At 41.2% G+C, this 209,732-nt stretch overlaps 10 protein-coding genes across 20 annotated transcripts; 6 read left to right on the top strand and 4 right to left on the bottom strand.

The window, feature by feature from the left end:
* The first annotated feature begins 4,134 nt into the window (after positions 1–4,134).
* On the top strand, positions 4,135–11,803 carry LOC101464253 (catechol O-methyltransferase domain-containing protein 1). 2 transcript variants are annotated; one of them, XM_004561267.4, is made up of 7 exons: positions 4,135–4,328; positions 6,130–6,254; positions 6,368–6,473; positions 9,481–9,599; positions 10,194–10,248; positions 11,335–11,468; positions 11,567–11,803. In XM_004561267.4, exons 1-7 carry the CDS (start codon positions 4,232–4,234, stop codon positions 11,717–11,719), a joined length of 789 nt encoding a protein of 262 aa, XP_004561324.1. In that variant the 5' UTR covers positions 4,135–4,231; the 3' UTR covers positions 11,720–11,803. The 2 variants fall into 2 exon arrangements, with proteins under 2 accessions (XP_004561324.1, XP_004561325.1); XM_004561268.3 differs by lacking the exon at positions 4,135–4,328 and adding an exon at positions 4,621–4,777.
* Positions 11,804–13,112: 1,309 nt separating this feature from the next.
* Positions 13,113–20,646, bottom strand: LOC101464912 (non-selective voltage-gated ion channel VDAC2). 2 transcript variants are annotated; one of them, XM_004561270.4, is made up of 11 exons: positions 20,558–20,620; positions 19,677–19,824; positions 19,167–19,335; positions 18,288–18,359; positions 18,110–18,159; positions 14,952–15,104; positions 14,824–14,876; positions 14,508–14,735; positions 14,258–14,408; positions 14,075–14,132; positions 13,113–13,988 (listed from the first exon to the last, which is right to left on the bottom strand). In XM_004561270.4, exons 4-11 carry the CDS (start codon positions 18,352–18,354, stop codon positions 13,897–13,899), a joined length of 852 nt encoding a protein of 283 aa, XP_004561327.1. In that variant the 5' UTR covers positions 18,355–18,359; positions 19,167–19,335; positions 19,677–19,824; positions 20,558–20,620; the 3' UTR covers positions 13,113–13,896. The 2 variants fall into 2 exon arrangements, with proteins under 2 accessions (XP_004561327.1, XP_076743671.1); XM_076887556.1 differs by lacking the exons at positions 19,167–19,335; positions 19,677–19,824 and having other exon boundaries at positions 20,558–20,646.
* Positions 20,647–22,018: 1,372 nt separating this feature from the next.
* Positions 22,019–27,773, bottom strand: samd8 (sterile alpha motif domain containing 8). The gene is made up of 6 exons (XM_004561271.2): positions 27,586–27,773; positions 26,185–26,760; positions 25,560–25,655; positions 25,371–25,488; positions 25,144–25,294; positions 22,019–23,611 (listed from the first exon to the last, which is right to left on the bottom strand). Exons 2-6 carry the CDS (start codon positions 26,739–26,741, stop codon positions 23,307–23,309), a joined length of 1,227 nt encoding a protein of 408 aa, XP_004561328.1. The 5' UTR covers positions 26,742–26,760; positions 27,586–27,773; the 3' UTR covers positions 22,019–23,306.
* Positions 27,774–28,371: 598 nt separating this feature from the next.
* On the top strand, positions 28,372–29,543 carry LOC101481966 (dual specificity protein phosphatase 13A). The gene is made up of 3 exons (XM_004561342.3): positions 28,372–28,542; positions 28,636–28,853; positions 28,967–29,543. The coding sequence occupies exons 1-3, from the start codon at positions 28,394–28,396 to the stop codon at positions 29,158–29,160; spliced, it is 561 nt and encodes a 186-aa protein (XP_004561399.2). The 5' UTR covers positions 28,372–28,393; the 3' UTR covers positions 29,161–29,543.
* A 2,879-nt stretch (positions 29,544–32,422) lies between these two features.
* LOC101465490 (dual specificity protein phosphatase 13A) lies at positions 32,423–36,532 on the top strand. The gene is made up of 3 exons (XM_004561272.5): positions 32,423–32,657; positions 32,824–33,041; positions 33,540–36,532. The coding sequence occupies exons 1-3, from the start codon at positions 32,530–32,532 to the stop codon at positions 33,749–33,751; spliced, it is 558 nt and encodes a 185-aa protein (XP_004561329.1). The 5' UTR covers positions 32,423–32,529; the 3' UTR covers positions 33,752–36,532.
* Positions 36,533–36,904: 372 nt separating this feature from the next.
* On the top strand, positions 36,905–41,480 carry LOC111500331 (dual specificity protein phosphatase 13B). 2 transcript variants are annotated; one of them, XM_023153692.2, is made up of 5 exons: positions 36,905–37,004; positions 37,218–37,287; positions 38,487–38,671; positions 40,276–40,496; positions 41,236–41,480. In XM_023153692.2, the coding sequence occupies exons 3-5, from the start codon at positions 38,517–38,519 to the stop codon at positions 41,454–41,456; spliced, it is 597 nt and encodes a 198-aa protein (XP_023009460.1). In that variant the 5' UTR covers positions 36,905–37,004; positions 37,218–37,287; positions 38,487–38,516; the 3' UTR covers positions 41,457–41,480. The 2 variants fall into 2 exon arrangements, with proteins under 2 accessions (XP_023009460.1, XP_023009461.1); XM_023153693.2 differs by having other exon boundaries at positions 38,457–38,671.
* A 671-nt stretch (positions 41,481–42,151) lies between these two features.
* LOC101465783 (dual specificity phosphatase 29) lies at positions 42,152–46,116 on the top strand. The gene is made up of 3 exons (XM_004561273.6): positions 42,152–43,836; positions 44,063–44,280; positions 44,876–46,116. Exons 1-3 carry the CDS (start codon positions 43,709–43,711, stop codon positions 45,061–45,063), a joined length of 534 nt encoding a protein of 177 aa, XP_004561330.1. The 5' UTR covers positions 42,152–43,708; the 3' UTR covers positions 45,064–46,116.
* A 1,712-nt stretch (positions 46,117–47,828) lies between these two features.
* Positions 47,829–49,070, top strand: dusp29 (dual specificity phosphatase 29). Its single transcript, XM_023153695.3, has 4 exons — positions 47,829–47,977; positions 48,112–48,331; positions 48,424–48,647; positions 48,735–49,070. The coding sequence occupies exons 2-4, from the start codon at positions 48,150–48,152 to the stop codon at positions 48,947–48,949; spliced, it is 621 nt and encodes a 206-aa protein (XP_023009463.1). The 5' UTR covers positions 47,829–47,977; positions 48,112–48,149; the 3' UTR covers positions 48,950–49,070.
* A 1,282-nt stretch (positions 49,071–50,352) lies between these two features.
* kat6b (K(lysine) acetyltransferase 6B) lies at positions 50,353–75,248 on the bottom strand. 6 transcript variants are annotated; one of them, XM_076887551.1, is made up of 17 exons: positions 74,963–75,248; positions 71,811–72,673; positions 67,662–67,770; positions 65,661–65,776; positions 65,360–65,441; positions 64,729–64,858; positions 62,321–63,282; positions 61,080–61,201; positions 59,692–59,813; positions 59,420–59,561; positions 59,127–59,288; positions 58,647–58,740; positions 56,903–57,134; positions 56,474–56,633; positions 55,780–56,049; positions 54,686–54,977; positions 50,353–54,552 (listed from the first exon to the last, which is right to left on the bottom strand). In XM_076887551.1, exons 2-17 carry the CDS (start codon positions 72,426–72,428, stop codon positions 51,752–51,754), a joined length of 6,414 nt encoding a protein of 2,137 aa, XP_076743666.1. In that variant the 5' UTR covers positions 72,429–72,673; positions 74,963–75,248; the 3' UTR covers positions 50,353–51,751. The 6 variants fall into 6 exon arrangements, with proteins under 6 accessions (XP_076743666.1, XP_076743670.1, XP_004561338.3 ...); XM_076887555.1 differs by having other exon boundaries at positions 63,227–63,282; positions 74,963–75,246; XM_004561281.6 differs by lacking the exon at positions 74,963–75,248 and adding an exon at positions 73,420–73,563.
* A 2,621-nt stretch (positions 75,249–77,869) lies between these two features.
* Positions 77,870–208,517, bottom strand: adkb (adenosine kinase b). 3 transcript variants are annotated; one of them, XM_004561284.6, is made up of 12 exons: positions 208,290–208,512; positions 207,997–208,133; positions 204,365–204,439; positions 204,221–204,274; positions 190,139–190,217; positions 157,607–157,779; positions 152,865–152,973; positions 119,642–119,812; positions 99,751–99,786; positions 94,545–94,659; positions 79,302–79,388; positions 77,870–78,993 (listed from the first exon to the last, which is right to left on the bottom strand). In XM_004561284.6, the coding sequence occupies exons 2-12, from the start codon at positions 208,044–208,046 to the stop codon at positions 78,869–78,871; spliced, it is 1,074 nt and encodes a 357-aa protein (XP_004561341.1). In that variant the 5' UTR covers positions 208,047–208,133; positions 208,290–208,512; the 3' UTR covers positions 77,870–78,868. The 3 variants fall into 3 exon arrangements, with proteins under 3 accessions (XP_004561341.1, XP_012777277.1, XP_004561342.1); XM_012921823.5 differs by lacking the exon at positions 119,642–119,812 and having other exon boundaries at positions 208,290–208,517; XM_004561285.4 differs by lacking the exons at positions 207,997–208,133; positions 208,290–208,512 and adding an exon at positions 205,058–205,187.
* Positions 208,518–209,732: the final 1,215 nt, after the last annotated feature.

Below are 209,732 nucleotides of genomic sequence, written 5' to 3'. Positions count from 1 at the left end.
CTGTAAACAACTGAAAATTCATTTCTCATCACTAACACGCATCCCCACAAATGCTCCTCTAAAATCTTTATTCCCCTCTTTTATTAATCAATTTCTTCTTTTACTTTGTGTGACAAGATTTAAAGCTCAAACCAATTTTTTTTGTGTTTTTGAAACAAGATGAAGATTAATAATAGCTGTTTAAAAGGTTCGAGTCTACACTTACAGCAGCTTTTCTCCCCTGTTATCCTGAGTGGCATATGAGTCATAGAAGTTATTAGAATGAGGTGTTAATCAAAGCTGTGGCTTTTAAATGGCTCTCGACAGCAGTTTGTTGAACAAAAGCTCAACTGTAATAATCTTAACGCTTACCCTGCTTTTAATCAAAATGGCCCAGTGTGACAGAATAAAAATGTTCCAGCACGCCACAATAAATAAAGGCCGTCTGTGCTCTGCTTGGTTTATTAGCAAACTATGTCAGATAAAACTACAGGCCACTGTTCTTGTTTAGTGGGCGGTAAACCAAAACCTCACATTGAAATAGCTGGATTTCATTAGTATGAGGATGCTGCCCCCTTGTGTAAGAACTCTTGTATTACATGTCTTCTCATTTAACTTTCTGTTTAGCAAATACAATGTAAGAAAAAAAACAATAAAATAATCTAATCTTGATCACATTATATACAGTATTACTTATGATTAGCTAATAATTTATGTCATGGATGATTTTATTTATAATATGTGAATAAAGTTCAAATGAGTACTAAACTTAAATATTAACAATGTGAAGACTGACGGATACTCAAGGAATAAAAGGAGTTATATAAGGAGGAGTAATATTAGGACAGAGATGTTGAAAATTGACTGCAAAAGACAAAAACATATTGTCTCAGTGCTCACATGGAGTTAACAAACATTAGAACATGTAAAAGACAACTGGGAATTTGGGGTCAAATTTGAAACCAGAAAGTGAGACAGTTGGGTAGTGTACACTGTTCTGCTAAAGGGACAAGTACACGCTAATTTGTGAAACTTCGGATTATTTGGTAATTTTCCACATGGAATAACTCATTCCTTAGAGCAAGAATACACTGATAAGCTTCATAAGAACATGGTTGTTGTTGTTGCCTTTACGCTTTAACCAAAGCAATGAAGGCTGGTAACGACTAACTAATCGAAATGCATTTCAATTGAATTGGTTTTCACAGATTCAAGTGTTTTTACTGGGTCATTCCAGCACATGAATTTACATGAGGTGAAATTCATGTCACAGCAAAGGCCCAAAAGAATAACACACACTGAGAGCAATTTATAGAAAAACAAGAAAGGTATTTACAGTGTAACAGTGTAACCAGGAATATATTTAAAGTGGATTTTCAATAAGAAAATAAAAATACAAATAAATATAAATGAATTTCAAAGTCTCAGAGCTGTGTGTGTTGGATAGTACAACATTTATCTTATTTTGGAGAATCAGAGGCTACAGAGCACCATCATAGTCCAACAGCCTTACAGACCTTTCAGCCTTTGTCTCCAATACAATACAATAAAATCCAACAGACAGAAAAAGTAGTTGACAATGAGAAAGCCGACCAATGGCTGGACATAGCAGCACAGGAGGCTGGGGTCTGCCACACCAGACAAGACCCCATGTGCAGGCTGTGCAAAGATGCCCCTGAGACAATCCAGCACATAACAGCAGGGTGCAAGATACTAGCAGACAAAGCATACAGTACCTGGCCAACAATGCCATAACCAAGTGGCTAGCATAGTACACAGGAGCATCTAGGCCAAGTATGGCCTTAAAGTCCCAAGGTCAAAATGGTCAAAATGTTGAGAATGACCGAGCTAAAATCCTGTGGGACTTCCAGAAATAGATGGACAAACTGGCTAAACAACTGGACATAGTAGTGGTGGGCAAGCAGAGGAAGAAGCCCATAATGTGAGATGTAACTATACCAGATGATAGCAACATCAGGAAGAAGTGACACAAACACAAACAAAAAAAGCCCAAGGTGGAGGGTGAAGGCAACAGTGGCCCCCGTGATAATCACAGTACTTGGGGCAGTGAGCCCCAATCTGGGCGAGTAACTCAAACAGATCCCAGAAACAACATCCGACATCTCTGTCCAGAATAGCACACAGCTAGGGACAACAAAGATACTGTATAGGCCCCTAAAGCTCCCAGGCCTCTGGTAGAGGACTTGAGATTGGAGGATAAAGGATGTGGATAAAGGGAATCTGCAAAGTACTATTATTAGCATTATTACTGCAGTAAACTATCATAAATATAGTATTTGCCTCCACACTTTAATAAAATGGAAACTTTGGCTTTATTAAAGTGTATAAAGTTCCATAGAAATAAAAATATTGATTATGGGACACAACATGCCACTGTGCCAAAGAAAAGTTCATTCCTGAGTGGCAGTAAAGTTTAGAGTTTATGCTATCACTAGTAGGGCTGGGAAAATTATTTACATATATTATTTTCCTTATATCCTATAAAATCACTAGAAAAACCATCTTAAGCCCTAACTAAAATACCCTGAACCAACTGAATCATACTTAAGTCTGTGACAGTGTATGGAAAATAAAAACTACAGCCTAAAAAAATTAAATAAATCAGCAGATATTCATTCGGTTCTTAAAAACAAACGATTCAGTTTTCTTCCATTTTAGATTTTCCTACTAATTCTTTATCAGTAAATAAATCAAAGTCCTGACCTACACTTGACTGATGTAATATCAGGTGTTGTTATATTGCTCTTTCCCACAGAATAAAGTACACTGTACATTTAATGTCACTGAATTGTTGCTGTTTATTAACTAAATTGTATTTGATTATTTGTTACATTTGTTTCTTTAATCTGAGTGAAACACTCACTGATTCTACAGCCTACTTTACAGTTTTCAGTCTACGGTTTCAGACGTAAAAATACGTGCTTTTGACACTGCATTTCATGGGAAGGGATCTCAAAACTGGATTATCTCTGCCATCTATAATCCAGTTTTGAGATCCCTTCCCAGACGCCTTAACGCCCACTCACATCCTGGGCCATCTGATCTCAGGAATTCGCATGATAAGGTGGGGCCAGGTTTCACAATGAACTCACCCGAAACTCTGGCTGATTGGGACCCACACCCAGTTTCACACCTTGGCTCAGGCGATTAGAGGATCATCAGGGGGTCCTTTTGTCCCTCTGGTTTATATCTGGGACTCTCCACCATTTGACCTTAGAACTGAAGAAGCTTCTCGGATAAGAGGTGAAACGTCTTCAAGTAACTTAAAGAAGTCCAGACGCTTTTCTTTGCAAGCTCCTTTGAATAAAACCTTATACTTCCATATTGCATTTTTTAAATTTTTACTTTACTACAATAACAGCTGTATTTACTTTGCAGATTTAGACTGCATATAAAACCTGAGTAGACTTTACAGTAAACCATGTTTCTCAGAAATAAATTAACCAAATAAATGATGAGTCACAGTGAGTCGGCTGCACCACTAGAACAATAACCAGTGGAAGGATAACCAGGGGATTATGCAATGGCATCCAACTTTAACCCCATCAATGCTCTACACGAAGAAACATGAAATATATAACATCATAAAATTAGTAACAAAAGTAACAAAAAGTATACTTACAATGACGTTTTATAGTGCAGAACTATAGAAATGAAAACTTAACTTTCTGCATGAAACGTACTTCTAGTTCAGGTACTTGTTGATCATTAGAAATACACATTAATCTGTTTAAAATTTATTTAATCTGCGAATGTGCGTGTTTTATTAGAATCAGAATCAGAATCAGAATCAGAATGGGTTTATTGCCAGATGTTGAGGTTTACAACATTAGGAAATTGCTGCGGTGCTTCAGTGCAGACAATAAGAATTAAAGTGCTATGTAGAAAGAAAGATATGTGCATGAGATATACATGAGATATATACATGAGAATAAGAATTATGAGTGCTACGTAGAAAGATATATACATGAGTGCAGGTGGTGATCAGTGCCAGACATGAAATGATGCAGTGACACAGCGTAGGGTCATGTGTTAGTGGCGGGGACAGTCATGTGGTTATTGTTCATGTGTCCCACAGCAGAGGGGAAGATTACAGTTACACTTTCTGATATTTGTCTCCTCGCATCTTTAAATCATAGCGATCCATTTTCTTTCTGCCGTTAGGTTTCTGTTTTACAGTCCTATCAGGAGAGCTGAAGCAGGTCACATGATCGCCACTATGAATACATGAATGGCCGTATTTTTAAGGTTGGTTAAGCAGGAATTGAGTTATTCGCGTTTCTGTCGCGCCTCCAGACCAACCACACCAGACCCGTCTCTACTTTGCGGTGAGTTCTCGTTTTCGTGTAGTCGATTGCAGCTACAGTATACAGTTTATTTAAAACCCTGAGTGGGTATGCAACATGTTTTTCCCTTTAGTTAAAATGATTCCGCCACTGTAATTATTATGTTTATCAAAACACACATTCCCTTCTTGTGACCCTTTCTTTCTGAATTGCCTCTCTTGTTTGTTTTGATTTTACATTTTAATCGTGGTGTTTTGTGCCAAGCAGAACACAAAACAGTAGGAGACGCAGACTTGTAGAATTGTAATCGCCTTTCACCCACCCCGGAGCGGCGCCTTTACGCGTAGTATTACGGTACAGTGGCGAGGAAACCCGGAAGAGCTCAAACAGCGCTGAATTTGTGAAAGAAATGTCATTTCGTATCGTTTCTAAAGAAGCGCTGGTGGGCTCCGTCACGCTTGGTGTTGTTTTTGTTGCCGGCTATTTTATCGGTAAGTTCAAAGGCGGACAATGCTACAAAAAGTAATCCTTATGACGTGACGTCGTCGCTAAAGCAAGAAAGCCTGTCTGTAACAAGGTGTGCGCAAGGTGACTTAAAGCCGAACCATTGTGTTTGTTTTTTATGTTTATCATTAATGAGTGGAATACAGGAGAATTGTGTGTGACTCAGACTTCTATGGTATTTTTTTTAATTGTATTTATTTATTACCGCAAGTTAAAAGCTTCAGGGTTATAGTGGTTTTATTATTGGAAGTTATGTTTAGGCTTCGCCTGTATTTGTTGCGTTGTTTTGAACGGGGAAATTTTCAAAAAAATCATATCTCAGGATCTGTTTATCGTATTTTTTTTCTTCCTGTTAATACAGACAATTAAACAAAAAAATATTCCACTTCATGTTTTGTCGCTGTAAACACTTCGAGTTTGTGTTTATGCCGTTTATCTAAGAGGTAAGAGCTTCGATGCTGATTTGGGGTCTATTGAAATAAATATGCGGTTTCCAGTGATCTGGCTTTTAGTTAAGTTGTAAATTGTGTGAATTACCTTGGTACAACACAAGATGAAGAATATGTTGGTGCACTAATGAACTTATGAGAAGCTGAATCTGAAAAAAAAAAAACACAGCCTCCATGATCACATCAATCTTATTTTTAGATTCAGATTCTATTATGTAATGCATAAAGTTTGTATAAGACTGAGTGAACACCTAGTGTAAGGCTTTGCAGTACAAAGTCCTCTTCTAATCATATATTTGCTTCACTTTCTAGCTACTGTTGAGCTTGATAGACTTACAAAAAAAAACCCAACAGCTTCTGAAGTGACATTTACAATACAAATTGCATGGTTCACGTGCAAATAATAATTGTTTGTAATGTAATAAATGATTTATTCTCGACTTCAGTCTTAGAATCATCCCATACAGTTTGCTCAGTTTAAATTATAAAAGTTTATGAGTGTAGAAATGTTAGAAAAACTCCTTCTCCTTCCTCCTTAAGTCATATTTTTACAGCTGATTAAATGCCATTTTACAGTAAATTAGGCCCCATATTTATACAAATTTACAGATGCCACATGGATATGTTCTATGTCTACCAAATTATATTTAACAAAAGATGTCAGGTTATCTTATCTTACAGTATTCAATATTAATTTTTTGTCTTTGCTGCTGCTGCAATAATTTAATTTCCCTGTTGAAATCGTTTGGGTTTGAACTTAATCAAATAACTTCTACTTATTAACTAGATCTTAGGTTTCCTGAAATATATTTAAGCTGGCTAGGAGTCCTCTGACATCATTGTGCTCTTAAGATCCTTATGTCTTTTTTATGGTTTGTTTGTGCCCTCAGGAAGAAAGAAATCTTCCAGAATGAGCATCTCCAAAAGTCACTGCGGGGGGAAAGAAAATCCACTGTTACAGTATGTTGTCAATCACTCCGTGAGGGAGCATCCGGTGCTGAAAAAACTCAAATTGGTAAGGAGGTCTTGCCGCTTGTGCTCTGGCAAATCTATTGTAATAAATCTAATCAGGTTTCATATGGCATTATGAAATTTTATGTAACTGGCTTCCGCTCCGCTTGCTTTCAGAGAACAATGGAAGACTCCTGGAACGGGATGATGGTTGCCTCTGAAGAGTCACAGTTGTTGGCCAATTTGGCCAAACTAATAAAAGCTAAGAAAGCGATAGAGATTGGTAAGGGTGACGAATTTGACATCACACGAACATCCAAACTGATAAAAACATGCGCAGCTTTTATGACTAAGCTTTCCCTTTTTTTCACCTGTTCAAACACAGTAACATTGCACAATATGAACACAAAACACTGGCTACTTGGAGTGCACAGGAAATTGCATAGAGAGCAGGACATAGAGCAGGCAAGTCTTCAAAGTGGACTGAACCTTTTTTTTGGCATGTTTAGCAATCAATCAATCAAGGAGCTGTGGAAGCTGCTTTAGTTCTTTAGGACCAAAGTAAACTCGATTTTAATGATTGAATCCATTTTCTAATATGTGCTTTAGTAGTTGCAGTTGGCAGCAGATTAGAATCAAGGATAAAAATATTTTACTTTCTCCATCACCACCAAACGCATGCAAACTTCAGTAGCAATGTGACATGCAGTTTGAGATGCTTTCCAGTTACAGCGAGATTTAAATCAATCACTAATCTGTTCCTGTTCTCACACACACACACACACACACACTCTTCTGTGAGGTGTGAGCGCTGTTTGTTTTTAACATAGGTGGAGAATGGCTGCTGACATAATGTGGATCCGAAGATCAATAATTGGCCTTACTGGGGTTGAAAGTCTCGATAAATGCATTCCCACCCATGTAATTGAGCTTTGCTTGGCACATCCGACATACTGTTTTACTTTTGTTTATGATGCGCTTATCTTCAGGGTCATACTCCACATGAAGACCAAAATAGTTCCAAAGGCCAGATCTGAATGAGGGTGGGGGAGGTTCAATTTGCCATGTTGCAACGAGCTTAGCTTCTGTCTTGCTAGCTTGCGCTGCGCTCAGTGGATCTGCGCTTGACAGTGCAGCTTAGGCGGACTAGTCGAACGCAGATCCACTGAGCTCTCAACACAGACAGCATCGTCAGAAGAAAAGTTGATAAAATAAATTAAAAATTTTGTATTGTTCGATACATATGCGTACTGAACCGAAAGCACTGTATCGAACGGTTCAATATCGATAGGAGTATCGTTGCACCCCTAATATATATATATATATATATATATATATATATATATCCTGTACATGGATGACATCAAGCTGTATGCCAAGAGTGAACGAGACATCGATTCACTGATCCACACTACCAGGCTATACAGCAATGACATTGGAATGTCGTTCGGACTGGAGAAGTGTAGTCGGATGGTAACAAAGAGAGGGAAGGTAGTCAGAACTGAGGGGATTGAACTACCAGAAGGCAACATTGCAGACATAGAGGACAGTTACAAGTACCTGGGGATCCCGCAGGCAAATGGGAACCATGAAGAGGCCGCTAGAAAGGCTGCAACCACCAAGTACCTGCAGAGGGTCAGGCAAGTCCTGAGGAGTCAGCTGAATGGTAAGAACAAGATCCGGGCCATCAACACCTACGCCCTGCCCGTGATCAGGTACCCTGCTGGGGTAATAGGCTGGCCAAAGGAGGAGATAGAAGCCACTGACATAAAGACAAGAAAGCTCCTTACCATGCATGGAGGGTTTCACCCCAAGTCCAGCACCCTGAGGCTGTACGCTAAGCGGAAGGAAGGGGGCCGGGGACTGGTGAATGTCAGCACCACAGTCCAGGATGAGACAACGAACATCCAAGAATACATTGGGAAGATGGCCCCAACTGACCGAGTGCTCAGTGAATACCTCAGGCAGCAGAAACCCAAGAAAGAGGGGGAAGGCGAGGAACCATCATGGAAGGACAGGCCCCTGCACGGTATGTACCACCAGCAGATAGAGGAGGTGGCTGATATCCAGAAATCCTACCAGTGGCTGGACAAAGCTGGACTGAAAGACAGCACAGAGGAACTAATCATGGCAGCACAAGAACAAGCTCTGAGTACAAGATCCATAGAGGCTGGGGTCTATCACACCAGGCAAGACCCCAGGTGCAGGCTGTGTAAAGATGCCCCAGAGACAATCCAGCACATAACAGCAGGGTGCAAGATGCTAGCAGGCAAGGCATACATGGAACGCCATAACCAAGTGGCCGGCATAGTGTACAGGAACATCTGTGCTGAGTATAACCTGGAAGTCCCGAGGTCAAAATGGGAGATGCCCCCAAGGGTGGTGGAGAATGACCGAGCTAAGATCCTGTGGGACTCCCAGATACAGACGGACAAAATGGTGGTGGCTAACCAACCGGACATAGTGGTGGTAGACAAACAGAAGAAGACGGCCGTAGTGATCGATGTAGCGGTTCCGAATGACAGCAATAACAGGAAGAAGGAACACGAGAAGCTGGAGAAATACCAAGGGCTCAGAGAAGAGCTCGAGAGGATGTGGAGGGTGAAGGTAACGGTGGTCCCCGTGGTAATCGGAGCACTAGGTGCGGTGACTCCCAAAGCTAGGCGAGTGGCTCCAGCAGATCCCGGGAACAACATCGGAGATCTCTGTCCAGAAGAGCGCAGTCCTGGGAACAGCTAAGATACTGCGCAGGACCCTCAAGCTCCCAGGCCTCTGGTAGAGGACCCGAGCTTGAAGGATAAACCGCCCGCAGGGGCGTGCTGGGTGGTTTTTTTTTTTATATATACACACACATATACACACACACACATACAGTATAGATATATTTTTTTGATGGATCAGTACTATATAGATGTCTTTTTAGGGATGTTTGTGGCTTAATAGGCTATTGACTTATCTGTTTAATAATTTTAAGCATGAGAAAGCACAAGTTTGACTGTATTTGTTGCTCCTTAAAATAAAAAAATTTTTTACTTTAAATTATTTTGAAGACAAAGACACATCCTTACTCTTAAAATTCTTTCATTTCATTTCATCAGTGAGGTGCTCCCGTCCTGCATATCCACACATGTAAAAAGCTAGAATCCTAGGAATGTGCAGATGTGGTCAGGAAATCAATTTCTATAGCAAATTGGCTAAAAAAAAATAGAGAAAACTGTATTAAAGTATGCAGTATATCACACCCCCTTTCTGTTGTCATGCACAATGATGATTTCTTCTTGCGTCTATAGGAGTTTATACAGGTTACAACACACTGAACATGGCACTGGCCTTGCCTGAAGATGGAGTTGTGATAGCATGCGATATCAGTGAAGAGTACACCAACATTGGTAAACCCTTCTGGAAAGAGGTATGCTTCAAATCTGTGTTTTATTGTTTTATTAAATGTAATAATGCTTATAACAAAGTACCGAACAGTGCAGAGGATGATCAGTCATCACAGGGGAAGTATACAGCTCTGTCTGACATCTTTGCACATAGTTGAGTAAAAGAAAAGTAACTATAATCAGTAACTACTGTAACTGATTATAGATATCACATAAAGATATCACTTTATTAAACAAAAATGATTTAGCAGGTTTTTATTTTTTAAATGACTGATATATAAGAAATATTCAGATGATTCGTCTATGATAAGTTGACTATGGCAGTGTAATTATGAAATCTAAAATCAAGCAAGAAAATATTTGTCGAAAGACAAATCTCTTAGCAGTGATTTGTGTCAACAGAATCTGAAGAGCTTAAATGGTCTGATTCTTATATAGCGCTTTAAACATAATAATCTAGGTAAGAACAAGTGTTACACAATACATCTATGTAACGGACTCTGAAAGGTAACTGAATAATCATGCAGATAAATGTATCAGCAACAGGCTTCCTGATATTTTGTGACACACCCTTCACTTCTTTTACTCTTTAAAACATTGTTTCTTTCCATTAACAGGCTGGAGTCGAGAAAAAAATTGATCTGCGCATTCAGCCAGCACTGAAAACTTTAGGTATGGTAATGTTTCTCTTTATTTGCTCTCATACATTTAACTGGAGATTTGCATTTTACTGATAAAAATGTTCAAAAATGTCTTTCCCAAAGGTCTGAGGATGCATTCAATTTCCTTTAGTAGGACAGAGCAGTTTGTGGTAATCTGCGTCCAACAACTGATTTAATTACTCTGGGGGTGTTGCTCTGTTAGTACTTCAGCTGGGGTAAAGGTTTTTGACAAGTTCAACTTGTTGAAAAAGATAATACTTGTTGCAGATGCAGTTTAACGGAGGTTTGAGTCAGAGAGTTTGGTACCAGGGTAGCATGGATCGTTAAAATAACTTTCTGGAATCTTTCACCATGTATGATTTAATAAATACTAAATAACTATTTAAGTAACATTGCAAGTAAAGCAGTACTTTATAGTCTTACATTCAGATGTTAAAGTGGGATTTGGGAGGTGGTAGATCCGGTGAGCCTACTTAGAAATAAGTCATGTAAGGGTCATTCCACATCCACTGAACAATCATTTCCAGGCTGATGACCTGCAATTTCTCTAAATATGCGTCTTAATAGAAAATTGCCAAATTTGAGCTTTTTACTGTTGTAAGTTAAATTAAAAAAAAAAAAAACATTTTCTTTTTAATTATGATGAAGTAATAAAGCCTTCAAAGCTCGTGTGCAGCTGTCAAATTTGAAATAAAATCCAGCACTGAAGGCACACAGAGTGGTTGCATATGAATTCACCATTAATGATGAGCAGCACCAATGTTGGCTCTTGGTATTATATATATTGTTTCATAGACCTTTCTTTATAGATTTCTATCACACATTCTTCTGATAAGGTATCTGACTGAAGTAAATGGCACTTGGTTGATCCATCTATCCTTTTATGTGAGCGTGCACAGAGCCTGAAGCAGAAAGCCTGGGTTAACAAAGAGAGACGATAATCACCACTGTGTTAGCCACTATCTCTGCTGAGGGTTTGCAGTTGATGCAAATTAAGCCAAGCTGTGTCAAAGTTGCTTTGTAGTACACCAGCTGTGTGACAGCTACAATACCCTGAGATGGACATTTTACCCCTCGGTTTCATTGTTTCTTTCAGATGATCTCCTGTCTTCTGGCCAAGCAGAAACATTTGACTTCATCTTCATCGATGCTGACAAAGTTAACTATGACAACTACTACGAGAAGTCTCTGCAGCTGTTGAGAAAAGGAGGTGTCATTGCTATCGACAATGTAAGCGCTACAACCAAAATAAGCACGAAACACACAAATTCTTGCACCGTGCCAGTTCAAGCGGCAAAACCTCTATAAAAATGTGTCTGGTGCTGCAGGTGCTGTGGGGTGGGAAGGTGCTGAATCCGTCCCCAGATGACGCCGACACTGTGGCCATTGACAAGCTGAACAGGAAGCTGTACAGAGATGCCCGAATTAATCTGAACATGCTGACAGTGGGAGATGGAGTCACCCTGGCCATCAAATTATAGTGCATATCTGAGAAGTGCTGCTAGTGCGCAGTACTGAAGTTATACAACAGGATTTGATTAAAAAAATTAAAAAAAACTCCATGTGTTTTGTTTTTGCATTATTTCACTAAACTGACTTCATATAATATCCTCTAATTGGCATCAAGCTAGACATGAGAATAATGTTGATTTCAGTGCTTTATTGTGAAGGACACACAAACAGCTCCGATTAGTGTCGCAGTCCAAAAATGGGAAGTGTTTAATTCACTCAGTCTGACTCAAGCCACAGTGAGGAAAATGAGAATGCATTTAGCATTGACTTGCAACTTAGCAGCTATTGAAGGTAGCAGAGGTCCTGAACTCTTAACTGAGCACAATCAAGCCTCTCTAGGAAACAAGTCCAAACCAAGAGGCTGGGTTCAGTCTTCAGAACATATTTTGTTAGTGACCCTTCCACAGGTAGCACAGTACTAACAAAACACAAAAGTAGAAAGGGTTTAAATAAGGGCAAATTCTACTGTGTGCAAAGTTCCTCTTAGTCATCTTGGATTCAGCTGTGTCAAAGGTCATCTGGTAGCCTGCCAACCACCAATTTGTTTTATTGTTCAGATTTTTGGGGGGGGGTTACTGTGAAAAAATACAAGCATTTGGCAAAATTTTACAATAATAAAAAGGTTATGAGAATACTAAGAGTATAAGAATAATAATTTCCAATAAATAAAATCCTAATATCTAGAAAGACAGTTTCACTAACCCTGGCTAACAGCACCAAAAACAACAGCTGTTACTTAACAACTCACCTCAAAATTGCTGTCATTGGTCACAAGTGAGCTTCACAGATTCAAAATCTCCTTTGACAAAGTTTTAAAGCCTCTTCTAGAGTAAATAAAGGTGGATGATTCTCACATGGCACTGACAGCTGAGGTAAACAGTGAACTGACCGCTTACGCAATAGGAAAAATCTTTGTGGTTAATCCAGTCCAGAATATGAATGCATTCACTACAGATCAAAGGTTGCCAGTTTTTGAAGTAACTCTGGGATAGAAACAGATTATTCCCTGTTTTTTGCTAAGTGATATTACAAAATGTTTTTATGCAAACAGTAGTAGAAACACGTCAGCAAGCCGACTGTGGAAGTTATGGGGTACAGTCTAAACTTAACTAAAATTTTGTTTTTGAGCTCTCTTGACTGGCTCAAACATGTTTGTCCTATAGGAGCGACTGTAGCTAGGATTATGCACTCAACTGAGAGGCGTAAGAAAACCATCCAGTCGACTGCAATCTACCCTAACCTTCCTTCTGTGTGAGTATTTGATTAAAGTAAATTGCACGTGTTTTGTTATTGCATAATTTAAATAAGCTGACTTTGTATAATATCCTCTAATTGGCATCAAATTAGAGGTGAGAAGAAAGGTTGATTTCAGGACTTTATTGTAAAGGTAGACACACACCAACACACAAACAGCTCCCTGATTAGTGTCACAGTCCTCAAAGGGGAAGTAAGGTGGATAATTCACTCAGTCACTCAAGCCACAGTGAGGGAAATAAAAATGTATTTAGCATAGCCTTGCAACTTAGAAGCAGCTAGCAGAGGTCCTAAACTCTTCAGTCAGAACATTTAAACATCAGTCAAACTGCTCTTTAGTTGTTTTCTCTAAGAAAACAACTAAAGCACAGCCAGGAGGCTGGCTTCAGTCTTCATAGCATAATTTGTTGGAGTAACCCTTCCACAGGCAGTACTACCAAAATATAAATAAAATGTGCAAATAAAACAAAGGAGGAAGAGCTTAATTAAGGGAAAAATCCTACTGTGCAAAATAACACCTCAGGTTTACATTCTATGTGATCACACTTTAGCAAAGGAACAAGTTTTTGTTTTGAAAACCACTCTTTGTCTTCGTCAAACTAAAAAAAAAGCTCATGTTCAACAGCGAGTGGAAGGTTTTTCTATAATTATCATTATGGTAAATTGAAAGGAGTAATAGCTGATTAATAAATACATGTGACTGACTACTTATTGTAACCACAATCAAAGGAAGTAGGTGGAAAGGTTTCCATCTCATCAGTGCTTGTGTCCTGGGGGTTCTACTTTGTTTTGGCTTAGTCGTTAGAATATACGTTGCTGACCACACAGGAAGGCAGAAGGTCAGGTTCTGCCGATAATCCTTCCTCTTCTTATGAAGTAGCAGACATTATCCTTATGCCTCCAATTCTAGGCCTAGACCTAGTTTGTGGCCACCAGCATTGATATTCTTCCCATCAACAAGTGCAGAGAGGGTGAGTTTCATGCCTGAAATATTAAGTGAACTTAATGAAACGAGTTCCTTAAGATATAGAAGTGTTTTTATTGGACATTATTAATGAGGTTGTTCTTACCGGGCCGGAGAGTCTGGGTGTACCCAACTCCTACCAAGCTGGCATTATTCACCTTAGCCTGCAGGGAAAAAACCCCACATGAAATCATTTAAGCACTGAAAGTTACTGTTAGTCTTTTATTCTGGACTACAAACTAGACTTTATAATATCTTTAAAATGTAAGAAAATGTGAGAATATCTTACTGATATGGAGGCACTGGAGTCTAACTGGTATTTAGCAGCGATTCCAAAAGAAGTGCTGTTGTTGCCCGCTGTCCAGGCAAGATTCACAGCGGTCTCCAGGTCATCATTGACCTTCTGATAAATAGAGCCACCAAACTCTGAACCATCATTTCTGAGGGAAATGGGGGGAAACAAATACACATTACACCTTGACTCACGGATCAATAAATTATATTAGAAATCATTAAAATATTGTCTTCAAAAAACATACACATTGGTGTGGAGCTGGAAGTCCCCAGTTTTGTAACCGACAGCAAAGTTGCTCTTGGTCATCTTGGATTTAGCCGTGTCAAAGGTCATCTGGTAACCTGCCAACCATCCCTCATATCCGGCCACTGCTGCTCCATGAATAGTAGGACCAGCAAAGTCTAAATCTACGTCAACACCGGCATTAAGGTACTCCCTTTTATAAGCCGTTTTAACCTTGCCACTCTTCTTGCTGTGAAATTAAAATGAACATTTTACATAAGACTACTGAGTTAGTAACAGGCTGCCAATCACGAATTTCCAATCAGTAAATAACCTACCCAGTATTAGGTGAAAACGTTGTCTCAAATGTAAGTTTCAGGCCTTTGGTGATCTAAAAAACAAAAATTAATTTACTTTCCAATTTCATATTTGGAATGGTCAACACTATAGCCAAGATATAAATTACCTGATCTTCAACACAAATTTCTGTCCCAAGAGTGTTTTCCGTGGTCCACTTCTCCGTGAACGTCAGCCCATATTCAGCCCATTTGTACTTGGTTTCAAGGGTTCCAGTGACCTTGCTGGTATCGACATTGGATGAGCCTGATGTTTTAAATTCCTGAAACAAATAAATGAGGGAAAACGATACTGGTTAGAAAAGTCTGTTATCTGTCATACATACAAATGTTAATAAGTCTGATGTGTATTTTAGTGTATGGTACCACTTGTGCATTGTGCAAATTACTCTTGTATAGTACTTTAACCTTTTTTTTTTTTAAATGTACCTTAGTTTTCTTATTTTTCTGATTTTACTGTTTTCTAAATATAAACCAGTTCACTTTTTCTGACCCTTGTGCTGCTGTCAGAAGTTCACTTCTATCTATTTCAGACTGTCTTTATATATTTTCTAGATTTTACACCAAACATAATAACAGGAGTCAAAACAATTATCCGTTTAATTTATATCTCAGAATTTAAATAAACAGTTAAAACAAAGTTGACTGATTTTTCTTTCACTGTGACAATAAATAACAATTTATAATTAACTGTGATCTTCATTTCACAATTACAAACAAGCACAATCTGATTAAAGTAATAACTCACAAAACAGTTGTACTTCACGATTCTCCTGAAAACACTGAGTATTAACGCACAACACAGCTTTTGTTTTCTTTTTTAAATTGTGTGTTTGGAGTTACAATCTTGTTGGTAAATAGATTTTTATTTTTTTTATTTTTTGGGGGGGGGGGCGCGCAGTTGTGCATCGTTTTCCAGTTACACTTCTATAACAATATAACAATCCTTCTACAGGTCCTGCGAAAGCTGGTGTGTTTTGCAGCAACTAATTCTTCCAGAGAAGAGCAGATTTCCTTTTGTCATCCTCCTTAATGGGAGCACCTGACTCCAAGAAGGTTTTAGAGAAGTCACTAATACAAAGCTTTATATACTTTTTCAAACCTGCACTGCATGCTTAGTGTGTTCACTAAATACATATTTGTGTGCTTAGTTTAGTTAGATTGAATTTATCGTTAAGTTTGACTTGGATCAGTAATTGCAGTAATCGTGGATTAACAAGCTTTTTTTCCTCTTCTTGGATTAGCCAAAGAAAACAAATAAACCGATGGCCACAAGTTTTCTTGCAATTTTATCCATAATGTAGCGCTGGGGGAGCAAACCAGATGTCGTGAGGTTATGCCTGATGTGACGTTTTCAAAGGTGCAACAAAATCAACCTTTTTTTAATGTCTTTAAATGATTAGACTGTAAAGACCACAATGAAGCATCTTAAGTGAAAATCTGTTATATACAGAGATGGGCAGTAACGCGTTACTTGCAACGTGTTACTGTAATCCGATTACTTTTTTCAAGTAACGAGTAAAGTAAGGGATTACTATTGCAAAAATGGTAATTAGATTACTGTTACTTTCCTGTAGGAATGCTGCGTTACTAAAACCGTGATTTTTTTGCGAGAATGTCTCATGACAGTGACGTAAGCGAGGGCGACGTCCGTGACAACATCTGTGTGCAGATCAACAATGGATAATATATCGAGTACGGGAGAGAGTATGAGCGTGCAGCGTTTAAAGCGTGGAAGTACTGACCTTATTTTGAGTTTGATTCCATAAAAAGTGACAAAAACATTAGCGTCGGTTATGCGTGGGAAGAAAACTTCTTTTTACAGCGGAAAAAAACCCCTAAACTTCCAAGCAAGCACCGAGTAGCTACGACGTGATGGGAAACTCACAGAGAAACTCGCGGATTCTTCAACTGACCGCTGCGGCACACCTGCACCAGGGTAAACCTCCGCCTACCCCACTCCTGCTTTACAGGTGAAAATAGAGCAACAGGACCGCTAGTCTTTGATTTTATTTATTTTCTGCTGTGTTTCACTTGCATCTATTTGAAAGAGTGAGTGTAAACACAAAGAAAATATTTTATTTTATGTGCTGGAATGTGCAGAAAATAGGTTTAAATGTAAAACAAATTTCTTCCAGTCAGAGAATGTTGCATATAATTTAATTTTTGCTTGATGCATAAAGTTAAAAGATTAAAACTAACAAAACAAGTTTTAAAAAGAGACTTTTCCATTTGATTACATTTTGTATGATGGATTATGCAGGAAAAAGTAGAATTGGGCTGAAAGATCTATCGCTTTATCACCTACTCAGGTTGTAAATCGTGTTTTTAAAAAGTAACTAAGTAAGTAATTAATTACTTTTGACAATAAGTAATCAGTAAAGTAATGGGATTACTTTTTTGGGTAAGTAATCAGTAATTAGTTACTGATTACTTTTTTCAAGTAACTTGACCAACACTGGTTATATAACGATATGAAACCAAAAAAAAAAAAAAATCTCAAAAATAAACTCACAACTAACTTACTTTTAAAGGACAAACAACACAAGACATAACTTCCTATGAAACATTGACAATTTGTAACACTACTTTACAAAGTTCCATTACTAAACAATATACTCAGTAACACAAACTGTTAGGACCACACAGCACCAGGAAACCGGGCGAGGCAAAGAAAACACATTAACAGGTGTTTTTACATGGAGACAGAATTATTTTACCACCAAACTTGTTAAGACTAACTCCAAACGGAGTTCAAAGCTACATTTTATGGCTTTGCTGTGGAAACATCAACACAAACAAGCCAGATGCTGACTTTATATGGTAACACAAATTGGCATTACAGTTTACTTCATTTCCCTCTTGTTAGCAGAACAGTGGAGCATTTATTTTATTTATGATTTATCTATTTTTATGAGGCTATTAAAATCTCGTACTCCCCAGGCAGAAGAATGAGCCACTGCCAAAATACAGAAAGGCCCATCTATGCAAATAATAATAAAAAATACAATGTTATGGAGCAAGAGTATGAAACATGCAAGAGTATGCAAGAAAAAAAAGTGCCTTGATACAAATGTTTGGTCATGCTGCTCAGCACTAACATGGAATCACATATTTGATAAAATGAAAGAAATGTTTGTTTGTCATTTAGGATCTGCAGGCCCTTTACCCTCTAACCTATGTGTTGATATTTCATATCTATGATAACAATATTAGTATACATTAGCTACATTTCAACATTGGATGTTATATTTACAGTTAAACTCACCACTCCACTTGAAGACTTAGTCTTCACATCAAGCTTGACGAGCCCAAAGCCTGCAAAGACAATGACAGTGAGATACTACTTCCTGTGCTTGGAAAAGGCATTTCCAGCCGCAGACCTGACCTCTTCAGGTCAGCAAATACACACTTATAAAGGTGCCTTTTATCTTTCTTCCAGTTACCATATCCCTTATTGAAGATGTCCTTTGCTGATTTGCCCAGGTCTGCATATGCTGGAGGGACTGCCATTCTGCCTATACACACAAGAGAAAAGTGAATGTAAATGGTGACACAGGAGTATAAAAAGCAGCTTGCTTTTAAACGTTAGTTAATAAAAGAATTAAAACCAAGCATATGTATAGACATGGGCAAAATGTGCGTCTGTAAAGTGTGATAGCTGTGGCTGTCAAATGGAGAGGAAAGTTACAAATTTTACAACTGGAAATATTTTTAAATTCTTGTTCTACTGTCAACTGCTTTAAACTCAATGATGGTGAAACATTATACAGTGAATGCATTAAGCAACCAAAAAAAACTAAGAGAGAAGTAGTAAAATCCCAGCTATTATAACCTTGACTACAATTAATGTTTCTGTCAAGTATTTGTAATTCAGATTTTATTTTAATATTTATTTGTTTAACTGCTGTCACTAGCTATATATAAAGACACGAGTTCAGGTGTCTTTCACCTTATTCTCAAGGTTAGACCGACGTTTTCAAGTAATCAGAGCATGGAGGTTATTGGTTAAGAAGGAAAAACGCTATAACAGATTGCATACAAAAGAGGTTTAAATAGTATGGAAAAAACTAAGTGAGCATCTGGGTCATGGATTCAATAAGTGAACTGAGCTTTACTTTGAAGACGTTATCAAAATTAAAGAGTGTTAGTTGAATATACATTTATTTTCCATGCAAATACTTGCAACCACAGCATAAAATTACATACAGTCTATGGGTAGGGGGCGTTTTCTAGCTAGCAAATAGAATGTCTGACAGCAGTACCCCTGCACTACAACAAATAAAACACGGATAACGTGTGTAAATACTCAGCCTATTACTTACCGAGAGTTTCTTCTCTTTATTATATACCCACTAACTTGACAGATAAGAAAAGCTGCGGAATGAGCGAGTACAGCCGGTGTAGGACGATATGGAGGAGACACCGCAGCAAACAACCTGCTGACCTCGGCTCAGCAGGACCCGAAAATATAGCTGTGCGTTTTGTGCCCGACTGAAATAGGAATCGTGTAGTAATTGTTTAAATCATATGGATATTAATTTATACATAAATTATATTTTACAACAGGAAACTGAATTTTGAAAAAGCGACTTTCACGTTAATAATGCGAGAGGTCTTCCAGGCAAATGGAAGACCTCTAAATCACTATGGCAACCTATATACGACTGAAAGTTACGGGCTTATGCATACAGAGCTGTACAGAAATCAGCTATAGTGCTACATTGGTGCCGCTCACCAAATCTAACGTATCATTCACAGGTTTTACATAATCAGGAGGAAAAGCCTTTGATGACAGGATACACTCGTGGATCACTTTATTAGGTACACTTTACCTGCTCGTTAAGACAATCTTGTAGCAGGCCCTAGCATGACAGAAGAGAGTCTTTAACGGGGCATTCGCTTATTTTCTTCATCAGGAGACGTACGGTAGTTCTGAGGAACTTCTGAACATTTTTGGACATCGTTTGAACGCAGTGAAAGCTACAAAATAAAATATATAGTCCTTTTGTTGTGTCACAACATGGCACAGTCTGTGACTTCAAGCACCAAAGGAGTGCAAATAAAGTGAGAAAAATCCGAAAATAAGTGCTCAAGAGTTATACATTAAGTCATTAATGAATATAAAGTAAAGTATTTAAATACACTTGTATCTAAGTGCTGCACAATGTCATCTCATCGCAAACCTCGATCCGCTTGCAAAGCGTGCAAACACCTGCGAGCGTTAAACATTCGTCTCTTTTTCATGCTAGCTTGAGAAACACGTGTCTGAGCTAAAATTAGCACATAGATGCTAGCAGCATAAGTATAGAAAGAGAAAGATGCGAACATTATAATGTACCTTACACTACAAACATACAGAGAACACTGAAGTTTAATCTTTGTAACTTACACAAAATTGTTTTGTTGAGAGCGCCAGATTTCTCCATACTGTTTAAGGGTTACAAACCTCTCACCGAGTCTGCTATTCATGCTACTGCGAAAACTACAGTGCCAGTAATTTAAGAAAAAGAAAATTTTTGTACTTATCTAATTCGCACATTAATTGCAAGCAAACAGAGTATTCAGAAATTCCTAAGAAAGTCTACTGGGATTTTCCCAAATAACCATATACAGTTTAAAGAGACTGATCGGAAAAAGAAAAGCTGTCCAGTGACTGACAGTTCTCTGGGTGAAAATGCTTTGTTGATGACAAAGTGCAGGAGAAAGGCCATACCGATTTAAGCTTCCCGAAGGGACTCAAATAACCACTTGTTACAACCCAAGAATGAAGAAAAACATCTCTAAGCCCACAGCCCACTGGTGAGCAGCGACTGGTAGTACAGCTTTGCCAGTATAACTTTGAAGCGTGTTGCAAAGCCGGACAGGACAACACTAATGGGGATGGCTCCAAGATTCCATACCAGGAAGAACCTATAAGGGGAGGACACAGATGAGGACATTTTTTCCATGTGCTGAACTTCACATATCAGCACTTGATGAAAGGCGACTTTACCAGCTATTTGATTACCTTAGGCTTTATCAGCGTGTGGTATACACACAAAGACTCCATGATGGGGAAGAGATTCAGCAGCTCATTGTCCTAGAACCCTTGCAACATAAGGTATGCAAGAGCCAACATGAAGATGGGGGCATTTCAGTGCAAAGAGCACCCTCAGTCTGTTGAGGAGGACTGGCTCGGCAGTGCAAGCGGTGCACACTGGTTAAAGGTATCCAGTACCTAGTGACATTCAGCAATATTACAACACCACTTGAGGTCCTTGCAGTGGACTATGTGGTGATGGTGAGCCGGATGAACAGGTAGAGACTGCTGAGGCCTCTGAAGCAAGTGATGAGGCTCAAAGCAGCTCTGTGAATAGCCCAGTATCTTTCCCATTGACTTCCACAGAGACATAAAGATATGGTTTCTCCCTTCTTTTTGTTGGACTTTTAACCTGATATTTAATTGGACATTTCAGCTGCTGTGGTTATAACTCTAATGGACTAGGACACATTAAGAAAAAGACTGCGTGTGGGACCATATTCAAGGACTTTTGTTACTCACTACTGATTACAGACTTTAGGAGCATGTTTTTATCAGCATTGTGGGTCTTGTTATATTCGTGACACAGTATTAATCATTCCAGGGCGAGTGAATAAATACCATCTGAAGGCTGTTGGGGTTTAAAGGGGGTTATTTGGTTTTATCCCTGTTCAGTAAGCGCTCAGCATATGCTTTGTTTTTTGCGGGTCTGGGCCCTTCTCGGAGTTTCTTGAATGTTTTTTGTAATTTGCCACTTTGTCATTTGGAGCCCATGGTGGCTCACGGGCCACTGAGTTTTATCTTTACAAATTAAAATGTTGACTGTAACATGACTGTATTGAAAACGATGTTGAACCCAAGTTGCCCTGGAGTAAGGGCACCCTGCCAATCAAGCTTGGTGTAGGAAATTAGAGGAAAATTGTGTTAGGCTAGATTCCTGTCTGTGGGCGCAGTATACTTCAGGTTGCCACCATGTCAACACAAGTCGCTCTTTAATACCTAAAGCAGTGGCCTGTAACAATAAAATACACATTTAACTCAGCCTGTCAATTTTCCAAATGATTGCTCTTAAGCTCTGGCAACAGCGCGCATTCCCCAGGTGGTCGTACAGCAAGTGGGGCAAAATAAATAGATAAATAAAAAAGGAAAGGAAACTCCTGTTTCAGCTCTTTATTGATGGAAATGACTGTTGGGACAAGAAGTTTAATGGCTCTACAGTAGCACATAAACACATCCTACTTCTTCAGTGAAGGGATGTGTTAAGACTGTTAACTCCACTCAGAGTCATGTTTCTAACATGCTGCAATGACGATGATCTTTTACGATTCTCTCAATGAAATGTACAGGACAAGCTGGAATATGTAAATTAAATAACACGTGTTTCCAACGAATACAGAATTTGAAGCAACTGTAAACATAATTCTCTATGTGCACATTGCTGCAACCTTGTACACAGAATATAAAAATACCTATTGACATTTATAAAATGGAATAAATTAATCTAAACAAATACAAATTTCAGCATCTGTTTACTACATATTAACATCAAAGAATTAATATCAAGAAAAGGTTGTTGCACTTGGTCTAAGTCTAGTAGTTTACACTGAATGTGGACTTCTTAAAAAACCTATACATATATTCAACAGTAAACATGAGCAGTTTGGAATAATTCTTCACAGAGAAATGTATCACAGTAACACTCCAGGTAATTGGCAAATGGAACTATGTTTAAGACAGCTGGATAAAACTTTATTCTAACTTTTTTGGCTGATAATGTCATTTCCTTAAATGCATATTTTCTAGGAAATAGCAGGCGATGTCATGAGTAAAGACACAAGATTCGGTGTATGTCGTTTATCTGAAAAGGAGCCATGAATTTCTGTTTCAGTCTTTAGTAATGCTGTCAAAATGTCAGCGTGTTATAAAGGAATGCAGAAAATTGAACAAACATGATGACAAATTATGTTTTTCTATATAACATAATATGAATCTATACATATTGCTTTAACAGTGGTCCATACAGATACATACATACATCGTTTTTTAAAACTCAAATGTGGGATATGAGGAAAAACTCAAGAATCCAGATCCAGATATCTTAATTGCACAGTTTCCTGTAAAGGTTTAGATGCATTTTTAAATGAGAATTTATTTCATAATTTTCTTGCTATCCAAACAGTCTGTAACAGATGTCATTGTATTGTAAAATCAAACTGGGATGGGGCCTTTTAGAAACTCTGCAGGTTTTTTTGTTTAAAAAAAGACAATAAAAGCAGGTTAGGAGCTAAATCCTAAAATGTAAAAGGATATGGCTCTGTGTATTCCATCAGGCTTTGTGCGGCTCATATTAGGCGTCTTTTTCGCACACCGCCTCAGTTGGCAACTTGACAAAGCAGACGAAAGAACACTGTCTGTGTCTAACAGTACTGCTGCAGGCTGCTTATTATCCGATCAGCCTCTTTAGCACAGCAGGTCTAGAAAAAGGCCAGCAGTACTCGTTGGGGACCGGCCCGTTGACATTGCACTCAAAGAAGGAGAACATGGGGAACCAGATGCGAGCTCTCCGGCTCTGCTGGTAGGCCCGAGTGTTAGCTAGGGTGTGGTAGTACAGGAAGAGTCTGGTAGTGATGTAGAAGGCTATGAACACGTCAATGGAGTAGTGTTCATGCGCAGCCAGGATGAAGAAGATGCCGAAGAGGTTGAGCACCCAGGACAAAGTGTGGATAAAATTCCAACTTCTTGGAGTGTCTGTGTAAATCAAAGACGGAAGAGCGTTACTGAGCACTTTATGTGATTCCATTCTAAAATGTGGCACATTGTTAAGTCTGTTAAAGTTATTTTCATTCACATATTTAATGTAAAAATATTTTTTCTGCTTGTGGCTCATCTCAGGCACAAAGCTCTCAGCCACTCCTACCTGCTATTCAAGCTTTTTGTTTAAATCAGAAAGAAAGAAGGGTGGCTCTACAGGAGGAGGAGCTGAAATGGCTTGCTACAGACACTGGAACTGAGGATGAATCATACAAAGTTTCTCTAGCAGAATCAAAGACTAAAAATATTTCAATGGAAACAACTATAATAGGTTTATTATTAATTTTCAAGAAATACTTGCAGTACCAGTAGCGGACACTGGGTGGCAACATAGGGACACCTTCTCCAAATATGGCTAATCTATGTCTGCTTTATCATTTACTACCACTATAGGGTTTATTGTACTGTGTACATAATAATAGTGCTCTTTAGACTTGGATTGAAATTAATAAAGCAACAATAATTTTTTTTAAATCAAGTTTTAATTATATAGGACCAATTCACCCGCCCTATGCATTCCTTGAACATATATGCACATTTAAGGTCATGTCATGGTAAACCTGACTCCCAAGTTTCCACACAGTGTTACTGTTGGCCAAGGTACTGCCACCCAGAGCAAGCATCTAATATGACAGCATGTTTAACAGGATTTATAGAAGGTAAGGGCCAAGTTCAATAACCTCAGTTTTATCTGAATTTAGAAGCAAGAAATTTGAGGTCACCCAGGTCTTTATGTCTGTAAGACATTCCTTAAGTTTAACTAAGTGGTGTGTCATATCTGGCTTTGTGGATAAATAAAGCTGGGCATCAACTGCACAGCAACAAAAATGTATGTTATGCTTCAAATGATACTGCCTAAGGGAAGCATGTATAATGTAAATAGAATTGGCCCCAGCACAAAGCCCTGTGGAACTCCATAATTTACCTTATTGCGTGAAGAAGATTCCCCATTTTACATGAACAAATTGGTGTCTATTAGGTAGATATGAGTCCAACCACTGCAATGCAGCATTTTTAATTCCTCTAGCATGGTGTAATCGCTGTAATAAAATATTGCTGTCGGTAGTATCGAAAACTGCACTGACATTTAGCAGGATAAGCACAGAAATAAGTTCACTGTCAGAAGCCATAAGATGATCATTTGTGACCTTCATTTATGCCTTATTGTGTACTGTGATGAGTTCTGACACCTGACTGAAACTCTTCAAATAAATTAGATCAGTTAGCTGTTGGCTAATGGACTAATATGGTTTGGAATCCATTAACCTGGAAACATACAAATTCTCTCACATGTGTTAGTTAATGTCTAAAATGTTTATTTACTTACAAAATGAGGGGTTTTAGGGATTAGTTTTGAAATCATTGATCATTTTCCAATTATAATTCCAACTTATTCCAAGGCCTTTTCAACTCATCTTAGCACAAGTGTGTTTTCCTCCTCACAGAAAACAGAAACAGAAGCTACTCACATTCTGTGACAAAGAAGTTGAGCATGGTAAGGACCACAGTGTGGCCACTGAACATGTAGTCGCCACATGTGTGAACCCCTGTCAGTGTCATCCCAAAACCGCTCCAGATGGCCACAGCTCGCTGTAGTTTGGCCCACATGTCGCCGTACATCTAGAAGGAAACAGGCAATACTCTAATCTTGCAAAGAGATCTGATACATGAGAAAAAGAGAAAAAAGATGCGTTACCTTTCCTGAACACTGCAGGTGCTGTCCTGGAACAGACAGGGAAGTGACAAACATGGTGATACAGCGCAGCATGAACACCGTCCCCATGAGGCTGCACATCCGCCGCAAGAGAATGGACCTAGAAGTAGTGAAATGTGAGTTTCCTGTGCTACTGACAGGCTCCTGGGATCGTTCAGAGCACCTACTGACCTGTGTTTATGGAGCAGCAGAACCAGCATCCAGATGTTACAGAGGATCACTCCACATGCCTCGGCCATGGCGAATGCCCAGGGTATTCTAGGCACACTGCGGAAAAGGACAACATCAGTGCTGAAATAACAGATTGAAAGTGAGCATTTATAGCTGATGTCGCTTAACATCTTACAACAAACATGACAGAAAAATTAGTTTGGTGTTTTGGTATATTAGTTTTAATAAATCATTTCAATGCATATAGATGTTATCTCCCAAGATATCTCTTTTGGAGATAATTAACTAGCCTGAATAATTTGCCTCAGTGTCTTGCCAAACACACACTGGAAATTCCTTGAAATAATCTCTCCTGGTAAGTTTTCATTTCATGAAAAGCCCAAAGCTGGTCATAAACAAAAGTAGGTCACCTTATAAACAATCCTCGAAGGTCTTTTTGAACCTCAGCGAGCACATCAGGAGTATATGAGGACAATAATAGAAACACGCCATAAGGAATTAGGGCAGTTATAATGTCAGCGATTTGGTGTGATACTCAAACATCATCGTTTGTAATATTTCAGAGGTGATTAACGTTTTGGTTGTAAGAAAATTTAAGAAAGCTCTTGTGAGCGATCACACCCACCTGTCTAGAAAAATATCTGGGAGCGGAGGGTATGTGCGCATGTCAGGGACCCTCTCGTGCACAATGACCATGACGAAGGATGTAAACCCAAACACGAACACCACATAGACAGAGCTAAGCACTGTCTTCCAGTACTCGGGATCGAGGCGCCGCATCTGCTGCTTGTACTTTCCATTAGTGTACTGGTGATACTCCTCTCCCACTGGTGCTGTGTCAGTGCTGTCGCAGTCTCTCCCCGGGTCTCCGTTACACAACCAGTCCAAACTGCCTCCGGAACCGGTGGGAGAGTGGCCATCATAGGGAAGACCCAGCTCCTCCAATAAATCAATGTTCTGTTTCTGAAGTTTCCGAATGGAGACCATTAGCCGCTTGATGTCCCCCAGCACCTTGAGCTCCAGTGGCGGCGAGCGGAGGTCGTACTCACTGAGGGCAAGCAGACTGGTGCCATCCAGCCGGTGTTTGTTGCACAGCAGGTCCACATAGTCGCAGAAGCCCTCTTCCTTCAACCACTTGGCAACGTGCTTAGGTGTCCAACGACGGACACTCAGCTGGGTCATTTCCTCCTGACACCAAAGGCTAAAAAGAAGAACAGCCACATTTAAGTTCAGCAGTATCAGTTCCTTATTGGCTTCCAAAACACCATGCAAAATAATATTCAGGATTAGTTTAAGGCACAGTTTATTTGCTCTGAATCAGCAGTAGTAACTTTAAAGACACTATGCAAGACTGCTGCGCAGACAGAAAATACATCCATTTTGTGACAAAATTATAGGTGATAAACAAATTTAAGACAAATCCTGAGTTACACAGGAAATCTGGGTAATCACAACTTATGCAGTTATATGACGCAAGTACTGGCAAGGATTTCCTATGGCACAATGGAAACCACACCCTACAATGTAAGTGAAGGAGCAGCTACATGTTATCCCAGGCCAAACAGTCAATTAAATCCTAAGGTATTATTGTCCTAGTCACATTAAAAGACATTATGACTATTTCTAACTTCATTATTAACCGAAATAAACGCTGCCTCAACAGTCTGCTCCTTGGACTGACAAGAAAGCAACACATTTCTGTGTTTTTTAATAAAAAATAATTTAAATAAACAGTCCAGCAACTACAGTCGACCTGCAATAACCCATATATTTAACCCATTTAAATATATCACTGGCTAGCATTTAAATCGGGCTTAGAAGCTCTTTGTATACTCCGAAGTTAACTTATCTCAGTATTTTGTCAGGCAACTATCTGGCCTATTAGTATGTAAAGACAAATACGCCAGAGATAAACGTGAAAGCATCCACATGCACCCCTGCCCACGGGGCTAACTCAGCTTAATACTAAAGACTGCTAGCTCACTGGTGCTAGCTCAATCAATGCGTGCGCTTTGCGGTCACTCACCAGCTCTGAGATGTAACAGAAGATGACACAGAATATATCTCTCCGGCTAACTAACGAAGTGACATCTCACAAGAATCAGAAGAAATCTTATTAGCATTTGCTTTAGTGACACGAGTTTGCTGGACATCATTACGCCCAGGCTTTGCGCTAGCTAGGAGTCCTGTTGACAACACAAGGCGGTAATGTCCAGAATAGCGGCGCACGCTAAAAGAAAACGCGGAACAACAGTGAAACAGTGACACTCTATGGTGAACAGGTGGTACTACACCGTTCTTACGTGTGAAATCGTATGACCAAAAACATTAAATAGAGTTGTAGTTATTTGCTAGGAGACATTAAACCAAAATTAGTTGGGGTGTATTTATACCCCAGTTTCTATACATGTGGCACTCTGTGGATTAGATAATATCCAAAATAGATTCAAACATGTGTCCTCAATTCTCGTTTTTTAATTAATTAAAATGCATGCTGTACAATCATTCCACCGTGAAAAAAGAACACTTTAAAGAAATCATTCAAAACCCCAAAGGACAATGACAATAATGAGCATGATGAGTGTAAACTTCTGACCACAACTATATGTATTTTTGCAACTGATAAAATTAGAAATTATGAGTTGACATAAAATGTACTTTAAAAAAAACATTTAGAGATGTACAGCTGGCCTACATTCAGAGTAAGGTAGGTCACTGTTTTAATTTTAGAACAGCAACACCTGTCCTTGTCTGTGGCTGCCAGCGTGGTCTCAGTGAAGGTTTAACAGTTTGAAAATAAATGTTGAGAGAATAAATCATACATAGGGATATGCATGTGGTCAACAATGAACAATCTGCAGGAAAATAGTGCAGCTTCTCCTGCCTCTCCTTCTGTGAAAGACCTTGAGAAGATTTTGTATGGAGGTAAAAGGTTTGGTAATCATGTTGATGAAGTTTGGCCTAACCTGTTCATTGGAGATATGTAAGTCTTTAAAATTGTTCTTGATGGCTTATACAACATAATCAGCCTAGATCAATTACCAGTTAGAAAGACTGATTGCTTTTTTCTTTGTAGGTCAGTGGCTAATGATCGCTACAGTCTGTGGAAGCTGGGAATCACCCATGTTGTAAATGCAGCTCATGGGAAGACGCACTGTCAGGGGAGTCACTACTTCTATGGATCCACCGTGGATTATTATGGAGTGCCTGCAGATGACTCACCGTCTTTTGACCTCTCTCGATATTTCTTTCCCTCTGCTGAGTATATTCATAACGCACTTGACACGACAAGTGGTAAATACCCATCATGTTTAATGTCAGCCTCCGCCGACCTCTCACTCGTCTCATCCCTTATCGACCACATGCTTTATGCTCACCGTGATATTTTTCTTCTCCTTCCTCTCCAGGTCGAGTTCTCGTCCACTGTGCTGTTGGCGTGAGCAGGTCTGCCTCCATCGTCCTGGCCTACCTAATGATCCACCACAATTACACGCTCCTAGATGCAATCAATAAGGTCAAAGAGCGCAGGTGGATCTTCCCAAACAGAGGATTCCTTAAACAGCTTCGTGCTTTGGATATGAAACTGCAAAAGACTTCATGACCGCTTCAAAAAATAAAGATCTTCAAATGCACATAACCTCAAAACAGCTTTTTCTCCAGACAAATGAGAGACTTGATGACTGTGTCAGTTGAAGGAAATGCTGTGCTTTGACTTTAATCAGTTTGTTTCAGGAATGGAATCTAATCAAATGTATTTCCCCCACAACTCTGGCGCTGTGTTTGATGTGAATTATGCGGCATCTCTATATAATATCGACCCGCGTCTTAATAGGAGATCAATGTAATGAACTCTCCTCTGGGCAGAATCAATTTAAGGGACTGAATATGAGATATTGTTTTTATTTAACCTTAGTGTTGTGTTGAAGAAGCTTTTATCCAATGTGCTGCAGGTGAAATTAATCTGCAGTGTGTTTTCATTTTAAACCTATTCATTTTTTATTTTTTTTTTTGGGGGGGGGGGGGGGGGGGTTTCTTGGTAAGTACAAAAACTTACATAAAACTTTTATTTTGAAACAACATAACCAGTACACCATGGAAGCCTTTTTTTTATCAGTATATTAGCAGTTCTCTTGCAGATGTCCTAAATTTTATTTTGTTACCACAATTGTGATTTGGGGTAAAATGTCTCCAAAAATTATTGGATGAATTGAACCGAAATTTGTCCAGACACTGTGATCCCCTCAGGAACTTTTTATTGTTGACTCTCATGAACTAATGTCATCAGGTCAAATCCACAGTTCTTCTCAAGTGGTGCTTCATGACTAAGTACCTGTAAACAACAGATTAACATTATCATCTGTTATCTACAGATGAGACATTCGTGACTGTAGCAATGCTTACATATTGGACCAAGGTGATGAACTTGATCATCATGAGGCTCTTTGATCCTGTCTATACTCTATCTTTGAATGTGTTCTTCATTTAAAGTTGTTGCTTCTGTCTTCAAATCTCCAGCTGATTGTTTTAATCAGTTCCACTAATAATAATACTAATAAATTAAATCATAATCATTATTTGTTGGCACAAATGGAATACTATAAAAGTAAAACATTATATAAGATGGTCATGGTGATTTTTTAATAATATAAAAGTCACTCCTGAATCAAATGGTAAGCCGTCCAAGTGTTTAATTTATATAATATATGTATAGATATATATGTTTCCCGGCAAATTTAGGTTACTCATGTTGGTTTGCTAGCAACATTTTTTAACAGCATTAGCTAACTTCTTCGCTAATGATGTTAAAATGCTAACTGAATGCTCAGTCTGGGCGATACAAGACCTATCTAGACCTGACAATCATCTATAGAAACAACAACAGGTTTTATTTTAGAAAGTGAAACCTTTCAGCTAATAAGGGTAACTTTGCTTTCGGTTACTCATGTTGGTTTGCTAGTAACAGTTTTTAACAGCATTAGCAACTTCTTGGCTTATGCTAACTGAATGTGCAGACAATGTTGATCCTTAACCAACACTGTTATGATAATGTAGAAACAACACCAACATGAGGATTCAGCTAATAAGGATAGCTTCACTTTTATTGCCACTAGAAGGTCAAAGAGCCACTGCACAGACATTATGTTGGTCTGTTGCCACACTCCTGACTTGCTAAGCTAGCTAAGGAATGATAAATAAACAAAAACACTGTTAAGATTAGCAAGTCAAAGTGATGCAAAATGTCAAAGGACAAGACAAAAAAGGAACACTAAATCCTTTGCTAATGGCACATTTTCCTACATGGCATCCCTGTCAAGGGCATATGTGGACACATGATGAAAGGACCCTGGTTAAATGCATCCTGGAAAACCTCACAAGAGATTTTAGCAGATGAATTTCCATTGTTATCACATTAAAAAAAACACACACACACATCTTAAAATCAAGTGTTAGCAGGATCAAGGTTTTATTTTCTGGCATTTCCAGCAAGTGGTGGCGGTTTCATTATCTTATTAACGAGACAAAACACAGCAGCCTTCCCGTGTCTCTTCAGCATGTATCACATTCCTTGCAGCTGATAATGGGGAAATCTGTTCAGAATTTTGCACACCTAACTTTTTTGCACATTAGAAGAAAGAAAAAAATAAATAAAGATTCAACCTTGCCTCCGAGTCTCAGGTATAATGGGCTCCCTCCATCCCCGCTGGTGATGGCTGTGTGCATCAAAACCTAGCAGGCTGGGGAACTTTTTCAGATAACACAGGTCTTTGGAATGTGACAATGTGCTTTGGGTTTCCTCCGACGAAAGTGACTATGCAGCCTGACAGTCTTTTGATTTCAATGGTCTCTTAGCAAGAAGAATCCTCTTCACAGATATCCTGAATCACCAACGGCTCAGAAACATCTCCCTCTACATTACCGCTGTTCTCGAGAACAAAAGCTAATTTTTAGTGTCTGGTAAATTGTCTGGAGCTCATTCTTAAGTGTCTCTTGTAGAGAATAACTATTCTTAAAATGGTTGTAAAAGAGCTTCTCAACCAGAAAGCTCAAAGGGGAACAAACGCACAATCGCACCATGCTTGTCAAACTACTCTTTCTCTAGCATTTATGGATCACATTCTTAAAGTTTCACATACATATTCAGCTGGATTCCCCCCCACATTTTCACACCACTCTAGAGTCTTCAACAAGGAGAAGCAGCACTTTGAATTATCAATCAATAACCGTCTCCAGGTTAAAAATGACCCGGAGACATTTATTGACTGATTCTGCATCCAACATTGGTACTGGTATTCAACAACACGCCACTGCACCCACATTTTACATACACATTCATGACTCCGAATGAAGAAAAGTCATTACATTTCATGGTGCGAGGGAGAAGTTAATTAGTTTTTTAAAGCTAAAATGGGTGAAATTGACCTGCAACATAATAGAGGAGTTAAAATAGACATTTGCACAGTATGAGAGGCTGTTTAATGTCATGAACAGCCCACAGCAAAGCTCTTTTCTCTCTCTTTTTTTTTTTAAATTTCCATTTTGCTTTCACATGATATTTGTGTCAGAGCGTAAACTAGCTGCATGAAGCTGTTACCCTCTTTCTCTTCTATAACTGCCAAATTACACTGGACTTTCTGTCACACAGCATAATCACTTCACTCAAACATTTTGCCCATAATTACATTTAGTTATTGCTCGTTTATGGCATGATTCATCTGTTTGAGGCTTATTAAATCTCAGTCCCGCCGTGGTGTGAAAAGTACAAGCCCCGGCTGCAGTGTTTGTTGTTCTGCCCTCTGCACGAGTAAGACTACACGCTAGGTTATGTACTAAATTGGGTAACTGTCCAGTGATAGCAGATAAACACCTGCTCGTACACATCATCTTGAGCCGGAGAAAGACGGGGAACCGCTTTAAAACAACAAACATTTGGACCAGTGATCGATCCAAGACAAGGGATTTGGATTTTAAAATGTCAGCGCTGAGAAGCAAGAGAAAAGAATATCTAAGTGTGAAGGATTTGCAGAAGCTTTTGGACTCTTGCAAGCTGCACCTCAATCAAATTGACGAAGTGTGGCCGAACATATACATAGGAAATGTGTAAGTATGTACTTTTATTTCAGATGATTCGGTTGCCTTGCAAAGGCTGTTTTCTTTGACATAACTGCTTCCACGTATTGTTTCATTCTGGCATAAAAATCATTGTGCTGTGATGCGTAGAGTTCCCATAAGTCTTGAACCTCTTTCTGTCTCTTTGTCTTGCTAGGGCAGTAGCCCAAAACAAGGCTGCCTTGCTGAAATTAGGTATAACTCATGTATTAAACGCTGCTCACTCCAAGCGAGGCAGCATAGGGAACCAAAGCTTTTATGGCAACGACTTTGTGTATTGTGGCATTCCAGCAGATGACTCGACACACTTTGATCTGGATGTTTACTTTCAGCCTGCAGCCGATTTCATTCACAAAGCTCTGAAGTCACCTGATGGTAAGACTCCTTGAGGCTTTTAATATAGTATTACAAGTGCTACAGTTTTCCTTTCTCAAATCCCTGTATATCACATCTTTTATTTAACTCTGCAAATCCTTATTACAGTAAAGCCACTCATTCCACTCAAATTCTCCCACCACGCTGTCCTTTCAATGTCACCTGTCAGCACAATGTAAGACAGCTTTAAGTGTATTTTCAGCCAGCTGTAATAATAAGAGTCTTACCTTGCAGAATTTAGGTATATAATGTGACCATGGCTCTTTTCAAAGAAGCTATCAAGCAGCGGACAGGTTGGGATTAAGGAGACAGTTGGGCCCAGTCTGCAAAGGGACCTTAAATGAACAAAGAGTGAATTGTAGGCACTATTTTTAGCTCGCAGCAGGGAAAAAGAAAGACCACAGCGTGAGACGGGCAGTCATGTATGATATTAATAAGTCTGAGGCTTCTCGCTAATCCTTTCTTCACATCCCTCCTTTCATCTTGCCTGTTCTTCAGGGAAAGTTCTGGTGCACTGCATCATGGGAATGAGCCGGTCATCGACCTTGGTTTTGGCATACCTCATGATCTACCATCATCTCCCACTCAAACAGGCTCTGCAGAAGCTGATCCAGAAAAGAGCCATCTACCCCAACAGAAATTTCCTGGCTTTGCTGTTGGATCTGGATCTTCAACTGACAAAGAAAAAGAAAACATGTCGGATCCTGTAGTGAAAAGAGGCATTTACATCTTCAGCCACAAAGCCACGAGGTGGTTTCTGGGAATAACGATGCCAGCCAGTCTGTCGGTGCAACCGTCCAGACTGAAACGTTTAGACACATCATCGTGAAATTTGGTTCGACTGAGTGAATTTCTGTCGACTCAGCTGTCCACATCACTAACAGAGATCAAAGTTGCACAAATCACACAGAATAAACTATCAGTGCTTATATGTTACTGAAATGCCAAACGTTAATGGCAGGAGACAAACTCTGTACACTCATTAGTCTTTACTTTTATTATGATGAGGTTCACCATTCTAAACAAGCTCAGATATATAGATAGATAGATAGATAGATAGATAGATAGATAGATAGATAGATAGATAGATAGATAGATAGATAGATAGATAGATAGATAGATAGATAGATAGATAGATAGATAGATAGATAGCAAAGTTTCATATTAAAGGAGATTTTCAAATGTTAACATAGGCCTATACAGGCTCATAAAGATTACATGCTACATGATTACAAGCTAAAGAGTAGCAAATAAACATGCTAATGTTAGCATACCGACATCGTATTGTATATGCCCGCGGTCCCCAACCCGTGAGTTGTTTGGTACCGGGCCGTGAGAGTTGAGGCTCAGGTGTGAAATTTATGGTTCTCAGGGTTTTTATCAGTTTTTATCGTTAACTCAGTTTCCCTGGATCTTTTCCCGTGTGTTATGAATAAATATTCTTTTTTTGGTATCGGTACTGGTTTTATTTTGTTGTATTTATCCGCGACACCTTAAAGGCCGGTCCGTGAAAATATTGTCGGACATAAACCGGTCTTAGGCATAAAAAAAGGTTGGGGACCGCTGGTATATGGTAGATCCTAATAGCGTGCTAGCTGTTGTCAATAAGCGTGAAACTTTAGGTCTGATAGTAATATGATAATACTTGAATACTACAGCATGTTAGCGTTGAACTACCTCACATTTTTTATATTCTGGATCAAACAATCATTCTCCAGGCTTTCTGAAGAGAGAGGGCATTGGCTGCTTTTTCATTCATTTTCAGTCACTGAACCTGACCATTTTCAGAAGAAAGTATTTTTGGGGGGGGTTAGGCACTGTGTTACTAGCAGCCTGTTGCAAAACTAAACAGCCAGTTCCCATTTCTTTAGTTGATTCTGGCACATTTTGACAGATATAAAAGTTTTGCACCAACAAGGTGTCTCCCAGGGGACTGTTAGCCAAAAACTTGACAAATCTGAGCACTGTGTGCAGTGTGTGCTTAAAAATGTGATTAAGTGAGGTGAAAAAAGTGGCAGGCACGTATCTACATGAGATGAACAGTATCTGAAAGCCATGTCTCAGGTCTTAGTTGAAGGGTGGCTGTCAAGAAACTATTCTTAAGAGATGAAAACAAGCAGAAAAGACTTGGTTATGCCAAATTACACAAGAACTGGACTGATATGAGCTGCAACAGGTCTAATGGAGTGATTATTATTTAATCATCAGTATTTATAGAGGAGGTCAGGAGAGAACAACAACAGTGAGTGTCTGCATTTCAGCCAATATTATCAATATTACCATCAGCATGTCACTGATCCTAAAAACACTACCTCCGATGTAAAAGCATAGCTGGATAGAAAAAAGACACAATATAAGTCACGGATCTGCCTCTTCAGAGCCTGGACCTCAAGCAGAGCGGGATCATCTTGACAGAGAACAGAATAAAGGGCAGCCAACATCCAAAGAAGAGCTTCAAATGTCCTTGAAGCAGCTGGAGAACTATTCCTGAAGACTACTTAAAGAAAATATTAAAAGAAAGTTTATCTGACTTAGGTTGCGTTAAAGAAGAAAATGATGGTGATAGCAAATACATTTCTCGTTAGAATTGTACAAACTCTCTATGTATGTTTATACATGTATCAATAAATTTACCAATTTTGTTTTTCCTATCGAAAAATACAAAATGAGAGGTGGCTCAAGGGTTTCGCACAATATTGTTCATGGACATTTGAGCCCAACGAAAGCAGATGCTGGCACGAAAATAGCTTAATTATCTTTCTCCAAATCCAGTGATCTTCATTTATAATAGACTAAGCTGCATCATCTCCTCATTAGCCTGCTAACTGGGATTTTTAATGCAGCGAGGTTGTTGGTTTTTTTTATGTCTTAACAAAAAGAGAGTCTGGTTGCAGAAATAAATTTAATGTCAAGTAAAATGACAACAGGGCATGTTTACAACACTGAGACAAGTCTTTACTTCTCATTCTTGTAAGACGTTTTTTCTTCTACAACAACAGAGTAGACCAAATGTCTAATGGAACATGTTTTGCAAAGCATAACATTTTAGTAGAGTCTCTAGGTAACTCAGAAAAGAGGGAATCAATCAACAGCATCTGTTCAACACATCGCTGTTCACAGCGTGTGAAATTCATTTGGTGTATTTGTCAAGGCAGTGCAGTTGATCACTGCTGTGCATGAAAAGGTTTCAGGTCTTTTGATTGCCCATGAAATCAACTGTAGAGGCAAAGGTACACACACATTCATCTAGCTTGACACCAATGATTTCGACCTGTTTTGAATTATTATGTTTCTCTGAATCAAACATTCACAGTAAGCAAGAATGTACAGTATTATACACAGAATTATAAGTCATACGTTCAATTTCTAGATATAGACTTTGTCAGTACTTACAAAAACATACAATAAATGTAGACATTTTTACAAAGAAATGTTTGTATTTGCTCATCCATCTATATTTGTGTCATTTTTCTGCAATATAAATATATATTTTTAGCTTTTTAAAACTTCATCAGAGTGTCAATATTGTGGGTTTATTGCAAGTTCCCATTTTTGCTGATATAATTAAGAAAAAAATCTCTGCTATCACTTAATTGCACCAAGAAAAAAACATAATCTATACTTTTTTTTTTACATCGAATGACCGAGTGTTGATTCAAACACAGTTCAAAGTGGAAAAAAAGCTCAGGGAAGTCAGGTTTAAACTCAGCTACAAGCAGCTCTGATCTAATTTTCTTGCTATTGAAAAAGCCGTGTCCTATCCTCCCTCCTGTGCTGGCAGCTCGGGTAACCTTTAAGGAATGCAGAATATGGTGCCAGAATTATTTTGGGCTGAGATTCAGATGTTAAAATAGCAAAAAAGGTTGCAGGGTAGATTACCAAGGAGAACACAGGCAGTTGTGCTGTCGACCTACATGTAGCTGTTGTACAGAGAGGCCATGAAAAGCAACGTTTCCAACCAAGGCAAGTGTCAACCAACAATGTGTGCTTACAAAGTGATTACAGATAAATGTAGGCGATGTATATTCATAAGTGTGTGGATTTATTGCACTGTATAGCTTTATTTGCAAGATAAACATGTTGACAGAGTACTTGTGAAGTAGTATTCACTGTGATACTGCATTGCCTGACGGATTATGATACTTTCTTTTTTTATTAATTGGCCCACAAATCCAGATGAACCACATCTGAAAGGCTAAAGAGGGAAGTGTAATTCATAAAACCACCAAGAAGAGGCCCAGAGGAGGTAAAAAGCCATTTTTATTTGCCCTCCATGTTAACCGCGGGCACTTTCCCATACATAGCATCTTTAATTACACAGAAGTGGAGCAGGAAGGACAGGTTAGCCTAAGGGGAGAGGGTATGAAAGCAGTGCTGCAGCTCAACATGCGCACCAGGGAAATCAGTTCTCTGCCCCTGAGTGTGGGAGGCAGGAAAGGGTTGTGCTTATAGATCAATGAGGAGAAAGAAGAGCCTCCAGGTACGCGAGGCGCATGTTGTACCTGTGCAAAGACACCATTTAGCTCACACAATCGTATGCATGAAGCTTACACTGCGTTAGATGCAGCATTTCCTTCATGCACACGTGTTCTGTGTGACACACACGAATGCACATGCAGGGATGGATAGAGGCAACATGATGTTTGAGTAAACCTCCATATGTCACACCAGCGAAACAAAAGGTCACTAAAACAGATTTGGTCTCAATGACTCATCCCTGTGGACACGACAAAAAGTCTCAAAACCCTGAGAGCAACATTATGTCTCCACACGCGGCGAGAATGCAAATAAGAAGCTCGGCTGCTGTTAGTTTCTTTTCGATAACAATGCCTACACATCGCTTGTACGTCCACAGCCTCAAGCACAGTCACACACCTGCCTAAATGGATGCTAATGCATACAGTTTGCATAGTACGAGTCTCTCTAGAGCTCAGTGTGTAAATTGTAAATGCACAGGTTAGACTTGCCTGCAGCAAATGAAAAGTGGTTTATAGGCATTTTTCTGCATCTCTGGAAATAAATAAATCTATCCAGTGCTGCTATATAGATACAATAATGAGAGCATCATAAGGTCAGCTTACAATCACATGATCCTTTGCTACTGTGGAATGTGTTAATTGTCATAATTGCAGTCTGTATTTAAAGGCTACAGACCTGTATATGAAACCTGCTAATTAACGATCCTTGCTATAATCCCACGCTGCACTTAGCAGTCGTTTCTCGGTGTTTCCTAAGATGATGCGTACATTTCAATTAGGCATTTCAGTGGAGTTAGTTGGTATTCATGGGCAATGCAGATGAACCCCGAAACTCTTTGAGCATCTTTCTTAAAGTTTGAAGTATAGTAAAGGGCAAAGTGCAGTAAAACATACGCTTTTATTGAGTTCTCAGTTTTTATCGCGGTTCAAATTTCAGGGCAACGACCACTTCTTTTCTTAATGAAAGGTTGTAAAAGCAGAAGTGGAGAATTCAGACATGCCCAGAGGCCTCAGCTGCCTGGCGAGCCCTGAGGGGGCAGAAGGCCGGTATGAAACCCCCCCAGCTTCAGAGCTTCAGAGACTGATGTGGACAAAAAAAGGGACCAGTAACCATCTGGATGAGGTTCATCCCGGGATCTACATCGGAGACATGTGAGAGTGACATGTTACTGAAATGATTCACTATGGCTAATGTGTTTAAATATAATTCCACCGGCTTTTGTAATAAAGTAATTAAGTATTCTCTTAATTGGGCTCAGATTGTGAGTGCATGTGTAATTAAAGGCACCATTATGATTTTTACATTATTGAAATTGATCTTTTTTTTATAAAAGCACCTGGTTATCACACTAATGCGCAAAACATTAACAAGCTTTCATCACAACTGTATACACAGTCATCCAAGTGCTAATGCCCATGTGAATAGTGTGTCGTAGCCTTATGCTAACATGCTAACATCCAACTTTACAATAATAAAAGTAGCTGTTTTATGAATACTGTTTTGTAGCATACTGTCTATTTTTATTTTTAGATACATGGGCAGTTTTTTGCCTTCATCATAGAATATTTAGGTACACCTGCTAATTGTTAGCAATTATCTAATCAGCCAATCAAGTGATAGCAACTTAGTGCATTTAGGCATACAGACATAGTCAACAAGACCTGCTAAAGTTCAAGGTGACCATCATAATGGAGATGAAAAGTGATTTAAGTGACTTTGAACATAGCATAGGACATGCCAGATGGGCTGGGCTTGTGATTACAGTACCGTCTCTAGTTTTGACAGAGAAAATATTCTGTGAGCGGCAGTTCGTAGGGAGAAAACGTCTTGTTGATCAAAACAGTTAGAATATAGAATATAATGGCAAGAGCGCTTTTAGCTGATAACAAGGTAACAGTAGCTCATTACAACTAAGGTATGCAGAAGAGCATCTCTGAACACATGACATGTGGAACCCTGAAGGACCACAGCAGCAGAAGACCACACTGGGTGACACTCATGGCTGCTATAAACAGGAAAGCAACCCTTCACACAGACTCACCAATATTGCCTGGTGTGATGAGCATCAATTTCTGCTGCAACATTTGGCTGGTGGGGTCAGAATTGGACATAAAAATCATTAGAAGCATAGATCCATCCTGCCTCGCATCAAAAGTTCAGGTTGTTGGTGGAAGTGTAATGTTATGTCTCCTTAAATACCAAATGAGAATTATTTAAACACCACAGGCTACCTGAGTACTGTTGTTGACTGTGTCCACCCCTTTATGACCACAGTGTACCCATGTTCTGATGGCTGCTTCCAGCAGTTCCCTGCACTCGGATGACCTCCACAGTCACCGGATCTTGATCCAATAGAGCACCTTTGGGATATAGTGAAACATAAGATTCACATCACAACATACTCTTTACTTTTCATATCATGCATGAAGGGATCTTGATTAAACTCTAAGAAGGATAAGGTAGGGCATTTGACAGATATATTATATGCATTACTATATGTGTAACCACAGAGGAAAAAAATACCCCCTTAAAGGGCAAAAAACAGGGACTGCGTCTTGTGCACTGCACTGTGCAGTCTCTCTGTATCATTCATAATAAAATGTAATATTATAACAATTCAGTTAATTAACCTAATGATCTACATTTTCCCCCACTGCCTGCCATCTTCCTTCTTCTCCTCGAGTTAGCTTTCTTTGCATTATCCTCATCATTTGTCTCGTTTGATTGCAGAGATAATTGTAATTTTTCCCTTTAGGTACGCAGCCAAAGACAAAAGGACTCTCCAGGCTCATCGCATCACCCACGTGCTTAATGCAGCTGATGGGAAGTTCAATGTGAACACAGGGCCCAGCTTCTACCGAGACACCGCCATCACTTATCATGGAGTCGAAGCTTTTGACATGCCATCCTTTGACTTGAGTCCCTTCTTTTACCCAGCGGCCAATTTCATCAAGAGCGCTTTGAGCTCTCCCACAGGTGAGGCGCTCTCACAGCGCTCAAGGTATCCTTCATCGTTTTCACACATTAACTCGGGGAAGACGAGCCAAGGCAGAGAAACATTTGTCAGTCAATTCCCATTTACAGCAGACCCCAGTTGTATCAGTCATTAAAATGCAAATCAAACACTAAACATAATATCAAGCTAATATCTTTCCCCCATGGTAATCTTCTCATAAGCTCAGACCTCGGCCAGGAAAATTGGTTTTAAATGGATTGCCCTGGCAATTTGTAAGCAACACTTTTATTGGACATGGAAATTACACAATTATGTTTGTGGCCTGTGCTTTCCTGGCCCGTTATGCAAAGTGAAGTCAGTATCTGACATGACAGTAATAAGATGAGGCCTCCTTCTTCACATGCTGGCTGATCGGGGGCTCCAGTGTGTGGCGGGGCCTACAGTAATCCCCGGCAGAAATACACAGAAGCCAAGACAGTTCAATTACGCGCTCCTCTGCGCCCTAATCCTCAGGCCTGATAAGGAACCAGGGATTACCGTGTGTAGAAACATTTGTTGCAACATTGTTGAAAACTTTTAGTCGGGAGTAAGAAGTACTCCTCCCTGTGATGTGCACGGTTTTTAATCCACAGAGGAGTTACAAATTAGATATTTAGAACAAACTTTACAACAATAATCCACTGATTGCTGTAGGCTGGTGGGCTGCTGCGTTCTGAAATGATCCACAGGAAGTCTGATTTTCTGCCTTCTGACTGGCAGGTAAAGTCTTCGTCCACTGTGCAATGGGCCTCAGCCGCTCATCCACCTTGGTTCTGGCTTACCTGATGATCCATGAGAACATGACTCTGGTGGACGCCATCAAAGCTGTGGGCGCCAACAGGAACATTTCTCCCAATAACGGGTTCTTGGAGCAGCTCCGAGCACTGGACACAAAGCTCCACTGCCAGGGATTATCCAGGAGCTTCAACGGGCGGACGTAAAAATAAAATCCTTCGGCCCATAAATTTGGATAATATTTTTGACCCCTGTCCATATCTGAGTGTTAAAAAGCTATTACAGTGATAATGTTTTTGTAATGAACAGGTACTTCAGCTGTATTTAAAGGGCTTCAAGGTAAGAAAATTTAATAACCTGATGAAGAGTGATTTTTAAACATTAACAATTAAGTTATATGAACAAAACGTGCTTAAATTATCAGCTCAAAATACCCAAAAGTATGACACAAAAGGACGACTGTGAGGTTTTAAGGTTACAAAATCAGAATTAACACAAAACACAAAGAAGATTACATTTGTGTTTAACTGTTGAAATTCTTCCCCATCTGTGCCTGTGTCTCCTGTCTGCAGTCAAAGCCTTTAAAAAGCTTCAAAACAGTTACATTTGTGTTTGAGAAACTACAGAAAAGTTACTGCACTCAGTGAGTTATACAGTCACAGATTACACTACAATGTTTACTTGACAGTGAGTCATACAAATGCTACAGTTCTTGCCCTTTAACAAATACAGTCAAATACAGCCCTTTGACTGGGCCATCGCAGCACTTTCATTCTTTTCTTTTTCAGCCGTTTGAATGTAGATTTGCTCTTGTGCTTGGAATCATTGTCTGGTTTCAGCCAACCTTTAGCCATCAGACAGATGGTCTCATATTTGATTTTAGAATAATTTGGTAGAGGAGTTCAAGCTCAGCTTAATGACTGAAAGGTGTACATGTCCCGAGGCTGCAAGACAAGCCCAAATTATCAGCCCTCCACCACTGTGCTTCACAATAGATATGAAGTTTTGTGCTGATATGCTGTGTTCAGTTTTCTGCTGCAGTGGATTATGGACAAACATCACCAGACATTGTTCCACAGGTTTCCAGACAGAAAAGAGGTTTTCTGCTGACAGCCTTTCTAAACACTTTTGTTCAGCCTTTCTTCAAAATTTGCCTTCATGAAGTTTAACATTTACTTTCCTAACTGAGCCCTGTGGAGTCTGAGACGTAAATCTTGAGTTTCCTGAGGCTTCCCCGAGCATTGTACCGAATTTGCTGAGAAGACTGTGGCATTGTGTTAACACAAGCCTGCCAAAGCCCTGCTTTTACAGAGGCGCTTGCACTGCTGATGATCAGTTAATCAAATCCATTTGATTAGCAGCACCTGGCTGCTGCCCTGACCTCGTAATTCCTATGAAAACAGTCAGTGTGTACAGAGTTTTGTAAATAGTTTCTTCTTTCTTCTTTTTTTTCTGCCCGTCCAATATTTACTACTGCACCTGTAAAACATCTATTATTTTGTTTAGTCTATATAATATGGAATGCACACACAGAAACGTGAGGAATTTATTTTGTATTTTCATGAACTTTCTTTAAAACTTTTTTAAAGTCAGACTTTACCATCAGAAAACTCAGTTTTCTAATGAAGTTCATGAAATATGATGGAGAGTTTAAAAGCAGCTGCTAAATGTACGCTTTCCTAAAGATTGTCTTGTCAACAGCACAGTGTGGTTCGCTTCTCTCAGCAGTTTAAATTATCCTTAACATACTGACTCAGACCTTCACTCCAGAAATTCAACTCTCAGTATAGCTTATATAATCTTTGTGTTCTTCATAATGACAGGAGCAACCTATGCAATCAAAGACGGGACTTTAATAGTTTGTTGACGACGACATCAGGCAAAATAGGAAGTCATTCATTTATTCTCGTCAGATGATTTAAAATAAAGAGACACAGCAACACCATCTGCAATAGCTCAAACTGTGGTTTGAGCTCAAACTGTGGTTTGAGCTCAAACTGTGGTTTGAGCTCGTTCAGCGTGGCAACCTGACATTAATTCCCCACCATGTTTTGGATCACTTGCACTATTACAACCATTAAAACTGCAACGGCTCAGTAGTCGAATTTATCACAGCACAAGCAGCCTGGCTTCTGTCACAGTCATCTGAGGAATAAATAGTCCACACTGCTTGTGCCCAGTCTCTGGTATGTTCAGCTGTCTCGTTCCAGTGGGGCTCAGCCTCAAAACAACACTGATATCCAGCTCAGATGTAAAACAGCGCGAGCCGCACCAGTAAGGTTAGTATTCGCTGTTGGTTTGTCTCAAAAGCCTGCAGCAAGAAACACCAGCAGGACAGCAGTAATAATCAACATTTGCATCCTGGAACATAAAGTATCTTGCAAAGTTATTTATCTATGTACTGAGTTGAGTGAAAGTGATAATTATATAAAAACACTGAGGTGAGAGAGATACAGATATGACCTCAAAGGAGGAGCCAAAGTATCAGACACCACCCACCTGCGATCTGCTCAGCCTTCTGTTGAAGAACAGACGCCCCACTGGAGCTGTCAACGAGGTTTGGCCCAACCTCTACATCGGAGATGCGTAAGTGACATTCTCACTTTGGGGGCCCCTAACTGCAATATGGTGATCTGATTGTGAAACTGTCGCTGCAAACAAGTGTATTTGGCCAACTGATGGGACAAATATAAAATCTGTACATTTGAGTCACCGGTGATGCATTTACACACATATGCTTCCGGAGCTGCACACAGGCGAGAAAAATTGCTAAAAATGACATTTCTCATAGCCTCTCCTGTGTCATTTACAGAGCTGCAGCTCGGGATAAAACCCTGTTAGCAAAACTGGAAATAACACACGTGGTGAATGCTGCAGATGGCCCCCAGCACATTGACACCGGGCCAGGTTTCTACGCAGACGCCAGCATACTGTATCACGGAGTAGAAGCACCAGACTGTAAAGATTTTGACTTGAGCCCTTTCTTCAGTGAGACTGCTGATTTTATTCATGGTGCTCTGAGCCAAAAAGGTACCAGTCTATTTTAGCAACACATGACAAAATAAACACATAAGGATTGAGCTTTAATAATATGTTACAGTCCAACACATCCTAATATAGAAAAATGATGCATCATCAAGCTGAAAAATGATAAATAATAATGATATTTTATGTTTTGTTGCACATATTTAAATGCATGAAAACATAAATAATTGCCTTTGCTTCTGGGTCGTGTGCGGAGACTCCAGCTGCTCTCTATAATCTAAAATAATTTCACAATGTTTTATTATTTTTAACTTTTATTTTAAAAATGTAAGGCTTCTATTTTTCCCCATTGCACAAACATTTAGAAGAACAATAATTTGAAATAAAATCAATTTAAAATGGTAAAGAGAGTTAAAGTTGTGAGCAGTTACTACAGGGACACGTAAACACTATTAATGCTATGACAGCACCTGTGTGTGTGCCATCATATGTCATCATTTCTGCTGTGAAAAGAACCTTTTGTGACTGTTACACCGTGAGCTGAGCCCACAGTTGTAATTAATCCCTTTGTTGTTTGTGTTTAACCCAACGAGCCGCAGAATTCGCAGCTTATTTTAGAGTCTGCCTTTTGTCCGTGCAGGGAAGGTGCTCGTCCACTGCGCTCGGGGAATCAGCCGCTCGGCAGCTCTTACGCTGGCCTTCCTCATGATCAAAGAAAGGCTCACACTGGTGGAGGCTGTGGAGGTTGTGTGCCGGCACAGAAACATCCTCCCAAATGTTGGATTTCTGAAACAGCTCCGCGAGCTGGACTCATCCCTATTCACGTAGTAGAGCACATAACGCCAAAAAGGGGACAGTTTCATAGTTGGCATTATCTGTGCAGATGAAATCGTCCTGGTGGCTCCATTTGGGTGGCTTCGGGCACTCGCATCTTAAGTGAATTAAAGCACCATGTAATCCAACTTGGCTTGATGGGATTTTGCTTAGCTTAGTCAAGCGATACATCAGCATTCATAATAGCACACTTAAACACACAACATGCAGAGCACAAAGTAGAACTGACAGACAAATGTTTTGTCAGGTGAGCGATCAGCACAGACAGTCTGCCTGTCAGAAAGGGTTTGTCAACACTAAAATAAAGTTAGCTGAAAGTTAAAAAGACTTCAATCCTGTCATGTTCGGTTCATTTTTGACACAAACGGAACCTCATTGTATTTGAGACAAGACTATTTCAAGCCTTATTTTTTAATCTCTTTGTGTTTTTCACACTACAATTCTCCATTTTACAAACCAGAATCCATCACTCCAGATTTCTGGGTGATTTCTTTTTTTCTCAGTTTTCCATAATTGAAACGTATGAAAGTCAATTAGCCCACTCATGCATGAGCTGTGTAATTGATTGCTTCAAAAGCTCATATTGTAATATAATGCTGTTTATGATTAGACTAAATTTTAAAATATTATATAATTTTAATAAAAATGAATGCACAATTACTGCTCACTATGGCGGACTACACAGCTCAAACAGTGCCATACACGTCACAAAAAGTGATGGTTCTTTGCTATTATTGTTATTAATAATAAACTACTCTTTATTTATTAACAATAGTGTTTTATATTGCAAGATAAACACCCTTCAAAATGACACACATTAACCCGATGAGCCACAGATCTCTGTGCAAGCACTTGGAGAAAGAAACCTCCTTTTTAAGAGGAAATCATGGACAAAACCAGTTTGTGGAGAGCAGCCATCTGCTGTGACCAGTCAGGATGAGGGAAAAGTAGTAAAATGTAGCAAAAGCATATCCGTAGAGAAAAATACAGTCATGACATTGGTCCTCCCCAGACCTCAACATTATTGAAGCAGTGTGGGATCATCTTGACAGAGAACAGACTAAATAGCAGCCAGAATCCAAAGAAGAGCTTTGAATGTCCTTCAAGAGGCCTGGAGACGATTTGACAAGAAGACTTTCTTAGATTGTTCAGACTGTGTCAAAGACTAAATACCAAATACTTTGACTTTGAAGCTCATTGGAATTCCGTTTTTGCCTTAAATACTATATTTCCATGTATGTTTGCACGTTTCAGTGTGCAAATGTTTCACTGCACGCAGTTCCCATTTTCAATTTTCAAGTTAAAAAAGGAAGGCATGGCTCAAGACTTTTGCACAGTACTATATAACATTCCTTTATATTTCGATAACCCTTGATTAATTAAAAACAAAAAAAAAAGCTGTTGTTTATTGTAGGAACAACAACAGAAGACAAATCATTTTGCAAAAAGTGTGTGTTGTGTTTGGGGTAGCCAGACTTTTCTGTGACCTGCAAACTCTGTGGGGGCCAGGGCCACCCTTGGCCACCTCTTATCTCTGCTCCTGATCACTGGCACAAAGTGCTACAGACTTTAGATCTCAACAGACTAGGGCAAATTACAAAAAAAAGCAAATATTTGTGTTATATTAATCTGTATTATATTCAGATTTTAAATCTGAACATCTTCCTCTCCACTTCTTCATACTTGACCTGTTCACCGGTAAGGCAAAGCACGCAAGGAGCTAAATGTGCAAAAAACAGCGGCATGGGCCTTTAGGCTCACGTCTTAAGCGCAGCACAATCAAGATCAAGACCCCTGCTGTACTGGAACAACACACAGACAGTGCATGCTTATAAATAAACAATGCTCCACTTACTTATTCACATTTCTCAAAATACTGCGTCCTAACTGCTACAATCCAGTGACGTACAGTTAAAACTGTGATGTGTCTAAAGAGTCGTGATACAAGATGACAAAAATATGCCAGCGTGCTTTCTGAGCATGTATACAGATTCAGGTCAGACTTTGAAAAGAGATGAAACACTGAAGCCATCTTAATAAGAGATGCTCTCCAGAGCTCGCTGGGAGACAGATGCTGTCAAAATAAAAGGAATTGGATATCACAGGTTTAATGATTTCACTGTCAGAATGAATGATGGCAGAGTAGGAAGATATGAGGGAAAAATAAAGGAGTTTGATGGTGTGAAAACTCTGTCTGACATGTTAGCAGCTTCATCTAGCCATCCTGCAATACAGCCATCATCACACTCTCACTTTGGGGGCTTGCATTTAGATCACTGAATGGACTGTGCATATCATATAATGGGGAATCAAAGACGTGTGCCATCTTGCGAAAAACCTCATCTGTCTAACAGTCTGACACATTTCAGTTCTCTTTTGGCCCCCCGAGAGGCTCCAGAAGATGCTGAACATCCTTAACGGGTGTTGTGAGGCTTCGCTTACACAGCTTCTCCCAGCGTCTGAAGATATGCAGAAAGGCTAAGAGAGACTGACACAATTTCAAGGACTCGCTCGTACGGTTGAGCAAAAGCTCAGAGTGCCCTGTTTACTCCAGTGAATATGGGTATCCTTTGGCAAGTGCAAAGTTTGGATAAGCACAGCTTCCTGCCAGCAGCAGAGATTAAAGTTGTGTGTTCAGAAGTGGATGGCAGGGACTGGCTGGGTGGAAGTTTTCCCCACAGGCAGAGAACGTGGCAGCAAAGGTCAGAGGCCCGCCACATCACAGCCCTAAAAATATCCTCTGCATTTGATGCCCGTCACAGAGCGGTTATACAATCTGTGCCCTGACTTGAGCCTGCCAGAACTAAAACCTTACCATGTTCTGCCTTCAAGGGCTGCTTCACAACCAGCTGCCAGAATGATGAAAACCGAATTCCCGGGAAGAAAAACGAAGGACTTCAATCTCCGGGTGAGTGCTGCTGAAGATGCATGTGAAAAACAAAAAAAGCAAAAACTGTGCTTTTTTTATGACAGTAGTTTGAGGGGTGGAGGAATATAAGAAAAAATAAAGAAGCAAGTGTGGCATTTCTTTTTCTCCTTAAGCAAATAAATCATGTGTGAGAGGAAGCCACGGTAAGAAAATGGCTTCTCGCGAGTCGAAGACTGGCACAAAGATAAATGTTACTCGGGCAGCTGAAGAATCCAGTCCAGTGGATGATTATTCCACACCTGGGGGCTATGAGTTGGAGAAAATCCTCAACCGAGGGAGTGTGGCTTACACTCATGTCAACGAGGTTTGGCCTAATGTCTTTATTGGCGATGAGTAAGTAAGAAAAAGGTTTTATAAAAGCATAAAATGTCTAAACTGAATAAAAATAACAGGATTAAAATGATACTGACACTGGCTTCTTGTAGGGACACTGCAAAGGACAAGTACACACTGAAGAAGCTGGGAATTACGCACATCCTGAATGCAGCAGAGGGGACATGGAACAACGTGGACACTGGAGCTGGCTACTACAGTGACATGGACATTGTATACTATGGTGTAGTAGCAGAAGACGTCGCAACCTTTGACCTCAGCCAGTATTTTTTCTCCGCTGCCCAGTTTATTGAGAAGACACTGAGCAATCCTCAGAGTAAGACAGCTGCACAGGAAAAAACTAATATTTTGGCTGAAAATTGCCTAAAACATGCCGTGAATCTGTTCTCCGATTCGTCTGCAGATAAACTGCTGGTGCACTGCGTGATGGGAAGGAGTCGGTCCGCCACACTTTTCCTCGCCTATCTCATGATCTGTGAGAACATGACGGTGGTCGACGCCATAGAGCACGTAAAAAAACGCAGGCGTATCATCCCTAACTGGGGCTTTTTGAAGCAGCTGCGAGAGCTGGATCAGCACCTCTTGGAGAAAAGGGGGGAATCTGCAGGGGAAAGCTGATTGTGTGGCTGATCAGTCTGAGACTAAAGTCAGCGGAGACTAAGTCATATCCCAGCCATTAAGACTTCGTCATGCTAGGAGTTACAGCCATGTGAAAAAAATAAAGTCCTATTAAAACTAAGTACAGCTTTACTGCTTCCATAGGAATAAAAGTAAAGTCAGGGGTAAGTAGCAACCAGGTGCTGCTAATCATCAGCAATTTGAGCACCTCTATAAAAACAGAAGTATGGGCGGTTTGTTGGTCTGGAGGCATTCAGCTGTGCGTTAACACAATGCCAAGGAGGAACGACATCAGCAACTGTTGCTGCCCATCAATCTCAGAACAGTTATGAGGCTTTTTTCCATGCAACCTAAGAGTCCATCATTGTACAGTGAGAAGTATTGTTCACAACATCTTCCTGGGAGCTGATGTCCTGGTAAATTCACAGACATGTCAGAGAAATTGCAAACAAAAACCTCGAAGAGCTAGATCTCAGACTCTGCAGGAATCCATTAGCATGTTAAATGTCAAAGGTCTTGACAGTTTAGTTAGAAAAAGACTAAAACTTTCTAAAAACACTGGAACAGACAAGAGCAAAGTGGGGATGTTTGGTCATAATGCACAGAAACATATTTGGAGAAAACCAAACACAGCATATCAGCACAAACACCTCATGTTAAATGTGAAGCACGGCGGTGGAGAGGTCATGATTTGGGCTGTTTCTGTAGCCACAGGACCGGGACACCTTGCAACCATTGATTCAACTATGTATGAACTGTGTATATCAAAATGTTCTCAAGTCAAATATGAGGCCATCAGGTCAGCCACTAAAGCTTGGCCCAAAACATATCATGCAATAGGGCAATGATCCAGAACACAGCAGCAAGTCTCCAAAAGAATGACTAAGAAGGAAAATAATTAAGGTGTTGCAATGTTCAAGTCAAAGTCCAGACCTCAACCTGATTGAAATGCTGTGATGGGAGTTTAAGACAGCTGCAAACCTCAGTGAACTGAAGAACAGTGGGCCAAAAGTCCCTCACAAAGATGTGAGCGACTGATAAAGTCAAATAGAGAATGATTACGTCACGTTATTGCTGCTGAAGGTGGTTGTACAAGCAAATGAATCACGCGGTGCACTTGAGTTTTTCACATGACTATATATCAGGGACAGTCTCAAACCAAACTGCAAATCATAGTGAGAAATCCAAGTTGGCTCTCAGATCACTGAATAAATGTCCTACTCGAGGATCAGGTCTATTAAAGCCCGACTCATAAGTATTTTGAGTGCAAATCAAGTTAAGCCTCAGCCTCGTCCTAGCAAATCTCCAGGAAAAAACACCTGCCTGGATTATCACAACCCTTCAAAATCTACCGCTGGGTTCTGCGACACGCATGTTTTGAAATTAAAAGGGGAACAGTGAAGTACATGGTCAATCATAATTTATTCTTATGCTAAAATGTACAGCATTTTAAGTGACTGACAAAAAGGAGAAAAGTCATAAATACAAGAATGTCATTCTGTCCGATTTGTGTGCACATAGCCAGGTATTTCCCCCCGTTCTTACCAGCAACTCTGTACAGGTAGAAAGATTACAAAAGAGCAATATAAACAAAAACACAAGTACAAGTTGCGTTTTACATGCAATCCATTAGCTTAGTTTGGTCTATTCACAGGATCTATTCTTCTACACTTCGGTAAAATATAAATCCAACATTTTATAAAGATAGAAAACAAATCTACAGATGGAATGAAAACGTAGCTTTAAAGGCATTATGTAAAATATCGACTTTGGACTAAATTTATATTTTCTTTACTGTTATTCATCATTATAATCATTTAGTTCTTTTTTTTTTTAAATTCTGCCACACTTCTGGACATTTCGAAATGTTTTAGAATTTTTCAGGGTAAAAACACTGAGATATGCTTTGTTACTTTGACAGAAATCAGTCTGCTTTATTAAACAGAAAGCTGCCTCAAGGAGATCTGTTACAAAAGACTTCAGAATTATACATACATAGCAATAAAACCTCTCAAACCAAACAGAAAACAAGACTAAGTTTACATATTTTTTTTTTTACATTATTAGAATTAACAAAATATAGTTTTTCATCTTTCTCCCCATAGAGGGAAACCTAGTAAAGGCCAGATATTTTTAAAATGGCTTGCTATTAAGCACAACACTTGTACAGTACTACTCAATGCACTGTCACTAACAGAGACTGAAGCATGCTAGTTGTCACTTTACAAAATAAGTACAATAATTTAAATATACAAAGGCATGAGTATAGTACAAACTAACTGTCAGCACTGTTAGACAGGTACACTGAACAGGTTCAAACAGCCACTATCTCCACCTGTAGCAGGCACGTTAAATGGCTTCATTTGAGGCTGCTACACAAGACCACTGATGAAATCTCTACCTGTGAGCTCTGAACCCGCCTGGTCTAAAGACACATCAGAGACACTAACACTAATTAAATAGATTTTCATCATAATGATGTAAGGCTTCCCATCTGGAGGAACAAAAAATACTTTTCAAACATTAACTTCAAAGTTTACTCACTGATGAAATTTTTTGCATTCTTTCCAAGTGCTGCTGCTTCTGCTGGTTTTTCTAATAAGTCATTAACAATAACAACAAGAAGAAAAAAAAAAAAAAAAAAAAAAAAAAGGAAAAATGAAGACACACACACACACACACACACACACACACACACACACACACACAAAAAGAAATAAAGAAAAAAGGGAAAAGGCCAAATCAGTGCATCTTTTAACAGCAAAATGCACACGAGGAGAAGCAGCTCAGTCCTGCGGACAGTTACCGCCTGATGAAAGGCCCTTTCAGGGACTGCTTGGATATGCCTGTGTCCATGTAGCCATGGTGCCCAGCTGGAGTGTACACCATGTTGCCATGTGGTGGAGCCTGCATGGGCTGCTGGGGGTATGGCTGTGTTCCCATCATGCCCATCTGCATAGAGTACTGGGGTGACTGGTTCATATAGGCATGGTTGCCATGGTAGCCACTGTTCATCATGGGCTGGCTCATGCTGTAGCCGTTCATGGCGTTGAGGGAGGGCATGTTCATGGAGTTGACGTTGTAGGCTGGTGCCGGCATGATGTTCATGCTCATGTTCATGCGTGGCATGGCGGTCAGCGTCCTGGATGGCGCCTGCATGGCGACAGCCTGTGGCGGCCGGGGGTACATCTGCTGCTGGTGGTGCGACAGCGAGGCCGACTTGGAGCGTGCAGAGATGTGATTTTTGGAGGCCATCTGAGGCTGGATCCGCTGCGAGTGCGGGATGCCCATGTTGCGCTGTAGCATCATGGGTGGCGGTGAGCTGAGATTCGGGGACGGGGTCACGGTGGCCTGCACCTGTGGGTTGGGGACTCGATGTGGCGTCTGGGACAAGGATACCAGGCTAGAGTGCTGCGATGATAATGAGGGGGTGTTGGCGTATGATGTGATGGGGTGTGAGGCCGAGTGGTTGAAAGGCAGCGAGTGAGGGTGCTCTATGAATGTGTTGGTAAATTGTTGCAATTTGGCGAGACTAAGGCCAGAGGACTGAGAATAGTGCCCGCTGCCATACTCCCCCTGGTGGTTGATCCTCTCATAGAGGGTAAAGTTTGGGTTGCCAGATTCAGGGATGTCTGCCAGCTGCATGGTGGTGGCGAAATTGGTGGGTATGGCGCACTGAGTCATAGACTGCTGCTGGCTGTGCTGACCGTGCTGATTGTGAAGGCTATGCTGAGCATGCGGATTGTGCTGGCTGAGCTGATTGTGCTGCAGGTGATGATTGTGGTGGTGGCTATGCTGGTTGTGGGGATTGTGTTGAGTGTGCTGGGTAAGCTGATTGTGTGGACCGTGCTGATTGTGTTGGGTGTGCTGATTGTGTGGGCCGTGCCTGCTGTGGGAGGTGTGTTGATTGTGTTGGCTGCGCTGGCTGTGTTGACTGTGCTGGTTGTGCTGGCTGTTGCTCGGAGGCCTCTCAACCACGACGCAGCCCTGCGGTGACTTGACGTTGCAGTGCGGCGGTGAGCTCAGGCTGTTCTGCTGGATCATCCCGCAGCTGCCAGGGTTAACGGCAGCCATTTGTTGGCTCACGGCGCAGCTGCTCTGGGGCAGGCCGCTAGGGGGGATGCTGCCGTATGAGCAGCTGTTCTGGCCCATGGTGGAGTCGTAGCTGCTGGGGTTCTCGTAGTTCTCTGTCGTACTCTCAATGCTGCCCAGATCGCTGAAGCCACTGTCCACCACCTGCTGCGAGTGATCCGACACCGACGGTACATCCATCATGGGACTTGTCTCCATATTATGGAGCGACGGCACTGAGATGGCACTGTGGTCAGGGCTGATCTGCGTGTAGCCACTGTCCAGGATGGAGACAGCTGGGCTGTTAACTGAGCGTACTGATTGGCTGGGATGGGAGTGCGCAGAGGAAAGGGGGCTGCTGTGATCTGACTGAGGACAGTCGTCCAGCGAGGTGATCTGGGGGCTCTGGCTCACATGGGCATACGTTTGCAGGTTCCTGCAGGGCTCCTGGCTCTCCACGCAGTCCTGGAAAACATTCTCCCGCTCGGTCTCCTGCGTCAGGGACTGAACAGCTTGGGCTGTCTCTGAGTCAATCTCTGTGCAGACTGGGGGATCCTCCCTCAGCATGGGATTGAGTATTGGCCTCTCTGCAGGCGGAAGAGGCAGGTGGTGTTCTGGACAAGGACTATGCAAACTCTCTTCCTCTGACTCAGAGTCTGCAGGATTATCAGAGTCTACAGCTGCTTTTGAAGTGACTGCTGCTGCTTCAGGTGCTTCTGATGGTTCTGCCGGCGCACTATCCTGGATGCTTTCTGTAGCAGTAGCTGGTTCCGCTTCACTACAGAGTACTGTAGAAACCTGCTGACTCAACTCAGAGTCATTGTCTTCTTTTGCATCTAAAAAAGTTGGCATGCATTTGGGTAAGTCTTTTGAACTCTCTTCCAGGTCTTCTGTATTATTCTCTGGCCCTGCTGTCTTGCTGTGGCGGTCATCTTCATCATCTGCATCCTGATCCTCTATTTGGGCTCTTTGCTCGCCCTCCTCATTTTCCTCATTCTCATTCTCTAGCGATACAGCACCCTCTGTGCTGTGCACTACATCTTTGGCTGGGGATTTCTGCTCATGTTGGACCTCCTGCTGGTCATCTTCAGGTGGTTCTGGTGAATCAGCTGCATCAACTTGCCTTGGGGACACTGCGCCAGGAGAGGCAGCTGGGGAGCACACCAGAGAAGCTACCGGTGATGCTTCTGGAGAGCTCGACTTGTGGGAGCCATGGTCAGCAGGACTTGGGGGCTCAGAGGGGAACCTGTCCAGCATTATATTGGGACTTGCCGAGCCTCTGCCTGCCTTGCTGCCCTCATCGACATGGACGCCATCCTGGTGCGGCCCATCCTTTGCTTCCTCAGTATGAATGTGGTGCTGCTCTGCCTCCATTGGAGTTTCAGGGGGTGTGTAGAGGTTCAGCTTAAAGCCCATCTTTCTTTCGTTCTTTAGCTTCCATTTAGGAGGTCCACGTTTCACTCCTTTGGGCCAGCCTTTCTTCCGTTTCACTGGACGGGGTTTGCTGGGTCTCTTAGAGAGAAGATCAGCTCCTACAGATCAAAACAATGCAACACTTTACTGGTTTGCCATGACATAGGCATAGAAGTGTAGAGAAATAACATAAGAAATATAAAGTTTAGTTGTTTTTTGGTTTTTTGTAAACAGCAGTCATAGCTCAAGTACCTTCATTCCAGTGTTCGAGATTGTCTTTTTGCACATTTTTCTCCAGCCTTGGGCGACCTCTTCGTCGTTTTATCGGTGCAGCTGGTGTCTTGTCCTTGTGTGCCTCCTCCTCATCTTCTTCATCCATCTCACCGACTCTAAAAGTGCGCTCCAGAAGGGGCATGGGACGCTCATCCTCCGAGTTGTCGAATGGCTCGTTCAGCACCTCTGTCGTCTCTGAGATGGTTTCTGTCGTTACGCTGCTGTTTATCCGCTTTCTTTTACGCCCTCTCTTCTTCAGAACCAGGGTTCTCTGAAATACAAACATGAGAAGAACCAATGAAAACAAACCTCAATCAAAGCAGATTGGTTTTTGTTAATGCTGGAAAGTGGGGCAGTAGTGGATGACCTCCATGATGGTACAGCTTTTAAACCCATACAGGATTCTGTGCTAAATGCAAAATGTTAAAACCACAGCTCAAGACTAAATGTTTGAGCAATGCAGGCTGGTGTGGAAACCCACAAATGAGAAAGGCAGAGTAAGCAGAAACCACAGTCTATATTTTACATTCTCCAGTTGTTTCCCACCGACTGCCTCAGACTGTAACCGCTCTTCCCTCCGAAATCCTTCATAAGAAAAATGCGAAATGAATACAGTAACTAATGCACCAAATAAACCCCATCAACCACTGTCATTCTTTTCTGGTTTCCATAGTGTTTTAGTTGAAAAGGTCTCCCCTGACATCATGCAGCCAGTTGTAATATTATCTCCAGCACAAGGGGGCAGTGCCATATAGACGGAACAGATGTGAGGAGCACAGTGGAGGGCAGTAAATTAACCATGACCACTGACAATAGTACAAGGTTTAGCCTGCACAGTCTCGACACCAGCAGTGAAAACACAATCTATTATCTACAGCTGCAGGCACACAGGGAGGCTCGAGATGACAGGAGGAAGCCACTGAACCCTACACTGAATTCATGAATATTTATCAAACCTTTCCATCTCAACCACAACATGCTCTTTAATGAAGGAAAACATCTAGACATACACTCAATCCCACTTTGTCCTAGAAGCAAACTCCACAGTGGCACACACAAACACTGACAGTCACCTTTCTCTTGGCTGCAAGCATTGCATGGGCTTTTGTCAAGATGGGTGGTGAGCCATCTGAGTCGTCGTCATCGTCGTCAGCTTCCTCATCGCTCACTTCCTCAGTCAGCTGGATGCGCCTGGTCCAGGGCGGTGCGGGCCTTCGTTCGTAGGTCCTGTAGGGAACCTTACAGTGGACCTTCGTGAGAGGTTGCCTACTACTGTGAGTCATCATGTAGCCCTCTCTCTCCTCCTTCTCCCAGCAACTGGCCTGCTCCTTCAGCCGCTCAGCCTGGTAATTAAAAAGACAAGATGCATTATCTCTGGGAAAGGCGCACGCACGGATCCAACATCTGAGCAACGACGCTAATGGGAAAGCAAGAGATTGGAATTAACATCATGACAAATGAATCACTGCAGGTTTCTCCTGATAATAAGAGCAGCGTCATGATTGGATGTCTGCCCGTCATGAAGGAAACGTTCCTGTTAAGCGACCGTGGAAAGATTGCATTTCATGGAATATTCAGTACTATCAATTATGCAGTGAACTGATTTAGAGCAATTTTGCACAACATTAGATGCCTGCTGACAGTGAGAATGCCTTTCCCATTAATGGCCTCTATTTGAACTCCCAAGCTAATCAAACAAACATTTACTAACAGCATTGCAGGCAAGCAGAAACAAATAACTAGTGTTTCTTGAACAAAGGAACCTACATCCATCTCTGCTTCCCTCTCCTCCTCAGACAGGACAGCGTTCAGAGTGGTGGAAGGTGTCCAACGCAGGGCGTCTGGATCCACCTCGATCTGACGTGGGTTCGCCCTGAGCTTCTCCATGTGTCGCTGAATCAGTCGTTCCCTTCTGATCAGCACGATCCTATTTCGCGAAGAGGAAAGCACATTACTCTACATCCATAACAAAAGGTAACAGAGGGTGAAGTGTGGTTAAATACGAGCGTTAAAGTAGCGCTCATTGGGGCAGCAGGTGCTTCGTGTCCTTGGGGGTGCTTAACCTGACTTACTTCTGTCAATATTCGGCGGCATTAATGGATATGCTGTTAAAAATACCCGCTGGCCTGGATAAGTCAGACAGCAGAAGCAGCAGCGGCAGCGCAAGTTGAAGGAGACTGTGGCTCTGAAACTGACCTGCCATCCTGTCTGTCAATCATGCCAAGCTGCTGGAGAGTAGCGGCGATGTCATGTGGACACATCCCAGTGGCCCTGCTTATTCCTTTAACACTGATGTGTTTATCTGGGTGCTTATAAAGGTGCTCCAGTATGACACTTTTCCAATATGCCAGGTAGGATAAGCGACCCAGATCTGACAGCGGCTTCTCTGGGGATCCAGCTTGTCCTTCTTGCCTGGTGAGAAGGTAACCTAAAAAGACACGATTCAAACAAAAACAAAATGCTTTAGTCGAGCTGCAGGCAGCGGCTGGGTTATTTCGGATTGTAATCCAATCCCTGCGCCTCCCCCCTTCCCTCTGTATTCATGTAAAGATGTGACGCCAAACCCTAGTTGGGATTCACCTTCAAATAGTGCAAAAGGGAGAGAAGCTTTCCACTCCTTCAACCTCCGTCAGAAGGTATGACACATGCCAGCAAGGGCAACAAAGGAGGTTGAAAGAGGAAACAAAGCGACAGAGCGAAACAGAGAAGCAGCTGGATGTCATTGCTCACAGGAGACTGCACTTAGGAGAGATAACGCACAAGGAAAAAATACTAATATGGATCTGTGTGTAATTAGTTTTATAGCAGCCCTGTCAAGGGTCATCCATTATGAGCGGCATGAAATTAATTAATGCCTTTTAATGTGCACCCACTACTGAGAACCAAACAAGCTAACCTAATCACAAAACAGGGAACACATAATATTCCAGTAATCATGACAATATTCATTACTAAAGCTAAGAACAGCAGCTTGTGATAAATACACTTAGAGATGAATATTCCAATAAGTTAATTGAAAAAGTCGTTTTTCATTTTGTGTCATTTCACAAGTATATTATCATTAATAAAGCAAAACAAAAGCGCTACTCTGAGACCTGTGAAGTATGATTTGAAAGAGAACGCTTTACACACACTAATGCTCTGCTGTGAGAGCTACCTGAGACAAAGTGTTCCTCTAATACAATCCAATATAACAGAAAATCTTAATCTAAACAACTTCCAGCTCCAAAGCTACATTTTCCAATAAAGCCTTCAAAGAGCTCAGAACTCAGCTGTGTTCAATCTCCCTTAATCCCTGTCTTTGTTATCAGCACACTCTCAATATCACAGATCCTCTCGCATCTCTGTCTCAATGGTTCCCAAAGTGAACAGGAAATCAAATGCTCCATTACCGCCTGCCCACCCCTGCACTCGCTCCTTTTTTTCCTTGTCTTCCACGGTCGGCACGGAGACAACCCTTGAAAAATAATAAAATGCCTATAATGACAAAAAAATGCCTGCCTAAACACAAAAATCCACTCAAGGCAGCAACTGTTTTCATAAGTGGACTGTGGGCTTTAAATATTGTATGTGTTGCATTTACTAGACTTAAAACAAAAAACCAGCATCCACGGCTCATCAGAAGTCAAGGAGAGAGAATTTGGTGTGTGTGTGTGTGTGTCTGTGTGGGGGGGGGGGGCTCTTCAGGCAATGCTTAGGTGAAAACTACTGGCCATCAAATTAATACTGCAGCCAGAATGTTATGTTTCCCACTCCTAATCTTCTGTGATTGCCTAAGCACTGTACATGAATGCTCTTGATTAGACACCCTTGAAAAGCCTTAACAAAATAACAGCACCTTGCCATAAGCTACAAAACTCTGCCTTTAATCTGAAACTGTTTGTAAAGACCAATAATAAAAACCAAGTGTGGTGGTCTAAAAAGGCATTAAGGAACTTACTGAAATCAATAAGGAACCTTCCAAATCCTTGCCTTTGGTACTGAGGCATGATCATTATGCAGGAGACATTGTACTTCTGCTGGCAAAGCTTTTCCTGGGGGAAGGAGAAACAGATCAAGTATGTCAGAGCTCTGCTGAAGCTGGCAATTTACTGCACCTGCCATTGTCCTTGTCTAAAGCTGTGCACATGCACATGCACATCAAATACACAAACCGAGATGTTTCACTAAAAAGTATCGCCGTGTGAGAATTACGGCTGCAACTGACATTTGAATTTTTATAACATTAGATATTCCAAGATGATCAATTTACGGTCATCTAAAACTGAGAAAGCAGAAAATTTCCCCACATTTGAACCACTGTGAGGAAGTTAAATCCACATCACTAAATAGACAAACTACTGTGAGGTCTCAGTATCAGCATTCACAAATGATGTGCGGTATTCCTTCATTTCCCATAAAATCACTCCGTAATTCTTACCTTGGAGAAATAGCCCACAAGATGACAGCCTTTCTCATCATTCTTTGTAAGTATGTAGAAGAGGAAAGGCTCCACATCATAATACAAGGTCTTGTGATCCAGGAAAAGCTTGGCTAACAGGCAGAGGTTTTGGCAGAATAGTTTGCTGACATTTCCATCAACCTAAACACGGAATAAAAAGAGCAAGAGGACACTGTTCAAACAGTTCCCATTCCCCCACCCTCCCAGAGCCCATTCAGTGGGATCTCATGCAGCATACAGTTATTGCTTTATTGCTGTAAAGGGAAGCTGACCTCAAATACGGAGAGGTTGTCCTTTCTGTAGATTTCATTGGCTGGCGGGTGGAACCAGCCACACTTCTTTGTGTGTCTCTGGAGGATGTTTTTGCTTCTCATGTACTTCAGACAGAACTCGCATATATAAAGCTTTTGTAATCTGGTGAAGACAAAAACGAGAGCTGAGGTTTGTACTTCAGCATGAGAGGCTTTATAACAGGACACTGAAATAAACTCGGCACCAGCAACAAAAGAAATTGGCATTATCTGGTGCAAAAAATATTACTTACCTTGAATATTCAGGTGGGTAAGGTGATGAGTACCAGGTCTGGATCTCATACTTCCCAAATTCAATGACAGCGGGGCATCGAACGGAGTCTGTGTTCATCAGTGATGAACGAGATCCGGTTCTCTGTAAAAAGATTTAACAAAGACACACTGATAAATATAGTGACCCAGATAATTCAGCATTACAGTTCCTCGTGTCAAGAACTCTGTCGAGACGAGATTGTGGTTCATGGTTCTCGTGAGAAATGAAAGATACATCTGCCCAAAATCAGTCGCACAAATAAGATAAGCTTTACCATGCTGACACCCCAGTTACCGATTGAGCCAGTGGTTTCCGTTTCTTTTTTTTTTCTTTCAAATGACTATTTTTACTCAGCATTTCTGATGTCTATATGGTTTTCTGAGTCTATAAACAAACTATGTTATATTTGAGCCCTTGATCTTTTTAACCAAAGTTAGTACCTTTTAAATTTGTAAGTATTAGTGAAATAAGCTTTTTTGCTTATTAAGACCCATGCATTCCAGACGTATAGTATATCTATCTGTTTAAATTAAGAGTGAAACTCCAGAGTCATGCTTCAGGGTCTTAGAAAAACAAAATGTTCTGTGGAAAGACAAACAGTTTGACTGAGGCCAAATTGTACCCTCAGTCAAAGATAAACAGTCTGAAGAAGGCGGAGAATTTAACCTATACGAATGTTTTGTTAGCCTGCTCAGTTATGCCCTGCTGCACGGGCCTACAGACCGGACAGTGGTGTTTTACTGTTACAGCCAACACATTTCAAAAGGTGCAGTTTTTAGGGTGAACGTTCTCCAGTTAGCATTGCACAAGTTTCCTTACAGCTCGGAAAGTGAAGGGTAGACAAGTCACTTTCTTCCATGCAAACTATGGGCAACCTGCTAGCAACCAAAACATGCAAGGAGCCTTTGGTGCAGCACCCTCTTTGCAACCGATTTCATATGGACACTGCCAGCAACCTTAATTAATAACTCCCAAACCGGTCAGGAAATACACTTTTCCGGAGGGTCTCTAGGCTTGTATGTCTGAAGTGTTAGTCTAAAAATGCTGACAAATGTTCACCTCCAAGAAGTGCAAAATGACACAAAAAAGTCAAAAAGAAGACTTTCTTTTACATGGGTTATTGTTTCATGTATTCTTGGCTTGTATTTAGCTTTTTTATTGGCAAGAGTTTACCAATTAGGCAATGAACACAATTGGATTAGAAGTTGGCTCCTTTTATATTACAATATACTCAAGAGAGCTGAATAAAACTGACATGACATATTATCACTGAAAGACCTTCTTTGTGTATATAATCCCACTTTGGTTCTCCTTTCAGTTTTCTTGCAAGCACGTAAAATGAGCAAAAGATTTATAGCGTTTTCCTACCTGAGCAGCGAGTTCCTGGATTCGTGTGAAGGTCTCGATGTCCTCCTCTGTGACGTGGTCTCTGGACATGGCCGCAAAGTCTGCCTGGGTCTCCTGCTTCACGTGCAGCTCCCCGTTGTGGCCTGTTAGAGGAACAATAGCGCGACATCAACACATCAGGCGGCACATCAACAGCGCCCCGTTTGAAGCAGCCGTGGAATAATCTCATAAATGCATTCTATGCAAATGTGCTTATACTGTGAGCACTGCTGCTGAGCCTGTCTGAGGCTGTGTCTCAGAGGAATTTCATAATGTATCATCTTTGCATGTTTATATGAAAATCCCTAATGTAATGAAGTGAAACTAAATCACTCTAATTGCGTAACCGCTTTCATGTGCTTAGTCATCCACCAAGACAGTTTCCCATGAATTAAGAAGCAGATGCAGTGAAGGGAGCGAGTGTCGACATGAAAAGCAACTGATGCTGGAAAGCAGGCAGTAATTTTATGAAAGACAGCAACACCATGACTTAACCACCAAAACAAAAACCCATTACAAGTGGAAGTGATGCATCATTAACATATTTATGGAAATGTGCTGGAGGAGTAACGAGTGTTTGTGCGGGATATTGTTTAGAACTTCTTGAAACATACATCCGTTTGGTTTTTTTCCCCCTACATGTCTTTCTTTTTTTTTTAAGCTGTGACTTCACTCCTGAAGACAGTGAAATGTAAGGGTTACTGCACTTAGGCCATAATCATCATGTCAGCTCTGAGTCAGCTTGGGTGGGTGAATCACTGGTTCGTAATGACCGCTGGAAGTGAGGTTGAGAGGAGACAGTGATTTCAAGAGTGAGGGTGGGATGAGGAAGAGGGCGATGGGACTACAGTCTCTACTAGGTAGTGATCACAATGGGCGCACTACTGCAGACGGTCGAAGACAGAGCAAGGAGCAACATGAGGGAGTTAGTGGGCCATGCACTATGACAAAAGCCAACGGGCGAGAGGATGGAAGCCACGTATACTCCGCAGTCAAGTCAAAACGCAACGAAATTGTGTTAATAAACTAAAAGAATTTAAATTAGGAGGAAGATTAGTAGTCTGTTAGAGTGCTGAGGGTGCCTTCTCAAAGAAAAGATAAGCTCTAGTCTGGAAAAAAATAACTGCGAGTGTCAAGCTTTTAAAAAATGAAAGTAAAAAATAAAGAAGAAGCTTAGAGGTGTGGAGACGCAGGTCTTGGTTGGAATTTCGAGCCTTGCTTACCATGATTATTCTCAGGCTTAATTCTTCCGTCAGTCAAGTCTCCCTTTCCTGGTGAGAGGGCTCCCTTCTGAGGGCTCCCTTTATACCTCAGCCTGCCTAGTGTCCTGCGCTTTTTAAAGAAAGGGTTACGTTTGAAATGACTGACCATCTTAAACGGGTGTCCTCTGGGTCGGCCTGGCCCAGCAGTTGTGGAGTCTAACCTATTTTTATTAAACTCGCTCTTTCCAAGGCGCTGGGGCCCCGTTTTGGACGTATGGGGGGAGTACTGCTTATGGGGCAGGGGCTTAGGTGGCGCATAGGAAGGTAGTCGCTTTTTCCGTGACTGTCCCTGAGTAGTAAAAATGTGAGAGAGTCCGTCAAAAAGTCCCTTAAGTTGGCTGCTATTGCAGAGACTACTCAGGGAAGGAACACTAGACTGGCTGGAAGAGCTCTGGGGAGAGTTAGCAGAAGTGGAGCTGCTGGACACCTGCGAGGGGGGGCTAAGTCCGGGCAATGTGGAAGCAGGAGGAAGTGCAGAGGATGAGGGGGTTATCTTTTGAGAGGCATCAGCAGCAAAGGCAAACAGCTCTGGTGGCTTGGACAGTTTGGGTGGACCCTTTTCTCTAGAGCTTAACTGTTTGGCGGGCGACTCTATGGCTACAGCTCGCATGTGACGGCCCACGGGGGAAGGAGTAAAGAATTTCGAAAGCCCATCGATAAGCCCTTTAATTTTCTTGTTAACAGTGAGTGTAGCTGGGGTGGAGGTGGGCGTGAGGAGGGGAGTGGTGGAGGGAGTGGAAGTGGTGAATTGGGTGGCGTCGACCGCACAACAAGGGTCTGCAACAGCAAATCTGTCTCGGGCGTCCTTCACAGATGCAGCATGACCAGATGAAGGTGTGGAACAGACGGTAATCTTTTGACCCCTACCAGGTGACCCCCTTCCTCCCAGTGCTACCATGGAGCCGTCACCACTGGTTACAGACCTGCCGGGACAAGAACAGCAAAGTAAATGTAGATCTCACTGCTGACACATGAATGTAACCAAAAACATCAACTCAGACGTGTAATTATGTCATTAACGTTTTGAGGCACAAATCATTCTCAGAAATGTAATGTCGTTAACAGTAATATTTATACAAAGCCTAAAGTCTTGCTTCATATTTCCTGTTCAGAGTTATCTGCGAGATTCTTAGTTAGACACAATAATTTTTGTTTTCTCTACCCTGACACCAGGAGCTCATATTCCCAGGCACAGGATGAATAAAATGCTCACAGCATGATGTAAGTTGTGGACATCTATTCATTTTCACACATAAAAATGTCTGTTTATATAATTATAACCTGTATAACCATCTATATAATTTAACTGTTACTGTTGTTGCTGTAACATACAGCAGAAATGCCCCCACGCGGCATCAATAAAGGGCATTCAAACTATTATTAGCACTGCTACTGACTGAAAATAGCATTTAAATAGAAATATTGTAATGATAGAGGGGCTGCACAAATCATCTTACATTCACTTTTTTAAACATTTTTATATCAAGATATATTTTCAAATCAAGATATAAAATACATCTGCACATCTTGCCTGAATACACAAGAGAGTGAAAATACTAAACCTTCTGTAGTTTTAAGGGGCTTGCTACAGCCCAGAGCGAACACACCGTCCAGCTATAGACTGTTTAAAAAGATGGAAGTAGCCACACACATGTCAGCCATCACTGTGAGCAGACGCTCATAGGGGAAGTGAGCCATCAGTTCTAAGGTAGCCCTACCTTAAAGCATACTCAGGTTTGTTCTCCTTTTTGACACTAATCACGAGCATTATTTACAAAAATAACTTCAACTATGTTGTACTTAGTATGACAGAAACCACAAATTCATTAGGAAAGTGGTTCCAGAGGTCACAGAACAAGGGTGCAGAAAGGTCATTTTTGAGTAGATGAGTCTCCTCCCGCTGGCTATTAGAAAAACAAGACTTGGTAGCAACGACCATCTTTTATAAAGGCTATATATATATATATATATATATAAAGTCTACGGATCTCCTTTATCCAATAACAACACTTAAGTGCTGTTTACACGTGAATTTACCAATATTAATTCTATGTAATGCATAGAAGTGATCTGTATTTGTTTTCCATTTTTGGGTGTTCTTATTCTCTGTGGAGGCTAAATGTATTATAGCTTATGTTTAAATTTATAGTTAATCAGGTCAGGAACTTAAACCAGAGTCAAGCTATAAACTGTAATGCATGCATGTTTGCAAAGGACCATGGATCGTTTACTATAAAAATGGCAATTTGACTTCTCTACAGAAATGTTGCCATGTATTGAGATCTTACCAGCAGATGCACTATTATTACACCAAACAATTAACCTTGAGTATAATGTAACTGCTGTTAGTTAGATTACAGCACACTTACATTCTTTGTTTGAGCTTATTTCTGGGCCTTCCGATTGGCTTTGCATATCGACGTTTGATCTGATCGGCTTTCTTGTGCAGCAGTTTCTTCCCGTTCTCCTTCGGCCTGCAGACTTGGCAGATCCAGGTTCCTGGAGGGTGTCCAAACAGAGAGAGTACCGTTTGGGTGGGTTCATCAATTCAGAGGACATACAGTACATTCATTTGAAACATTTCCTTTAATAGGAAGAGCTGGCGAGATTCCCACCAGCTCACAATGACAATCAATTACTCAGCACAAAGCGAAAATCCATAAGAAAAACATTGGGTCAGTTCTCCGTTTGGAAAAATAGACTTTGCGTCAGCTTGTTGAGCTCAGCTATGTGACTCGTATGAATTGCCTGCCAAATATCCTACTACAGTACGTGCACCATCATTACAAGCCTCAATGTAGGGTCAGTACTGTAATCCAGAGATAGCAAATCTCCCCAGGGAAGCTGGAATAATTTGATATGCATGCAAAGCTCCTAATAAGCCACCGCTGCTTCTCTGTGTGCTGAGTGACAGCCCCAAACGGCCTTCTGTGAAGAAAAGGCTTTGAATTGACAGCAGAGGGGGGAAAACAGAGAAGCCAGACAGTATAAACACCTCACCTTTTGGCATTCTTGAAAGCGGCGGATCGCAGCATTCCATGTGAAAGCCCCGATCACATGAATCGCAGAACAGCATCTCATCCTGAAAGGGAACAGCAGGCATGTGTAAAGGATGTCCCAGTTGCATACATGTAACACCCCCGTCATTTAAAGTCTTTCTTTTTTTGAAAAATAAGCCCAATTGTGCACAAGAGAGGCTTTACAAATCTCAACAAATCCTCAGGGATGCACAAAATGGGATCTACCTTCAAGCCAACAACACTGAAAATGGTGTGTGTTAAGATGCATGTGTAATACTCACAGCGTTTTTCCCCTGTATTCGACAGGAGCTGCAGGTTTTGCATTCAATACACTGCCACCGTAATCTCTTCACATTTGAGGTTAATTCAGTGGAAAACTTCAGACATGATGGATGTCCTTTAGGAGCAATAAAAAATGCATATTAGCACAGGACATTTTACCACCGCTGGCGCTGTCACCGAGCCAGAGACAAGGTTTTTCATTTGTCAACACAGTCAGGTTAAACATTAACATATTACATCACTAAAAAACAATGCTGGGCCTGTGCCTGTATGTCCACAACACTTTTCCTCCTGGCACAAGTTGTGTCTAAAAACAGTATGATCAAACATCTGAGCCACTAATTACAGATAATTTGATCTTAATGAGGCAGAAACAGTAGCAGCACTCATTCTAATGGAAGCTGATCCATGAAAGTCATGTAAAAGCTTGCCTCTTCTCTCACCCGGCTCCCTCTCATGGTTGTAAAACAGCTGTTTTACAGTGAGAGCACAATTTGTGTACACTACGAGTGGTTAATGAAAACCACCTCGACGCTACTTAGTCAAATTTGAGCTATAAAAATGTCACCAGGAGAACAATTCCTTACGGCATTTAAAATAATTGTTCAAACATAAATGACTCCTAGGCAGAGGTAATTTTATGGGGGGTTAGCAGTTTTGTCTGGAACAAAAGAACACTAAAGGAAATGCCAACAATCTGCAGCGGGGAAAGGTTGATCTTTGATCTGCTATAACTGGAGTGGCTCTATAAAATAATTTGAAGTGAGCGAAAATGACTTGGGTGATTTCAGATTGTAATGGTCACTTGGAGCATCTGCCCTTCTGAGGCTTGCAAGTAATTTGGATCCCTCCAGCCACTCAATTTGCAGATTGTTCTTCCAATAAATCCCTTAAAGGGACGAGAAAAATATGGTGAAAGAATATGAAATCTGCCTAACCGATGCAGAAAACTGCTACCGCCAAGGTTGGATGACTTGAATATATACTGAACACTGTGAGATGACAGAAATTTGTTGGCATTTCTTTAATACTGCTGATGTAATTAGTTTATATCAGGCAATGTGTCTGCTTAATGCCCCACTCTACCCCCGAATAATCTATTTATGTCTATATATTCACACTCTTGGAGCGTGACTTCTACCCATTAGGTTTTGACTGCTCAACAGTTGTTCTGTGTATCAGGTACAACATGGTAGGAGGGTTAGCCCTTTAAAGCTGAGTACACAGTGTGTGTGTGTCTTTTTTTATTGATCTTGTACAATGTGTTAACTTGCTTTACACATTTTAATTGGCCTTCCTCCACGGCCAGAACCTGCTCGCACGCTATGGGTCAATCAACCTGCCACAATGTAAAAGCTCACTGTAAGCGCAAACACCCAGGTAATAAAGTTTATTCAAATAGGATTGGCTGTGTATTCAGTGTTGACAAGAAAGAAGGAGAAAGAGTCACTCACACACACAGACAGAAAGTGGTAATTCTGCACTATTCTGCAGCCAAAACTGACACCGCTGCCTTTAAATGGTAAATTTAGGTCAAGTAGGATTTATTATACTTGAGAAATAAACAAGTTAATGTATCACAAAGGAGCGTTACTGAAAAGAAGATGTTTATGTTTTTGTTGGGATACTGATAATATGCCAAAATAATGCAAGAACATGTTTTTGAAAACATCGAGCACTACTGAGTCGTGATACGAAAACACAGGCACATACTAAACTGTGAATTTTAACACCATTAAATGTGCAAAATGTTTGACTGATGATAGAAATCTAGCTTAGTTTGCACAACATTTCAAACACAACATTTCATACATATAGCATAAATATGACATCATGTTATACGCCAGTGCAGAGATTTTAACCACATTTCTGACCTATGTCCACATATACGCTGACACTGTTGCTTCTGAGCTAACATACCAGCAGTTTAGTCTTGTTTACAGTATGTTATGGCTCGTGGGAACATGCAGTAAAGTGAAGCGTTACACAAGGTGACTTACCACTGCTCCCACAGTCTGCACAGGACAGCAGCTCTTCTGGCTGCTTGTCCCGATTTGACTCTTTCGTTCCGAGACAGAAACTGCATATTGGGATGGGGTCGACCCGGAGCTGGTGTGGGAACACAAGCAAAGACAAACTGATTAAGGGACAGAATGACAGACTGTGTGTGCAGCGCTGAAATCTTTGATCCAGATTTTGAGATAACTATTCATGTATTGCTGGTTAACATGAAAAGTGCGGATTCAATGAAACTCCCATGAAAATATCAGCGGGAAGAAGCAGCTTAGAGAATGGGAAAAAAATAAAAGAGTGGAGTTCTCACAGACTAGAAATGAATAATAAATGAATCTTATCCTCAGAGATATGCTGCATCTGAGATCCACCTCTTTTATCCATTACATCTGAATGGGTAAGTGATCTTAGTAATCATAGTTTAAGGGCTTAATCCAATTCTTAAAGCTTGCACTCCAGTCTGAAAGGATTAACCAGCATGTAATCAAATTACCTCAATAATAAAACATGCTCTCATTGTTACTGCCATGATCCACAGTAAATGTTGCAAGTCTCAGAACAAACGCTCATTTAAGGGCTTACGGTTAAGTTCAGAAGAAGTAAAATATGAGCTCAAGGTTTAAGAGGATTTCCCCATTGATCACTCAGAATGAAGAGAGGCCGACTTCAGAGAGAGCGCGAGAGCTGGGAAGACTTTGTGTCATTACTTCATACAAAGCCAGTCAAAGTCTAATGAATCTTAGGCTGAAATCAAGACCAGACTTAACTGAGATGGCTGCAGTATGGCTTTCACAAGTCTCCCTTTAAATGTGAGATCATACATAAAAGCCTCTTACAGAAGCAACAAACAAACTGCGGTTTCCTTCTCAGCTCGAGAGGAAGTTCTTAACGGAAAATAACACTCGCAGGGTGTGACCGTAAATAACCCACCTCATCATCAGTTTACACACTAAGGCCTCACCAATTGACTGGAGCCTTGGAGGGCCCTCTAGGGATGGCCATAATTAGTTCCTGGTTTCTATGACGCAGATCATCATCCTGACCATAACCCAATTTGCATCTTTCAAATTTCTGCTGGCACTGACCTCCCTCTGACCCTCATTTGAATCGGGGGAGGTGTTGTTTTTCCTTTTCCATTCGTCAACAAAACACAAAAACAGCAGCATCCCTTCAACCCGTCACTCCACTCCAAATGAACCCCAGAGGGAAAGTGAAGCAAGGATGCAATGGCAATCTGGTCATTGTTCCTGGCTGTATCAATTACTTGCTACGGCGAGGGGAAGCAGTTTACTGCCACATCAATGATTACTCTATTTTCCAACCTGCCAGGTCAATATTTGAAAGCGGGCTGGCATTAGAAGCAGACTGCTGCTCACACAGCTGTGATTATGGACATAAAACCACAAAAAAATCTATGTGATGAGCTTTGTGATGACTCTACACCTGTATGATTTAACACTGTGGCTCGGAGGTAACTGGTGATTTTTGATATATGTGATGATAACTCACAATAAAACACATCTCACCCAGACAAAAGGCAGCAAGTTCAAGAAGGGCAGACAACATTGCCTTCACAGTCCAAATGCACATAATGATCTCAATGATTTTTGTACGCAAAAGGGACAAAATAACAATAAGATCAACAAACAATCAGGAGCAGAGTCACAGAGGGTGGATAACCTTATATGCTGTTCAAACCTTCTGCTTCTGACGGGCAACCAATCAGAAAAAAGCTGGTGTGAAGGGGGCAAAAGACAGATAGAAAATGGCTTATTAGAGTCGATATAATATAAATAAAGATTATTATCAACGCATAAACAACGCAAAACTACTGTAGTACAGTCCAAGAATTAAAATATAGAGCTGAAATTACCATTACAGGTCACCTATAAGAACAAAATGTTATAATGAATATCTCTGGTGTAAAGGCAAAAGCTGAATTTTTAGAACTTGTTGTGGACGTTTTGCTTAATTTTCTGTCATTTCCAAAATGTTGTTGCTTTTAAAGCCCTGTGTTTTGTTAACTCAACTGTGCAAAATCTGCCAGCTAAGGCTTCATCAAAGTTGAATTGAGACTTGCTTCAAGCAGACAAAAGGGGAAAAACATTAGCAGTCGTCCTTGATCACCGATCAACAAAGTCTGTATTATCACTGCTAACAGATGCAGACAACAGGATTTGAGAACAGAGCCTTGGTGTTAGGAATACTTTGGGTTATGCCTTGTTGTTTAGGTACACGAAGTGCACTGTGTGACACTTTCATTATAGGTTAACAGACAACTATAAATATGATTTCCGCTAAAGCGATAAAGACTGATAATGACAGTGCTAATGTGCAACCTGTGTACGCCGCTGATGAAATGCTCCAAGCACAGTGATGTGAAGTTGTTTAAAATAATAAGTCTTAATAAGGCTCCATAACACAGTCTCCACTGACTCAGCTATGAAGGCTGGATTAATTTCCATTAGGAATATTCTTGTGTCTGGTGATTAAAAACCAATAGCAATTTGAAATCTGTACAAGAGAAAAATGCAAAATAAAGAAAGAAAGAAAGAAACGCAGCTGAAGAGATGCTGATGATTTACTTGGGGATTCTAAATTAAGTACATTACAGGAAATTATGCTGCTTCAAAAGAGCAGGCTGTCCTGAGTGAGGGGGTGGGGTCCTATTAGAACAGTGCTGGTAGAGAGAAAGAGAGAGAGAGCTCAAGTGGTTGCATAACACAGCAGGAAAAAAACTCTCATTCCTTGCCTTTGTTCCTGCCAGAGTCTCTTCAGAATCTAATAAACTCTAAACCAAGACTGCTCTTTTTTACCTCAAAGTATCTCTTATTCTCAGCACACACACTCAACTACTGAGCAGGCAGAGCTGTCTCATCCTTTGAAGTGAACAGCAAACCTGGACCCGGCGAGGTGATGTCATCAGGCCGCGAGCAATAGGTTGAAATGTTCCAAATGGAAAACAGCAGGCCTTCCTCAGCTATGAGAACCACTGCAGGACACTGTGTCTCTAAACACTTCTCAGTTTCACTTTTGGCCTCACCACAGACACAGTCACAGTTGTGGCTGCAGTATCAAGGTGTCGCTTCCTGATTATTCACTGTGAAACTGGTGAAGAGCAGAGTGACATCTCTATAGCCTGATGCTGCTTGCTACTTCAGCTGCATAACTTGTGCATAAACTAGACCGCATTTCATCTTGATAAGCCTCAACACATGATATGCAAAAAGCCTTGACAACACACTAACTAGATGACTACACACTGCACTTTAGGTCACGCAGTGAAAACCATTTTCCATCAAGCACTCTTCCCACTCTTTGACAGTGTCTTAAAATTGCAAAGCAAGAACAAAAGTGCTGTCATCTTGCAGACATTTGTCAGCAGCGTGTGTTATTGTTAAACACCAGTAACAAAGACACAATCTCTGCAAACTATAAACCACCCTGTGGATGTCGAAAGTTTGTTTATATGGTGTTATTTCCTCTCTGGGGCATCTCAGTTTGCACCAAGTTCATAACAGCTGCATGCAGTCGGGAGAATATTCAGTCTTACTTTCTCAACACATGCTCATTCACGTGCAAATTACCAATAATCTATCATAATTTTGTTCACCAACTCACAAGAACGCCAGCCACATCCTTTAAGGTCATTAGGCTAGAGTTACATAACCTGTGGGAAGCCTACAGCAGACTGCCTACCACACAGTCAGCATGACTTTCTGATTATCCAAGCTCTCTTATTATGGAGACCAACAGCAACACAATCCCAAAGGGACGCACTCTAGATGGCGTTGTTTCAGACCTGCCCAGCTTTAAGTCCCAAAGATTAAGACAACAATCATAAAAGTCCTACTCTTAAGTGGCCTGAACTTTCAACCTTCCCAACTGCTGAAGGTTTCAAATAAATGCCACTGCTGAAGAACCCAAAAAAAGCTGTGGCACATGTCAGAGCTTGACAAGAAGATCAAAAACAATAAGACATCAACAACAGCAGGAATATGTTTCTACTTTTAGGAATGTCTCCTTTTGGGTTAACAGCAGCATTAGGCAAAGAAAAGCTCAGAATGACACATGAATCAACACGACTGAAGTAAGATCAAGAAGGAGTAACAATGCAGAGGCCGAGGAGTGTGTACCTGGTCTCGCTCGTGGGGGAGGAGTGTCACAGATGACAGGACCAAGGTGGAAGCACTTGGACACCTGGAGCTCCTTCCCTCTACGCTTCCATGGCTGAGCTTATACCTCGGACCATTTTTTGACAACCTGCCAGTGTTAACTGCTCGCTTAGCAGCCAGCCGCAACCTCTGCCGGAAAGCGGGGTTATCAACAATGTCTGAGAGGTCATCCTGGTTCCTCAGATACCTCTCGATGTTCTTTAGCGAGGAGCCATGGGTATCATCCAGGCCTTCGATGGCCCTCCTAAGCATTTTATTCCAATCAATATGGCGCAGATCGCTCGAATTCCATATAGATTCCTTCGATGGCACAGGTGCATTTGCAGGCAAGATTGATCCAACTCTTCCGGGATGTCCTGGGTCCTTGTAGGAGGCGCTTCCTTTATTTGTAACCTTGAGGATAGAGCCATCGTGAACACTTAATTCCAACTGCTCAAGGACGGTCTTCTTGTCCAGTCCATGTGACGTTGCCACCGCATGGCAAATTCTCTCCTCTGAGGGCCTCTGCTTTTGCCTTTTGATTTTCTGTATTGCTTCAAGAATCCACTCAGTGTAAAGAGGGTTTGCAAGTTTTACCATGGTTGAACAATTAGCCTCACAAAAATGAGATCCATAAAGATTCCCCCTTTCTGCTGCTGAAAACTGGGTACATCCACATCCTTAGTAAGATCAAGAAGTTATGTTCCACAACCGCATCCGCTCACTATTTCTTCTCAATCCTGGGTATCTCACATTGAACTTCAACAAAAGTTGGCACTAGTAAATTCCACAATGGTAGTCACCAGCTGACCAGGAGCTGAGTTTATTAAAATTCCAGATTAAATCTAAAAGAAAAACAGAAAAAAGAAAAAACAACAAATAGTCAGATCACCTTTTATTTCTCCTTATTCACATTCTGTAAACTATCTGATGGCACATCGGGTATGAAAGCTAAGCCAGAGGAATGCAGGACTTTTTAAGATGTGCTAAAACATGAGAAACAGATGGATAAAAACAGATGCAGGCGCTGTCATGGCTGCTAAAGAAATCAGAGTGACTTAATCCATAGTCTGACACTATAATCCACACACCAAACCAGATGTCCATTTCAAAAGAGACTCTTTTTTTCCCTTCTTCTAAAAGTAGTAAGTTTTCACACTATGACAGGCAGCTAGAAACTTCTACCGACTTCTGGGAAAGTGTACACAGTCACCTCGAAAGAAACACATTTTCGGTTTCAGAGTCCCTTTCGCATTTGGAAAAAAACAGAGGCAACCTTAGGAGTTAACATTTATTTCTGCTGCACGTAAATATCACACACAAACTGGCTAAAAACACACATATTACAGTCAAAAAGAGGAAATCATACGTAAAAGTTTAACCGTTAGTTGTCCGCACGAGACTTTTTTTGACAGCTCCACGTCCGCGGCGACGAAACTGATCAGCGCGAGCTTTAATGACACACGTAATAATCAATGCTCACTTCCTGACAGCTGCTGACAGGCGCTTCGGGGCACGTCCGCAGTCGCCACCGAGCCGTTTGACGACGGAAGAAAGCGGTGGTAAGACAAAAAAAACTACGTTAACACACCGAAGAGTTTGCGCTCCGCCGAGTTGAGCAGATAAATGACAGCGTTGCCAGCATTACTGATGTCACCTAAACAGTCGCCATTTTGTTACAATGTTGTAGTTTACATGAATCCGACATGACGCTGATTACAATCCAATGGAGTCTCATTAAAGCTTACCTACACTAATGTGCCCTCCCTAGCAACTTCAATATTGGCTGTAAAGACAAGATCCGATTTCTGGTTTGATAAAGCACATGTCAATCTTTATGTATGAGCTCACTCTAAGAGGCACGGCACTGGCTGTATGATCTGTCACTTCACTCAATTGACCCGCCTCTTAAGGTGCCTACAGTGACGAATTGATATCATTCACCTCCAGCACGCGTTACATCTGAACTTGCGGCTCCATACGTAGCGAAGGGTTATTATTAAGTTATAAATACACTATATCAGGCATTAAATAGTAAGTTGCAATTAAATGAGACGAATATTTAACCTCATTTACAAAGCGTTTAACACCGGCCCACCTTTACTCCGATTCCCTCCTTGAAACAGTTGGTTACACTTGAAAGTGATTTGGATCGTTTTAGACTTTAATTGGCTGTTTGTTAAATCTATCATTTGTTTGCATAAAACCTGCAAAGGCCCTCACTACTGGTTTAAAGTGGCACACATATCTCTATTTATTTATTTATTTATTTTTAAATAATTCCAGGTAGCATATGCAAGACTCCTGCAGGCATAAATGCATGCTATCGCCTTCTCCCCTCCTCCGTCCCTGCCTCCTTCTCTCTTTATCTTCCTCCCCTTTTTTATAATTTCCCCGAGAGGAGCCGTCATTCTCCCGATATTTAACATTTAAACTATTAAATTGAGAGGGGGGAAGATAAATATATATTCCGTTACGCGTTATGTTAAAAAAAAAAAAGTAGGTTTTGCGCTCGCTCCACATCCGCCAGCAAAATTATATTAACGTCCCGTGTTGCGCCGTGCAACGATGGCATGACCTCTTTATCACCATTAACTATCAAATATCTCCAATGAGGACAAATAGTGAGCCCTGGAGGCGGGAGAGAGGGATGTGAGGGGGGAGTAAAGATGTTCAGTAGGGAATACAAGTTAACACGGCTGCCGGGAGAGTGGCTCCTTCATCACCGCTTCTCAATTATGTATCGCTAGTTCTTTCGCTTCAAGTAGTGCTCCCCATCTCTCAGCTTCACCTCACATTTCACACCTAAGCTATACACATATATATATTAGAAATGATACACAAGCCTCCTTTTTGATTTTTCGCAGTATTTTTCTTTCTCCACCCCCCCTTACACACTCACCACCACCACTGTTAAGATGTTATAGGCTGCACAGAACCGATCTCTAATCAGACGCCGCCGTGGGCGAGAAGGCACAACAAATTAACGGCAAGTTTCATGCAAGGATGAACATATAACTAGTAGGAAAGAGGTAAAAAAAGAAAAGAAAGAGGGAGCGAGAGAGGGAGAGCGTGAGGGAGAGAGGGAGAGAGAGAGGGCACAGGCTACCGTAAATATTTGCTGGTAGTTTTACCTCTTCAAGTTTTTCCCCCCCTCGGATAGTCCTCTTCATTATCGGGGAAAACGTCGAAGGATAAAATGCGACGCGACATATCCGAGCGATTTTGCGGGATTTGATGTCCTGAAACGAAGGCTGAAAAGCTTGCGCCGAGACATGGAGAGGACCTGATAACAACTAATTGAAAGGTTAATCTACATAGCAGCCTGTGACAAAGTGGTACCCTCCCCCTTCTTCTTCTTCCACTGTAGACATCCCTACTTCAGTGTAGTGGAGCGGACCGTCGCCCCTTTAGTGCGCTCCTACAATGATATTGTCAATTTCACTTTTTTTTTTCCTCCCCTCTCACCACCACCACCTCACCATCAACACGTCCAGCGATGAGCCAAGAGGAACATTTTTACACTTCCATGTTTTTTTTTGTTTTGTTTGTGTGTGTGTGTGTGTGTGTGTGTGTGTGTGTGTGTGTGTGTGTGTGTGTGTGTATTAGCCACGACTTGCTACGTGACATTTTGATGTCGTAACAGCCCCATTAACGCCAGCACCTCGTGGGCATTTAAAACTTCCAGTTGATGCGCTCTGATGTGGCTCATTTCAACACAAACACATAAATCCAGACTTTTTTTTATTATCATTATTCTAAATATACATATATACATATTACACATTTCTTGCATTGGCCAATACTATCCAGCGCCGCAAGGGATATCACACACTACCCCCCCCCCCCCCCCCCATCCTAATCTGTTAATTAACTTCACCAAGCCCAAGGAAGAGCAATAGTTGTAAGCAATAATGTAGATCATTAAATTTTCAGTTTTGTTTTTTTTTTTTTTAAGATTTGCGCTCGCCTCTCTCATTCACCAACTCTTTAGCAGCATTAGAAATGCCAGAAAGCTCATTTTTCAAGCAGTAAGACGGATGTAATTAGGGAGAGATAATTGGTAACTTCCCATCAGATTATGAACACATACAGTACTGTACAAGAAGCCTTTAAAAAGACTTTAACCAAGGAGGTGGTGGTGGTGGTGGGGGAGAAGAGCCACATTTGATGTGTAATTTGATTTGCATTCATTTAACACTTGTCTTGTCATTTTTGCCATTATGCTGCATCTTCATCAGACACGCTCTCCTCATTACCTCCATGACCTTGATGTTTTCTGTTGACCTGCAGATCACTCACCATCTTCCTCCCCGTGCAGTCCTTGACATTTGCTTGCATCTCCTTAATGATAATTTGTGGCAAAACGTGCGCAAATAAAAATGCACATTTCCTTTTAGGTGCAGTCGTAAAACCGCAAAGAGTCCAGATTTGATGCTTTCGGGACTCGCGTCACGATGGAGGCGCTGACCAAAACCTGCCTGTGTCTGGTTATAATGAATGCCACCCTGGGCCCCAGCAGGTCCTCCACTGCTGCATGGGTCCAGGGATAATTTGAATTGGAGCATGTGCCATTGCAATCTGCCCATCCCTCCCCCACCACCACCACACACACACACACACACACACACACACACACAGACACACACCCCGCCACCTCCTCCTCAATCCCTGCCAACTGCCGCACTGGTGTTCACAAACACTGCTGCCCATCTGCGGGGCAAAACACTGGCCAGGGCCCCAGTTACTCTTTTGCCTGCAATTAAAATGATGCTCAATTAAAAAAAAAAAAAAAAAGTAGGCAAATGTCACAAAATTAAGACATTCTTCTCCCTGCTTCAAAGCTCACAGTGTGTTTAACTCAAACCTGTAAATCTTGTAGACTGGTAAGCAGAAATGGAGCAGCAAACACACAGCACAGAATCGTAAAAATGTAAATCAGATGTACAGTTTTCCATGTCTGCTTTCTTGCCTTTTGCTTTCATAAAGCAAGGCAAAAGTTAACCAGCAAAAAGTGGGGGGAAAAAGTATGTTTGGTAGTTTCCTTATTGTGGCAGGCATTCTCATTACTTAATCATGGCTCCCTCTTTTTGTGTTTGTGTTTTGCCATCTGTCATCTTGAGAAGCAAATGAACCAGCTGCCATGGAGTGTGATCTTGCCCAATCAGAAATGTGGTCCTTTTCAAAGCGCATCTGTGTGAAACCTTTAAAAAAAAATGCTGATTGAAAAAAAAAGTGTCTCAAAGTTGTTAATAACATTTTGGCTGGAGAATATTTTCACCTAGATGGCCCCAATTAGCATAAATGCATAAACGATGCCTCATTATGAAAGCGGGGCTGCGTGTGCGGGGAGTGTAAATACTGGATTCCTTCTGATGTGCTCAAAGAAAATAAAACGACAATATGATGTAACAGGTTGTGCGAGGGGAACCGAAAAAAGAAAAGAAAAAAAATCTCAATCACACTTCTTTGTAGAACAGATAAGTGTTGAATTATTTTCCACAAAACACTCGAGACACTGCCCGACACTTCTGCTGGCCCTCAGTGAATAGGACAGGAGGAGGGAGGCAGGGAGGGGGTGGTGGTGGTTGGAAAGGGCCTCCCTCTGATCCCCTTCTCCAACCCCCAGCGACAGCACAGCTGGGTACGAAGGATCAGCCTAATTTTCAGGTCCCTCTAATGACTCCAGCGAAGAGCGACCGCTAATCCCTTAAACTGAGAAAAATGATCTCCTGCAGCCCTGCAGTGCAGCTCCAGACCACAAGAGTCCAGTTAGGACCCAATAAGCATGATGAGGGGTAGGGTGGAGCAGCAGCTGAGCAGAGCCAGGACACCAGGCCCGTAATGGAGGGTGCAGAGCCATCCAAAAGTGATTAGCATGAGAGTGTGTGCCTCTGGCTGATTAAATAATGAGGAAATTCACAAACTCTGTGGGTTATAACATTGTTTTCATATCCTCTTTCTTTTTTGTATCTCCTAAAATAAACATCACCTCTGGGTTAAACAGCTCTTAGATGTCAAAATTCTCCAGGAGTCTCATGGTGGGATCAGTTGATTTATTTCAATAGTACCAAAAAAACATGTTTCACTTTTATCTCATTATCTATTAAGATTGTCAGTACCCAATCCCTGATTGCTGCAGCACGGCAGCTAAATATTAAAGGAATACTCTGAAGTGGAAATGTGGTATTGTTTCTATTTTACAGCTCCCCCCCCAAAACAGATTACGCTGACAACTTTGTACCTTACAGCTTTGCGCTTATAGTTTTCACTGCTAATTACACCACTTCAGTGTCACTATCGTCTCTTCAGAGTGCACAAGCTCCAGTTAAATAAGCGTAATTAGCGATTTACAGGCAAAGCAGTTATTGTTTGAAAAGTAATAAATATTACGATAATTAGTAAAACTGAGAAGTGGCTTCTGTGGCAGGAATGGCTTGAGAAGTTTCTGTAAATATATCTTTATTTTTTTGGCTGTGATTCAGGGTCTATGAAGAAGTCACCAGAACCCGGAGAAACCTTTCAAACCACTCTTTCGGGATAATGCACTTCTCTGCTACTGATCAGCTTATTATTAGCTTTTATCAAGTTTCCTATAAATCACTAAAATACAAAACCCCCAGCTACGAGGAGGAGCTATTGGGACATAGTGTTTGCTCTGTAGTGGGGAAAAAATATGGATCAATGTTAGTGAAGTTTGGCAGATTATGTTGATTTGTTTCTTGAGATGTGCTTACACATTTGACACTTTCCCACAGCCTTCTCAGGCTTGCAGGTATTCAGTTTTTTACATCCAATAGACAGATTTTAGCGGAATAAGCCTTTAAACATACACATATTTTTCCAGTATTTGACTTATATTAAAACATCAGAGCTGCTATTTTTCCTTTTTTTAACAGTTTGATAAAATAGTCAAGCTGAGGTAATTAGTCCCATGCAGTCTGTCACTGTGAATAGAAAATAAGTATACGTAAAATCCCGAAACATACAAATACAAGTATTTCTGTGGAAAAGACACGTGCGCAGCATTTTCGGGTGCATCAGTGATAATCTGGCTTCTCCGGGAAGGTGCATCCGACCCGCCTGATGATGACATTGGCCGCGTAGTGTCCGGCCCGGATGCACTCCTCCAACGCGTGCTCTTGGACCAACGCCGAGAGGAATCCTGGGTAGACAGAAGAGCAGAGGTCAACCTGTAGCCATCAATCACTTCCGAGAATAGTTTGGGGGAGCAGTTAGGGTTAAAATGAGCAAAGTACTAATTGCTTCTAGAAAAAGGGACTGCTTCTTCCTCAACAGGACATAAATGTTGGCTGTTTTATATGGCGCTATGATCAGAGTGGGGAAAAAAACAGCAGGGTAAAAGTCACACTCATATAATCTGGAGATTTTACTACATTGCATAGTTGGCCAGTACCAAAGGTTAATTGGATTGTACACAGATATGAAGATATGCACTTAATAATGCCATACCTCCAACGAAGGCATCTCCGGCTCCGTTAGTGTCCACAATATCATTCTGGTCTATGTCCAAAACAGGGAACATAGTCACCCTATCACCTACAGAGGGGACACAAGAAGACTCGGTAATTAAAGTTCAACTTCAGCGTTATTCTCTCTCTTTGTGTCTCAAGTTGTAGGCTATTATTTCTCGCACTTCGTGGGGTCATTGCACACTGTAGGGCTTTCTTAAAATAAAAAATAATTGGCTATTTTATTTTAGCACTTCTGCACGGGGGTTTTTCCTCTAATTATTAAGTACACAGCTAAAGATTATGTGCAGTTAATCGTTTTTGCTTTCGCAGGACTAGTAAATCTTCACTCTGAATCATCGTTGTCAACAAAGGTGAATATCGCAAGGTGAATATTTGCTAACACTTTTTAAAATCCATGAACTACCCAAGGAGTAAATCTGAAAACAGGAACGGCAAACAGGAGACGTGAATAATAAATGTGGCTTCTGGTCGAGCCTGGATGAACACGTTGCCGTTCGTTTTGGATGATTAGAGTAACTTCGGTTGATCTGTGACCAAATATCTAAAAAGCCAAACAACAAGCCAAGACGGAAACAGCGCTCAGTGCTGTTGGGTTCAGGTTACATTATTTACAACCACTGGTAGATTTTGTCTGCAGTGAGTGACTCATTCAGCCTCGGATAAACACTTTCAAAAACACAGACAGCAGGTGAGCGTAATACAACATACCGAAGAAATAAATAACGGAGACGTCACAGTCTATGTGAGCGTTGGAACAAAACTGTTTTTTAAACCTTGTTGTTCTCCACTGTGGGACCAGGAAGAAACTAAAGCTCTTTGCAATGGATGCCAGTCCTCATCAAACCAGCCAATCGCTGTAACTGTTTAGTGGACGGGGAAGCTGGGCTCAGCTGTGACTCACCAATTGCCCTTTTAGACCATTTAACAATTTAAGTGAGTTTCCAACCCATGACACCAAAGACAAAGATTAAAAAAAGACTCAGTAAAGGCAAGATAAGATCAAATCAGTGATAGAGTTTCATCAAACAGGACGCTGGTGCCAAGTTTTATGCACACGGCTTCACAGGTTTCCTCAAAGTTCGGTTTTGAATCAATAATTGTTCCAAGATAAGACTGAACACATTACCCCGTCTGACCCTTAATGGACTTGACCTCGTGTGCATGAGTGCGTTTTCTGAAATCAACGATCACGTCTTTTGTCTTGGATGAGTTTAATTGAGGAGAGGAGACTCATCACACCATTTAACAAAATCATCAAGGACCGGGCCGGGACCCGTCTCATTATTCTGGAGAAACTAACAATAACAGAGTCATTTACACGCGTTGTAATGGTTCAGTTTTCATACCTGCTGTGATACATATTTGTGTACAGGAAAATAATAACTGTCCTCAGTCTGCGTGCTCTGTTCTTTGCTGTCTGCTGTCACCTGTTGCTACCTGCTGCTACAAGTATCTCTTCCTGTACCTGCAAGTGCGCCTTATTGAGGCTTTATTGTGCCAGAGTGATTTCAATATTTTATGTAATGTGATTTTAATGTCTCTGCTGCTGCTCAGCATGTTTTAATTAGTGACAAATAACACAGCACAGTGTTGTCTTTAGGGTTGTGCAGTGTGATAACATATATCTGGTGATGAAATCAAAACCTCTTTTGTTTATTTTTTGACCTTGCAGCAGTATTTTCCGTCATTTTAATGCAATTTTGCAATCTTACAACACGCGGATGCAGGTGAGAACATGAATACCAGCATGAAAGGAGTTGCTAACGCTGTAGCGCGGATGTCATTTGCTCTTGCATGACCCAGTAAGCTGTCCTGTGTAAATTATGCCGCACACCGTCCTCCACAAGGGGCTCAAACAGCACAAATCTCTCCCGTTGCTTATGCAAGAACCATGTGATGCAGTATGGCGAGAGTTTACGGACTGTCAGGTGCTCAAAATAAATCCCAGAGTTAAACTGTTTAAACTTGAAAATACAATGTTTGGGTTTTGTATTTTACATAGCAATATTTTATGTAATCATTTGCTTATATACAGTAAAGTAACAACCTTAGAATGTGGACATCATATAAACTTTAATAAACAGAATTTACTGTGTGATATATATCATTATCCGCATATGAGATTCTGGTCATATCCCAGAGGGAATACTTAATCCGCATGAAACGTTTACCTCCTGGATATTATGGCTAAAATAATTCTCAATTACAATTTACTTATTGTGTTTTGTCTCCATTCTGGCAAATGACAACTGTAAAAAAAGTTTCTAACTCTAACTATGCAAAAGCACAAACACCAGGTGTTATATTAATTACCATGTTATCACAGGGGTAATCCATTTTATTGCTTGCAGGTCTCATATATTGTGCTTCTTTGCCTTGTGCTTTAAATTGAAAAGGAACTATAATAGTATCTTGTAAAATGCTCTTCATTATGTCATTTTACGACTGCTTTACATGCTCAGAAATAATTAATAATCACAAAAACACTTTCATACCACAGCTTAGCTTTGCATTGGGTGCTAATAGCCAAGTAATAAAAAGTTAGCAAAATTCAGTGCAGGTACACGGTTGCATGCAGCAAATCATATTCATAAGCTACAATCAGTAAACATTTGGCTTTAAGTATTATATATATAAGAAAACTATGAGAACTGTTCTATTAGGTTCATTAGCAAATTAAATAATTAAGTATTATCTTAGCGTGGATGACAAGGTAAATATGATGTTAGATTAATGGACAAATTTGCAACATCCCTCATCCAAGAGCAGCAGATCCTCCAACGCTCTAATAAATTAAAAACAATCATAGAGCAGTTGTGGCTGTGACTCGTTTTAGTTCAGAACAGAATCCATTAAATGAGGCTCTCTTTATTATCTTCAGTGAATTATATTGCTTCAATTATCAGTAGCATATGCACTTCAAAGAGACTTCCAGTTTAAAGGAGAGGAAGAAGGAAAAAAAAGAAACAAAATTCTACCAGATGACAAAGTCTCGAGGTGTAGAGTGACATTAAATCAGCAACTTATGTCAGAACAATCTAAACCACACACACAATCTTCAAACAATCCAAGGGCTCTGGTGCCGACGTGAACCTTCAAAAAGGTGCAGGAGACAAAAGACTGACATGTGGATAAAAGGAACAAGAGGAGTCTGACAGACCTCTTATTGAGAAAAAGAGGTTTGGAGTTTAAAGAGAACACGAGGAAAAAAAACTACAAAAAAAACTTGTTTAATGAGGCTCCCTGCTAATCCAACAAGAGCTTATGGAATATCTGCACTGCAGATGAGACTTTGCACATTATAATATTTTTGAATACCTTTCTTTTCTCATCCTAAAGGGCAAAAGATACACAACCTGGAGCTGAGCACATGCTCAACACCCGATGTAAAGAAATTACTGCACTACGCTAGCTGAAAGACACACGTGGTCAGGTTGTGCTTGAAAAAGACATCTTTCAAGAGCAGCTTGGGAGCGTGTCACAGGTCAGGAGCTGAAGACGTATCAGATTAAGAGTTATTGTGTATTCCTAACAACACAATCTCTTTGTAAAAGGAACCAGCCGATTGTCACTTTGATAACAAATTAAAATAATACAACAATCCTTTCAGGATCAGCTAATTACTAGCGTAACGACTTTGCTTAATTAAAGCCACAGATGAAGCTCGAGCATCCTCCTCCCTGTTCAAATGATTAACTGCACATAAATGTGCTAATAATAAATTACAGTTTGTCATCTACTCTACGCTTAAGAATCTGAAGTCGTTAGATGTGGTCGCCTTTAAGGGATGCACTTTGCGGATATAAATTCGGGCGCGTTAAAATGTGAAGCCGCTGCACTTGTTCTGCATGAAACTGGTGTTCATTAGACGACAAAAAATGCCTCTTAACAGGGAATATGTGGGTGTAAATATGTCTACGGGAGTTAAATATTGAAGCAGCAGAAGGAGGAGTCAGGTCTCATTAGGAAAACAGATCAAAAACGAGGTAACGTCTCAGAAGAAGTGGCGCTCATCTCTGTGATAACACCACCCAAAGGTGACAGAATTCATTAAAAAGGGCTCGGATCTATTAGACCTACTGCTGTTAGATGGGTCTTTTTTTTAATTCCGTGTCTTACTGGCTCCTTGTTTGTCTCAATATCAATTTTATCCATCATGTAACGGGGCGATCGTGGCTCAAGAGTTAGGAGTTTGCCTTGTAATCGGAAGGTTGCCGGTTCGAGCCCCGGCTCCGACAGTCTTGGTCGTTGTGTCCTTGGGCAAGACACTTCACCCGTTGCCTCTAACCTGTCACATTTCCTGAATGTTCCTTTTAAATTGGCGCACTTCTTTCTGTAAACCAAACAGAAAGAAGTGAAACAGAAACCTCTGGTGGTCAGAGGGCCCGGTGGCGCCAGTGTCCGGCAGCCTCGCCTCTGTCAGTGCGCCCCAGGGTGGCTGTGGCTACAATGTAGCTTGCCATCACCAGTGTGTGAATGTGTGTGTCAATGGGTGGATGACTGGATATGTAAAGCGCTTTGGGGTCCTTAGGGACTATTAAAAGCGCTATATAAATACAGGCCATTTAGTTAAATACATATCTGCATAAAAATAAGTAAATATCTGTAGGCAGGGTTTCCATTTGTCTTTAGTATTTGGTTGCACGCAGGTGAGCAGATGATTCACTGAAATGCAGTTGTAAAGATTTGGTTTTTCATTAGATCTTTCGTAAACGCTGATTGGCAGGTGGAACAGGAAATTTGGACCGCTTTAGACTAGATATCCGCTGGCTACAGGAAGCCCTGAAAAATTCCCCCCAGTCATGCCACAAAATCATAATCAATATCAATCAAGAGTCATCAGCCCTGAATGTAAATAACACCCTCATTTGACCAAAATCCAATTTTCCAAACATCTGCGGTTTGCAAGATGAAACAGTCAAATGCAGCCTCAGAAGGCTGTCAACTAACATCCTTGCAAAGTCGGGATTATGCGTTCTGAGTCCGCAAGTCTGCTCAGGTCCCAATGACATAAACTTCGTCATCAGGCTGCAAGAGTGAAGGTCAGCGCAGATGTCCACATGCCTGTCTGTTATTTGTGACCGTGCAGCCTCGTCTGCCGCAGATTTACATTACAATCCATCAACTATGCATCTGCTCCAGGCAGTGGACTTCAAAGAAGTCGAACAGGAATAACTGCTCGGCTATTCATGCCCATGTTTGTAATATAATTGAGGGCAAATGCTGGAAGGTGGGTGTTCCTGATACTTGGCTGATCACGCTTTACTGGAGCGAGCTAGCCAAGCTAGTTGCCTCTCAGTAACTTTGTCCATATACAGCAGGCTGATTAATCACTGCAATGATCACATTCTCCTACATTTTTAACTGCCATGTCTGGATTTGTGCTTAAAGCAATTTCATCCACTAACATTAGAGGAGTTGAATAAATGTTATTTGTTTGGCTGATGCCTGCTCTGGTAAAGCAATAGAACCATCATTCAGTGACATCACCCTCCGTCCTGGGTCTTGACTCTGGGTTTTAAGCATTCTGTTTAATTCTTAGTTCTCTTATTACTTTGATTTATCTTATATTTTGCTATTTAGTCTTAAGTTTTTAGCTTAGTTCCAGCTTGTATTTCATTAGTTTCATCCTCAGTGTCTCCCTTCATCTCTTTGTCCTGTGTTAAGTTCACTTGTGTTCAGTCCCTCTACTCATTTCACATTTTACTTTTGTTTACTTTAATTCCTTTCAACTAACTGTTTCGTTTCTGAAACACATCCATGTAAATCTTGTAAAAAAAAAAGATATAAAAAACATTTGTGTTACTATCCATATATTGTTTTTCTGTCATCTTTTTCATCTCACGCTCTCTCTCTGTGGTTCCTCCCTGATGCTGATTGGCTGCAGAGGCTCACCTGGAGGTGGAGGAGGAGGAGCATGGCTTCTCTCTTACATCAGCACCAGTCTGTCTCCTCAGTTACTTTTAGCAGTTTTGTTTATTATCAGGCATAAGCTGAAAGTTTGCAGTTATAAACAGTCTAGTTTTAATTAGTTAAGTTCTATTATCAGTAATATTAGGTTAGAAGCGAATATGTTTAGTTTAAGGCCCTCTTCCTATTTGTTTCAAGAAATATCAAGTCTTATTTATGTTAGTAAGTAATTATTATGAAAAGCTCTACAACCAACAGCAAAGTGGTAGCATGTAATATTCCACTTACTGGAACATATTTGGGGGTTTGTCCGGGCTTAATTTTTACCCAAACCTCAAAAACAATAATCTCTGATCGTTCTAGGGATTGCTCAACAAAATAGTGTAACTTTCTGTTCTATCTTTTAGTCTTTTTAAATCTGATGCATTTGTAATGATAAAAAGTAATGATCATAAAACATTGTGACTGCTCAGCTCAGTGTTGGCAGCACAGTGCTTTCAATGCCATTTCCAGATCCAAGAAAGCACATAAGACATCCTACATTTAAAGCCTTTATTCATGGGCAAAGTTTTTATACTCCTGCTAGGCCAGAGTTCATATAACCTCAGCGATGCAAATGATCGAATCTGACTGACATATTACCTCGAGTTACACTCCAAGAATTCTCCAGCCGTCTGCAGCAAAGATCTCACTGGCAAAAATCAGCCATGAAAATCACAATAAATAATAAAAAAAAGAAAAGATCCTGCCAAAATACTCTGTTGTTTCTGGCTTGTCGAACATCTGAACTCATTTCACAGTAAGGAGGTCGGCAACATTATTTCCAATCAGCATAACTCAGCTATACTTATTTTTAAACACTACCATATTCCCGTTCCTAGAATTGAGTCTGACAAAAATGAGTGAAGCAGCAGATTGGCGGTGAATACGTGGGAGTTGTAGTATGGCTGTGCTTTGACAGGTAACCTGCACCAGAGAGGAGAAAAAAATGAGGAAAAAAAACCTCAAAGGAATTCAAATACTTCCTTCCAGTAAGCTATAATTGTGTGCTTTTGTTAATTCACTCTTCATAATTCCCTCATTACAACTCTTGAATGGTGGTGATTAAACTTAAGAAATTCTTTCAACAGGCGTCTCTTTGAAATGAGTATCAATTAAGTCCTTTATTATCGGCTATTCTTTCTAACAATGACAATTCACTGCACAACAGTGACTGAAAAAGGCTTTCCTTTAAAATAAGTGACTATACGTGCAAATAAGACGACCTCCGTATAAGATGAAAATGAGCATATGGAGCTTTTTCTTTTCTTTCTTTTTGACTCTGAGATTATTACATGCTATACTTGGTGATGTTCCAAACCTCAATAATGTTGCTTTGACAAGTTGATCAAATAGCTGGCAGGTCATTAAAATTAACTTTGATTCTGTGGCACTTTATCATCTACACAAGTAAAACAATTAATACATCATTTTAAATCCTGAGGTACCCGGCGACTGGGAATTACACATGAATATTCAGCTAGAATTCATGAGCTAAAGTGCTCGACAGAGTGAAACATCTTTATGCGAGAAACTTCCCTGAGAATACTATTTCCTCTTCTGGAATGATTCCTGTTGCGTTTCAGCCAAAAAAATTCGGAGCCTAGAGAGGAAAACAACATTACCGCTTTCTTGGCAAATGTGACAGGTTAGAAGCAAGTTGACATTCAATCTGTTTCCCCGTCATAACCAGCATCTTTGTTCACAACTGAGTTAAGGAAGAAGAAGAAGAGAAAAAAAAAGAAAAGAAGGACATATGCCTGTAATTACTGTAACCGCAGGCAAAAGATCATCGCCAACCAATATCCTTTCAGGGAGTCATGAAAGAAAACACTTCAATGTGAGACGCCAAGGAAAAAGAGAGGAGGTCTTTCTCATAGCGCAGGCGGTTAATTGATTTTGCCTATTGTGGGGATGAACAAAAAGTATTTGACCAGCATAATATAATCTGCAGTATGATCATTGCTTTAACAATGTAACAGATAGCTTTAAGATGGCCTTAAGATGTTATGCATATAGTTATTATGTTGACCTTGTATTTCAGGTGCAGTTATGACTATTTTATACACAATGCATATCTGTGCTTATTAAAGAGTTGGAGCTCGGTCAATTAATTGGGGGTTGGAAGCTTTGTTCGGCGCGATGTTCGGACAATCTATTGTGCAAGTGACTTGGAGCCATAGAAGGAATTGCAATACATGCTTACAAAACACTTATATATCAGATCATTTTATATTAAGGTTTTAGTAGAGGTTCTTGGTTAAAACATTTATTTAGTAGAAGACATACACATAGTCTCAGTGAGCTTCTGGTCTAGTGAAAGGTCAGAAGTGCAACAGGTGAATTGAGAAAGAGCATTTGAGGACGAGACACAGCAGGTTGGAGGTGAAGAGGTGACACAAAGAGCATGTGAGGTCAACACATACACACACATTAGTTAGATTTATTTAGAGGAGAGATTAGTTATGTCTCGACAAGAAAGAGGAACAATTCACTTTAAGACAAGAACGGAAAGTACCAGCCATGAAAATAGAAGATGATCTTCTGGGTTAAAAGTCATTGTGGTGTTGATCTGATCTATGTATAAAATGTACCTGTGACGCATGAAGGGGCGTCAGTAAACAAACCCTGATGTTATAAAATAATTGTTTGTGCTTTAGTAAGTCGGAGATCACTTGCTGTCGGCGTACAGAGTGTTCTTCCCACACGTGTGTATTCATTAAAATCATTGTTTGACCAAGAGCTTCTGGACCAAGGGTGGTTTGTACTCTCCCTCCTCAATTGTGAACCTTAACACTATTATGAAGTAAGCAACATAAATATCCTCCTCTTTAAACCGACTACTGAGACGTGCTCAAGCAGGGCTTCAAATAATGCTACGACGTTTAATTTGGGGCACTTCTTTAACAAACTACTGCAAAAAACGATGTTATTTGGAGGTGTGTGTGAGTGTGTGCATGTGTTGTAGTCAATATTGTTTCTCCATCTGATGCAATTACCATGTATAGAGGAGTTTTTTTGAAATTTGCCTGCCTTGCCCCCCCGAGAGCCCTAAAACTCGCAGAGGAGCCGAGTCAGGCTTTATCAAGTCCTTATCAGCGATTAGAGCAGCAACCCCTGCTGAATGATCATTTATTAGATCTCCTCACCGTTTAAGGTTCAGGGCACAATGATCTTAATTACTGCTATAATGGGTGTATAAGCAAAAGCCCAGTGTAGTTCCGCAGTGTCAGTGGCAGCTAAATAAAGGGCCATTTTCCCCTGCTCCCAGCTCTTAAAAGGCACGTTTGAAGTGGTGGTGTGATGAAAGGCTCCAAATGAAGGGCAGGGGGGGAGAAAAAAAAAGAACAATAACAAATTGACATCTCTTTTTTGGAGAATTATACCACGGGGGAAGGCATTCTCCCATCCTTAATCACTATAAAATGGTTTAACATGACATGCAGAGGCTGGCAAATGATCAAATCCTGACAGGAGGACAAATTGCAAACAAAATGAGAGATCAAGTTTATTAGAGCGCCGCCTCTGGGAAATGAAAATCTTTAATTCTCTTTTTACATTGACATTTATTTGGCTGGCGTGAACAGTGATGTTCACACACAGACACACCACTACGGATGCACCTACTACTGTAACTGCTCCACTGCAATGATAGCACAGTCAATGACATTTATCATGTTTGCCTTTGTAGCTGACACCTGAAACACATTGTCTTTCATCCAGCCGGCATTCATCATGTATTTTATATAAAGTTCACGGGGGCGCACGGCTGTGTGTTCATGCAGGAGCAATGAGGGAACCAGGCAGGAATTATCCATCACTTCCAGCACAATGGATGGATTCGTGTTGGTTTTTAAATGTCGGGACTCTCTTTAAAGAGTTCCTTTTAAATTCTCATGAAAGGAAAATTCACTTCGAGGAATTTGACTTTGATAATGAAAATTCAAATGAGCCTTTTCGATTAAAATATATGCTTTTAATTAAGCCCGTGCAGTAACGCTGTATTATCGCTTATTAAGTGGAATCATTTTGGGGTAATACTGACACATCACACTGTTAATTTATGAAGTTGTGTGATTAAATTAACAAGAAGAAAATGTTTGAATCTTTGTTGTGGAAAGTTTAAATGAACGCGAAACAGCATATATCAAAGCTGCCGCTGTCCACCCATCAGTCCAGCCATCCTCTTAACCGCTTTTCCAATTCAGGGTCACAGGGAAGATGGAGACCATCATAGTGCAAGAAACTGGGTACACTTTAAACCATTCAAATATATTCTAAAGAGCTTGGAAAGAAAAGCGTCTGGACTTCTTTATGTTGCTTGAAGACGTTTCACCTCTCATCCGAGAAGCTTCTTAAGTTCTAAGGGTCAAATGGTGGAAAGTTCCAGATTTAAGTCCTAGGGGAGTGTCATGAACCCCATTTTGATCCTCTACCTAATCACACGAGCCAAGGTGTGAAAATGAGTGTAGGTCACAATCAGCCAAGGTTTCGGGTGAGCTCATTGCGAAACCTAGCCCCACCCAATCATGTGATTTCCTGAGATTTCCTGAACAGGGGGTTCATGACCCCCTTTTGGGGACACTCCCATAGGGCTTAAATCTGGGACTCTCCACTATTTGACCCTAGAACTTAAGAAGCTTCTCGGATGAGAGGTGAAACGTCTTCAAGCAACTTAAAGAAGTCCAGACGCTTTTCTTTCCAAGCTCTTGACTGAGAACCTTTCCAGATACATTCAAATATATTGTACAACAAAGAGCCACAGGATCAGATGCAAATAAATTTGATTTGCATAATAAAATCACACCTCATCTTGTACTTTTTGTTTCTTGTATTATGCTGGTGTGTTGTAGATTTTCTTTATTTCAGTTTGGATTCAGGTATCAAACAACCTTTTTAAGATTAGGCAAAAAACTTTCTTTTTCAATAAAAAAGGACCCTGAATCCTTCCTTAGTTACGCTGCAATTGGGCTACGCTGCTGGCTTCCCACGATGCACTTAGTGTTTCTTCTTCCTCACCATGTGTTTATGCACCACTCTGCATTTAACCATTACTCATTACTACCCTCTGGCATCCTGTCTCCCTCCCCTCACCCCCGATGGTTGTGGCAGATGTCTGCCCCTCCCTGAGCCTGGTTCTGCTGGAGGTTTCTTCCTCTTAAAAGGGGAGTTTCTTTTTCCCACTGTCGCCAAATGTAACCTGACTGTTGTGGTTTTCAGTGTTATATTGTATGGCCTTTACATTATAATATAAAGTGTTTCGAGGCAACTGTTGTGATTCGGTGCTATATAAATAAAATTGAATTGAATAATTATGATGTGCGTCTTCTTCTCAGTTTGTTAGCAGCAATTATGTTTTCTTATTATTACTATTATTTTTATTGGCCATTGAACTAAGTTAATTCAAGGAATGGCATGATGTGCTGACCGTAATGCAATCCCATTATCATTTAGCCAGAAACATCCCAAAAAGTTGATTACTTTTCATCAATTGTTTAAAATTCCATACACACCAGCTGCATCAGCACATCTTTTATACACCTAAAACTTTCCTATAATTTCAAAACTTCTATATTAACAAGCATATTTTATTTAAGCTGTCAAACTGTGTCTGTTCTTTGAATTGTTGCGGTAACAGACTCATAAATGACTAAACTTGTAATAAGAAGTCCACTAGGTTTACAAGAAACGGTGGATCGATTCCAATCCACACAGTCTTATCGCCACAGGCTAAAGATGGATAAAGGTCGGCAGCATCAGTGAGGGGGCAAATTTCTCCAGCTGACTGGACAGGTCGCACCCCCAGGCGTATGGCTGCGCTGAGCGGGGGGCTTTCCCCTCATGGCCGAGAGGTTTGCTGGACAAGGATTTAGGGTGAAATATCGCGTTTGTTTATTATTTTTATCATTGTTTATGCATCAGAAGTTGTTCAATAAACCATATTTTTCAGCCACAGTGAAGTTAAGAAGAAAAACCACTTGTTCTTGATTGACCGATCACTACATCTCTGCATCTTTACCTGACTTTTTGCAAACTGCGTCACAATTATTGTAAAATCCCATACATATCAGCAGCATACTTGATAATAACAACACCTTTTGTTTTGTTTTTGTGCATACATTTGGCATAGTGCCATTACAGGCACACTGGGACATATAAAAATATTGTGTATTATATTTCGGTTAATATTCATTTAACTACTCAATAATTTTTTTTAAAAACCCATAGAAAACATTTTTAAGCCAGAAAAATGGTTAAAAAATGACATTTTATAACCTAAAAGTTTATTCATTCATTTACAATTATTCTTACATTTACTTAATGCAAAGTCAGTCTTCTTTGAGCTCTTATTTTGGTCTCCGTCTGAAGGAGCACCATCAGGTAACTGTTAATGGACAGGTAGCTTAGCGAGAATTTATTCCAGTGCTATCACTGAAAACTAAAAAAAACCCCACAAAAAATGCTGAGAATGAACCAAATTTAAACTACAGCTTTCCACAACGATACAGTATAGTTGTGAAAAACTGCACAGTCAAGTAAATATTCTGTGAGCTCATCACTTTAAGTGTACACGTTTACGTTAAACATAGCTGATTTATGCACTGTTAACACAAAAATATTCATTACAGCTGCTTTATTCTTTATCAAACCATCATAGTCTTTTGAGAATATGGACAAAAAGGCAGCATGGTTTATAGATGGAAATAAAGGCACCAGTAAATTAAACCGAACGTCAGCTTATAAATACAGTGGGGCAAAAAAGTATTTAGTCAGCCACCGATTGTGCAAGTTCCCCCACCTAAAATGATGACAGAGGTCAGTAATTTGCACCAGAGGTACACTTCAACTGTGAGAGACAGAATGTGAAAAAAAAATCCATGAATCCACATGGTAGGATTTGTAAATAATTTATTCGTAAATCAGGGTGGAAAATAAGTATTTGGTCACCTCAAACAAGGAAAATCTCTGGCTCTCACAGACCTGTAATGTCTTCTGTAAGAAGCTTTTCTGTCCCCCACTCGTTACCTGTATGAATGGCACCTGTTTGAACTCATCATCTGTATAAAAGACACCTGTCCACAGCCTCAAACAGTCAGACTCCAAACTCCGCCATGGCCAAGACCAAAGAGCTTTCGAAGGACACCAGGAAAAGTATTGTAGACCTGCACCAGACTGGGAAGAGTGAATCTATAATAGGCAAGCAGCTTGGTGTGAAAAAATCAACTGTGGGAGCAATCATCAGAAAATGGAAGACATACAAGACCACTGATAATCTCCCTCGATCTGGGGCTCCACGCAAGATCTCATCCCGTGGGGTCAAAATGATGATGAGAACGGTGAGCAAAGATCCCAGAACCACACGGGGGGACCTGGTGAATGACCTGCAGAGAGCTGGGACCAAAGTAACAAAGGTCACCATCAGTAGGTGTCCTGAAGCGGGGGGAGAGCAATCCTGCAGCAGCGTTCTGCTGTACGGATCACTCTTTGGAGAGCTTTTTGGTCCTTCACACAGCTGTTCCCAAACCACGATGTCATGTTCTGTGTGAGGATGCTCTCCACAGCGCCTGTATAGAAAATCCTGAGGATCTTTGGAGAGACCCTGAACTTCCTCAGTTGTCGTAGGTGATACAGGCGCTGCCTAGCCTTTTTGGTCTGGACCTGAATGTAAGCAGCCCATGTCAGGTCTGAGGAGATGTGGACACCAAGATACTTGAAGGACTGCACCCTCTCCACTGGAGCTCCATTGATGATAATGGGCTTGTAGTCTCTGTGCTTCTTCTGAAGTCCACCACCAGCTCCTTGGTCTTGCTGATGTTCAGCTGGACAGAATGGACAGAATGAATGGGGCCATGTATCGTGAGATTTTGAGCCAAAACCTCCTTCCATCAGTGAGAACTTTGAAGATGAAACGAGGCTGGGTCTTCCAACATGACAATGATCCAAAACACACCGCCCGGGCAACAAAGGAGTGGCTCCGTAAGAAGCATTTGAAAGTCCTGGAGTGGCCTAGCCAGTCTCCAGACCTCAACCCCATAGAAAATCTGTGGCGGGAGTTGAAAGTCCGTGTTGCTAAGCGACAGCCTCAAAACATCACTGCTCTCGAGAAGATCTGCATGGAGGAATGGGCCAAAATACCAGCTACTGTGTGTGCAAACCTGGTAAAGACCTATAGTAAACGTTTGACCTCTGTTATTGCCAACAAAGGTTATGTTACAAAGTATTGAGTTGTATTTTTGTTATTGACCAAATACTTATTTTCCACCCTGATTTACGAATAAATTCTTTACAAATCCTACCATGTGGATTCATGGATTTTTTTTTTCACATTCTGTCTCTCACAGTTGAAGTGTACCTCTGGTGCAAATTACTGACCTCTGTCATCATTTTAGGTGGGGGAACTTGCACAATCGGTGGCTGACTAAATACTTTTTTGCCCCACTGTACTCTTTCCAGCAGGATGAAATTGAGAACGCTGGACACATGTGAGGACACTGTCCTGCAGCGCTAACACTCTTGCTGTTGCACTGCCTCTCCGCAGTCCCCAGCGATGAGTGATATGATGGAGTCTTTACCTGAGGCTATCTCTCCCCATGCACAACTAGTCGGAACTGAACTGCAAGGGCAATGAGGAGAGACGCCCCGTGGCTCCAAACAAAGGCAAAGGCTTCCAGCAGTAATCGGAAACTATCGTCTCTCCTCACGCTGCTTAAACCTGCAACCCCTGCTCAGTTATGATGACACTGCCATTTAATGTCCTGTTAACAAATATGCCCTGTATCAAAGGAAACTGGATTGATTTGAGGGGCAGCTCTGTCAACCGCTCCCCAAGGTCACTCTGCCAGCATTTTGCAAAAAAAAAGGAAAGAAAAATAGGGCAGGATGTAAGAGTTGAAGCATTAAAAATTGCTGAGGACTGGCCTGGAGTCTGTCCAAGACAAAGTTAGAAGTACTTCACAAATCAATGCCTGCTCTCTGCATCCCCCACGCTTCTTTTATGCTCTGAAATGACAGAATGTAGTGCAAGCATTCTTTTTTTGAAACATCTGGTGTCAATATTGGAGCTTAACTTCAAAGAAATTACTGATAGCATTCTGCTCCCTTCAGTCAGAGATCTAGCATCTATTTAAGGCTGTGTTCTGCAGCTTCGAGATATGAGGTTTAAGTGAAGGGTAAAGATGTCCAAAAGGGGCCAAAGATGGGATGGCTTCGAGTGGAAAATGTGTGTAGATAAGCAGACAAAAAAAGAACCCTGAAAAGAAAAATGGCATACCGACAGTTGCGACGGTGTCGTCCTTGCCCTGGGTGAAGACCACCACTCGCTGCCTCTTCGTGTTCTCCTTGGGGAGGTTTTGGGTTTTCTTTGCAATCTCTGCGATGTCGTCTGTCTGTGAAAAACACCAGACCACCGGGTGAGAATGTGTTGAGTCGAGCGAATGCAACATGAGGAGCAATTTCTGAAGAGTTAATCAAAGATCACGCGTGTGACTGAGAGAGGTCAGATTTTTCCAATCCAGGCAGACACATCAAAGTGATAATGAAACCAGATGGGCTGTGAACCCATTTTGAAACAGATCAATAGGGACGCTCAATGAGGCTTCCACGCACTTACTGGAGAATTGCGAAAATATTAGAATGTCATATTCCCTAAGTGAGATGAAAATAAGCGTGTTAAGATATGCTGTTGTCAGATAAAGCTACTTCTGCAAGCTGAAGGGATAGGTGGTGCGTGTACTGTATCATTCTCTTCCTGAAGCAGGCCATCTCTCCTCAGCATCTGCACTGAATGGATATTCTCGCCTGGAGACGACAGAACTCTCCAGAGTGCTTGCCTTTGATCATGAGAGGGATAAAAAAACCCACACCTGTCAGTGCTACTTTATTATTAACTCATCATGATGTACTATGAGCAGGTAGAACGTCTTTATCGCCGTCTCGCAGTGGGGTGGACTGCTTTTCTGTAATACAGCACACTGAGGAGCTAGCATTAGGGATACTAGATGCCTCTAGCATCTGTATCAAAGCGAACGCTTGAGCACCTTCAGGGGTGAGCAAATACTGTGATTATGGGAGTAATCAGAAAGATAGGCTCCAGCCCAGTACCACCAGGCTCACTGGCTCACTCAAACCAATGAGCTTTTTACACCTTTAAATGCTTCCCAAACGTCCTTTAATCAGGCCTGAGAGGTCCAGGGAGACCCAGGGCTGAGGAAAAATGGGTGTAACACTCTAAGTAAGTGCTAATGGTGAGGTTAATACAGAGGCCGTTAGCAGACGACGGCGAAAAAAAAGAGCAATTTGTCACTGTGACTGGATGTAACCACAAGCACTCCTCCAGACACTGAATGCAAAACCACACAAGGCTTCGGCACATTGTCACCCTTGGGTTTTATGTTCACTGACATAAAAAAAAAGGGGCTCCACTGAGCTTTTAGGAGCTAAAATGTTCTAAAGGCCAGAGGTGGTAGGGCACACAATAACACAAACACAAGTTTACAAAAAAAGGAAGAAAAGAAGTGCCACATGGCTCTGAAGGCTGATTCAACAGGTGCTCTTCAGTAAAATGATATTTTAAGTTTACTTTTCAAGCAGTTCAGCAGGAAAAGAAACCTCACACGACTCTTCATTAGGATCTGACAAAGACGCAATCAGTCAGCCAACACCCATGACATGGTACGCAACCCATAGAAATAAAAGAAAATATCCAATCCATGTTGAAAAAAATCACAATAAGTGCTTTGCAAAATAAATAAATTAGTGCTTTACACTTTATTAGTGCTGGTTTGATCCCAGAAAAAGCCACCAAACCATCAAGAACTGCCTCAGGAAGGGCGTCCGGCACATCTGCAGATCCAATATATGTAGAGCTACCTGTGTGAATGTGTGAATAATGGAGCAGCTGAAAGTAGCTTTAGTATCAACAAAAGTAAATCTGTAAGGTAAATAAGTTGTGTGCTACATACATAAAATAGTAAAAAGGGTGTAAATGTTTTCTGTAAAGAGTTTTGTTTTACAAGGTGTTTCATTCCTAAGCTTATCACACTAAATGTGTCAAATGGAAACCCAGCATATCCAACTTTATCACATTGGAAGCTATCGTTAAAGCTACGCTAAAGTGCTAGTGTTTAAGTTTTCAAAGTATCTTCCAACTACTAGTCAGAAAATAAACTACCAAAAAAAATTAAAAATGCAGAAAATCTACCTTGTTGTTCAGACTTGAAAGCTTACTGGCCTGCAGTGTTACAATCCACAGTGTTTCTTGTTGAAGGAGGTTTTTTCAGTCTATCACCAGCTCCCATATAGATAACTATCACTTCTAGAGTGAGCACTTTTATAGCAAAGCCACAAAGAGGGGGGTCAAGGGTGCGATCAGCTTCTTTAAACTCGCCCAGTAGCAGTGATGACGAACACGGCAGTCACTGCAGCTCAAGTTTGTGTCTTTTGGAAACAAACCAACAGATGACTAAAAGACAAGACAGGAAGCTGTGAGTCTCGCTACTGGTCCACTTTCGGACACGTGATTTAGAAATAATTTTCTAATTGAATGTTTACTTCCCTACATATTTTGAGATTTCATCCTTTAGTATAAAAAACTTTTGACATGCTACAATTGGATCTCCTGGGTTAGCCTTTACACGTACAAGCACACTTAACTTAACTTCCTCCTTTCTGCCAGGCAGAAACCCTTACCTGACAAGCTCCCGGGGCAAAACGATACAGAAAAATAACGTTCAGCGCGAGTGCAGACAAATGACTTGACAAATGATATGGTCAATTTGGTTTACTACTGACAAATGGCAATATTTACAATTGTGAGGCAATTGATCAGACATAAATCAACAAACCGTGAAATATGAAAGCTCTACAAGGGTGTTAAATTGTGTTTCTGTGTTGAAGCCAGTGAGAAACTGATCGTTTCCACTGCATGCTGCTTGAGAAACACTGCGAGGGAGAGATTCAATTAGAGCTGTGATGCTGAGTTCTTTGAGCATTTAAAGGAAACAGATCACAATCAGGCGACTGTGTTCAGATCTGCTGATTGCTGTTTTGGAGAGGAAAGCTTTTTATCTTGTGTTTAAGCTGAAGAAGGGCTGCTGTCATTTTTGTTAGTCATCCATAATGTGATGATAACAGTGTTTCGGGATACATGTGGCGCTTTAGGGTCATAGAATCCAATTATAGTTCCCGACCTTCCCCAATTAACCTGGACTTTTACTGAACTTCAATCGACCTCAGTGGCCTTCATGTTTCGTTTCAGACAGCAAGTCTAACTTTTTGTCTTCTTTGGAGTCGGCAAATGTTAAAGAACAAATGTTTTTGGCTATAAGACTAAAATAAAAAACTACAAATGATAGAATATAATAATAAAATAATTGTAAGGTAAAAATGATTGTTTGAATATTGATGTTTTCAAGAAAACCTACTCTGCTTTGAACACAAGCCAACTTTATTTTACTTTTTAAAGCAATTCAAACCATTAGAATATGGTTAACAGGTGGTTTTCTATGGCATCAGAGGCTGCCACTGAACTATGAATCGAACAAATGCCTTCTGCTGCTAAAGGCAATCGGATAAGGCTGAAAGCTCTTCAAAATTTCTGGTAAGTGGATCTTGTAAGACTTGTAAGACTTTTTTAATCTAATTACTTGTGGAAGCTTATAAAGGAGTCTTAAAATTAATTTATTTAATTAATATATGACATTTTAAATTATGGAGACCAGAAAAACCTAAAAAAGTAAATAAATAAATACAGTAAGTAGTTTAAAAAAATTTGTTATTAATATCCCAAAATCCATCAAAATATATGATAAAAAATCTTTCTAAAAATAATAATTAAAAAAAGCATAACTATCATGGTATTAAATATATAAAACGAGACTTAAATTATATTTCCGTACTTTAGTACAATATTTGTTCATAACCTATATGCATAGTTTGAATAACGAGTAAGTATAAATGTAAAAACAAAAAATGATAAGATTATTAATTGGGTTTTTTTATTAGCATTTAGTTTAGTTTTTTTTTATAATAGAGTAGAGTAGAGTAGAGTAGCCATTTATTGTCATTGTACATGTACAAGGAAACTGTGAAAATTATGGAGTTTTTCGAAATTTTTTGGGCCGTTTTTGACCTCTATACATTATGTAAAGATGACAAAACATATCCATATGAACTCATACAGGTGTACTGTGTATTTGCAAAAAAACAAATTTCCTCCGCTAACACTGCCTTAACAATTAATCCCCCATCTCCGGGTTGAATCAAAGTTTTACAGGCTAAAACTGTGCATATTCATATTTTTGAGGACTTGCCAGGGTATGACTGGTCTACGGGAGCCGGCCTGTACCAGTAAAGTTTAAAACGGTCACCAGAAAGTGACGAGAGGAGAAAAAAAAAGCGGTGAAGAAAACATCTTTGAACCACAGCCATCTAGAAATGCGCCAAGTACAGTACACACCACCGATGTTATCTGAGAAATCACATTCATCCAATGCAATTTCGCAGAGTGTTCTGCCAAATCAGGTTGACACGGAAAATGTCAAAGAATTGTAACTACTAGGAGAGTCTTCACTTTGCCCTTTGTGGGGGTTTTTTTCCATGTGAGGCCGCTCCATTACTAACACCTCCCCAATTCCACCACCCCCCTACAGCACCACCACCTCCGCCTTCATCCCTTCTCCTCTCTTAAACCTGTCACTGCCATCAGGATTGCATTTCTATTCCAGTCACGTTGATCACACCGTTAGTGATTCTGGATGACAATTACTCACACAGAGCAGAGACATATTCAAGGCAGCGCTACCTCTGAAAGAGAGAAGGCACTTAAAATACCTGAGCCCATGTGAAGGGAAGAAAAAAAAGCCTCGCATATCGGCTATTTGTGTTTTGATTTTTGCATTTAAATAGCAATGGAAGGAATATGCAAAAACACGAGGAAAAAATAGACTAAGGGAACGTTCACTTTACACTTAAGAGGCAGCCCCACGTTAAAACACACCGTGCTTTCTGTAATCTTCATTTCCATAATCCAAAATCACAGGTGGCTGTAATTTGGTTATTAAAAGACGACGGTGCGCGCTCAGTGTAGTGTAATGCTATGGCAGTGAAGAGGAGACATACAGTATGCGATCCCTGAGTGCAATGAAGATAATGAGGAGGCTTTTTAACCAGGCAACCTGATGAGCCCCACGCCTGCAGAGAAAAGCTTGAAACCATGCCCAACTTCTCAGCTTCCCAAGAGGCTTTTCAAAATTCAATAAATAACATCTGTAGGCGATGTTGGGTGCAGACCTAGCAGAGTGCGTCATAACAGAGAGCTGGCTGAACAAAGAAACCATGACGACTGCCAGGTTTCCATAGCAACTGCTGCAAGGCCTGGAGAGTATAATAGCACATCAATCACTGTCCAAAAAGAACTTCATTATCAGCAAAAATAAACCTTTAGGATCTTTTTAGTGTGCAATTGCTGGTCAACTCACCTCAAAGCCCAGCTCTTTGGCAAACGTGGCCGCCTCCTGGAAAAGATAAGACACAGACAAATGAGCAGTTAATTACAGAGTCACAAACAGAGCACAGTGTCGCACACCAGACGTGAAGTAAAGACATCTCGCTTCCCTCCGCTCCTCGCATGTCTGGCCATTTTCACTTGAGAATAAGTAACCTGAGTTAGTGTTGTTCTGCCAACTCCTGATTTAATAGGCGTGCAGCCCACCCATTTAAACTACAGCCTGACATCATCTCATCTTACCAGAGCAGCGTGAGATAACACCCCATCAGCCTCCAGCCTTGAAACCATCACTGAAACCATGAATATGTGCTAGTGTGTGGGAATCCCCAACACTGCAGGCATTCAGCGCCCACTTTATGTTGCTTTAGTCTCCTAACAGGTGCACTTAAACGTTTATGCAGGCTGTAGCGAGTTAATCGCGAAAACCGCTCACTGACGCCGTTTCATAGTTTAATGTAGTCTCCCAGTGGTCGCAGGTACAAGCTGGTGTTAGTAAAAAAAAATCTAAAAATAATACACTTATAGCATTACAGGGCTCACAGAAACATTTAAAGTTTACTTCTATAACAAAGTATATTTAACAGCTAAATACACTGTAAAAAAAACATTTTAATGCATTCTCTGTAAAATTACAAATCTAAAAATATATTTAAATTTAATACATAAAACAATTAAAACCAATGGAAAAATATATACGGGAACAACTTCAAAGTAAAACCTTTTAAGTATCTAAATAATGTTTTATATTATATAAAAGAGATAAATCACCAACTGAATGCCAAATGAACCATATCTGAAATGGGCATCGGCTGGAAAATGAAAATATACATTAAAAAAACCCAAAAAAATTAACCAATAAATGATGCATTTAAATACACTCAGAAAAGCAGTACTAACTACTGCTATAATTGATTCGTCATATTGTGCAGTCGTTAATGTAAAAAAACAATGAAGCTGTCTTCCAAGAACATGAACATTATCTGCAGTGTGGTAAGCTGTGATGTACAACATGTGAGTAATAAATAGGCCGTGTTACGATCCTCTAACTGATGACAGAAGCCGTTGCCTGTCAGCTCCGAACGATGTCACAAATTGTGACAGACAACCTCCTGCACTAAATTCACTTCTGACCCCAGACAGGATAATAAGTTGATGCTATGATTCTAAATAATCCAATTATCTGCAGGAGGAGGGTGTGTATGGGAGGGGGTGTGGTGTTTGTGTGACCTTGGGGAGAGGTTGACAACCTGGTCCTCAAACAGAAGGGGAGGAGATGACATGGAACAATAAGGTTACTGGTCCCTGGAGGAAAGCCTCATGGCTCCCTGGCTTGGATCAACATCACAGCACCAGCAATATGTCAATTCATCACCCCACCCTGCGCCCCTCACACACACAGGCTAGACAATTAGCTGCTGTAGTCGAGAAGCAGTTCTGTAATCAGCAGAAGGTAGTGTTCTCTTTTAACCTCTCTTTGCCTTTTCAATCTATCGAGGGCTTGGGTCTCACATTTATTTTCCTTTATTTACAACCACATATTGACTTTTCTCCTCAGGAACGCTCCATCACCAACTAGCACGAGGCAACGCGCAGGGACAAGAGCAGCCTGGAAAAATGTCTTGTCAAAACAGCAATATTTCATATCAAAGCATTTAAGAGACACACGAGTGAAGGCTGGAATAACTATAGTGCTGCCGAGCAGTGCATGGCTCTGCCTCTCTCTCTCTCTAGTTAGCAGCTATAATATTTGTGAGAAAAGCCTATCGAGAGAGTGTGGGTGTAAGAAGAACAGATAATTGAAGCAATGTCTATGAGCCACATGTGTACAGTGTAATCCCTTTTAGGAATTTATTAATTTCTAGTTGTTATGAATGCCAGCTTCAAAAATATGTTGCGCTGTAAAGCTCGGCTAAAACTAATATACTGCTATGATAAATATTGCATGGCGGTAAATATGCAATTACCGAGACTACCCATACAGCCAATAAAACTGGAGCGATGGGCAATTAAAGCCACTGTTCCTTAAGGAGCTTATAGCGTTAATATTCAAAAATCTTATGTTTCAGGCTGCGCGTGTTGACATGTGCTGTTTTGGGATGTTGTGGTAGACGGTTTTTAAAATGACGGCCCATGTGCTTCTACAGCTGTTGCAGCAATGACAAGTGCTTGGAGTGACATCTGGGCGAAATCCTCTCGTGCTCGAAAGAAAGGAGGGGGAAAAGAAAAGGCATCTCGTTTGTTCGGAGATTGCTGTGATTGCACGCTCGCCTTTCATGATCTCCTTCGAGTCCGATTCCAAAAAAGAGAGACAGAGAGAGAGGACTCTTGCAGATCTCAGGGCTTGCATGTTCTCCTCCTTCTCCTCTTCGGGCAAACAAGGTAAAAGATAACAAAGCAGGCAGAGTGCATGAGCCCTCTGCAGCCATAGTTAGTATAAAGCTATCAGAATGTGTGAGATGTTGCTGCTGTCAGAGGCTTAAACAGTCAAAGGGATATTTTTAGAGAGCTTAAGCTAATAATCCAGAGCCCCGTCGGGGGGGTGGCGGGAGTCTACAATTTCTTTGCCAAGCAAAATGAAAGAGGAAATACACACTTCATGCAAAGGGCAGTTTTCAAAGTTTAACACTTTGTTTTTTATGACACTGTAAGTGACAGGAGCCTAGCGGGCCTTAAACAGTCAGAGCAGAAGCTGTATGTTGCATATTTTCTGTGAAGTTATTTATATCGTATAGACATTTTTCCCCCTCCCTCCTTTTAATGAAGTTAAACTGCTGATTTTGCATTCAATCTGAGAAACCTGCAGTCAACTGCAATTTCTTTTGTCGCCTGGGGGAAGTGAACAAGCTATGAACATATTGTTAGCAAAAAAGTAAGTTATTTACATAGCCCATAGACAGAGGACAATTTCCAGTATTTGGAATCATATATCGGCCACAAGAATGTAATCCTCTGCTTTTAGCTCAGTTTTGGCCTCTACCAGCTTATTGTAGAAATGTCTGGCTCTTGGGATGCTACATTAATTTAATGAAATAGTTGCTGTAAATAGGCTCTGGTGTTATTTTTTTCAGTTGTGGAGCAACGTGTAAAACGTGTAGGTTTGGGTAGATGGTTGGGGAACAAAGATAATAAGTGAAAAAAAAGTGCTGAAGGAAACTGCAAAGTTGAATAATAATTTTCCATTTGTTCACCATTATGAATGAAACCTAAGACTTTATTCTTTCTTTATTCCGTTAGAGTTTCCTGATCAATTTTACCTTTTAGGGTAAAAAAAGAGGCCTAGACAAGCTTTCAGAATCACCACAGTCATCTTTGTTTCTCTGAATAGAACAAAAAAAACTTTTATAAGTGTATTTTTTTTTTTTTTTTTGAAGATTTCTATTTATTTAAAGTTCCTTTTAGTAATGTACACGTCAATAAAAAACCTGGGGGCAAAACAAATTCCACTCTGTAATTTCCCTCCTCCAGTTTATGGATCAAATATGGAATTAATCACGTTTTCTGTATTTGTGTGCGAATGTAACTGATACATATTTCTCTTTTTCTACTCAGTCCATATCTTAATATAAATGTTGTATACAGTATGGTTTATGATGATCCTGATGAAGGCCAAGTTTGTTCACTCACCAAACACTTTATCATGCACACCTTAACAATACCGCATCAATTTTTCAGATGAACTGGTGCTAAAAAGATGCTCTGAGATTTTGGTCATTATTGACATGGTAGCAACACACAGTTGCTGCAGATCCACGATGCCAATCTCTTATTTCACCACAACCAAGAGGTGCTCTATTAGATTGATATCCAGTGAATGTGGAGGCCACTTGAGTATAAAGAACTTATCATCTTCAAGAAATCAGTTTGAGATGATCTGAGCTTTGTGACATGGAAGCAGCCATCAGTAGGTGAATACACTGTGTTCATACAGATGGACATGGTCAGCAACATACTCTTTAAACTGTGCCTACTTTGTACCAATGGGTTCTAACTGAGCCAAGTAAACATCCCCTACATCTTTACACCACCATCTACCTAAACTGTTGATACAAGCCATCCTTTAATGTTGTTTATACCAATTTCTGACCCTACCAACTCAAACTGGGGCTTGTCAGACCAAGCAATGTTACTATTTGCAAATAATTCCCTGTTCCCAGCAAATACGAGATAAACCCATCGTAGTCTTCTGCTGCTTTAGCCCATCAGCTTCAAGGATTGACATGAGATGCTCAGAGATGCTCTTCTGCATGCCCTGGCTGTAACAAGTATTTGCTTGAGTTGCTTTTGCCTTCTTATCAGCTCACTGCGTGTGTGGATATTTTTCTTTGATCATCATAAAGACATTTTCACCCAAAGAACTTTTGCTCCCTGGATATTTTCTCTTTTTCAGATGATTCTCTTTAAGAATGGATGTGTGGAAAAATTGATTTGCATTAACCAGCAGTTGTAACTAATAAACTGGCAGTTAAGCGTGTATACTACAGGTGTTGCTAGACCTCATAATGAATTTGATTCCAAAAGATTGGACAATTTGGAACCGGTTCTCAATTCCTATCCTATCCAAATCATTTAATGCATTGCCAGTTAAAGTACCACTACATATAAGGACACCCAAGAGAAAAGAAATTAATAAAACTGTCTGAGTCGTTAGCTTCCAGGATAAAATATTCCCAGTAGAAAAAAAAACACCAAACAAAAAGCAAGTAGTGAGGTTTTTTTCTCCTCTGTGTAACAAGTTGTCGAGCATATGTCACAGCAGGAGTGCGTCAGGGAAAAAAAAATCCAATTTCAGTGTTTTAAAGAATCTAAATCAAAGAGCAAACCTCAGTGCTAAGGTTAATAAAAGTTGATAAGCTGAAAAGCGAACTCCCCCAGGCTACTCAGAAAATAAGCATTTATTTGACCGTTAGCCCAAGCGATGCAGAGGCAGAAATTGAATTGTATTTGACGTTGTGGTTTTTTATTCCTGGGTGCAGCCCTGACAAGTTTTTCACACCAAAACCTCTGTTTTCTTCTTCCTCTATATAGCGGCTCATTTCAAATACCTTAAGGTTTTAAGGAACCATAAAGAAGACAACAGTTTTCTATATGTAGAAATGATCACGCCTGTAATGATATTTGGAAATGACTGATCTTTAGAAACCATTTAAAATAAAGTGAGCATGACTGGGTTATAACACGTCAAATAATTCAGCCACTTATCACTACTCACAGATATAAGTATATGTATATAACAATGGCATATGGCGTGTTTTTGTCATTCCCTACATGTCAGCGTAAGACATCACTCAGGCGAGTCAGACAGCTTTCATAAATGCCCAGTATAAACAACATCTGGCATTCAACTCAAGTGTTTCCAGTCAGATTACTACAGTATACATTACAGGGCAGTGGGTGGGCGGGTGGGGCGGGGGGGGTTGGAGACTGAATAACTAATCAAGACGATGACATCGGAGGGGAGCATCAGTGTCCTTGACGTGGCCTCGGGGTCACAAACATATCTCCTCCTGGATGTCAGGATGTCAGCCCTCAGCACGAGTCCAGGTGCTGCCGAACAGGAAGCTGCCACCTCAAAGATATGCGGGTGGATAACAACCACAGGTGATTATTAAAACGATCATGCAAGCTGATAGCAACTCACTCATGCTGGGTGGAAAGAAGGCAGCGCCCTGCTACTGTGCGGGACAGATTAGGATGAATAAATCACCTGTACCGAGCCCTCCTGAAGCTCCCAGGAGAATGCAGCAATTCTGCTCAAGCATGACATGCCACAAACATGGGGGTAAACACACGCAGGAACAACACACTCCAGAAAGCCTGGAGTCGCTTTTACTGCCTCTGGGAATTTACTCAACAGCAGCTGATGGTATTTCACTTCAAGTTTTACTGAGCCATTAAGTGGCATGTTTCATCTTCGCCTTGATATTTTCGTACATTCAAGTGCAATCGCTCAGATTTTAATCTGCAAGTCAGTGTATGTTTATAGACAAACTGACATCAACTGCTTTAATCAAATCCACAGAAGAGCTTTCTCAAACTCTGAAATGTGTTTGAGTCACGCCTCATTTCTTTATGTTTTGCTAGCAAAATTGGAAATAGTTAGAGTGATTCATTGAAACATGTAGAAACATCATGGAAAGACACTATAAGAGGCAATATTCAGTCAATATTTGGTAAGACCACATTTACTCTTCAGCACAGCCTGAACTCTCTTAGGCAAGCTTTCTGGTCAATTATTTTAAGTAACCTTAAGGAATAGTTCTCCAGGCTTCCAGAAGGACATTCAAAGCTCTTCTTTGGATGTTGGCTTCCTTTTGTTCCGTTCTCTGTCAAAATGATCCCACGCTGCTTCAATAATGTTGAAGTCTGGGCCTGGGGAGGTCGGGAATGAAGCCATTTCCAAAATATATATTTTTTACGGTGGATCAAAATTAGACGGTACTTTTCTGCATTCCTAATTTCATCAGTTTTGACAAGATCTCCAACACCGCTGCATGAACTGCAGCACAAAACCATGACTGAACCTCCACCGTGCTTTACAGATGGCTGTACACATTCACTGTTGTACGTCTCTCCTGACCTCAAACTATCATTTTGGAAATCATCACTCCTTCAGACTTGTTACCACTAAACTATAACTATAACTATAACTATAACTATATAACTATAACTCAACCCTTCCTTAAGAATGGCTTCTTGACAGCCACCCTTCCACTGAGACCACTTCTGATGACATTTTAGTGAACAGTAGATGGATTAACTGAACTTTGATGGAGATTTTGTTTATCTGCTGTAGTACAGGTATATAGTATAGTTGTCCAGTTTCCTAAAACTTTTAAAGATATGCTCCTCACCATGACGAGATATGCCAAGTTTTCCGCTAACAGCTCTTTGGGAATCACCTTGTTGGTGTAAAAATGCTATTTTATGCCTGTTAAATGTTATATTTAGCTTTTCTCATAACTTCGACTAAAGAAATGGGAACAACTCGTGTATTTTTGCTACAGCCTGCTTGTAACAAGGTCCCTAAAATTTTAAAAGTGGTGCTCCCATTGAGTTAGGTGCCTTTTTATGCTCATAGAACCAAAAAAAAAAACATTCCACTGAAAACATTTAGCTACAAGGACTGAAATGAAAAGGAGTGAAAAAGTAGCCAATGTCCACATAAAAACTTTGAACTTCAGAAAACCTTGGCAATTATTGCTCAAGACCTCTTAAAATTTACAAGATAGTCTGTCTCTTTGGAAGGGAAACTCTAATAAAGATGCTAGGTTATAAAATTCCTACACTGTACATGTCATGCCATTGTGCTTTGGGTGTATCTAAAGAGAATGTTTCTCATTGTGTAAATATTGCTCAGTGATGGTAAAAAAAAAAAAGTTATCAGAAAGAAATGCTATAGACCAGACCCTCCAAGTCTTAAACAATGGATGGACATTGTGGGGGAAAGGATGATTTTCTCCCTAAAGTATAGGAGAGACACCTTTATCGCCTGTATGTCAACCTTGGGACAAAATTCTGAGAATATCATTTGTAACGATGTTTGCAGTATCCCACCTGTTTGTGTTCTTCTAGAAAAATAACAACTTTTCATTTAGCACGTATATATATATATATATATATATATATATATATATATATATATATACACACACACATACATATATATATATGGCTTAACACTTGCACATTATTTCATCACCTAAAACTGTTTTCTATTATCTTTGTTTTTTATTTATACATATCTTGAAGGACAGTTATTAAAAAACATGACTCACAGAAACACCTGTCAAAACTGATTTTTTTTTAAAAAACCAACCTTTTTCCCATCTGCTGTCTACAAGATTATCTATGGTATGAAGACAGCTAAGTCTCAAATAAACATATGCACCACAGAGCTTATGCTTTTTTTATTGACAAATTTGGCCAAACTGACAAAGACTAGATTTGATTTTTTCCAAGTGTAGCTGATTTTTTACTCCTTGTTTTACTCTACACTGGTGTAATACATATTTTTCTAAAAAAAATATTGTGAAATATGTCTCTCAACAGGTTATGTTGTTTTCTGAGATTTTGCTGGTGTACCCATCAACATAGGTTGGAGTCGGGCAACCGTGCTTAGAAATTTGACTTCTTTTTCTTTCTGGTTTTTGGAAATTAAGCTGACAAAGTTCTGCTAAAGAACAATACAGGGTAAAATTATCATCACTGGTGGCACGATAATAAGCCAATTTATCTGACATTTCTTACGAATAAAATAGCCTGAATAAAGGAAATAACCAAAAATCATTGAGCTGAGGTTTTTTTTTTTTTAAATCTAAAAGCAAGTGCACAGTTAGACTGAAGCTTTCATGTGTCCAATTTCAGCAGTGCCCTCGCCTGTCAGTGCATTATACACCTCTAGCAACAGCATCTGCTCCCATCTTTCTTGGTCTACCTACAAGGGCAGGAGAGCGGTAGTAAGCCTATGGGGATGGAAACAGCACCTACAGCACAGGTCCAAAGGTTAAACAATCAGAAACATGTGCACTACATAAATATCTTCTCTGATAGCAATCACAGCAGGGAAAGCAGGGTTTGCATAAGGAGCTCCGAACATAGGATGTAACCTTAGATAGAGCAGGAGGGACCAGATGGGCATTCAGTGCATCTGCTGGGGCTAATGGAAGCAGTGGCAGCAGCAGTGGTAGCTTTGTGCTGGGGGGAGTTAGTTATCAGCCTGATGGCCTTATCAGCACTGAGGGCCTCTATCACACATCTCACCTCTGGACTCAAACAAGGGGTCAGTACACAACGTCAGACTACCAGAAACCAGTTATCTCTCGAGGAAGCGGATGAAGAAAAAACAGTGGATGAAGTGTTTTAGCTCAGAAAGAGCAGCTATTAAACAACTTCTTTGGTCCTTGTGAGTCTCAAAGAACTCAAATTACAGCACGATTTTTTTTCTGTCCTCTTTTTGTTTTTTTTTCTCTTTGCTGGACCATAGGTTGTCTTGATACTGATCTCTCTGCCTCCTCTAGCTTTCTCTAGCGAATTATTCCAGATGTTTTGGATCTGTATCTTTTTGCTCCATAATCTTTAGTGTGTTTTGCTGTCTTGCTCTCTCCTCTGCATTCATGTATATCCTATATTAGTGTTGCCTCGTATTTTTTCTTTGTCCTTGCAGGCCTCTATACTGGGGAAGATGCTGTTTTTCTTTGGTTCTTTGGTTGCTTCTCTGATAATGCTAAAACTCATAGATCACCATATTCTTCTACATCTGTCCATACTTCTGGTATGCTCATCACTGGTCCCTGCTGTAAATTTAATATGGTGCTCTAAACTTTACATATTTCTACACTAACTTTGTAATACTGTGCTATGTAAAAAAAAAAATATATATATCTTTTAAATAAATAAAGATTCATCTCCGTGCTTACAACGATCTTGGCTCAATAGATATGATGTCTCTTTGACTCTAAAGGTGAGCCAGCAAATTAAATCAGCACCTCCATTCTTGCCTTTATAATGTGAAATCTGCTAACCCAACTCGCTTTTGTCTTCCTAAGTGAAGTTTTTCTTTTGCTCCAGTAACTTTTATTGGTGTACGTTTGTTTGCTCAAGGTCCACTTGATTGAATTTTTCAGGACTTGCAATTTCCACACTTAGAGGATTACCATTTCATACGCATATAAAAGCAACCGAATTTCAATCTTGATTCCTGTTCTTTGGGGCACCTTTTTCAGGGTCAATACATCAATTTATCTTACAATTTAAGTGATAGAAATAATATGCTTGGGCAAAACTGCGAGTTAGGAATTGTTTAGCATTCGTGGAGTTTAAGTTCCCTCTAATTAAATACCTGCTGCCGAAGGCCTTGAAAGCCTATTCTTTTAATCAGTGACGTGATTCTACATGAAGACATAATAATGCTGTTCATTTCATGAGATATTAAGGTATTTGTGCTTTACCTTCGTGCCTCTGCTTTATTATTCCAACTTAAAACAGAATGTGTGTGAGATTTCTTTTTTATGTGGCAAGAATGTAACAACCTAAGAATCTGATGAAAACACACTTGCGTATTTCTTGGAAATATGACTTGGTTGCCTACTGATTTCTACTGAATAGATTTTTCTTTGACTTTCTTTATTGTTTACATCTGCTTTATTAAAAAAACGGAACTTGTGCAAAATGTAAATACAAACCTTACATTTAAGTGACAGCAATACAAAGATAACACCAAATGATTTTACTATTTCTTCTTTTCATAATTCAGAAGAGAAGGAAGTTTAGTTTAACACCTGAACCGTCTCGCTCGTCTCACCCCAACTGAGCCTGGTTCTGCCAGAGGTTTCTTCCTCTTAAAGGTGAGTTTTTCCTTCCCACTGTTGCCAAGTCCTTAATCATAGGGGATAATCTGATTGTTGGGGTTTTCTCTGTATTATTGCAGGGGCTTTACCTAACAATATAAAGTGCCTTGAGGTCACTGACTGGCACTACATTAATAAAACTGCAAAATTACCTAAGATGTCATTTAGACTTGTCTTGACTAACTGGACCTGGTCCTGAGAGTCTTCAGTGACAAGAAATTATACCTGAAATCTGCTATGATAGACCTGACGCTTGACTTGGACTAAATCTGTCTTGGTACTAATTCTCAGTAAGGTTCTGCAATCAACTGGTGCAGCATAAACTTGAGGCTTGATTTGGACTTTTGTCTTGCTGAAATAACCAAAGATGTCATCTGAATGGTTACAAATGTTGCTCAAAAACCTCAAAACCTACTTCTTGGTCCCTGCTAACTGCTTTTATGTTGGAAATTTGCTATCATGTTTGTGCAACCCAGTATGGTTATCCTGGTGTTTTTCCTCTTGCATATTTCATAGTTTTGCCGCTGTCTTATTCTGTGGAAATTTCACTTCAAATAATGACCTTTGAATGGTGGTTATGTTGAATGGTGATTTTTCTGTCTGGATAAATGACTTTTTGTTGAAATGTGTTTTAGGAAAAACTTTTGATGAGGCTGAGACCAACTTCCTTTCAGTCCATCAATTTTTCGCAGCTTATTATCCAGTAAATTCAACAGACATTTGGTTGCAGGCGGTGCAGACAAAGGTCAAGAAAGCAAACAGCTTTTTTTCCCCCTGCAGTGAGCTGTTGAGAACAGTGACCATACCCTCCTGTGTATAATAAACATGCGAGCATTTGGCCTGCTCTATTTACCTCCTAATGAGAAACAAAGATCTGCTCTTGAGGGACTTGCATGCCTCAGACAATGAAAAACCCAGGGAGGAAAAAAACCTCTCAAAATAATTCAAACCATTTGTGCGCACAGGGGACATGAGATCTTTGAATAAACTGGCCATAGAAAAACTGAGACGATATTCAATATGGTATCTGTCAATGTGGCCATATTCCAGATCAAAATCTGCACGGCAGGTACGGCCCCCTTCAACAATAAGGCTACATGTATGCACAGATCCCATGCGATACGTGTTGCAGGGAAAGCAAATGAACCACATGGCTCATCTAGAAGGAAATACTTTGCACGTTGCATGACGACTGTAAATTAGAGAAAACAATCCTTTCATTCACTTCAAGTGGAAACAAATGGACGCTTTCGTTTCTAAAATAAGCTCACAGGTTCATTGTCCATGGAACAACTAATTAATTTGGTAGTACGGGTGAGTAGATTACGCTTGTTGATTCTGCCTTTGTCAGTTTCTTATCCAGAGAATAGGGGAGTCCTCCAAACGACACTGGAAACCATGACAGTATAGTCTGGACTGTCGGAATACAATCATGAGTAGACAAAGGCAAGTCCTCCCGCCAACTCTGTGTGGATAAGAGGATTGGAGATGGCGGGGGGGGGGGGCGCGAAGCAACCAGCCAAACTCCAAGCAGCAGTGATATGGGAGGAGGACGGGCATCGGGATTGTAAGGGCATCTGGGAAGCCCGCCGGTGTTCGAAGTTCTGTGAGTCGCTCTATAGCAACAAGCTGATATCCTGCACTCTCTCCTGCTGCGACAGAAATATACTCACCTCAGCACTAGCAGTACGTGGGCACTATTGATCTGCTCCCAGCGCAATATCTCCTCTTACATCCATAATTATTCTCCTTCAGAGAACTCCAATGTGTGCCCTGGCTGCACGACTGGCTGGCTGGCGGGCTTTCTATCTGCCCCCTTGTTAAAGATGCTCTATGGTCTCACATTTCACATTGCACTGCCAACGACCCCCCTCTTAACCCCGGCATTTTCAAATATTTCATGGTTCAGTCCCAGGGTTGGGGAAGGCGGCTACGGCACGGCACAATTACAGTGGTTAGTCGGACTCCTCTGGTGGAGCCATGCTGGCTCCTAAAGTACCATGACTCGCAAACAGACAGCCAGGAAAAACAGAGGAATGTCAGTGAGACCATTCTTCTTCTTCTTCTCCTGCGCCGAATGGCTCTCTCTGCCTGCGCACACACAGGACGACTGATGGCTTAACAGCAGCAACACTTTCTGTGATTGAGTAAAGTAGTTCCCAACCTCTTCGTCTTACAAATGAAAAGTTAGTTCGCAAACAGTAAAAGACACCTTTGCTCTTGGTTTTCAACTTCACCCTCAGTGCATAAATATTTGTGAACAACTGACATTAGCGATTCATTCTGCTCACGTTGCAATCAAATGGGTTAGAAATGTTTTTATATCTAACGGATAAACATCTGAAATGCTCATCAGTTCATTTTTTCGTGCTTTCATGCTGTTGAACTGGATGACTGTATTCAGGCAGATTGCCTAATGATGATCTAATCCAGAGGTTCCTGGTGTAAAGTTGGCTATACACCTCATGCACGCCTTTGCTGCAGTGTTTGTTATACCACTGAGATTTAAGCTCCAGTTATACTTTTGGCATTTACTTTCGGGCTATTCCATTCAGTTTCTTTTAACTTCCTTTTTTCCCCCTTTTTATTTCGTTCCGTTTATTCCAGAGGACGGTGGATCAATATGATGTAAAATTCCAAAAAAATAGAGCCATGCTTGAATTATTTATGTAGTTAGAGACACTTTTACAGAGGTGGAAGTCAACTTTGCAGTTTTTAACAATCTACATTATAAGATGCAGATAGAGATTTTAGGGTCTGATTACAAATGCCTAACCTTTAAGCCTGTGCACTTGGTCAAGGTTATTATCAGTTTGTTGCATGTAACAGGGAGTTTTGTCATGAGCCCTGGTTTTGTGTTACAGTCTTGTTTAGTGAGCTTTTTCTAAATCTTTAATTTTTGTTATAGGTCAGTGTTAGTTTCAGGAGTGTTTTTCCCTCAGTGTTTCCCGTCTTGAAAACATCATTTGGTCCTCCTGTTTCAGCTCTCTTATGTTAAGTTAATTTATGTTTCTGCATTTTTCCAATTAGTTTTGGTTCTTAGTTCCTGTTTTATTTTGACAGTTTCTTGTCGCAAGTGTCTTGTTTCTAGTTTTACTTCCCCCATCTGCTTGACTGGCTTTGATTATTGTCACCTGTGTCGCGTTACGCTACTGTGTCCACATCTCCTAATTGCGCTCATGTGTATAAATAGTGCTGTCTTCCCTGCTGTCTCATCTTCTTTTAACCTCACTCCTTCTACTTATTCTCTTATTTTGGACTTTTCATCATCTGACATATAATATCAACTTTTATTCAGTCAGTCTCTTGTCTCTACATTTGGGTCCTTATCTAGCAATTCATGACATTTCTAAAAAATGAAACATATCCACACACTTTTACATCTGGAGACTATCCCAGAGGACGAGAGACAGGTTACACCCTGGACTCCAGAGAACACAAAGATTCTCCATTTTTGATGACATCCACAGCGATAATTGATCGAAAATCACCAGTTAACCTAACATGCATGTCTTTGGATGAGTATTATTTATCCTTTTGCTGTAAAACTAATTCGTGTGGGGATATGTGCCCTCTCAAGGCCATCAGTAGTTTAATCTGACAGAAAAAAGTTTGTGACGATGGCCTCAGAATGAGAATGTCAAATTTCACCCAATTTAACAACAAAAATGAACACATACTTTAAAAAAATAAATACATTTCAGCTTCCACAAAGAAATAAATCTTTTTTTATAAATATTTTTTTTACTTTGTCATTTTTCTTTTTTTTTTTCTCCAATAGCTGGATATTGCACAAAATAAATGATTTTTGAACAGTGGAAGCTTAAACTTTAAAATAAATAAAACCTCTCAAAATATGTGAAAAGATTTTTTTTCATCCATATCTGAAGCTACATTCGATATGAAAAAAAGTCAAGGATGTAGGTAGCTCATGCACGAAGCACACATCTGGCTCCATAAGCAAAATACTGTGGCTGTAATTTCATGACTGAACTTCCAATAGTTCCAAAATTTGGTATGTGAGATATATATATATATATATATATATATATATATATATATATATATATATATATATATGTATATATATTAAACAAAAGATCTACTTTAATCCGCTGTCAGTGTGAAATGAACATCTAGCATTTATGTAACCTGATGAAACATGAGACTCAGGAGGAAATGACTGATGCAATTAAAGCAAAGTACACACGACAATTAAGGAAATTCAACAGTGCCAACATATTACATATTTTTTTTTAAATCCAAGAATGTTTAATGTGATTTCTTATCCCCAGCTGCATGTAATAGTGATTATATTAGTGAGAGAAGAAGAAGAAAAAGAAAACAATTGATTTCAATTGTCTTGGGTCTTGGGGAGGGCGGATGTATGAGGTAGTATTCAGGAAAAGAAAAAGAGAAAAGAAATAAGTAAAAAGAGCAAAAATAAAAGCAAGGCAGCCTTTGCATTTAGCCAATCATCACAGCTAATGCGGCTATGACTCATCATACAACTCACTGACTGTACGTCACACTGAGGGTCAATGTACTCTGGCGCTGAACGAAAGGCATGTGACTCATCACAGAAATAGCACATTAAATTAAAATTCAGTTGTGAAAGACACAAAGGAGAGCGGCAGCTAATACTTCATGTCTTTTCCTCCAATGACACATTGTGATTGTTCCGCTTCGCCGGCTTTAGAGATGGTTCTGTGTTCATCCTCCCAGTTGGCCTGTGGGGCCTTGTGAATAAACACATAGAGGTTAATGTCTCATGTTCTCCCCCCACCACCACCACCCTCGTTCTCTGCAGACAGCTCTGACAGGAGAGGAGAGAGAGAAGAGCCTAAAAGGAAAGCTGTTTCAGTAACACGCTAATCTGACTCTCGCATCTCTTTGTTTTAGGCAGTAGACGGCATATTTTCCCCAAGCTACCGTTGAGAAGCACATCTCGAGTCTGCTGTGGGTGAGCTGTCAAGGGGAAACTCTTTTTCCTATTCTTTTTTTTCTTTTTCCTCTTTTTTTGTGCAAAAAAAAACACCCATCAATACCCTAAGGGCCCTTTAGTGAACTTGCCATCACCTACACATACTGACAGCAGAGAGCACGTACTTCCACAGTCCCGCATACGTCACTGAGGTGATAAACAGCCACGGGTCTCACCACAGAGATAAGGCTTCCAAGCAGTCTATCAAACAAACAAAGCCAGATGACGAATCTAGAGAGATGTTAAGAAATGACGCCGTATTGCCCATGTATCTCCTCTGCCACCCTTTTTTTTCCATTCACACATTGACAGACAGACACACACACACACACACACTCACTATATATATATATATATATATATATATATATATATATATATATATATATATATATATATATATACACACACACACACATACACACTTGTACATCTACTTTAGTCTGTCCTGGAAAAATCATTAGAGATCCCCCCTTCCACCCCATGCACACACAAATACGCACAATGCATGTAGATGGAGAAAAATAGGGCTGAGAGCCAAAAGACCTGAGGGGCTTTTCATGACAATAACCTTCTGTGGAGTTGCTTGTATCCCTCCACCTATAGATCACTGAGAGGTGCTGAAGGATGGATGGGAAAATAAGCAAGATAACCATACAAAATATTAGGCGAGGAACATTCGCACAAAGTACAGAGGAGGAAGAAATCCGTGTCATTTTGCTCTCATGGCCTGGAGAGATGGCAGGCTAAATGCTCTTTTAAAACAGCTTGAACATTGAAATGATGATGGCTCCTTTTGCCTCGGCGAAGCACATTAATACATAGCCGAACGCCATTTCCACTTTTGTTAAATGGCTCACCTATTGAGTATTCAATTACAATGGCTGTCTCTCGTTTGGAAGACGGGGCTGGGACCCATATAAATAAGCTCCCTCTGAGTGTGGAGGTGCAGAATGCATTGGACAGCAATGGAAAGCATGCAGAGCTCCTGTATGGGGGTGGTATATAATGTTAATGGCTGAGAAGTGAGGAGGTTGTTCGGTACTGGCTGTGGGGCAAAAAACTAAGCACATCATCTGCAGCACTGTTTTATTAAGGAAGCGCATTTTTAAAACATTCTGACAGGGGAAAGAGAAGCCGAAGCACACGGACTGATCTAAATTGAGAAAGCTGTGAATCCTGGCTAAAAGAAATATCAGTCAGGGTGAATAATTCAGCCTTGATTAATCGTTCCATTTGTCTATGATATGCCTAAAATGCCACAATACAAATCCACCAGTAATGGTCCAGTCCTCCCTCCCCCCCCATTGTGTGGTTTATCTCTCATGCTCAAATAGCAAAAGCAAATTGTGGCTAATTTTATCGGCGAATCCACTGGCATGTGGTTTTTCCAGCGGTAATGATTCCCTCATTCGGGCCTAATTAACTGCGGCCATTAAATGGAGGGAAATGTAATGCCCTGGGTTCCATGTCAGGTAGTCAGAGGAGGACAGCACAGGAGGACTCAATTAGGCCGGTGCTGTTCCCAGGTTATCACACGACATGTTTGCCAATTAAGAGAAGTAGCGTCTGATGTCTATGCGCCTCTGCCGGCACCACCTCCGAGGTCCTGCCAACGCAGAAACCGCACTGCCCCCCTCCTCCTCCTCCTCCACCTCCCCTCAGCAGTGAAGGAACAGACACTACACTATGCCCCAAAAAGGCAGTAATTACAGGATGGATGGGAGACTGTTATATAAGCACGAGGCTGCCGATAGAGCAGGCAGGGCCTGCTGATGCCAGGTTTAAAACAAGTACCAGCAGGATCGAGTTATAGCAGAATTACCCAGGGTAGACTCAAACACAGACACATTTCAACATCAGAAGCTGGCAGGAGAGAAAAAACAAAACAAGAGAAGAAACAGAGGCTATTGACATGTTTTGAAGTCTGCCGTGTTGCAAAACTGTTTGGGAATTTAAAAATGATTAAACGTGAGTTGTGATCTGGCTGAAATAAGTTCCCAGTCGTGGAAAAATAAGGTGGCAATCAAAAACGATCTCGCTCAAATTTATTACATGTCATTTTCAAAACATGAGATCTTACAGCTGCTTTAAACATTTTTTTCCCCAAGTGAGACTAGCTCTGTATCGTGACTCAGTAAGTGTGGGAGAGGAAGGCAGAGACAAGCAGACACATTAGCCTTCCCTTATGGCACATTCTGCAAGGCTATAGGAGTCAGCCTGCATGATCCTGACTGTCACTGACTTGTTATGAAAGCATCGCGGGCTGAGGGTTATCCATCACATTGGGGGGTGGAAGCTGGGGCGAGAGGACGGCCGGGGGGGCTGGAAGGGGCAAGCGTGGGCGAGGCGGCTCTGTTGCCTGTCACTCACCATGCACCACTGCATGACCGGCAACCTTGTCTGGCTTGTGCACAATGGGAGGTCTGGGGCTCGACTGTATGAGCAGTCATTCCCCCCTCCCAGCAGCCAATACAGAGGTGAGGGGGTGGGGGAGCCAAAAGGAGTCAAAACACTCTGGACAGGCATTAGTCCTATACAGACCCTTGAAGATCTCACTGCTTGAGGCGGCTGAGCAGTTAATCAGCCCTCTGTTTCTTTTCACTGAAACTCTTATTTTGGTGTTCTTAGCCAGGTTCAATTTCAGAAAGCGAGCCCTGACAGAGTCTCCGAAAGATAATCTACTTCAACAAACATACATTGCAATTATCCGGAGTCATTAAATCGTAATGACTGGAGGTGTGAGCAAACTTCTTAAACAAACAGTTACAGTACCACCCACTAGAAAATACATAACGCTTGCAAAATGTACAGCACGGTTTAAGGAGACAGAATCGTTCCTCACAGCAATTAGGAAGCAAGAGAGAGAGAGAGAGGTGCATATGTAAAAGGGAGGTCTTATGTTGGGAATGGAAAAGAGGGGAAAAAAGCTGAAGTCAGCAATGGCAATAAATCCTCAAATGCTGAGCAGTTTCTTCCAGCTCTGCAGACCCCATCTCTAACCTGAAGACAGGGCTCTGTTTAGTAACTTTAGCAGTGGGGAGGCAAGTTCAGCCCAGTGAACATCCACTCCACTTCCCTCTGCTTTGCGCCTGCCCCCAAAGGTGCAGTTTGTCCTCAGAGTTAAGCTCGTCTGCTCTGTTAGAGGATACTTCCCAGCAGCAGCACACTCTGTGACCACAGCTTGACCTCAAATCACCTACTCGCTTCCACAAAGCGGAGAAAAATCGATAGATCAACTGGGATGGAATGGTGACGCAAGTGAGATGATTGATTAACGCGCTCGGTTTTATTCATCTCTTAATAGTGAGCGAGAAGTGAGACGTTAAATGGATACTGAGGAGAGCAATAAGTGGAATCAAAGGTCGGACACAGCCCTTTGATTTTACTTTAAACATGGCGACATATGAAGCACTCAGACAGGACGAACCCCCAGCGAGAGAAAACACAGAAGTGCGATAAACAGGTGTTATAGTTCATTGAATAACACTAAACTGTTTAAGCAGAAAAAAAGGCTTAAGTAAATAAATGATTGATATCTCCACACTTTCATATCTGAGTGTTTAAGAACATAGGTAGTTTATGTATAATATCTATATCAAGAGTATTATGCTTCAGTTTTTGTTCATTCAATGCTACTGTACTAAATCTGACACACGCTGTGGTGAGACAAAAAGGCTAAATGCGCAATGTTAGCGTGACTATGCATAAAGCGGAATGATTTCACATTTTATCGACTAAAAAACAAGAAATTGTTGCACAAGGTAAAATTATACATACAGGCTCAAATATATACCCCTACTAATATTTGGTTGAATCTTCCTTAGCAAACTGAACCTCAACCAGATGCTTTTGCTGACCCTCAACAAGCTTCTGGCTTAATTCTGGCTAGATATTTCACTGCTCAAGTTCCTCTAAATTGGTTGGTTTCTTGGTTTGGACCTAAGTTTTAAGCATAGTCCACAAATTTTCAATAGGGTTGAGGTCAAGGCGTGTGGAAGCCAATTCCAGATGGTTAATGTTAGCCTGCTTTATCCATTTCAGTTTGGGATCATTGTCCTTTTGGAAAATCTGATTGCCACCTAGCTGTTGATTTGAGGTCACATTGAAGGATTTGGAGGTAATCCAAGCTGTCATACATACTGTTACAATGGTGACCATATTAAACCTGGCTAAAGTGCCACCTTATGAGGTCAGCATTTATTCAGGTAACGTCTGTGAACCGAAATCTCAGGCTTCAGACTGCTCTACATACTCCCCATGTATGACGTCAAAGAGAAAAGGGACATCCTTACTATGGAAATCTCATTCAGGAGCAGCAGCTGTGCACTTGTAAACCTGCTGTTCACATCTCTTGTTTGCAAAGTGCAGCCAATCAAAAGAAAGGAAGAGGGAAAAGCAGCTAAATCAGCTTGTCTCAAAGCCAAATATAAGAATTTGTCAATTTCAATTGTAAAATTTGCAAAAACAAATATAATAAGCTGGAAATATCTGTCCTAAAGAGGCTTGAATGCACGTCTCGTTTCACTTACCGTCTCGTTGCCGAACAAGATGTCGACATAAGGCATAACCTTCATCAAGGGCTCTTTAAAGAATTGGCTGATGAATGGTGCCGAGAGGTTCATGCAAAAAATTTTGTTCTTATCGGAAGCGTGTCTTGCCACCTTGACGATCGACTCCGGGGACACAGTGAGGAAAAAACCCTGAAACAAGAGAAAATATTTACTACATTATAATTTCGTGGGTTTGACTGACATCAGCTAAATCAAACAAATTAATCTGTACAGTGCCTGCGCACAGGCAGAATTATCAGTGTTTTGACAACGGTACATAGGCCCAGAAATGACTGAACTGTAACGGGCTCCTGTGAACTGAAACACTTCCAACAGCTAATTTGTAGGTTTTGGATTCTGACGAGGTAGTTTTAGGGTGACATGGCTTGATAATCTTGAAATAACATAGCAGCCAAAGGGCAGGAAAAGGAAAAAAAGAAACTGCAGTGCTCAAACACTTATCTGAAATGGTTTCTTAGAACATAAGCGGAGCAACAAAGAAGAGGAAAAAGGACAGGAAAAAATCCATCCAGGACAAAGCCTGTGGCTGAGCTCCAAGGCTTGTACTGGAGGAAGCAACATGCACATATCCGATGATAGGGCGAACAAAAGTCTTGTCTGGACTCTCCTTACTTGGAAAGAAGAGAGGCAGGCCCACTCATTGTGTGAATGAATACAAATCAGGTAAGAAAACACCTTTGTGTTTCAGGTGGAAACCTGAAGCGAGACTCTCCTGCAAGCCACACAAAAACACTCCTCCTTTGATACTGATCTTCTTAACCTTGTTTTTCAGCAACAAGCTGCTCTGTAAAACCACTGTGTCACAATAGGGGCAAAGGGGAGAAGGAGGGGGGGGGGGGCAAGTTTCAGCTCATTGATACATTTAATCTTGCTGAAAAGCTTCCATTGTAGACTACAGTGCAGTTCTCATTAAAGCACTATGACATTTGCAGCAATAGAGGAGCGACCTCTATGAAAAAGAACAGGGTATAATACCAGTGAATAGAGGGAGACTGTGTAGTCAATCAAATGTACAAGGCATTACAATGCAGCCGTGCTGAGGTGAATTTTTTTTATTATGCATTCATGTGTCATTCTGCTCTCTGGCCAGACATTTTTGTTCCTCTGATGAGCTTGTACGTCCTGCGGGCGTTTTTCTCGGGGGAAAAAAGTCTTCAGGTTGAGGCTCAGGTCATCCTGTGGTTGCTGGGTCACAGTACCATCTGTCGAAGACTAAAAAGGTGTTTTCAATGGGTCCGCCGGCACAAAAAGAACTCACTCTGGGCTAATGGCCCATCACTGACCCTGACATTTTTCTTTTGCGGTGTGCCAATGTGTCAGAGGAAGGGGAGATTGTTTTCTGACACAAATGGTCTTTTTTGGTAGTTGAAAATAAACTGTCATGGTTACCGTAATGTTAACGCTGATCAAAGGCCCGTGGCTCGATCAAATATCCCGAGGGGTGGTGAACTTTAAAAGCCAGCTTCTCTAATCACACACTGGCTCTGTGTAATTTACTTCTAACCTCAGTACCACTGCCAGTGCTATTGCATTAAACTGCTCAGAAATGCAGCAGATTAAGTGATGTTTGAGTGGATTATAAGCTTGAAATACTAAAAAAAACAATTTATACTTATTAAACCTTCAAGTCCATTTTGGTGCTTTGGATAAACTTTAACCTCAATGCATTATGTTAATTGTCTAATTAGCACGATATGTTTATTAATATGTTATTAATGCTATACAGTTTTCCTAACAGACATCTGGTTAGGATGTTTCAGAGAAGAGATGTTTCATGGGCTATGAACAGCACCTCAGTATGTGAATGTAAACAAACACATAGGAGGAAGAATAGGTGACAGGGACACATCGAGATGATGACAGCCAGGAGGAGAAAGAAGCCTTCACTAAAGGGTGAAGGGTGACTACTGGTATGAACTTTGTTTAACTGGGTGTCTGCATAGCCATTTTTATTTCTGAGAAAAAGCTATTAGGAGGAGCGTGTCAGGCTACATTTCACTGTGTGTTATACTTGTATAACTATGCATGTGACAAATAATAAAGAACCTTGAACCTTGAACCTATTAGTATACTAGTCTGGTAAAAAGTGTAATGTTTATGTAAATTATTTATTACTTTGGGTAACAGTATATATCTTCAACTCCTCACTGCAGGCATGTCATGTGCCTGCCTGCTTCAAGTCCTCTACCATAATCCCTGTCCCCAAGAAACCTAGGATCACTGGACTAAATGACTACAGACCCGTGGCTCTGACATCTGTGGTCATGAAGTCATTTGAGCGCCTAGTTCTCTCCCATCTCAAGACCCTCACGGCCCCCCTCCTGGACCCCCTGCAGTTTGCATATAGAGCCAACAGGTCTGTAGACGACGCCATCAACATGGCCCTACACTTCATCCTGCAGCATCTGGACTCCCCAGGAACCTACGCCAGGATCCTGTTTGTGGACTTCAGCTCTGCCTTCAACACCATCCTTCCAGACCATCTCCGAGGCAAGCTTTCCCAGATGAATGTGCCTGATCCCATCTGCCGGTGGATCACTGACTTCCTGACGGACAGGAAGCAGCACGTGAGGCTGGGAAAGAATGTCTCGGACTCCCGGACCATCAGCACCGGCTCCCCTCAGGGCTGTGTTCTTTCTCCTCTGCTCTTCTCCCTGTACACCAACTGCTGCACCTCCACCCACCAGTCTGTCAAGCTAATCAAGTTCGCAGATGACACCACCGTCATTGGGCTCATCTCTGACGGGGATGAGTCTGCCTACAGGAGGGAGGTTGAACGTCTGGTGTCTTGGTGCAGCCACAACAACCTGGTGCTGAATGCCCAGAAGACAGTGGAGATTATTGTGGACTTCAGGAAGCACACAGCCCCACTCCCCCCCATCATCCTGACTGACACCCCCATCACCTCTGTGGACTCATTCCGCTTCCTGGGTACCACCATCACCCAAGACCTGAAGTGGGAGCCCACCATCACCTCCGTCATCAAGAAAGCCCAGCAGAGGATGTACTTCCTGAGGCAGCTGAAGAAATTCAACCTGCCAACACGGACGATGATGCAATTCTACACTGCAATCATCGAGTCCATCCTCACCTCCTCCATCACCGTGTGGTACGCTGGAGCCACTATCAGGGACAAACAGAGACTGCAGCGTGTTGTGCGCTCTGCTGAGAAGGTGATTGGCTGCAGACTCCCATCTCTGCAGGACCTGTACACCTCCAGGACACTGCGGCGTGCAGCCCGGATCTCAGCTGACCCTTCTCACCCTGGACACAGTCTGTTTGACCTGCTCCCCTCAGGCAGGAGGCTCCGGTCCATTCGCACCAGAACCTCTCGCCACAAGAACAGTTTCTTCCCCTCTGCTGTTGGACACATGAACAATAACCACATGACTGTCCCCGCCACTAACACATGACCCTACGCTGTGTCACTGCATCATTTCATGTCTGGCACTGATCACCACCTGCACTCATGTATATATCTTTCTATGTAGCACTCATAATTCTTATTCTCATGTATATATCTCATGTATATCTCATGCACATATCTTTCTCTCTACATAGCACCTTAATTCTTATTGTCTGCACTGAAGCACCGCAGCAATTTCCTAATGTTGTAAACCTCAACATCTGGCAATAAACCCATTCTGATTCTGATTCTGATATTACTGTTACATGCACACACAGGTAGATCCTAGGGTCCTTGCAGGTTCTGATCTGCCTAGCCACCACCTAGCAATGGGCGAAAATGACTCACTTTTTTTGCATTTCTGTACCTAAAACGTTCTAAAAACATATAATTTTTCATTTCAATGCAATAACATCTCATTTATACACACAAAAGCTGATATATGCATGCCTTGCAACCATTTAGCAATAGGCTAAAATGACCCCTTTTTGTGATATTTGTTTTATGCATGGGCATGTAAAGCAATCCTTGTGAATTAAAAGCGCAATCTGTGGAGGCTTTATTTTCCACTCTTGACTACCAAACTCACTCTTCAAAGAGCTGTAGCATCCTTAGTCTTAAGCATGCGATTTAGCTTGGAACACAGTAGCCCCTTCCTCCTATTGTTATTCAAACCTCCTATTTACGAGGGGCAGCCAATCAGAAGAAAGATGGCTTAAAGAGAGATTGGCTTTAACAAAGTTAAGCTGAGGATCAGTATAAGATAATTAAGGGTTATTTTAAACTATGGCTCTTAAAAGCTTCTCTAGCTCAAAAATAAGAACAAGTGGCTCTGAAAAGATCAGTCAGATAGAGAGTGAATGGAAAATACATCAGACCACCCTCCTGAAAAAAGGAATTAAATGATAGACACACAGACAGATAGATGATCTAACTCCGCTCCAAACTACAGGAACCCTGCAAAACAGTCCAACATAAACTATAATAAAGTAAAGCAAAGGAAAATAAAGAGTTTTTATGTAGTCTTTTAACATCTGTCAAAAAACTCAGCTTTGAAGAACAAAAATCCACTTAAAATATTATATAGTGTACATTATATTGCAGGAATCCTGCTCATAAAAACCATGTAGGTCGTTTCTTCCAAACGACACACCAATCTTGTGGCTTGCGGGGAGAAAAAGTCAGACTTTGAGGCATGCAAAATTCCAGTTATCATCAGTAGTCTGTGCTGACTACGCAACGGGAGAAGTTAAGTCTTTAACACTGCGACGCAGATCGTGTATCACGAATACCAGATCTAGTTTCCCAGGTGTCAGAGAGCTCTGTGAAGTGGGGTGACGATCACATTTCCAGGTCAAGATGATCAAAGTGCTGGGTACACTTCGTACAAATTCCACCCAGGCACAACATTCAATAAAGCCTTCAGACATGCATTTTCCTGGCAGACAATAATACAGAGCGATGTTTGGCCATGTCAAGTGGTAATTTGAGGGAAGAGCTGGAAAGGCACAGCATCCATTTTCAATGTTTACGCTAAAAAGAGGAATGACTTACACTTTAGGCAGAGAAAGAAAATGTCTAAATGCTACTCTGAGATGAAATTAGTGGTAATCTAACCATAGAGGTCCTAACCAGCAGCAGCAGCAGCACGCTATCACACTTCCTCTGCATTGTATCAGTGTTTTCCCTGGGGCTGCTCACATCTGAAAAGCTGGGTGTGATGGATGGCATGGTGTCACTGGGCTTAAAATAAAAGTGGACATCTGAAGGGTAAAAATGATCTATTTTGGGAAGGGCATTTTCATTTGCGCCAGCAGCAGAGGTGGTCATGGAAAAGAAAAAGCTTCTTTTTTTTTAGGTCTAATTTAATTCTGCAGGAATAAGGGGGAGTGTTCAAAGTAGTGTGTCGTGAAGGTTTTATTTGACACTTCCTATTACTCAAGAATGATGGAAAGAATTTAAACTATCACCACCTCAGTGAAAAAAGTAATTACGTCCATGGCAATTGCGCTAAATTTAATCAAATCTCCAGATCTTAGTTTTATTTATAAAACCACTAATCACAGATTTGTAGAGGATTTTCTCAATATTTCCATATGTATGAAATGAGCATATCCAATGTGTAAAAGGTTTCTTGTAGTGATAAACACAAAGAAATGCTAACATTGCTGTCGCCTGCTGCCCTAGAGATCTTTGTTACATCTTTTATCCCACCACTTCACAGTTTAGCTTCACTTAAAAGGCCAAAGTTAAATTTTCCAGGTACAGCAGGCAGCTGTTATGATATTTTGACTGCCAAGCAACAAATGGCAGAGAAACAATATTAGCAACTAGCTGCTGGTGTAAACACATATGTCCCTCAGGAAGTGGTGGACCAATATTAAATAGAACATACACTGCATTGCCAAGAGTATACGCTCACCCATCCAAATCACTGGATTCAGGTGATTCAATCACTTCAATGGGCCACAACAGTGAGCTGTTAGTTGTACTGTAACTAAGTGGAAGTGACTGGGAACAACAGCAATTCAGCCATGCAGTGGTAGGCCATGTAACATCACAGAGTGGGGTCAGCAGATGCTGAGTTCGCCAGCTTTCTGCAGAGTCAGTCACTACAGACCTCCACACTTCACGTGGTCTTCAGATTAGCTCAAGAACAATGCATAGAGAGCTTCATGGAATGGGCTTCATGGCTGGGCAGCTGCATCCAAGCCTTACATCCCCAAATGCAATTTAAGTGTTGGATGCAGTGGTGCAAAGCATGCTGCCACTGGACTCTAAAGCAGTGGAGAAGTGTTCCCTGGAGTGACGAATAATACCTCTCTATCGGGCAGCCAATGCAATCACAAGGTAGTTTTCAGTGCAGTTCCCTCTGGGAACAGTCATTGTTCTGGCCAACCAGTTGGGCAATATGTATTGTTCCCAAGCAATTGGAAGTTGCCAGGGAATCGCTGACGTGATTGCTCGTTGCACATCTCTTTGGAAGTGGTGGTCACATGGTCCACCCAGGCTATGGCTAGATCTCAAAAGCAGTTGTTTGCAAATACAGTCATCGCATGAACTTCTAGATTTTTTCCCCCACTGCGACCCTTTGTGGCCAACAGAAGAACTTGTGCGCTGTGCTTGAAAATACAAATCATTATTCTAGCTGTGTGCCTTCACCCTGTTTAGCACAATGTCACACTAGCCGACTACAAACCACATCATCGCTCTGATACACTGCTCACAGTTTGTGATCTTGCTGCTCGATTTCTATCTATTACCCAAACACGAGCAGCGGTTTCACATGCTTTTCTTTTTTCCTAGTTTCAGCAGAGGGCAGCCTAATGTGACTTGAGACCCTCAATTCAAGTAAAGAAAAGCTTCAATCACACAAAAAGTCTATCGTGCCATCAGAATAAAAACCTGAGATTCCTCTTTGAGCTGCCAAATGTAAAGAGTAGACAAGAATGGAGTTAAAGTGTAGAGCAGGAGAGACATTTGACAACTAAGAGCAGCTACAAGACTGCAGCATTCGACTAAGACCTGCATGAAATCAGACACAGCAGCACGATTTCAATTTTTAAAAAACATTTTTTGGCATTTACTCTAGCGATACATAACCTTTTTCATAGCAAAGCCCTGCAAGCTAACCTCCAGTGTTTCAAAAGACTCCCAGGCCATGCTATCCCTGTCATTATCATAGACAGCCCCCCCATCACGCTCTCTGGTGCACAGGGTTCATTACACAGAATTAGATGTCACACAGATGAGAGCGCCCGTGATGCCACACAGTGCTCTCCTCCTCTGTTATCTCTGTAAAGCACCGTTGCGAGGTGGATCGATAGCTGAGGTTTGGAGCTTCATTAGCTCAGTATGACTCCATCTCCATCAAGACACCTCTGGCATGCTACGCTAGTGTCGCGAGATATATTTTACTCCCCGATCGTGAAGGTCGTGCTGTTTTACACACAAACACACGGGGGACAAACAAGGCCTTTCACACCTACTGTGCTGTGGGGTAGTGGAGCTGTGGGTGAATCTGTGTTAGGCTCTGGCTCAATAGACAGGAGAAAGAATGATGACAAATAAACAGAGGTAAGTGATTAATGGTGTCACAAAGTGCCTTGAGTGGAGGGGGAAAAAATTACAAGGATGAAAAGAGCTAATTTAAGGCTTTTCATTTCAAAGGAAAATGAGCGCTACAAAACAACTGGGATTTTCACAATGCTAATGATGTTTTGTTTGCATTGAAACGGCCAGTTGGTTTCATTTGGAAACAAGTTCAATTAAACCAACAGAGAAGATAAATGTGTAACAACCTCACAACATGATTGAGCATTCACCGCCCTTTTAGGATGTTTGATCTGACTGCGAGGCAATTCAGGCGCGCTGATAGCATCTGCCTCTTCTTCTTCTCTTCCATTAAGAATCATGTTCTGGTGAAGCTTATCAGACATCTAGGAATTCATTCACTTCTTCTGAGGGAGGCTGGAGGGAGGCCAACTGTACTGGAAACAGAAGGGAGGGCCCGTCTCTCTAAAGGACGCTTGGAGATGAGGAAAAGGGGGCTATCATGTCAGCCGGCATCCCCGGGGCAACATAAATGTGCCACGAATGCTGGTCTTAACAACTGGGCAGAGACATCGCTTACTGACTCCTGCAGGATTTATTCCTAAAACATTTTCTCTGGTTTAAATATTACTCAATTTTTAAACTGGTGGATATTTTTCCCTGATGTTAAACAGGTCTCTTGAGGTATTTGTGAAATATAGAGATGCTAGAAGCTAGAAGGTCAGAACCAAATATACTCGGTCATCTTCATCACACAATAAAGCCAACATCTGACGGGAGGATGTGTCATACCACAAGCCTGTATAACCATCAGAGGCAGCAAAGACTAAGGTAGTAGCTAAAAAAAAGAAGAAAGAGGAGGTTTTAACCTCAAGTTTAGGTTAAGGTTCGCTGGCATCACAACACTGGAACAATTGGTTTGATACAAGCGGTATCTCACTAAAAGTAATTCAAGATCAGCTTCAGGGTCTCTTCAGATGGCTGCCTTTTGCTCTCCCGTTAAGCTCTGCAGTTTCAAAAATGTGTTGGCCAGGGGAAAAGGCCAACTTGAGCAGGGGAGCAGGATGCCAAGGAATGTACTTAAGATCTAAAACAGACAAGATTTAAAGCCAAGAGCATTTAAATGCCAGTACTAATCCACAGAATAATTCACTGCATAGCACAAAATGACTCTCCCTTACAGATACCATATGGCACCTATACGAAGGCAAAAAATATGGCAGGAGAGACGCTTCCCTCTGTTAAAGCTGCGCTGTCTATGTGATGAAAGAGAGAACCGAGCTCCTCTGTCTCTCACTTCCACTTGCATAGCAAGTCTATATATTTTACCCTCTCTGGTTCCCACTGTTGTTCTTGCCTCCATCATTGGGAGATTAGCCCAGAACAAACTGTTTGGTTTGCAGGGAGTTAAAATTTGCTAATGCATACACTCTCAAGTGTCCTTGTCTGCCACACTGCACTTAATTAGCATTTTAGTGTGAACAGTTTCTCTCTCCTCCAGTACCTCTGAAGAGGAAACATCACTCTGGCTCACACAAAAACACACATGAAAGTTGGGCTCCTGTAGTTTCTTTCGCGACTCGAGAACAGGACGGGGAATGGAAAAGAGAGTTAGTGGGGGTCGATGGAAAAATGGGATAAAAGTCTGCCATCTGAAAACAGATGTTGGGGCTCCAGAGTTGTCTCTTCTGAAGGGGCTTGAAAGGACGTATTAATATATGGGTCAGATGTATAAAGCTGAGGTTCAGTGTCTGAGCGTCGGCACTGCGCAGGGGTTTCCAGTTTCAGTGACTCGGAGGTTGTGCACAGACAGAAACTAAATCTCCACAGACATTCCTGCTGCCGGGAAGTGAACATTTCCAAATGTACCACTCTTGTGGATGTAAATGAATTAGTGCACTTAACTCGAACACAAAAAAAACGAAGAACCGAGGAGACAATCTTTCACTGTTCAGAGTCCAGTGAAAGCTAGCGCACCAGGTTGGAAAATTACAGGTAATTGCTGAAGCCATTGAATCCAGTTTGGTTTTGGTTGAAAGACTAAAATAACAAAGCTCTGATTGCTGAAAAGACAAGGGCAGGGAGCTTGGAGGCCCCATTGCTAAGAGTTAATTTGATACATATTTCTCCCTCTTGAAATGTCTGAGGTACTGGCAAGAGACGACGAAAAGAAGAAAAAAAACTGAGTGAGAGAGAGGGTGAGACCCCCGCTCTCCCTGCAAATACTATCCATCTGCCATATTACATTTAACCAGCATGAGAAGCTAAGGGAGCGCCCTTGCACAATATTGTGTGAAGGCTGTCAAACTCAATGCAGGAGCTCAGTGCCCACTGCTCAGAGCTGAGGACACAGGGCCGCTTAAATTCAGTCTAATAATAACTTCTGACTGTGTGCTTAGCACCAGGAGAACATGTGGTGGGGAAAAAAGAGCTTTTAATTATTCATGGCTGCTTAAAAAACTAAAAAAAATGAAGAAAAAAAAACATCTAATTGAAACTGTGATATGATGACCCCGTGAGAAAAACACCAACAGCTTCCAGCCTACCTTTTTGAACAGTTTTTGCCTAATAAACAAATCAGAGTTATTCAAAATGAGCAGAGTAAGTTGGAAGCTGGAGGAGAAGCAAATAAAAATCCTGTCTAGAGAACATATTTCCTAAAGCGTCAAATTTTAGATGATTTCCAGTAATTTTATTGACATTTCAAAAAATATTTCAACATTTATTCTTTAAACTCAAGTGATTTCTGCACTTTTTGCACTTTTATTAAGACTTTAAGCAAGTGGCCAACTTCAGGGCTGATGTGGAAAAGCCAAAACCTGTGACTCTTCTAATGGCTCAGTCACACTGTGGTAAACAACAGGACAACAAACTTCCATCTGCAATGAAAAATCATGGTTGCCTGGTAGATGCATTGCTGTCGGAGACTGAAAAGTAGCTGGGTGACCTCACTTGGTGGGAGACGACCTGTCTCCAAATAATCGTCATCGACACACTCATCTGCCTGCGCCCCTGGGTGTTCAGGGTGCTAGTCTATTCTTTACATCACTTCCTCCATTCCCACACCATTACTCTAGACCAATCATTTTATTGCCTACCTTTAGTGCTCTTCTGTCATTCTGACTATCATCCGTACGACTTGCTTCCCTCCTCTCCACCTCACCCTTGTCACTCACATCTAAGCCTCCATCTTCATCTACACCACCACCAGTGTGCAGACTCTGGGAGGTCCAATCCTAATTCCTATCACTGCCTGACTCCTTTCTGCAATGACGATTCATTGGAGTCTAATTGCAAAACAGGTTAGTAATCAAAGTTTGCAGTCAAGTAAGTAAGTTAGTAAGTCAACCTTCCAAATGATCTTCTCCCTATTGAAGTGGTTGTGTTTTGGTTATATTCCTATATAAAGGCAGTTTTGCTGAGCACCTGTGTCCCATTCAATTGCAAACTAATAGCACACTGACTCCGTCTTGTGTTGCCGTTTTATTGTTTTCTTAATGCACCGAAATTGCTTTGAAGATGACTGCTAGTGGCTGCGGACATGATCCTCATCCTCGGAGCAAGTGCAGTCGACTTGATCGCAAGTTGACTGCACGTGGTCGCAATAATTTCTGTCGTGCTACCTAGTGTGACAGTAACATAGTAGCTGATTGTAAATGGCTCCAAAAATGAGTCAATCGCCCACACTGCGTAACTGAAATGACTTAAATTAATTTGACTAAAAGAAACAAAACATGGAAGAGAACTATAATCAAACCAATGCTGCAAATAATAATTAATTTCCTTACTGATTAATTATTCAGTGGGCAATAAATCAAATATGCTTTCCTCGAAATTCTATATCCACAACTTTAAAGTAATAAACTCGTAGCAAGAGTTGAGTATCATCAGACCACTGTGACAAACCCGGTGCTAACACTCAGTACTGGTAATGCTACAGCACTAAAATCAAGTTCAGAAGAAATCAATTGCCTGGAGGCAAGAAGTGTGAACTTTCATACCCTAAGCCCAATTTCCTTGAAAGTGGAGGTTCTAAATCAAATCAAGTCGAGCCAATGCACCATGGAATTATGCAAAAAATGACAAAGCTATACGAAGTGACAACTAGGAAGAAATACTGCCAAGGCTAAGAAACTTCTGAGCTTGTTTATTCACTCCACATGTTTTTTATCTTTCTTGTGCCGAGACGCTACAAGTCAGCTCCGATCGGCTCTGTTTATATTTAAACCATGAGGGAGAAATATCGAATGCGCATAGATGACGTAAACATGCATGTAAGGAAAGGGGGGGCACTCATCTGAAGTTTACTATACTCGTACATGCAAGAATAAAATCTTTAAAGGCTCATGATGCTATGGGGTTTTGATTTTTAAGAGAAGGGGGTCAGTTTCAGCTACAACTTCACTGCTGCCGAGTGGAGAGTGCTTCACTACCTGAGCACGATAATCACGCTCCGTGGAAATTATCTCAGCGGGCGAAAAAAAGTGAAAAACACTGAAGGAGCTCTTAACTTTTTAAAGTAAATGCAATAATACCATTAAAAGTTCTTGTATTTATAATCTGTCTGGGAGCCATTTTCAAAGTTATTCCTCTCCATTGCTTTAAACGGACATTTTCCTTCCTCAAAGCACTGAAATATTAGTATTGTAGGGTACTAAGAGCTTCTTGCACTTGATGGATATAATGACAGCCAGAAAATGAGCCTTTCTTAAGCTGCAAACAAAACCTTAAAATCCCCAAATTCAGATGCTACTGGTAGGCGTCGGCATCGCTTGCCAAAAGTAACGGGGTGAAGAAAATGTGTTAGATGTTAAATTACAATTGTCCAGAGGCATTCGCATGCTGCTCGGCTTTGATAATTCTGACTGAGAGACTTATTAGTCGCAGTGTGTTTGATATTACCTCTCTGTAGGACAAGATGACTAATGCATATCAGTGACTTATTTCAAGGAGATATACTGGATTATAGAAGGTTAAACCAGTGATATTTTAATCTGGGGCTAAATAAAAATGAGCCTAAAAATTAGTTGCCATTGTCACCGGGCGACTCAGACCTAAAAGGTTTTTCATGCCTCATGTGTGCATCATGAGTGCTTCTAGATCTTTGGGATATTTAATCCTATATTGGCCGTGGTATTAATAACATTTACAGCTGTTTTGGTTTTGTTCACTCAAAAATAATAATATGCATTAAAAAACATTTCCATGCATTGCCGGAGTGCAAATACTAGCAGCAGGAATGCACCGAGATAAACAGTTGGTAAAAACAGTTGGATGGCAAAGCACAATGAGATGATGTGAGAAAAGTACTATTTAAATCTCAGATGAACAAAAGTACAATTTGCATTTTCTTTCACTGACCTTCAGTTAAAATTAGAGCTACATTTGGATGGGAGCTTTGCTACAGATCTAATGCTTTTTCCTGATGCAATTTTTGCAACTCTCCAGCACAGCCGATGTTTTAATCAAGTTTGTTTCCACTGCACTGTCTCGCTTTTTGCTTTTATTAAGACATCAACTTTCTCACCTCAGTGTCGAAAAACATTCTCGCTGTATTTTGAATTTTACTTTGTAAAATGTATTTATTTATTTTTAAATGGATGTAAATGCACTTTTTTCTCTCTAATCTCTGTTTTCTCCACATAACAAACACTCAAATATATTGTTAATTTCATCTCATTTCTCATGTTTTATCCAAGTAACCCTAGCTCACTAATAAAAATGCACATGTTATGGACTCCACACCCAGGGTTGGCACATGCCAAATGAGCTGAACAGCCAACTAACATGGACAGGGAGACACTGGGCTCAAGTTGCTTTGTAATCTCCAGAGGTTATAGACTAAAATGCACCACCTAGAGTAGGGCTGTTCGATATAACGATATATATCGGATGACGATATAAAAACGTCTATCGTTTCATTTTAGGCTATCGTTTGTTTCGTGGTGTCGCAAAATAAACTGTTTACGGCAATACTTTTTCATCATTTTGATGGTCACTGTAGTGGCTATATTCATTTCTTAAAGTTCTCTCTTTCTCTTATATTTTATATAACCACAGTACAGATGGACAAGCGCCTGTTTTTATGCGTTGTGGTTAGCAACAACGACGGTAACAGCATCGCGTGTCCGCTTGTTTATGTTCCACATAAACCTTTCACAATAAAGCTCAAGATCCTGTTGAGACTTTTCAAAATAAACTGAATCACGTGAAAAAGCAGATTATTTACGGATGAGAATTAAAAAAGAGCCGCCAGGTGCTAAAAAATAAACCTTAGACTCAAACGTTAGAACAGGCTTTTCCCCGCAGCACGCCGTGTAATAAATACTCACAAAGAAAACAGCGGCTGTTACAACTTATGTCTAAAAATTTATCGTTTCATGCATCGGTTAAAACACTCGACTCCAGCAACATGACGCGCAGCTGGAAACACTTCCCGCAAGTCGAGCGGCCCGAGATTCACAGAATTTACAGAAAATGTTACATTTTTGTGATTTATATCGTTATCGGGACGATAGAATTCTTATATCGGGATATGAGATTTTGGTCATATCGCACAGCCCTAACCTAGAGTCAATTCTACCCACCTTTACATATCAAATTTAAGAATAAACAAACGACTTTAAACCAAAATCATGAGCCGGTATGCATTATTGTAACTAAACACGCATAATACACCCATACAGAAATACACTTGTCTCGGTTAAGGTCGGAGTTCATGATTCAACAATAAGGAAGAGACTGGGCAAAAATGGCATCCATGAGAGACTTCCAAGGTGAAAAATACCTCTCATACCAACAGTCAAACACGGTGGTGGTAGTATTATGTTTGGAGCTGCTCTGCTACTATCTGCTCTCTACCAGAAAATCCCAAAGGAAACCATCAGTTTGGGTCCTGAAGCTGAAGGTTATGCAGCAGGACACTGGACAGTTTAGGTCTGGAAAGGCCAGGTTAAAGTCTGGATTCAAATCCAATTGCGATGCTTTGGCACGACCTTAAACAGGCCGTTCATGCTCGAAAACCCTCCAGTGTGGCTATATTCAAACATTTCAGCAAAGAAGAACGTGCCAAAATTCCTCCACAACAATGTGAAAAACTTGTTACCAGTTGTTGTAAAAATGTAGATATCAGCAAGGGGGAATATATATTTTGCAACACCATAATTGCAAAATTATTAACAGATACAATAACTTGAGAATCCATTTGTTAAAGTTAACCCACAGAGTCAGTTTTAGTCTCTAACAAACCACATCCCAACTAATTTACTTCGATAAGTAACAAACCGAGAACTCGTAGTTGTGGTGACAAAGTAAAAGCCTTTACATTATAAACCTCTTCAGCCAAGATAGCAGAGAAGGCCAGTCACTCTCCGGCCGGATTTATTATGACGAGAGCCTCTCAGACAGACAGAGAGTCAGCCTCGGCTTCTACAACCACCATCCATTTTTCTAAAATTTCAAAGTGCTTGAGATTTCTAAGTGGAGCAGTCTAAATGAAACACACGGGACGTGGAGTGCAATATGTGTGAATCCTCTCTCAATAATGTGCCCATACGTGCCAGTGTTTGGCGACTGGAGGATCCTTCTCTTTAAAGAAACAAAGAAACATTAACAAAAAAAAAATGTGGTATCTAACGTGTCAGTCTGGTTGAAAAGTATCCATTACTTAATATACACCCACACTTCTCAGAGCTGAGCTGCAAAATGAAAAATTACCACTTAAGGGAAAAATAAACGTATAAAGCTGGTCTGAGGAGCAGGAGGTGGAAGGTTGCCTTCTAATTGCTGGAGGGGAGAGAAACCATGTTAGAGTAAACAAAGTCTGATCGATGGTGGGGATTATATCAGAAAGAGCCTTTGGCCTTTGGCCAAGACGAGCAAACACACTGGTCTCTGTCTCCGCTACAGATGGAAAAAATTGCCAAGGCAAGAAGCTGGAGAGTTAAAAGCATTATATTTCACAGGGGTGGGGGTGGTGGAGGGGCAGACAGAGAGTAGTACAATGCCAGATATGACATGTAGCCAACTATATCATGTCTTGGCTATTTGTATCAGACAGAAATGCCAGTAGATAAGAGAGCAGTGTTGTGAGTGTTATGGAAGGCTGTTCCGGCTGGAGGCTTAGCTTTAGGTCAGGCTATACTCCCACAGCGCTGCAGTGTTGTGTGTGAAACCTCTCAATCACCGCACGCACAAGTTCAACGCGCTGTTAGCTGGTCACGGCCGGGGAGAAATGTGTTCTGTACACTCTCGGCTTCAATGTGGCAATTGCAATTCACATAAGCCACTTAAGGAAATCTGCAGCAGGAGAGAAAAAGGTATAGAACTGAGAGGGGGGGGGCTTACGAGTTACTCGAGTCTTTTAAAGACCGAGTCTCGTCATCGGGTCGGGTTTCCTTTTTTTTTTCTTTTCCATCAAGTCTTCTAAATGAGTTCACTTCATTGCTTTTAACCTCCTTTAAAGGTATTAAGTGTGAAAATAACATAATTAATCACTTCTGCCTGAAACATGTTTAATTTCAAGATGTAATATGAGCAAAAGTGCTTTTCTATTTAAAAAAAAAAAAAGCATGTGCAAAATTTAAGCTATTCTGCCTGGGATGTCATTCAGTGCAAAACGAATACTAATGACTTTTGAATCCATTCAGTGACTCGCTTCAATTTGTGATTTATATTAATAGCCCGTGTATTGCTTTCTCCACATCCAACAGTGCCGTGTTCTGCTAAATTTCACCATAATATTCATGTCGATAAACAGGTGACGACTTGGAGAAAGGGCTGATTATATTTGCTAATCCCCAAAGAAATTAGGCGAGATTGATGAATGCGTGCATATACTCCACACAAAGCCTTGGGAGTCTCTAAAAGCTGTTACCATGGTGGTATCCCATTAGAATAACAAACATTTCCCCTGGATGTTTAACATCGCTTCCCAGTGAGCAAAGCCCTCCCTAAACCTCCCCTCTCTCTCACTCTCTCTCAAGCACCTGCCTTCACATTTTCCACTTCTAAAATTCCACCAGCTGCCTGGAAAAAAAAAGGGAAGGGAAGGGTGAAATATGAAATACAGTTAGGAGAAAACTTGAGTGCCAAAAAAAGGACTTTTCTTCAAACCCGTAATAACTTTCCATGGGAATAAGTAGAAACTTAAAAAGAATAACACTTCCCCTTGATTTTCTACTTCTACCACTTTTTTAAGCAGGCAGTGAATTTCCTGGAGTGATAAGGGCTTAGCCAATGTAATCCTCAGAGGACCCTTCTCTGGCATGCCAGGAATCAAGAAACCTTTCCTCTCCCTCTCAAAAAAAAAAAAAAAAAAAAAAAAAAAGACAGAGAGGGAGAGAGAGAGAGGCGGCAACAGTAGGTTTGGGAACAAGGAGGAGAGGCAGCCAGCATGCCATCTCCCGCACATGCTGGCGAATGCAAATTAGCATGTGTGGAAAGAGCAGCCGGACTCGCCTCAGCTGGAGATCAACGGAGGAATATTGATATGACAATGCAAGGAGCTTCCCTGACACAGACAGCAGGGGCCACTGAGGATGCTCTAATTGGCCTCATGCAAAGAAAAGGGTGGGATTGGCAGGGCTGTGGGGGCAGCCATAAATGTTTCACAGAGATTGATTCATTATCAGTTTGCTCAACAGGCTGGGTGGGCCTCGTAAAAGTGTTACATCTTCAACTGGTAGCATGTAAGTCACTGGCACCGCGACAGGACAGAATATATCACCCTGACCTTTCACTTCAGATATTGAAATGAGAGCCTGAAACATGACTTGCCACACCGCAGGACTACCACTCTTGCATTTCAAAATTGCAGACTGCAGAAGGCTAGTGCGATGATAGGTGACAGCGCGAGGGAAAACATTAATAATTTACCAACGCCTCCTCTGTCAGGATGTGCGGCGCTATGATGTGCTTTTTTCCCCCCTTACGTTAGACGGCAAAGCTGGCGGGGCAAGTTTGAGGTGTAAATATTCTTTTTGATTAAGATCCTACTACATTGTCGTGAGGGGGGAAAAAGCAGGCCTAAAAAGTTTGACAAATTAACCAATTTCCTGAGTTTTGTAACATCTGGTTTGCATTACTGCCCAATTAACGGCTTCTGTATCATTAACACTTACGCGCACAACACCAACCTCTACGACTGCTACACGAGCGCTCGTAAAGATTTACAGCCAAACTCTCTTCCGTCTTTTAATGTGGTTAAACAAGTCATTTTCTGCCCAGTGATAAATGTGCCCAAATTATTCAATATCCCCGCAAAAAAATAAAAAATAAATAAACGTGTGTGTTAAAAAAGAACCGAAAGCTTCACAGGCACGCTGATAACTGGAAGCCATTTAAGAGCCGTGAGAAAGGCAGTTGAGCATCTCAGCTTCTCGCTGGGTGGTTGGTTACATGTGGCTGACACATTTGCATCTTCAAAAGATGCACACAGACAACCTCAATATGTGTCAGAATGTCTGGGCGGCATGTGGAAAACCCCTGTCCTGCCTCTGAAGAGGTTTCCTCCCCCCTCTCAAAGACTATACGACATCTCGTTGTCTTTTATCTGTCAAGCAGTTGCTTCGAAAAAAGTGAACTGTAAACACGTTGCTTGGACTGGATGCACAGAAAGCAGTTGCTGCGTGCGCTGCGGCGCTGTCTGCTCTGCACTAAAACCAAAAAAGACGCTGCAGGAAACACCAAATCAGGAGCCATTACACAGCAACAAATATGACAGGAACAGTGCCTCACATTATTTGAGCTCCAAGACTCATTCACTCAGTGTCTCTTCCAATGAGCGTGAACAATGCAAGCAGAGTGTGCATTGTGCTGCAGAGCAGGAGACTGTTCCTCTGAATTGGGGGTAAATTACAAAAGAGGCCTGTGCAAATTAGACGTGATGGCTTCATAATACGTCTGAAGTGTCAGCTTCTCCAGAAACTTATCCCCAGGCTACACTCACGGATCGGCGCTTTGAACTTCCAATTATTGCTGCCAAACTGCAGCAATCACCACGCTGTAAAACAATGATTGTAGCACTGCAAAAACACACAGGATCAATCCTGACTCATCAGGGTTTACCGACTCAAAATATGCACTCATTACACGGTGCAGGTAATCTATAGACATAAGGAAAACACATATCCAACCTTTTGGCTTTAAACACAGTAGCGTGCAAGTCTTTACTTTTCCTTTCTGATGCAACTTTTCGAATCGCGGTCCTCGAAGAAGATTAATATCTCTGAAGTGCTTGTAGTGGTTTTAATCCTGGGAGACCATTTGTTACAGAAGGAAGAAGAGGACCGGAGGGAAACAGCTGTATTTCAAGAGGAAACATCTAGAGCTAGTGCGCCCGCCTGCTATTCATTTGCTGAGGGAATATATTCAAGTGCTATCACGGTTCCATAAGATTACTGCACAGAGAGGACTCGTAAACAGAAACACAAAACCCGAACAGGATCTGGCAAATGTGTGCAGCTGCTAAGCAATTTCATATTACAATATGACCTCTTACTCATGTATAATTCTGCTGGCGAAGAAATAAATTACCTTTGCAATTTGGGACACCTCCAAAGGTGCTACTGGGTGCCATTTGTCTGCAATATGTTCGGAGATTGTGAGGCTGCAAAAACTGAAAAGAGAGGCTAAACCCAGGCGGGATGACCGGGTCGAACACCTCAGTTGATCCGGAAAAAGTGACCACGACGGATGAATAGAGTGAGACAGAGAGTAAAATGGAGCCCAGGGAGGTGGGGGGGTGGATGCTGACAGAAAGGAAAGAAAAATGCTTCCCGTAAACACACACCAAGAATTATTTACTCACAAGGCTAAACATTAAACAGTCGTCTCATCCGTAATTAAGCCTCGTTTTTATTTCCCAGTGACAAGTAAGCAATATACATGGGACGTCTAGTTGAGATGCATCAATATTGTCTCCTCAACTCCGCCTGCTACATAATTAATACACGCACTGACATGACATGGATATGATATGACAAGAGTATCAGAGGCGAAGACTTCGAAAAAGAGCTGAGTGGATGCATTTTTCATGAACTGCCGAGCTTCCCAGCCAAAGTTCTAGACATGATTTTTCCGTATTAGCGAGGAAAAGGGGGCAAGGAGGGCAAGAGAGACAAATATGTGAGCGGGAATGAAAACAAACCTGGAATTTTATAGAAAGCTGCAGTAATGTTGAGACGTCCACATCGCTCAGACAAGAGGCTGGCTTTGGCCTTGTATCCACCTTTTTAGCTATCGGGTCAGGGTCTGGTTTAAAAGCAGCAAATGCAATACAACCTATTTGTACCTTCTGATGCCTGATGTCTCAACATCTGACAGGCTGTGCCTGTGAATTCTTAATAAAAACGAAGGCTGGATTTCTTTCTTTTTTTCCATTTCACCCCGGATAGGTTAAGCTATAAATAGCTTTGATTTCTGCTTCTGTGGAAGAAAAAAAAAACAGCACAGGTGTAGAGAAGAATTCATTTTGCAGTGTATTTGGACAAGGCTGCTGTGCTCTGGTACAGGAGGAGGGTGGGCAGTCTTGCAGGGGCCATTCCTCCTCATTCAGAGCCATTACCACCCCACTGTCACTGTCAGTCTGTCCCGTCACCCATCACAGAGCCCAGAGTGTGCTCAAACTTCACAACTAAATCGCATTCTGCACACAAACGGCCGGGGCCACGCTGCAGCTACTGTATCTAATCTAATCTGTGCATCTCTTGTGTCCCCACACACACACACACACATATATAAAAATAAAAGTTTCTGGAAAGGCAGGCCTACATCGTAGCTCCTCAATTTTGTACAATTTCACCATGTGTGGTGAAACAAGAGTCAGCGATGCAAATCAGAAATCGGGATTTGCCTCGATTATTGGAGCTTTATCAGCTCATTAAGAAACATGGAGGCATTTCTCAAATGAGCGTGCGATATTCCCATTAAAAAGCCAAATAAGGGAGTACTTAGAACACATCAGCGCGAGTCCTTGGGAGAGAGGGGAAAGTAGTTTTTCGATTGATAAGCTTACAATCTGGTCAGTTTAAAAAACAAACAAACAAAAAAAGCACCTAGGGGAAGCAGCAATTTAGCAGAAAGAGCAGAGCGAATGTTCTCAGGTGGCCCTGATGGCCACTTGTCTGCCCCTCAGTGTTATAATGCCCCGGTACAAAACGGCACATCGTATTAAAAACTTGACAGATTTATTATTACAGTTGTTTAACCTCTTCATAATCAAATCATGTTAGGGGTTCAAGGAGACACTCTCTCTCTCTCCCGCTGAATTACAAACATCTAAATTCTCGCTCTGTGGCTGGATCCAGTCACCCCATGCAGGCACATTTCCTGTTTACATCCAGCATCATTAAATCAAGTGTATGGGGGGGGGATATTTTAAAAAAAAATTACATGAATCACGCCATTATTTACACTTACAAGTCCCGTGTTAGAATCGCAATAGGAAACTGCTTTTCACAGCCATTATGTTGTGCCTAGGGGAAATAACAGGGTACAAAGTTAGTATTCGCCCCTCGTTTTGTCCACTGAAACAGTCATAGCCTTTGTGGTACAAGCTGCACTGCTAACACTCAAAGAGCTGATTGGCAGGATACAAATTTATCACTATTAAAGTGAGTGGGCAAAGCTGCATTAATCTCACAGGCTATGTGTGACAGACAGGAAGGGTGACGTGCTGGCATATTGCGTTACATGTCCAGTAATTGCCGCGGCGCAGAGTGCTCACAGGTGAAATCGTAGCGTACAGTACGACGGCGAGCGAAGCATGTCATCGGGCCGACGGGACAGGACTGTCATTAGCCGCGGGACGTTGATGATTGAGTAACACTCTTACTCTTTTGCTGCAGAGGAAAAACAACCAGATGCCTTCGGCACAATCAATACAGTTTGAGCAGCTGGAATTCAAATGGAGACTATTCTGGCTGCGTGACACGGGATGAATACACTATTACTTATTCTGGCTCCATTCAATGTCATCATCAGCCTTTACAGTGTCAGATCCGCTCAATAAAGGGCATTATTTCCAAAAGGATAAGCGCTGCATTAATCCTTTTATGCTGCTTTCAGCAGGATAGACTCTCCCATAGCTAATATTAATGTGCTGGGTGTCAAGAGTGAGATGGCTAATCCTGATAACTCAGGATGTACAGTCAACTTTGCAGATGGCTATCTGCCCCGCGCTAGCACTCCTAATAGGCACAGGAACAGGATGTACTTTTAATGCTGCACTTCCCGAATGTCGTCTTCAAAGAAAACGATAATTTTCAACGGGGCTTTCTGAACTGAGAAGATAAGCCAGGGAACGGGGGAGGACAAAATAAAAATGATGCTTGCCTCAGAGAGGAAAAATAGCTTCCTGATATAGTCCTAGCTCCCTCTTTAAAGCTGACACCTAGAACATACAGTTTATCAATTATACATGAAGCCAGAATCCATCTTCTGTTGGCAGCTTGTTTGGATCCGGCCCGAGCCCTCTGAGTGGTGAAATGTGTCTGGGAGCCCCCATCCCTCCTGTCGCCTTTTTCCACTTGCAGCCTGTCCTTAAATCAATCCCTTTTTAGGCCTGAATTTATTTTTCCTGTAACAAATCTGTCTTGGCAAATGATGTCACATAAGCGGGGAGAATGACAGCCTGATGTCTATGTGGGGAACATCAACCTTGCTCCAGCAGCCTCCTCCCAAGGTGAGTAATCATGCTGAGGAGCGGTGCAGAGTGTGGATGCCAGCCAGAGTCCAAACAAACCCAGAGTCTGTTGCTCAAGATAAACAAACCAATTAGGGGGAAGGCATGTTATTCCTCAGTTGGTGGGATATTTGCTAGATGGAAAATAATCAATGCATTCTTATTTCCACGGAGTGAAGCTGAAAAAGTCCTGAGCAGAATAAAATCTAGGCTGAGAGGCAGAGTAAAATTATTCATTAGAAAAAATAAATAAATAAATAAATAAATAATGGGACTAAACTAGCTACTAGTCATGTAATTAATCCATACAGGCTCAGTGGAGAGGGGAGAGCACAGAGGGGAAGATTCATCAGAGCTTTTTTGCCCCCTTGCTCCCAGGGATACATGCCCTTCTTGTGTGGATGAGTCAGCTTACATCTTCTGACAACTGTGAGCCAAGGGCTTTGTCAAAAGGAACCACAGTTATTGTTTTGATTGGTCCCCCCTTGTTATGTTGGGAGCGCAAAATGCTTTCAAATGTGATTGCGCCACAGCATCTGAAAATAAAGCACGCACATATAGAACATCAAAAAAAGGACATGTCTGCTTTTTATTTACTGAGGACAATCATTTGGCACTTTGGCGCTCTCTCTGGCCTCTCCCCGACACTGGAGCGAGCAGCACTATCGGTAATTGCGGGGAGCGGCCTCGGTGGCCGGCCAAAAGCATTAGACAACTGGGCTCACGGTGCATGACATTCAAGCTGGCTAGTAACGACGGACGCTAATCAAAGCGTCTCTGGCCTCCCCGCGACAGTGTGACTGGAGGACTTTTGCCCAGTTGGGGTGATGTGCAGCTGCTCTGGCTGCCTTTCCACATTTCCCCCCGCAGGGCCTGGGCACCAGGCTAACCACTGGCACAAGACTTTAGATGCTGGAGAAACAAGAAAAAAAATGGCGGAGGCTAACAATAAAACACATGAAAAATAAATCAGAGCCAGCTTGTTAGCATGGCAGGGAGAGGAGCAAAGAGGAAAAGAGAGAGAGATGGGGACAGAGAGAGGAAGTTGGAGCGGGGAAAAAAAAAGAAGTGGGTTAAGAGATTTAATGTGCTGCTGAAAATCTGACACTTGCCAGAGGTCCAAATGTTCCAACAGAGCAACGGCAGCCCTGCCGGCTAAGTCTCTTTAAAGCCTCCAAAGCTGCTTACAATATACACTTGAGAAACAATAGATAAGGTCAGAGTAGTAGCCTATGTCTGAGTGGGACCATGTATGAAAGATCAACACTTTCACACTGCGTGTGCTGACCTCAGGCATGCTGACGGCAACCCGGGGGAAAAAGACGTTTGTATTAATTCTGAAGCAATTAAGTGACTGATTAGACAAGTACACTTTTTTTTCCAATTTCAGAAAGTAAAAACAGGGCGATGACAAAATCTGAACGATTTGAGGAAAGTATTGAATTGCAGTTTTGCCTTTGCGGTTTGATTTTGAATTAGTTCTGACTTTCTGTACCTTCCTACCTGAAAGACTAATAAAAACAGATCACGTCAAAGTAACTCAAGGGATACTTTTTGACATTTACTTGATACCATCTTGTTGCTTCGGCAGTAAGCTTAGCTTAAAGGGTCCTAAAGTAAAGAATTCCCACTAACAGATTGTGTAAAGTTGACTAATTAGTACATTTCATGTTGTTTGATTAATCCTTATGAAGACAGAAAAGATAAACCGCTTGAGAAAAAGCACTTACATTTTGGGAGTTTCGCTTATGTACGACTAAAAGCAGAGACTCAAAGAAATCACTGCTACATATTATTACTTAAAAAAAATTAGGTTGGCTTCACAATGCAGCAGATATTGGACTGAGATCAGCCACTAACTTAGGAAATAATCTTACCATTAAAAAAATTCAAGAATGCATCATCAACACATGAATGGATCATTTGCTTTCAGGCCTGATTTATGAACTAATGTTTCAGATGAGACAGCAACTACTAAAAGCAGCTTACAACTCTAATTTCACTGTACGTCACATTACACTGCAACAACAAAACGAGCAGAACAGAACTCCATCTGCCACATTCTTTTGAAGCACTCTATATGGGTTAATTATTTACCAAGTTACATTCTCAAGGATTCAGACCATTAGACAGTCAAAATAAAACGACTTCTAGCCAATGCTTGTTACTTATAACTAATAATTAGAGAATATAAATTACCTTTTCTCATGATAACTCAGTAAAAATATTACTACAGCCTCCTCGGTGGTTGCCCAGAGATTGCACTGAATTTTGTGGCTGTCAGAGACGAATACACCATCTGCTGCCTAGAAGTTGAGCATGCAACACCCTCAACCCTGGGATACCTGTGCAATCGCTTTGGACTGGCTGCAATCACTGTCAAACAGACTGGAGAAGATGTGCAAATAACTGCTGCCTAATACCTAAGCGGAGACAGATTACCAACAAGTTGCAATCAATCTTAAACAGTCTGTGCTGATGGCCAACTCATCTGTGATCCAGCTCTTTGCAGTTGGACTCTCAACTCAACTGGTAGCCAAGCTGGTTGTATTAAGTTCCCATGTCCTTTTGCATCTAAATCACTGAGGAATTTATGTATTGCTGTTTTAGGATTCTGAACTCTTTTTGAAGGTCTCCACCGAGTCAGCTTGGAAAGATCGGTCCCCTCGAGTTCTGAAACAAGTAGGGGGACCACTAAAAGGTTTCGATTCGATGACCTCAGGTTATGAGAAGAGGTATGTATATGAATCAAATCAGCAATATAGGGAGAAGCCTGTCCCTGTAATGCTCTAAAGGTTAAAACTAAAATTTTAAAATGGAACCTAAATCTGACTGGTCATATGAGCTACCTTTTTTTAACAGGTCAGTAGTCCCGCTGCAGAGTTTTGAACAACCTGTAGATGAGCTAGCCCTTACTTGTTTAGATAAGTAAACAGACTAGTACAGTAGCTGAGTCTTGTAGAGATAAAAGCATGGATTATCATCTCAAGGTCATTTGTTGACATGATAGATATAAGTTTTGAAATGTTCTTCAAGTGAAAAAAAAAGCATGTTCTTACTATTTGATTTAAAATTCCCTCTAAAGAAAAAGCTTCATCAAAAATAATACCTAGATTTCTAAGGTTATGCTTCTGTGAGTAACCTAAATCACCCACTTGCTGTTTAATATCAGACATTGCACTGTCCGGTACAATAATCAAAGTTTCAGTTTTGTCTGGGTTTAGCTGTAAGCAAATGTTGTTCAACCATTATTGAATGTTTAATGTATGATTAAGTCAATCAGAGCAGAGAACTATGAACTTCAGCTAGAAGGTTTAAATGAGTAGTAGAGCTGAATGTTGTCAGCAAAAAGATGATAAAATACATCAGGAAACTGCCGCATTGTCTGGCCTAAAGGAAAAATGTATATTAAAAACAGAATAGGTCCCAGCATGGAGCCCTGAGGAACTCCACACAGCAGCTCTGTGGATTCAGACATGATCTGGTTTGCAAACACACTAAAATTGTATTGTATTATAAAGGTAAAGACCCTGCAGTAATAGAGCAAAAAAACCCAACAATCAGATGAGCCCCCATGGGCAAGCAATTTGCAAAAGTAGAAATGAAGAATTCCCTTTTCACAGGAAGAAACCTCCGACAGAGGCAGGAAGGATTGAAGGTAAGGGGAGGGAGACAGGACAATTACATCCCACACAGAATTAAAGGATCTGAAATAATAATAAAAAAAACCTTCTGGAATACAATGTCAGTAAATTCATTATAAAATACTGTACATCAGCCTCAAAAGTCATTATTGTCATTTTAATTCACTGTGTATCCAGCATAAAATGACAGAACAAAGCTGTGCCCTAGCTTATTGTAGATCATAAACAAATTAAAGCATGAAAGGAAAAATAAAACCTTGCAGAAGGAAACAATTCTCAGAGAACAGTGTCCCACATCTGCTGAACAGAGATGCACATCTGTGGTGATTCTTTGTAGGCCTCTTTCAGAAACTGTCACAGTGACCTCAGTGCTACAGATGGTTTGTGGCGAGGAGACGATTCCAGCAATATTTACTCAGTCAAGGCTTTATTCTCCAGCGTGATAATGTAACACCGTCTGACACTTAACTCTACTCACTATCTTTGCCCAGGAGACATGCTATCCTAAAGCGTTTGCGGTTCCATCATGTGAATCTTAATCAGATACTTAGCCAGTAGAGCAGGTTTTTACTCTCCCTGGTGAGAGTATCAACACATGGCCATCAGGCACAATTCACAGCCGCAAAGTGGCTATTTATTTTCTGCTCAGCATTACTTGACAAATAATTACTCAGTCTATTCAATTAAGCCGTGGAACTCACACAAATGGCCACAACATCCCAGTGTAGCACTGAAACATTATTCCACGTTTTACAACTCGGTCTCATGAATAAAAAGGCACACACATGGCAGGTGCTTTGATGCCTAGGGAGCGAGGGGACAAGGTGATGGCAAGCAGAAATATCATTAAGTCCGAACTATTTCATCCACAGGAAAACAGCCTTGTTGTCGGTGGAGCAGATGCGCAGAGTAATCTGGGATGAAAGGACATGGGTGTTTTCCCGACTGCAGAAGAAAAAACAGTTTTTACAAGGTGACGTGTGTAGAAGCAGAGAGTCGCAATGCTGCTAGAGCACTATGGACCGCATCCTGGGAGCTTACCACAGGTGCAAAACAATAGATTTTTAATTGCGTTTATTATTTTTTATTATTAATTTACAGATCCCACCGAGTCACAAATAGCAGACTGATGATTTCTGTGCATTCAATGCATCAGTGAAGGGGTATCAGAGGTATTTAATGTGAGTTTCTTGTTTGTTTGTGACTTTACCACCTCTGTTTTTTACTTTTTTTTTTTTACTTCAATTAGCTTTATTTTGACCTCAGCGGCAGAGAGAAGAAGTTAGGAGGACTGTGAATGACAGCTAAAGACAATGCAACTGTCACAATGAGATTAAATGAATAAAGTTTTTAACAAAATAACTATATAACATTAAAAACAAAGTTTTTCTTTGTTCCATTGGTATTTTTTAATCTAAGAATACATATAAATTCAACAAAGGTATTTGTATTTATGTATTGATTATATTTTGTTTTATGAAGCAATGCTTGGGTAAAGCTAACTGAGTATCACAGCTTACTAATTTAACAATGGCATCAAACTAATATTCCGCATTGACTGAATCCTCAGTCAAGGTTCCTGCAACTATACAGGAATGAAAAAAATCCTTTTAAACTTCACACAGAAATCTGTGCACAACAATAAATACATAAAGATCAATACATAACCCACTGCGTACGATGAGAACTTCCTCTCTGTAATAAACAAGGTGAAATCTTGACATCCTGAAAACCTTCAGCACAACAACACATTTCCTTTGTCAAAGATTACACTGTAAATATAGAATAAATGGGCAAACAGAACAATCACTAGTGAGATAAAAGTACATTATCTCTCTACCATCCATCCGTTTTCTTCCTCTGATATTTGTGGTGTGGGGCTGGAGCCGGGTTACCGGTCAGCCATTGCATTGCATTCAATGGTAATGCAATATTAAGCGACTGGACTTTTTTAATATTCTTGAAGACGTCCAGTCGCTTTTCTTTTCAGGATCCTTAGATTACCATGACCTGAATGACTGAGAATCTACACAGACACAATAATACAAATTATAGGACTGTCAAAGAGATCAGTCTGATTACATGATAGTAATTTGTGATAGACTATTTGTGTGCTGTTTAGAGAGGTTAAGTAAGAAAGCCGTTGCACACCACAGCAATCGCCATCTGCTGGGCTCTAGATAGAAATAAGGTTTTTTACTGGCTTCATATTTCTGAATTTGGCTTACATCCACCTGCAAGGTCAACTTAATGATTTATTGGAAAGAAATTGACAAAAAGCCTCAAAACTCAAACATATGAGTTATACAAGTGTATATGTGTATTGTCAACATATGCAAAATGCCATATGTTTTAAAATATTATGTCCCATATGACCTCTGACCTCTCCTTCAAGATCAATAAATTGATCCAAAGTGATAATAAAGCTATTTAGCGCTACTTAAATGATTATGAGCTTTCAGACTGACAGGAACATGGTGGCATGTACATTACTGTAACAGGTTATAACTTTTTAAATACATAATAGTTTCAATACACGAGCATTTTTGTATCTATTAAACGCACACAACGCATAAAATGAGACCAAATACCAGCAGCCATGGAGTGGATGCTGCATTTATTAATTCCCTTGAAGGAATTTTGAAGAGAAACTTTACAGTGGATAGATCTCACATTCAGAATTCAGACTCCATTTTTAATATAATGCAGTAGTCTATGTTGGTACACATTATTTATGTTCTAACCGTAAACACTGTAAATCAAAATGAATACACGAGGGCTCCAAGTCCAAGAGAACTTTTACTTTTAATGCACTACTGCTTTTTTTACTTAACCAAAACATCTAAAAACTGTCTGCCAAATCTGACACGGCAAGAACGAATCGAGTCTCAAGGATAATTGTAAACAACCTAAATAAATTACGCAGTGCAGTAAAAGCCACAGTGTCTCAGCAGCCAGTGTCTCTGCCCTCTTCACCCTAATTTGCCACACTCCGCCCACTCAGGCCTGCAGCGCCGTGGAGCTGGCTGATCCTCCAGCCGGGCTGGGCCAGCCCATACGTCCCACTGGCACAGGACATCCCGCCAGGAGCCAATCACCAAGCCTGCGCTCCTGACAGCTCATTACCACTCAATTAGGCAGGTGCACCTCCATGCACAGTCTTCTGACAAATACAGCCCTCCCAGATGCATGTTTAACATTCAAGAGAATTATATAGTGACAGCAAACAGTAAACGCCTCACCCTTATCACTTGATTGCCTCAAGATTGAAATCCTATAATTGGCCTAGGCCAGCGGGAGAAAAAAATAAATTAGCCAATAAATATGATGCAGTCGACTTGTAATTGAACAATTATGAATTCATATTCATAAGATGTTTGCTGCCAATTACAAAATGCCATCTGATTAGGCGCAATTTGAAATGACATTGTTCCACGCTAAAGACACTGTGGTGTCAGCCTAATAAAGAGGAGACACATCATAGCAGTAGCTCGGCCACCGACATGACCTCCAGAGATGAGAGACATGCTGACACAGTGGCTTGGCTGGTGACAGACGGGATTTGGCACCCATTGCTCTTTGTCCCCCCTTCAAAACCTACCGCTTACGCTCGCGTGCACCGAAAAATATCAGCGCCGAGGGTTGACTTTCACAAAATTTAACACCAGTGGGCACAGATTGTACACACAACAAAACACAAGCAAGGCAAAAATTTAAAAAAAAAAAAATCTCGATCCCTTGAGAACAGATTCTAATCAAGATGAAATGATTTACAAATCTATTTAATAAGACTTGCCAGAAGTCAAACTTGGCATGTAAATGCGGTGGGGATTAAATTTCATCGGCAACCAAGACTGTAACTGATCGCCTGCAGACAAAGGGGGAGCCTGCCAGATTTTTTTCTCCCCCATCCACTTCTATTCCCTCCCTCTCCCTCTTTTTTTTCCTCTCCAGTGCCTGCGTTTTGCCTCGTGATCCCTCCCTGGCTGTGTGGAAGGACAGGGGCAGTGCAGAGTGGTGCAGTACAGAGTGTGGAGGAAAGAGAGAGAAAAGACAGAAAAGGAGAGGCAGGAAGGAGAGGGGAGATGGAGATGGAGGAAGGGAGGAGATAAAGAATGGTGGCGAGAGGGGAAGTAAGAAGGAGAGAAGGGTAGAAAAGCAGGAGAGAGGGAGATCTCAAGGTCAGTGTGAGGACAGTGTGGTCCTCTGAGTTGGACAGAGACACAGCCGCAGTCACCTCTGTGCTAATCAGCCCTTCGGCTGGCTGATGAGGTGTCAGTTAGACGTGTGTGTGTGTGTGTGGAAAACCTTTCCCTTTGCTTTTTTGGCTGCAAAATGAAGGGGGCTGATCGGGCGGAGTAACAATGTGTGTGTGTGCGTGCACCACTCTGGGGTGTAAGCAGGCTGACGTGCAGCTTGTGGTGCCAGTACTGCGCTTTTTTTCTGCTTTTGCCTTCCCTTTCTCCTTTTTTTTCCTTGCATATTATGCTACAGTGAACTCAGCTTTCCCCTGCAGTGAGGGCAAGAATACAACTGCCAATTAATGCTATATGCGGTGTGCCAGTGTTAACAGTGTGAGGCATTATAGTTCAACTTGCTGTGCTGTTTGAAGAAAAAAAAAAAACTGGGAAAAAAAAAGGGCGGGCTAGCCATTTTCCTTGGGCGTGGCTAACCTCTTGCAGGCTAACGTGGATTGTGCTCCCAGCGCAGGGTGCAAACGAACAGCATCCGCAGCTGTGATTAGGTTTGTGACCTAACAGCTCTGCAGCTTGTGTCTCATTGGGTGAGTTTTGCGTATGAGGCCAATTGGCAGAGGCAAGCGTCTCCTCCGTCTATCCTTGGGTTATTTCTGACCATCTGTGCCCAGTCATTAACAGGCCTTTTCACAGTCAATTGTCTTGTTCGTCTCCCCTCTTCCCCGTTTCTGTTGGTTTCACTGTGCATGACCGTGAGGTGGAGCTTCTTCTTCTTCCTTTTTGTTTTTTTTCCCCCTTGAATTTAAATGGCAGAAGTTAGGAGAGGCCATTTTATTATCCAGGGCTAAGGAGAGCTGTGGAGACGTAGGTTAATTCAAAGTGGCATCATGGAGGATGCATCAAGCAGCGGAGATCAAATTACAGGGCAAAGCCCTCGGTGGTAAAAACAAGCTAGTGGTATGCTGCATAATGTGTGTGTGTGTGTGTTTAACAGCATCTGTGTGTGTGTGTTTGAGAGACTAGAGAAAAAGAGAAGGGGGACACAAGGAGGAATAAAAAGGAAAAAGAGGAGGATGAAGAGGGGGGTAAAGGGATGGGGATGGAAGGAAAGTGGGAGCAAAAAAAAAGGAGAGGGAGAAGAGGCTAACTGGGCCAGTGTGCACATGCACACATCACCCCCTCCAATTAGAGTCACTCACCCCCCCCCCCATCCGCCCCTTCTTACAATACATCACCCTCCATTTCTGATGTTTACAGTCGTCGGGGAATGAAATAACTGCACACATCACTGCAGCAGCGACGGCATTGAAAAAAAAAGAGAGATCTCCTCTGCCTGAAATGCATTTAGCTATTCCTTCTTCCCCCTCATGCTTTTGTTATTGGTCTTTGTGCAATGATTTGCCTAAGGACCCAGATTTCCTAGCAACAGCCTGCCACCAAACATTTGGCAGGAGTTCAACATTCTCTCTCTTTGTGAGAAATGGCAGTGCTGCCTCCCTGCTCTGTGTCTGCCACCAGCCCTGCTGCTGCCGCCGCCGCCGCCGCTGCCGCTGCTGATGCTGGATGAGCCAGACTGGCTGCAAGAGCCCTCTAATAATTCTGTTTTCATCCAATCACACCACATAGTAGCAGGCACCTTGAGAGCCTCTGCCAGGATTCATCAATCACCTCTTTAACACGCATGTTCAGACAAACACAGAGGCATGTGCGAGCAAACAGAACGCGAACGCACACACTCTTGCGCGCGCACGCTCTTGTGCACTTTCCGGTAATTAAATTTACAGATTAGAGCGAACAAAGCTACGTATACCACCACAGCAGTAGTTTAATGAAAATCAACAAAGCACATTAATGCATAGCAAAGGTTGGTACAGTGAGCGGGAGAGAGGGAGAAGATGTAAAATCTGGCCGTAAATTGGGTAAATACATCTGAGTGCTCTCGACAAGGTTAATGGAGAGAGGAGGCCTTAGTGAACGCTGGTCTAGACATGCCACACAGTATTAAATGGGAATAGCTGTGGCAGTGTATCTGGCTAAGTACTTTAGAAGTGCGAACGGGACTCTAATAAAGCGAATGATCCCCCTGTTTTGACAAAGAGGCCCAGGAGGGACGCTGAACACCACGTTTTAGATTCCAAGCACTGACAAACACCCATTTGTGGCCCTTCTATCCCCCCTTCCAAATCCCACGGAAGCTTTTCCCCTGCGCGCTACGCTGTCGGATGTGGGCAAAACCCAACTGCCAATTTGCAGAGGATGTGCCATGTTTGCTAATGCGAAGCAGAGGCTAAAAATGAGACCACACAAACTCTGGAGGATGGACTGACTGATCTGCTTTCTGGCACGACCACTGAAAGATTCTTTTTCCTCCCCTCTAATAAACAATTTTTCGTTTGGTATTTGTTTCTTCGACTGGGCGGCTAATTATGAAACCTCCATCATTATTGCACTGCGATGCACTCGTGTTTAGAGGACTTGTGGGCAATGGGGAGGTGGGTGGGGGGAATTGGGAATATCACTTGGGACAACATGCCAAGGAGTATGCTGAATGCTGAGCACTAACGCTGATTTATGTTGATAATGAACTGCTTAAAGACGTGGAATGCAGCGCAATTTCAGGGCTATCGTCTTGACTTAAGATCAGAGAAAATGTCGATCTGCCGGAATTAAATATAATCCCAAACAGTGAAACATGAGCATAGCAGGCCATCCCACTCCAGAAGCTGTAAGTAAAGACATTACCTCAGTGGGCGCAGCTCGAGCGTGTGTGAATATCTAAGCGCACATCTGTCCTCCTCAATCTGTGCGTGTGTTTTGTCTGTAAGGAGAAGATTGCGTGGGAGTGGGGGGTTGGGAGCTAAAACCGAATGAACTTGCATAATCAATTTTCACACTTTCACAGCACCTGTTGGCCTGTCTTCACGTTAAAAGAAATGAATGAATGCATTACATGTAGAACAATTTCACACTATGTTGCAGCTTCGCGCACAAAGACCTGGGGAAAAAAATAGGGGGAAAATGGAGCTGTATTGTCTCAATAGGTAACATAGCTCATTTCACTCGACAAAGGATGAATGGATATATTGACAATGCAGAAGGCGTGCTGAGGCATTTCCTGAATAAAGCCTCTTAACATTTTGTCCTCCTCTGGCAGTGGAGTTGGGGAACAGTCATTTTGAATGTAGAGGGTCTCACTTACCGCAATATAATAGACCTTGGCTTTCTTCACCAGCTCCCAGTTGCTGTCCAGGTCCAGGTGTTTTTCCTTTTTGTAGCAGTTTGCCGCTGCCAGGTTAGCAACAAGGGACCTGCCGAGACAGACCCCATAAATCTTCTGCCTCGCTTATCATCCATCTTAATTTTGTCTCAAAAACATCCTTAAAAAACACTCAGGCCTCAGACTTTCCTTTGTTCTTTTGTGATATATAAGGATGATAATAGTTCCTAAGAATGTCTGAGCCAAGGTGAATTAAAGTCTATCTGGATCTCTTTATTTTTCCTTTCTTTAAAAAAACGGTGCTATCTCAAAAAGAAAAAATACACCAAAGAAAGGAGATTAAACAAGCTGAGGGGTTTTCAAAGCCAAAAGAGAGACACCCTAAAATTATTCATATCATATTATCACCTGTAAAAGTTCTGCATAGATAACAAGGGTGGGAAAACAACAGAAAGAGATTACTAAATGAACACTTGAGTAGTGAGTGGTGGGAGCTGGAAAGTGAAGCAGGTGGTATTGTCTTAACACAGCTCATTAGCCAGTCCTCGTGCGCTGTATCTTTATGAGCGGCCATCAAAATGAGTGAAACCATCATAGCTACTTAGGCGAAAACTGCTAGGCGACCATATGACAGGAGGGTGTTGCTACACGAAGGTCTGTTCTCACATGGCGAGAAAAAAAAAGCAAAAAAAAAGCTGCTCTCCGTGGTTAGTGTCAAAGAAAAGAGTAACAGTGTGCTAAGCTGATCAGCGTGTGATGATGAAGGCTACGATATGGCAGCTGAATTGGGACCGTGTTTGACCGGAGCTGCCGTAATGGACTCAAAAGGTTGCTACGAGCGTGACAGACAAAACGAGTGTTGTTAACTGAGAAAGTCCAACGGACGTGAGCAGAGCAAATAACCATTATGATGTGACATATTTAAGAGGACAAGCCGAAATGCCACAGTGAGGCACTCCAGGTTAAAATGCTCATTAGGAATTTAACAAAAAGGAAAGAAAAGAAAACTAGGAAATCCAGAGGAATGATTTCTAGTTTTATCAAAGTGGAATAATTGTCACGCATCGATTTCTGTTATAACTCAGTCAAACTAGAGTGAAAATAGCTGAGATTGAATGTGCGACCACTTTCAATAGTACGGGTCAGCTGGAGGAAACCTGTCGCCAAACACTTGGAGAGACTTCAATTGCTCTCACACAGATTGGTGAAGGTTTGCAAATAGTTGCCATCTGGTTTATAAGCGCATACAGTCTGTGAACAGGTTGAAGTCAATCTGTCAACCAGCACCAATAAGCGCAACTCTTATGAGACGCCTGTCTTTGCATTACTAGACTCGACTCTACTGGCTGACAGTTGCTTGTTTTTTTGTTATATTCCTACAGATGAGGACAGATTCACTGCCTTTGGTGAATCTCTCAAATTCCTCTAGATCCGATGATAGTTTGGCACGGACCTTACAGAATTCCAAGACGATGCTTTATGAAGGCCAGTCGGTAACGTTTACTTTAATCTTCTGGAGGTAGTTCTTCACCATGAGCAACGTTGATGTGTTGGAAAACAAGGCGATGACCCAGACTCTGTTTTTCTGCTGACTGCTTGAGGTTTTCTTTTAAAATCTTCCCGTATCCTTCTTCCTTCATGATTCCTTCCACCTTGACGAGATTCCCATTTCCAGGCACACTAAGGCATCCTCACAGCATAATACTCCCACCACCGTGTTTCACTACTGGGGACATTCTCTATCTCCAAACATCAGCAGCATCTCTGTGGCCAAAGAGCTCTAGTTTTGTCTCATCTGATCAAGGGACACATTTCCAGTGTGCATATTCTTGCTTACTATACTTTACTCTGGCTTAAAAGTGTTTCTGCTGCAGAAGTGGAGTTTTCCTTGCTGTTCCTCTTGTGCAGGGTTTTAGTGATTGTTTTCTTTGACTTCATTCCTCAAGTCATTCAATGGTGTCTCGGCAGTTTTTCTGGGGTCTTTAGACACATCTCTCACTAGCTTTCTTTCCAGAATCTTTGAAATTTCCGCTTCCTACTTCTGCCAGGCTTGTTCTGTACTGTGTGGCCTTCTTTGAAATTTCTTGATGATACTTCTCACTCCAGTTCTTGACACTTGGAAACACTATAACTAAAGATAAAGTCTGAACTGGTTTCTTTTGTTTTTGGCATGATGTTTTCTCAAGTGAGAGCTCAAACCATTGCTAAAGTTTTTATACTGTGTGTAAGCTAGAAGATAACCCTCAGTTTCAACTTGATTTTATAAGCTTTGAGCATTACAAGTTAAAGCACATGATTGCACAGCAGTGGTTTGTGCCATGGCTCAATAAAAAGATCAGGTGTTTAATAATATTGACCTGAGTGGTTTTATCTGAAATAATTCTGTTATTGTGTACACGCAGAAATAATTTACGCTTTCTAAAGAAAACTGGTATGTTTTGAAATGCTATGTTGAAAATCCCAAGTGCAGAGTTACCAAGTGGCTGTGTCATTTTGCAGTTAAATTAACGCCCTGCAGCAACAACATGGCTTGTGAAGGCATTTCTGTTTCAGATGAGGTTCTGGCTCTGCTCTGAATGTAAGTAGTTAATGTGAATTTCTGTGTATGTGACCAGCAACAGATTTGTGATTCTTTTCAGTTTATCACAAAGAAATTCCACATAATTATCAACTTGACGCCAGTCAGCTGCAAACCGATAGCAGCCCGATTCCATCGTATCGCCTTTTCATCCCATCTTTACGCACGAATGTCACTTTGAAGATGGCAGCTGACTGTGAGTGGTTGCAGACCTGGTCCTCATCTTCGAAAGAAAAATTTCGAAGCCAAAGAGACCACAAGTTCATTGCACACAGTTATTGCATTTTTGGTCGTGCTGCGGTCTCAAACTATTGTTTTCCCTTGTGAAACTGTAGCAATTATGCTATAGAAAACCAGTGAATGTGGTGAACAGGCTGTGTACACTCCAACAAACTGGCAACACAACAAAGGAACGGTTCACCCTCATAAACAAAATACTCAAGTTTTTCCACTGGCATGTAGTGCCATTTATTCATCTCCATTGTTTGGTTGTGAGACACCCAGCTTTGAAGATATTAGCTGTAGCAACATCTGCCTTCTAATGAATAAAATTGAACAAAATTGTTTCATCGTATTTACATCTGTTTTTTAGAAAGACCTGATTACTCCAAAAAATAAAAAATAAATCCACAAACTAGTCGTCATGTGTTTAGTGTATTTGTAATTTCCCTTCTACTGAACTACACCCCCTCCAGCCACAGAAGTGCGCATCATTGTTCACTTCAACAATCATTCCTTTTGTAAAGTGATATATTTGCTGGGTGTAGTTTGGCAGAGAGAAAATAGGCATTACTTTTACATTATTAACTTCCACAACATTCAAGAGAAGCCAGACATTTCTGCAACAATATCTCCAAAACTGGCAACTCACACCAAAGAAATCTAGATGGATAAATAAATAAGCTATGGCTTTAAGTATTAATAATGTAATGAATCTAAGCAATTAATTTACAGAGGTTCTTGCCAGTGCTTAATAATATATTAAGTTATGCTAAGGTCATCTTAAAACTAAGCTACAGAAAATAACTGCTGACAGGCTAGCAGCATCTTTCACCAAACTGGGAATTTTTAAACGTGAAAATTATCAGCAAGATCTTCACACAATCTAAAATATTTAAATATTTTAAATATCTGCACAAATTATTGCAGTTTTCTGCATTGAAAAGTTGATATAAAGAAATTTGCGGCAATTACTATGCAAAAACTCAGAGCTCCTGGAGAGACTGGCTGATTGAACCCCTGATTACACTTGTAAGATTTTAATAAACTAATTTCTTAATAGCTAAAATGTGATTATTCAACGTAGGGCATCTGCACAGATTGGGACTCAAACTGTCAGATTTTAGTAAAGGAGGCAGGGTTTTTTTCTGTATCTTTGAAGACTTGCACTAATCAAAGCCTTAGGGCTGTGACACACTGGCTCCCAGTACTTCAAAGCCATCACCCTTCCAATCTGGCCCTGCTGGCGACCTTTCCTCTGGCCTCCTGAGCTGTCTGTTAAACACCTGTAAGAAATATTACAGAGCTCGTCTCCCTGAGCACGGCACCTGACCTTTTCAGGTGTCAGAGCCCACATCAAACAATCCCACTAAGACCATTCAGCAGGGCTGACTCCCGGGGCGGTCAGGGTCCAGGCGTTGACTGACTGACAACTCCAGTAGCAGCGGATAAAGGGCTGTAAAGGAAGGGAGTGTTTGAAGGAGGTGGTTATTGATCCACACCTGGTCTATCATGAACTGGAGCCCTTAATGTTAGTGTTATTTGTGTATCTGTGTGTGTGTGTGTAGGCTGTGACCCGACGATGCTGGCGTGAGAGTCACCAGAGAGGCTAAAGCCCCTTTTACAGTCGAGAAGGCTGACAGGTGAGAACTGGGATAGCCCAGGCATCCCTAACACATTGCTACTGTCAGCCTATAGATGGATGACAACCCACTGGGACGGCAGAGACTGAGTGGGGGCCTGGAAAAACACGCTCAAGCTGTTCCTTTTCCTTTTGATGTGTGAGCTGAGCTATGATTCCCTGTTATGACTTCTAGCCCCGAGAAGTCAACTGCTTGCCCGTGGAAGTCAAAATGAACCAAAAAAACTCTCTTAAAGCCGGGTTACGGGTTACTCCTTGGTCAAGGATAAATGAAAGGTTGCAAACCTATTGTCTCCCGTGATACAGGCTGCACAGGTACCAGTCGGCTCCTCGTTTTGCTCATAGTAATGGGCATCGACATGGGCTTCTTCGGCCTTCTTCTTTAGGATCTCGCCAAAGCGGTCTTTCCCGATGCACCCGAAGAAGGTAGCCACCTTATGGGGCTTCTGGAGCATCCACTGGGAAGGAGAAAATGACGACAGTTACACAGAGCTCAGTTTACAAAATATATGTCTGTTTGAGGGGTCAAGTTCAGCTAAGGCAGATGGCACACAAACTGTAGCTTCACAGCAAACATACTGCTTGTGATATATGAGGGCTGCGAGCTGTCGTAAACAGCCCAAGACCAATTCCACTCCGCACAGAGGCACTATTCTCATCCAAGCACTCCTTCCTCCATGTGTGCTAAAAACAGTCTCATCTCCTTATTTACACAAACCCCATAATTCAAGGCTTCATCCTTCTTATGCAAACACAGACTCTGAGTGTGTGACAGAGTATGCAGCCGCTACCGCAGGACACTCCCCGAACTGCTCGCTGGACAATTTTTGGTCCTGACAGTCTTGATGTACTCAGTGACTTTTACCTGATGAGGGAAAAGGGGGTGGGGGCTGCTCAAATTCTACAGCGCTCAGGTTTAACCTCCAAAGATTTATTGACGTACAGTACGTGCTGCTGTTTGCTCGTTTTATTGCAGACTCCTGTTTTGTTGCTGACGGGGGCCCCTTGTGAATGAGATGTTGCTGCTTTTGGGGATGACCTGTATATGTGTGAAATTAATCATTTCACACGACCAAACAGCGTCTCGGTGGGGGAAGAAAAATGCATTTTCATCAACCGTCTAGAGAAGCTCTCCTCTGTTTTTTGTTTTTTTGCGTTCCCCCTATGCCCCACCCTTCTGGTCTCCAGGTAAGTAGTTCAGATGAAAATAAAAAATAAGGAGGAAAAATAAAAATAAAAATATCCAGGAAAAGATTCATTACATCGCACAAAGCTCACCTGTGTTTCCAGACTAAGGTTGACAATTTGCAAGCGCAGCTGATCAGGGCATAGAGTTTTTTGACTATCTATCTCTGTTTTATGAAACAAAGAAAACTTCTTGCCTTGTTTACAGCCAATTTACCTCTTCATGACTAACGCGAGGGATGGCATAAATCCCATGTTAGCATTCTATTAAAGGCCAGTCAATTTTTAAGCTTTTTAAGAGACAAAAAGAAAGCTGTACTCATAAATACACGTTGATTTTTGACTTATTTGTTGTATGTCTTTTCTAATAAATTAATGAACTCTCCAATAAACAGACGTTGGGAGAGATGGACATCACCGTTCCACCTAAATGTGTTTTACACCAAAAGGAGAGAGAGAAGTTGCAGGCACAGCATGCTGTGCAGGTCAATATTAATTTGTGTCTGCACCTTCAGCCTCAAGATATGAAAGATCATACTTATCTTTTGTTATCTGAGAAGGGGTCTCCTTTGCCAGAGAAACAAAAACGTGAAGAAACAGCAACACCGGCATCCAAATAAAATGTAATTAGCAGATTAGACATCAGACCCTCCGGTCTCCAGATAACGAGCTGGCTACACATCAACAACAACAGCTGGTTACAAGTTAACGTTATGTTAGCTAATGTTAGGCTCTAGTGTCCTTAAAAAAAACTATTTGACTACATTCTCACTTTGTTTGAGAGAAGAGTCCAACAATGTTAGAAGCTAAAGCAGGCAAACATTGGCCACCCCTCCCTGAGCCTGGTTCTGCCGGAGGTTTCTTCCTGTTAAAAGGGAGTTTTTCCTTCCCACTGTCGCCAAAGTGCTTGCTCATAGGGGCTCATAAGATTGAGTTTTTCTCTGTATGTATTATTGTAGGGTCTACCTTACAATACAAAGCGCCTTGAGGTGACTGTTGTGATTTGGTGCTGTGTAAATAAAATTGAATTGAATTAAATATTACACAGTTTCACAGCCTCCTCCAGAGTAAATAGCCATGGACACATATTAACAGCTGAGGTAAACAGCGTACTTACGGCCTACACTCACTACAGATGAACGGCTAGAGTTGCTAGGATTATGCACTTGAATTGGGAGGGCTAGGAAAATAGAATTCAGTTGACTGCAATCTGGGATCTACTGACATCTCATGGCGAGATTTTATAAACTGCAACTTTAAAGTTAGCATTGCAAGGGGCGTGGCTACATTTCACCTGTTATGAATCTGATTAAATCTTGACCTCTAAGTTGTGTTTGTCACTTTTGGAACTAATATGCACTAACAGCCTATCCCAAAAGTTTGTGCTTCACTTTTTGTGAATAAAATCAATAATTTTTTTTATTATTTTTAGTTTTTTACTTCGCACTAATTAGCAGGTATTTCTTTTTGTGTGCTGTCAATGGATCATCATCTTCTTCTTTCCGCTGATCCTATTGGGGTGACCACATTGGATCATGTGCCTCCATCTCACTCTATCCCTAGCATCGTCTTTTGTCACACCACTAAACCTTTGAGCAACTATCAAAACAATTCACAACAGCTGATTTTGGTTTTTGTGGTGGGGTTTTTTTTCAGAAAAATAAATAATCGCCTTTTATTTTCCAGACTAGGCCTTAGGAAATGAACAGTTATAATGTCACACATGCCTGCTGCATCTTGGTCCGTGAGTGCGCCCTACCAACGTGTCATCTTGAGTCATGGTTCTGTCATTCAACCATGCCTCCAACTCCCCACCTGGCCGAAATACACAAACACACCAACGTGTACATGCGTGCGCACGGCTGCGAGCTCTTCTTCCCTAACCTCTTGCTGCAGGCACCTCACACTTATCAAGGTCACTGGCTCGGGTACACGTCAAGTCCAATCTGATTTTCCCCTCGCCGCGATGAGCGCAGAATCCAAGGTTAGGAGCTGCGGGCTGTAAATAATGACAGCGCGGCCCCTCCATTTGCAGAGCTCTCAGGTGGGAATAGAGAGGGCCACTCAGGGGCCTCAGTCCCTCTGATGACAGCACGGTGAATCACAGCAACCACCGACCTCGTAAACATAGCCCCCCCCTCATCACACCTCCCTCTGAACTCTCCTACTTTCCCTCTCGCTCTGTCTCTCTCTGACCGTCGGCTGTACTCTCACTGCCAGCTCAGCTTGTCATTTTACAGGGTCATTAACAGACATAAGTACACACTAACGTGAGCACACAGTGCACCTACACGGGCAGAAGGCTGACGTACACACACGTACACACAAAAAGACAAATCCTGTTTAGTTTCACAACATCAAAACTCCCTCCTAAAAAAACAAAAAGAAAAAACGCCCCTGCTTTTGCCAGAAGCTGCTCTGCTACTCCAATAAACACAAAGCACCAATAGATAAGCAGAAAATGTCTTCATTATGAGCAAGAGAAAAAAAATATCTTGCTAAAAAAAAATTTCATCCCCTCTTTCACCGTGGTATGCAGGAGCAGGGAGTTATATCAATTCATTTCCATCCCTGGCACCCTGCAGACAATCCCTCTCCATTCCCAGATTATGTGAGATAATACCTCCATTATGACAAAAGCGCTTTCCGCGGGGTCGCCGAGAGGTCAACCAACCCTGTGCTGGGTATTCATGCTTAGTCACATCCCAATTATATCGCAGTGGCAGAGGCAGGAATTGGCAAATGTACATCAAGGCGCTTCATTACTGAGGGCCGCTCCAGTGAAATTAAGCAGCAGATGAGACAGAGTGAGATTTGCCCCCAGGCGGCATGTTAGAGAGCGACTGTGCGAGAGAGAGAGAAAGAGGGAGGAAGATGGGAAGAAAGAGGGAAGCTGAAGTAACAGATTTTTGTGGAGGTGCTGGGAGCTTGTATCTCGCGCAGCAGCTCATGTATATTTACTTAACTGGGAGAACACTGGTCCCCAAAGATTAATAAGTTCCCATGACGCACCCAAGCAACATATCTTTAGGTGCGTTTCGATACAGGAGGGAAACCTAATGCAAACAAGAGAGAAAAACACCCATGAAACGCAGGCGGTAAGATGATGCACAGGCTCACTCGCTACAGGCAAAGCGGTGATAAGTGTACATTATGTTAAGTGGAGAATACGTCTGGCGTCTCTTTCTATTTGGCTTCCATTTAGCCAAATAATCCCCCCCCCCCCTCGACATACACTCTCCCAAACCTACCCAAAACTGGCCCCCAGGCACCCAGATAGCTATTAATTATGACATCTCATGGTTGCAAGGAGCCCCATTTGGGGATCTGACCTAGGCCCGCTCCTCAACACCCAGCAGCTGCCACTCTTCACTACAGAAGCAGCCGTTTCGCGTGGCGGCTTCCAGGAGGGCAATTACACAGCCCAGATGAGATGAGACGGTTGAATGTTTGGGACTTGAGTGCTCAGGCTGCCATTAGCACTATAAGCTATTACATTCCCCCTTCTTTTCCTGCCCCCCTTTTTTTGTGTTCAACTCTCCCCTCCCATCGTCTCCCTCACTCGCTGCTGTATATTGATGAAGTAGTAATGGGACCTCTAGTTAGATATTCCTGCTGTAAAAACATTGTCTTGTTTCTAGTCTCCCTCAGGGGTCAATGTATTCTCCTGGAGTTGCTGGGAAGAATTTCTGCTCTATTAATGATGCAATTCCAATGCAATTCAGATCTACTGAAGTCGCAGCACAGTACCCCCCCCCCCCCTTTTTTTTTCTTTTTTTTTGCAGGGAGCTGATAGACGCCGCTGTGTGTTATCCTGCAGCTTTACAACAAAGTGGTGCCTGCACATCATGGGGAAGCTGAGTGGCTGTCACTTGTTTCAGTTCATCCTTAAAACAAGGACAGAGAAGTCCCCATTCTCCTTGCCTCACCTCACTAGCAGTTCCTCTTGAGAAGAACTTGACCGTGCCTAATGATGGTCACATTAATTATAGGCTTATCAACCTCAGCAAAAATTCAATAGGGCTATTTATAGAGGCCTAAAATAGCTGAGGGCGAGGGTTCTGCTCGCTAGGGTGGCTTATAACAGCCTCCTCTCACTCCAAAGCCCCTCTTTTGGAGCTAAAGGCGGAGGCCGATCAGCGTTTCTTTTTACCGTGCAGTTAAAACAACTAGTAAGCATCTGTCCATCAGCGACTGACATGGAAGGTGCTTATATATAAAGTATTGGTGAAGCAGAGGGCCCTTACCACGAGTGCTGACATTGATGAGGTCTGGCAGCTTCCATTAAATCACTCTTTGCTGTAAAGTGCCGGGCATCAAAGCAACCGGCTGAGGATTTTTCACTCAATCAGGTAACACACAAGGCGCCCCCACCCTCCTGCCTGTTCTCTCAGGGGCTGGAGCCTTCTGGTCAATAACTCCAATCAGTTCAATTTCATGCACAGTTAGCCATGTTGGGGTGCTAGGGCACTGCTCGCACTGGGGTTGCATATGTTGTTGTTGTTGCTGTTGTTGTTTTTCTTTAATTTTTTCTCTTCCCTGAGAGGGTTGATAAGTGGGGTGGGGACCTGTACTGTGTAAAAAGTGGAGACTAGCCAGGGCTAGCATGGCTGTTTTAACTCCCTCAGCACAGCAGGCTTCTTGCCAAGCTATTAAAAATCTCTGTGCTCTGCTTTAGTGACACAGCTAAAAGAATAGAGGGAATGCGGGAGGGAGAGCTGTAAATGATCAACACGATAATGAGCTGATTATCAGTCAAAGGCATGGATAAGCCTTCTCTCCAGTAATTTCCTTTGAGATCAGTCAACCACACTCTCCTGTCTGCAATCAACACTCAAAGGGAAGGCATAGCATGCAGCCTGACGGGAAACCGGCCCAATATCGGCTTCAAATATCCAGATCATAGTTGTCTTCTGTTCAGTGCCTCGCTCGTCCCTTGCTGACACACCAGCATGGTGGTGAGGCTCGCCACTGAAGTCTGCTTTTGTAATGGATGTTTCACAGTTGTCATGCGGCTTTAGGATCTGGCTGCAGGACAACACAGATGACTGATGCTCCACTGATGCTCAAATGTAGTGTGCAATCTGTAAGTATTTGGACGTTGATACATCTCCTATTGTTCCGACACTACATATTTAACAACAACAGAGATTAAAAGAGCCAAGCCTCAGCTTAATAAATCCCATTAAACAGGGACTTTAACTACTTGGAAAACAGTTTCCTCCTGGGAATCAGAAGTGAGTAATGACTATACTAATGGGTGTGACTAAGAACAAAGCAATCAAAACTTTGTGAACAAGCTTGTGCTTTTCCAATCAAACGGAAAGTGGGAATTAAAACACAAAGCAAAAGTAATGACATGACTCCATAGGAGCACTGTAGTCTCCATTCGCTATTTTTTAAACTGCTGAACACGATGAGGATTGTTAGATGCTTCCTCATTAGATACTTTGCATTATAATAGAGTGCAAATGCAAATCAATTTGCATCAGCTACTGTTATGCAAATACACTTGAGGCCAAAACAAGATTACATAATTAACCAAGAACCACTAATTTCAATGCTGATTCCCACCTAAGACGATGAATGTGTGTTATTTTAATCACAAGCAACAGAAGGGCTGTGGACAGATTATATACCTTTGCTCCTGCACTATACTTTTATTATTCTGCATATGTACTCAACACACATAAGAGAAGGTAAGAGAAACATGATTTTGTCTATAAAGTGTCTATAAAGTTTCAAACATGCACTGTAGCCTTGAACTTTTCTAGGTATTGCCTGACAGAGATGCACACCAGAGCACAAATTTCCATAAGCAATCTTTAACCTTCCAGTTTCTCAATGTAAACTCCACATGGGTAAAAATTTTTATCAAATTCAAGACTGGCAACAGTGGGAAAGAAAAACTCCCTCTAAGCAGGAAGAAACTCCAGGGTGGAACAGCCACTGCAGTGACCAGTTGGAGGTTAGCGGAGTCAGACAGGACAAAAACATGCGGTGGAAGAAAGCCAGGGATAAATAATAACTAATGAATAAACTCAAAAGTGGTGGATAAGTGAAGAAAAAACACTCAGCGCATCACAGGAAGCCTCCAGCAGCCACGGCCTAATGCGGTGTAACTAAGGAAGGGTTCAGGATCCCTTGATCCGACCCTAACTACAAGCTTTATCAAAAAGGAAAAATTTAAGCCTAATACTCCGGTTTTAAGCCTAAACCAGAGTGGTGAGAACATGTCTCCCGCTGTGTGCTACAAGTCAGAAAGAACAATTGCAGATGTGACATTCCCCCGACACACTCTGTATGTGAAGAAAAGGCTTAATAGAAGCACCAAAGCCATGTGCCACCATGTCATGGTATATTAAAATTTAGAATTACCACCTGACTCCTATATACTCCGAATATTATTAGTGAAAACTTTAAAAGACGGTGTTTGGCCAATAAAGCTGGCTCTGGCAGAACACAGAGCTGTAGCCATTGTAGTAGACGTCACTTAAAATATGAAAGTTAATGCAAAGAAGCTAAAAATGTACACAATGTACATTTTCAACCTGGCACCCACAGCTTTGACATCAACATCAAATTACAAAGTGAGATAAAGACACAATGGCTACAAAGTGTGGCCATTATCTCCAATTTGGTTGCCGAGGTATGATTTTGAATAATAGCCAGACGTTATTCAATGCAGTACACTTTAGGATCAAACAAAAAATGGGCAAGTTAGGGACAAAAACATGTTTTGTGAGATTGTGACGACTGTAACCTTTCGACCACCAAGTTCATCCTTACGTCTCACTGAATGTTTGTCTGAATTTGTTCCACATGTTTTCTGTTTTTCTTGTATCGTTGGTGTTACCTTATGAATTCATGTTTTTATACTTGAATTAAAACAGATAAATGGAACGCTCCAAGTGACGGGGAAATAAACAGTCTGGCTTTTCTAGGTAGTAGCAAAACCACCCCTGGGGAATGAGTCCAGACAACAAAAAAACCACCCAAACAAACAGTGGTGGCTCACGTGTCCATGTACACATACGTGTGTCACAAAAGGGGTGGGGGGTGAGGGCGGGGGGGCAGCTTCCAGGAACAGCCCCCCGAAGATAAACATCAAACCCGACGACGCGCCGACACACTCCATAGGTTCTGATGTTAAACGCGACAAGAATGTCCCCAACAGTATCTCTGCACCCTCTTCAGAGAGCTATCAAAGGGCAAGTTCAGTGAGCACACAACAACCCCCCCCCCTCTCCACGCTACACACACACACCTAACACATCTCACTGCAGCATCTTTGCGCTGCATAGGAATCAGGGATGTGTCGCTGTCTCCAGGCGCCAAGTTTATCTAAAAAGGAAACACCTGATTTTTTTTTTCCTAGCTCCTCTCATTCCTCGCCTCCCTTGTTAAACACACAACCTTGATTTTGTTTTCTGTTGCCCGGAAGGAGTGAATTATTTACAGGATAAACAAGGTGATGTTGTTTCAGTCAGTCAGAGCCAAACTCCCCTATCGCAGCAACATAGAGGCAGACAGGTTTACCTGGCAGGCATGAGGGGCTGAGCTTGGATACAGAAGCCAGGCAGCAGCTACACAATGGCTGCATGGTGATACTTATCTGAGGAGTGGTGGGGAAGGGGGAAGCAAGGAGAAAAAATACCTCCACACCACATTCATGGGTTGGGAGTCCCAGACTGGCGGGTTGTCCTTTTTATCTGCAGAGACAATGGGGGCTATAAAAGAACATGAGCTGATTTACCGAGCCTGAGTGTGCATGAAGTGAGGATGGGGGTATTATTAAGAGATCATAAAGTGGCATTTGTGTTTGCAGGGGTTTGTTGCCATACAAGGTTCAGGCGGGGAGATGATGAGGGACCTTTGCAGCTAAAGCCGCTAATCCTATCTGTGGTCTGTGGGCTCCAGCTGGTGGGAGTGCAGCTGTGCTCGGCCCCTGCACAGGTGAATCGGTTCTGGGTCCCGCTTCTGTAACTTCCATGTACGAAGTATGGCGGATTTGCACGGGGCTTTGATCTCGCAGAGGCGGCGGCAGTGCTGGTGGCGGCACTCCCCTTACCCCCCCAGATGCAGTGACAGTGCGGGTGATCCGTGTTACCCAAAAGACTTCTTTTCTTTTTAAACCTATGCCAAATGACAGCGCCGGTGTGAGGCTTAGAGCAGGTCAGGCCTGAATAAATTCAATGTGGCAGTGCAGAAAATTCACTTCTAAACAGTGCTGCAGGGAGAAAGTGAGTTTTAATGAGTGTTGTGACTGCATTCTGTGATACAATTTATCATCTGCATGAACATGAAGCGATGAGCGAAATCATTTAGGAACGACGGTTGTTCTCCGACACTATAAATCAGTGTTTCCCAAAAGATCCAACGTTCGATTACCAGGAGCAGTAATTCAGGCATGCGTGAAGTCAAACCCTGAACACGGGCAGATTACAGTTTCTGCTAATGGTGGTCGTGCTGCATTATCTCAGCTACAGACTTGTGTTGCCAAGGAAATTCAGGCCTTGAAACAGCTGACGGAACAGCTGTGCTTCCAGCTTGACCTGTGACCCAGTCTGAAAGTGATTCACATTTAACACTGATTTACTTACCAAGGACACAATGGGAGGATATGATTGGACCCTCGGTGCGGATTTAAAAACAAAATTCCTAATGTCTTTACGTGCTGCAGAGAGATCGCACTTATCATATTACTCATGCCTTTGTGTCCTTTCCTGCAGGCGCAGAGGTTTCTCTTCATGTTACCAGCTGGAAATATCAGTGATGAGCTTCTCCGCTTACTAAGCTCATTGGTGTGGAGGCAGTTTGTGTGCAGATTCTGTGGCCGGCTGGCTGCACAGGTAAGCAGAAAATAGCTTTTAGCTCCGGCCTGACCTTGAGAAGGATGCCATTCAATCAGCGAGCTCACTGCAGTAAAGGCCCTATCATTGCACTAATAGACTGAATCTTCCTCTCTGCTTAGATCATGGACAATGCATGAATGACTTCCTCCTCCTTGACAAGTTAAAGGGGTAATTTATTCAATAAATTAAACAGAGAAAATAAGCCATGATGAAAGAAATACTGGTGTGGCTGTTGGGCGGGTATAGATTGAACTCGTGTAACAGTCTGCACACCTAATTTAATTTTCAGTTTATAGACATAACACAAGTGGATGACGGCAATTGACAAAACAGTTAAAATGCAAGACTGAACAGACTGTGCTCGCGTTCTCATTGCCAAGAACGAACATCAGCGGTAGAGAGTGTTTGGTGCGCTCCTTATCTACACCCAATCATCCAGCTGGAAGCAGGCAGAGTCAAAGTAATAAGGATGAGATTTAAAAACTGTTGCCCGCTTTGAACTTTGAGGTTGTGCGCTCAAATTCCACCTGATCATCTGGCGGCTTAAAAAAATAAGTTGTGTTATTTTTCTGACTGCTTACAGAGAGAGGGAGAGGACGAGAACATACTGGAACGGTCATAACTACTGGCTGCTGCAGTGCATCGTGACAAACAACGGAGAAAAACTTGGGATTTATTGCTCTGATAACCTTCCAGATTCCTTCAGCTGGTGCTGTATGCCAGACAACTCCAACAGAGTTATGCATCATTAATCCCCATGAACACTGCCAGTGATAAATAATGCTCTGTGTCCCTATGAAAAATAAGGCAGTTATTACCAAACCATAAAGAATGGTATTTGTATCATCACTTCAAGCAGATAATAATGTGAAGATACGATGTTTCAAGGATTCAAAAGCACACTGACAGTGACGGTAAGCAGTATATTTCTGCTCTCGTCAACCTGCTGTTAGAGAAAGAACTCTCAATAAATAACAGCACTTGCACCGAGCAAATCAGAGATCTTTATATCCATGCCATAGTGCTTACAATACTGAGTAGACACTCAAGCTATCAACTGCCATTCAGCCAATGATAAATCAAGGTAAATAATGACTTAGCTTCGTCTCTGGAAGATGCATAGCGCCAAATAGCAGGTAATCACTTGGAGCACAATACAAAGTGCGTCTAGAAACCTGTTGCACGACGTTTTTCCCACAAAGCGTGGCTCATTTCACTCGTCTGATAATTTCTCAAGGCTCAGACTTGAACCCGGTCCAATAAACATAGTAATACTATATCCCCTACAGGTGTAAAATTCTTGGTGGTTAAGCATTGCAAAAAGAAACTAGAAGGAACTCTGTTTGATACAGAGATGTTTCCAGCGCCAGATGCTGTGGGGCCCTCTCTTGTGAGAAGCCGGGCGAAGATCACTTACTTTCCTATTGAGAGCCGGAGCATAAATTCAAACCCGGCTATAAATCAAATATAAATTTTCAGCTCCCCTCACTTTCTCGGGAACGGCTGCAATAACAATGTCATTCGACTCTGCCTGGTTGCCATTAATGCTCTGGATTCCATCCATGCTAATGATTGGGCCCTGTATCCTGTGCGTTTTACAAAGCCCGCAGAAAAAGAAGGGAAATATTACTGACCTATTTAATGCTTTGCAGGTTAAGAGAAGAAACCAAGGTCTGTGGTAGACACACTTTACATATACACTATTTCCACACGCTCTCAAAATGGATTTTCCTTGCCAGATATAACACCCTGCGCGCCAATGATTTTAATATACCGAAACTCTGCGACTACGACTTTAACATTTTTAGACAGCAACGTTTCTGAGCCAGAAAGGAGGACAATGCACTCCCTGCTAAATCTAACTTGAGTGAAAAATGTGATTTCTATTTAGATATTGTTCTGTGTGCCAACAAGCCTTTCCTTCTGCCAAAAAACAGAACTCGATCTCATTCAGGCTATTTTCTCCTTGAAATCACAGTCGCGTAATGTTCTTTTAAAAAAAAAGAAAATAAAAACACGAAGCGTGGGCCAAGACTGATTCACCTAACTCCCATCCCACACACATATTTACTGGAATGGCCACATATCACAGTCTGAGCAGTTTTCATAACCCAAATATATACAGACTAGTATCAAAATCCAATTCATATATTTGTTTCACACAGTGTAAACAGACTTTTTAATTCCAGTGAAACCATAACCCCAAAGTGGAGCACGGCTAGCAGATTCTGGTTACAGAGCGTGTTTGGAGAGAGAGGTTTTCTGGGTGAAGCACACTTTATTTTTTAAGCAAAAAGCAAACCAATTTCAGTGCAACACCTGCACCCTTCTGCCCTGTTGGCTTTGGCGAAGCAGATTCAATGAGTTTTCAGCCAACAGTACAGGGCTGTGTGCCTGTAAGAATCTGCACTGACAGAAGGCTTTTAGAGAAGAACCAAGGTCACCACTACAATAACACAGCACTGAGGATGTACTCAGAGCCAGGGGGAAGTGCTGCGTCTCTCACACCCTTGAAATAAAAACCAGTGAGTGCGGAATGATACTAAGTTCAATAAACTTCACTTTGCTTTGTAACCTCTGCAGAAAGACTAAACAAGCAGAAGAGAACAGCTGTTCTTATAGTGTTAAACACTTAAATAGAAATCAACTTAGATTTTAAAAAAGAAAATCATTACACCATTATTTATATTTCAGGGCTAATGGATGTGACCTCTAATATAAGCAGCATTAATACTGCGTTAATATCGTGTTAGTTTATAATGTTGTAGGCCGATCTATGACAGGGGTAATGCTGTCACGCAGCTGCTTTCAGAATACAAGAAAACACAATTCAAGGACAGAAAAACAAGTTTAACTCAAGATTTATGAGAATCATACAATATAAAAGAGCTGTACATTGTAATTCAGTGCAAAGCAATACAGAAAAAATAATAACTCAAAGCAGCCAAATATTTAATAAATGTAACAGGAGGTTTTTTTTTCAGTGAAACTATGTTTCTGGTCCAGTTTCTTTTAGTTTATTTTAGCTTCGTCGTCTTGTCTCTCTATATGCTGCAGTGTATATAGTGGAGATGACAATAACGTTTACTTTGACTTTGACTAGTTTATAAAAATATATCAAATCAAATTGGAAATGAACAACATTCACCTTCTAATTAAAAGTTATGCCTTACTGCTGCGATCAGCAACTTAGTTGGAGAGTATTTGCAAACCAGTTGCCATCTTCCATGCAAACTACAGGTGACCATGGCAACCTGCTAGCCACCAACTGCAATGCAGCTCAATATATGTGACCAATACTGAGTGCTATCAACCAAGTCAGGAAATGAAAATATTTCCATTACGACCCCTGGTTGACAGGAGATTGCTAACAGATCTCTAGGCCTGTGTAACCGGGGCTTTGGCAACCAATTTCACCTAGCAACAACCACCAACTTTCAGCATTATTTCCCTAGTAACAGGTGGTCGACAGGTGGTTGTCAAACGGTCTCTAGGCCTGTGCGACTGGAGTCTTATTTAGCACAGGATCAGAAATAAATAAACTGCAAAACTGCAAAACAGCAGCGCCGTCTGCTTTTGAAAAAATTACTAAAACATGAGTTAATAGTGTATTTGTGGGGGACTATTTTCAGCTGTGAATTAACACGCATTTGTTGCTCTATTAAGTATTTACTATAGCCAGATGGTGTGTATGAGATTGACTCAAAATAAGCAACAGTGACTTACAGTTTGCTCATCGTCCCCCCAGCAATGAGTTTGTAGGACAAGAGTCGAGGTACGGTACCATCAATGAGGAAGACGCTGCAACAGGCTTCAGAGACACAGACGATATCTGCTCTGGTCTTTACGTTGGATTTACGATAATAAGAAAAATAGAAAATCGCCACACATGCTTTCATAACTCAAGACAGACATCCTCTCATGAGCTGAAAATAAATCTCAGCACATACTGCATATGCTGTGCTTCCCATTTCTCTTCTGATCTCGATCCAGATTCAGATCTCTATTAAAAACATAAAGGTATTCTTACAACATACATTAAGAAAATCACATTTAAATATGATGATATTCTGAGGATTAGAGGATTGCGTAGCTGTGGCAAAGCGCCGCATGATCTGACTGCTATCTAATCTTTAATTGTTTTTCAGAGTGCTGTTAATTCACCTCTTAAGTGTGGTTTGAGCGTGTAGCTTGTGCTAATACGCTTTAATATTTCTAATATTCTATCTGCCTGTATTTAAAAACATGCAGTGCCAAGAACGGTTAAAAACCAAATCACAAAGCACTCTTGTGTTGGACTGCATTACATGTAAAAGGGGTTTCTATTTTTCAGTTAAGTCATTTTTAATCATTGTTAATGGTGGGAAAGCCCCAGTAGGCTTCTTTAAAAGGTTGTCAGTGAAATCACTAACAGCTGCCAGCTACAGGAATTCAGAAATGCCAAACCAGCACTTTGTGATTGGCATAAGGAAGTTACACCCACTTTGTAATAATATGTTTCTATCTGGTGAGGTGCCAAATGGGTTGCTGCCAATGTAGACATGAAAGACTGATCAGATCATTCTGCACAAAAACATCAGGCTGAGGAGACTGTAATTATTTGTCTGAGGTTGAGGTCAGGTCGCTGTAAAGCTCCTAATTACAAATGAGATGTAACTTACAGAACAAATCTAATGATGGCAACTCCACTCAAAAGTCATTCTAATGGATGTGGTTTAATTATACCTTTGCATCACCTTTTTTTCCTCTTTCAAGCATGCTTCTATACCTGGTATACCTTCATACTTAGATAAGATAAGATAAGATAGAACTTTATTAATCCCTCGGGTGGGTTCCTCTGGGAAATTCGATTTCCAAAAAAGCACAGCAACGACAGAAGTTACAGAGTTATACACACACACACATATATATATATATATGTATACACACACACACATATATATAAATACAGAGACAATATAAATAAAATATACGAAGGGGATAAATAGAATAAATAGGAATAAAAATAAAAATACAAGTGAATTGCACATTTCAAGTATTGAGTCTATTGCACCGTTGACTATTTACAAAAGTATTGCACAAAAGGTATTGTACAGTGAGGTGAAGAGGCACTACAGCTTAGTTGTTCCCTCCTTTGTCCTCCTGTTTCCCCTCCCTCTCCCCTCCAGGGAGGAGTTAAACAGTCTGATGGCGTGTGGGACAAAGGAGTTTTTAAGTCTGTTAGTTCTTGTCTTTGGGAGAAGCAACCTGTCACTGAACAGACTCTTCTGGTTGTTAATGGCCGTGTGCAGAGGATGCCTGGCATTGTCCATAATGTCCATCAGTTTCTTTAATGTCCTTTTCTCTGCCACTGTCACCAGAGTGTCCAGCTTCATGCCGACCACAGAGCCAGCCCTCCTGATCAGATACTTATCACTATTAAAGAATCATTTAAAAAGAGAATCAGTGGTTATAATTCTATGTTATCTAAAATGGCTAATAACTGATTTGGGTGTAGTTTTTGGCAGTTGACACTCCACTGCTGAGTCGATGGTGAGCCCAGTGTAGCAAATGAACAAACGAAAAGAGCTTTCAGCACAGTGCCTGTAGTTGTACCTCTTCCTCGACTCCACCACACCTGCTCTGACCTGTCTATAATAGCCTGCTCTGTCTGCTCTGCAGGTGTACTCTAGACCCATTTACCACAAACACATGCTACTAGCTGCTATGCTCCTCCAGCAGCCACATTTCTCCTTCTGTCACCTCACCTCATGTAACACTGTCAATCCACTCCCACTCAGCCCTGGCCTTGATGATACATTTACTTTCCGTTAATCAATTTCTGAAACTCTGCAATTACCCCACGTCACGGGGAAATCTATAAGTCAGAGGTGGCGAAGATGCTCGATAGTCAGTCCTGTCGCTTCCTGTGCACCTGCTTCAAAACACAGCAATGAAAAGATGAGTCGAGAACATCTAAGCCACGAGTTTAAAAAAGGGCAAAGGTGGTCAAATTTAAACGGTACGTACTGTATTAGAAATATAAGGAGTAAACGCAATCTATTGTGAAATAGACAGAATAAACTGTAGCACTGTGATATCACAGCCTATTAAACTTTGAAATTGATTTGTTACATTAGATGTGTTAAGCTTCTGATCCATGAACAATGTCAAGAGCACATCAATCACATCTTTTGAGCATCGCATCCTCAGAACATACTCAAATAAAAAAGGAAATGTATGACCGGGAGACACTCTGTAAAATTTAAAGCTAAATCAAGGGCTGCTTTCTTTTGAAGGAATGACTCCAAATCTAGCAGCTTTACCGCTACCTGACATTCCCGATGGTCCTCTGAGACATTAACTGTTATGTTATATTCTATCCCGTAGCTACGTTAACAACACCTTTCAAGAGCAGAGATTTAATTTCTTTGCATGTTTACCTTCGCTTCATCCCCACCTGCCCCTCCCCTGCAACATTTCTCTTCTCTTCTCCTTCCCAGGAGACAAAGCAGGCAGACAGCTCTAATAAACAGTGGCACGAAGCCTCACAGTGCAGGCGTACGCCGAGGCAACCAATGTGATCAATTATCGAGTGGCCGATTCTCTTTAATTAGAGGGTTTAAGTATTGAGTTAGCCTGGGTGGGAAGCTGAGAAGCAGCATGTAAACCAACCTCATTACACTGCAGTGATTCACCTCCCAGGAGCTGTGATCCACGCAGTGTTTACACCATACATTTGTTTCTGTGGTAACATATCGAGTGGAGGAATGGCTTAGTGACAGACCCAGTTTCCCCCCACCGCCTCCTCTCCGCTACACTCTCTCCATTTTCTTTCTTTCACTCTCCCTCCCACTCACTGCTGAAGAGGCTGTCACACTGGTTTGCCTTTTGTTGTGGAGAGTCTGGAGAGGTAGCACAATGTGTCCTAGTTAAAGCAGTGCCCCATCTGCCCGGCATAATTAGACAATTATGCTGGAAGGATCCGTCATTAATTCCTTTGTGGTGGCCAATTTCGCACCACAAAGAGGTCTCAGGTTTAGTTTTTCTTTGCAGATCTCTGTTCATTTACCCTGGCCCCTGTTATCATCCTCAAGTATTGATAGTGTGGCAACTTGGGGCAGGAAAATATTCTCCTGCCAATATTGACTGGTTTGTACTGTTGTGGTGAAAAGGCCAAGAGGAATATTGGCTGCTGTCTTGTGCTGAATAAAAACAAGCAGCTAGGAAACAGCAGTGCGAAAACACAGGCAGACAAATAACAAACAATCATAGTTAATGTACTGAGGGTAGGTACGCTGATGAAATATACATTACGTGGAATGATCCTAGCGCTGCACTGTGCTGTCTACAGACTAATCTGAGAGCCGAGCCCGCATCAATTTAACATTGCCAGCGCTAAAGACTCAACAACTGAATCTGTAATTGATTCATTATATCCACGCTCAAGTAATTAGCCACCACGTTTTCAAAAATGTTGAACTGCTTTATGAGAGCAAACCTGTCCTGTTGAAAGTGTTAATTAGAGCCCAAATAACACTTGGACAATATTCATCACATATATAACTACACACTCACAGGCTACTACATTAGGTACACCTTGCTAGTGCTAGCCTGGACCCGCGGTTTCTTCATGGCACACACACACACACACAGAGTCAGTCTTCATTAAATAAAGTTTATAGTTTCATAATCATTTCAGTATTTGCCAAAGTCTTTCCAAACAGCTAAGTATTTAAGTTTAATTCTGTCATTTCTTATGAAAATATGAATACTACTGAATGATTTCAAAACACAATCTACTGTTTTTGGTTGTTAATTAAAATATATCAGAAGGTATAAACCTATTTATCAAAAGAGACAGTAATATACTATATTACTTAATGGAATTCACTCCTTGCATTAGTAACATATACAATCTAACTATAATGAGGAAATCTATGTTAGTAGCTTAGCTGACCACTTACCTGTTAGCATTGCTATTTTTAACTGTAGCTAACTTCCTGTCAAGATATTTAGCAAACCTGCAGTCCAAGAAAGACTTGGGTATCACTGGATCACTTAATGTTTCGGGGTCCAATAAACTTGTCAACATAGCAATAATGTTAACATTTTAAATAAATAATCTATCATCATGTCAGTGTTTAAAACAACTTTTCTAATAATAGGATCTTATGTTTAAGAAGGTGAGGTGATCATTTGTAACAAATTAGTTACTGACAATTATACTGGTATTGGTACCAATTATGTTTTGATATCAGGACTGAACTGGACAGCTACAGTAAACAAAGCTAACACCTTGAAATATCCCGTTATGTTAAAACAAACAAACAAATAATTGAAAATGATAATGTTGCCCGTAGCATGTACAGCATTTGTGCCTCATACATCCTTTTAGTGCTACTAGCCGCTATTTTTTAGCATTTTGTCATATGCACAAACACTAATGCATTCTAACTAACATGAGTATGTTAATGTGTGCAGTTAGCTTATGTCAGTGCAAGTCAAATATTTTCACAAAAACTCTGAGAATGACCCAAAGTGCTGTTGATAAGTGCAAACAACATTTCCAACTCTTATCATCTTCCAATAATCTATTCAAAACTTCAGTCCATCCAAGTCATAGACTAACATTAATATTCCTCAATCACAGCGATAGAGGTGCCATAGGTCAAAAGGCGGGATACACCCTGGGCAAATCACCAGTCTGTCACAGGCATAACATGGAGAAAAAAACAGCCATTTACACTCACATTCACACATAGAATCACCATTTAACCTAACATCCAAGTCACTGGACTGTGGGAGGAAGCATGTGTGGAGCGAACCCTTGCAGGTTGGTGGATTCAAACCCAGGACCTGCACCACTTTGTCCCCCACAAGTAAAATGTGAAATTTACATCACTCTCAAATCCTGCACATTTCTGTGACGTCCCAAATGTCAGCTTGCAGCTCACATCAACACTGTTGAATGTTTCATTATGTAAAGAACAGCGCAGGAGTGAAGGAGGCTGCAACATCAGACAGTGCAAGACATTGCCTCGACCCTGTATTCAGCTAACCAGTCTTTAGACTTAATTACATGAACTGGCTGCCTGAAGTTCCACCTCGGCTTTTTATCTGTTGTTACGTCTTAACCTGCTGTTTGTAAAAGTACAAATTGTACAATCCCCATCGAACATATGTGATGCCGTGTTAAGTGTTTCACAGTTACACTGTTTAACTCAGCTTGACAGAGACATGTGGGAAGATATTTTACAATGTAACTCAAATCTGATTAGAGCAGTGATCTAATCAGCCATGAATTCATCTGTGAAGACAAGCAGGCAAAGAGAAAATAACCGCAGAGAATTCTGTATAATTATCAAAAATCTCACAGCGGTACATTAAAATTCTAATTACGACATATTATCTTAATTGCTAAGGAGATGCAAATCAAAACAAGGTTATCGCTGCTCCCTTAACATGCACATGAACGTGCGGTGGGAACCTCTTCAATATTCACTGAATCAGCTTGACTTGTTCGACATGAGAGGCTGTCATTCTGTAATGCTTCCCCCTCTTAGGGGTGATAATCCTGGCTGAGAGCACCAGCAGCAATGGTGCAGTTGTGCAACAATAATACAGAACAAACATCTAATTGCTGCACATTCACTGCCTTTTATTGTATCTAACAAAGCTGTTGACAGCTCATGACAAGCCAAACTAATGCTGTCCGGAGTATTTCCAAAGTACTCGCATCTTAGAAACAGAAAAGAAAAGCAGTCTTGTTTTACACAGGAAAAAAAAATACATTTTCACAAATGGGTTCGGAAATTGCTCATGTGCAGGCAAAGGGTCTGGTAATCCTAGTGAAACACGCATGAACCCAAAACATATTACAAAACCTGGAAACACAATATTTCACTCTTGGCCAGAAACACCAATGTTTAATGTCCATCAAATACTGGGGGGGAAGAAACAAAAGTTCTCAAGAAACTGCAACTCCCATGGTACACGACAAATTGCATGCCATAAATTCTATGTGACAGGTGCACACTAACTCTGCAGACATTAGACAGCCGGATGACAGCAGGCACAAGGGGTAATGGTGACAGGAGAAGAACATGCCATTGAACATGGATTTATGAAAGGGCCCATACTGAGGCGATCCATCAGTGGAGTCACATAGCATCAAACGTGACCACATTTAGGACATGTCTAAATGAAGCTCCAGAGGCTTTCACACGGTGCCAATCTCAAAAACAAAAACATGTGGAATGTGTGTGGAAAGGAGCAATTTGATGCTTTTTAACAGAGTCTGTTGCCGCCCACAAAGGTGATTTTCAATCCAGTGCAGTTTTTTAATTGGAGTAGTTATGCTTTGATAGAGAGCTCCCATTTCTCCGGAGGTTCCCGCAGTAAGGTAATTACAGTATGTGGCAGCTTTATACTAACTACAGCCATTTCTGAAACATCAGAATCCTGACAGAAAATAATAAACTCGAGGTTCACCATGTTTTCACTAAAAGATATTGGAGTTTTTCTACCAATTGGTCTGGGGACGGTGGTTACCCACATACTGTAAATTGAGTTTCTCGTTCTCACTTTCTCCCTCAAACACACACAGTGCAAACACTTTCACAGACAGTCCTTCCCTTGCCGGACAGAAATAAATGGCGACTCCAGGAGTTCCCTTTGGCCCCGGCCCTAGCAGTCTATAACAGAACCGACAGCTCTGATCACTCCTGAGAAAGCAAAAGCTGCTCTGGGATCGCTTTACAATTCTCAGGGGCTCGAATAACCTGATCTTGAACCGATCCCGTGCACTGATCCTTTGGTATTGGGTTAGGAACGTGTGAAGGGGTCTGTTGAATGAGCTCGCTGGATATCAACATCCTCACTCGGTGTTGCTCCAGCCTGGCAGATTGTTTGACTTGATTAGTCTCTGCCCAAGTGTTAGACTACCCAACGCCGAGCCCTCCAGACACCAGTATCAGTGTGTCAGAGGGAAAAGTGTTCTCCCAAGTCTCAAGGTGGAGCCCATTACCCTGAGTGAGAGCACTGTAAGTTAATAGGATTTGCTCCCGATCAAGAGACCGAGCTATTTCCTGAGGCTGTTACAGGCCGAAGCACAAAAATAAATGTTCCTTTATTAAATACTATTAAGTGTCTCCCCCTCCAAAAAACTCCCCACCACCACCAACCACTCTGACCCCACCCCTCCTTTTTTTCCCCTCATTGGGATATCTGTTATTGCTGCAGGAGGCTGTGCCCCCCCTTCTTTTTCTCTTGTTTTTTTTTTCCCCTCCAGCAAGCAGCCAGTAAAAGTAAAAGGTTGGCACTTTTTGTCTAAAGGAGCCATTTGTTCAGGTGAAAATGAAACTTGCATGGTAAGCAGAGCTGGCCCTGCAGTTGGACAGGGGCAGAGGGGATTCCAGATTAATCATATGGACTGTACGCCATGAGGATATTCATTGAGGAGTAATTGCCAAGGGGCTTTGTGTAATGTATTCTCCCCATGAGGTAAAACCTTGTAGCGCGGAGAAAGGATAATTGAGTAAGAGGATCATATAAAAATGTTTGCTGCTTCAACCTTTCACTCTGAGCTTAACCCTGACCTCAGATAGTAATTACAGAGTTAATTGCTAACTGATCTGAGCAAGAAGCTCCATCTTGCTATACTGCAGATATCAACTGAGCTTAAGAGCCTCCTTCAGATTTGCAATGGATCTCAGCTTGTCTAATATAATTTAAAGAACTGGGGCAATTAACAGTACGCAAGTCGGGCAGCGTTTGATGTTAAAATAACAGCTAATTCCTAATAAACTATATTATTATAATTATTGTTATTATTATTATTACATTAATATTTTCAGAAATCCCAAAATAACACCTGCTTGATAATGTTTAAGCAATTAATTTTTTTTTTAAAACAACAATCATCTTGTTTTAGAACCTAAAGACTGTTTGATATGTTTACATGATATACTCACTGTCTTTTCTGCTCCATAGTTTAAAGGTACTCTGTGTAAAACCTCACCACTAGATGTCAGTAGCTTGTAGATTGCAGTCATCCTCTCCTAACTGAGTTGCATAATCCTAGCTACTTTGACTGCTGTAGGATAAACATGCTTTAATCAGCCAAAACAGACCAAAAACATCACATTTCGAGTGTACCCTATAATGGCAGACAGTCAATGTGTTTCTACTACCTTTTGACTACAAAAACATTCGCTATAGACCATATTTTAACATATTTCAATAATTTATGAATAAATCAGGGACAAAGAATGGATGTGTCAATTAAACATAATGTGGTATTTGATGTTTGGATGCTGGAGGCATCAGTGAGTAATATGTAGGGGAGTGTCCTGAATTTTTCTTTTTATTAAGTGCTGCTGTTTTTCCTGCTGTTAGCCGCTGTTAGCTGCTATTAGTCACTGTTAGCCACTGTTAGTCACTGTTAGCCGCTGTTAGCTGCTATTAGTCACTGTTAGCCACTGTTAGTAAAACTGTCTTTCGAGCAAAAATTACACTTTTGGATTAGGACACTTAGCAAATAAACCCATACAACAGGGGTCTCCAACTCCAGGCCTCGAGGGCTGGTGTCCTGCAGGTTTTAGACATAACCGTGGGTCAACACACCTGAGTCACATGATTAGTTCATTACCAGGCCTCTGGAGGACTTCAGGACATGTTGAGGAGGTCATTTAGCCATTTGAATCAGCTGTGTTGGACCAAGGACACATCTAAAACCTGCAGGACACCGGCCCTCGAGGCCTGGAGTTGGAGACCCCTGCCATACAGTGTAAGACTATAAATAAAATATTTATCAGTGAATGTGAGCTTTTGACTTGCTGTTGTTGTTATTTAAGCGGCTCTTGTTAGCTGTTCAGACATGGGAGGATTATATGTCTCAAACGCTGACAATAAGTAATTGCAACAATGTCTGGCATACAACATACATGGCCACTCTCCAACCAAATGTATAAAACATTAAAACTTTTACCAGAGCCCGCTCCTACATATTTTTAATTGATTGATTCTTATTTTATGAGCCTGTATCAATTTGTCAGAAGACTTAATTACACAGTAATAAATTTTTTAATCATATTCTTTAGTCTGTTACCTCTATTACCTTTTCTATAACCTAAAAAAAGACTGACTGTACCTTTAACAATCACCTAAAATATCAAATCACTGAAAGTCTCACAAACAATGAGAAATTTAGAGCTTTTCTTTATAAAAAAGAGGGATGAAAAATCTGCCCATTGTCATGCAAACCAGTTGCTCTGGTAATCCAACTGTATCTTTCCACGCTTACACTAAATTAGGGGGAAAGACCTTTGATGAACAGACTCTTAACCTTAGACTGTGAGCCAATATGGTTTGGGCCTACTTGTCACTGCAAAGCAATACTGAGGTGTTCTGTGGGATCACCTTTATTTCTGTCCCGACAGGACAGGTTAAACTCTGATAACAAGACTCCATTTAGGGGCCACTGTGTCATTAAATGGTTAGTGAGCATGGGAATGATGTGAATCATATGCTATGGCTTTGCAGTCACCAGATCTCAAAGCAGCTGAACATCTATGGGAGATTTGGACCAAACGTCTTCCATCTGCCCGGTAGAGTACCGTACAGAAGCAAAGGCACACTGAAGCTGTTCTGGTGGCACAATACCTTACCTAGACACTGATGTTTCACCTTATCAACTGAGATGGGCATTTCAAGCAAACAGACTATTGTAATAATCACTTTCTTTCTTTCTTTCTTTTTTTTTTTTTAAATCGTCCCCCGCACCCAGTTCTAGTTCTAGCACATTATGTGCTGTGGTGAGGGAAGAAGGTGAACAAGAGCCAAACGGCTTTTAGGTGGATTAACTTCACCCTCTGCTCTTTCTCCTCTCAACCAATTGATCACGGCAGATAGCTTCTGGTTCTGCCACAGGTTACTTCCTGTTAAAAGGGATTTTTTTTTTTTTATTCCTACTGTTGCCAAGTGCTTAATCATAGGGTCCTGATTACTGAGGTTTTTTTCTAATATTGTAGGGTCTTTACCTCATATAAAGTGCCTTGAGACAACTGTTGCTATGAATTGACGCTGTAGAAATTGAATACTTGAACTGAATTGATTTGGGTAGAAACAATCCTTACCAACACGGGTAAAAACATAGTAAAATATATTTTAACACAACCACTAGTCCCATCAACTATTTTTATATAATTTAATTAATATTTAAATATTGAAAAATCATGACCTTCACTATTCAGTGTAAGGATTTTTTTAAATTATATCCTTAATATTGTGAGTAGTAATTTCAAATAGTTCAGCTGAATTATTGGAAATCTGAAAACATTACTGTACTGCCACTATTTCATAAAAGACTGCAGCCCAAATGAACGAAGTCAAGAGTTTTTTAATGTTGAACTGAAAATTAGGAACATTATTTAAAAGGTGATGTTGAATACATTTCAGTACATAAATAGGGACAGACTGAAAATATTAATACTGCAGTACTATAGCCAGCCATGAGAACAAACAGGATTCTTTGGTGTGCATGACAGCATACAACTCAAGTTTTGGCTACTCAAGACAGAAAACGAAGCACATTAGCCTAATAAGCCTCGATGAGTGAAAAATACAGGCACATTTCTTCAGGATTTGTTTAAAAGCTTAAGATAGAATAGAACTGGTGTATTTCACAGCAGATCTAAGCACAGCTCAGTCAGGAAACCTGAATGTCTTCAGTGAGTCAAATAGTTAAGTTGAGCCGGTGCTGCCATAAACCCGGTGGGAGAGCTTGGAATAATCTAGGCGATGTTAATGATGCAATTTATATGTGAGGGGACCGGTGTTTGGCAGGCTCTTTCCGTCTGAGCGGGCTGCACAACCCAGCGAGCTCCCAACACCCCCTGCTAGATGGAGGGGGTGGAGTAGGAGGAGGATGTCAGAGCCCATGTGAAAAGAGGGAGCGAGCGAAGCACTGATAAGAGCCATTACTATTAGTGTCTGTCTGTCACCTGCTGTGCGTCATCCAGCCTTCCCCCTCTCCACATGCGCCCCCATCCCCATCGCTCCATCCCCATCCGTTTTCCTGAGGCACATCACTTCAAATTTGCACTCACCTACACATTTTCCATCCTGTCAAAGATATACTCAGTTGGCTTGAAAACTGAGCTGAGCTGCACTCTGAAAACTACTCTGAGCTTTGTTTCAAAACAGTTGTGAATTAGTGAAGGTGCAGACAGCTGCCAGTATTTATTCGATAAACAAAATAGCTTCAGATGAGTAACTGAACTGGCACAAGAGGACGCGATACTCTAGACATATCGTTTCTCGGTTTTTACCACGCCAACACAAAGCCTAATTTGGTATTTCATTTATTACTTGGCACAATTCTACAGCTCCTTAAACTTATGAACTCGGGAGAAATGAACAGTAATTGCAGGCTGTTCTTTATTTTCTTAAAACCTTTTTAACCAAAATATTTAAAGCTGTTTTTCTCAGTTGCTACGCAACACTTCAACCGCAAGAGTGGGAGCATGCTGAGAATGTGCCAAATAAATACTACTGCCACAGACATTCTGTGGGGAAATATGAGAGAGGGGCATCGTTCAATAATCACATGAAAATGCAGAACAGTTGTGTAAAATGCACAATCATCCTTTCATTCATCACTTACTTGACCTTTGTCAACATATAATTCAAACAATAGGTTGTTTAATGAACCACTGTTTGCAATCTGAACGGCTTTGCCTTTCCGCAGCCATCTGAGAACACTTTTTTTTCTCTCATTGTCTGCGTATCAAACCTACAAGTGGCTGCTTTTAACTGCAGAATACAGCAAGGTGGCAGGCATGCCGAGTGTCCTGTGCAAAATATCGTTCTGTAATTTGACGCGAGCATGCTGCCAGATATGTAGACTACTGTCTGTTTCACAAGTCTTTTCAGATTTTGCTCAGAGCTCGCCTGGAGCCTGGGCAACTGTACAACAGCCAAGCAAAAAGCAAGCAAGCCAATGGTGCAGCCTTTCTTCCTGAGCCTGGAACCAAGGACTTAAAGCAAGGACACGTTATGCAAGATATCACATTCAATTCCACTGCCAGCCTCTGAGGCCAGATGATACACATTGAGTGCGTCTGTCTCTCGAGCCCTCAATGTTAATCAACACTCTTTCCAATGCATACTTATGAGTTACAATCTACTCCCCACGTCTTCCCTTTGGCAGCTTAAATTAAGTCGCAAATTTGACGGCAAATTAACTTCAATGGGGACGGTAATATGTCACCTATATGGCAATCTGTGCCGTTCCTTGCCGGGGCATCGGGATCTCCGGTATCTAAACGCAAAATTAAATCCAACAAATTATTTTTGTGTGAAAGTCAAATTTGAGGAAACACGAGAAAGAAGGCAGGATGCGGCAGGGCAATCAGCTGTGAAATCCTTCTGACGACGAAGGCTTGCATAATCGCTCAGTCAACCTTTATTATTGTGATCGCAGAGTTTGAGATTTAATGCATGCTGGTATTAGCTGTGACATACAGTCACAATACAGCCGAGGTGGGAGGAACATGTGCTCAGACAGTGTGTATACGTGCATGTGTGCGCGTAAAGGGGAGGTGAATGTGGAACCAACAGAGATCTCCTCACTTCATCATTGAGTAAATGGCACCGCAGACATGAGCTGCGACTTCACAGCTGCCTCATGGCGGGTGACATTGAAGCCTACGCATGAACACATCGCTCATCAAAGCGAATGAGGCGTTCTTCGCTTCCGCTGCTTGTGCCGAGGAAAACAATGGCAGCCTGCCCCCCCGCGCACACACACATTCAAGTGCACACTTGCACACCTGGAATGTCTGCAATGAGTGGGGATGGGAATAAAAAACGGAAGAAAAAAAATCCATTTGGTTTCATGCATCTCTCTCAAGAAGCTTAACAGACTGTGACCTTTCAGTGCTTTGTACTAGGAAAAAAACGACAAGACCCCAGTGCCATAAAACAGCTCAGAACAGGGGCTAACAGTGGTTTTGCAATTAACCTGTCTTAAAACAAACAAGAGGGTTTTTTTTGCTTTAACAACAGGCACATACTTGAGAGGACTGATTTCTGTGGCTAGAAACTCAAAGGCCCACCAGGGTTTAGGTTTTAATCGGCTATTAGCATGCTCATTTTGGCACAGCTGCACTCAGATCTATGCAACTACAAGCTCAATGCGATCAGAAAGCAAAACACACACACACACACACACACACACACACACACACACACACAAAAAAAAAGTGGAAGCTTTTATGTAGATCCCAGAATGAGCCACGATTAAATGTCACAAAAGCCCTCCAGGTCTTTTCACAAAGAAGCAAAGAATATTTGTTTCAATACTGATCATTAAGTGCAGGAAGAATAAGTGAGGACAGACAGCAACAGCTAAACATTACAAATGCCCCCTTTTAGCGTACATCCTTCTAAAAGTTTACTCAAATAGTTTGAGCACAAAAGCTCCTCTCTTTTTCCTTAACTGTCCTCTTTTCTCTAAGTGGTACCAGACGTAGGTATTTCTTCATTTAGCCCATTCAAATGGAGGCAAGTCGCTATTCTTTATTTATTTAACAAAACGAGCTGTAAAAGCCAAACATTAGGTCATGGAATACTTTCACCCTGAGAAATAAGTCACTGCGTTCAATGAGACATCAAACCCGGTTTAAGTATTCTCCTGCAAAATATGAGCTGGTGAGGACCTTTCACAAAGTCAAGTAGTGCTGTGGGATTTTTCTGCTTTTTAAATACAACTTTCAACTGTGTGGCGCACATGCGTTTCCAATTAAGAGCCTCAGAGCCAACAACCGAGGCTGGGCCCCATTCACCTCTTCCACAATTGACCAAGTCTGAGGAAATGTTAAACAGGCATCATAAGCATGACAAGGAGAGCAGATTTTTCAAAAGCCTTTATTTTCTAAACAGTAATTAAGACATCACGGTGAATTGATGATGTAGGCTGAAAAGCATCCAATGCCAATCTAAATAAAGAAAAGAGAACATACTTAATCATAACTTTTAGCGACATTTTCAAAGCAAGGCCCCTTAGAAGAACCAATTTGTCCGTTTGGTGAATAGGTACACAGCCTGCTTACAGTGCACAGAAACACAATGTGTCAAAAGTGCTGATTTGTGAGGATCATAATGAGAATGCACGGTTTACACGAGGCACTTAGAGTAGGATCTACTTCCCTGGCAGCAGCAATAACTCCCCGCGAGCCTGTCTCTACTCAGACTTCAATCTCTGGGCCCCAAAGAGCTGTTGGAGGACTTTGATGTTCTGTCTAAATGAACTGACTGTGCTGCTTGATACAGCCCTCCAGTCAACTGAGTCCCCCCCACCAATTCTGTCACCAGTGATAAATACCATGCATGCTTGGCGTCACCAAATTCTGCCCCACATGCACAGAAAGGCCACAGTTTTTTTGTTCCCCCTCCTTCAACTCAGTGAATAACTGAAAAAAATATGATTGTTGTTTCCTGCCGTGCCCTATCTGAGCAGAAAGCCTTTGATGTGTGAGGCTGTGTGTAAAGCAGGCAACGCTGGGCTGGTTTTTGTTACCTTACACCCCTGCAACATCCAGTAGGTAAGCCTTTATGTTGGATGCCCCTTCAGGGAATGGTGTTTGTTAGAGCCTGGGCAAAGGCAACAACCTCCAACCCACTTCTATCATTGCATTTTTTCAGGAGAATCAGAGCCAAAGAGCGCTGCGTACAAGCTTGCAACTTCGCTGGCTTGATCCAAACAAGATCCAAGGCTTATTGGGGAGCACTGGTGCACAGCTAGGGAAGCACAAATGCACTGCTATATCTACTTTGGGGCTTGTATGATTTGAATATGAATATAGTGGGTAGTAAGTAGTGTCAAAGACAGCACTTAGTACAAGCTACTGATGATTAGCAAACACTGCAATGAAGGATTTCAATCAAGGAGCAGGATGGAGATGGTGGCTAGAGGAAAATAATACTTTATCCGTCTAAGCTTCAGCTTGGTCAATTCTCATTTGACTAAATCCAATTACCATTGATTCTGCATCTTCTTAAAGCCGAGGTTTAGGTTTTCCTTGATAGTGCAGAAACCTTAGCTTGGATGAAGCTGCAGTATTTAACCTATTACAGCCTCCGATGAAGCGTCTGGGTTTTGGAGGGAAGTACGAGTTCTGCTGGCGAAAGCCTTGATCTTCCCACACCCTGGGTTTTCCCAGCGTGTGTAGCAATTCCCGTGCAAAGCCTCTGAACACTACTCTCTCTCCTCCAGCGGCGGTGATGCTCCTGAGCAAACCTGCCCCGGATCGAGCATCTCATTTAGTCACTGGGCCCCTTTGATGTGGATTCAGTGCTGCAGTGCATATCATTCGTGTTTGAAGGTTCAGCTTCCACAATACAGCCGGGTTTGAAGTTTCACATATTGCAGGTGCTACAATGTGATAATCTGGGAGCTGGTTATGCATTATACATTTTTCATAAAAGAACACCATCACCTGAAAGTGAAATGTGGAAAAGTCAGCGCTTCAAGGTATATATTGACAGAGACTGTTTCTGAGACTTCTGGGTGTGGGACGAAAACACTCTTGTTATCTTGAGCAGTTCAGAATCAGCACTACATCTTCCCTCTGAAGGGGGTAAATATCCAAATAAACAGAGTAGAATACCATTTGACTAGGACCTGCCATGCCATTATGAAGCCAATTTAGATGACGAAACGCTTCTCACGGGGCACAGAGGCCATGACGGCTCTTTCTCCAGTCTGGGCCCACACTAAAAATCTCAAATTCAAAAGGGGCATTTATTTCTTGGGGCAGTTCCTTCAGTGTCTTTTTATATAAAACATGAAAAATTAATGACAACCATTATGCGACAAAATGTCTAAAAGCAACATTTTGTTTTCTTGTGCACTTGCAATCTCACAACAATTAAACTTAAGAGAAATTTGTAATCTGATTATATTACATGAAATTTCTGTCTGTCTGTGTGTTTGTTTCTTTGTCTGCAAACTCCTCGTAGACCATCAATAGCTAATCAACAAAACTTGGCACACAAGTACATCTTAGGTCCTTGAAGGTTTTTATTTATATAAGATATTATGATGTTGTCATGTTGCCTAGCAACGTGATGGCAGTGGGCTAAAATCACCCATTTTTCTCAACTATCTACCCATAACACCTTAAAAAGCACCGTGTCATTTTTATTTCATGACATTAACATCTAACTTATATCCACAAAAAATGAATTATGCATGATATATTATGACACTGTCATGTTGCCCGGCAACCATGTAGCAACAGGCTGATATGACCTGTTTTTAGCCTTTAACCGCCTACAACAGCTTATGAAAGGATGCTATCATTTTAATTTCACCACAGTAGCATCTCATTATATAGACCAAACAACCATTAAGGAACAGGCTAAAAAGACATATTTTCTTAGCATTTTTTAGCTTTTCATTCAAAGCGACTGCACAGGTCGCCCAATGGGGGCCAACCTATCTGTAATCCTGGTCTAACTCTCACTCACAGAGACAGATGCCAACATGTTATAAAAAATAAAAAAAACCTGGGGAATTTCTATGAATCTGAAACTATTTCAACGTTTTAAAGTTCTTGCTGGACCCTGAATGTAAGTTTATGTGAAGTTTTGGTTAGCCACATCTGTGATTTTTTTTTAACTAATTTGTACATAATTGCCAACTTGACACCATTCAATCTCAAACTGGTAGCAGATTGACTCCCTTTTATTACCATTTTGAGGCACCAAAGTTGCTTTTAAAATGGCAACTGACTGTGGGTGGTCTTGCAGACCTGTTCATTATCTTCAAAGTGACCTATTCAAAGGCTGCAAGACTGCAAGTTCAGTTCACATGGACCGTGCTGCAGGCTCCAACAACTGTTGTCCGTAGTGTGACTGCAGCACTCTCTCTGAATGTGATTCATTTTATACCTGTAGATTTTCTCCAGTAATGGAACTCCAATGGTCCAACACCCACTTCACACCGTCAAAATCCTCCTAGAAACAAAGCTTGCTGGTCGTCAGCCATCTTGGCAGTTATTTCAGGCTACACAAAGCATAAGTTGCTTTCCCACGCAGGTTATACTAAATCCCAGTACATTCATTAATGGCTCAATCCAGATCAACTTTTTGGGCTTAATCCACCAGAGCACAAAACAAATTAAACAAACAGACTTGTTAATTCATGTTGTGAATAAAGTAAGCCAAAATTTAAAAATACTGGCAACTGCCAGTGCCCTCAGCCTCCATTTAGATACACCTTTGGTATCAATTTCAAAATTTTACGTCGCCTTGTTCTTGAGTTATCGGATTCAGGAGAGATTCTGAAACTTTGACCTCCAACCTCTGACCTTGAGGTCAAGTTCACTGTTGTTCAGCTGAGGGGTAAAAAAAAAAACAAAAACACACATACCTATGATTTTACTACAATAATAACCAGATGTACCCACCCTGAAAACTAATTGAAACGGTTGAAAACCAAATCTGCGCATGTTTCAAACCAGCAACACGACTTGCTCACATGTCATTGGCTCTTTGAGGGGAGGGTTAAGAGGACCACCATCCTTGATTTCACCGAATTCTTCCACAGATTTTGAGTCACATCTCCGTTGACATTATCTTCAAGTCGTTGTTTCTAAATCGAGAAACCCTTTAGAAGCCCAAATTACACTGTGGCAACCTAAAGTGAATCTACAGATTAAGCTCCAGCATTTTGCAGTGATTGTTTTCCAACATCTAACCGACTCAAGCAGGAAAGCGAGTCCGCCAATTATATGAAATCTAACTGCATCAAACAAACAAGATTTAAAAGGCAGGGAGTTGTTGCCCAAAGAATAAAATCAATTTGACAGTTAATGTTAATGCGAGTGACTGAGGTTTATGCAAACGTGTCTGATCTTGATAATTAAAGAGTGTTTGTACGGAGGTGCACAGCTCGGCGTCTCATTTTTAAAGGATGTTTACTGTCTCCAAAGCATGGAGATGGTGGCAGCCTGAGGGCCTGCTTGCTTTCTTTTCCCTTGCTCTGTATCTATCTTGCGCTAAATACACACAAAAACACACACAGGCGCACATATACAAGCACACGTGTACAAATACAAAGTCTACACACTGTACTGACACATACAAACAAAACCCACACAGAAGAAAGACTCCACGCTTCCACAGACATCAGCCTCTCAATTAGCTTCTGCACTCATTTCTCCTCCTTGGAAGAGAATTATTTTTCAGCTAGATGCTTTTTCTTTGTTTATTGTGAACAGACCAAAGCCTTATCAGCAGCTAATCACTGGATGTCAAATTCAGCGACTTGCTGCAGTCACATGAAAAAAAAAAAAAAAAAAGCATTCAGTGAATAATCTTCTAAAAGTTCAGATTGCCATTTTAGATTTGGACAATCACCAATTTCTTTTAGATGCTCAAATCTGTCTTAACAGCCAGAGAGCGGATCAGCATTTGTTTGGTATAATTTGTTGTGACATGTTAATTGCGTCTACTTGTAATTCTCTCTAATTGATGTTTGATATGTCTCAGGAAATTAGGCCAACCAGATAACACTGTAAATATTATTAATCCTTCCCGCCTTTCTCTTTTCGTGGCAGGTTGATGAATTCAAAACAGCTAAAAAGCTAAAACAGTAATGTGTCATCGTGCTGTGCAGCTATGCTCAGTATTCCCAGGGTTGCCAGGCAGACAAATCTAAGGTTACAAGCATACCACCGTATATTCAAAACACATTCGGGCACATGGCAGGCGGCCAGAGAAGACTAACCTGAGCAATTTTGACTGAGTTCTGGGTAGAACCACCGGCATGGTACTCAACTTTGTTCCTCTTGACAATTTCTTCAAACCTGAAACAAACAAAAATAAAAGAAATGCTTCATAAGACACTGTTTAAGAACAATTACAGACTGACTGTGGCAATGCCAAGCGCGGGGGAAAAGAGAAGGTTTATAGAGGTAATGAAGGAAGACATGCAGAGAATGCAAGGGACATGGTGAGATGGGTACAAATGCAGAGTGGATCAAAACTTTCTGGAGTTTGTATGTCAAATGCAACTTAGCCCGTTTAACATGCCAGCCTCAAGCATTAAATTTCTCATGATAATGTCACCTAATCTTGTGGTTTCCCTAAAGCCTACAGAATTTTCCCATTTCCTCTTTCTACCCATTGTCTGGTTTAAACGCTGGCAAAGTTGCTGTTTCGATTCAGCCACACTGCTCCCACCAACCTTATTTCCAGCCGCTGTGGCTATAAAGCTGTACTCAGCTTCAGAGCAAAAATATTTTCCGAGCCCTAATGTCCCCCACACTAATTTCGCAGCCAACTGTTGAAAATAATAGAGCATTTAGCAGCTAAAACGTCAAACATTTCTTTGAGGGGCTGATGAAGACCATAAGAAGGCTGAAAGGAGAAAGATTATTAGACCTGCATTCATGGCGAAAACAACTGTGCTTCCAGCTTAATGCTAATGCCGCTCCATGTCGGAGCACTTAAAACCATCAGGCTGACATCCAACCCCAGGAAGAACAAAAAAATGTTATCTTACTATAAAACATAAAAGCTCTGTCTATCTGTGTGTGTCTTTTTTTGCAAACTCCTGCAAAACCATCAGGAGTCGAGCAACCAAACGTAGCACACAGGTACATCTTGTCCCCCTGGTGGTTCTCATCTATATCAGATATTATGATGTTATCACTGTTGCCTAGAAACCGCCCAGCAACATCCTAAAATGACCCGTTTTTAGAATTTCTGCACCTACATCACCTAATGAAAGCATCCAGTTGTTTTCATTTCATAACAATAGCATCTCATTATAGCCATAAAAGTTGAAATACATATGCTCAGCAACCAAACGGCAACGGGTTAAAATGAGCAGTTCTTAGCGTATAAACCACATCCATCAGCCCTATAAAGTGATTAAGTATATTAGTTTGCCAACAGAAATAATGAAAAAGGAGCAGCACATGAGAAGCATAATTCATGAAGTTTTTGACAACATATTTAATGCATAGCTATGACATGTATACAACTGTACGTGCGGTACATTGTGCAGACAGTACTGTAAAGTGGGAGGCACTCTTCTGGTTAAACTACACGATGACACCATTTCTACATCAGCCCAAGCATCTGTTTATACATCATTTTCTGTATTTAAAAATGATTTTGGACAACATACATAACAATAAATCTGCAATAAGCTGGGATCTGCTTATAATATTGGCTAACCAGTTATCACTCAGACTGTTGCTATGATGATAATGTTAACATTAGGATAACTAAAGGAGCAGCACTGTGCAAGTGCTGCATATTCAAAGTTTGTCTTTTCAGAATAAAACTAATCTAACAGCTTTATGCTTCACATGCGCAACCTCAATGGGCACTTCCTGAAAAAAATAATGGTTTTAGCTTTTTATTTTATCTTTAAATTAAACATTTTAACTGCATTATGTACCTGTTCTCTGAATTTAACAGGTTAGCAATCTCTCAATATATCAGAAGAGCACTTCAGATGAACTCGGGCACTCAATGTGTTTAGTTAAAATGATCTCACACTGGATGCTCTCTGACTTTGTTAATTAAATAGTACCAAACAAAAGATGCTTTTATCTTTTTCAGACACATATTTCAAGTGTTTATCTGTCAGTTTAGCTATATATTTCAAACATTTATGTCTGATCTACAGAGAGCATGCTCACTTTACCTAGAGGGCACTTATGAGATGGAATAAGAACAATCAAAATAATTATTTATACTTGCCTCTAGCTAAAAAAGCCCAAATGTCATTTAAATTTTCACAAACACGTGTCAAAAATAAAATGGACCAATGCCAATGTCCGCTAATGCAGTAATGCTGGTCGGTGACAAATTTACAACAGGACGTGCACACTTTGCGGCAAATTCCAAACTAAAACCAAAGTTTGGAAGTTAATCAAAACACAAAGTTACATGTGCACATAACAAGCAGCTGCCTGTGGGTTTTGAAGGTGAGCACTATCATGTGGCTGCTGCTGGAAAGTCTCTACTGATGCTTGTTATAAGCAAGACCTACAAACAGAGAGTCCTGTAAAGTGTCTTGTGGTTCTGTAACACTCCTAACCCTTCCTAACAGAATTATCTTGATCATTTAAACAGAAAACGCAAGTAAAGTTCACAGGATCGCTTTTTAGATCGCCATTTTAAATACTGCATTTGTTACTTTTGACTCAGTATTCCAAATATTTGTGCTAGACTTTTTGTTAACTTACTCAGCTTATCCTGTAAGGATATATTTTCCAATCCCCTAGTTAAGTCGCAACATTTTTCTTCCCTTTTCGAGCAGTAAAGAAGTTGTGTTTTGGAGCACGTAAACCCAGAAACACAACAGACTAAAAGTGGGATACATTTACGCCATTCTTTAACCGTGACATTCCAGGTGCAAGTTGTTTATATAAACTGCTTACAGGGAAAAGAGGGGGGGGAGAAAAAAAATCAAAGCTGGATTTTGTTAAATGGGATACTTTACCACAAATGTTGCTGCAGTTGGGAGTCTAAAACGTCAGCTTGATAAAAGCAAAAGAGAGAAACATTGTTCACACATGGTTGTATTTAGCCTTACAGTATTATAACAAGATGAGCAGTGAGCAAAAGTTATTTCTAAGGAACTTGAACTGCTTCCTCAAAGAGATGCACAAAATAAAAGCAGATATTCATCTTCAACTTGGCAAAAATAGGCGACTGCACATATTTCATAGGTGATGCTTTCAGAGCAATTAGAAAATTACGTTTTATTATTTTCCCATGTATAAAAACCCGATACCCAGATAAGTCGTTTAGCGAGAGACCGCATCTGATTAAAGGTTTGATGTTTTTGAACCGCACAGCAAAGTTTAGAAATGACTGTAACAGACTAAACAGAAATGAGTCGAGAAAGCAGACATTACATCGGGGAATACGGAGTAAACAATTGCTGTGTTTTCAAACATAAACCAAAGGAACACCCCAGGGTAATACTGAAGGCAGTTCTATCATTTTTGTATTTTCCCCATCATACTGCCATTTCAAACATCAATAGCTGCGATGCTCAGGCGTAACATGATGCAAAGCCAGGCTACGCTGCGAGATAGAGCCCTTTATCTTGGAAGCTGAGAACATGAATAATGTTGCGTTCTGCACATTGTTTGCGCCATTAGCCTCCTAGAGATTTGGGGGGGGGGGGCTGGATATACAAACATATCCGCCATGCTATGGCAACTGGCCTAACTAAGGTGAAGATGCACCTTGGCCTTTTTCTAAATCAGTCACATTGAATTATATGTGCGTTACTGCTTTAAATTCATAATAAAATGCTTAGTTGTAATCCCAAGGGGGCACTGGTACTCTGCGCTACAGAGATCCAGTGCATTTTATGGGGTTGGTCAACAGTTGTACGTTTTAAATTGTAGCCCTGATCATAAAAATATGTCATGTCTACTGTGTATACTTGCCACAGACAGCACTGATCTGTATGCAAAGTGCGTCATGGCTTACCAACATGTGCCAGCCAGAGGTGTTCAATACTTCAGCACAACCTGGTTTAACTAGGCATGGCCGAATTTTGAGCGGGTGTGAAAGTAACCTTAACTGCTTCAAAGAAAGTCTACATATCATGTCTCAAGGCGAGAGGTCCACCCAGGGCAGAATGTTCCTAATAAAGAAAAAAAAACTTTCCATGCAAGTGGAAAATATGCTAACCGGGTGGAAAAAAAATCCTTCCTGAGACACCTGTTATGACTCCTTGACAAAAGAAGAATTTGAGCACTGTGGGTGTTTATAACATGAAGGCAGCCGAGGGACTCCAGAACCCATTTCAAATAGACACACAGCTTCTGAGGATTTCAGTGCTTCCCCCCCCCCCCCCCCCCTTGCTAGAAGTATTTGCTCCACCTTTCAGTGCAGACAGCATGGGGCCCTGCTCTTGGACGCCTCGAAAATCCCATCCGAAAAGGAGCAGCTGCCTCGAGACCTTTACACCCTCAAACATCATGTGATCCCATAGTAGTGACACCGTAAACGGCCCCCTTGGCCATTTAGAGAGAGAAAATCCCTTTCCATCTACTGCAGTCTAAGCTCACTCAGTGATGGGAGGGAGCAGAGGGAGAAAAAAAAGAAAAAAGAAATTGTTTTGAACAAAATGTCCTCAGCCAGTAACCTCAGCTTTTAAAACCTACTGGTGTCGCTCGGCATAAGAGCAATCCCAGCTATGCCATGTATTCCACTAATGTATGGTCAGCATGTGTTATATAACATGTTTTACAAGAGGCTGCCGGTGGCACTTTGGTTAAACGCCACTCTTAACTAAAAGCCACAGTTTTTCAATTTCATACCTTCCAATTTGAGACTAATAGCAGCATTTATTTATTCAGCTTAAATGAAATCATATTCAAATTAGAAGAATTAAGCCGCTGAATACAATATTTGTATTCAGAGGGTATCGGAGTCCTAGAGTCCCCCCTCGACAACTAATACCTCCAGATCTCTCCGGCTTAACGCGTTCAAACTGTTGAGGCAGATCACACAAGTCGGGAACATTGTGTTGTTTACATTCCTGAGGATGGAGCCCCCACTGTTGTTTCCCATCAAGGGAAATATGAGAGCTTCCAAAGTACTTTGAGAGTTCTCTAACCCGAGTGACTCATGAGCTCCTCTCTCACCTCCCCAAAAAACAAGCCAAGTAGATTATTTACATGAGGCAATAATTCAAGATTTGCTCCTCTAAGTCTCTTACACAGAGGGCAAGGCGAGCCCATTTACCCAATCCCTCTTCATTCGCCTTTGATGTTAGCCTATCTCGATAAGACCGGATGAGTGCCCTAAAATCCCCGTCGAGTGATTTCACAGGAAGAACAAGTCTCTGTTAATCAATGGCTAGATTGGATCTGGATTCTCGGGAGTGGTCCGCCTGAAAGTCCTCCCGAGTGTTTGAGTGCACACCGGGGTAATTCATCGCTAATGATCACCGCGGCACCTTCTCTCCTACACGCCGTTCGTCCTCGTTTAATTGCCTCGTTCACGTTTAAACAGCTTACAAATCACAAGGACAGGCAGGGAAACATGATCAAACGGCCTCTATCGCTAATCAGGGGAGGGCAAAGGAAGAAGTGAGCGGACTGGGGCTTCTTTGCTGGCTCTCCTTGGGGATTAGGCAGGAGGAGGGTTGTACAGGAACAGTAAATTATCTCTGCTTCAAGTATAGCAGGCAGGTATATTTAAACAGGCAGATCCATCTTCTCTCTATCTGACAGAAACAGAGAGGGGCCAATGCAGCTAAAAGGCTTTGGTAATCCCAGTTTCAACACGGGCATCTGGAGTGGAGACAGGTTCCACCATTGATTAGATTCCCCAATCAGTGTGTGTGCATCCCACACCAGCCTTCCTTGGTAGTCTGGAGGCAGTACGAGGCCTGATGCACAGTAATTGTTTCCATAGGTCAGGCGGAGGAAAAACAGCTCGGGGACATGATGAAAGGGAGATGGAAAGGGTGAGGAATATTGTTGTTTTTCCCCCCCAATTAAATTGTTTGTCAAACCCTTCACAAAGGGTTACGCAGTTTATCTGTTTAAAATCAATACGCTCGTCTCAGTGTGAAAGCTTGTCCCGACACAAGACAGGCCCATTAATTATTCTGTTCTGTGTGCTATCGCTGGGCTGCTCAAGGTTGAGCCTTATCTTTTCTTATTTCAAATCAATAATTATCTTCTACCATGCTCGCGCTCCCTCTCAGAAATAGATGTGCTTTTCATTCAGTGCCTGTAGAGTCTCTCTCTCTCACTCCCTCTCTGTGTAGCAACCGGTGAGGAACGCAGAATGAATAGGACATTCTTATCAGAGGAACATTAGGGCAGGATGGGAATAGATGGCGAAGAATGAGGCATATAAAAGTACTGAACACAAATGAGTCATGATTCAAACAGCCACAGAGGCCTTGTTCCCGTCCTCTGACATCTTCTAATAGACTACAGTAAGGGATGAATGTTGATTTGTACAAAAGCATTAAAGTATCGGCATCGCTCGGGTATCTCAATCCACTGGGGCAAATCCCTTTTTAGCTAAGAAAACCTTCCTCGAGTACCTCGGTGCAAAAGAAAGAAAGAAAAAGTAGTGCCACATCTTCTCTGCAGTGACACTTTTTGCATCACAGACTGGATACACAATTAATGACTGCACAATTACATGGTCATAATGGGTGAGTAATTGCATTAGAATGCAGAAACGACAACTGTGCGTCCCTTTAATAATGGGCCAATCCAGCTTCAGCAGCAGCAGCAGCCCATTTGTTGGCATTAGCTGAGGACTGCTGTTTGTACTTAATTAGGCTGCACTCAAGGATTAGGCGGTGGGGGCAAAATCTGGTCATGGAGTATGAGTTCATATTATTTCCTCTAAAATGTCACAGGTTTTTGGCTTCGCGCTGCAGAGGGTGGCGTTGTTTGTCACACTGTACTGCGTGGATGTGGGAAAGGGAGTGTGAGAGTGTGTGTGAGGAAATGAAAGGGAGAGAGAGAGAGAGGGACACACTGAGGGAGAGAGGAGTGGGAAGAGGGAGTGTGTAAGCAAGGATGGGGCTTCTGGTGCTCTCTTGAGGATTGAGATTTGAAGCCGGAGCACAAAGCCTTTGAGACATTCCCCTTATCTTGGAGGTTGATACCAGGATCTCAGTGATTCAGAGCGCTCTGTGTGAATAATTCCACCAACACCCCCTACTGCGGGGACCATATGGCCCAGTGTGAACTTTAAATACACGGGGAGTGCTGCTGCTGCTCACCAGTCAGGCCTCCCATCTCTACCCCCGCACAGGCTAGGTGTAGAGAAATGATCGGCACAGATAGTGCACTAACTAGCCTTCATGTTAAAAAAAAAAAAAAAAAAAAAAAAAGGGCTGCTGCCATCAGTGGCTTTTTCCTGTGTGGCTGCTGGGGGATCAAAGATGACTAAAAATAGCCCTGAGCATGCTTTTCTGAACTGAACATGCTGTATGTACTGGCTGAGACGCCCACATTTTAATTATAAAACGCTCTTTAAAAGCGGGGAGTTGGAGGGAGACGAGGTGAGGAGGGGGTAGCAGCGCCCACATGCACAGAGATGTAGATTGTGTTTGTTACGCCCCCTTTGACTTGTGATGTTTCCTTCTGGCACCACCTGCTGGCAGTGGCCATCAACAAGCGAGAGAGAGAGTGGAAGAGAGGAATTCAAAGCTCCAACGAGGACAAGCCTTAATTGTGATTGCATCAGCCATCTCTCATAATGCAGCATGTATGCTTTTAAATGCAGAGAAATCAAGCGGCTGCACAGCACGCTGACAAATTTCATCACACAGAAAGCACCAACACGGGAACAAGGAGACCCTGCGCTGTTTTTTTCCCCCCTTTCTTTCCAGTATTTGAAAAGTTTTCCTCTTTTATAATTCACAAGGTCTACATTCGCATTTCTTACAGCTGAGTACGGCTCTGGCGAGCACGTCAGATTCACGCAAGCGTCCCAAATTGCCAGATTCACGGTTATCAATAAAACATCAAGAGCAGCGCGCCTGGTCGCTGAACGTGTTTCTGATGTCTCAATTACCGGTTGAGTGCCATTAATCTCTGCTCTCTCGCTTTGGCTCAGAGGTCGGCTGATGGATGCAGGCCCGTGACCTTTGTCCTCGGCAGCGGGGGGGAGCCGGACGTGCTGACCCCTGTAGCTGCCAGCAGAGGTGAGTTTAAGTACTGTAGTACAGCACTCAGCGTTACCAGACAAGGGAGCTGGGAAATAAAAGGATTGGTGGGTGGGGGGTGTGTAATGTGTCTACACACTCAGTCAAGCATGAGTACATCCAGTGAAGTGGCACCATGGCAAGCACATGCAGCTCCTGCACACATGCATGTGAGCAGACACAAACACACAAACACACAACAAGCAGGAGTGTCTGTCCTTATGACACCACAAGGATAGCTCCACAGGGGAAGGGAGGGGGGGTTGTCTAGCACTCACGATTCACTTCATTATATATTAAAAACATAAAAAATAGAAAGAGAGGAGAAGAGTCAAGTGTGTTTACAGAGCAGAATCTATCACACACACGAACCCGGGAGCCGAAGTGTTTAGCATGTACTCAGCGAGAGAGGCCTTTGTTGTTTTTTCCCCCAGTAAGCAGATTGAGCTGCATAGCAGCAGGGGTGTGTAAGATGTACACAGACAGCAGGGTGTGTTAGTGGAGAGGCACCTCCACTGATCTCCTGTGTCGTGTGATGATGTGTGTGTGATGTGTGTCTCAATCCAGCGCTGATCCCCCTGAGTCAGCCCTGTCAGTGATATGAGCCTCCCACCCTCCTCCTCCCCCCCACCCTCCCCTATCCTTCGCCATCCGGAATGCTAATAACAGCCAGCCACTAACACTGCATTCCTGAATTATTCATGCAGCAGAGGGTCACACGGCATAATGAGGAGTTTACTCTCATTCTGGATGCGATTGTGATGCTGCTAATCTGCATTTAGCACAGAGAAACAGAGAAAAGGAGGGAGACGGGGTAGGTGGTGGTGGTGGGGGGCTGGGGGAGAGGATAGGATGAGCACTGATGAACTTAATTGCTGTGAGCAAACAACTACTGAAAAGAGTCACGCCATCATCCAGAGATGAGAAAGTAAACAATTAATTATCATTGGACAGAGGGAGTCATAAAACAAATGTTTGAACAGCACTAATATTCAGGAGCCAGCTGATTCCCCCCACCGCCGCCGCCACCACCCCTCTGAGGTGACAATACTCTCACAGTAAAAAATGACACGCTCATTTGATACACTAATAATTATTAGCGCTAATATGATTCACTTAACACTCCCAAGAGGGTTTGGGTAGATATTATATTATGAAATGCTGCATGTCCCACATTATAATCTCCTGCAGAAAGAGGCGTGTTTTCATTATGTTGACATGTTGTTTCCTATGGAGACTTCTTTTTTAGGGGGGTAGAAACAGCAGGTTACTGTTGCCCCCTGCTGGTCATATAGGGTGCATGCCCCATATTCTGCAAAGTAATAACATATTAAAAAGAATTTTGCTGCCAAGAAATAAGTGACAAGGTTAAAATATAAATATTCGCCACGTGCTAATGAGACGAATACTGCAAATGATCAGAATCAAATATTTTAAAAAAGCAAACACTACAAAGAAAAATTAGACATGACCTAAGTAAAGAACACAACTTTATTTTGAATTTAGTAATCTTTGGGTTCATCTGGTCACAACACAAAGTCAAACGTACCCCAAATCTTGGCACATGACAAAGAGCCTTTAAAAATCCTGCAGGAATCAAACTCATATTTGAATCCACACGATGGCAGCAACAGCTGCAAAAAGTCAGAGGGAACTACAGTTACGACAGTTACCCACTGAAACTCTGAATTTAACATGTCTAAGCAGGCAGAGAGGAAGTCTCACGCAGCTCTTTGGTTAGTTGGTTTCCTCTCATACCTCGATTTCAAAACAACCAGAGGCTTCGCCTGAAAAACCAGCATCTGCTGAAAGCAGACCCTCTCAACCGCAGCTCACTAACCACAAAAAAATATAAAAATATATATTTTATATTTATAATATATAAGAAAATATAATGTGAACAAACAGTACAGTATTTTGCATTTACTCCAGCCTGACAGACTAACCACCACACTGTGAAACCAGGAATAAAATACAGGTACCGGCAGAACTCGCAGCTGCTTTTTGAGGAGGAGAGACTGATGCTGTCACTCATACAAGATAATAGCACTGCTTAAGATTGCATCATGTAAAAATTAACTACAGGTATATTATAGTTTGAGGGCTTTGATGCATTACAAAGGAGAAAGAAAGGATGCAGCAGTTGGCAAAGGTGAAAAGAAAAGAAGCATTATGAAACAACAGAAAGGTCACGCCCAGCAGTGAACCGGGGCTTGTGGTTAAATGGAATGTAGCAGGAAGTTTGGGTTGTTTTTCAGTATGGCAGATTTCCCCGCCACCCCCCACCCAAATCAGAGCAGCAAATAATGATTGTTTTCATTCAAATTCCTGCATCTCTCGATTATTTTTTCAGTTAAGTTGATCAAAATTTTGTTGCAAAAAACATTAAATATCTTAAAATGTCAGAAGGTTAAGTGCTAGATGGAGTTGAGGTCTTGCAATTTTCAAAATAACAGTCTAAGAACAAAAACGTGTTTAATTTACTGCGACAGAAAACAAAAGAAAACAGCAAAAGTCAGTGAATTTTGGTGCCTAATCCATTACTGAATCACTAAGAATACGCGGCTGAATCTTGTTACACCAAAAATAAGTCCCCAGCCAGTACTAACATGGATGTAGATAGTTTCTACTGTCCAGCAGGCAATTTCTCAGCAACAACAGGATTATATGGGCTCTGCTGTGACTAGATAATTGAATTCAGGCATGGCCACAGCGCACTGCATCCAATGATCTCTCTCCCACCAGGGTGATGGGAGGAAAAAATGAATCGTGTTACACTCTGTAGATTCGGTAGCGCAACAATGGTGTTAGTTGACTGGACTTGTAAGTCCTTTTTAGTAATGAAGTTATTTGTCACAACACTTCAGCGGACTTCTTCTTCTTCTTCCGTAAGCCAATGACTTTGCACGTGACTTCTTAGCAACCAAACCAAACCTCAAGCAAAGCAGCATTAATAGGTACACTGTGGCACATGCTGCAGCGTCGAAAGTTAACGTTCAGAATGATAAAAATACTGCATGCTTACTCAGATATGCATTGACTGACATGATGACAGGCACGCTGGTGTCTATAGCATTGAGGGGACGTGCATTGAAATGCATTGTGCTGGGAATTAACCAGCAAAGCTGCATGTTAATCCTGCCCTGACCTTGTGCAGAATGTGTAGAGAACAGTGTCTGTGGGGCTAAAGATAACACCGCTGCCTTTGTGCTGAAGGAGAACAACACTGCTGATGATGCTGCTTTGTGCCGCTGCTCCTGCCCAAGGTCACATGTGTCCTTTTGTCAAGTAACAAGACCCGACAAGGTAGTCCATTGTAAAGTACAGATGATCAGATGTACTGATCTGTCTTTAAACTCTAACTGCATCGTTATGGTGCTTCATAGTTTTATAATGCCTTCACAGATTTACTACAGCATGTAACAGCTACACAGTAGGTGGTTTGCAGTAGTGTAGTAAAGTTTATGGACTAATGCAGCCTGGTACGGATAGGCTATGTATCCATTTGCATTATTATTCTACAGTACTGTACAAAAAGTCTCGGGCCACCCTACAATTCAAACGTGCTTCAAACTTGATATTTAAGGCTTTACTGTCATTTCTTTAAGTAATCTTCAGGAATATTTCTCCAGACATTTCGTTGGATACTTGCTGTTTTTCTCTGTCAAGATGATCCCACGCTGCTTCATTAATGTTGAGGTCCAGGTCTGGGGAGGCCAATCCACGACTGATAGTGTTCCACTTTATGTTTTTCTATCCACATATGCTTTTACTACACTTGCAGTGTGGTTGGAAAGATTTTCAGTCCAGTTCATCAGTCATTTAACCTTCAAGACCATCGCTGTTCTTCAGCTACCAGTTGATGGATCAACTGAAGAGCCAAATGCAACTCTCAAGTTCTGTGTCAGCTCTTTCCTGGATGTTTCCTATTTTCTAAGGACTTTCAGATACTGATCACCTGTTGTGGAAAGTTTTGTAGGTCTGCAACTTCTTTTGTCCTCCACTTGTCCAGTTTCCTCACCATATGCCAAATTTTCTTTGGGAATCAACTTGCTGTTCCAAAAATAAAATTTTATGCCTGTGAATGTGTGTTATTCAACTAAAAAAAATGGGAACAAATTATGTTTTTTTTTGTGACTGGTTGCAGTAACAAAGTGGCTAAAGATACTAAATTTAAAATTGGTTCGTTGCCAAGTTGTCTGTTATGTGCAGACTCTACAGTGGTTCAGCCCTTGAGTTAGATGCCTTTTATATATATACTTGATTGAGTTGTATGTCAGTGTTAAATGGCTGAACAAACAACAAGAAAGGGTACAAAAACTGAACTGAATTGGACTCATTGGAAACAGCAGCTTATAGTCACTTATCCTAGAAACATTACAAGAAAGTCTGGCTCCTTGGAAGCAAAATATAAAGAAATGAGGGGTGGCTCAGTAGTTCTGCACAGTCAACGGTAGCAGTCACCAATTTTTGGTTTAAGCTGGTCTTTTGAAAATTTAAACATTATGGTTTTAAACTGGCTAAATGTCTATGGATAGGGTTTGGGAAGCACAATCACAGCATCACAGTATGTTAGCCGATGTAACATCTGCAGTGCAGAAACCCCAAAGCCAGGACCACTGCTCCACTGGAGCTCCCAATACAAATAAATATGGGGGTTATTTTGACATGAGTCAAATTTTCCACTGCTCCGTCACACTGAATCCAATACAAAGTTTACTCAAGACATTAAAACGTCTTAATGGACAACAAAATCATTTTTCTTTGTCTTTGCAAAAGTGCCAACTGTTCAGAATTTGACATCTTTAAGCCATTTTATTGTCAAATTGTTAAAGTAATGCTAGTAACAATTAACTGTACATGTCCAAGTATTCCCACTGGCCTCTCCTCATTTGTTAGTGCCACTATCTGGCTTATCGTACTTAAAACAGACCGTTTTACACAATGAAAATGCCGATTCTGTTTTCATAAAGACTTTTTTTAAAAACTCAACAGGGCACCTTAAACACTGAAGTGCTCCAGTAGTAATGGCCAGCAGATAACTGTTGACTGAGCAGGTTTAAGGTGTGAACGTTGACCAGTGTGATGTAATAAAATTGTCTAAAGGAGCACTTCAGCTCAGGTGACCTGCTACTGGTTAAACGAAAGGCCTTAAAAAGTCATCTGTTGCACTTTTATTGCTAGAGCGAACTGAAAGGCAGCGGGCATTGGGTTACATTTGGTTGCAGAGACACAAATTGCCAATTTAGGACAAAATGAAATGTTGCCGTCAGAAAATATCCATCATGCTTTAAAAATAAAAGAGAGCTGGATTCACAGAAGAGGTTATTCTGTCCCAGTGAATGGCTTTTTTGATTACATTTCAGACTTGGCAGGCAAAGTAAAGTCATAAAAACTCAGAAAACCTGTGATTTTTTTCTATTGCTGCTTGGGTAATTATTAAACATCTCAGTTCACTCACACACTAATAGGCAAACCCATAACAAATGTTTACATATGCTAAATGTGGAACATGTGATTTACCTCTCAGTGTGAAAACTGTTTAATCCTTCAAACTTCAAAGGGAACCCCAACACCTCCCTCTCTCACACCATGTTCTTATTTACAGATGGTGCACATATTTAACATCTTCAAAAAAAAATTCACACAACAAATTCCCTGCAAAGGAACCATCTGTACCTTATCAAACAGAAGGAAAAGGGTGGTGTAAGGTCAGTCAGTGATTAAAGCCTAGTTCTTTGTTTCTACAGAGTGACGGGCTGCAAGCGGGGGCATGCCACAGTGTCTTTGAGGAAGGATATAGTGTTACTGCTTGCAATGTGACGGAGGCGTGTTTACAAGAAACTCACAACTCAGAAAAACCCTTACTAACTTACATTTGCCACAAGGCAATTGTAAATTTAGAGGTTATTTATAGCCTGGCATGGGTTCAGAGCTGGAAAAATGTGGGCGTGTAAAGTTCTGAGGCTGCCAGCTACCCGGGGCCAATGTATGAGTTAGCTATTTTGAGCACAGCTTACAGTGTCAAGATGGTAGTAGTGTGTATGAATGGCTAGTGTATCCCTTATTTGGTTTCACATGTTTTTAACTGTTTGCATTACACAAGCGACTGTAGCGTGGGTTACGAGCGAAGTTTTAACTCACAAGGCTTTGTGTCTGTCTTCTGCGAGGATCTGGTCATTCGGCTTCAGTCCAAACCTTTCAGGAAAGGGCAAGCAAACAAACATTAAGTGTGTTCTGAGCATGCAGGATGATTTAAGGGGAAACAGATGAAGCATTTAGACTTACTTGTCAAGGAAATCTTTGTCCACAACAGCTGAAATGTCGAGCAAGGGATTTCCCATCCCAAAGAGCATGTTTTCACTGTGGGGGAGACAAAAGCATATTGTGTTATGGAGACTCCCACTAACAGGCTCTGCATGAACAGGGGGAACAAACAGTCTGTTGTGATACAGAAAATCATCTGTTTGTGATTTGGTCAATTACACTGGAAGGACCCATAAAGAGCATCTCTTTATGGGAAAATTCAAGCTACAGAAACATAAGCGACTGAAAACTTTTAAGCTTATAGCAGAGTAATTAATGAATGAACTGTTTATGACTCCTGCAGATGATTATTATGCCTTTGATACCTATGTGTCATGCAAACGCTTTAAAATAAGGTTTTCTTAGACTACAGCTACAGATTACCCATTTACCTAAAAGTATGAGGTAATAAGATATCATAGCGGTCAAAGTATACTCCCGAGGACAGAGTATGCTTTCTGAAAGTTAGGTAACAGCTCAGAGCACAGGGAGAAATACTTGGCCTTTCAAGCTCAACATGCCTTTATCCATCTCAACAATAGGTGAGCTCAATGCTTTCAATCAACCCACTGAAAGTCTGGCAGTGATGTTAGCTCATGCTTTAAACAATAAAGTCATAAGAGCAGAAATGCTTACGGTGTAAACAGAGGAGGATAATAATCATGTGGCTCTCACCTTGGAGTTGGCATGTCAGAAACCCCTGCAGCCTAAACTGATTATTACTGAAAGGTCAACAGCTTCCTTCTTTGGTTCAAAGCAGCGTGTTCTTTGACTACAGGAACTGGAGCTGCACTTTGGCCAACCCTGACTGTTGGTGAAAGAAATAGGCGGGCCTTAGCGTCTTTTAGCCATATGATTGGCTGCTGACTCTCCAATGTTGAAAGGCCTTGGATGATGCATTCACAGGCAATGGGAACTCAGCAAAAACGGTGGACCTCTATTACAAACAGAGCACGGCCACATGCATTGTATATAAATATGTATAAATTTCAGTTATGTTTTAATGATTATAATTTTTTTTAAAAATGAACACTCGTTTTTCTAAAAATCTGAAATATTAAAGAATAGTTAGCGAAGGAAACTCTTTACTTTTTCACTTGTAACCTGTCCACAAATGGAATAAAATAAGAATAAATTAATTATTTTCCATCACACATATATCACAGGTATATTGATCCTTTAGATTCAACAATGCTTATAATTTTAGTTCCAAATAGTCTATCCTTGTGCAGAATTCTACTTAAGCCTTTGTCTCAGGAAGTCGAGTAGGTTGTCTAACTATCAGAAGGTTTGTGGATCAATTCTACAGCTACACCATAAATGTATATATTAAGACCCCGGGTTGCTCCTGATATATCTCTGTGAGTGTGTCCACAACTGTTAGATAAGCTATTAATAGGTATAGAAAAATAAATAAAATAAAATAATTAAAATAATAAAATAGCCTGTGTATGTCTTGCATACTGCCTGTTTTTAAGCACAGGATGAAAATAGGCACCTTACTGAAGATAATTTGTGTAGGAACACACCTCATACACTTCCCTTCTGGTTGTATGACTGTACTTCCTGCACTATAAGCTGTTTGTTCTAATTTTTTCTAATTTGTTCTAATTTTTTCAGTGTTGAATATTTAAAGAAAAAACAAAAAAAATCGAAATGAGGATGTTGTCCCCGATTAATATTACTGTGGTTAGGTCCTAAACCGTTGCACCATTTCATTCACATTCCAGTTTCCTTCCAAAGAGCTGAATGATGACTTTTTTTTCTGTCATTTGCCAAATACCTGCAAACTTTTTGGCATCAACTATGCAACATGAGTGTCTTATAGAGTAGTCAGACAGCGTTAACTGCTAAGATTCAGGGTCTGAGCAGTGTTATCTATGGATTTGCTGAGCGCACGGCCTGAAAGATGAAGTTCTGATGGATGAGTAGTTTGTGGTTTTGTAAACAACTGAATCCTTGTTACCATTTCTATGTTAAAAATATGACTCATGTGTGAGATGTATGTAGAAGCAGTGAAATAACTGTTGAATGAGGAATTCTATAAATGACCCATCCAGTGAGTCTGTGAGGACTTGTGGTTAATGGGCTTCTCTCTTCTTGTTCCAAGTTAATCAAAGTTAAATATGTTTGGGCTTGTGGTTATGGTTGCACTGAGAGGTCAAATGCACTGCAAACTAAGAAAACATCAGCAAATTAAAAAAGGCTCACAAAACACAATGCATGTAATTTAGGGGAGACGATAACTTGAAGGAAACATGCATCTTCAGCACTTTATGAATCGTGTGATTAGAACACACATTATTCTTTTTCCTCTGTGCTGTTTTTCCCAATTTATTGTGCTTTGTGTACTTTGTTTTGTTTTTTTCTGCACCTATTCTGTTTTATTCTACTTTGGTTGTATTTTATTCTATTTCTGTGGTGTTTTATTTTACGTCCGTGATGGTTTATTCTACTTCCGTTGTGTTTCAATCTACTTTCATTGTGTTTTACCTTACTTTCCTTGTATTTTATTCCTCTTGTATTGTTTTTTTAATTCTACTTTTGCTGTGTTTTTGCTGCATTCTTCTGTTTGCTCGTATTTTCTTTGTTTGCAGTGCTTTTGAGCCCTCGGGTCTACCACATCCGGTAGTCCCGCTTAAAAAAGATGGTGTGAGTTCACAGCACAAACACAACCTCTGACACAACCGCTAGAATGATGTTATTGTTAATATTGATTATTGCTCTGTGCGTGAATGACAGAGATAATATGTGAGAAAATATGGGCCGAGAAAAAGATATTTGCCCCTGGGTCAATCATAGAGATGATGCATCCTTCAGTGTGACCATTTAAAGGCATGTAACAACCTCTGCATGCCTGTGTGTTTAAATGGGTGTAAAAGCACTGGCTCGGCCCACGTGCCTCAGATATTTATGCTGACATTTAAGTTTTCCTAAGTTTCCATGAACGTAGCACGCTTCACTTCACACCGTGTTCTTTTAATGTCAACAAAACAGATCAGCTGTGTGCGCTGCAATATGTTGAGCCTATACTGATATAAAAAATATAAACAAGAAAATGATAAAAAAAAACATACAAACGTATCCGTTCCCTTTACATGTTTCATATTACTCAATGAAAGTTGCATTTAAAAAGCTTTTGCATTTGTAGCTCCTGCCATTTTTTTTGTGTGAAAATACAGCATTAAATAGCGTCCTCTCAACTTCTTGGCTAACGTTAAAGTTTGTCCCCAGTACCTTTCATTTAAAAACACGATACTCTGCAGATTGCCCACACACGACATTTTTTATGCATGTGTGTGCTTTATTTTTTAAAGGGGCACTTCCAAGCTGGGTAAATGTAGCGGAAATTCTTGTTTTCCAGTCATGTGATGACGAACCCAGCCTTTTCCCGTTAGCTGTGCTCCGTGCTGTTTTAACCGAGCATAAACGCTAACTACAGCGTACACATCCAGCTGATGTAACGTTCAAAGGTTAAGCCGCCCCAGTGCCATCACTGTGCACCTCCCGCTCTCAGTTCACCACGGCAACAGAGACATTAGCATCGATTAACAGCTAGCTGCTAGCTACACCGTACGTCGCATATGTTAACACAAATACTTTCGGGTTGTTACCTTAACGCCGTCTTCCTCCCTGTCAACATGTTCGGTCCTTCCTCGGACATTTTTTAAATCTGCTGCCGGTTGTGCCGTCGCCGTGGAGCCAGGGAAGCTGCTGCTAACTGCTGGAGACGGGATTCAGCTTCCTGCCCCTTCAGATGATGGTGATGATGAAGAAATTAGTCGACAGCATGCAACGACAGAGAAAGAAAAGTAGCAAAAATAAACATAAAAATGAGGGGAGCTAGTTACGGCCCGATCGAGCAGCCACTGTGCATTTGGACAGACATGTGGAAAAAAATTGCTACCTCTCGTTATCGCTTTCCCCCCTTCCTCTGCTCCAACTACTTAACTTCAGCGTCACCGTCATTTTTGGATAGGAGACATAGCATGGATCAAAGTTAACATGCAGACAGCCACAGTAGTATACTAGCTTTGTATTGGAAATCAAAAGTGTCCAACATGGGGCCCTCGGGCCACAAGCTGGCCACCAGAGGATCCCATCCCACACAGGGTTGCTTTGCAAAATGTGGGGTAGTAGTGAAGTCATAAAATCCTCAGTGGTTTCAAATTAAAACACAATTGACAGTTATGTATGTAAATGTAAAATTTCTTTTTGAGGTAGACAAATCGAGTCACAAGAACAAGAATATTGTTTACTTACTTACAAAGCATACATCTGAATGTGTTTCTCTGTTACAAAGTATGAATGTGATTTTATTTTTATTTTATTTTTTTTAACAAATTGTATGAATCAGTGTAACTTAGTTGAGGTGTATAGAATTCAAAGCTTGCCACTTTACTGGGCAAGCTTTGACCTAAAAGGTCTATCCATAACTTATCTCAGGCTCAGATCTTTTTGCAAATGTCAAAGTGTGAGAACGTTGCTGGTGGGTTTTTTTTTTTTTTAAAGAGGTGGCTGTGGTTAAGGGAGTAGAGCAGGTCATCTTAAACCACAAGGTTCCTGAGTTTGCGCCTAAGTGTGAATGCTATGTTAAAAGTGCTCACACATAGAAAACAAACAGGGTATGTTGGTTTGGTTTCGTTAGCTCGGCTTGGATTTGCAGATAGATTTGTTTATTTGTTGGTGTGGCCTTACATCAAGTTGTTCTTAGGTTTTTGTGTGACTTGGGGAAGATGGATGGCTTTGGTGTTTTGTTTTGTCCCCCTTAGACAGGGCATAACAAATGCCTGTGCTATAAAGGAATTATTGTGGAGTGAAAACACAGCTCAATCACACACCAAAAAGATTCTGGATTGCCACACATGACCTCTATGTTTGTTTAATTCAATAGAGTTCCATTCAGTTCAATAGATAGTAGTTTAGTAGAAAACGGATATAGTTTCCAAAAGAAAATATAAGCCATTTACAGAACAAGCTAGCTGTATATGAAGTTGTGTCATCTGTGTAAAAATGCACATCAAAGATATGGTTGGCAGAAATAGTGTTTTTTGTGTATTTGTTAAATAAAAAAAATTCAATGAAGCCTTTGTAAACTGCTGACAACCGGAAAGATAAGTACTACTAACAACCGGGATAGACTTCAGGCCCTGAAATGGTTAAGTTACACGTAAAATGAAATTATCTGCCAGTCAGTCCTTTGTGGGTTTTGCATGTTGTCCCTGTGCCTGTGTAGGGTCTTTCTGGCTTTAATCGCACAGTCCAAAGACATAGATGTTGGGTTAAGATAAGATAAGATAAGATAACCTTTATTAGTCCCACACGTGGGAAATTTGTTTTGTCACAGCAG

Source organism: Maylandia zebra, linkage group LG8, assembly GCF_041146795.1.
Source record: "Maylandia zebra isolate NMK-2024a linkage group LG8, Mzebra_GT3a, whole genome shotgun sequence".
Taxonomy (NCBI): Eukaryota; Metazoa; Chordata; class Actinopteri; order Cichliformes; family Cichlidae; genus Maylandia; species Maylandia zebra.
Note: the sequence above shows the minus strand (reverse complement) of the source record. Positions and strands in the feature narration are given on the sequence as shown.

Coding starts and splice junctions, on each gene's coding strand:
- LOC101464253 (XM_004561267.4), top strand. CDS start 4,232: ATGGCCGTATTTTTAAGGTTGGTTAAGCAGGAATTGAGTTATTCGCGT. Junction 9,600..10,193: donor GTAAACCCTTCTGGAAAGAG/GTATGCTTCAAA, acceptor TTCCATTAACAG/GCTGGAGTCGAGAAAAAAAT. Junction 11,469..11,566: donor GTGTCATTGCTATCGACAAT/GTAAGCGCTACA, acceptor CTGGTGCTGCAG/GTGCTGTGGGGTGGGAAGGT.
- dusp29 (XM_023153695.3), top strand. CDS start 48,150: ATGGCTTCTCGCGAGTCGAAGACTGGCACAAAGATAAATGTTACTCGG. Junction 48,332..48,423: donor AATGTCTTTATTGGCGATGA/GTAAGTAAGAAA, acceptor GGCTTCTTGTAG/GGACACTGCAAAGGACAAGT. Junction 48,648..48,734: donor GACACTGAGCAATCCTCAGA/GTAAGACAGCTG, acceptor ATTCGTCTGCAG/ATAAACTGCTGGTGCACTGC.
- LOC101465490 (XM_004561272.5), top strand. CDS start 32,530: ATGTCAGCGCTGAGAAGCAAGAGAAAAGAATATCTAAGTGTGAAGGAT. Junction 32,658..32,823: donor AACATATACATAGGAAATGT/GTAAGTATGTAC, acceptor TTGTCTTGCTAG/GGCAGTAGCCCAAAACAAGG. Junction 33,042..33,539: donor AGCTCTGAAGTCACCTGATG/GTAAGACTCCTT, acceptor CCTGTTCTTCAG/GGAAAGTTCTGGTGCACTGC.
- LOC101481966 (XM_004561342.3), top strand. CDS start 28,394: ATGTGGTCAACAATGAACAATCTGCAGGAAAATAGTGCAGCTTCTCCT. Junction 28,543..28,635: donor AACCTGTTCATTGGAGATAT/GTAAGTCTTTAA, acceptor TTTTCTTTGTAG/GTCAGTGGCTAATGATCGCT. Junction 28,854..28,966: donor CGCACTTGACACGACAAGTG/GTAAATACCCAT, acceptor CTTCCTCTCCAG/GTCGAGTTCTCGTCCACTGT.
- kat6b (XM_076887551.1), bottom strand. CDS start 72,428: ATGGTAAAACTTGCAAACCCTCTTTACACTGAGTGGATTCTTGAAGCA. Junction 57,135..58,646: donor AAGGTTCCTTATTGATTTCA/GTAAGTTCCTTA, acceptor GTGTCTTTTTAG/GTTACCTTCTCACCAGGCAA. Junction 56,634..56,902: donor ATTGACAGACAGGATGGCAG/GTCAGTTTCAGA, acceptor TTCGCGAAATAG/GATCGTGCTGATCAGAAGGG.
- LOC101465783 (XM_004561273.6), top strand. CDS start 43,709: ATGACCTCAAAGGAGGAGCCAAAGTATCAGACACCACCCACCTGCGAT. Junction 43,837..44,062: donor AACCTCTACATCGGAGATGC/GTAAGTGACATT, acceptor TGTCATTTACAG/AGCTGCAGCTCGGGATAAAA. Junction 44,281..44,875: donor TGGTGCTCTGAGCCAAAAAG/GTACCAGTCTAT, acceptor TTGTCCGTGCAG/GGAAGGTGCTCGTCCACTGC.
- samd8 (XM_004561271.2), bottom strand. CDS start 26,741: ATGACCCAGCTGAGTGTCCGTCGTTGGACACCTAAGCACGTTGCCAAG. Junction 25,656..26,184: donor CCAGATATTTTTCTAGACAG/GTGGGTGTGATC, acceptor CCTTTTCCGCAG/TGTGCCTAGAATACCCTGGG. Junction 25,295..25,370: donor ACCTGCAGTGTTCAGGAAAG/GTAACGCATCTT, acceptor GTTTCCTTCTAG/ATGTACGGCGACATGTGGGC.
- adkb (XM_004561284.6), bottom strand. CDS start 208,046: ATGTCCGAGGAAGGACCGAACATGTTGACAGGGAGGAAGACGGCGTTA. Junction 152,974..157,606: donor TGTATCACGGGAGACAATAG/GTTTGCAACCTT, acceptor CTGTCTCGGCAG/GTCCCTTGTTGCTAACCTGG. Junction 78,994..79,301: donor CGGAGATGCCTTCGTTGGAG/GTATGGCATTAT, acceptor CTGTCTACCCAG/GATTCCTCTCGGCGTTGGTC.
- LOC101464912 (XM_076887556.1), bottom strand. CDS start 18,354: ATGGCAGTCCCTCCAGCATATGCAGACCTGGGCAAATCAGCAAAGGAC. Junction 14,877..14,951: donor AAATTTGTGTTGAAGATCAG/GTAATTTATATC, acceptor TTTGTTTTTTAG/ATCACCAAAGGCCTGAAACT. Junction 14,736..14,823: donor ACGTTTTCACCTAATACTGG/GTAGGTTATTTA, acceptor TTAATTTCACAG/CAAGAAGAGTGGCAAGGTTA.
- LOC111500331 (XM_023153692.2), top strand. CDS start 38,517: ATGCCCAGAGGCCTCAGCTGCCTGGCGAGCCCTGAGGGGGCAGAAGGC. Junction 38,672..40,275: donor GGGATCTACATCGGAGACAT/GTGAGAGTGACA, acceptor TTTTCCCTTTAG/GTACGCAGCCAAAGACAAAA. Junction 40,497..41,235: donor CGCTTTGAGCTCTCCCACAG/GTGAGGCGCTCT, acceptor TCTGACTGGCAG/GTAAAGTCTTCGTCCACTGT.